The 288,358-nt window shown below is 36.3% G+C and overlaps 5 protein-coding genes and 3 pseudogenes across 15 annotated transcripts; 3 read left to right on the top strand and 5 right to left on the bottom strand.

The window, feature by feature from the left end:
- Positions 1 to 33,738: 33,738 nt before the first annotated feature.
- Positions 33,739 to 124,332, bottom strand: ASB3 (ankyrin repeat and SOCS box containing 3). 6 transcript variants are annotated; one of them, XM_081069506.1, is made up of 12 exons: positions 124,185 to 124,325; positions 106,199 to 106,265; positions 104,859 to 104,969; positions 100,260 to 100,468; positions 91,523 to 91,681; positions 73,234 to 73,346; positions 72,514 to 72,649; positions 69,507 to 69,684; positions 67,110 to 67,307; positions 55,527 to 55,784; positions 50,546 to 50,679; positions 33,739 to 37,576 (listed from the first exon to the last, which is right to left on the bottom strand). In XM_081069506.1, the coding sequence occupies exons 4-12, from the start codon at positions 100,453 to 100,455 to the stop codon at positions 37,371 to 37,373; spliced, it is 1,578 nt and encodes a 525-aa protein (XP_080925632.1). In that variant the 5' UTR covers positions 100,456 to 100,468; positions 104,859 to 104,969; positions 106,199 to 106,265; positions 124,185 to 124,325; the 3' UTR covers positions 33,739 to 37,370. The 6 variants fall into 6 exon arrangements, with proteins under 6 accessions (XP_080925632.1, XP_080925636.1, XP_080925631.1 ...); XM_081069510.1 differs by lacking the exons at positions 104,859 to 104,969; positions 106,199 to 106,265 and having other exon boundaries at positions 124,185 to 124,332; XM_081069505.1 differs by lacking the exons at positions 104,859 to 104,969; positions 106,199 to 106,265; positions 124,185 to 124,325 and adding an exon at positions 123,802 to 124,087.
- Positions 44,865 to 49,357, bottom strand: LOC308505732 (heterogeneous nuclear ribonucleoprotein A1-like; annotated as a pseudogene). The gene is made up of 3 exons: positions 49,228 to 49,357; positions 48,062 to 48,164; positions 44,865 to 45,879 (listed from the first exon to the last, which is right to left on the bottom strand). The product of its transcript is annotated as a heterogeneous nuclear ribonucleoprotein A1-like (transcript).
- Positions 63,809 to 66,951, bottom strand: LOC308505731 (small ribosomal subunit protein uS2-like; annotated as a pseudogene). The gene is made up of 3 exons: positions 66,945 to 66,951; positions 64,470 to 65,113; positions 63,809 to 63,895 (listed from the first exon to the last, which is right to left on the bottom strand). The product of its transcript is annotated as a small ribosomal subunit protein uS2-like (transcript).
- On the top strand, positions 104,724 to 115,237 carry CHAC2 (ChaC glutathione specific gamma-glutamylcyclotransferase 2). Of its 2 annotated transcripts, XM_081069512.1 has the most exons (3): positions 104,724 to 105,136; positions 109,945 to 109,980; positions 111,815 to 115,237. In XM_081069512.1, the coding sequence occupies exons 1-3, from the start codon at positions 105,002 to 105,004 to the stop codon at positions 112,211 to 112,213; spliced, it is 570 nt and encodes a 189-aa protein (XP_080925638.1). In that variant the 5' UTR covers positions 104,724 to 105,001; the 3' UTR covers positions 112,214 to 115,237. The 2 variants fall into 2 exon arrangements, with proteins under 2 accessions (XP_080925638.1, XP_080925639.1); XM_081069513.1 differs by lacking the exon at positions 109,945 to 109,980 and having other exon boundaries at positions 104,928 to 105,136; positions 111,815 to 114,953.
- A 54-nt stretch (positions 124,333 to 124,386) lies between the features above and the next one.
- ERLEC1 (endoplasmic reticulum lectin 1) lies at positions 124,387 to 148,249 on the top strand. The gene is made up of 14 exons (XM_081069511.1): positions 124,387 to 124,732; positions 129,504 to 129,608; positions 130,706 to 130,786; positions 131,357 to 131,434; positions 131,580 to 131,643; positions 132,294 to 132,328; positions 134,352 to 134,575; positions 134,665 to 134,794; positions 138,834 to 138,995; positions 139,538 to 139,597; positions 142,835 to 142,959; positions 144,280 to 144,357; positions 144,710 to 144,785; positions 147,328 to 148,249. The coding sequence occupies exons 1-14, from the start codon at positions 124,571 to 124,573 to the stop codon at positions 147,397 to 147,399; spliced, it is 1,452 nt and encodes a 483-aa protein (XP_080925637.1). The 5' UTR covers positions 124,387 to 124,570; the 3' UTR covers positions 147,400 to 148,249.
- A 17,742-nt stretch (positions 148,250 to 165,991) lies between these two features.
- On the bottom strand, positions 165,992 to 173,475 carry GPR75 (G protein-coupled receptor 75). Of its 2 annotated transcripts, none has more exons than XM_081069503.1 (2): positions 173,293 to 173,475; positions 165,992 to 168,894 (listed from the first exon to the last, which is right to left on the bottom strand). In XM_081069503.1, exons 1-2 carry the CDS (start codon positions 173,412 to 173,414, stop codon positions 167,244 to 167,246), a joined length of 1,773 nt encoding a protein of 590 aa, XP_080925629.1. In that variant the 5' UTR covers positions 173,415 to 173,475; the 3' UTR covers positions 165,992 to 167,243. The 2 variants fall into 2 exon arrangements, with proteins under 2 accessions (XP_080925629.1, XP_080925630.1); XM_081069504.1 differs by having other exon boundaries at positions 165,992 to 168,967; positions 173,293 to 173,426.
- Positions 173,476 to 176,499: 3,024 nt separating this feature from the next.
- Positions 176,500 to 263,357, bottom strand: PSME4 (proteasome activator subunit 4). The gene is made up of 47 exons (XM_081068040.1): positions 263,093 to 263,357; positions 248,832 to 248,972; positions 248,087 to 248,203; positions 237,972 to 238,016; positions 235,971 to 236,120; positions 234,674 to 234,737; positions 234,034 to 234,108; positions 232,755 to 232,877; positions 230,548 to 230,640; positions 229,734 to 229,999; positions 229,020 to 229,206; positions 228,177 to 228,266; positions 227,412 to 227,476; positions 227,004 to 227,154; positions 225,265 to 225,363; positions 224,994 to 225,063; positions 224,456 to 224,523; positions 223,616 to 223,831; positions 222,860 to 223,017; positions 221,818 to 221,913; positions 214,717 to 214,772; positions 213,567 to 213,623; positions 213,297 to 213,352; positions 213,100 to 213,198; positions 211,604 to 211,666; positions 210,908 to 211,003; positions 209,726 to 209,857; positions 207,207 to 207,416; positions 205,990 to 206,126; positions 204,513 to 204,566; positions 201,889 to 202,018; positions 201,274 to 201,355; positions 199,832 to 199,985; positions 199,204 to 199,273; positions 198,140 to 198,265; positions 197,441 to 197,593; positions 195,756 to 195,860; positions 195,110 to 195,201; positions 193,793 to 193,924; positions 192,909 to 193,117; positions 191,089 to 191,174; positions 183,637 to 183,765; positions 182,806 to 182,961; positions 180,666 to 180,828; positions 179,373 to 179,506; positions 178,526 to 178,667; positions 176,500 to 177,992 (listed from the first exon to the last, which is right to left on the bottom strand). The coding sequence occupies exons 1-46, from the start codon at positions 263,332 to 263,334 to the stop codon at positions 178,533 to 178,535; spliced, it is 5,532 nt and encodes a 1,843-aa protein (XP_080924166.1). The 5' UTR covers positions 263,335 to 263,357; the 3' UTR covers positions 176,500 to 177,992; positions 178,526 to 178,532.
- Positions 263,358 to 263,798: 441 nt separating this feature from the next.
- Positions 263,799 to 275,444, top strand: LOC308506224 (large ribosomal subunit protein uL30-like; annotated as a pseudogene). Its single transcript, XR_013995411.1, has 2 exons — positions 263,799 to 263,915; positions 274,585 to 275,444. The product of XR_013995411.1 is annotated as a large ribosomal subunit protein uL30-like (transcript).
- Positions 275,445 to 288,358: the final 12,914 nt, after the last annotated feature.

Raw genomic sequence — 288,358 nt, 5'->3', positions numbered from 1 at the left:
CTATTACCAAGTGGTTTTACTAAGGCCAACCCCTAGATCTGTTCAGGCAGACTTGTCCCCAGTCTCAGGCAGCCCTGAGCCAGGGCAAGGGATGGATACGCGCCCAGGTGAGACATACAACTTGGAAGAGAAGCACTGAGGGCAGCTCCATGTGAACAAGCTAGCTTCCAAGAGGAGGAAGAAGGATGGAACCGTCTGCAGCATGTTTCACCAATCACATGGATCACTCTCTCCTTCCTATCACAGAGGTAGAGTGAAGGAAAGGGAGAGAAAAGCCTGGAGTGCACTCAGGAAAATTCCTCCTCAAAAAAAGCCTAGGATGGGAAAAATTTGTTCTCCTTTGAACACAAAATGCATTAAATTTTCCCATGCATGTTAGTCCTGTCCCTTTATCTGGATTTTTAAGCTTCTTCAGGACAAAAGCCATATTTTACATGTCTTTCATCCCTCACAGATACAAATACAGTGCTGGGTAAATGAGTAGTTAATAAATATTTGTCTTTCAAAGGGCTAATAATAAGAGCAGGGGGTGTGAAAAGTTAATTGTTCAATTTTGTGAAAAACAATGAAACCTTAGAAATTCTAATCTGTTTCATCCACTGGTTGACCAGTTTGGACCTGGGTCCCAAGTCAGACTGTCATATCCACAAGATCTGACCTAAAACCATGCAACCTTATTCTCTACTGTAAAAAACCCTTTATTTCACTATTCAGAACACATTATCACCCAAAGACCTTGAGCATGATTTGGCCTAAGTTTATGCTTTACAGACTTAGAGTGTCTGTTCTCCCTTAATGAAGTAGCTATAGAAAATACTGCAAGAGTTGGTTGAAAGAAAAAAGAAATACATACCAAATTACAAGGAATAAGAGCTGGCAACTATGGCTTAAGTGCAAACGCAGACAAGATATATCCAAATTCCTCCAAACTGGTTGATGAAAATCTTGTAGTTATGCTATCATCAGAACAAAGACAATCGATAATCTGAAGAAATGCCCTACACCAGCACACCAAGCAACATGTGGGTGTAAAATTCCTGAATGTTTATACACCATCTGCCTCGATATTAAAAATGCAGTTCCGGGCATAAAGGGAAGCATAACAAATTAAAGAACTTCTAAACTGGAATGAAAGTTCTGAAATTCAAGCTCTAAAAGTTCCCCCAAGTGGGAACTGACAAGGTGAAGCTTTCTTTCTGAACAAACACAGATTACAAGAGCATTAGTGAAACTGTTGCATATATATTGGTCAGTGTCTTCTCCCAGGAAGAAGTACTTTTTAAACATTCCTGAAGAAGGGGCCGGCCCGGTGGCTCAGGCGGTTAGAGCTCCATGCTCCTAACTCCGAAGGCTGCCGGTTCGATTCCCACATGGGCCAGTGGGCTCTCAAAAAAAAAAACAAACAAAAAAAAACATTCCTGAAGAAAAAAAACCCTGGCCGCAGCCTGGAGCTAGCTGCCTGCAGTGACCCATACCTAACTGAGAAACTGTCTTCTATGGAGGAAGGTATACAACTCTGAACCACAATCCAGAGACAATTGATAGAAACACGCTGTGACCGCTTTTTTATCACTGGCGTTGGTGCATGCTGTCACTCTAGGGGTGCTTCTGAGGAACACCCTGAAAAAAGGGGCTTTCTTGCCAGGTAGACATTAACCATCAAGTGCTCCCTAGCAAGCCTGCCTTAGGAGGTGCTGAAACACTAAGCATGGAAGCACCGTCATGAACTGGCTCCAAGAGGAGTCTCCAAAGCCTACCCAAACCTCTCCAGCTGCTCTATAAACCATTTAAAAAGTCATTCCTTTGACTTACTGAAGCATTTTAGTCATTGCATTTAATAGACACTTATATAGTGCTTACTATGTGTCAAGAAGCGTTCTAAGGCCTTAATGCTCTTAACAGCTCTGTCAAATGATATTCTCATTATTTCTAGCTTATTATACCTGAGGACACTGGGCACAGAGAGACTAAGAAACTTACCTAAGGTCACACAGCCCATAAAGGATTTGAATGCAAACAGTTCAGGTTGCTGAGTCCGTGCTGCTCTAAGTGTGAAAAACCCAATACCCTCTTTGTCATGATCATCAAGGACAAGTCCTAGATACCTCTCATGGCAACTACTAACGTACAGTGTTTATATATGCATTGTCAAGAAGGGATCACATAGACAATACAATATTAATGTTCATGTTGTCAGCGTATGGAATGTATTAGAGTCCTCTCGCCAAGGAACTTAGACATAAAAGTATAGGATCGGGATTCTCAAACTAGAGCGAGAATCAGAATCACCTGGAAGACTTGCTAAAACTCAGATTGCTGGGCCCGACTCCCAGAGTTTCTGATTTTGTGGGTCCCAAGAAATGGCATTTCCCACAAATCCCAGGTGCTGCTGCTGCTGCTGTTGAAGGAAACCTGCATTAGTCTGCTCAGGCTGCTGTAACAGAATGCCAAAGGCTGGGTGGCTTAAACAACAGAAACCGATTTTCTTACTGTTCATGAGCTTGGAAGCTCAAGATCAAGATGTTGGAGGTTCGGTTTCTCCTGAGGCCCTTTGTCTCTTACTGTGTCCTCACAAGGCCTTTCCTTTGTGTGTGGCCTCCCTCTTCTTATAGGGACACCCGTCCTATTATATTTGGGCCCCCCTCAGGGCCAAAGCATAACTCAGTCACCTCTTAAAGGCCGCATCTCCACATGCAGCCACATAAATTAGGGCCCCCTCACATGGTCTCTTTGAAACCTAAATCACCTCTTTAAAGGTCCTACCTCCAAATAAAGTTACATTCTTAGGGACTAGGTGGAACTTCAACTTATGAATTTTGGGGTGACACAATTCAGCCCATAATAGTTCCATACTTTGAGAGCGACTGGTCAGATACACATAAAGGGCATGACCTGGCCAGGAACCTCCTGAGGGCAATTACCCACTTGTGCCAACAACTGAATGTGTCCATTGAATCTGCTCCATGATGAGTATCATGAAAGCCACTCACTCCAAGCCCCCAGATGAATTCTCTCAGATCTGGGGGCTTGCAGATGCCTCCAGATGTTGACTATATTCTTTTCTCTACCCTTTCTCTGAATTTCGGGGCTCACATCCATAAAGACAAAAAACCAATATCTCCCTGAATTTACTCATGCAATCCAAGAATCAACCCTGCTGCATATAGAAATAAGACTGCCCCTAAGAGCTAAACTATAATAATGTATTTAAAAAAAATAGATCGGGGTAGATATGTAAAGCAACCTTAAAGAGAAAAATGGCTCCCTGCCTTCGTCCTTTGTGGCTGCTATAATAAAAATACCATATGCTGGATGGCTTGTAAACAACAGAAATGTACTTCTCATGCTTCTAGAAGCTGGGAAGTCCAAGATCAAGGCACCAATATATTCACTGTCTGTTGACGGTCCACTTCGTCCTAGATAGACATCTTCTCCCTGAGCTTTCACACGGCAGAAGGAGTGAGGGACCTTATAAGGTACTAATGCCATTCAAGAGAGCTCCACCCCTGTGATCTAATCACCTCCCAAAGGCCCCACATTCTAAAAATATCACCTTGAGGGTTAGGATTCAATATACGAACTTGGGGAGGACACAGACTTTTTGACCATAGCACTCCCAGACCTACAAGTCTTGATTTTCATCACATTGAAGCTATTTAGACACTTAAAACACAAGTCTGAAAGAGGGAAAAGTGGTATAGAGGAGAGGGGACTCCCAAGCAACCAGCAGTGTTGGGCCATTTGAGTAGTTCCCAGGGACCAGTAAAACACTTGGTCAGTCCAGCTTGAATACCAATCCACCTGGTGTTGTCTCTTCCCTGGAGACATATGCACTGGGATACACCAACAGGGCTGATGACGTGAAATATTTGAGTCATATTCCAGCCCTCATTCTTGCTTCAGGGTCACCCAGCAGCCTTCTGGTAGTTTGGTTTCTCGTGCACATAATATGTCTCCAAGGAGCGCATGCTTGGTCAGGCCAACCAGGAATTAATTTCTGGTCCCCTGGCAACTATATTTCTCATAGTAAATTATTAAGCTGGCTTCCTGACTTTGTACATCAGCCTGTTGAAAGCTTTGATCATATGAGAAATCTCCCCAGGAATCTCCTGTCAACTCAGGAATACCAACAATATGTCAGTTTCTGAATTTTGGAGTCCAAAGAGCCAGATTCTGATTCTCCCAGATGTATGCCACCTTCTGAACTCTCTAGTGACCAGTTACCCAATTGTGCAGCACCCTGGATGGATGACCCTGCTAGGATCTCTGAGACATTCTGTGGTTGATCAATAGGACCACACTCAAAGGACAGCTGAAGCATAGAACAAAAAGGACAGGCTTTGGGCTTAGACAAACCTGTGGTTAAATCCTGGCTTTCTGACTTACTGCCTTTGTTATTTAACCTCTGACTCTCGATTTTCTCATTTACAAAATGGAAAAAAAGCCTAGGTTATAAATCAGTGGTCCTAAAAGTAGAGGCCCTGGGTGCCGTGGTCTGTTCAGGCTGCTATATATCATAGATTAGGTGGCTGACAAACAACAGAAATTGACTTCTCACACTTCTAGAGGCTGGGAAGTTCAAGATCAAGGTGCCAGCAGATTCAGTGTCTGGTCAGGACCTGCTTTCTGGTCCATAGATGGCCATCTTTCCACTGTGTCTTCGTATGGTAGAAGGGGCAAGGGAGCTCTGTGGGATCTCTTTTCTAAGGGCACTCATCTCTGTCATGAGGGTACTGCTCGCATGACCCCCACTTCTCAAAGAACCCCAACTCATAATACCCATCACAGTGGGGATTAGAATTTCAACAAAGGAATTTGGGGAGATGGGGACACAAACATTCGGCTGTAGCACCAGACCAGCAGTGACCACCCTTCCAGAAGCTCATAAGAAATGCAAATTCTTGCCCTGCCACAGCTGGAACAACAGAAGCCAGAATAGGGACAACCAAACCAGATGCTCCTCAGAGCCCTCACCACAGGCAAGAAGACAACTGCACTCGGCTCCTGAGGCTCCATACAGGAGTGTGTGAGAGGGTTGGATTTCCTTCTAGAGTCCTTTCTAGGCCAGCCCCTCAGCCTCTGCGCCCAACTGCAGGAGCTAGGGAGAGCAATGCATGAAGGGTACCTGCAGGGAGGGGGTTGCACAGACCCAGTCCCTGCCCTCCCCCACACCAAACTCCTTCAAGAGCTCTGGGGAATGCAAATTCTTGAACCCTGCCCCAGACCTACTGAATCAGAAGCTGTGAAGATGGAGCCCAGCACTCGTGTTTCAATAAGCCTTCCAGAGGATTTTGAGGCTCACTAAAGCTTGAGAAGTACTGATACAGGTTGTTGTGAAAATTAGAAATCATGTGTACTGTCTAGTATAGTGCCTGGCACAAATGCAGACACTCAGGGCATTTTTGTGGCTATTACTATTACCACAACAGGGAATTTAGAGAATGAAAGGTTCTCCCAAGATCCTATCCCCCTAGTAACTATTAATTTCATTTCCTCCTGGGCCAAGGATACATTTTAAACATATAGTCAAGATCCTTGTGTTTGTTTAATTTTTGTAGATTTTCCTTCTTTACTTAGTGGCACAGATACTTTTCCATGTGCTATATAGTCTACAAATTTCAATGGCTGCCTACCATTCCATCAAGTGGACATGCCATAATTTATGTAATTATTTTCTTAGTCGTTTTCATGTTTGTTTGTTTGTTTGTTTGTTTGTTTGTTTGTTTAATTGGGGAACAGTGTGTTTCTCCGGGGCCCATCAGCTCCAAGTTGTTGTCCTTTGATCTAGTGGAGGGCGCAGCTCACTGGCCCGTGTGGGAATTGAACTGACCACCCAGCTGCCCTGTTTCCTTAGTTTTGACCAATTATGCTGCTTCTAAATTTTCAAGAGACTTCTTTGGCATACAATTCATTCCTTTCCTTAGAACATTTCAAACTCCTAAACGGAAGAATATCATGCCACAGAAAATAAATTTGCGTGAGTGTCCTTTCTGGTCTAGAAATAAATAGTATACCAGTATTTACACTGGACTGTCCCCTTCTAGAAATGGTATCCCTTGATTTTATTAGGCAGAAAAATAGTCACTACTTTTAGAAATTTTTTTAAATTACTACCAAGATTGAATATTTACTAAAATGTGATGTGACTAATAAACTCTTATTTGAGTAGCTCACAGAAATTCAGTTATCCTTCTCTGTAAATCCACATAAATGAATGATCTTTTTTAAATCTGAAAAGTTATAATTCTGAATTGTTTGAAAAATGATGAATTTCTGTAGTCTTTTATGTGAGAGAAGACGTAAATAAACAAAATTGAAAATAAATTCCTTTTACAGTCTTGTGTTTAAATATTTAAATACCTGGTGAATTTTACTATTGATATATAATGCTAAATCCTGCCTTGTGTTAAATTGATGTATACAATATAGGAACAAAATAGAAAGCTACATAACATTAATGCTCATATATCAGTTTAAGACATGTATTATGAACAAAAAATAAAAACAATATTTACCTGCAGTGTAATAAATTTAAACATGTAAGGGATTATCATATCTGCTTCTGAATTATTATGCTGAGAATATATATGAGCTGAAAGACAAGTATTTATGTTGTTGCTGTGATTATCATTACCTGAAAGAAAGATACTGTTTGGTAATGTAGTTTGGTGTGATTATAATTGGACAAATACGCTTAGTTGTGGTTCTGTTAAGGTTCTGGAATTGTACATTTTTGTTTATCTTTATGAAAAAGATAACTATGAATTTCAGTTCCAAACAGTACTAATTATAGAAAATATCAAAACCCAACAAAATAAAGAGATATGAGATCTAATGAGATATCTCAACAAGGTTTCTAGAAACAAGATCAATTTATAAAAACCAATCATCTTTCTTCATTCCAATCATAATCAAATAGAAAATAATATACTCTTTACAATAAAGCACTTAATATGGAGACTATTTTAAAACTCTATGGGATACAAAGTATATTAATAAATTGGGGAGCTTGACCATATTCATGGATGGGATAACAACATAGTAAAGAAGCCAATTTTATCCAAATTGACTTCCAGATTTAGTATAATCCCAAACAACATTTCAGAACATAGAAAACCAAGTTAACTTTGAAAAAGAAGAGCAAAAAGGCAGGACTCACTCTACCAGATGTTAACATGTATCACAAAGCCTTAGTACTAAAAATAATATGAGGTTCACAAAAAAGAAATACATCAACTGGATAGAATAGAGCTCAGAGATATGCAAACATGCATGCACACAACATACATGCAGACACACACAGAGGCACTGATTTGTGATAAAAAGGGACACCACAAAGCACAGATTATTTCTATGGCGTGTACACTTCTCACCACCTTAAATATTACTACCCTGTCCAAACCACGGTAATCCCTTACGTTGATTCCTGCAAAAGCCTCTAAGCTGGTCTTCCTGCTTTGTCTTTTGATCCGCTTCAGTTAACTTATCAGTGATACTGTTAAACCATAATCAAATTATGCTTATGTTTTAATTTTTACTTTTCCCAGCTTTATTGGAATAAAATTGACACATAACATTATGTAAGTTTAAGGTGTACAGTGTTCATTTGATACACTTACATACTGCAAAATAATTACCTCCATACCATTCATGTTTGTGTTTGTGTTTTTAAATACCGACAACCAATTTGAAGATCTTTTCTGGTCCAATCAAATTAGGCAGAGAATAATAGCTAATAATTATTGCACACTTCTATAATTAGGCACTATTTGACTTACACATCTTAATTCACAATCTTCCCAACAAATCTATGAATTAGGCACTTTTACTCTCCCCATTTGAAAGAAGCACAGAGGTAAGTGATTTACCCAAGGCCACAAGTTACTTAACCTCTCTGTGTTGAGGCACAGTTGAGATTTGAACCCTGGAATTCTGGGTCCAGAAGATGTGGGCAAGATTTGCAGCACAGAAGGATTTGTTTACTAGACTTTAAGATTCTTCGCCTGGTTTTAATTAATTAGAAAATTAAGTCATATGTTCATAATTGATTTTACAGCTATTATGCAATTTTATGGTGGAAGGGAATTATGACAAAACTACAAAAATCCTGATTCTGTTCCAGCTTTCTGATGTCTGCCTCCTTCCTACCACATGGTTCTTTACATTTATTCTCCTCTGCAGTGTGCGCAGGAGACCTTTCCTTGTTTCCTTGGTTCCTTCATCTCTCTCATGGGAAGTCAAACTGATGAGGAGGGTGGAGTCTGGTAGGCAGGATGATATATTTGCTATTGACAACGGACATTACTTTTTTCCAGCTTTGTTGATATATAATTAACATATAACATTGCATAAGTTTAAGGTATACAATCAAATGATTTGATATATGTACATATTGTGAAATGATTGCCACAATACATTTAGTTAATAGCTATCACCTCACATAGTTACATTGTTTTCCTTGTGATGAGAACTTTTAAGATGTAGTCTCTTAGCAACTTTCAAATGTACAATATAGTATTATTAACTATAGCTAACGTGCTGTACATTGGGTCCCCAGACCTTATTTATCTTATAACTGGAAGTTTGTACCTTTTGACTCGCCTTCACCCATTTAGCTCTCCTCCCACCCCGCACCACTGACATTATTTCACTTAAAATGTAATAAGCGTGTCTCAAGAGCCTTCTAGAATTATCATAGATAATATTAGTTGAATGCTCAATGCCTGTGCCAGACACTGAGCTGTCTACTTGACCTGTAGTATCTCACTTGACCAAAAAAAACCGCGTGGAAAAGGGAATTACAATCTTCATTTCCTAGATGGGGAAACTGAGATTCAGAGGGTTTAAGGTATCTGCTCGTGCTGGTAAAGACAAGAACAAGGATTTGAATTCAAGTCCACTCCAAAACCTGAGCCTTATGTAAAAAAATTTTTTTCATTGGGTAATGAAAGATTTTCTCACTAGAAAAACTAAGGAACAAGGGAAAACAGAGTAATCAAGGATAAGAGAATAAACACCTGTGCCCCCCACTACCCAGCTTCAGAATAAACTTAAGGCTCCTATGTTCATTTCACTCCTTCCCTCCCAGTGGTGACCATAAACCTGAATTTGGTGTTTACCATTCCAAGCATTTCTTTATATTTTACTACTTCTCTTACCTAATCCTCTCTTTTTCACAAGGGTTACCATCAAATAGAGATGAAAACAGTTCTGTGTCATAGTTCTCAGACACTGGAGTGCCTTTATAGTATTGCAGACCCACTTGTATTTCCTCTCTGGTGATTTCTCAATACGAGAGCCAACTTCAGGATTGAGCCTTTGAATAAAAGCAACTGAAGAGTTGCTAAGAGAGGTGAAGCACAGCTTCCTCCATTTTCATCAAAGAGTTTTCAAAGAAACAAAGTTCACACCTTTTCAACAAGTCCTGAAAAGCTTAGGGTTGTTAATGGAAGCTCATCAGGAAGAAAACCAAGCTGGGAAACGTATCTTTTATCGTTGCCTCAAAACTAGGAAGAAGGCTAGGGGACACATGCAAATGAAAATATGTGAATAAACTCACTATAAATTCATTTGCGAACCAGGAGGTTTGAGCAGTAGGGGCTTTTGATGGCCCAGATGTTGTCTCATTCTTTTTCTGCCACTCAATCTACTTGGAGCTTTTCTTCTTTTTCCTTGTAATGCTCAAACACTGATGAAATTGTTTGAAATCATCCTGGGACCGAAGACAAAAATGCAGACGCAGTTATAGAAGCATAAACAGCTGAAGCATGAAACTAATACGATCAAGAAAAGTAATAGAAAAATCCTAGAGGCTGATTTAAAAAAAAAAAAAAAGACAATGCTGAATCAGAATCTTTACTGCTGGGTAAATGAGCTGGAAGGACCATTGCTGGAGGGAAAGTAATAATTATTCACATCAACATTAGCTGAGGCTCGGGTTAGCTGTGAGCAGCATACCTTTCCTTTAAGGTGCTAGGTCAGAGCCAGGAAAGGGCAGCTTTCTTTGCTGTGACAGTTTTCATTTCCCCACCACCATCTGTATGGTATGGTCAGATGGATTTCTAGGACCTTGTTCCAAGTCTGAGATCAGATTTGGAATGGAATTCTTGCCACCTTCTGAGAGGCCAAAGCCCAGCTGGAAACTCTGAGCCTCCATGAAGTGCCACCTTCTGCTGGCTATGAGCTCTGTCCTCAGCGCCTCCCAAAGCTGCTGGCCAAGGCTGTTTCCAGAGAAGGGAGCCATCCCGAGATTAGGATGTCTTACAAAATGCAGGGCAGAGTATACCCTTCTTCCCTTGTAGGGACTCAGAAAAATAAGGCAGAACAAATATCAGTCAGTGGTTACTTTGCACTCTGGGCAAACTCCTAGGATGTGAGACCATCAGGCAAAATTGGCCGTCCAGGCATCAGAGAAATCATCAGTAATGTGGGAGAAAGAGGCACTAGAGAAGTGAGGCAGAAAAAGTTCCAGCAGCTTTCTAGGCTGATTCCCGAAGTGACTGCCAGAACACTGAGCCCAGAGTCACAGGTAAGTGCCTCATGTCAACACATTCTCCTCATCCAGCCTCACCTGTCAGACTCCCCCAGGACCGACCCCCTGCCACGCAGGGTTCCTCCAGAACCAGCAATGCCTTGGGCATCTAAGCCATTTCCTTCCGTTAGGCTGTTCTGAGACCTTCCTTTGTTTATCAGCTTGACAATAACAAGAGTGGAAGGAGCAGATCTTGAAAACGAACCTCGTCTTTCGAGGATCTGCCTTAGGTGAGGCCAGTGCACTGTCTGCCAGCAAGCGGACAGGGGCAGCTCCTGCTGCTACCCAAGGGTCTGGGGGTTTCCTGCTGTTGGGTGCATCCCCCAAATAGCCTCACCCCAAGCTTCGGGGTCCCGTCGTTTCCCCTCGGGGCCCTGACTCTGACACAGGAGACCTGCTGGGGCAGATCCTTGAGCCTCTTTCATGGCTCTGCCACCCTTCTAGCTAGATCCTTGCCATTCAACGAAGCCTTCCCTGAAGCTGCAGGAGATGACAGTCTCCTTCAGAGCTGTCAGAGGCCTTCCGGTTTCAGAGCATGTCATGAGTGAAGTTGATTGTACTAGCCTTTAACTGTCCTTTTAAAGTTTGTTTTTAAGACGAACAGTGCAGTTAACAGAATAGCCCTCTACCATCCTCACGACTGCCATGCACCTACCTCTTACAGGTAGGCTCTCCAACTTGGCAGTCACCACGTGACTGGGGCCTCCCACCTGCACTGCATCCCAGGGAAGCACAGGTGAAAGAAAGCCCGAATAACTGCACTGCTGCTGCATGCCAGGGTGACCCCCACTCACCATGAACAAAGGGATCTTCAGTGCCATCAGCCTGCCGAGTAATCCAGCTCAGGGGCTGCTTCCCTCAGGCTCCTATTCGGCACATTCTCTCCATCAAAACACCCACAGGTCTCCTCCTGTACGGTTCTCTTAGTTCCTTTGACACGTAAGCTATTTCTTCCTAGAGCACACTTTGCTTGGGTTCCTCGAGAAGGTGGAGCCTGAGCCAGACAACTTGTAGCTAGCGTTTAATCAGAGAATACAAATCCAAAGGGCAGGAGAGAGGAATGAGCCAAGTGGGGCTTGGAACAACTGACAGCCAATATATTGAGGCATCATTAAACCAGCCACCACTACGTGTGACAGCTTGCTCGATTTGCAGGACTGGCTCCCTGAGTTATATAAGCAGCTTGTCCACAGGCTCCCATGCCCATGTGTTAAAAGCTCACCACTTATATGTGGGTTGTGCGGGAGTGGGCATGGGGGCCCACTGGGCGGGAAGCAAGGTGCTGTCAGGTTGTGCCTAGGTGAAGTCCCTCAGGGCCCTGCAGACCTGGAACAAGAGAAGGCGGGACTGAGAAAACACAAACAAGTGCATAAGCGGGCCTGATACCATGGGCTTTCTAAACTTGGAGAAAAAAAATGGAAAGGCAGCCTAATACCTAATGGTTCCCAGGGCAGCATCACGACCTCTGGGCACTGATAAAACCAGAGCTGGAAAGCCAATGGGACACAAACAGAGAAATCCAAGTGTTCACAGCCATGCAGAAAAGAACCAGTCTTCTTTTGTGTACACGGAACAATGAAAAACACAAATGTCTTACCTGCATGTGAAGTATCCCTTTTTACATGATCATCTACTGTCCCATGATTAGCATTTATCCAGTCCATCAACAAATCTGATATTTGCTGGCATACCAACAATGACTCTCAGCACTTCCTTTATTCACCTTGACATGGCATTAAGTTCCTTAAATAAAATAAGTTGCAGAGTTTGAATGGTGCTATACTTTTCTGTAATATTTGTGGAAAGGTACCCAGAGGCAAATATAATGAAAAACTCAGGGCGGGGGGAGGGAATGTAGTATATAGTCTAACAACGCCGTCATCTCCACCTCACGCCATTTCTCTAATGTTAGTTATCGCCTAGACCCGCAGTGAGCAAACTACAGCTCCCAAGCCAAATCTTGCCACTACCTATTTGGTAAATAAAGTGTTACAGGAACACCTATGCTCATTCATTTAAGTATTGTCGAGCAGCTTTCCTCACTGCAACAGCAGAGCTCAGTCATTGTGACAATATCATATGGCCTGCAAAGGCTAAAATATCTACCAACTAGCCCTTTATAGGAAAAGCATGAGGATCCCTGGCCCAGACTGAAGACCCTACTAAGACAGGTTAGTTAGTATGATTGCTAGGTAGATAGGGAGGTCCCTGGTAAAATAAAGAAAAGACAGCCATATCCTAAAACTTCAGGTTTTGAAATCACTCCTTTGCTCCAGGACATAATGTAACAAGGCCTTGAGGTTAATCATAAAATTCCTTTTGGCCTGACAAATGGAGCAGATCTGATAGATAAGAGTGGGTTACTTGGCTAATTCCTTTAGGATGGGCAGCAGAACAAACCTGGTAGACGAATTTCATTAGAAGGCACCAGTTCCCTTCTTCAAACAGTTGCCTTCTCCAAACAGCTCCCCTTCCCCAAACAGGCAAAAGGAAGGTATAAAAGTAGGAGCTTTTGCTTCAGTCACGGGGCACCCCCATTTGGGACCCCGTCCCGCTCGGGAGCTGCAACCTCTTCTCCTGCCTCTAATAAACTATCCACTTTTTAAAACTTTTTGCCTCTCCCTGGTCCGTGTTTCCATTCTTAGGCTTCACGAGGCATGATCCCGGCCCGCACTCAGAAACTGCCGGCAGATCCCACATCACCTACATCACTACGTGAGCTTTCTCTTACAGGTAGGCTCTCCAACTTGGCAATAAGCCAAGGCCGGTAGCTGATCCTTCAGCCAAGAATAAGAAACTTCCATTTCCTAATCACCATGCTTGTGTCAACACTTGGCTATTTCTTTTCCTTTCTGTCCCGATTGATTCAGAAGCTGTTAACTGCAGAAACAAGAGATTCATGGAGTGAAAACAAACACAAAGGAGATATGGTGGCTTTCCCTTCCTTTTATCTAAAACACGGTTCTCAGATTCTTCCATCCAAACTCATGTTTAAAAAGTTACTCCACACACCCAGCCCTGACTAAACTCAGGCCACACCCAGGCAGTCCCAGGAATTGTGATGATTGGGTAGAAAAAGGAATCCCTTTTTAACAGGTTAGGTAAATAACAATTCTCACGCTGCATCTGACCAAAGTTACAGAACCTATATGTTTGTTATGCTCTGTGAAGGTGGGCGCAATTCTAATGTCTTCCCTGGGTGTAATTTAGGTGCTCTGATGGGTAAACCAACTCCTTCAAGGCACCAGGGGCTCATTCCTTAGTGCTTCCCTAGAACTAGTAAGCAATGTTCCACTATATTCTTATGTGATTCCAACTCAACTTCTCTAAGAAGCAAGATAACCAAAAACATGCCTTTTGGCAAATAACAAAATATAAGGAGATGCAATTCTGCCAGATGACAAAATCCAAGAATTTCGATTTGTTGATTCATTGATGGGTATAATTAATCTCATAACTTACTAAACTCTGATGGAAATACAGAAGAATCTGCCATTTTGCATATTCAGCTACATCATGGGCCGGCCAGATTGCATCTGCACAAACACAACGGATACAAAAATCCTGAAAACTCACCTGCAGTCCGCAGTGCTGTTCACTGGGATATGATAATGTCATCCTTCCTGGTGTCTCTGCTTTTCACTTTCTTCCTCTCCAGTTCCACACATATTTCAACCGTGTTGTTTCTGAAACGTACACCAGAGAATTGCAGTTCCCCTGATTGAAAATTTTGCAACAGCTCCCTCCTTGTTACCTATGCAGAGAATCCAAGCTCCTTAGCAAATGAGACTCTTCACAATAAGACCCACACCTAAGTCATCAGCCTCAGCTCTATTGTTGTAAGCATGGCCTTTGCCCTGGGTGGATGTTGTACTGCTTTTTCCTTGGTCCACAAACAAGGTAAATACACATTCCTGGACAGGTCACCAAGCCACACAGCTAGCTCTCCAACCACAAAGTGGAGGGAAGCCCAATGTTGTAAAACAAAACAAAAATGTTTAAAGCCATTACAAGGTTCATCTCTCAATGAGTCCTCCAAAGCCCCAGTGGACCAGACCAAGAAAGCAAGCCCAGTATGGTCTTCAAGCTACCGCTAGATTACACACAGTCCCTCAAGTAACCATCTCTCCCCTGCTGTCTCACAGGGCCCTCATTTACTCACTCTATTCCTGTTGATTTTCCTTGAGAATATAGTCTGATGGGTCTCGGTCTTAATCTTTGTCTCTCTGGAGACAGATAGGTAGATAGATAGGTAGATACATATATACGTACATATAGATAGAGCTGTATCTCATTCAGTGAGGCAGCTGAGAGGTCCAGAAAAGCTGCAGGGTATTCGACAACCTTCATTTATTTATTCAACAAACATTTTAAAGCACTGACTATGTGCCAGACCCTGTACCAATGAGCGTATAAAATGAGTATTCACTATTGTATATGCACTATCGATGTGCACAGTGAATGAACTCACACCCTCAAGAAGCTCACAGTTCCCTGATTAGCAGCTCTTACCTACATTTTCAAAATTAGTGCTATTTTCCCAGTTTCCCTATGAGCCCTGGGAGCTTTGGAACAAAACCCCAAATAGCCAATGTCTAGGGATCTCCAGGTGATCGTGTGGGTATGGGCTGGTCACTGGACTGCAAACTCTATGAGGTACGTTCCATCATGCCGCAGCAATGAGCACAGAGCCATAGGGCAATTATAATCCTTTCTAAAAGAATATTGTCCAAGTTTCTGCCACAAACGCTATCCTGCCATTTATATCTCAGGAATAAAATGCAGCAAAGACCATGCACCTATTACTCAAAGTAGCTCCTCATTTCAGAGTTTGAGAAAATGGGGCGTATCACTGAAATTAATAAGGAGAAAACAAACACTGACTTTCCCTACATGTGGTGGTCATCTCTCTTATCCTATAAATAAGTGCAATGGCCTATCCCCGCTGGCTTTCTTCCTTCACCAACTAACTGCAACCCCTGCCACTAACCCTGCTTTCTAAATGCCTTTTGGGTCATGTGTTCTCCCCACCCTGAAGCCTTCAGAGCTCCCCACTGCCCTGATCCCAGATGCCTCACTCCAGCATTCAAGGCCTCCATAACCTGGCCCCAAACTTAAATCCCCGGTACAAACCTCCTGGGCATCTCAAACTGGTACCCCCACTATTACCTAACAAGCCATGTCCATTCCCATCATGATCCTTTTAAGATGCCCTCTCCTTTTCTCACCATTCATCCAAATTCCCTAAATGACTCCAAAGTACCCAAAGTACCATGGCTCAGGGGCCTTCTCTATCCACTTCTGCCAACATAAAGTGGTCTCTTCATCCCGGGAGCATTCCTTGATCCTTGTGCCACTCATTACAGACTATCCTGCTGGTCAGCTTCTCGTGTATCTGTCTTATCTCCTAATTAAATTGCAAGCTCCTTTTGAACACAGGAACCACGTCGTAATATCACGTACATGCTTAGCATCTACCATGATGCCCCGTTACCATCCTTTAGAAAAGGGGAAGACCTGTATTTCTCATAGAAAGAAGACTGAAAAATCCAGGCTGTCCCTACGGAAGAAAAATAGAGTGCGTGGACGCAGGGTCCACACAGAGCTTCCTTGGGCAACCCTGCTGGAGACTCCTGGCCCAACACAATCAGAGGACAAAATCCCAAGTGCCAAGTTCCTCCTAATAGTCCACATGGCAAAGAGTCTGAGCTTTGGGAAGACCCCTTCATTCTAGACTCTCTACACTCCATGGAGTCAGGTCTCTTCCTCAGATGTATGTAAGAGAGGAGATGCAGGTCAAAACAAGCATACTGAATTAAGTGTGTACACAAGTACATTTCCCTCCGCATAAAGTGGCACCGCTCCTACCCCACCCCTATACTCTTTTACTGGAATCTCCACAGCACTTGAATCTCAGCATAGGACAGCTCTACAAGGTCTTTTCCTTTAATAAAAACAAAAAAATTAACCTTCACACATCAACTAGAAATTTCCCAAAGCCTAGAACCTGACTATGCCCAAACTCCATGAATTATTCGTGCTGCTTCAAGTGAGAGAAATCAGATTTAATTAGATTGGGAGGGGGCAAAATTAAATGGAAAATGTCCTCATTTGTCTACTGAGCTGTTTTAAGAACAGGTTATCTTGGGCTTTCTACAGAACTGTATGTACTGAGAAACAAAAGATAGTTCACTGGATTGGCACAAAGGAAATAAATATAAAACCAGAGAGTCTTTCTCATACCCACATGGAGCCTGCTTCTGTTAAACCCAGGCGAGAATGACACCAATACCAAAACATGCAAACCCTAATAAATTAGCTGTACCCAATTATTAAGGAGGCAGCCTTAGGCCATAAAAATGATTTTGTGGAATTGATCTTAAATGAAAAATGTGTAATTACACTTAAAGCAGTTACAGGCTGCTAGTCAATGAAAAATTTATATTTCCTGTGGCGTTGTACCACTTTCTGTGCATATAAAATTAGTTGGACACATAGAACTTACATTACAATCGGAAGAGACAGAAACATTTTTCAATCTACTTTTCTAAATGATCCCACAGTCTGGCCAGCTATGCACCCAATGGGCATGTTTGATTTTATTGCTTCCAGCCAAAAGCCTCGTGTTCAGAATTCTAAGCAAGAACTGTACAATACTTTTTAAAACCATGAGTGCATTTTTTTCTATATATGCCTATGGTTATTCTTTCTTTAAGATCTAAAAAACTTAGTTTTTTAGTAAAAGCAAAAATAACTTAGGGGGAAAGCTTGCATATGCATGAAGAGTCATGGGATTCACCATCCACATCCCATCCATCACCAACTTCTGTAGGTTCCATCTCCACATTTATCCCAAAGCCATACACTCCTCTCCCTGCTGACAGCCTGGCTCAATCCACCATGGCACCAACTTCTGACAGTCCTTTTTCCTTCTGCTCGCGCCCCTTCCAATTCATTTTTCCCACAATAGGCTGAGAGATCCTTTGGAAACTGTAATCAGATTATATCACTGCTCTGCCTCAGACCTTTCAAAGGCTTCTTATCACCCTTAAAATAAAACTCAAACGCCTCTTGTGGCCTACTCACCTGGTTTGATCTGGCCTCTGGCCCCCAGACCAATTTCATCTCTTTCCATTTCTGCCCTCCTGCACAGTGGACCCCACACTGGTCTCCTTTCCATTCCTGAAGCTCTTCTACTTATAGCACCAAAGCACTTAATATTTCTTTCCCCTGGAAGCCTCTGTGCCTGCCTGACTCATGATATCTCAGTCCCCTGCTTATTTCCTGTAGGATAACCATTTTATTAATTTGTTTACTCTTTGTGGTCTGTTTTAGCTTTCAGTGAACACAAAAATATTAAGTAAATGAAATAACATATTTAAGAAATTGTAAATTCATGAAACACTTGTATAAATAAGCAAATAGCTTAAGGGAAGTTCAGATATAAGCGTATACAATTGTCTGCCAAAATAGAACTAGCCCCTTTCGGGGCCACAATTTCTACTTTTTAATTGCAGTAAAAATTACAATGTATTAGCTGTTTTTTGTTTGTTTATCTGCTTAAAGACACTACTAAAATAAGAAGTCATACTGCTAAAAAGGAAAGTCATGCTACTAATAAACACATGCAATTTTTAGGCCTCTTTTTTATGAGCATTTCAAAATGTAAATTTACACATGAATTTCACCAGACACGGCCATGTAAAGAGCTGATCTGTCTTATCTTTTGATCATCCTTTGGTAGTACGACTTATATGACTTGCCTGAAATAGTCCCAATAGGTAAATATTAAGCATTATTTCCAACACTAAAGGTTGGAATCAAGTAGTTTATCCATAACACCCACCAACTAATCATACATAGGTTTGCAAAACTTAGAAACTGAGGAAATGCAAAGAAGTATAAAACAGAGTTGCACCCATAATGGATCTTCCAAACCATTCTTGGAACAAAACAAAGATGGGAAGAGTATGGATAAGGAAAGAGGAGGGACTCAAAACAAGGAGAGGTCGCCATGGAGATAATGAGGTCAGGGAAGCCATGAGCTGTGCTTTGCAGAATGGGAAGGCCTCATATACAAGAAGAGAGCGGGGAAAGTCCCAAAGAGGGGAAATGAGGTGACTACAGGTGCCAAACATATGTGGATAGCAGTGAGTAGCTTGGTCCAACTAGAGCAGAGTTAAAACTGGAGAGAAACTGGAGAGAAACTGGAGAGAAATAGGAAATCAAGAGAAGCTCAAGAGTATTTGTGAGTGAAAAGTCATATTTAGCTGGCAGCAGCTTACCATGTTTGGGCTCTATAATATTGAAGAGCTATGGTTTTGGGCAAAAAGAATACATTATTGGGAGATGATAAATGCTTCTGTGCTGAGGAACTGGGCACGTGAGGACATGTATTACACAGTGGAAGAGTATCTCTTAGAACTCAGAATAAACACATAACTTTTTAACCTTCAAATCAACTACAGTATACCAGTGCACACTCTTTGTAAAAATCTTTAATTTGGGGAAATAAGAATTTTAGAAACCTGGCATGAAGTTTTGTTCAGAATGAAGGAAAGAAGTGGCCCAGAGAAAACAGTGAAATCACATTGTGAAATAATGACCAAATATGACTGAGTTTTAAAATAAACATGCATACATATATGCTTTGTCATTTATCTAACACTTCATTTTTCAATGTAATTTAATAGTGATTAAGTCTTCAAAAAACCCTTTATCAAATAAGAATGAGGAATTAGGTGACATGTCCAAGGTTACAAAAACAACGTAAACAAGTAGTGAGGACAAGAATTTTCTGAATTCCTGCAACTTGCTTCAGTCTCTGGACCATTTTAAAAACAGTAGCTAGGATCAGTGGTAGTTGTTCCATGTGCAGCTTGGAGACAAGTTTCTGTTGGTGTAACCATTAGAAGACCTTCTTAAGTAAAGATAAAGAATGGGAGCATTCACAAGGATAGGAATCCTAAACCACCTGTCAGGTGTAGGCCCTGGGGTAGACTTGTATCTGTTCCACACCTTATACCCAACCTATTAGTATTTTGTAACCACAAGAAATGTGTCCTTGCTAGATTATTGGTAATATGTCCCCTTAAGATGCCAAGACTTCAAAAGTTTAATGTTATCTCTTAAGGAATGTAACCAATGATCTCAAACATACTAATTGGTTGTCATGAGAAACCGTGTTCAACGTGGTTTCTATGAATGGCATAGAAAATTCCTACCTTCCTTTGCTAGTTAGGAAGAGACTCAAATCTCTATGTCTCACTCATTTTCCCTTATGACTGATTGAATTAAATAAATCAGTGGCTCAAATGCATCATTTTAAAATAACAGCATATAAAATATTTTATTTTTGTCAGTACACACACACACACACACACACACACACACACACACACAAAACCAGGAATCAGAGAAGAGTGTAGCAGCACAGAGAGTATCTGTGAGCTCAGGCTACTATAACAAAATACATAATTTGGTGGCTGAAACAACATTTATTTCTCATAGTTCTATAAGCTAGAAAGTTCAAGACCAAGGTGCCATCAGATTCAATCAAACCTTGGTGAGGGCTTTCTCCCTAGCCTTCCTGCTGTATCCTCACATGGGGGAGAGAAAGAGGGCTCTAGTTTCTTCTTTTTCTTATAAGGGTACTAATCCCAGGGAGGGGGGGGGGGACTCTCATGTCATTATCTAAACCGAATTATCACCCAAGGGCTCAACCTCCAAATACCATCACATTGGGGATTAGGACTTCAACATATGAATTGGGGCAGGGGGGACAAATATTCAGTCCATACCAGCAAGCTAACTTCTGATAAATCACTTGTATTCTTCCAGTTCAATCTCAGATTGTCCAGCAGCTTCCCAGGAAAGACAGTACAAGATCAGTTTCAGTAGGAGGCATCCTTCCCCCACGGCCAGCAGGTCACTCCTGGAGGCCAGAGCAGGGCAATTTGCCTATGCACGCCGAGCTTGTGCCACAGTAGGCAGACCCTGTCCCCTCCTCACAGAGGACAGACAGAGCAGTGGGGTTGCCCAGGTACTATATGATGCCCACTATTTGAGCAGAGACAAAAGAGCATTCATTGAGTATGAACCAGAGAACGATGTTCCCACACAAGGTAATAGGCCCAGCAGGCTGGTGGGCTCCTTAGCTCTGGGTAAGGAAGTGTTCTAAGCCCAAGGCCCCTTCTTATGCAACCAAGTGGATGCTGAAAGGCTACATGCATGAGACTGCCTCTCCCAAAACCCAAGATTGTCTACCCTGATACTCTATTTACCTGCAGAGCAGATGAACCCATGTATAACACAAGTCACTTTTACAAAGAAATTTCCCTGGGGAAAACATTCAAGTACTTTCAACATACTTATATTTTAACATATTTAAAGTGGTTTCACAAGGAAGAAACACTTTATGGAAATACAGTATATTTTATAAGAGTACTAACTTTGGGGGGGAAAGGGTTTAAAATAGCCAATAGAAATTTATTGGCATCAGTGAATACTAGTACATGGTTAGAAATGTACTAGAAAAATGTTTAAATTGAAGTTTTTAGACTAACCCAGATGGTCTTAATCAGCTGTGTGGCCTGAAAGGAGGTTACTTTTGCTGAGAGTACAGACTGGACGTGAAAATTTTTTTCTTTTGCTGCAGTATTTGTGTAAGACAGGGGACCTGGACACAGGGTAATTTTTTACTACATTGGGAGGTAGGTGGGGGATAAGAAAATGGCTCTTAGGCAAATATGAAACACTCAATTGAATGAGGAAACTGTTCCCCTTCCCTTTTCCTGACAGGGCCACGGGAGGACAACAGAAGCTTGGATAAAGCACCCAAAGAAAGGCAACCTATCAACTCCCAGGACCTCTTTTCTTTGTTTCTTTGGTCTACATTCACCTCTCACTTATCCAGGTAGAGGGAGAGAAATGAGGGGAGGGATGTGTGCTGCTGGAGATCAAATGACATTTTCTGGCTTCTGTTCATGAATCCAGCAGGAATCAGACTGCAGCTTTGGTGTGAAGCACAGCAGCTGGGCATTGTTTTTCCTATTATTAGTTTATAGCGAGCTATGAGGTGAACTTCCTAAGACCCACAGCAAGTGAGCAGTGGAGGCGGCACTACAACCAGGGCCCTTCTGACTGCAAAGTCTGGGTTTAATGTGTGGGCAAGAAAGAGCAAGCCCCCAAAACTTCCACCGCCCTCCCCTCATCTTGGGTTCTCACACTTTTCAAAATGCTACATTCTACATAAAACATTTAATGACCAAGGCTCCAGAACACTCGTGCACTCTGCTGATTTCCAAAATGGTTAAGAACTTGAGAAATGAATGGTGCACTTTAGTCTCAGAACACAATTCCATCTTCGCCTCTACATGGCTAAGTGAAAATGTTTGCTTCGTGTGTGGATCAGAATAAGATTACATCTTGCCAACAAATGAATTTGCAACTTTTCCCTTACTTCTTGCAGTTGTCCTTCCTTCAGGCTATCCAATTCCCCATACAGGCACTTCCTCCTGCCATCCTCACACTTCAGCTCTTTACATCCTGCTTTCTTAGGTCCTTGTCTTATTTCTTTGGCACATTGAAACGCTTGGTAAACAATTATTACTCTCCCAGCCCTTGAAAGGGCCTACTATGAACCTTGTCAGCAAGGCCAAGAGCTTTATATATATTGCTTATACAGGGGAAAGATATATGCCAAAAAAAGGTATATACATGACTTGTATTCATCTTTTGTTATCGGCATATATTGAGTATTACAATTTTAATACAGTTTTTTTTGCCTTTCTTAAAATGTGTATAATTTTTTGACACCCTCTGTATTCAAGACATTTGTACTGAATACAAGGATTCTACACAAGAATCCTTGTAGAATCCTTTTCCCCCAGTTGTGTGGGATCATATGTTTTCCACCCCCAAATAAAGTTAAACTTTAGATAAATTCAGCAGTCTGGTAATTGCAGTTCCGTTACCAGCTACTCTCACTTCCTAACCTATCCATTACCATATGTACTATAAATCCACTTAATCTGAGTAAATGCTCCTACATTCCAATGTACATACAGCCTCATTCGATCTTCCCTTGGTCTATGCAAGTTCATAATATGCCTTCTGAGTCATTCAAGATTAAAGCATATTCAGTATTGTGTAATTTATTGTCTAACTACTTAAACAACAACCCTAAATGGTTCATTTGAGCTTTGTCCATTAGGTATTAATATATTGGGTACATATAGGGTATATTGAAAAATTAAGTTATAAAACTAAATATAAAAAATTAAGTGTGACTTTAGAATTAAGCATAGTCTAATCAATTTCATAAAATATACCTCATATAATATATACTAACCCAGTGTTGGAATAAACAGAACATTTCTCTCCTAACTATACCCAATAATAATTCATAGTACTACATAGTCAGTTTTTAAATATTATCAGGCAAGTAGATGAACAGTAAATACAAGTATACAGTTATTACATTATTGACTATAATCCCTATGCTTTACATCCCCATGACTATTTCTTGATATCCCTCTCAACCACCTCCACCCTCATTACCTTCAATATTACCTTGAATTCACTGTCATCTTTTCAGGTGAGTGGAGGCCAAATGGACTAAGGTCTGGGCCAGGTGGAAGAACCCAAGACCCTGGGCACGGAGGGGTCTATCACTTACCCATAGGCTACAACAATAGACAGCATCTTGAGAAGGAGCCAACCCACAACCCAGGCAGACCATCCAGCTAAGTCATCATCCAAAGAGGGTAGGGATGGAGACCAAGTATCTGAGTACAAGCGAACAGAATCAAATGAGATCCAGTGGGGAGGGACACATCTGGAAAAATCTCCGGCTTTTGAGAAGGCTGCTGCTGTGCCTTTGTTTTTACAGGGTGCCAGGAGCTTGAACTCTGAAGGGAGCCAAGAAAGTTACCAACCTGACAAGTGTACTTTCCTCTCACAAAATGGAAGGAAAAGAGGGAGGAATGATTTGTTCTACTTCTGTGAGAATTAATCAAAAAATATATGTGGAACCACAAAAGACTCTAAATAGCCCAAAGCAATCTTGAGAAAGGAAAACAAAGTGGGAGGTATCACGCTCCCTGATTTCAAACTATACCACAAAGCCATAATCATCAAAACAGTACGGTACTGGCACAAAGCAAACACATAGATCAAAGGAACAGAATACAGACCCCAGAAATACATCCACACTTATATGGTCAACTAATCTATGACAAAGGAGGCTGGAATATACAATGGGACAAAGATAGTCTCTTCAATAAATGGTGGGAAAATTGGACAGCTACATGCAAAAAACAATGAAACTAAACCGTTTTCTTACACCACATACAAAAATAAACTCAAAATGGTTAAAGATTTAAATGTAAGACCTGAAACCACAAAACTCCTAGAAGAAAACCTAGGCAATAAATTCGTTGAAATTGGTCTTAGCAATATCTTTTTGGCTATTTCTCCTAGGGCAAAGGAAACAAAAGCAAAAATAAACAAATGGGATTGCATCAAACTAAAAAGTTTTGCACTGTGAAGGAAATCACCAACAAAATGAAAAATAACCTACTGAATGGAAGAAGATATTTGCAAATGGTGTTTCCAATAAGGGGTTAATATCCAAAATATATAAAGAACTCATACAACTCAACACCAAAAACACAAACAATCCAATCTAAAAATGGACAAAGGACCTAGACACTTCTCCAAAGAAGACATACCGATAACCAACAGACACATGAAAAGATGCTCAACATCACTAATCATCAGGGAAATGCAAATTAAAACCACAATGAGATACCACCTCACTTCAGTCAGAAAGACTGTCATCAATAAACCAAGTGCTGGTGAGGATGTGGAGAAAAGGGAAACTCATGTATTTGTTTGTGGAATCGTAAATTGGTGCAGCCACTGTGGAAAACAGTATTGAAGTTGTTCAAAAAATTAAATATAGAACTTCCATATGACCCAGCAATTCCACTTCTGATATTCACTGGAAGATATCAAAAACACTAATTCAAAAAGGTATATACATCCCTATGTTCATTGCAGCATTATTTACAATACCCAAGATATGAGAGCCACCTAGGTGTCAATAGAGGAATAAAGAAAATGTGGTACATATGTACAAAGGAATATTACTTAGCCATAAAAGGGAACGAAATCTTGCCATTTGCAACAACGTGGATGGACCTGGAGGACATTATGCTAAGTTAAATAAGTCAGATAGAGAAAGACAAATATCACATGATTTCACTTACATGTGGAATCTAAAAAACAAAACAAATGAATAAAACAAGAACAAACTCAAAGATACAGAGAACAAACTGATGGTTACCAGAGAGGAGTGGGTGGGGATAGGTGGAAAAAGGGAAGGGGATTAAGAAGTACAACCTTCTAGTATAAAATAAGCCATGGGGCTATAATGTACAGCATAAGGAATATAGTCAATAATATCGTAATAACTATGTATAGTGACAGATGATTACTAGACTTACCACGGTGATCACTGCGTAAGACATGTAAGTGTCTAATCACTACGTGGTACAGCTGAAACTAATATAGTATTGTATGTCAACTATAATTGGAAAATAGATTTTTTAAAAAGGGAGGGAGGGCAAAATTTGAGATACAATACTTTTTTTTGCTTCTATGTATTTAGTGATTAATGAATAATGAATTATGAATAATGACTAAATCATATACTTTTGCATAGTTTGGTTGCTAAAAATAATAAACACGATCATAGTTTTTTTGCTAGGTTTTCCTGAAGTAAGTGGCAAGTGGAGTTTCAGACACTGTTCACATATGAGCCTCTTGATGGACACCTTGGGAAGAAACCAGTGTGAGAAAATGAGTGAAAGTGATATGGTCCCATGGGCAATTCCTATTATGGAAATGTCCTCTGCTGGTGGGAAGGGAAGACAGGGACCAGCAATGCTCTATGAACTGTTTTAATTAGGGCCTTCTAATAAGGATCTTCAGGTTTATAAGTTAAGAATGGTTCTTTAGATGCCAAAGATTGCCACTGGCAACCTCGTACACGAGGTTGCACTGGCACCTTCGACAGAGCTCAGTTACTTCATATACAAGAGCAGGGACTCAGGATTCCCAGCACTTGGTATAGCCACCTTATTCTTCCTAACAAACTTGGGCATTTCTTCAGCTTCCAAATTATTTCCTCTAAGCCAGGGGGAGAAAAGTTATTGAGAAGGGAGATGTTCCTGCCATTTCTTTTGTATAGTGTGCAGTGATTTGGGTTTATTGCTTAAGTCATTAATTCCCCATCATTTTCCAATGAGACTTACATTTCATTAAAGGTAATAATAGTTGACAATCCCTTATGCCCGGAATTATTATTGCTATATTTTGCCATGGAGTATAAAAATAAAATATACACACTGCCATAGATCACCAACTCAAAGCAACCTGCTCAAGAATTTCATTATCCAATGGAATATTCTGAAGGGCTCTGTATTTCCCTTCTTGGGCATTCTAATATGCTTTAAGTGTCCAGAAGAGGAGAATTAACGTTATTCCAAAGGTCGTCTCCATTACTATTATTTGAAATAAACAGAGTGCTGGTGTAATTGGCACTCTTAAAACTCCTCCAAATCAGAGGGGAGAAAACATCTTTTCTCTGAGACCCTGCTTGACTGTGTTAGATAGAGCAGCCAACTGAGGACCTCATACTAGCAAAGAATAAGTTAATATTTTAGGATATTTGAAGCCCAAAGGGGAGAAACTGCTTACTGTTTGATCTTGGGCAAGCTACTTACATTCTCTAAACCTACTTTCCCATTTTTAAAATAGTAAGAATAATAATACCTACTTCAAAGCATTTACCCCAATATCTGGTATATAATTTAAGGCTTAATAAACACTCTTGCTATTATTGTTTTGTTATTATGTCTTACGAAAACGCAGTATTATATGAGATTAAAAAGAAAAGTTAAGGACAGATCTTACTGAATCTTAAATACCATACTAAGGACTCTGGTTTCAGAAGGCAAGGAAGGAATCAGAAAAGATTTTAATAATAGGAGTGACATAATCATATCTGAGTTTTGGCAAGAAAACAGAATCAAACCCTGATCGAGATAAATATACATATGGATATGGAAATAGATATAGATTAAAATGATTTAATTTCCATTTTGTCCATTTCTCAAAATGGCCTAAAACTACTAGCATATTTCCTTTTTGGGTATAATCAACTCTTTACCTTAAATAGCACAAAATGTCTATATGCCAGCTTACTCTTTTCTGGTGATATAATGCAATGGCTTAAATAGGCAGAGGCTTTACCAGTCAGTCTTCTAATCAATACTCTTCTGTAACAAGCATTAGCACAGTATTATTTTTAATAGTCAAGTGCTTTTCAGCCTCACTATAATTGCATGTCACTTCAGCTAGCAAATTATCTTATGACACCTAGATGAATAGGGGGAAAAGAAAAAAATCACCGATTTGAAATAAGTTTTTAAAATGTTAATTTTAAATGTAATATAAACTGTTTTTGAAAAGGGAAATCTTCAACATTTTTAACCTATCGAATTGGCAAAGATTTCCAAAAAGATAATGACCAGTGTAGGAGAGAATACAAAAAACAAGCAAACACATAAACTTTGGTAGTAGTATGAACTTGACACCCCCTTTGTAGAGGGTAATTTACCAGTAAGTATAAAGTTTTACATGCATAACCTTTGGTTCAATAATCCTACTTTTAAGAATTTGTCCTCAGTAGTTAATAATAAATAGGTACATAGATGTAGCTACCAAGATGCTACTCTCAGCATTTATCATACTAAACATGTGGAACTATCTGAATATCTTTCTAGAAATAATAGGACAAACCAAACTATGACACACTGACCAAATCCAACCTACCACCTTTTTTCATCCAGCCTGTGAGCTAAGAATAGTTTTGACATTTTTACATGATTGAAATACATCAAAAGAATATGTTACGACACACAAGAATATAAGAAATTCAAGTTTTAGTGTCCATAAATAAAGTTTTATTAGAACACAGCCACAACCACTCATTGACATATTATCAATGAGTTCTTTTGCACTGTAACAGCAGAACTGGGTAGTTGCAACAGACTATATAGCCCCCAGTCCTCATAAAATGTTTACTATCTTTCTCTTTGCATAAAAAGTTTCCCAGCCTCAGCGTTTAAAACAAACAGAAAAACAGATTAATCGTGGCACAAATTTATGGTGCCATTTAAAGTGGTATATAAAATTATTTACTAGCTTACAAGAATGCCTAAGGATTTAGATGAGATAAATCATACAAGAATATACCATGTTATGGCCATTTTTGTTAATTTTAATAATATACAAAATAAAGAGACTGGGAGAATATGTACTGAAATATTAATGGTTTTTATCTCTGGGTAGTAAGATTTTTAAAAAACTTATCCATACTGCTTACATTTTCTAAAAGAATGTATCTTTTCGTATTAATAAAATAATATGGTGGCAGACAGACTCTAAAATAGCCCCCAATTGTTCTCGCCGGTGATCACACCTGCGTAATTCCCTCCCTTTTAGTGTGGATATGATCTGTGACTTGCTTCTCAACAATAGAAGACGGCCAAGGTTGCCCCTGTGGTGATCAAGTCACATAACAGTGACTTTGGTCTTGCTAGTAGACTCTCTCTATTGCCCTCTTCTCTTGCACACTTTGATAAAGCAAGCAGCTATGCGAGGGAGACCCATGTGGCGAGAAACTGAGGGTGGCCTCTGGCCAACAGCCAGCAAAAAACCAAGGCCCTTGGTCCAACAGGTTGCAAGGAACTCAATCTTGCCAACAACCACATGAGCTTGGAAGCAGAGCCGCTTCCAGTCATGCTATTAAATGAGACCCTAACCCTTGCTGACACCTTGATAGCAAACTTATGAGAGACTCCAAAGCAAAGGACCCAGCTAATCCATGACTAGATTCCAGACCCACTGAAATGGTGAGATAATAAATGTGTATTGTTTGAAGGCACTAAATAATTTGTGGTAATTTGTTTAAGCAACAATAGATAGCTAATTCAAATATTAGTTATTTATATTGAATAATATATAAAGAAGAAAATAGCAACTTTTGGTTAGTTAAGCAATTTCTTTTCTTTTCCTTTTTTTTTTTTTTTTGGATGGTGCATATGACATTAGAAAAATGAATAAATTAATGAGTCAGCAAAATTCTGCCCTGTGGATAAAATTAAGGTGTCAGCCAGCGAGTGTGTGGCTGCCCCAGGCTCTGGAAAGATGTTCTGATGACTCAAAATCACCTAGATGATATGCTATTCTCTAGGCTTGACAAGAAATGGTTATTTGACTTGCAGTGCTCTCTGGAGGTCTGCACCCACCTCCTCCTTTCCAAACTCCTCCAATACCAACCTATTTGAACAATATGCAAAGAAAAGGTATCACCATAAATAACTGCTCTGAAATTGCAGCCACAACCAATATCTAAATCTTCCCAAAGCTCATAACATATAAAAAGAATAATGTAAGCATGCCGTCTTACATTTTTACTAAAAGCAAGTTATTCATTTTCACCTTGATCAACAAGATAATTACATGTGTAAATCTCCCATTCTGCCCCCAAAGTTGTCTTTAAATAAATTTCATGCAATTTTTATGTCCAATAAGCCATTACATTTTTATTACTAAAGCAGTAATAGCAGTTTATTAGATTTTTTAAATGCCCTATTGATCACTGAAGGTCTTTGTTCTTCCTCAAGTAGCTCTTAAATGACAAAAGTCATTGTCCATCATCATTACTAGGTATTAGTCACAGGTCATAAATATCCCCTAGTTCTTGCAGTGGGTCTTTGGGGGATTAAAATAGAACATAATGACTAAACTGCCCTCTGAACCAGTTAAAAGCATTTTATTTAGATTTATAAGTATTCTAGAGAGAGAGTCAAAGGATTGTTAAGACCAGTATTATTTGTATTTTTTTTTGCCAACAGGAACGATAAAGCTTGATTCTGATATTGTATTGCCTACCAAATTGCATCACTGATACTGAATGGGCAAAAATTCCTTCCGCTGAGGTTTCCCCTTCTCTGTCTGAATCAATCACACTTAAAATATTTATGGTTACTCTTGCTATGGTAAAACTCTCTCACGTCCATTTCCCCCAGAGAAAAAAATCTCGATTTTAAAGGACTCCTCAGTAATTTGGAGTTTGTGAGGCAAATTATTTTAGGAGCTTTTGCAGATGAAGAACTAATAACTGTGAGAATGAAAGCTCAAATTGTCTGCAAGGATCAATGATAATCTCAAGTGGAGTTGTTCTAAAGAAAATCATGAAAAAAAGAACATATTTTATTCAATTGGCTCACTAGTCTTGACATCTATGAAGTCCTTTGGAACCTGATGGATGTCTCCATTCTTTGTTTTTGTCTGGCTTTTGCCCTGCATAGGCCTCTCTGAACACCAGTCATAACCTGAAGATCATAAAAGTATTCCTTTTCTCAAATCTCCAGATAATTTATTCATTCAACTCCTATCACGTTGTATTTTGTTCCATAGTCTTTGTGTATGCGTATCTCTTTCCTCGTAAGTAATTTAAGGCTATCTATCTTTATTTACAAACATCATAGCCCTTGTACAAAGTAGGCCCTTTAAGATGTTGGAAAGATCTATAAATTTTTTAAAAGAGATTAAGAGACACATTAACTGACTGTGATATACGGATATTAATAGGATCCTGGTTCAAACAAATAAGTTGTTTAAAAAATGATGAGAAAATGAGGGAAAGTTGAACATTGATTGGATATTTGACAATTACTGAGGAATTGTTAGGTGTGATAAAGACATTGTGCTTATGTTGTTTACAAAGAGCATTTGTGTATATAAGAAGGGAAGAAATGGTATGAAGTTGAATTTTAAAAGTGTAGTCTTGAATTTAACATATTAATATGAAGTTATTATATACTTCTTTCTTAGCTGTTAACTGAACAATTGTCAAACCACTAGAGATGAAAACCCCTAATGTCATTATTGTGTGTGTGTGTGTGTGTGTGTGTGTGTGTGTGTGTGTGTATAATATGTAATATAGTCTACATAATACCATTTCTAAAAAATAAAAGAAGCTCTTTGGGAAAATGGCTGATTCCAGGTCTGAGGAAGAAAATATACAAGATCAACCTGGAATCTCTTATTACCAGAAAACAAAAAAGCTATCAAAGACTATTAAATGCTAGCTAAAGACAGGACAATCTGAATATCATTGAGGTTAATTACTAAAATGGATTAGAACACACACAGAAATCTGTTATTATTAATACTAAAACAGGTATTGATCATTCACAAAGGATATTAGAGAATCAATTCATTATCTGAAAGAATCAAACATTTTACTATTTTTCCTATTCGTACTAGGCCAAGTTAACTAAGGGAAGTTTTCATTTTCAAAGTACTACAGCTATTAAATAAAACTATAATGAACTAATAGATGTAGCTAATGATCATCAATGGCTGCTAACATCACTAGGGGAGATGAAGTACCCACTACCTATGAAGCAGTATGTAAGAAAAAAACAGTATCAAATAGGAATCTGATCAGGCCTTTTTATGTCAGGCTAGTTTCATGGGCATCATCTGCAAATTACACAAGAGCTCTGTGCTCAGAAGGGCCCCACGTTTGGTTTAATGCTCTGTTGTCCCTATCTTGAAATTTGAACAGGGTTCCCCAATTTTTATTTTGCATGGGGCCCTACAAACTTTGTAGCCAGTGCTTGTCTGACTACCAATTTACAGGACATAAAAATGTGGTGGCTTAAAAAGATGTCTACCAATTCCTTGATACACCTCCCTTCAAAAGGTGGAGCTTAAATTTCTCTCTCCTTGGGGATAGCGTGTACTTTGGGATTCGCTTCTAATAGAATGTGTTGGAAATGATGGTGCTTTCCAAGAATTCATCATCAAAGGCATTGGAGCATCCACCTGGTTCTAGCTCTAAGACCACTGGCTACCTTGTGAGATGACTCAAGCAGCTGGACAGAGGTCTGCGTGATGAGGAACGGAGGCCTCCAGGAGACCGCCATGTGAGTGAGCCGTCCTGGAGTGGACCCTTTAGCCCCAGGCAAGCTTTCAGATCACTGCAGTTCCCTCTTACAGTCTGAACGCAACCTCATGGCAGACCCTAAGCCATAACCACCCAGCTAAGCCACTTCTGAATTCCTGACCAACAGAAGCTGTGGGCAGTAAATTGTTATTTTAAGCTGCTAGGTTTTCAGGCAAACAGAAGTGTTTTTTACACAGGAATATACAATCAACACAAGAGAAAACAGGGAACGTGTTAAATGACAGCATGGGGATACAACTAGCACAATCCAGATTGTGGAAACGCTATAGAAAAACAATCTTAATATCTTCAACCAAAAAATTTCAAAGAAAAAAATCATGTCACAGTGATAATTTTGGATCTGGATTTAAGCAAACCATTTAAGAAGCTACAGTGCAATTCAGAACATGTAAATACGGACTGGATATTTGATTTTTTAAGGGACATGTAAAGATGGTATTATAATTATGTTTTTAAAAGGGAGTCGTTGACTTCTAGATACACACTAAAATATTTACAGATGGTATGTCTGTAACTTGCTTCAAAATGGCTATGGGAGAGAGGAAGTTGGTGGGGAAAAGGAAATACGTTGGGTGATGAGAACATTGAAGTTCATTATACAATTCTCTGTTTGTTCTATAATATTTTTTTAAAGCGTGCACTTATGTCAATACACCTAAATGTATGTGTATTGTCACAACACTGTGACATTTAAAAGTAACCTTAAGAAAATCAATTACAAGGAAGACGGAGACCATAAGAATTTGAGTGTTTTACTGTTTAAAACAGTAAACAACTTTTAAGTGTTAAAGCCAAAACCCACACTATAGCATTACTAATATGTCTATTTACAGAGCTACTCTGGCTTTGAATTGATATCTTTGACACATATTATTTGATGCAATATTCCATAATAACCTCACAAGTATTATACCTTTTTAATTGTTTGATTCAAATCAGTCATATTTAGTCACCAGATGGACTTTCTTCTTCACCTACTCCATTATGTTAGAAAAAGTGTAAATTAGCACCTTATAATGACTCATGATAGACTGTTATCATACACATAGGAGAGCACTGAAGAGGTTATGCTAACCATTGGATGGTAAAAGAGACATAAACAGATGCTATTCACAAGTCTCATTGCGCCAATGGCAATTACCACCTGTTCTGCTTCATCTATTAGTGCTATGCATGAAAAAGAAGCCAAGAGACAGAAAAATCATGCAGACACTCATCTTTACAGCAATAATGATATTTTAAATTCCTTCATTAAAAATACATACCACGCATAGTTATACTAGAGTAATGCAAAGGCTATGCAATTGCATGACTACCCTGGGCTGAGACCAGACGACTAGCACAGGTTCACAAAGATCTCATCTCCATTCTCTTCTTTCCTAAAGAAAGGGGCTTGTTTGCTTTATGCAGATGTCCTGGCATGAGGGAGGGGGGGGGTAACCCAGAATCCCTCATTATTTCTCATTCTTACCAATTCAGAATTTGTGATAACTTGTGGCTTGAGCTGTGCTACAGGAATCATTAACATAATTTTAAAAAGGCTTGATCAGGCTACAAAACTATAAAGGTTTCATTTTAACTATGAAAAAAATATACTTCTCAAACTTGTATACATTTTTAAAAAACCCGAGATAAATTATTCAATATGTAGGTTAACATTAATACTGGATGACAGGATTATCACTCCATCTCCCTTCCTCCTTTTCCTGAATTTTAAAATATTGTTTCCTTTAAAATGAGACACTTAAAATGTGCTATTATTGTCACTGCTATATGAAAAAATTTTAAAGATTTTTATTAGCATAGGGACAGGTTAATAAATGTCCTTTAAAGTTTAAATGTTTTAGTCACTAAAGCAAATGAAGATATGTACTTAAAAACCTGTGCCCAAAAGTATGTTTCAAAGTGTATATTTCCATAAAAACTATAATTCATACTGGCCTCCTCTCAGTATAGTTGTTGCAAATAAGGTAATATATTTTTCTACCAGTGTGTGACAAAAATAACATACTAAGCATAATCAGTTCCTTACCTCATTAAAACCACCCGTTTTGATTGACTCCAACAAAAAGTTGACACTGCAAAGTATTGTTTTAATAACCATGTGTCATTTAATAGCAATAATAATAAATACAGATGAGTATAAACAGACTAATTTACCTCAAAGGGAAAAACAATGAAAGAAAGCCAAACAAAAGATCTCAACAGTTGCACACAGGAATATTACATTTTCCTTAAATGTTGTTAAAAAACAAAAAAGATAGAGAAAAAAAACCAAGTGTGTTTGTAAAACGGTCATGATAGTCTCTAAGCCCTCAAACATGGGCCATATTTACCTGAAGTCATAAACACTGCCTTCTCTAGAGAGAATGTGTAAGTATGATCTCAGCGCGAACAATAGAAGACAGCACTCCTTTCCTGATGCAGGTACACCCTCTCAATTATCTTTCAGGTGACTATCGCAGGTCAGACAGAGCCACGAGTAGTAGGATCTCTTGGTTTGGGCTCTCATCTACACATTAGTCTTACTACCTCAGTTATGTGACTGGCTGCTTGGGATGAGAGAGAAGGAAGGAGGCCAGTGCTCTAGTACAAGAAATTCAGGGGGGTTCATCGTTCTCAAGATGCTATTATGTTCCCAGCTCACAGGAAAAGCTTTAGAGATCCCTTTGGCTTAGAGATTCTTTTGAGTACTTGGATGCAGCTCGTGGGCTGCGCTTCCAATTGCTTTATATAGAGGATGAACTCATGAAATTAGAAGGCAAAGCGCAGTCTTACTGGTTATTGCCCCAAATTGTTAGATCTAAAACACTTGATCATAAAACTGCAAATGGCGACATTACTAGCAACTTCCCTGGTCCTTCAATCTTTTTCACCATTTAAAATCTTTCCACAGTAGACTAGACACCTGCTGTCAATAGTTGTACTAAGAGTTAGTTCCTCTTCAAAGAAATATTTCTATGATTATTCAAGAAATATAATTAGGAGTTTATATTTCTGAGACTACCGTGTTTCCCCCAAAATAAGACCCAGTCTTATATGCTCAGGGGATGTCATCCTGAAAAATCATGCTAGGGCTTATTTTCTGGTTAGGTCTTATTTTCGGGAAAACACAGTATAGAGTATAAAAGTGAAAGGCAAACTTTTAGGTGAATTTTCTCAACCTCTTTCTATATCCCATGCTGATGGAATTATTCCAGAGAATAGTTCACTGTTCCAGAGAAGACATATAGTTATTTACATTCTTATTAATTATTATTTATAACTTTTGGAGGACCGACAAAATTATAGAATTTTAGGGAGAAACCAGTCAAAAATATTCAAATGTCTGCAAACTACCTGACACAATACTCAAGAATCCATAAAACATCACAATTTTCACACGTTTACAAATGGACTTAGGTGGGAAGACCAGATTTAAAGTGACAGATATCGACTGGTTGTGTGATATAAATATGACACTTAGGCTGCCTATCAAAGATTATCACTTTCTTAGTTGATCTCTGGGAAATACAGCCACCAGAAAGGTGCATATCAAGACGCCTGCTACTTGGCAAAAGTGGGAGGGAAATTTAAAGAAACAATGTTCATTCAGGTTACCACTATTACATCAAATTCTCACAGAAAGACATCTCATAACAGGGAGGATCAGGAGGAAATATACTTAAAAGATACTATCAGATCAAGGAAGGGTGAACTCTGGGCAATTATTATTATAGCTGATTTATGTCCTACTCTAGTAATCCGTACCACCATTAGAGGACTATTGTATGGGTTCTTCTTTAGGCTCACTGTAACTTTTAACAGAAGCACCATGGCGCATGTAGGGTGGGGCTTAAGGTTTACACTAACTAGACGTTAACATTTTGATCAGAAGCTGTAACTATAACTCATCTCACTGAGTCCTTCCTAGAGGTCATAAAAATCATAAATATTTTATTATGAAATAGTCTGAAAGATACATTATATACAGTAAGTAAAATGATTTCTTTTAAATACAAGGGCTTCTAAATGTTTCTGAAATATTTTCAGATTTTTAAGAACAAGAGCTCAATGATAAGTTATGGATAACTGAATTTTTATGACATATTTGAACATGAACAAAAACACATGAAAAGAGTCACCCTCACACGTAAACATTTTACGTATATTTGGCCCTAACAAAAAATTGGTCATGTTAAAAATCAGAGACTTAGGATTTAGAAAAATAAAGATTAGGACAACATTGAAAAAAAATACTACATTGTACATACATTCTTGAAATTTTTTATTAAGTATCACAATTTCCACCTGGTTTTCCTTATTACCCTCCTTTCTGCCTGTATACCCACATTCAAACTTTATCTCCACCCCACAGGCAGCAACTACCGCTCTAATCAGCGCAGAGTTCAGTTCACCAGCTTCCATTCATCTAGCCCTCTGCACCTTAGTAACACCTCCATCATCTGGTCCTCTGGACCTCAATAACACCTCCATCATTTAGTCTGCCTTCATCATTTGCTTCTATCAAACAGCAAAGGCCTATCAGAGATGGACCTGGCTGACCCACTGCCATCTATTTTAAGCCACAGGAACCCAACAGGACAGAAGACTTGCCCTCCTTTAGACCCCATCTCTAGTTGTCTATGACAGTTTCATAACCTTTCCCTCAAAGCTGGTCCCCACAGCCTCTTATCATAGCTCATGTGATCTAGGATTTAGTCCTCTGTGACTCTAGCTTCAGATCGAGCAACTGTAAAATCAATGAGGCGGTGTCTCATGAACCTAGGACTCTAAGGTCTAAAAATTTCATGGACTATTTGGTAGATAATAAAAAGGAAAAACACTATAATATTAATAGAACTGGCAATCACTGCTTCATAAGATCAAATCTGTCCTCTGATTTAGAGGCCGAATGGAGCTTGAATGTTTTTATTTGATACTAAGTGACTCAGGAATCACTAAGTGACTTTCTTTCGTTAAAGATGGTACTACAGAAACGCCCCTCACAGTCTCCTGGTTAGTATTCTAAATGAGGCAGTGTTCATTTATCTCAATGCCAACCTAGCTTTTTTTCACCTGAGCATATCTTTGAGGTTAGGTTTGTTCTTGCCTTTGCAGAAATGGACTCTTTTATAGCCAAAGAGAGTATCAAAGAACTGGAAAAAAAACAAACAAAACAGCAGCAAAATAACTCATTTTCTATATTCTTTGTAAAAAAATTCTCCCCTGAGTTTACTTGTGAAAAGTCAACAAATATCAATTCTTCATAAAAGTGACTGAATTAAGAGATGAGAATGGAATATAAAATAATACTTTTATAAACATACAGAGATATTCAACCTCAAATAAAATAACAGCTTCAACCCCACTGTGTGTGCACTTCCAGTGACGTTTCATGCATTCCATTCTAAGCGCTTAGCCTAGGAAAACACAGAGTCACAGGTGGAAATATGCCATGTTTAGCACTACAAGCAGCACCACAGTTCATTACCAGAAGAAAGCAGAAATGGTTAGGTAAATGAATACTGCCACATAAAATGTACTGGTGATGAAACTGCAATAAAGGAACGTATGTGAGGTTTACAATATTTTTTTTACCCAGTTATAAACATTTGCATCAAACTACTGCCTCTCCAAAGACCTAACCAACCATTGAAACAAAAATTATCATTTCTGACAATAAAATCATGAAGACTGTAGTCCCTGGCTCTTTGTCTTGGTTTTCAGAGTAAGACGTGAGCTGTGTTAAGGAGCTTCGCTGATGTCTCCATCTTGAATTACTGTCAGATCTGGAACGTCATTCATCCTCAGAACGTCTGCATAGAGCAAGTAATTATGTAGGCTTCTGGGAAGTGGCAACTGACAGATAAAATTGTCAGATCGTAGGTGTTGTGGTTTTAGACTGGAACGAATTTCCAAACGACAAAGGTGGGTCAGGGATGGAACAGCAGCTGAAGAAACAAGCCGAAAAAGAAAGATGAAAATGTTTTAAACATTAAGGTAAATGCCCTTTTTCTCCCCATCTCTGTGTAGTAAAAGAGGTATGTTACTTAGACTTATTTTTAAAGGAAGATTACTTGGGCCAGGATAACCACAATAAACTTAATTCTTTCTATAGCTGATTCCTCTCCCTCCAGCTGCTGGCCACACAAAGTCAGTACCCAGAGTCATATAAAATTAAATGTTCAAATTCTAAAGATCTGGCAATACCAGTTGGCACTTAAATAAACGAACTAACTTTAGAAATGACAGAAGCTCACAGCAGCAAATGCTATATCCCTCTTAGTTTGTTTCTTTGCAAATGGTCTCCAGATCTACTACATTGTGTAAATAACAAGTTTCCCTCTCTTTATTCATGACACAGAATGAAAGTTTAAAATTGACATAGCAAAAAAAAGGAACATTTATTGAGTGCCTAGTATGCCTTATGCTCACACACTTCATACATACACATTCTCATTTATCTATATTAACCCTATGAGATATATATTATTATGCTCTTACAGAGTTAAGAAAACAGATTTAAGTAACTTTCCAAAGGCCATACATCTAGTACCTGGTAGAGACAGGACTCAAACTCAAGTTCACCTGACCCCACAGAATGTGTGTGTGTGTATGCTCAAAACTAAACACTGCTGCCAAGAGCTAATTACCAATTAAAGGATATCCACATGTACTTCAGAATCATAAAAGACAGTCATTTCATTTTCCAAGATGAAAAGTGTTAACTAAAGAAGTTAATATCCATGGAAACTAAGAGTACTAAAACCAGCTAGTGTTTTTATGTGAATCAAATGTAACACTTTTCGTTAGTTCAAGAACTTTTTTTTATAAATCCCCATGAAATGTAACAATGATTAACAAACTAGAATCAAAGCAGTCAAGACAAGCAGTATCAGAAGCCCAGCTGATTCCAGACCAGCTGATCTGACTCCAAATCTAGGGGTCTTTAAACTGTAACACCCCACAGGGCCTGAGACATGCTAATTCTCTAACATCTCAACGTCTTCCAAACCACTGAAGTTAATCCATCATGTTACATTTCACTTTAAGCTTATTGGTTTCAGTGTAGTTTAGTTTATTCTGAGTTTGGGAAACTCCTCAGTGTTTCAAAATGCCAAATAAGAAAAGCAAGAGAGTTATGTGATTTTGTACATAAAACCTAAGTCTGAAAAAAGATGAGCATTTTCTTAAACCATGAGTCATAGACTCCCCATCTACAATATATAGCACATTTATTTCCAGTGTTTTCACATCCATATCTTGTTTAAATTTTACTCTCTTCTGTACACATAAAAGAAGAATCATCATTCTCACTTCCAAGATGGGAAAACAGGTAAAAGGAGCACTGGAGAGATTTGCAGGAATATATATGGAGAGCATGCCCAAACTGAAAAATCCCCCCGTTTTCCAAAGAAGTGAATGGGTTCAATTTCAACAAGTAGGTTGACTATGTTCAACTATTACATATAAGGACACCTTCTACTCAATCAGATCAGGAACAATAATTGGTCTTAATGTCACTGGGTATGCACAAATGTAATACAATATTTTGGAAATGAGCAAAAACTAATTCTTGGTAAGCACACAACTCAACTGGTGGGATAAAAGTATGTTGGCATACTAGAGAGTAGCCCATCAGCTGCCAACACTGAGCATCTCGTGGGCATAGTGGGACGCGACTGACAGCAGAATTGACAAGATGAGTGCATGGGTGAAAGTGAGGTTGGTTAAGCAAATATTTACTTAACATTCAGTTGGAGTTTAATATACATCTTGTTAAACTGACATCTCTTCATCCTGCACTTTCTTGTTAATGTAGATCACACACACAGGAGGAAAATAAAGGCTGGCTGTGCAACCCGGAGGAGAGCTGTTCACGCAGGGCTAAGGGATCCTTCATGCTTCTCCAGCTTCTCCGATTTGACAAACTACGCTGACTTACAAACCCCTCAGCTGACTGAGGAGGGTTCCCTTGGCTGCCCACCGCCTCCTGCAGTGCTGACAAGCCTTTCCTGATCATCTGACTACACCACTGTAGCTCTATCTTTAAAGCTAAATAAACCATTTGTTTGTTTCTGCTAATACATGTATAGCCAACAAACTGGACCAGTACGCATGTGCTAAGTGACCTGCCAGTGTTGACAGTACATCAACACCATACTAGACCTAAGTGATGTGACTCAGAGTCCAGAGTTCTTTAAACTGTGGTAAGCCCAAACTAATTCTTGAACATCTTCTAAACCACTGAAACTTTCAGAAGATTTTTCCATTTAGTACTAAAAAAAGGAAGGGTATATCGTTACTTCAGATACTGGTTCCAACTTTAATTGCACCATTTTGGTTTTCCTCCCATGAGCACAATAGAACACTAGCCCGATGAGAAATTAGAGGTAAGGACTGTATTCATTTGAACTGAGAGAGTCTTTCATCTGTAGATTATTAACATAGACAATAATATACCCATCAGTGCCATCTTAGTTTAATATATGCCAGTGAATACTAGGGAATTTTATAATCATATATGCAATATTTCAAAGCACGCAAAATTCCTATGAAAGTTTTAGTGATGCACAGTATTTCCAGATGTGTTGCCACTAGGCTGAAAAAGATCAAGCCATGCCCAGAATTTATAACGTGAAAAAGATGAGAAGCTGTAGGTAAAACATACTTTCATGAAAACCTGTTAAAACCAGATTTTAATTTGTTAAATAAATCTCTCTTCTTCGATTATGGCACTGACAATATCTTAGAAATTGATGTCTGAAACCATGATATACTTTTAAGTTACTTCTGACCCAATCATTTTTCAATTTAGTATGTTAAACCTAAGTTATCTATAGATCTATTAGCAGACAAACAACCTTTAACTTTTCATTCTTATATAGAATTCAATTTTGTCCATTTTGTTGTATGTACTAATAGAACAACCATAATAGGCTCCCTGTTATATGAAGTTTTATTAAAATTAAAACAATGATCGAAATAAACCCAATCCTTAATTCAGTATGCTTATTAATGCAAACTTTACTATAGCACAGAACTACATATACATCATGCATACCCACGATCTATATTTTTGACAAGCATTCATCTCTGGCCTGCCCTTATGCCAATATTCAAATGACCTATCTGCCTGAACTGTGTTCCTATGATTCCTTTGTATGCCTTTCCACATCAAATGTATTCATTCTGAGCCATCTACTGCAATTTATATTTTCATCATTAATATATTGTCTTTTGATTGGTTTCCATCCTTTGTTCCCAGCCTTTCTTAATTTATGTGCACAGTCTCTCCCTTTGATTCGAACTAAAAACTCTAAACAAAATACAAAAAGCAACTCTGAAAAATAAGTAATAGATTAGGACAAGAAATCATGAATCGAACGAATGGAAAGTGCACCATCCAGTAATAAGGTCTGTGCTGGAATTGAGAAGTCACTATTAATTAGCGCACGACATTGGGCAAGTCTTTTAAATAATCTGACCTTCAGTTCCTCCTCTGTAAAATGGGCATAATGACCCCTCTGCATCAAAAGGTTGTTGATAAAGTTCAAGTTAGAACACATTAGCAAAAGCACTCTGTAAACTATAAAATGTCATACAAATCCTGGACACTATCTAACCTAGTGATATCCAAATGTTTTGACTATATACCCAATTAGTGGAGTCTTTGAGTACATAACCCCAATATGTGGGTATTTACTTACATATAAATTATATGTGTATACTCTTATATTAACATTGTTTGCACTACAAAACAAACACAAAATTAAAAGAATAAGCTAAAATGAAATAAGATTTATAATAACTTTATTAAAAGTATAAACCCTTTTTTGCTCTTACTAAAAATAATAACAACAATGCAAGGTGACGGCATAAGCATAATAGACTTGGCAATTCCAAGATTTGGTTCTAGGTCCAGTTCATTTTGATACTTGGTTATTTGCAGCCGTAAAAACAATCTTACAAAAGCATGTAGATCCAAATGGGAAAAATAGTCACAGCTTAGCTGAACTATCAGGATACTATCCTGTCCCGTCTAGCAATTATGCAAAAGTTCTTATCAAAATTCATATGGTAAATTTTTATTTTTTCTGATATCAACCAGCTTATAAGCTTTTTAGAAAGTTTAACCTTTTTACATTTTTATGAAAAGTATTCAAGCCCCTGCACTATCGTGACTTGGTACTAAAGTCCTGGACACAGGGGATTCCCTACGGCCATGTATTATAGACCAGTACATTTTATAAGTCAGCTCAACTCACTTTTTCCCATCATAATACATCAGATAAATTGAGCGGACACATTTAAAAGCTGCAGTTGCCTTTCCCAAAGCTTCATGCTCAGGGATGTTTGTCATTGTTTAACATGAGCAGTGAATAGAAACTAAACACCAAATAGAAAGGAATATTGGGTCAGTCATGGGATGAGAGTGTGCAGTCAATGAAATTACCACAAGAAGTGTTTAAGAAATAAAATGTTTATGTTAGATTTCAAGATATAAAATTATGCAAAATTATGTGTTTTTTAAAGACAATAAAGACTCAAAATGTGTCGAAAATTGAAAAGGGCCCAAAACCCACGGAAACTGTTTCCAAGTATTTTAAATGTGTCAACATGACAGTTTTTCTAGGTGACACACATTATTTTTTGAAAGAAAATCACATAACAATAAAAATATTTCCCAGCATCTGTTTTCAAAATCATCTCCCCATAGCAAAGTATCTTTCATAAATCAGTTTCTTTCTCACACTCAATTAAAATGTCATCTTTATGATAAATCAACAAAATTTTAAAAAATATATGCTAGGTTTCATACTACTGATAACTATCACCAAGGGGGAAAAAGGTTACGAAAAATTGGAAGACTATTATAGTTTCACAAAAATTGTAGTTTCACACTTTTAACTTCACGGACTCTCTTCTCCTTGTATATTGTGTCACGAGATAATGAGCAGACCTCTGTATGTATAAACAATAACCATGGTCACTCCCATTCATTATAAGGTATTACAAAGAATCTAACATATTTTAAAGGTCGTGTTTTTATAAAATTATCTACAACGTTATTATTTCATGCAATTGTAGTTTCAACTCCTCTGATTTCCTATAATAGCCTGACTATTAGTGAAGCAATAAACTCATTTCATGTATGTTATCTCCCTTTCCTTACATGTATGAAAAAGTAAGCCACTCCATCAGCAGTCATTCTTACAGACCTTTGCAAAAAGTATGTATTTTTCTTTTAAGTCGTTACTGTTGCAAATATATCTTTTCTGGAACATATTTCCTTTAGTGGCTCTCAGAAAAAATAACAACTTGGTTAGGGAAATATAACACAGCAGTGTGACAGGAAAAAGTTAAGCTCAACATTATAAAGCAAAATTAAAGTTCTCAGGAACCCCAACTCTATCATAAACAAATTTGCCTACATCTAGAACGCTGTACAAAACACTCTTTCCCCCCCTTATCGTCATCAAAGCTTGATCTTCCCAAGGAAACTACTTCTTTCACCAATTATTAAATAGAATTTTCTCATTCTTTCTTACCTATCACAATAGTCTAGAAGGCAATTTTAGCATTCTCATAGGGTAGATCTTCTACACCACTTTCAGACCCATGTTTTTCTGTCTTTAAATTTCTACATACACCACTTCCTATCCTTCTAGAGTTTGCTCTCCCTTACTGCCACTACAACCAATCTTTAATGTCACTGAGACCTCAGGTCCCCTGACTCTTCCTACTACATGGTCTTATCAGTTCTCTTCTGATTTCTTTTCCTATCTGGACTGAATTCCCTGGGCCCACCACTTAACATTATTTTATTATCTTAATTCTCTGTACCTGCTCTGACAATGCCCAGGATCAATCTAACCATTTTCCTGCTGTATCCCAATACAGAGAAAGCGAAGCAATGGTGGGGATGATCTTATAACCACATGAACTAGTACCACTTCCACCTCCACCGGGCCCATAGGGTTGCTCAGCAAATCTTTCACTGGTTCCTAATTTGTTTCCCAAAATAACCATTCTAACATCAAGTTCCCTACCCAACTCCCACTTTAACCTCCTTCTTGGCAAGTTTTTACCTCCTACTTCAAAGTAAAAACAAGAGTAGGTTAGGCTCCTTCTCTGAGTGTCTAATCCTCAAACTATAAACTCATCTATAGCCAGCCCATCTTCATCTCTCTTCTCCTTATAAAAGGAACGGGTCTATTTGAGGCTAACTCCATTTCCCTCTGACTTATCTGAAATCTTGTTACATAAATTATCTATCTCCAAATCTCTAATGTTTGTGTGGTTTTTCTTTTACAAACTGAGACCCCTGGATCTATAAAACATGTTCAACCTCTCTCATCTTAAAAAGAAAATTCTGCCATGACCCCCTATGTTCACTTGATATTTCAGTCATAGATTCTAAATCCGTGTCTGGTACATAGTTGACATGCAGTTAAAGAATCCACTCACTAAGGAATTAATGGATATAAACATTGAGATTTGTAAATGCCCGCCTGTAGAAATACTTACATGATAGCTTCTCCTCACTGAAACTTTTGCCTGTGGCCCATGTTTGGAACTAACTAAAATTATTGAGTGCATGGTTAAAAGTTCCCAAATGAACATGCTATCAGAAGCTAAAACTCTGTCCTCACTGCTTTTCCACCTCAAAATAGGTATTTGGGATCTGGAAAATAATTTTTTTTTGTTTTAATTGGGATATAGTTGTCCCAGAGATCTGTTGGCACACATGTCCAATATAGTACATATCTGCGAAGAGTAAGATAGGCTTTCAAATATTATTGACATCCTAACAGGGATATAAATGTTTTCAGATTTTTGGGGTAGATACCCAGAAGAGGGATTGTTGGGTCATATGGTAATTCTATTTTTAATTTTTTTTAAAAAGACATACATTCAGCGTAATGATTAGACTATTACATTTAGCAATCAACAGCATGGGAGCAAAAAAAAAAATCTACATTAAAACACTTTATTCGAATGCTTTCCACTTTCCACAGAACAGAAACTAAAATAACCTGTTATACAATTAGTCACATATACAGTCCTTGAGTTCTTTGCCCATATACATGAGTATTATCTAAAACGTATCTCCTTTATAGCAGCTAGACCCTGCCACCACTTTGCTTGGCTGAGTTCACAAATCTCTGTAACCTGTATCTTCCCTGTCACTTCTCTGGCTCTCCTCTCCCACTGAGCTTTGTTTCCTGGCAGTAATTAAAACCTTCTGCCATTGCTATAGCTGCTCCTGCCACTGGAACCGCCATACCCATCTTGGTTTGGCAAAGTGTTGGCCTTGACCATCATAGGAGCCAGAGCTTCTGCCTCCAAAGTCTCCTCCTTTCATGGGTCCAAAATTTGAAGATTGTTGTAGTTGCCAAAATCCTTGTAGCTTCGCCACCTCCACAATTGCTTCCATCATTACCAAACCCGTTATAGCCATCCCACTGCCACCAAATCCTCCACCACCACGAATGCCTCCAAAGCCACCTCGACCACTAACATTTCCTCCACGACCAAAGTTGTCATTCCCACCAAAACCACCTCCTTGACCACCACCGAGTTTCCAGAACTACTTTGACCTCTTTGGCTGGATGAAGTACTAGCCATGTCTTGCTCAGACAGGGCTTTCCTCACCTCACAGTTGTGGCCATTCACAGTGTGGTATTTCTGAATGACAGTCTTGTCTACAGAGTCATGGTCATCCAAGGTCAGAAAAGCAGAGCCTCTCTTCTTGCCACTGCCTCAGTCAGTCATGATTTCAGTCACTTCAGTTTTCCCACTGTTCAAAATCATCTCTTAGGCGATGTTCTTTAGAGTCTTCTTTAATACCACCCACAAAAATCTTTTCCACAGTGCAGTGGGCACCAGGTCTTTGAGAGTCTTCTCCTGAGACAGCCCTCTGTTCCCACAACTCTTCATCTACCTGTGTGGCCCTGCATTCACGGCTGCACCCAGCTCCTCCATGGTGGCACAACGTGACAAACCCAAAGCCTCTGGAGCACTTGGTGTTCGGGTCTCTCATCTCCACACAGTCCGTGAGCGTTCCCCATTGCTCAGGATGGCTCCCTAGACTTTCATTGGTTGTCAGAAAGCTCAAACCTCCAAAGAAGAGCTTCCACAGCATTCAGGCTCTTTGGGAGACTCTGACTTAGACGTAATGACAGCAGGAGGGGAGACTTCAACAATGCTTACTCGGCGGCGCCCACCAACAGAAAGGAGTGATCTGATCCTACAGTTTTAAAAAGACAACTCTACTCCCCATATTTCCCCAGTCCCCACCAAGCTTTTCAGTTTATTGCATGTTTTATCTAAAATCTGCATGTTGGGCTTTTAAATAAGGAGCAGTGAGGCTTTAGTTGAGCTATTCCACCACAAAGCACTTACATAAATGCTCATTATCAAGTTTACTACTACATTATTTGTTACTTTTAGTAACCTCTCCTTGGTCACTGCCTCTGGACAGGATTTGGTCATGGGTTAGCTTGGTTACAGACTATGATGTGCTGTGGTAACATATAAATCCTAAAAACCAGTGTCTTAACAACAAAGGTTTCCTTCTTGGTCATGCAAAATCCTCTTTAGGTCACATGATTCTCTAGAGCAGGTGTCCTGAAGTGACAATGAGGTGTTTCAGGTTACTTCCATTTTGTGTCACCACCATCTCAAACATGACTCATATTTCCTCAGCAAGTGAAAGCATAGACAACTCATCCCCAATGGTCTATGCTTTCATTGCTTACACCAATCACATGACAATCAAGGCTGTAAAAGGCAGTCTTTCTGTATTCCAAGGAGGAGTAAATGAAACAACTCAGTTAACTGAGTTTTGTCTCTGCCACAATGATAAAATCCATTGTGAAAATGATGTGAAGTAGGTACTATTATTATCCCTTCTTATAACTGAAGGAAACCAAGGCTCAGAAATGCTTCTCTGCAGCCTGAATATAGAGGAGGTGTGTCTATGTAATTCCAGAGCTCCATCCAATCTTGAACCATTTTACTCTGCCTGATGTCCATGCAGAAGCTGCACTGTATTATTACCATGAGAGTCAAACTAGCAGAGCTCAATTTTCCATAAGCCTAAAGTAAGGTTGTGCCCCACCTCCCATCTTAACAAGAAACTTGATGTAACATTTGAACAAGATACATGTACTTGATATAGAAAATAGAAAAACAAGTATTCTTTCAAAAACTGATATATTTTATTACTTTAAACTAGAAATGGCTTGATTAGACAATTGGAATTCTAGTTAGTTATTACCAGAAATGTACATTTTAAACCTATAATATCATATGTCAATTATACCTCAATAAAGCTGGGGAAAAATATCACCAGAAGGTAATATTTTGTTTCTGGTAGCTATTCCCCAATCTTTAACTGTAAATACAACAATCTCATAAAATAAGTTACCACATGCAGTTAGCTTGTTATACTTACCACAAAAGTTTTATCTTGAAGAGTACATGAGGAAGGAGCATTGCTCAAAACTAGCAGCACTACTCAGTTTCAAAGGAAACTTTGGTTTAAACTGTGGATACTCGCTCAGCTCACCATATTTTGGAAGAAGTCCTCATAATTTTCTTTGAGTTTCACAACAGAATACTTAGCCTACCGCAGATCAACCTTTACTTTTCATTTTTCTTTTACTTCTACTTTTAAGATCAACTATCTCTTAAAAATATGTTCTCAACTCAATCTGTAACACAAAATAGCTGCACTCTGATATTTCTGAGGTAGCATAATTAGGAACTCATTGCTAACTATTACTGTTAAAAATCGAGCTGAGAGATAAAATATTTAGAAAGAATTGTTCGAAGTGCACAGAAGTTATCCATCTCTCCAGATGTTATAAATCTAGCTCTGGTGAAGTTAGACTAACAGAGACCTGAGTACCTGGGCCACCCTGTACAGACAACGTTAAGAACTGCTTTTACTGAATTATACTGTGGCATGAAGATTGGTAAAATAAAGTCCCAAGAAACCATGGCTATCAAGTTACTGTCTAGGAAACTGTCCATTACAACATCCAAGAAAATGTTTACTTCTGAGCAATGAAGTTTGTTCTATCCTATGAGCTCTAGTATCCTAGTATCAATGCTCTAGTTACCTAGTATCAATGACTAGAGAACTCAGAGCCAAATTTACAGCCTAACAAGCTTCAGATTACGACGGTATGCTTTCCCTGGCCCCATTTTATGTCTGTCTGCATCTTTTCCATTTTTCTTTTGCTTCCACTTTTAACTTCTGTTTTACTATTTTGTGATAATCTATATTATAACTGTTTTAAATCCTTTTTAGAGCAAAGCAGAGGAACACTGAAATGAATAGATCAAGAGAGTTTCCTGGGGCCCTTTTAAGATCCTTTGTAGGATCCAGATCCATATAATGCTTTTAATAGAATTGTACATACTTGATCACTAAAGGTTCGGGATGAACTAAAGCCAAGTGCCTTTTAGTCACTGAATTACTTAAACTTGCTCTTGGAGAGTTGGCCCCGGGCTGGTGAATTTTTGCTTAAGAAGTGAAATACTATGTGTTAGTTAAACTGATGTCTCTAAGAGGTATATATAAGGCACATGATCAAAAATTGTTATTAAAGCTGCAACCAGTCAGTAAATTTTACCCGGTATACATTTCCTTTCTGATGCAAGAAAACTTTCTGAAGACAAATCTGATTCAATGATTCAAAAATGATCAGCAAGAAAAATGGTTATCATTTTTATTTATAAACTACCAGGGAAAGTTGCTATTTCCTTAGGGAGGAAAAAGGTGAGAAAAGAAGTATTTTGACCAAGTATATGGCATCTCCAGGACTTGAAAAGGTCTTAGGGGAAAAAAAACAGAGAAAGTCTTTCCCTTGGGATAGAGACTGGTATACCTAAAGGAGATAAGGAGCTGAAATTATCTCGGGGCTTACTAATAGTGGTAGAGCTCCAAGAAGCACCTTTTCCAAAACACTTAAATGAATGTATTGACAAGGCAGTTTTTAATACCATGGTAAGTTACTGGAGAAAGTGAGGTGAAAGCAAGACTGTCATACATATGGAGAGGCAACCAAAGAGTTGTCTTTTGGGGCTCACTCCTATTGATAGAAACCCTACAGCTCAAAATCCAAATAAAGCAGGGAAGAGTACAGATGACCAATATGCAAATTATCCCTTGCTATGAATGAAACAAATAAGAAACAGCTGCCAGCGCTCACCCTCTTAATAAACAGCACTCCCAAACCATCTTATGAGAAAACAAACAGAAGGAACAGAGGAGTTATAGGAAAAATGACAAGTTCAAATTTTGTATATATCAAAATGTGAGATACCAAGTGGAGCTGTCCAAAAGGCAACTGGACATATGGGACTGGAACCAAGAAAAGGGGTCTTGGCTAGAAAAATAGGCCAGAAAAGCATTAGCTACATTAATAACTCAGAGAAGGCTTTTGCAAATCTTCAGCCAAAATAAAGTCCACTTAAAAGATGATAGTTATTACCCTACACAAGCTCTACAGAGTGCCTAATTAAACAAGAAACCCTTGATGGATTCAGTCTACTGTAGGGTAATGGACTCATGCACAATTTTTACCTTCATCTGGACAAACTCGCCATATGTAAGTCTTAAGAGTAAATTCACACATCTTTACTAATTGATATGCTGCAATAATTTTCTCATTTGGTATAAGCTTCCTCTTTTGATTTTTTGTTTCCAAATCCATTGTCCCAATTCTGTTATGAACAGATATTTGTTCTCTACTCCTGCAGGCACATAGTAAAAGCAGGTGCGATTCTCAACATTAAGAATTACATGCAAGTGAGTTTTCCAACATTATCATTAACAGAATTCTGGTACCAGAAGGCTTAGAGATTCCAGATTACTTTATTTTTTCAACAGAAACCTCTCTAACAGTTTGAATACACCTCTGTTCAAGAGCATATTTTCCTGAATGTCTGTTTTTGATTGAGAAAGTTTACTTAAATGTAATTTCCCAAGAAATTAGAAGATATTTCTACATATGCATTAGTTCACTTGTTAAAGCCTATTCAACGTGTTTTATGAAGAGTTTCATTTAAAGTAAAAATTGCAGTGAAGAAATAATTTTCCTAACTTATGATATATAATCTGATTAACAAAATATAGTTAAAGTAAAATAAATCTGAATAACTAAATGGGAATACTTTACATATGTTATGTTTAAACTGGTTTCCTTGTGTAAAATCTGAATGTTTTAAATATTCCTAACTGGCTTAAAAACTTTCCAGTAAGTGATAGTAAGTTGAACATCTGTTTTTTCATCTACTTTTACTTTTATTTTCCAATTACAGTTCACGTTCAATATTATTTTATGAGAATTTACTTTAAAACAGTCATATAAAATATAAATCAAATCACAGAATTTTTCACTCATCTCACCTCTATAGTTATATTATACCAACACCGCAGCATACATTCAGTAAGGACAGCCATAAACAAGACTGGTAATACTTCCTTTTAGAAATGATAAAATACTGAAGAGAGAACACAAACAAACATACACCCCAAAGAGGAAAATTAAGTTTAGCATTTTTCTGACCACAAACTAAATCTTCACTAACAAGATTCTTAGGACTCACTTTTATTTACATAATCCTTATTAAAATAAAAGGATATCATTAAATAAAAATATCAGCAAATACTTCCTTTTCTGTACATGCTCTTTAGGCTAAACCTATAAAATCAGGTATGATTTTTGTTGAAGGAAAGTACTATGATCCTCCAAACAGTCGCATCCTTTCCCCACACAAAGAAAATGCAAATGATGCCCAATTTAATGCATGTTCTCCAACTACTCTTATCAATTAAAATTACAACAGAGCTAGAGGAGAAGAAAAAGTAGTGAAGTGTGTTTAAAATTGTACTTTCTTACCAAAATGTTGCTGTAGAGCCCAAGAGGAGTTTGAGGCCCGAGCAGAGAGCATCTTTTCAACTGTTGAAGGAAGTCTCCTCCAATTAGTAAACTCCAAAGTGAAGATAAGGGTGTCATCGCTGACCGAGTCAATCCTGTATCAGCAAGATGTTAACACACGATTAGACATAAAATACACCAAGGATTCGCCCTGAAAACAAACACCACATGCCTATTTTCACAATATCTTAATATGGAAGGCAGACAGAAAAGTGAGGCATAGAAAATATTCATGTAACTGGAGACACGTTCAGTGGATATGAATAATCATCCCCAGGTTCCTACAGGAAAAATGAACTGACTCTGCGTGTAGTTGTCCAACGGGTGACAAGAGGAATCTCCACTCTTGTAGAAGGTGGGAACTTTCCTTCCCATTCCCCAGCAGCAGTGCTAGGAAGGCAGAGACAGCACCACTGTCATCTGTGGATTTGCCATCATCTCCTCCCAGGTAGGCCATCTTGCACATCTAGATTGGTCATCCTTACAGACACATAACAGTCCCAAAAGGATAAAACGCAAACATCCAAAGCTATACCTAAAATGAGTATATGAGAGCGATGGCTTGTTTCTGCCCAACTCCCGAGACGTACAATTGTTCTCTTCTAAGAGCCTTTCCCATTATACAGTCAGCTATGAAGGATGTACCAAAATAAGTTTTGTCTCTAAGAACTGAAACAAGGTGTTCAAGACAAACAGTTTTCCCTCTACTTTTTTCAAAATAATGTCAGATTTCCTACCAACCCACCCAAGAGACTTACCCAAATTTTATAAGCACTTGAAACCTAATAGAAAGAGCACGGACTAAGAAAAGTTCTCATTTCTAATACCACCTCCACTAGTTACAAACATGAAATTCCTGAAGCCCTAGATCCTGGGGCTATTCTCTCTAAAATGAGAATAACACTTAATCTGCCGATTTTAGGGGACTATTTGTGAAAATAATGTGAGAAAATATAGTAAACATACTTTTAAAACTATAAAATGTCATATAAATATTTGATATTACTAGAACTGGTTTGAAATATTCAGTATTACATTTGCAATAGGCCTTATTACATGAAATTTAGTCAAAGAAAGCTTAAAGAGAACTATAGATTCTAAGAAGATTCCCCACCTCATACTCAATTAGGTACTCCCCTACCATCACACTGAAGAAAAAGAAAATGATTAGGGAGGGTATCTAGTATTTATGTCAAAAACAGAAATTCTTTTCAAGGTTGTTTTTTGGAGTACTGAGCAATGAATAAAGGGGGAAAAAGTAGAAAGAAGGAAAAGAAACTGAACAATACTATAAACTTTTCATCTCAAAGACAATTTATTTCTTGTAATTCAGGGTCAAATGACTGATTAGAGTATGAAAATTATTCCTCAAATTCTTAATTCTCTAATATGCAAACCTATGTAACAAAGAACTCAGTGTTGGGTAAATGCCTTGTGAAAACATTTTACTTCTCAAGAAGCTCTCAATAAAATCACAACTTATCTGGAAATACTCAGAATAAACGAAATCATAAAGTATATTCAAAGGCAAAAAAAATCCTCCTTGACTTTCTAAGAACCCCACACCAACGTTACTTGGTTCTGGTTCCTTATTTCTTTTACAATGGCTTTATTTTTCTGCATTAATGTGCTCTAAGTCTCACTGGGACCAAATACAAAGTCGTTTTTGTGCAGTTATCTAAACACGAGAAATAAATCTGTTTACACTGTTTTAGTTAATATGACGATGATTTTATTCTATCCATGCTGATGCCATTAAAAATGTATTGTTACTGTACTACACTGACCATTATGTTGTACAAAGCAGTTGTACGGTCATAAATGAGTGACAGTCAACTAAGTGCACGGATGACATTTATTTTCTATTACTTACTAATTACATTTGGTGGGGGGTTGGGGGCACCTAGTCTTACATTTAAAGTTGAAAAAATAATTCAGCTTGGTAGATTACATTGTGACAGGCAATTATTCAGCCAGATACATTTTTAAAGACTGTCTAAGACAAGCAATACCTAGGAAAGACATTTATAATTTACATGACAAAGATTAAGCAACAGATTTACATGTGATATAAATAAGATATAACCAAAATCCACTTTAACAACATATTGGAATTTTTATGGGAGAATTTTTCTTATAACAGCTCTAGGAATGTAAATTTCACCAAAGAAAGCAAAACATTTATCATATTCAGTGTAAACACTGCCTTTACCCATTCAATAAAAGATCAGTGAACAAAAACTTGACCATGTTAAGCATTTTTATTGCTAAAGTGAAATTTTCTACTGCATTTTTTCTAATGAATATAAAGTGACTAAAGTTACGCCTTCTAAGTAAACTATATGCAATTGGCATTCTCAATTCAAATAGCTGCAAGTTTTACAATTTACTTCAAAATAATTTGTGCTTGACTGAGTCTTCACTCTTTTCTATCCTAACCCATCCAATAAATATAGTTCACACCCAGTGGCTTAATTCTCAAATGGGCTATTCGCACTGGGGGGGGGGGGCCTAGGATGGAAGAATATACTTTACAACCTCCTAGGAAAATAAAGCTAAATAATTCCCTCCCCTTCCAGCAGTCTATATAGTTGGCTGAGGAGGAAAGAAAAAAAAGGCACTATTTAATTTTTTTTTTCTTGCATAGATTATTCCTAATTTAGGAGTAAAAAGGAGCAAGAAAAGTTGGCACAGAAACCCCCAGGTTAGGCAAGGGATTAAAGTACCTGAAATTCAGTGATGTAACTACCATCCCTATGGATACACAGGGCTAAGGCAGCATAGCACAGGGGTTAGAAAGACAGACTTGAGCCTAAACAGGACAGCCTGGGTCCAAATCTAAGCTCCAGCACTAAGCAGCAGTGTGAGCTTGAACAAATATGTTCATCACTCTGTGCCTCAATTTTCTCCTCTGTAAAATAAAAAATAATAGTATCTCGTGGATTTCATATTCAATGAGTTAATACATTAAAGAACTTAAAATACTGCCTACTATGTGTTAGGCAGTATTCTAAGTGCCGGTTAAAGAAATAAAGAAACTAGAAATCAGAACGGAGCGTGAAAGGTGAAAGTAATAGGCAAGTAATACGGAGTCAAATTAGTAGCCTCAACGAAGGAACACAAAGAGTGCGGCTGAGAAGCAAGTGCGTGCCTTGGGGACAAGCACCGAGTGGGGAGAGAGAGGAGAGGAAACATACTGTCAGGGCTGTCCACAGCTACCAACAGGCTCGGTTACATTTCCAGCAGCCGTCAGGAAGTGAATCCTGGAATGGTGAGGGGCCACTGCTGCCAACTGTCCAGAGCCCAGACACAACAATAAAATGCACTAAGTAAAAAGTGAAGGGTGTTTAAATAGCTTTGCTCATATCTAGAGACAGCATTCATTAGCTAGTATTTGTATCTCAGTTATGTGTGTGTACATTTGTAAAGACAAATATACACATACAAATGGCTTTTAAAAATCAGAAATTTCTCAATAAATTGTCAATCTTTATATTTTACTGAATTATTTTAAAAATACAATGGTATTTTGTAAAAATTTATTGAAAAGGTATAGAGAGAACTACAAAAATGGGTATTTGACAGATAACTTATTAATCAGCTGTTGGAGAAAGGCATAAGTACAATCAGGGACTCGACCTGTTGTAAACCACAAACAAAAAGTAACAGTAAAAGGTGTAAAAAAACTTTGCTTTTCTTCTATTGTCTTCAAACCACCTACCACACAGCAGTTTTTCCTTATAAACCACATATATGAAACACTTCGTATCAGAAAGGGATGATAATCCTAAGCATAAAACCACTGCTTAGTAAAAATTCCTGAATTCTACCTAATGGTAGACATAATAAAAAGGTGAGATGCTGGGATACTGCCAAATAAAGACCTGTTCTTCACATACAGATGGAGAAGCCACCGGGGGAAGATGGAGTCCCAGAAATGCAAACTACATTTATAAGTAGAGCCCTCTAGCATTGCCTGCATGAACCCCAAAGAGGACTTTGAAAAGATAAAACTCAAATAACAAGACATATATATATATATATATACACATATATATATATATATATCAAGGCACCTTTCTACTGGGACAGTATTGGTCGAAACATTATTTTAATAAATGGTCGTTTTTGAAGCACAAAAAGTAAGCCCTCTAGATGTCTTGTTGAAATTTTACAAAATACTCATGTCCTCTATTTTCCTGGAGATTTTTATTCTATTCTCTTACTTCACTTGAATTATCAGGCCAGAAGAGGTCTCTGTGTTCTAATTACCTGCTCAGCCCCGACTAGACACTAACAACTTTTGCAAAGCCTGGAGGCTGGTAGAAACAGTTTTCCTCTTCTTGCCCAAGAAAAGTCCTGATCCAACTTTTATATAATCACTCATAGGGGCTGCCTTTCTGAGAAACTAAACAAACAAGTTATACCCCTGCTACTTCAGAAATTAGTATTTATTAAGGAAGACAGAGTTCAAAAAGACAAGATGCTGTAGAGCAGGAGTATTCAACCTAGTTGATGAAGGGATAACTGAAATCTCCAAAGCAGCTACAACCATTCTGTCACAGGCATTAGAGAAGCATGAGGGATGGCCTAAGTAGAAGAAATGTTCACTGGCATTCATCCCTTTCTAGTCCCTTCCTGTCACCTCTTACCTTTATTCAGGAATCTATCCTTATGTTCAATCTCGCTATCAGCAGCCCAACACCTTTACCCCAACACAGCCATCAAACACACATACATACACACACACAAAACCTCCTCCCAAAATGGGGTCTCAAGAAATTGGCGAAAATTAAAGGTAGTATATTCACTCAAGGTAAGGTCTATACAGTGAAGAGAAACTGTTATTTTATTATCTTTTCATTAAAAGCTTGATTAAAAACTTAAATTAAAAAAACAAACGGTAAGGTAAGGTAAGGTCTACAATGGTAGGATTTCTCACCAAGAACTGCATAGTAGATTCAGTGGGTCAAATCCAGCCAGCAGGAGAGATGGCAACCATTCCTTGTATTTTGTCTGTGCTTTAATCGCATGATTTATAAATTCAGACATATGGTTCCATGGTGCCAAGGGGCAACCTTTCTTCAAAAAGTAGCGAAATACTGAAAACTTCTCATACTTCAGGCAGTATGCCAAATGAAGTTCATTTAGCTGGGCTCCATATTTCAAAAGAATATTCACAATTCCAAAGAATTTACAGCTCCACCACAAGAAAACACAAAAAAAGAAGTTAGACTTTTACATAAAAAATAATTGTTACAAATAATAGTAATTACAGCTGGGATAAGAACAGTAGATGGGATAGTGGGCGGTTTTTATATGTCTAGTGGATTTAAGTCTAGGGGACTAGTGGAATGTGAGGATTTTACGTTTTAATTTACACCCCCCTGCATAGTTTTAAATTTTCAACTATTAATGGCAGTGCCCTTAGAATTTTAAACCTTCATTTTAAAGAAATAAGTAATTTTAGAAATCATCATTGACAAATAGAAAACTCTTCTCAAATTGGGATATTTTTATACAATTAAGTATCTCTACAACAAAATACTTGCAACAAAGTTAATGAACAACGTGATCTGTCCCTAAAGACAGATGGCTCAATCTAGGAATCTCTAAAATCCCATTTCCTTAGCAATAATCTAATTTCCCCTTTATTTTAAAATTTCTAATGGTAAAAAACAATCATAAAGAAAAACTTTGTTAAAATAAAAAAAAAAAGAAAAGCTTTGTTTTAAGAAAGGAAAACTGCATTAAAATTGTAATAATATATACAGATAACAATAGATGACCACAAGCCATGTTTAACTTCTACAATTACAAGAGGTGCTCAAAGTGGTTACCACCAGCGTCCAGACACTTTTGATTACGGCGAACTAATGCCTGAGCAACGTTGACCAAAGTGTCCACGTGCAGACATTTATTTGGCACCCCCAGGATATGCACACACATAAATGAACACCCATACAAATCAAATATTCACAGACACATGTACACTTACATCCCCATGACCCCCATTCATGCATATACATGTTCACGAACACACACAGGACTCTGCAGTGCAACCTGCTGAAGCTTCAGAAAAGCTTTTTTCAATTAAAGAAAATTTAACTTATAGTTTATATTTCTAAAGTCATCTTCTTTATGTAGTACTTTTACAGAATGAGAGTATATCATTTTGTAGCTATTAAATTGGTTATTCTTTTTTAAAAATGTTATTATCTAATCCTGGTAAGTTGCAGTTAAATTGATTGAAAATAAGCGGAACCCTTTTTTGATAGAGCTAATTGGCAAGAGCTAACAGCAAGGCTCTAAGACAGGGGTGTCAAAACTGCGGCCCGCGGGCCAACTGTAGTCTGCAATCCATTGTTAATCGGCCCACAGCAAATTCCAAAAATATATTTTGTTTACTTAAATAAACCAGATGAGGCAATACGCGCTTCACCTCGAGTGAGTGGCCCAGCTGTTTGTATATTTTACCGCATATGGCCCTTGGTGAAAACCGTTGAAAAAAGTTTGGACACCCTGCTCTAAGAGCACAGACTCTGGAGCCAGCCCGCTCAGTCACTTACTAGCTTTATGACCCTGAGCAAGTTACTTCAGCATTCTAGCACACAGAACTAGCACTATGTAAGTATTTCTAAAATAAATGATATGTAAAGTAAAACACCATACAAATTAAAATAAAACATAATAAACATAAATATTGGGAATTTATCCAGGGGATACATTTTTTAAAATTATATCCCATCTGCACAAATATATCCACCATAGCATTATCTATAACAGACTTTAAAAAGAAATTATCTAAATGTTCAACAACAGAAGAGCAGATAAGTACAAAATATGACAGCCATCAAAAACTGCAATTATAATGGTTGTTTGACCACATTTTAAAAACTGTTTATAATTTTAACTGTAACAAAGCTCAGTAAACATGTATGTTCACGATGTAGACAACTGTAAAAAAAATATGGAATAAAATTATTCTCCCTTTGAAGTTGGCATTAATTCTGTTTCAAACAACTACAAATAAGAAATATTTCTTTCATCATAGTATTGTAGAATCTAAATAAATAAGAGAAATTATAAATAAAATAAATATAAAATGTTTAAACTATTGTCATATGAGACTAATTACTTCTGAGGATTATGTACAGAACTTGAAATCAAGGTTCTAAAGCAGTTAAAACACTGTTTACATTAGTAAAATGTCACCTCACCCATGTATATTTTTATAAATCTATTTCATTTATTCTACAATTTGTGCTTCTTTTCCTTAGTTAAAATATTAAACAGTATTCTTTGAATTATCTACACAGCAACTAGAAAAGAAAAATCTATAATTATAAAATTTCTTTATAAAAATTAGTAACTTTGTTGTCTGTCTACTATCTTGCTATCTGTTCCTGATAAGAAGTCCACCGTTCATATCACTGTTCTTAAAAACAGCCGTGTTTGTTTGTGTTTTTTCCTCTGGCTGTTTTCAGACATAGGAAAGCAGAGATAATTTGTTGCTAGCAGTCTTGCACTACAAGAAATGCTAAAGAATATACTTCTGATTGATGGTTCTAAAGAGTTATCACCAATTCATTTCAGCCACTTCGACCTCATTTAACTACACATACATTCTCATTATTTTGCCTGCAGTTATTACTTGCTGATTGCACTATAGAACAGACAAACTACATATAGACTGTTAAACATATTCCAAAAAATATGCAGGTAAACTGTGAGAAAAGCTCGAGATATTGCCTCATTACAAATATGATATATAATCCTCAAAAAGTCTAGCGATTGTCAAGGCATTTGTGTTTACCTGTACAATTCAGGAACTGGTTAAATTCTTTCCTCTGAAACCATCCTTCGTGCTTTGAAACCATCAATAGCCTAACCATAGAGACTTTAGCTCTTAATGATTTAGCTCCTAAAGAGGACATACTTTTATTACAGAATACAAGCTAAATGCACCTTATTAGATTAAGTGCTACAGATTTTCCGTTTAGAAAAAACTACAAAACCAAGAGGTTTTCTTGTTAAAATTTCAACATAGCACTCAGACATGTAGCTCATGCTAAGACAATTTTAAGAACAAGTACAAAAGATAAACCATGCATCTCTAAAATGTGAGAGGAACATATGCATGTATAATTCCCTATAATAACAAACTTCATTGAGTATTTATTCTGTACTACGCACTATGTTAAATGTTTTACATGGAAGATGTACCTTAATGGTCACAACAACCCTAAGAATGAAGTTCTTTTATTATCTCTATTCTAGATGCGAAAATTAAAACTAAGTCACAGAGCTAGGAATTGGTAAAATGGGGATAATAACACCATGTTTCCCCCAAAATAAGACCTAGCCAGACAATCAGCTCTACTGCATCTTTTGGAGCAAAATAAGACCTGGTATTTTATATTATATTATATTATATTAATTATATCAATTATATTATATCATATTATATTATATTATATATTATATTATATTATGTAAGACCCGATCTTATATTATTGTAAAATAAGACTGGGTCTTATATTAATTTTTGCTCCAAAAGACGCATTAGAGCTGATTGTCTGGCTAGGTCTTATTTTGGGGGAAACACGGTATAAAGTCAAAATCTAACAGTGAATATGAAAAAATCTAACAGTTAATATGAAAATCTACCAGCAAATATCTGAAATCTCTCTCCTCTATTATAAAAACTAAACACTTCATGAAATAGTCAGATTGAGGAATACTTTAAGGCCAGATCTATGTCTCCCAAAGTATGTTGCATGAAACATAGTTCCTGAAAATGATCCGTATGAAAGGCTCCACAATGAAAATATTTGAGAAACTCTAAATAGTGAGTCCACAAAAGGGAGAAATATAGGGTAAACTTATTTTTAAATAGTATGCTAGCTACATTTTCAAATTATATGCTCAAATGTTTTTCTTCAATCTCCAGAAACCTTTAAGAAGCAGCTTTAAAATTAAAGCAAAGGATCCAATCAATAATCTCAAAAAAGCATAATAAAGAGTATAAAATACACCAAAAGTCTATAAACACGGGAACAATAGTATATTATAAACATAAGTTCATCCTATGTTTCCAAAGTTTTGTAGACTCATTCCCCTCTTAGGAATTCACAAACCACCACAAGAAAAATTCTTAGAAGCCCTTCAAGAAAGAAACCTATTTAACATTGCTTAACCCTGTATTTCCCAAACTTAATTAACTATTTATCCCATGTAATATCTATGAACAATCCACAGAATTAGTATTCTACAGAAACACACTTTGGAAAACCCAGCTCTAAACTTCTTCCAATTATCACATTGCCTTGTGTTAGAAGAGACAAAAGCATACTCCTAAAAAAGGCTTGTAAAATTGCCTAGTGCTACACTATAGACGCTTTTCCAACAAAACTACCTATTACATGGCAAATCATAAACACAAAATAAACTGGAGAATCATGAAACTTTGTCAGCATGCCCTGAGCTTCTGGGAAGGCTATTAAGAAGGTCTCCTATATACATGCAGGGTCCAGAAACGCAAGCAATTTCAGTGCTCTGTATGACCTTGATTATTACTTGTCGCTGAGCAACAGTAGACCCTAGGGCTTAGATAACCTTTGCTTAAAAGATAAATTATATGAACATATGCATGTATTTCTCTTAAGATTTAAACAAATTTTGTCTCAAGCCTTGATGAAGAATCAGAAAAACTCTTCAAGTCCTAGAGATTAAAAAGAAGTAGTCCATCCTATTTAACCCTTGCAGGACATTTGGTCCTGTCTAAAACAAAGACATTTGGTCATGCCCACTCATCTACCTCACCCCACGTATCATTACCAGCTAGGGTACCAAAGCAAAAAGGGTTATTACCGACAATACAGCCACAATACAATTACTGAATCAATAAAACATGCTAGTATTTTTTATCTATGAATCCTGTAAACCAAAAGTATAAACAAATGTTATGGGCTGCCTAAACCCAGGGATGAAGTGTGGACATTTTGGACAGGACTAAATGTCCACTAACATATTTAACACAAATATCAAGAACTAATTGTGATACATTAAGAGATTGCATGTTATATAAACAGTGAAAATCATCAGATACTGAAAAAGAGGAGAGGTTTAATACCTCACAAAGCAATGTGGAGACCTTATCTTTGGGCTTGTACATTTCCATCATTCTGCTCTTTCAAGTTCAAAACTGTGCACAGAAACAGGACCCAGATAAAAGAAGCACAGTAAAAGGAAATTCAACATGTTAACAAGATTTATTTTAAACATGTAGAAATGGGCAAACATCTTGGGCATTTATGCTCAATTAGCCAACATATTATAATATGTAATCAACTCAGTAGCTGAAGTATCAAAGTTTTATTGAATGGCTTTCAGCTTCTAGGCTGAAAACAAAATGAAGACATCAGATTTTATAAGATGTACCAATATGTGATATGACGAGAAAGGACATAACAATTTTCACAAAACTAGTATGTTAACAATGATCAGTATCATTTCAAAGACAGACAAAAGCAGGTCAGTTAAGCCACAATCTCTTCCTACAGTCATATATAAAAGGCCTTAAAACTTATTCAAATTGTCCTGAAATTTCTCAACTTCCGTCCTCTTCCACATTCCGGTTAAATGAGTCTATTTCTTATATTTTCTCATTTGAGTTGAATTACTTAACTGTGCCCTTGGAAGGCTGGATTTCATGTTACTATTGCTGTTAACTTTTTAGCCCCAAAGGACAAAGACCGTTTTTATACAGTGGTGGAGGTGAGACGCCTTTCCATCATGCCTTAGAGGGATTGGAAGAGCTAAAGGTCACTGCTTCACATGGAAGCTCATCCTCTCAAAGGGATACTCAGCAAAAAGTTTCAGAATGCTAATCCTGAGCTCAAAAGTTAAATTGACTGAAGAAAACAATAAAGTACAATAAAACCCAGAGCCATTATTTATATTTACTCTTTTCATCACCTTTTGCTATTAATTATACTATCTGTAAAAGCACATAAAAGTTTACTAGAACACAACAGGCCAACAGTGCAAGAAGGGACACAAACACTAAATTTCTAGATCTCAGAGAAATACCAGAAAACATACAAATGATAAAACAAGTTTTAACTCACTGACACCTAAAGTCAGATAAATGTTGATTAAATCTTTTTATATAACAATCTTACACCAAACTAACATTACTGTAACAATCAATATTGTTGCTATAAAAACAAAATTTCAAAATTTACACAACTAAGCTTATTATCTATTTCCAAATTTGAAAATCTAATAATTAATTTTGGAAAATGGAGTTTTCCAATGTCCCTAGTTCAATTATTGTCACCAAAACTCAAATTCTTATTAATAACTGGTGAATGGAATATAGGAAACTTGTATATTGTTTCATTAAGGAACAACAGAACAAGAAAATTATTTTAAATGAAAATTCTATTAAAATATCCTTGCTTTTTAAATGGAAATACTACTTAATTTAATTTTTAGGTATGTGACAGTAGAGAATCCAAATTTTAAGATGTATACTTATTGAAACAAGTAACAAAAAATTAACAAAAATTTCAATTATGATTTTTTCCCCAGACACTTGGCTATATTACCTTCTTGATATACTAAAACAAAACTTACTGGGAGAATGATAGTTTTCTTGCTTGATCAGCAAAGTTTTATACAGAGTTCCAAAACAATGAAATGATTTTCACATTATATGTACAGAGACTGACATACAAACTAATAGCTAGACATCAGCTAATATAAATGCAGTATAGAATAAAAATTTAACATTGTTTTCTAGATAATTGGTGCATAATAGGGAGAGGAAAATTAATCTTGGTATTTTTCCACTATGTGCCCAAAATGGTGCTATATCCTATATACAAGCCGACCCTTTTATATACACACATTAAATGTGAGCATATGTGATTATGTTAACCAACTTTTAGATTTAGCCCTTGGGAAAGATTTCCCCTTCAGTTAAATTCCCCACAAAACAGGTAATAATAGCAAAGATGTATCAAAATTAAGTCTATTGTCATGGGTCCCAGGCAACCAAATGAACAATTAGAAAGAGTAGAAGGTACTCTCCTGAAAGAGATACTTTAATGTTTTAGCTTTTTCCCTACAGGCCAACAAATAATACCTTCCAATGACTTTTCTTACTGAAAAACTCCCTTACTAATTAAGAATACATTTGGTCCAATTACAAGTTCCCACATGGAAGAAAATAGCTGATAAGCCCTTTTAAAGCCACCAAACCAAATTTAGCTGTGAGGTGACCCTATGCTATACATGGCCATTTCACAGAACAAAAATTCCAACAGCAAAAAACAAAGCTTGTTACTAGCTCATGTCTATGACCGAGGACAACTATACACCACACTGCTGCTGCGTTATGCTTGGATTTTAGCAGTTTGGTTATTTTTGAGCATGCTTTTCTTTGGCTTTATGCTGTATCAGTTTACTGAGCTTCCTAAATCTATAAATTTATGTCTTCATCCAATATTGGGAAGTTTTGGGAAGTTTAGTTCTCATCATCTTTGTCCTCGCCTCCTGGACTTTTAATGACACAAATGTCAAACCACTGACACTGTCCCTCAGGTCCCTGAGGCTCTGGGTTTTTTTGTTTGTTTTGTTTTCCCAATCCTTTTCCTCTCTGTTCTTCTGTTTGGGTAATTTCCTATAGGGTCTGTCTTCAAGTTAATTGACTCTATCAATTCCATTCTGCTATAGAGCCCATGTAGTAAATTTTTCATTTCAGATATTATATTTTTCAGTTATAAAATTTCAATTTGATTCTCTTTTATGGTTACGTATTTCTCAGCTGAGAATTTCTACCTTTCCATTTACTTCAAGTGTGTTTACTTCATAAAGCACAATTTTAATAGGTGCTTTCAATTACTTGCTATATCCACCATCTAGACCATCTCAGGTTTGACACCTGTTAATTGCCTTTTCCCTTGAGAACTGGTCATATTCTACTGGCTCTTCATATGTCAAGTAATTTTAGGCTGTATCCTGGACACTGTGAATGTTAATGTTGTGTAGACTCTGGGTTCTGTTATCTTTTGAAGAATGCTGACTTTTGTATGTTAGTTTATTTTAAGCAGGCATACAACCTAGTTAGGTTCAGACTGCAATTTCTTTTAGAAACTGTTTCCTCCATTTTAAGAGTTTGTGGAAGAACAGCTTAGGACCACTCAGTGGTTGTTCCTATCCATTCAGTGGGGGCTGCAGCAATGGGGGCTGCAGACCAGTCTTCAGCGGCAGGCTGAGTACTCGGTCTTCAGTAGGGAACTGCTAAATGGGCACAGAGGGCACCTGCACACCTTCAGACCAGCCTGCGACAGAAGCTAAATAACAATGAACTAGGGAGCAGGAGCAGTGTCATGCAGGGGACCCTGCTCACTGCGCTATTTGTCGTGCAGGGCGGCCGGCGGGGTGTCAGGCGGGGTCTCTGGTCCTGCTCCCCACATAAGAATGCAGCACATGGTGAGGCCAAAAAGGAACACTCACGGAGCCATAATTAGGGGAGTCAAACCAATATATTCTCGCTGGTGGCTGGGCTGGAGACACAGGAAGCAGGATCTACATAATATGCAACCCGCCGTCCTAACAGCAGTCCACGCTTGCCAGCCACCATCTTCTTGCTAGCCCCCATGTTCTCTTTTTTCTCTGCTAGCATAGCCACGGCAGTTATATTAGTGGCCAATGGCTCACTGGTTACAGCTGACGGCCAACTAGCCACAGCTGCTGTCCATCTGATCACAGTTGATGGCCATTTACTACCTGAGCCAGCACCTTTCTATGTGAGGCCAAGAGCCTGGAAACTGCTTTTTGGGGTTCTGTCCCCACAAGCAGTCAGTCCATTTGCCCCATATCCCTCCTTGGCCACAGCCTGTCAGCAGCAGTCTGCTCTTCCTTTTCAGTTTCTTTAGGATCTCTGTAGAAGCGGAGGTCAGGCATGACCTCTTATGGGTATTCATGGGAGACGGTGCTATGCTTGCACAGAACTTCCCGGGCCAGCATCCACCACATTAGACCCACTGAGTAAGCTCCCTTGTTGGTGCATGGGATGGGAAGGCCCTCATAGTGCAGAGGGCAGTCTGCGTTATACAGAACAATTGTCGGTAGGTTAACACAAAACGATTCTGTGAGAGGCTGGGCATCAGCCCTGGGATCAGTAAGCACCAGGAGTACTGGCTCCCGGAAGGCTGCCTGCATCTGCTTAGGGAAGTTCCAGGAGTGAAACAGTAGCTCTGGGAGCAACAGCAAACTTCAGCACAGTTCACTGCAGTATTCCCAGATGACACGACAGTGACATTGGCTGGGATTTCAATGGCACGATAGCACAAGTGCCAGCAGAAGCTTCTCCCAGGTTCTCTTCAGATTTAAGAGGCAGAAGCCATCACTGTTCCATTTGGAAGTCAAGATTGGTGCCACCTAACTGGATTCCTGCTGCAAAGAACATGAAGACATCTTCCTCCTTCATTTGTAGGACATTAAGGGCTCCAAACACTATAAAATTTCCCCTTTATGTTATAACAGGAACCCAGAACAACGCTGTATGAAGCCCACTGTGGGTAGAGTGGAAAGGCCAGATGGAAATTTCTGTTTCACCTTCTATAGAGAGTGGTTCCAATGTCAGTTCAGTTTTTAACGCCTCTGGGTTTGGTCCCATGAAATGTGCCACTCAGCGGGTTATCTTGAGACTTAGGTGATAGTTTAAATCTTGTTTTCAACAAGTTGGGTCTCTCTTGTGCATTCAAAGCTTGGGGTAAGCTTGGGACATATGCAGGTTCATGCACAGAATTAGGGGGTCCCCTTCACCAGCCCTCTCTTCTCCAGGATTCCCCTCACACGCTCTGTCCCACAGAGTTCTAGTTACCTGATTCCTCAGGACAGAAAAGCATTAAGGTGCTTCAGGGTTAACAGGGACACTGTACTATATGGTTTAACTCAAACTATTCTCAAGATGATAAGGCATGAGCTTAGCTACTATGACCAAAAAGACCTAAAATATCATTCCTCCAAAAGGTAAAATGAAGGTCAAAAAAGACTCATTATATTGAACCCATACACATACAAACTATCCAAAATCATTATATCCTGATCTAGTTTTTAAAAGTTCAACTCTGACCTAATAATAAAGCATAATGGAGTTAGATACGTATGGAGAAAGACAATTGAAACAACTAGTCATCGATGCAGCCTTCCTGAAGGTAAAGTACTTAGAAAGACAAAACTTAAGTTACAACAAAGTTCTATGAAAGTTATGCAGAGTGGGTCTCCAATACTCAGATTAACTAAAACCCCAAATATTCAGACCCTAGTACGTAACTAGAAGCTTAAATATAGAATAAACAAAATGAAGTATTTTACATAGCAAATATGAAGAGATGGTAGAGATTGAAAAGCTTAGTAAATGGTTGTTTTTAATAAATATTTAAATTGTGGATAGCAATTCATAACAGTGAATTCAGGGAAGCCAGTGAAATTTGAGGTATGACTGCAACCTCTTGTGTATCATTAAAAACAATAGCATTTATCTGCACAACTTATTCCATTGTTGGATGGACCACAGATATTACTCAATATGGCTTTTCTTACACATAGCCCTATTCTTACTATTTTAAAACCTTGGGAGACATAGACAAGTATTGGCCAGAAGCCTAATAAAGTAGCAGTAATTCTTAATTTATTCGACTTCATAGGATCATGGCAGAGTAGCAAAACAAAATTTTTTAAGACTTTTTTAATTTAATTACTATAAGTTACATAAAGAATACTACGTACCAATTACATTAAAAATACAATAATATCTACAAAACCAAAGTTTTATTTTTAGGCTTATAATAAGTCTCGTAAATATAAATTTCAATTAGTAAATAACCTGAAGCACCACCAATGCTCTACTTGATAAAGTCATTTTTAATTCTTTTTTTCCCCCAGCTTTATGGGGGTGTTGTAACTGAAATTAGACTGTAGGATACTTAAAGCATACAACATGATGATTCCACATATGTATACATTGTGAAAGAAGTCCCCCCATCCAATTAACACATCCATCACCTCACACATTTACCTTTTTTTAATGAAAGAACTTAAATTCTACTCTCTTAGAAAATTTCAATTATACACTACAGTGTTACCAACTATAAGTCACTATGTTATACATTAGATCCTCACATCTTATTCATCATAAAACTGAAAGTACGTTTTACCTCTCGAATTGTTTTGAAGATCAAGGATATCTGAGAATTCTTCATTTATTTAACAAATTGAAAGTATTCCCTAAAATTGCTACCCTAAAAATATATTCTAGATCCAAAGCAGGAAGGAAACAAACCTGACATTATCACCTCATTTTTACTGAACAAGGTGCATCATAGAGGGTTTTTCCTGTTTGTCTGTTTTTGTTTTTAAGTTAGCAATTTAGCACTAAGATATTATTAAGTTTCATCATAAAAGACAATCGGCTGGAAATACATCTCCTTATAGCAAATATACATACTCCTTTTGGAAAGCCATACACATGGGAGAACTAAATCCAAAAACCAGGCACATCTGGGCATCTGGGCTGTAGCCATGCTGGAGTAACATTTCTAGGCAGTCTTCATGCCCTCCAAACACTGCTGAGTAAACAGGGCTCACTTTGTCAGGCCCAATGTCACAGTCACGGTTAGTAAGTGGTATTAACAAGTCCAAGATTCTGCAAGTACACAAATATATAGGAGAATTTAGTGTTTTTACATGCACATGAGTGTAGGCAACATTTCTACAGCACATATATCGAGTCAATCATTGACTGATTTAATAAAAGTTTTTCTGTCTTCAGTTTAGCTTTTACCTGTATTAAATTATTATAGACTATATACTCCAAAATGTTAAGCTTACTATTGTTGCTTAATAGTAACGTCCTTAAATTATCTAAAACAAAATTAAATAATGTTCCCATAAGTAAATAGGTAACAGGTTGTCCCTTCGTATTTTTTCACTACTTACCTACCCACCATCACCCTACTCCCCAAAATTCAAATTGTTAGATATTTTAGGATCTAATCAATTATTTAAAACTTCATTGTGGCAAATATAAATGTGTAGTAAGGATAAATTATTTTCCTTCTTCAAGTGCAAACTAAAGCGTTTTTTTCCTAATTAACAAGAATTTTTAAAGATGGTGAGTAACATGAAGTGAACAGTATTCTCATTAGGAAGAAATCAAAATTTCTGCTGAAATATTCTATTCTCCGAAAAGAATATGAGCTCTATAAACAGATTCATAAAAAATTAATTCCTAGATAAAGAAAGTTCTAAAGAAAATCATTAAAAGAGAAGTTCTTAGATTATTTGTAAATTTACTCCTAGCAGTCAGCTAGAGAAAGGACTAGCCTATTTTTCTAAAATCAAAAATAAAACTAGGGATAATGAAAGCCAGGAAATCCTTCCTCTTTCTGGGAAAAAAAGGCAAGGCTACTCCAAAGTATCTTTGTAACATTCTTTGTCTTTGCTACTTTTCCTATATAGAGTAGGCCTACAACGATTACAGTATTTACAGAGAACTTACATTCACAGAACTTACCTGAGAAGTACTCTATGGAGGAAATAATCTGTGACAAACAGAATTCTCAAAATTGAGAATAAATAAGGACAAATTCCCAAGAGAGTTTTGGTATCAATTTAAAGCTCAGAGTATAACTGTACATAACATTTATATTTAAACAATCAAGAATTAAGAAAAATACCAAATTTTAAAACTTAAGTATTTTGTTTAAATAATTTATTTAATGTCTCAAACTTAATAAATGTGTTTAATTTTTTTAAATGGGTTGTGAAAATTATACTCTTCAACAAGTCAAACATACTTAACAAATATCTTTAAGAAAACAATAAAATACCGTGCCACCTAGTGGCATAATGACCAAATTGCAGAATCTGTTTTCCTACTATGTAAACATAGTAATGACAATTTCACTGTTATTTTTTAAATTAAATAATACTAACAATAGCTATAAAGTTATGATTGTAGAATTATGACTCTAAAGACTTTAAACATATTTTAAAAAACTGTTCAGTGCCAATTTATATTAAGATAAGCTGCCATATTCTCAGAGGTATAACCAGGCTATTAGCTTCCAAGATTCCTGGAACCTCCAATTTCAGGTAGTTCCAACTTTCTTTTAGTCTCTCGCTCTCTCCAGAAAATACCAACATCCCATGGGAACTTTTGGCTAAGGAAGAAGAGCAATAGAAGCAGGGAAAAGTACAGAGTTAGACTTGAGATTAGATAAAGTCCAGTCAAAGGGTTCAAGATGGGATAACTACCCAGACAATACAAAAGGAAGGCTGTACACCAACAGGGGTCACAAACTCAAAAGCTTCCTGGGGTCAGGGAGGTAACAAAAATAAGTTGAATAGGGCCATCAGCGAACTAAAGATGCCTGGGACAAAACCAGAGAACAGTGGAAGAGTATGGCCATAACGTGGGAAATAAGGGCAAAGACTTACCCTGAGAAAGCCCCCGGGGTTGTCCCATTTCCAGCCCCTGTGCCTGTTTTACACTAGGAAAGTGCAAGACAGAGAGACGATGGGGATGGATCTGGGGACAGATGGGGAGGTGGATCCAGTCACTAAGCAGAGTGACAGAGAAGGGAATACCACGGATTTTGTCTGGAGGTAAAGAGTCTGCTTGACCCAGAAGATTTATTCCTTATAATCTTTTTCTTTCTTTTCTTTCTTTTTCTTCTTTCTTTTCTTTTTCTTTTTCTTTCTTTTCTTTTTTTTATTAGTTTTATGTGTACAAAACACTGTAATAATTAGACATTTATCATGTATACGCCTCACAAAGTGATAACGCCCCACTCTCAATCTACCACCCAGACTTTGCTTATTTTCCATTTTTCATACTTACCCTGTGTGGCCCATCTGTGCAGCCGCGTGAATAGGTAACTGCCAATTGTCCTCATTACAGTAAAGATCTGGGTCTGCCCCACTGGACAGCAAGAGTTCCACACACTGTGTGTGGCCCTCCTGTGCAGCAATGAACAAGGGAGTAGCTTTGTCCAAGGCTTGACAATTGACATTTGCACCTAATACAAAATAAAACATTTAACAGATAATCCTCATTTATGGGGGGGGGGGAACATAATTAACACACATTTCAAAGCAGCTGCCTTAAAAGGGTTTCACAGTACAGGTGACCCTTGAATAATACAGGTTTGAATTGTGCAGGTCCACTTACATACAGATTTTTTTCCATCTTATAAATAGGCGATGTAAATTTACGGTATCAACAAATATAATACAGTATTGTAAATGTATTTTCTCAATAAAATTTTTTCTCCAGCTTACTTTATTGTAAGAATATAGCATATAATACATATAACATACATAGTATGTGTTAATCGACTGTTATTGGTAAGGCTTCCGGTCAACAGTAAGGTGTTAGTAGTTAATCTTTTTGAGAGGAGTCAGAAGTTACACATAGACTTTCAACTGCACGTGGGACCAGAGCCCCTAACCCCTGCACTGTTCAAGGATCTACTGTACAAGTTCCCCGACACACAGAGGATACGGTTGTATAAACACACTGATTTTCTTAACTTGGTGGTCATCATATTTAAAGGGTTTCTGCTTTTATGTTAGCAAGAAAACAAGTTATTAATACTTTATAATTCATTTTTAAGCTAAAACAAAAATCTTATTCAATAAAGAATTCATTCCAATCCCTCCTCCAACAAGCACTCTGTGGTTCCAATAAGTAATCATTTAAAGAGGTAAAAAGCACACAATCAAATATGGATAATATTTCTGATAATTACTGAAAAGGATAAGAAAAATCCTAAATTATGAACCTTTATAGATGCCCCTCTCTAATAAATTCAGAGTAAGTTTTACGAAAAACATTTCCAATAGATAGGACATACGTGAGGTCCATGCTTTAAAACTAATGTTGACTATACTCTTCATTACAGCCTTATTCTTTATGACCATTGTATGATAGACCCCACAATAAAAGGAAAAGGGTCTGTTTAAATGGGTTTCTGAGCTCAATTTTTTTTAGAGGATAAATCTAACCAATTATTCAGATGCCAGTATATAAAGATGTGAAGAAGCTGAAAGTGACTTCAATATTTCTGAAGGTTTTAAAAATAGCAGACTTCCCCAAACTTTTCTCATTTTGATAAATAATGTGTTAAATATGCTAGTATGGTGTTATTACCTGACCAGAAAATTTTTTTTGATTTCTGGAATATATCTCAGTGGAGAAATCATCATTATCAAGGGGACAAAGACTAATTTTTATTTAAAAGGATGTTCCATAAATGCACCTTGAATAAAACAAAACCATGAGATAGGTTAAAAACTATGCAAAACATAAATGACAAGTTAGAGTTTATAGAACCTTCAGAAATTCCAACTGAACATTCAACATGTCTAGATGAATAAAATTTTAACACAAGGCGGATGCGTCGCCTACTGTCAGCCTCAGAAAGAAGCGGACGTTACTGAGGAAAGACTAGGTCAAGAAAGAAATCTACTCAACTTATTTTAAGTAATGTTTCATTTTGATAATTTCAAAGTACGTATCAGAAAGAATAAGGAATCAGTCCCATTAAAATTACAGGTAGAAAATTTGGAAAAAGGACATAATTCATTGAAAGTCATTTTAAGGAGTTAGAAACACATAGAAGGCGAGTCATTAAGGTGCAGTTTAATCTATTTTATTCTAAATATTAGTTACATACTAATAATTGGAATTTATGGGGCTGGAAGCCATCAAATGAATTAAGACCGTCCTCAGGAAGGTATAATGTAGAAGAAGAAAGAAGGTAAGTCAGAAGGCCTGGGTCCAAGCCCTGATTCTGCCAAGAAATACTTTATAGATCTTTGGCAAGACACTTAAAACACTCAGGGCCTGGATTCTTAGTCTTAAGAAACACATGTCTAAATAAATGATTTTGGAGATTCCTCTCAACTATAAGATATAGACTCAATACAAATCTGTAATATATCGTAGTTTGGTACCTAATCAATGTTTGTTTCTTCTGCTTCCTATTTCAACTTGAGTATTTGAAGGTTTGCAAGAAAAAATTACAAATAAGAAAATGCGGGTCCTGCTGCCTAAATAAACTTTGTTTTATATATTTGGAGGTAATTTATTAAAAGCCTAGGTGTTTTAAATATATATATATATATTGAATGTCAACTGTAACTGAAAAAAATTTTTTTAAATTGCCTGATGGCAAAACTGGTGTATTTCCCTGCTGCTCTTGACTATCCATGCTTCGTCAGGTTAGCACTCGTGAGAGCATATATACACACTGTTTGGAGGAATTTAACAGCCCTTACATGATTTTTCTTGTCACAGAAATGTCATACAGAGTAAGAATGCCACCTCAACACCATCTTCTCTGGCAATGCTGAATGTGTAATGGTTGTCACAGAAAAACTAAAGGTTTATGCTGCTTTTAACATAATAAAGTATAAATATGCTTTGAAATAAACCCATTTAAATAATCATACAATTCATCAAAACATACAAATCAAGGGTTTAACATACGAAATAGCTATCTAATAAATTAAGCCTAAAATAGTCTTATATCCTGGAAAGTTGGAACAGCTCAGGTCCCTATAAGAAAGGACAGTCCCATCATTCAACTTGCCAATAAACCTTCTTTAGTAATAGATTATTTTCCTCCTCAGGTAAATTAGTAGTTGTGCGTTGCAATATGTTAGTAATAGACACTTAGTATCCAGGATTATAAATCAACTTGTATATACTCTTATTTACCACTAACATAAAACCATAAATTTCACAACCTGATTTATAGCTGGTCAAGAATTATTCTCCCTAGGAAGATACAAAGTTAAAACTCATGATCTTAACTGTGCAAAGGCTAATGGATTAATCTTACCTGATGAAATAAGTATGCTCAAACTTTCTAGCTTGCCATATTGAGCAGCCACAAATAAAGGTGTGATTCCAAAGTCATCCTGGCATTCTTTGTTTGCTCCTTTTTTAAGAAGCAATTTTATAATCTCAGCATTTTCCTAAAGCACAGATTCAATATTTTAAATAAGCAAAAACAAATAGAAGGTATCTCTTTTCTCATTGCTTTTTTTTTGTTTTGTTTTTAAATCCTCACTACAGGAAAACCTTTTTTAAAGTGTATTGTTGGATGAAAAGGAAATATTAAACAATCAAATTATTCTATGCATTTAGCTAGCCCATTAAACATAAACAGGTGAAACACTGATCTCTAGGAATTATAATCCTTATAAAATCCTGCTAAATTAGCTTGCTAGCTCAAACGCTGAATTATCAGTTTCTAAATACACTGCTATACATAAAATAAGTCTTTGCTCCTTATCAATTTAGATCCCAAGTATTCTGATGATCTCTATGCTATCAACATTTGAAAAACTTAGATAATCCCTGCGGCCCAAAGCTGCTGGAACTACTAGAGCAGTTGGCTTATTCAGAATGATCATTAGCATTTAGACTGCCTTTTCTGTATTGCACTAACCATCATAAATCATAGGCAAGTAGGTAGCAAAAACTGCATAGAACTGTCATTTTAAAAGGGTAAAACACACAATTTACATGAAGACGAAATAATAAATTCAGAAGTTACCTGAAAAGTAGCCTGGTGTAAAGCATTCCATCCACACATAGAATGGGATCCATTAATATTTGCTCCGTGTCGTAGCAACAGCCTTAACACATCTATCTGTCCATTTTCAACAGCTGCAATACAGCAGTCAAAAAAATTACTGTCAGTAAAATGGCATGTTTGTAGGACTGGACACTTTGGAGATGTTCTCATCACTTATTCACCTTGAAACTCACAATGCTGTGACCATTCCTATCAACAAATCAAAATAAATACTCCCTATGCAATGCCAAAACATTTATCACCATTGTCTTAGCCCAACCCATTCATATATATACATATGTATATATGTATATATATATATGTATATACATATATACATATATACATATATACATATATATATCCGTCATGTGCACAAATTATTTTAAAAAGTAGAGAGGAAATAGGAGGAAGAGGCAAATATTTATTCTCTCTGATAATGGACAGTATGTGTCTATTTTGTTAAAAATGCAATGGGAAAAGAATGGAGTAAACGAATGGGTCAGAAGAAGCAGTCTCAAAAAAACTGAAAGGTTTCCTATCATTACCATTTCATCACAAATGACAATCATGATTGACAAACTAAAAGAGCAATACTGCAAATTTTGCACCTTAGATATTTTCTGCCATCATAAATAACAATCATTGTTAAAATTATGTTGTATCAACCAATAAAAATATAGTAAAACCTTGATTATTTCAACTAAAAGGGAACTCTAGATAAACTAAAGAGTATTTTTAAAGAAATGCGTTTTACTTAAGTATAGTAACTGAAACTAATGGCTCCCACTTTGGAAAACAGTATAGAGGCTTCTCAAAAAATTTAAGAAAAGAGCTTAAATTTATGACCCATATGACCCAGCATTGCTTCTTCTGGGTATCTACCTGAAAAATTTGAAAACATTTATTCGTAAGGATATATGTATCCCTATGTTCACTGCAGCATTGTATATGGTAGCCAAGACATGGAAACAACCTAAATATACTTCGATGGATGATTGGATAAAGAAGATGTGATAGATATACACAATGAAATATTACTCAGTGATAAGAAAGGATGAAATACTGCCATTTGCAACAACATGGATGGATCTTGAGAGTATCTTCCTAAGCGAAATAAGTCAGATGGAAAAGGACAAGAACTATATGATTTCACTCACATCTGGGACATAAAACAGAAAGCAACAAACAAACAAAACAACAACACAAACTCATAGACACAGAAAACAAAAGGTTGTTACCAGAGGGGTGCAGGGAGGGAGGAGTATGAAGAGGGTCACGAGAGCGAAATTTATGGCGATGGAGGGAGGGAGATTAGATGCTGAGCACACAATGCAACATACAGATGATGTATTATAGAACTATACGCTTGAAACATATAATGTTACTAACCACTGTCACCTCAATAAACTTAATTTTAAAAATAAAATAATTAAAAATTAAAAAAAAGAAACTAATGGCTTCTAAGTTGCTGCCAATGTAGACCCTTTGACGGAACAGTTTGTTTGCTTATAGATAACTAAAAATCATGTGACCTTATACTAATGGTACCTAATTATTCTGCCTTCTTTTACATATCTAATTTAACATTAGCACAAGGTATGTGTAGTCTAATACCACGCACAAATAACAGTTTATAAATCCTACCTAATGAGGATAAACATAGGTATAATATTAAGTTAACAGAACAAGTAGGGTCAAACTTTCCAGAATGTTATCTACCATAAAACTTTGCTATGAAGGTGGCAGTAATTCTACAGGAGTTAATGAAAAAGCAGAATGCCAGAAGAGAGATATACAGCACTTAATAAATAAGTACACATATATACCATTAGCAAATATGGTATCCTGTGAATGTTGTAAGTGTAAATGACTTCTATTTGTAAGTGTAAATCATTTACACTATTTGTAAGTGTAAATGACTTCTAAATGACTGCTATGATAATGACTTCTTAGAACCGTAATTTTAGGGAAATATCAGCATCTATAGGAAAAGAGAGAGCAGAGATATGTATAAAACCTGACTCATGTGCTTGGTAGTGGGAAAGGAGGTTTAGAAAACAAGTAAGATTTTTTATTTCATTTCAAACATACAGTTATTGTATTATCTTCTACTATAGTAGTAGGCAGGAAGTGAGAATCAACAAGTCTTGGTCAAAAATTAGAAAGGCACTGGACATTTGGATGAAGGACCACACTTGAAAAATGCTAATATAGATGAAACAATAAGGGAAAATAAAATACTTAAAAGTATAAAATAAGAAATGTTAAATGTATTCATTATTATTGAACATGATAACATGCCATTGATATTCTATTAATTTTGTATATTGAATTTATACCAAAGATTATGTACCCCAAAAGTACTGTCAGGAGTTCTTTAATCAAGAATTCTCTTAATCCTGGGGAAGTTTCAGAAATTTAACCACCATGGTTGAGATAGTATCACTGTAGTAGGAGTTTAACATGACTTACCTTATTTCTTACTTCTTACCTTATTTCTAAGTTAATATTAAAGGGTATTTTACTGGAAAGAATAACAGTTTTTTAAGCTGTTATTTTTCTATAATAAATCTAAAGTCAATCTAATTGAGAATGAAGGTCATGATAGAAAAGTAAGAAAATATGTTTTATATCCAATTCACACACACATCATTATCAGTGATTGCTGGCAAAAGTCATCCCATAACCAGACCTTGAGTTGAAGATTATCAGGTTGTCAGCAGTGATATATGAAGAAAAGATAAGTTTTTTTCATGAGTTAGGCTGACCTTATAGAAATGAAAGTTGAAATAATTTGTTTGTTTTTAAATACAATATGGATGTCAGGTAGAGACAAAAATTGTTTTCACTTTTAATATCATAAATACATTAAGATATCTGATTTCTGCGTTTCTAGTAAAAACATTTCCCAATAGCAAAAGAGTGGAACCAATTCATGAGCAGATAAATAGCATTTTTATAGCTCATGCTGATTATTTCAAAATAAAGCAAATTTAATGGTTAACAATTCTATAACAGTGGTTTACAAAAGTGTATTTAGAGCTTACATCTACTATCAAAGCCTCTTCTTTGGAAAAGCAGGATTAGCTTCTTACATAACAAGTTACCACATTGGAAAGGATAGGGAGAAACTGGACCATAACAATGTATGTTATGCTTCAATAAAAGTTTATTCAAAACAAACAAACAAACAAACAAAAAACAGACTCAAACTTGCTATTTGGACCCCTAATTTACTAAGTATACTCCTTGAGGAAAGAAACTGTCTCTAATCCCCCTTTTATGCCCAGTGCCAATAACAAACAGAAGACAGGCAATAAATAATCGTTGACTGGATGAATGGGGAAAAAATGTCTAAAAGAAAATAAGATTTTCTCTTTTGAGAAATACATTCCCTCTCCAAACTGAATAGGCTTCAGAATTACACTTCTGGATATAACAGTATAACTGATACTAAAGTAGCCATCCCTCCATAAACTATCAAGAGTGGATAAAATACATAAAGACATTTTCTGGCATTAAACAACAGGCAGAAGACTGATTCCTGAGAGAAGGAAAACACATGTGTTTAGCCCTATAATTACCTCAGCTCTCTGCCCCGGGACATTTCTTGATTGTGGTGTAGTGAGCTAAAGCCTAAGCAGAGCAAAGGTAAGGTGTACCTCAAGTAGAGGAAACAGTCCAAGCAGACAAGAGTGTAGTAGTCCACTGAGCTAAGGAGGCAGAGATTAGAATTTAAGCAGCTGAAATCTTTGGGGCAAGGTCCCAAAGAAAAAGAAGGATGGCCCCATTGTAGAAGTTCTCTAAAAATCCTTGGCTGGGGTCTGGGCTGCACATGTGTAAGGCAAGATGGAAGCCTACAAGTGAACTGCTAAAGGGTTCAAAATGAAAGAGTTAACTGGAGGTCAAACAGTGCTGTGAGGCAACTGCACTCCTAGGACTTCTGGCCCAGTGAGAGTGGTGAAACCACAGGACCTTATTAACACCCTGGGTATTCAGCTGAGACACCAAAAGGCAAGCCCTAGGAGTGATGACCACATCTGAGAGGCCAACTCTAAATCTGCTCTAACTAAGCCTAAAATAAGCCCTGACAAAATCATGAAGGTTGGGAATCAAGAGGTAGAGAATTGAGTTCTGCCAATTTAGATGGGCTTGGGACACACCTTAAGCTCTCCACACATCTAGTCTAAGACAGTACGAAACCAAAGCTAAACAAGTTCAAGGTGATAAGCCAGTAAATGATGGACTTATTAAAAAAATTTTTTTTAATCAACATTTCTCAACATTTCAGAGAAAGGTAACAAGAATTCAAATCTGTAACATACTATCCACAATATCCACTAAACAACTCAGAAAATAGTCAACAGAAACTGCCCCCAAAATGGCCCATGGGTTGGATTTAACAGATTAACTAAAGCAGCTATTATAAATATGCTTTAAATTTTTAAGGAAAGTATGTTCAAAGAGTTTACTTTTAATGTATATATTATACAGATAGGTAAACATAGAAAATCTCAGCAGAGAAATGAAGCTATTCAAAGAAAAAAAGAAAAAGAAAATTCTAGAACTAAAAAAAAGAAATGATGGGCCTAAGAGATTAGAGATTTTAGAAGAGTCAGTGAACTTGAAGACATCAATATAAATCATCTAATCTAAAGAACTGAGAGGAAAAAAGACTGAAGGAAATCAACTGTGCAGACCTGTGGGACAATATCAAAACAGTCTAACATACATGCAATAGGAGTCCCACAAGGAGAAGAGTAAGAACAGGGCAGAAAAAAGAATTCTTAAAGAAATCATGGCTAAAATTTTCCAAAATATGATTTTAAAAACAGAAACAAAACCCACATTGATTTACAGATTCCAGAAAATCAGCAAACCACAGTGCTTTCAAAGAAGTCACTACAGTTGTTATGACTTCACATTCTACACAAACTAAAGGCAATTATACTAACATACCTAATAGCTCTGTGGAAGAATTGAAATGACTATAAAAAGGGCTGTAAACCACAAGCCACAGATATCAACTTAACAACTATAATATTAGTTTTAAATTTTTTCATGGCTCCTACTTGCACTATAAGACACTAAAGACATTTCTTTAGACTGCAAAAATAGTATTATTTGCTCATTCTCTCATGACTCAGTAAGAGTAAGTTGCAGCTAGTGACAATGACAGATCTTGACAGGCTCTCTATTATAAACTCCAAGATGACAGACTGCATTATTTCCTCCTAGCCATACTGAGGCTATGTACAGTCACTGACTTTGGACTCGATAGTCACCAACTACCACAACTCAAATGCCCACCTCCCGATCCAACAACAAAAAACCCATCACAGTTATCAGTGTTCACAGATTTTCCATACTTTCCCATGATCCAATCCCAGCAAAGTCTTTATTGGAAATTAATTTCTATTAACCTAAATTTGGAATATGCAGCTATAATTTAAGTGTATGTGTTTATAGTCATTGTCAATCATATCCTAGAAGCCAACCAACATGTTTCATTGCAAAATACCTCAGAGATGGGGGAAAGGCTTTTCCTCTCTTCAATCCAAACAGGTATAAGACTCCAGCTGAGACAGTAGGAAAGAAAAACCAGGAACTCTGAGGCTAGGAACACTGTCCCTCCCACAAGATCATATTATAGCACTGAAGAAACTTGTGAGAGCAAAAATCTAAGAAAGAATGGCATGAAAACATCATTTCCTGCAATACTTTCTAGGGGGACATTTTATATTTTTGAAGAAAAAAGTTTTCCCATTTCCTAAATTAGAGGGGAAAAGAAGAAAGTAAAAAGAAGTAATCTAGGCAAACATATCCTGAGTAATGAAACATTTTTGAAAAGAAGAAATAAAACTGGAAGCAGCCTTTGACCCACACAGTACTTCTAACCAAAATCAAAACTCGATTGAGGCATGTAGCACACTGAGTACAGACAGAAGTGCTACAAGAAAACCTCCTAAAGGCATGAACTCAATGTAGGAATCTCCTCTGGAACAAATATGGCAGACCTATACATAATATGTAAGTGATCATTCTAAGTAGGAATAGTAAACAATGATCATCATTTAATGCAGCATTCATAAAAGAATACATTTTTTAAAGAGGAACTTTTAAAAATGATTATCCTCCTGAATGTCCTTTTAGAAAAAGGCCTAATGTGATTATATGTGTTCTAGGGAACTATTGGACACATGAAGACAAGTTCTGTACCAAATTCAAATTGCAGTGAGCTGAATTTTACATCCATAAGCTACAAATATACTCATTTTGAGTCTCATATTTTGACGGTAATTCTACTGAAAAATATCACAGTCAGTAAGACTATAGTGAACAGTTTAACCACAGTCTGTTCATCAGCTCTAGTTACAGCAGCTGGTTGGCGATTTTGGCAAGTGTGGGAGATCACCTGTATAGTCTATTAGTACATTTATTTGATTTATATATAAATGTTTAACTGTTATCCGTGCTCTTTTAAGTTCTACATGTACTCTATCTTCCATTATGCACTTCATTTTTCTACACAATTCAACAATAAAACAATCTTTCCATTGTATACCTAATTTACATAAAACTGTTTTCCCCTACCTCTTTCATGAAGCAAAAACAACGTTCATAAGCCATATATCTACTGCAATACTTCTCTGGTCCCGTGGTTATACTGACATCTGGTGGTCCTAGAAAAGAAACTAGAGTGCAATGAACGGATTTTTTTTCTAGTGTTTTTCTAAGGCTTTACCTATACTCAAGACAGCAGAACTATTAAAGTATAATCCAATACTAACTCCATTGACAGAATACATTAGTTGCAACCCTTCAGTTTGGCAATGTGACTGGCAAGGATGTAGAATTATCTAAAAACTATCACTGGGTATGTAGGACTGCTCACAGTTAATTCATTTCATAATTAAAGTTTATCATCAGAATGGTTATTAAGTTAAGGCTTTCCTATCAAGCATATACATAATTTCAAACCATGCTATATATTCAGACAGATTCCTATAAGGTGTCTCAGCTGTGAATCTTCTGTCTGAAATGTATTTCACTGATATTTAGAAAATTTTTTTCTAAGATTATAATGAAAAGTTACACTTCTTTCTTATAAAGTACCTCATGTCTGCCCAATTACTAACAATATTAACTTAAAGATGTATACTGATGGGAAAAACCATGATGTCATGTGCAAAATTCATTATGAAAGGAATATATCAAAAAGGAATACCCCAATATAATCTACATGTTGCCATGTTGATAACATGGCATGACTCTTGGTTTCTGACAGATAAAGAAAAGTAGATCTAATGGCAACTAGACATCTAAGACCATATCCAGAAAAACGTAACCTTCAATCACATGAAAGTATAAGAAGACAAAAACATAATCAACTTTTTATTATATACTGGTTATTTTTCCATGCTCTCCCCAGCAAGAGTCAAGAGAAATATTTGATTTAGATAGTATACTCCTAAACTTACAACTTCTTTGAGAGCTACAACATGGTATTCTACCACTCTCTGTAATTGTCCAATTCACATTTTAGAAGCATTCATATAGCAGTATTCTCCTAATAGGAGCTACCTCTCTAAGTATGATCTCCATAGTATAGTATGGCTTGGAGAATTAAATCATTACACTGAGGATTCCCTATCAGAGAAAAAGTATATGGCAAACAATCCTTAATCCCAAGGACACCTATTTATATGGGAACAACACATCTATTTCAGTCATACTAACCAGTGATGATCATATACAATTGGCCAATACCAATAACAATTATGAAGAATGAAGAGACAATTGAATTAACTATGTAATAACCCAGTTCGATAGCTACATATACGTATTGTACAGCAGTGCTACTCAACATCATTCACAGACTGGCTGTCAATCTGCAAACTGTTTCCAGTCCTCAACGAAGTAAGAAGTTTTGACTAGAATGTAAATCAATTATGTCCCTAAGCACACTGTTTAGTCCAGCTGACATTTGTCAGCTGAAACAAGACTTCTTTGATGAAGGAAGCAGTACATTGATTTATATTCTGGCTCAAGCACCTTATGTCAACACATTGACATTTTGAGTGGCACTGCTCTATGATACCTAAAGGGAACAAAGATTACACTGTATGCACAGGATGGTGTGAGGGTGGGGAGGATCTCATTAGGTCTATTTCTACCATATACTAAAATATTAAATTATTGCAAAATACTGAGATCAATAATTTGTTTTTCAGCCGGCCCGGTGGCTCAGGTGGTTGGAGTACCGTGCTCTTAACACCGAGGTCGCCAGTTTGATTTCCACATGGGCCAGTGAGCTGCGCCCTCTACAGATAAGGTGTGAACAACGGCTCTCCCTGGAGCTGGGCTGCCATGAACAGCCGCAAGTTGGAGTGAGCTGCCGTGGGCTGCTGAGTGCTGCTGTGGGCTACCGTGTGCTGCCAGGAGCAGCTGGTGGCCACCGTGAGTGGCCGGCAGCCAACGTGAACAGCTGGCAACCAGTGAGAGCTGCCGCCAGCATGAGCAGCCTACCCACGACCGGTGACAGACTCCCTCAGCTGGAGGGAGCACAAGGCTCATAACACCAGCATGAGCCAGGGAGCTGTGTCCTACACAACTAGACTGAGAAACAATGGCTTGAACCAGAGTGGGGGTCGGGGGGGAGGCGGAAGAAGGGGGAAATAAAAATAATTTTTCTTTGAAAATTTGTATTTTCAATTTTTGTGGGTCAGGGGAAAGGAAATAGGACTTTATTGGGGAACAGTGTATACTTCCAGGACTTTTTTCCAAGTCAAGTTGTTGTCCTTTCAATCTTAGTTGTAGAGGGTGCCGTTCAGCTTCAAGTTGTTGTCCTTTCAGTCTTAGTTGTGGAGGGCACAGCTCAGCTCCAGGTACAGTGCCGTTGCTGGTTGAAGGGGGCGCAGCCCACCATCCCTTGCAGGAGTCGAACCGGCAAACTTGTGGGTGAGAGGATGAGCTCCAACCAACTGAGCCATCTGGGAGCTCAGCGGCAGCTCAGCTCAAGGTGTCATGTTCAATCTTAGTTGCAGGGGGCGCTCCCCACCATCCCTTGCGGGAGTCGAGGAATCGAACTGGCAACCTTGTGGTCGAGAGCCCACTGGCCCATGTGGGAATTGAACCAGCAGCCTTCAGAGTTAGGAGCACAGAGCTCTAACCACCTGAGCCACAGGGCCGGCCCTATACTGTCAATTTTAATACTGTGTCATAAAGTAAGCATTCCCCCTTACTCTTCTAAGGAAAGTATCACAAAGCAATTAATCCAAAATCAGCAAAGAAATAAGAACACACTCTCCATTTTTAGCAAAACTAAGTAAGACCCAGCTAAAACTCCAGATCAAAAATAGGTAAAAAGGCTTCCAAAAGAATGGAGTTTAACCCTGTGTACTTGAAGGAGGAAGGGGAGAGATGTCTCAGACGGACATCTCAGAAAGAGCTGGCAAAGCAAAGTTCTCAAAGGTGAGAGGTTCCCTTGGAGGTGCAAAACATAAGTTCCCAGCAAAGCATGGATTTTGCTGTCTGACAGCAGAACTTCTCTGGACCCAGTTAAAGTCTAAAAGTCAGAAGCTGGATCTAAACAAGGAATCACATAAAGAAGCTATATTTGCAAGAGAAGTTGGTCTCTGCGACTATAGAAGGGAAGCTGCACTGCAAAATCCCATAGCTGGCTATGCCCACTGACTGGGAAAGAAAATAGCTAAGTAAACTCACACCCCAAAACCCTAAGTCAAAAGGAAAACTAATTGGTCTGGAATGTGGCTTTAACTCCTTCCCATTCAAAATCTCCTAAAAATAGCTGATTGGGCAAAAACTCACATTTCTAGATGAGTTATAACAAAGAAAGGAGCACGAATCCATACAAAGATACAAAAACAAGGGAGAGAAAGTTACAGGAAAAATTAGTAGACACACACACAAGAAAAAAAAACTGATAAAAATATTGTCAAAAGCAAATGAAAATTGTGGCTAAACATTTTGCTGTACATTTTAAAAAGAAAACAGTTAGTGAAACAATGCATAACACTGGGATAAAAGTGTTCAGGTAAAAGGTGGCTGGACGATAGGAAATGATGTAGTATAAACTTGAACAACTCAGGAAAGATCTGGAAAAAATAAAATAATCATAGAAATGCAGCTGAAACTGGAAGAAATACTAGAAAGAATAGACATTTCTGAAAAGGAACATAGAATAATACTTTTTAAAGCAAACAGGAAAAGTAGCAAAAATTTAAATTAAAAATAAGAATTAGAGAAGAAATAACAGATACAAAAAACAGATAGGATACATGAATAACTGGAGCCCAAGAAGACCATCACAATAATAGGACAAATATTTAAAGATATAATTCCAGAAAAATTTACTAATATAAAGAAAATCTGAATCTATATATTGACATCACGTCAGAGAAAACTGATACAGAACAGACATGCAAAACTAATGTCACAAAAAAAGAGAAGAAAATCAGGCTGGCCTTCAACTTCAACTCTATAATGTAACAGATTACCATTAAAAACTTCTCAGGTGCATCCCAGTTTCAGGTACCCCTTCTCATAACCGTACTTTCACTTGAATTAAAATCTTTGCTCCTCTAGAAAAAAAAAATTCTCAAAGAAAGTACTATGGCTCAAGGATTATATACCTAACTAAACTGTTGTCCAAATATAAAATCATTATTCAATTATGAATATGCAAGAACTCAGGGAACATTATTTCCACAAGTCCTTTTAGAGAACTCTATTAAAGGAAGAATTTAGTTAATCAAGCAAAGCTGGAAAAACCATGGTAAAATAACTGGTGATAAACTAACTCCTGAGCTATTTTACCAGAGAACTAAGAATAAAACAAAATGAAGGAATAAAGATGCTAGAACAGGATACAAAACATTATTTCCACTGACAATGCAAATAACGATATAACCCACTAATAAGAGATGGGAAGAGAAAGGAGAAAGAAAAGGAATTACATGAGGACAATACAAGGATACTGATTTCCTCAGCTTTTAAAGCTAGAAGTTTAAATATCTCAATCAAATATGACTAATATAACGACAGATTGTATAAACATATTTAATTATATGAAGGTAAATATCAGAAATATAAAAAAGCCTAGATTTCTAACTGCTTACATTAATGAGCAAAAACATATTGTCTTAAAATACAGAAGAGTATAATATGATAAATTTATGTCAAGAAACAAAACTATATAAAAATAGGTAAAAGTGAACAAAACATGGAATTAACATTTTTTAAATGTAACTTTTTAGTGAATGTTATACATTGATCTGGGAAACCTCAATGTCCTATTTTCAAGAACTAAATAAGGCCTCAACTAAAAATGCTTATGTTACATTCTTTGAGGAAGATGATTAATCTTTCCACTGAAAAATCTAAAAATAACTCCAAAGATAAAGTTCAATTAATAAAATATATATTAAATATATGAATATGAAACTCTTAAAATTCCTAGCACCTCAAAAAACAACCCTATGATCACTGATCCATGAAAATACTAGTGAAATACATGGCAGTTTGTTCACTTTTGGAATACATGAGCAGAGTCAGAGTTAAAGGATATGCAACAAAAGCTGAAGTATGACACATTTTACAGTTAAATATTGAAATAGGCAGCCTCATATAATACTCTTCATAAAACATTTTGTTCTTATTAAACATTACTGCTATGTTTCACATTGAAGGTTACACAGAATAAGCAGAGAGTCAGAAGAAAAAGAAATGAAAACTAATCCATAAAAAGCCAAAACTGCATGCTGTGCACTTCCCACAGATACTGGTTTATGAAGTCACACTGGGTTACATTTGAGCCTCCGATTTATCAGTGTTGTTTTATATATAGCAAAATAAAACCTATTTCCTATATAATTAGCTGGATTTTCACTAGAATCTACTATATTTATAAATAGGACATTCTTATTTCCAAAGCAGTTTTACAAATCTATCCTTAGAATATTTACTACGTATGCACTTATGAGGCAAGGGAAAGGCAGTGGGGAGAGGAGGAATGCAAGGGTAAAAGAAATAAGGGGGCAGACTCCTTGTTAAAACATAAATTTTAAATTGCATGTTAACAAAAAAATGTTCTAGAAGGACAATTTTCAAGTGTAAAGTAAAGAGCAGTTTCCTGAATTTTCCCTTTCTTTGGGAGTTTCCCCATTTTGATTCTTACTACCATCAAACAGAAGAGTTCCCTTCCAAACTCATTTTTATGAAAATCTTGGTGAGCTGTGTGTAGGGAAAATGTTCCCATTATCAACGGTGAAGCAGTAAATTTTCTAATTCTCAATTCAGCTTTCAGTTCAATCGTAATCACCCATCACTGATGTCAATGACCATGCCAGTCTTCTGGCAAGTTTCCACAGTTCTGTACTCATTTTCTATCCCTTGATCCTCTGGTTTTGTATGTACAGGCTCTGGCAACAGTCTAGGTGGTAACTGGGCTAACAGGACAGGTACTACAACATGCAATGGAATACAGCCTCCCTTGGGGAAAGGGGACAACATACCCAAAAAATTTCAGCAAAGAACAGTTTGGAAGATAACAGACGGAGAAGGAAGCTATACTGGACGGGCAGTCTCCCTTTCTCACTTTTAGTCCACTTGATCCCGCCACTCTTCCTTACCTACGAGATTATCAACTACATAGTTTGTTGCAAACCTTGAAGTGTTCTGTATTTTGTTTTAATAAAGACTGTCTTCCATTATAGACTGAAAAATGGATCACTATGGTTATTTAAAACAGATAGAAAGGTACAGGTAAGTAAAGCTGACTGCTAGCTTGTCATATTATTTATGAGCAGAGCAGACACTAGAGACCAGATCACCTAACTAAAGATTCATATGTCCATTCCACAACACTGTTCTTGCAAAAGCTAAGACTGTACTTTTCAACTTTTAAAAAATACTCTTATCTACTTCCAAACAAGGATGTAATATAACTGATTCAGTACATAAGCACGTAGAAGTACTACATGCACTATATCTCCTCAGGCTTAAACCCCTTGTTTGAGTCAAATTATTTTTTAGTATTAGCCAAAACAAAATGTAATTAGGATGGTAAGTTTGCTGTCAAAGAAACTAAATAAATCCTATTATTAAAAATAAGTGATTTAAAAGAACAAGACAAACAAATGAGAAACAAAAACTCATAGACACAGACAATAGTTTAGTGGTTACCAGAGGGTAAGGGGGGTGGGCTGTGGGAGATGAGGGTAAGGGTGATCAAATACATGGTGATGGAAGGAGAACTGACTCTGGGTGGTGAACACCCAGATGACGTAATACAGAATTATACACCTGATATCTATGTAACTTTACTAACAATTTTCACTCCAATAAACTTTAATTAAAAATAAAAAAAATAAGTGATTTAAAACAGAAATAGACTCAGAGATATAGGGAGAAAAAACTGATGGTTGCTAGATGGGAGGGAGGTGGGGATGAGGAAGAATGTGAGGGGATTAGAAAGCACAAATTAGTAGTCACAATATTCCCATGGGAATATAAAATACAGTTTGGGAAACATAATCAATAATGTTGTAAAGATTTTGTAGGGGGTCAGATGGGCACATGTCTTATTAGAGAGACCACTTCATGGACGGTGTAAATGCCTGACCACTGCACTGTACAGCTGTTCTGAAGCTGGAAAATAATGAATGTCAACTATAATTTTATACATATATATATATATATATATATATATATATATATGGTTACAGGATGTGGAGTACAGCATAGGGAATAATCAATGGAATTTTAATAGCTATATACAACGTAAGAAGGGTAGTAGATTGGGGGAGAGAGGTTACCACTTTGTGAAGGTGTAAATGTCTAACTGTTACATTATTTTGTACACCTGAAAGTAACAAAATAAAATTTTTAAAAGACCCAAAAAATGTAAACTAGAATGAAAGGAGATGATGGGGGGGAAAAGTGATTTAAAGTTATTCACTGGTTTGAATTATCTTAGCAACTCTTCCTTAACAAAAAAAAATGCAAGTTAACTATATCCTGAAATATAAATCACTAAAACTCTCCTTCTCTAATTTTCTCCAAATACCTATATAAGTAAGCACAACACTGAATTTCATAAATGGGACTATTACATTTTGAAACTGTAAATTACATGCCCAAACTAGCATTTCTCAAATAGTCCCATGAAATATTACTGTTCTTTGAGATAACCTTAGGGTTCCATAAAGAAATAGAGTATCATAGTCAAACACATTTCAAAATGCTAGGTTAAAGTTAAAACAAGTGTTGCTTTATAAGAGGGCTTCTCAGAGACTCATTCTTTCTTTCAACAAATAATTTACTGAACGCCTACCACATACCAGACACTGGGTTTTAGAGTTGATATGGGTTTTAGAGTTGTAACAATGAATAAGATAAATAAAATCCTGTTGTCACAGAACATTTTTTCTAGTGGAAGGGACAGTCAATATACAAAAAAAAAAAAAAAAAAAAAAAAAAAAAAGCAAATAAATAGTCAGTACTAAGAGCTATGAAAACACTAAAATAACATAGGGTACAAAGAATACTTGAAACTAGGTGGACACAGTAAGCTCCATGGCTAATGCTTTTTGTTTCCCTACATTATGGAATATAGTACACAGCATTTTCCAAACATAAGTTTATCAGGAATCTTTTTGTCAATGAACATCTATTAATAGCTCAATGAATGAATTCAGGAAATGCTATTCTAACCAATACACAGACAACAGCAGGATCAAGACCCAAATACAGCTCCTGTAATCCTAAATACAGTGTTTCTATAGCTTCCTCATCTGTAAAAGTGGAAATAATAGTACTTATCTCACAGTCATGGTGAAAACGAAATGAGCTAATTCATGTAAAACACCTGACACAGGGCTTGGTATACACTCTGCTCAATAAACGTTATTGTTACAATAATACAGTACTCTGCACATGATGTCTTCCTCAGTCATGCCAGGGTGACTTATTTTTCCCTCTTTTAATATCTTGCACACTTTACTTCTATGTCATTTACAGGGCTTAATAAATTTTGTTCACTCCTCTATATGGCAGGTTCCTTGAAGACAGCAACTAGAAAAAGACACCGCACACAGCTGGGCTTCAGTGAAGCTTACCATGCAGTTGTACAGAATATCCAAAGTGGGTTAAATGTGGATGTGGAAAAGAAAGAAACTTCATATAAAAAGGCAACCTCCCCTAGGAAACTAGGAAACTCAAACCATTTTACATCAAGGTTTCCATGAAACATCTTCATAATGATACATTTCACATATTCAAAATACTTGTACATATTAATATCACCGGTAATGGATCATATTCTTCCTGATAAGATGCACTCAGATACCATTTCACTTCTGTGGTATTCCTATCAGAAATGCATAACATGAACTTTATCAAGAAAAAAAAAAAATGAGGAAACCCAAATGGAAAGACATTCTACAAAATAAATGGTCTGAACTCTTCAAAAATCTTAAAATCATAAAAGATAAAGACTGAAAAACTGTTCCAAATTACAGTAGGTTAGAGAGCCATAAGAACTAAATTTAACAAGTGATCTTGGATTAGAGCCTGAACAACAAAACAAATTTTTTTTTTTTTTTTGCTATAAAGGACATTAGTGAAACAATTGGCCAAACTGAGTAAGATCTGTAGATTAAATAACAATACTATATCAATGTTAACTTCCTGATTTTCATCATCATATGGCAGTTATAAAGAATTTCATTGCTTTTAGGAAGTTCACACTGAAGTGTTTACAGGTAGAGAAGAATTATTGTGTACAATTTAATCTCAGAAAGCTTAAAAAAAGAATATATGCATAAATATATAGACAGAAAACGATAAAGTAAAAATGGCAAAAGAACAAAATTTGGATTAAAGGCATCTGAGAATTCTTTGTACTATTATTGAACATTGCCATAAGTCTGAAATTATTTCAAAACAAAATGTCTAAACATAAAAGTAATGGGGGGGAAAAAGAAGGAGGCAAATAATCACATGAAAAGATGTCCAACATCATTAGCAATCAGGAAAAATGCAAATTAAAACCATAATGAGGTATCACTGAATGTTTATTACAATGGAAAAATGTAAAAACACGAAAGAAAAATCTGTCAATACCAAGTGTTGGTGAAAATGCAGGACAAATGAAACTCTCAAACATTACTGGAGGGAATGCAAAATGCTAGAGTCACTTTATAAGAAACTTCCAAACTGTTTTCCCAAGTTACCACATCACCCAAAAATTCTAAGTATTAGTACAAGATAAATGAAAACTCATATTCAAACAAAACCTGCATGCAAATGTTTGAAGCAATATATTCATAATCACCAAACACTGAAAACAACTCAAATGTCTGTCAACTAGTAAATGGATAAACTGTGGGACATTCATATAATGGAATACTATTTAGCAACAAAAAGGCATGAATTAGTGACACATGCAACAGCATGCATGAATCTCCAAAGCATTAAGCTAAGTGAAAGAAGTCAGTCTCAAAAGTTACATTCCATATATCTTTATGACATTCTTCAAAAAAGCCAACTGCTGGGACCGGCCAGGTGGCTCAGGCGGTTAGAGCTCCGTGCTCCTAACTCCGAAGGCTGCTGGTTCAATTCCCACATGGGCCAGTGGGCTCTCAACCACAGGTTGCCAGTTCAACTCCTCAAGTCCCACAAGGGATGGTGGGCTCCGCCCCCTGCAACTAAGATTGAACATGGTACCTTGAACTGAGCTGCCACTGAGCTCCCGAATGGCTCAGTTGGTTAGAGCGCAGGCTCTCAACCACAAGGTTGCCAGTTCGACTCCCACAAGGGATGGTGGGGCTGTGCCCCCTGCAACTAGCAATGGCAACTGGACCTGGAGCTGAGCTGCACCCTCCATAACTAAGACTGAAAGGACAACAACTTGACTTGGAAAAAAGTCATGGAAGTGCACACTGTTCCCCCAATAAAGTCCTGTACCCCTTCCCCAATAAAATCTAAAAAAAAAAAAAAAAAAAAAAGCCAACTGCAAATATTGTGATAGCATGCTATTGTGACAAATAGTTGCTGGACTTAATATGATCATTTTAGGTATATAAATGTTGAATAAGTATGGAGTACACATGCTTATTGTGTACACCATGCAACTGATATAATGTTATATGTTAGCTATATTATTTTAATAAAAATCTAAAAAAAATTTAAATTAAATTAAAAATTTTTAAAAAGTCAACTGTAGGGATGAAAACAGATTGGTGGTTAAAAATGGCATGATGGAATTTGGCGGGAGGGTGGAATGGTCTGTGTCTTGATCATCGCCATTACACAATTTTATAACCACATCAAAACCATAGAACTGTATACTAAAAAGAATGAAGCTTACTGTACATAAATTTTAAGAATTTATAGTTTTAACTTCCCAAGGAAAAAAGTACTTTCATAGATATCTCATTTTATTCTCAGCGCAAAAGACTAGGTACGTATTATTTTTCTCATAAGTGAGGAAACTGAATTCAGTAAATAAATGAATATATGAATTACATGTGGCAGGACAGTTTTAGTAGAGATATACTGATTCTATACAAATGTTTTGTTCTCTTAATTTTCTAATGTTCCACTAAACTTAATGGGCCACAATGTCCCTGGAGACAAATAGGATCAGACAGAGGAAGGGAGAGAAGAAAAATAGACAGGTAGTAGAAGTGTGCCCTTTAGAATTTGGCTTTTGTCCTTAAGGAATTAATAAATAGCCCATAATTGAAGAAGTCTGAATAGTGATTCATATAGGCAATAAATTAACTGGCATTAAAGTATTAGCTGGTAATTTCGTCCACAAAATCTTCTTAATATCCTAATAATTAGAGAAAAAGAAAAAAAAAAAAAAGAAAAAACATTCATAGGTAACCTTGTAACTATTACTACAATTTAAGTTTTACCTGGCTTTCAGAATAACACTGAGAACGACAATGACGGTGACTATAATTCAGAATATATTTTATAACTTTAAACACATTTAAAGATACTCCCAGATGCTATCGCCAAAGGGTAGAAAATAAGGGCATTACCTATAAAAATACCTTTTTGGTTTCAGAATCAAAGTGGCAGTATATTTGCCAAAGAACATACTGTAAATACAACAGCTTGGGGCTGGGGCGGGGGGCAAGGAGGGAGAGGGATGGGGGTTAGGTTTAGTTTCTTTAGCAAACAAAAATAAAAAATAAAAAATTGCATCTGTACCACAAACAGCATACCTCACCTAAAAACAGTGGTGTGGTTTCCTCTAAAGTAGTTGCATTGGGATCTGCCCCAGCTTCTAAAAGAATCTGTACGATCTTCCAATGTCCTTGACTTGCGGCAAGATGTAATGCACAAAAGCCCTCAAAAGTCTTTGTCTTAATGTAGTTTTCAGATGAATCTATGAAAGAATAAAAAAACATCAACTAAAAGATATCACTTCTATATCCTGGAATTAAAAAGCAAAGATTCCAAAAAGAATTAAAGAAAATATTAAAACACAATTATAAATGGAAAGTCTCATAGTTTAAAACTCCAGAAAATCAAGAAAAAGTTCTATAGAGAAGTCACAGTGTGAACAGTTCTCTGGTATTCTTAACACAAAAATTCTGCCCCTACACTTATTTTCTCTTTTCTAATTTTGGTGGGTAGGGGAAGATAACACAGAAGCAAGATCTGAAGAAGATACAGCAACTAAAATTTGCTTACAAGATTTACTGAAATATTAATAAATTTCATTTTTTTATTTCTAAATTTCCATGAGGGAAATGGTCTCATCTCTAGCATTACTTCCTTGCTATTCAACTGGTAACATGAAGGTAGTTTAAAATACTCCACTTCTATAAAGAACGCATACAACTCAACACCAAAAAAATAAACAATCCAATTAAAAAATGGGCAGAGGACCTGAACAGACATTTCTCCAAAGAGGACATACACATGGCCAATACATATGAAAAGACATCCAACCTCACTAATCATCAGAGAAATGCAAAATTAAAACATACAGTATCACCTCACACCTGTCAAAATAGCTATCATCAATAAACCAAAAAATAATTAAGTGTTGGTCAGGACGTGGAGAAACAGAAACCCTTATGCATAGTTGGGGGGATTGTAAACTGGTACAGCCAACATGGGAAACCATTTGGAGGTATTTATCTGAAGAAATCCAAAACACTAATTCTAAAAGATATATGCATTCCTATGTTCACTACAGCATTATTTACAACAGCCAAGATACGGAAACAATCTAAGTGCCCATCAACAGAAAACTGGATAAAGAAGATGTGGTACATATATACAATGGAGTATTACTTGGCCATAAAAAAAATGAAATCTTACTATTTGCGACAACATGGATAGGTCCAAAGGCTATTATGCTAAGTGAAAAATCAGACAGAGAAAGACAAATACTATATGCTCTCAATTATGTGTGAAATCTAAAGAACAAAATAAATAAAAAATCAAAACAGAAACAGACTGTATCTACAGAGAACAAATTAATGGTTGCTAGATAGGAGGGGAGTTGGGGAACTGGGGGAAAAAGTGAAGGGATTAAGAACTGGTAGTCATTAAACATTCATAGGGATGTAAAGTCCAGCACAGAGAATATAGTCAATAATATCGTAATAATCATGTATAGGCCCAAGTGGGTACGAGACTAATCAGGGAGATCACTTCATAAATTATATATTTGTCTAACCTACGCTGTGTACCACATAACCTCACTGAAGGAGTAGAGAAAATAGATGCTGGCCTAAGTAACTTTGGAAAATGGTATTATGACTAGAAACTGTAAGGCTAAAGACAAAAGGGACTGTACATAAATGCTAGTCTAGTTGATAAAGTTGTTTCTCATAGGGGTACAGATTAACAATTCTGAAACCACTACATATGTGCAATAAGATCAAATGAATACATGGATGGTAGATGGTGAAAGCCAGGTTTCTTGCTGTTGGGGAGGGAGGTTACAGATAAGAGAAGGAGGAAGATTAGAATGAACCATATGGTACCAGATTAGAGTCCAGACATCAGTATGAACTTGTGTTTAGCTTTAATATAGATACAGATGAATAGATACAGAAATGCAGACATGTGTATACAAATAGGTTATAGTACATAAATATATTTCCTAGTTCTGTCGGCTAAAAGGCTTAAAAGTAATAACGTGCCAGTAGCAACAAGCACACCAGTGCCCAGGTGGTGGTTTTGAATACCACTGTCCAGTAAAAGGCACCAGGGCTCCTAGGAGAACGGCTCATTCTAGGGTTGGCACACAAAATACACAAAATGAACCTGGAGTATCTTGTAGGTCCAGAAAGTTAAAAGGTGCTCAAAAAACAAAAAATGGGGCACGTCAAAGAAACACAAGAGCCAATCTGACAGGGCACCTAACCGTCAAAGCTAGAACAATTTGAGCAACAAAATAACACCATATTGGATTATCACCCAATGTATAAAATAAATATACATGAGTCCATGCAGGTATAAATGATTAGATAAACAAATGGGAGAGAAAAGATATTCCAAATATGAGAATTCTAAATAATTTATGTAGATACTCCCCCTTAAGGAAGGGTGCATAATTCCCACCTGAGTGTGGGCCATGCCTAGTGATATGCATACACACACACACACACACACACACACACACACACACACACCCTTAGGAAAGGGAAACAAAATATGAAATAAAGAAAAGACACTTCTCACTCAGGATGAAAAATAGTAAAGTCAGTTTACTACTAAATTGAGATCTTAGAAGATTTTACCTATACAAAAAATAGATATATTTAGCTAAATCTAAAACCACTGAACCAGGAAGGCAACATCGTTTAGCAAAAGCAATGGATTTGGAGTTAAAAGAGCTGGGCTGCAATCCTGGCTCTGCCAGTTACATAATTTGGATTACCCTTAGGTAAATTACTTCAACTCTCTCAGGTACAAATAGTTCCTTAACAATAACACAAGGATACAATGCTGGTCCACCCCTGAAAGGGGTTCAAAAGAATTATAGTATTTATGTACTGTCAGTCAATTACAAATTTGGGCAAGTCTCAAAATACTATTTTAAGAAAGTTTTCAGGACCCAATATGCGTTGGTTTTTGGCAGTTCCAACGATAAACTGGCCTCCTTAATTGATATGTGGGGACTAAAGGAATCTTATCTATCTTGTATTGGACCAGCAACCAACACCCTCTCACTCTCTTCCTTTCCTTATTAAGAGGGATTCTTGGAAAAATGACTCATCATCTCAGCTTTTAATGCCTTAACCTCTGCTCTCACTGGAAGGCAGAGTGGTTTCTGCTTTAATTCTAATTACCAAAATTCTAAATGGTAAGAGCATTAAAGACATCCTACTGGACAAACCCAGTGGGCACTTCAGCTCTTTCATGACAACCGGTGAGTTCTTTCTTGGCTGCACTCTGAGGACTGGGGCCATGTCAGCGGACCAATGCCAGCCACTGACACCTGTGCAGCAATGACAAGAGTTGACTTGAAACACTCCAGCAATGATACCACAACCCTATGTTTCCTGACACAAAGAGTCCTTTTACTTACAAGTAATGACAAACTTGCTTACTTTTTTTAAGTGATAGGTAAATTTTTATTTTGTTTTCTGTGAACCTCTAAGAAGGAAAGCCAAACCACATGGTTTGAAGTAGAGGTTAAATATATAAGTAGAGGTTACCATAGGTTAAATATTAAGATCAGAACCTCATCTCAACAGCTGAGCCACAATTTGATGAGGCCAAACAAATTTAAAATGTACCAATCACAAAGGGTGGTAAATGCCAATTTCCATAGATTATATAGTCGAGCACTTTGCACAACGTACATCACCTCATTATGTTTTATTTTAGGACTTCTAAGAACAAAATGGATAAAAAGTAATTTCCACAACACAAGGAATTTCACTATGTGCAAAATTCTCAGATAACCCTTAAAGAGACTTCATGCATATAAAATGAAGACGGGGAAAAGTCGGAGGGAGAAGAGGTTTGAAGGTATTACAAAGATATCAGACACTATAAAAAATTAAAAGACTGGGAGAAAATATATGAAATATATGATATATGATATACACACATATAACATATGTGTATATCTTAAATATATGATATACACACATATAATAGCTAAGAATTAATACCCAGAATACAAAAATGGTACTTTAAAAATGAGGTGTGGGGCCAGCTTGGTGGCTCAGGCGGTTAGAGCTCCAAGCTCCTAACTCCGAAGGCTGCCGGTTCGATTCCCACATGGGCCAGTGGGCTCTCAACCACAAGGTTGCCGATTCAACTCCTTGAGTACCACAAGGGATGGTGGGCAGCGCCCCCTGTAACTAAGATTGAACACAGCACCTTGAGCTGAGCTGCCACTGAGCTCCCTCTCAACCACAAGGTTGGCAGTTTGATTCCTCGACTCCCGCAAGGGATGGTGGGCTGTGCCCCCTGCAACTAGCATCGGCACTGGACCTGGAGCTGAGCTGCGCCCTCCACAACTAGTACTGAAAGGACAACTTGAAGCTGAATGGCACCCTCCACAACTAAGACTGAAAGGACAACAACTTCACTTGGAAAAAAGGCCTGGAAGTACACACTGTTCCCCAATAAAGTCCTGTTCCCCTTCCCCAGTAAAATCTTTAAAAAAAAAAAAAAAATGAGGTGTGCCTAGAACTTCCAAAGATAAAGCCTGCCTGAGAATAAAATCAACATAGAGAAAAGCAGAGGTGAGAAAAAGAGAACAAGTCTTAATAACATTGTTCTGAATACCCACACCCATCAATTCCTGAACACACCTACCATTCAGCCATGGCATTTACATGATCTACTATATTCCATTCCCTTTCTTTGTGTAAGCTAGTTAAAACTGGGTTTCTTTGTCATTAGTGAAAGAGTTTCTGGTTAATACTGCAGATAATTTATCAGTGTCTATCAATATTTTAACTTTGCACACTTCTTGCACTAACAATTTCACTTCTAAAACTCCATCCTACAGAAATACTCACCTATGTACACAAAGATTTATATACATATACATGGATGTTAACTGAAATACCACTTATAATCACAAAATTTTAAGAAACAAATTGTCCACCAGCAGGACAATAATTAAATATATTACATCTATACTATGAAATACCATGTAACGGTGCTCTTACTCAGAATGAAACGGGGAGCTACTGCAGAGTTGTGAGCAGAAGACAGCCAGAGTCTGACACACTGTAAAAGGACCCCTCCGATATACTAAGACTAGACTGTGGTAGGATAGGGAAGAAAAGGGCGGAAACAGATGTGTCAGGATGCCACTGCCGCAATCCCGGCGAGACCATGTGGCTCAATCCAAGGTATTAGTAGTTGTCGGGTTGGTGAGAAGTGGGGTAATCATGTGTGTGTGAGTGTGTGTGTACATACACACAGATATATATATACACGACGACATAAAGATACGCTAATTGACTGGAGGAGGGATATAAGAAAAAAGAAGGCATTAAGGATGACCCAGTTTCTGACCTGAGCCAGAACAATGAAGTCTTTCTATCTTATAGATGAAGAAACTCAACCCCTAAAAGATTTAAAGACCTGTCCAAGGTCACACCAATAAAATGGTGGAGTCAGTAGAACCCAGGTCCATCTGATAAGAAGTCTTAATCACTATGCACATTGCCTTATTTATCTAAGGATCGTCAGCATCTGTTATCTGCCCAGTATGACAGCATAATATTTTCTTAACATGAACTAATAAAAAATACTATGAATTAGATCATATATTTGCCAAATAAAAACATTTGTTAGTAATATGCTATAACCAATTAATTATAAGATTTTAAGTGACCTTTAGTCAGCAAATGGTTTAATACTGAATGGCATGATTAATTGCCACTGAAGATTACTGCCTTCCAAGATAATAAGTTTCAGTGCCTATTACACCAATACAAGAAAGAATACAGAAGACAAGCAAATTTGTTATTTCTGTTTATATTTTTTTAAAAGAAGCTAAAGTGAACATATATAAATATATATATATATATATATATATATATATATATATATACTTATATATATTAAAATTTCTAAGTAAACCATACCACACTTGAATGCTCTTCTCCAACTTGAATGAGAAGTCATGTTTGATTCTCGGACTAGATTCTGGATCTTAATTGAACAGACAGTAAAGTAAAACCTTTCTAACCATTTAAGACTCTTCTATTCTTTTTGTGTAGGCCTAAGCACCTTCATACTTTAGTGCACTAATAAAAAAAATACATTTTAGGAATCTCTGGCAGTTTACTAGTATTAGATGAAACTCCAGGAGGTAGAAATTATATAATAAAAGACACTTTTATATATACTAGCTAAGCCATGAGGGACAAGAGAATTCTGAATCATATAAAACACAGGTACAGCAAGTATAAAGAATGACAGAAATGTCAAACTTGCTTTGGGAACTTTTAAGATTAACCCATAAAACCAAGTTAATTGCTTCAGATACCAAGATGCCGTTGTCATCAGTAAGCAGAATAGACCTTACTTCACTCTTCAAGCCTAGAAACATCTGTACTTCGTCATTTTAAAATACCTCCTCAGATGTGGCTGTATGCTAGCTAGCTAAACTTTTTATAAAGTAGTCACCTAACATTCCTCACTGGTCAATGCACATCAACTTAAATCATCTGGAAAAGTTTTAATTATAATCTTTTTTTAAAAGACAGAGAATAGTTAATTTACAAAAGAGAAAATGGGCCAAGAGAATATATAAAACAAAGTGACCAATGGGCTATGTAGCCCTTCTGCCTCATTCTGATTTGATTTTTCTAGTTAGTGAATCAGTTACCCAAAAATGATAGAAGTTTGGACATTAGTTCCAACTACAGAGAACAACTAAACTCATGGAAAAGTAAGACCAAAATGTCACTACCTCCTAAAGTAAGTCATATAGCTGCTTCCTACCTTCTGCAAACCCTACTTTTTAATCTCCCTACCCCTACCGTAATCCTTTTGTACACACTAAAAATAAATTAGATCTATCCAAAGGTTATTTCATAATAATGAACTCTAATAAAAATACAGTGAGAAAATTTTATTTGACCACTTATATCAACTATTCACATAGTTAACTATGTGTGGCTATCTTATCCTCCAAAAATAGCAAACTTAAAAAAGAATAGTCACTAAAAAGGTGATATTTTAATTTCTAAAAGAAAACATGTATGATTTGGTGGCCAATTCTAACACATTTAGTGAAAAAAAGCATGCCTAAGTTTAGTATGCAGCTAAAGGGAAAATAATTGTAACAAACAACACTGGTTTGATGTGGGGAAAGAACGAAATGAGCTTTTTGACTAGAAAAGAATGTTCAAATTCATGCCTTTATTTGTCACTAGAGATAGTTTGGGAACTCAAGCTATAGAATTAAATTTAAACAAATTCTGAAAATATGTATTAAGCTTTTAAAATTTGAGGCATAGAGTCTATTTTTCTAATATCTTTAAACATTCAATTTTAATAGACTCTAGAACACATGACTTAGAAAGCAGTCATGACAAACTTCCTGTATTACAGTTCGGGGAATTTAGCCTTGCCATCCTTCATCCCTTAAAACAAAACAAACAAACAAAAACAAAAAACCTCACACCAAAAACAAGGTAAGGATTATTTCCTTTCCCATCCATGAGGTAACGAGTTAGTTGTTCTGATGAGTGATGGCCCCAGAAGTCTAAAATTTGATAGCTCTACCTGGTGATGGTAAGTATAGTATGCTGGGAAGAAGAATGTGAATTTCCATGATCAATGAAATGTAAAGGTTCATGGAGTATTATAATACAGAATATTAAATTCAACCTCAGTTTAAATTAACTAAATGCTAAAAACGTTTACTTTAAGTGTTGGAAGCATGCTAAGTGAAAAAACATGGGCTTTAGAGTCAGCGAGAAATCAAAGACCATAGTATTATATATATAACCTGTGACAAGGCAACTTCTCTGAGCCTTGGTTTTTGCATTAATAAAATGGGAATAACATTGCCTCAATAGCGTTTTTGTATATATTAGATAATGTATATCAAGCATCTGGTATGAAGACGGCTACAGAGCAGTGTCCAATTACCATTAATTCTCTTTCCATCCTGTCTCCTCAGTGTCAGAATCTCCCATTTAGTCTTATTTACTGAGCCTATCACTCAGCAGTGTGCTGGTACATGCGTAACTCGCTCAGGGAGGGGAAGAAGCCTGGTTTATAGCACTGCTTTGTAGCACTGATTTCTGCGGTATAAATATCCCCACATAGCTGATCTCTAGTTACAAGCATGATGTCAACTGAATACAGAGTTAGAAAGAGATGTGCAGTAACACATGATTGCTCTATGTCCCATTATTCTCTTTTATTTTTGCACGCTTTATTTAACCTTTTGAAATTGTATTGTTTAACTGTTTAGTTATTTTTTTGTCTGTTTTCTCTGACAGAAATATAAGCACCATAAAGGCAGGGACCTTGTCCATCCTGTTCTCTATTGTGTCCTCAGCAAACACAAAGTCAAAGTAATTGAAAAGATTCCCCAAATGAAGGAAACTGAAAAGTATTAAAAAAAAAAAAAAAAAGACCAATTCGAGCAAAACACTCATACCCTCAAGTTTAGTAACACTGCTCCTTTTGTTTGAAAAAGGAAGCAAGATTAACCATGACCAATAAATTACCAAATGCTGAAGCCCAGCTCAGACAATAAAATGGGCTAGGCACAGCATTTCCATACAGAGGACAACATTTATAGATGTTATAGATGTCCAGCTGGAACACCATACTTATACAGCCAAGCCAGGTAATCTCATCATTCTTAATAAGGCGCAGGCAGTTATTTTATGATTGTAGAAAGGGAAAACAAATAATAACTATTAACAAGTCACATCTTACCATTATTTTATGTTGTATTAACCCAGCTTACAGGCCCAGCCACCCGTGCCTTGAATTCACTTTACCTGCACGAATTAAGATCCGCAAACATTCTATAGAGTTGTGATAAGCTGCTTCGTGAATTGGCATCCATCCCCTGTTATCAGCAACATCAACGCTACGGCCCTTTCTGAGCAATTTTCTTAAGACTTTCACATTGCCTTCCCTGGCGGCAAGTCCAACTGTGGAGCACGTGTCAGAGTAAGCCTCTGTAAAATCCATTCTTTTGACCAGTCTACAAAACAAGGGAGAAAGAAAACACTACAGTCAATACAACACTGAACTGCTAGAGATTAGCAGATCGAAGTGGACCTGTCTAGCATCTCTCACGCCGACTGCTGAGGAAGAGCCTAAAGAGGAGAAAGCAATCTGTCATGCCGTGGCCTCTGCTAGAGTCTCACCCAGGAAGTCTCTCTGGAGAATTTGGATTCCTCAAAGATATTCTCACTAAAGATATCAAGGGATATCTCTTGAGAGAGTTTTAAGTATTCTGTCATTTCTTCTCTGGAAAAGTTGTCTGAGCAGCTCCTTCCTGCAGGCTTCTGCTCAAACTCATACCCCACCAAAATGCACTCACTGGAACTCTGATGAAAGAGCTAAACACCTCTAAATTAATCCCAAACGCATCCTCTGTTATGCAGGGATGGCCATTTAACGACCAGCAATGCTCAGCCTCAAGAATTAATTTATAGCCCTCTATAGGAAAAAGCTGAACCCAAAAAGGCTAGAAAAGGAGTAAAGGGCATTTACTGGAAAAAAAACAAAGGTAAGTAGTAATTCTAGTTTTCCTGCCCCTGCTGGTCCTTTCCAGAGGGGCTAAACGCAGGTTCTCTTTCCTTGATGAAACAGTCCCACTGACTGAATATATTGAAATGAATAAAGAGAATCATAAAGAGAAATTTGATGAGTCCAGCTTTCCTACACCAGCCCAGAAAGTTCTTCACAGCATTATTGTCCTCTTCCTCATCATCTCCCTTCAAAATTCATTTCAACTTGCCCTGGAGTCAACGGCCAGTATAGCTCTCAGTATATGACTCCCACAAAGACAATTTTCTGTTAGTCACACAATGAGTCAGGTTGTGCTAAGATTCACGATTCTCAGGGATAGTTATCTCCCAAGGGGTAGTCCCTCTCAGTAACATTCTTATCCCATCCTTCCTCTTAGCTTTTTTAATGATATTAGGAGGTAATTCAAGAAATACCAACAACATGTCTAGTCCAATATAGGTGGAAAACTTTCTAGAACCCCATTCTAAATAATTTATCCAGAAAAGGAAGGTTTGAAGGAAGAGGTTAAAAGAAAACACACAGCATTTCCAATAGTAAATTTGAACTTATCCACAGTCACATGTAAATATGAACTGTAACTGCAGTTTATTCCTTAGTAAGCCAAACAGCTAAGGTTAGCTATGTATTAATCTGATCAGATCAACTGGTCCATTGCTAGGAAAGTGGAGATATTTATTACGGAATATTTAATTATTCAGTTAACAGTTATTTACTGAGCACCAACTAGATCACAAATGTGCAGGCTATAAAGATGATACAGATGCAGATTCTATCTCAAGTTATACATAGTCTCAGAAATGATAAATGCATGTCATTCAAAATAAAAAGCAGAAAATGCCGTAAGAAAAGCACAAATAGCCACAGGGAGTCAAAGAAGGGAGAAACTACTTTAACTTGGTGTGGTATAAGAGCTGGGCCTTAAAGGACAGGGAGGATTTGACAATGAGACAATGGGCAGAAGGAAAGATATATCCAAAATTATAGAAATGAAGAAGCAAAGGTGAGTAAGGAATACTGAATACAGGAAACCACTGTTTCACTTGGTAAGGATTATGTAAACAAAGAACAGCAGGAAATGAGGTTATAAAGGTAGCTGAAGGCCAAATTACAGACAATCTTGAATGTTAAGCTATGCTTTTTTGAACCACACTAACTTCTAGCCATTACATCCAACTTCTAGGCCATTACATCCAAGTTTCACCAAAAAAGAAAAAGAAAAAAAAAAAAAGGAAGAAGAAAAGAAAGAAAAAGAACAAATCACAAATTTTAGGGCAATTTATAAGCATATTTATCTATTACAAGAAAACATTTTTTTTCTATGTAGAAAAAACAAAAAAGAATACAACTCCAAAAACATCAAAAACAGCATTCAAGTAAACATAAGTATGAATTTTTTCCCAAATTTTACTGGCTTTTCTTGGTTACAATGTTAATGGACTCAGACTAACAGGCAATAATCTTGAAAAAAAATATTAGAACTGGGTTATACTTTGAGCTTCTTATGGGAAGGAGAAGCCAAAAGAAATGTACTACAATAACAGGATCGTTCCCTTCAACCCTTAATACCCACGAGTTAACATGACATAACTGTTTATAAGATCTCCTTTTATTTAAAAAAAAAAATAAGAAAAAAGAAAAAAAAGAAAACCTTATGTCCTAAACTAACAGAGAATACAAACAACCAAATGGGATGTATAAACCTCAACTGGATTCTGATTTGGTAAAAAAACATCATCTACAAAAAGCAATTTTGAGGGCCGGCCCGGTGGCTCAGGCGGTTAGAGCTCCATGCTTCTAACTCCGAAGGCTGCCGGTTCGATTCTCACATGGGCCAGTGGGCTCTCAACCACAGGGTTGCCGGTTCAATTCCTCAAGTCCCACAAGGGATGGTGGGCAGCGCCCCCTGGAACTAAGATTGAACATGGCACCTTGAGCTGAGCTGCCTCCCGGATGGCTCAATTGGAGCGTGTCCTCTCAACCACACAGTTGCCAGTTTCGACTCCAGCAAGGGATGTGCGCCCTCTGCAACTAGCAATGGCAACTGGACCTGGAGCTGAGCTGCACCCTCCACAACTAAAACTGAAAGGACAACAACTTGACTTGGAAAAAAGTCCTGGAAGTACACACTGTTCCCCAATAAAGTCCTGTTCCCCTTCCCAATTAAAAATTTTTTAAAAAGCAATTTTGAGATAATTAAAAAAATTTGAATATGGAATAGATATTTGATGATGTAATTATTGCTAATTTCATAGATGTGATAATGGCAATGTGTTTATTAGGAGAATATCCTTATTCTTAGAAGTATTTGGCAGTGGAAATCATAACCATGCATGTTAACACAAATATTTTAGATTAAAAAGTATGTACAGAGAAAAAGTAAAGCAACTGTGGCAGATTGTTAATTCCTGGATCCACATGGAAGGTGCATGAATGATGACTATACTTATTTTTCCCCTAACTTTTCTGTAAGTTTGAAATCTTCCAAAAAAGTTGCGGATGGAAGCAAACTGACCATCCCAAGCAGTTGTGCAACCACAACTTGGAGAAAATATGAAAAGATTCAGTTATTCTTAAACTAAGTTTTTCTTTGTAGCAGTTTCCTGCTGATTTCTTAAGAGCACAAATAACACTCTTTGAACCTGGGTGTTTTAGCCTTCTTTTATAAAGCTGAAGACCATGAAATATGATGTTTCCCTGAAAATAAGACCTAGCTGGACTATCAGCTCTAATGCGTCTTTTGGAGAAAAATTAATATAAGACCCGGTATTATATTATATTATATTATATTATATTATATTATATTATATTTATCATATTTATTATATTTATTATATTTATATTATACCCAATCTTATATTCTATTAAAATAAGACCTGGTCTTATATTAATTTTTGCTCCAAAAGACGCATTAGGGCTGATGGTCCAGCTGATGGTCCAGCTAGGTCTTATTTTCCGGGAAACACGGTAGTAAGAAACCTGCTCAAAAAAGGACAATTATTTGTTCAGGCTTTTGTTTTCACATACAGAAACGTAGCGGTGATAATCCAAGCGAGCTTCCTAAACAGTATTTTGGAACAGTACATAGCTCTAATCAACAGATCTTAACATTTTTTAGGATCCTTGACCTATTGGAAAATTTCATGAAAGCTGTAGTTTCTCCCCAGAAAAATGCATATAGATCCCAAATTGTGTACACAATTTCAGGTTCCCACATAGCTTATAAACCCTGTACATGAGCCAAGACCTTTACCTACTCTTTTCTGAGAGAACTGCTGAGAATTCTAAAGACAATAAGGTCCTTTTGCGTATAAAATTTAAATACGTAAGCAAATTTCGTTGAAATAATAGTAGCTCTCACAAGCATAAAACTTGTGTAATAAACTTTCTGCCTTTATTTGAAAGGCAAAAAGACAGACGATTCTTTAAATTGTAAATAACGTCAAATACGGATTACAGAGCACCTGCGCTCCTCTGGCTACTGTTATTTGGGAAGAAATTCCGTTTTCAAAGCAGAATAAAATGCCTACGCCAACCGCTGTATCCGTATATCCCTCTTCGGTATCTATACCACACCAGCCATGACTCCTTCCCTTTCTTTTCTCCTTACCTCCCCCGTTCGAAAAAGGCAGTTTAATTCAACCTCAGAACCACAATCCCCAGAAAGGGATTGTGGGTATTGTAGTCCTCTGCACACGCGCACCAGAAGTAGGTTAGGGTGATTTACAAAGGCTTTAGAAGAATCCATTGCTGAGCATATAAAAGGTCGATGCTTCTTGGTACCCTAAACAAGGAAATTAAATAATAACGTTGACAGAGATAAGAGGCGGAACACGCACCTCGAACTGCAAGTTCCAGAGTGCTTTGCGCTGCGGACGGGCAGTAAGTACAGCTATCGCGCCTGCGCCGGCGCAACCGGTAACTTGTGTCTCGCAAACAGCAGATCCGGCCTGCACCTCCGAGACCACCGAGGAGGAGAAAGATGTGGGTTTTCGGTTACGGATCCCTGATCTGGAAGGTGGACTTCCCCTATCAGGACAAGCTGGTCGGATACATCACAGGCTACAGCAGGCGCTTCTGGCAAGGCAGCACAGACCACCGCGGAGTCCCCGGCAAGGTGAGCCGCTAAGCCAATACCCCACACTAACTGTCCCCGGAGCACTGCTCCCCAGTTGCTAGCCCATCTCCACGGGACCCACACCGCATAGCTTTCGAGTGCCGAGCATGTGGGTTAGAGACTTACTTCTGTTAATCTTCCTCGGCCACCTGCCTCCCACTTCTCCCAAACCTAGGGCACTGCTCCCGAAGCCACTTCAGAAGCTGGTGGTTAGTTTTTTAAGGGGACGAGAAGCATGGGCAACAAGCACACAAGCTCGCACAAGGCTGACGTCCTGGCAGCGGGCCCCATCTCTTGGCAACCCCTGCCCCACCCCCCAAAAAAAAACCGCGGGAAAATCAATCTTTGAGTCCAACCACGTGAGTTCAACCACGGAGTTGAAATACTAAAACCAACTTGCAAATACAGCTTTCAGCAATTAAATGTGTTGGCATTTCTGCATTCTGGCAGACTTGCATTGGTTTGAGTTTAAACGTGTATGCTGTTTCTGGGGTTTCTTTATATCTTTCCAAAGGTTGTATTTTAGGACACCTACGGTCACCTAAGAATTAACAAAATTGCTTCGGGTTATTTAAGGAGCTTGCTTTGATCAATTTGGTTGTCAAGTGCTAGCGGAGTTAAATGCGTTTTCCGTTTGTTACTTGACTAACACAGTACCCATTACTATATCCAGCATTACTTTAATGTTTCTTTCCCAATGATTCTCTAATTTACAAATGTGAAATATAAGTTCTTTGATCCATTTTTGAGTCATGCAAAGACATTTCATCTCAATATATTTGTACAGAGAATTAGTAGCAGCTCACTGCTTATGTAAAATCAGCCGTGTATTGGCTGTAAAACAAATCCATACGGAAAACTTAGTTTTGGGTAACTAACAATTAGATAACTTCAATACTTGTTTTACGAGGGTTAACCCTACTAACTTTTCTAAGAGTACAAAAATTTGTATTGCTTACATATCCTCTAAAATACTCTGAAAGTTGTATGAGCTTGATTACTGTTTTTTTACAAAGATTAACATTGGTCCAAAAGCACACTACCTAAAATGCTACAACTCACATGTAGAAAGAGATTGGAGTTCATTCCAAAGAAATACCTGCAGCTGTGGAAAGGCTGTAGTGTGTACCTGCTCGTAAAAGAGACATAGGATTAAATTTACAGCAAAAACCTGAGTTAGAAGCCATTCTACCTCAACTGAAGTTGGTGAACTGAGAATTTGGCTTTAAGATAGGTGACTTGAAAACAGGGGAGTGACTTACAGCAAATGCACGTTTATAGGCCAACAGAAACTTCATGGCCAAAATATCTCCAAGAATGTTATAAAACAATATTTAAGACTTTAAAGAACTAAGTTAAATAAAATGTTTTTGAGTTGTCAGATATGAACTCTTAAAATTGCCATTCTGAATAGAAAATCCTTAGCCCATGCTCTAATTTTAAAAACCAAGTATTAAATATTTTATGAATATGGCATATTTTACTGCTCTAGTCTCAACCAAAATGTATGTTTGTCACATAGCATATTGAGATAAGTAAACTGTCAGAACAGACTGGTAAGAAATTGTCAAGTCAATACAACAGTTCACAATTCTTTAAAAGAAGAGAGCTACCGGTATAAAAGCCAGTATCTCTCTTTTTACTTAAATTTACTAAATTGTAAGGCAGAAACGTTAGGCAGGAAAAATGCAATACCTAATAGTGTTATACCTACTTTTATTTAAAGAATTTATTATAGCAAATTAAAGGAAAATCTACTAAACATTTTCTAAGTATACTGTTCTGTTAAAAAAAACTGAAAGAACATTATTTTACTTCACATTTTTTATTGTAATGGATCACCAACCTTATATAACTATTAACTGTGTGACAAACAAGAATACAAAAGCCTATAGAAATATCCAGCAAATTAGAAGCATGACATCGATGCTATATTGGACTATCTTTTTTACAGCAACTTATGCTCCAAGTAAGTCAGTCGTCATTACGTATGAAATGTGATATTACTAAACAAATGTTAGATTTATTTCCACATACTGCAACGTGACATTTATGGGAAAAATACCAAACCTACTTGCTTTTATTATGCTTTCTTTTTGGCTTCATTAAACTTTCATTTCTTCATAAGTTTAATCAAGCATCTTATTTATATACAACAGACTGGCAATTTCTCTCCAAATTGAGGATTTATTTAAATGTGAAATTTTTTTCACATCAGAGAAAATATAAATTTCAAAACGAGGTAACATTTTAACACCAGAGATAATCATGAACTTTTACTAAATCCCTAACTTTTCTAGATCAGAAACATAACTCATTTATTATTGAATGAAAGCACCCATCATAACTCATATTTCACAATTCCATTCAGCTTGAAAAACTCCATCAGTTTCAATCCCCCCAAAAAGCATTTAAGTGCATTTGCAAATTTACATTGTTTCTCAGTAACATATATTTATATTTTAGGAACAAAGAGCTTAAGTTTTAGAAAATGTATCAGTAGTGCCAACAACAGTCGGTTTCATCCACAAGCAGTCACAGGGATCCATTTATTTTCCCATAAAATGACTCCCTATATAACACTGTTTTCTATTTCAAATGCCACCACCTAAGTCCAAGACTTTACTACCCCTACTGAGCACCCTACATGTAAGTGGGAGACACCTTTGCAAACAACAATACCTACTAAGTACTATAAAGGAAATGAATAAAAGGAACCATGAGCTTTTAGGAGGAGTTGCTGCTCCTTCTCTACTGCTGCTGCAGTCATCTGGGGAGTCACCCAAGCCTTTATGGAGAGGCTGGAGGATATCACAAGGATGTAAAAGAAAGGGCATTCTACACTGGGCACTGGTATAGCCAAAATATGAAAATTTGTGAAAGTTATAAATAATTCAGTACAGCTTGCAGGGAAAAGTGGTTAAGAAATAAGGTTTGTAGTTAAGTCATGCTAAGGAATTTGTATTTTATCCTGTAGAATGCAACCCTGAAAAATTCAAAGACGGGAGTGGACCACTTTTTGCCCCCAAAAACCATTCCAGGGCCTAGTAGAGAATAGGCTAGAGGGAAGCAAAACTAGAAGCAGGCAGTGAGATCCCTAAGGACGCAATTGAAGGATGAAGAGGAACCAGATTCAGACGATAATCAGAAGAGAGAGCTACCAAGAATTGGTGACTTGGCTGAATGTAAAGGGAGATATTCATTGAAAGGTGCACTACACAACTTGCCACCTGGACCACTAACATTTCTTATGCAGAATCTACCTCCATCACACTCTAACTTGCACACTATATACTTTACCACAATGATCTTCCCCAAATACTTCTTTCATTGTGCCAGTCATCTGCTACTCACATGCTAGAGTAGGTCCTTATTTCCTATTTCTCCCAAATTTCAGCAGCTTCTTATTTTCCACTGTCCCCTAATTTCAACTCCACTCTTTGGCTTTTCAAGTCTGACTCTATCCTATTTCTCCAGTTATCTTTCTGTATCATCTTCCCTACATGGGGGAACCTCTATTACAGTCAGATACGTAACGTGGTCTAATACTGCCTCTAGGCCCTCCTCAATCATAAGTCACAGTGTCCTTTTGCCAGAATTTTATCTTCCTTTCTCTCCACTCAAGACTCATTAATTCTTACTGCCCTTAATACCATACATCTTAGCCCTTAAATATTCTCTACCTAAAATTCACACGTTAAGTTCATATTACAATGTCATCTCTTGGAAGCAAGAATCAAGGTTTTATCTTCTCTACAACACAGAGTAGGTATTCAATAAATAGTTCCTAATTCACTTTTAAATTGAAAGTAATATGGCAATACCTACATGACCTACACCAATATATGTATCCTCATTATAGCATTATCTTAAGTAGAAAACAAGTCAAATCTAAATGTCCAACAATACAGGAATGTTTCAATTATAGTTCACTGATGACAGAGTTATTACACAAATATTAAAATGTATGAGAAGACTAACAGGAAAATAAGAAACAAAATCCAAAATCTCATATATTCCATGATTACGAATCATCTATACAAGTAAACAAGGACTAGAAGGAAATAGGAACAAAGATGACACAAATATATGAATGATTTAGGCTCACTAGTGCCAGACAATGGGCATCAAGTAAGTAAAATTGTGGTTTACAACTCCGCATTCTCACTAATGACGCTAACATGTCAGCAGATACATACATAACCTTGCGCACCGGGTAGGAATTTTTTTTTTTTAAAGCAAATTCTCAGACAACTCCAGACTTACAGAAATAGAAACTCTATTTCTGTAATAAAGTTTGACCTAGCAATGTGTGTTTATCAAGCCCTCCAAGTAATTTTGATGTACACTAAGTGTAGGAAAGCACCCTAGAATGCTATGTTTTATTTCCTAATAAAACTAAAATTTAACCTTTCTTATATTCCTAAGGGGAAAAAAATGACAAGAACTTTTATTTATAACTGCTTCTTCCTTTTGCCTTTCACTTCAGATGGGTCTTAGTCACAGGTGTGGTTTTTTTTCATAATATCCATTTTAAGTCAACATAATATATACCTAATATATAGAAATTGAAGGGAATGGCTTAGAAATGTTTGGATAAAGTAGATTCTTTTACTTAATTCACTTTAAAATAAAAAAACAAGTGCTTTTCAAAAACGTGTTTAGTATGACTAAATGAAGTTAAAATATTGCATGTCAACAATAAGTTGCTAATGCTCAGTTAGTTGATGAACTTCAATTCAGAAAAAAAAAACAACTGTTGTTTTTTTTTTTCTTTTTCTTTTTCTTTTTTACTCTTTTTAAAACAGCCTGGAAGAGTTGTGACTCTTGTTGAAGATCCTGGGGTATGGTATAAATATTTTTTTGTATAGTCTTTAATCACATAAGCTGTTGAGATGCTTCTCAGTTTTAATAATAAACGTAATTATATTGTCATTACAGACAATTTGAACTACACTAGGTCTAGACTTCCTCTCTGTATTTGTTTCTGTATTATGTTTTTTTCCATCTGTTGAAAAAGTTGGAATGCAGAATGCAAGGTAGACAACAAAAGAAAACCAAATGGCATGTAGTCTCACTTTTTTTCCTTAATGAATTTGTTAACTGAGAATTTTGTGCTCCCTTGGACATAATGGAACAGCCCAACTACCACTAAGAATCAAATGGAACCCGTAAAGCTCCCCACACATTTGCTAGGAGTCTAATATTTTCAGCAAAAATTCCAGTCAGGAATTATCACTTTCTTAGTGCCTAAATTTATGAATAGCACAAGGGTGTTTTTTTTTCCTTAATAATTTTTTTCTTTTATTTTTCAATTACTACTCCACCATCTTTTTTTTTTTTTTAATTTATTGGGGTGACAATTGTTAGTGAAATTACATGATTTCAGGTGTACAATTCTATATTACATCATCTATAAATCCCATTGTGTGTTCACCACCCAGAGTCACTTCTCCTTCCATCACCATATATTTGTACTCCACCATCTTGACTGGAACTCCACAACAGGTTTTTAAAGAGGTTTGGAGCACTAGAAAACTTGTATTTGCCCAGTAGTCCTGTTCCTTAAATATTTTCAATCATTTTATTGAGGTATAGCTTCAAAGTTTTACATAGTGATGTTAAAGATTTAACTTTGGAAAGGACTTTGATATACAAAAATCAACAGTTAGCAATAGCGGATGAATAATGGTAAAATTACTAAATGCTTTCATAATTTACATTAGTAAAAGCATCTATAAAAATGGCCACAAACTGGTAACTACTAATAACTAAACTAGTAACTAATAACTCTTAAAGTTAATAAAGGTACTTTGTTTCTACGGAACGTTAATTCATTCAAGAAGATGCTTAGCAATCTCAATAAAGTTTATTAAAGTTAATAAAAGTTATCAAGAAACTAGAAAATCTTTATTACGAACTGTAAATTTGCTTATATCACAGATATCAATACTAAAAACAATCTTTGCAGCTAAAGTACGTTTTTTAATGACACTTTGTTCACAGGCTCTCTTGACAAAAGAGGTTGCCATGTAGTAGTCTGTATGGAGTAATTTACAAAGGGTATTTGAAAGTTTAGGCAGTTGAAGAAATGAACAAATTAAAAGAACCTGCTATATGGCCTTAGCTAGTTGATTGCTTTATTACAGAGCTTTTAAAATACAGAATACTTTCTGCAAAAAAAGGAACACCTAACATGTAAAAAGATAAGTGATGTTCAGCTCCTACTTGAAGGGGTTTGGGACGTCAAAACCCTCCCAGCCAGCACCCCAACATTCATATCCAGACAGCCTGGCTCTAGGGTGGCTCAACACTCCTTCAAGCAGTTTGGAAACTATTGCTGTACGCCATCAGTAAAATGCTTATGGATTTAAAGGTTTAGAACTGTATTTTTAAAGGTCAAATGAAGACCTGATATGTTTTGCACTTCAATCCCATTAGTTAAAAGACGTAACTTTCAAAAATTTAAACAAAGATAAATATCCTGGTGTACAAGGAAATAATTTATTCAGATTGAAGAATTTAAAATGCTGATTTCCTTTATTGTTTAGTATGTACCTCTTCAATGCTCTAAGTGCATTGATTTCTAAGCATATACAAGATATTTTCTTAGATCACAATATATCTTCATATATTTTAGCCTTGTAAATACTAAATAATCTTTTCATTTTTCAACAGGGTTGTGTATGGGGTGTTGCTTACAGACTGCCAGTAGGAAAGGAAGAAGAAGTAAAAGCATACCTTGACTTTAGAGAAAAAGGAGGCTACAGGACCACAACAGTCATTTTTTATCCGAAAGATCCCACAACAAAACCATTCAGTGTGTTGCTATATATTGGAACATGTGATAATCCTAATTATCTTGGTCCTGCACCTCTGGAAGACATTGCTGAACAAATTTTTAATGCAGCTGGTCCAAGTGGAAGAAATACAGAGTATCTTTTTGAACTTGCAAATTCTATTAGGAACCTTGTGCCAGAAGATGCAGATGAGCATCTTTTCTCTTTGGAAAAATTAGTAAAGGACCGTTTAGAAGGAAAACAAAACATCAGTTGCTTACAAAGACTTAATGATTGACTTTTCCAAACAACCAGAGCTTTTAGTCTTTAGAAAATAGTTTTTGCACAATTGCAATATGTGCAAAGAATCTTATTTATTTTTAATGTAGTCAAGATATCAAAATGTATAGGTTAATTGAAAGTGTCCTGAAACACATCATATTTGAAATATTGGGGTACAGGTGAAGAAAAAAAATTCAAGTTTTAATAATAATAATGATTTCCTAACTATATGATATTGAACACTTGCTCTTGAGAAGTGAGTTCTTAGAAAAATACAATGAAGGATGCAGTTCAGAGCTTGTTTTATCAGAGTAAAAATAATTCTGTTATTTCGTATCACAGTACTATTTTAAAGTTGTAGGAGAATTAAACCAAAAGTCCAATAAATATAATAAGGTTATACCTTCATTATTGTAAGAATATAAAATAATTCTTATACAAAATTCTGTAACCATGGTTTAAAATATACTCTCTTAAAATAATGGGTAATTAGAAATATACAGTAACTTAGATATCAGCCTTGATTTTGAACTTTCTTGTTAAGGTATTAGATGAGACCCTTTCCAATTTAAAAAATAAGCAGTTTTAATATAAAAGTGTCCTTGTAATTATAATGTACTGTACCTCTCCTTCTTTGAGTAAATGCATTAATTAACCAGATGGAAGAAATTCAGCTGAAAACACAAATTACATAATACAAATTACATCCACTAACAATGTAGTCTGTCATTCACTTTGTATTAATCTTATTCTGAAATTTTTCTCTAAAAAATAAAGATGGGCTTTCTAATATTACAAATTAACAAACATATATAATGAAACTTTGGTGTTTGAAATGGCTTTTAGAATTGTAATTTTTTACAGTAAGAAGTGGCATTACCTGATCATTCCCTACAGAGCTTTTTTTTCCTGCTTCTACCTTGTGACATAAACAAAGACATCCATTAAATGGTGTTGATGATGCTACTCAAGTAGGAAATATACATGTACATTATTAATTCATATAGAATTAGCCTTGGTTCAACCTAATCACATTATTTCTCATTATAGGTGATTTCTTTCTCAATAGGATATATACTCTCTCTACAAATCTTTCAACATGAAAAGAATTTCAGTATCACATTAAATCTAATATGAAACTTAATAAAAATTCCTCTAACCCAGGCATGCCTAATAATTCAGAATAAAATAAAGCTTTCCTACATAGCTGCAACAGTAGTCCCTTTCATGGTTTTCTATTTATTAACACCTTACTTGGTAATTTACTCAGCTATATAGTTTTTTAAATATTTTCCAACATTTTCAATATTAGTTTTCCAGACGGCATTTCACTTACCCTGTACAACAGGAAAGATACAAACATACATTAATGAATATCTCATAAGGATATGCCAGGCACTTCACATATGAAAGCATTTTCTGGATAACACCTCTAAGCTTGTTTCCATAGTAACTTGTACACAGTTACACATCAAATAAATAGCAGAAATCCAGGTTTCTCTGACTCCTAAGCATAAGATCTTTCTACAAATGTTTAAAAACCCTCTTCAATGTAACCATCTTCACTGTCGTGCATCTTTTCTTTAGGAGGTAACACAATTTATGTTTTGTATAATGAAACAGTATGTAACTTGTTACCTAAAGATGTTTAATTTTGATAGATATACAAGGTCTGACAATTAAGTTCACGAACTTGTTACAACGATGTTGCTAACCTTTTTTGTTATCAAGAGGGATTATTCATTAAGAATTTGTACCAACGGGACTAATAATTAACCCAGTTTACTATTTGGAAGTGCCGACAAGGCTGCGTGAAAAGTTAAGACGACCTGAACTTCGCCAACAATTCATGGCTCTTGCATCACGACAGTGCACGAGCTCACACAGCACTGTCTGTGAGAGTTTTTAGCTAGTAAACAAATTACTGTATTGGAACACCCTCCCTTCTCGCCTGATCTGGCCCCCAATGACTTCTTTCTTTACCTGAAGATAAAGCAAATATTGAAAGGAAGACATTTTAATGACATTCAGGACGTCAGGGAAAATACGACAACAGCTCTGATGGCCATTCCAGAAAAAGAATTCCAAAATTGCTTTGAAGGGTGGACTAGGTGCTGGCATTGGTGCATAGCTTCCCAAGGGGAGTACTTCGAAGGTGACTGTACTAATATTCAGCAATGAGGAATGTAGCACTTTTTCTAGGATGAATCCACAAACTTAATTGTCAGACCTCATGTATCGGTTCCCACAAATATAATGAGCTTATCTAAGAATCACATCCTATAGCTCACAATCACATAGGTGAATTCAAATATCTAACCTTTTATTTTACAAACAAACCTGAATCCAAAGGAGTTTATGACTCCCCACTGATTCTTCTACCATTTAATACATATGTAACTATGTTTCTAGACCAAACTGTTAAGTCTCTTTATAGCCTTTGGAACTCACTTGCAAAACATTTTCTCTCATTCTGCCATAATCACACACACACACAAAACTCAGACTCTCCTTCCTCAGAGTACAAATAGTTAGGTGTTAAGTTTTAGGAGTTTAAGAAAAGTATGAGTGTAAACCCCACACGGAAAAAAGACACTTGTAATATAAATCTGTAATGGAGTGGATTTTTAAAAATAGGTCTTTCTACTCCCATTTGAAGCCACTACTATATTTCCTTTTCCCACTCCCAAACAACACATTCACTCTTCAATCTACCAAGAACTGTAAATAAGTACCATTTTATAGATACCACCTACATACATAAAAAATTTATCATGTACGGGAACAAAGGTTTTGATATCAACTCTGAATATTTAAAAACATGAATGTGACCCATTTGTTTAAGGCTGATTTTAAAAGTTTGACCACTGTCTACAGATACGCATTTTATCTTAAATAGCAAAAATACATTTTTCATTTTCTACTAATGAAGTACCTGAAATGTGCATTATTTTACACCTTGAAGGTGCCATTTAATTTTAACATATGTAAAGTATTGCATAGTACCTGATAAAATAGTCAATAAATATTCTCTAATATTACTTTATGTTGTATATTCAGAGGACCAGCAGTTCAGTATCGCTGACATTCACAAGGACGACACAATCATGCCTATAGTTTAAGAACCATATTTGGTCTATTAGGTATTTTTCAAATATTAATATTTTATAGTCAACATCTTGTTCTCTTCTCCATAGATACATACTGTTTTTAAATTATAACTTTGGAGCAATCGTAAATATCAACCTAAGCATCATACTCCTGTAATTTACTACTCTTTGCTTTTTTTCCAAGTCAAGTAGTTGTCCTTTCAGTCTTAGTTGTGGAGGGCGCAGCTCAGCTCCAGGTCCAGTTGCCGTTTTCTAGTTGCAGGGGGCACAGCCCACCATCCCTTGTGGGAGTCAAACCAGCAACCTTGTAGTTGAGAGGACGCCCTCCAACCAACTGAGCCATCTGGGAGGCAGCTCAGCTCAAGGTGCCGTGTTCAATCTTAGTTGCAGGGGGCACTGCTCACCATCCCTTGCGGGACTTGAGGAGTTGAACTGGCAACCTTGTGGTTGAGAGCCCACTGGCCCATGTGGGAATCGAACCGGCAGCCTTTGGAGTTAGGAGCATGGAGCTCTAACCCCCTGAGCCACCTTTACTACTATGGATTCTTTCAGTCAGTTATATAATTGTGCTTAAAGTTCCTTCTCATCACATCATGTTAAAATCTATATGTGAAATGTTCCAATTATACCTATCTTTATTCAGCAAAATACTTGACTATATTTTCTATGAATTTATTCAGCTTTTAACAATCTATTTTAATGCATTTCTAAAGCCTTAAAATAAACTCAGCCTCAGCATACATTACAAATTCAAAGATTAGTGGAATGATTTTTTAATCCTGTAGCTACCCTTCAGAGAATTTTAACTCCTCCAGAGACAACTACTAAAATTATTCTTCTATATGTCAAATTTGTATGATGAGAATAGCTTTATTGAGTTTCTGGCCTTTTTTCATTCTTCTTAAGGTTCATTTTACCTTTCTAAATTATATAGTTTACTACTAATTTCTTGGTGGATTTATTTTATTGTACTGAACCTCCTTGTCATAAGTGGTTTGCCAACACACATATACACATTCTACAACTGGAAAAACCACCACAATCTTACAATTTCTTTTATTCTTCCTGCTTTCCTATACGCCACAGAATTTTTTTTTAACCAGTGTTCTACTTCCTAATCAATTCATCTTAATTCCCCTCCAATTTAACTTTACTCTGCTATACTCCACCTAATCACTATACTCTCAAATCTCCAATTACCCCTTCTTGATTCAACCAAAAGATCTCAGTTTTCTTTATTCCTCACTGATGCGTCCGACACTAAGTAACTATTATCTCATATCACTAAGGCCAAAAGCACAGAACAATTCCATTGTATTTACATCTACATCTTAGACTGCTTATCAGATACACAAACTCATCAAATCCTAGGCTTCAATTACCATCTCTATTTGGCAAACTTCTAGCCTACTTTCTCAAACTCTTTACAACTCTGTGTGTCTTATATGTAAAGCATGTACATAAACACCCGAAATTCAGTATACTAAAAACAATTCATCTCCTTTCCCAACTAGAAAAATTTTGTCCCACATTACCTCCCCGCATACAATTACACATAAAATGTTGAACAATGATTAGAACAGAAAACACAACAGATGTAAGATACTCATGAATTTACAAGCTTTTGGAGAAAATGCTATTTTATAATATATACAAAATGTGTGCTTTGTTTATATTCAATTTTCCTTTTATTTTGCTAAAAACTTTATATAGCATTTCTTAATAAAGATAGCAGGGAAACCTTGTAGCAGATTTGTGATATGGCTTAAAAGGTTACATGATGGTTAAGACCTATCTTTCTAATATGAACTGGAAGATCTCAGCTAAAATAAGAACCTTATAGCAAAAGCCAGTTCATTACAACTCCTTGCTCCAATCTCTTCTTTCCAGTATATTTTCTTCTTTCTAGTACATTCTCAATTCTGCACTCAGAATTATCTTTCTAAAGTATGAAACTAATCCGGTCAGTAATCAAAAATGCCTCCCACAGCACACAAAGTCAAACTCAAATTATTTAATCTGGTATTCAACTATTTACAATCTGGTGTCAGCATGTTTGTCACATTTCAGTGAACCACACCCTCCGCCTTGTTCCATTTACACCATCCTCCTCATCCATTAAGACCCAGCAAAAATAAGGGAGTAATGATACGTGGCAAGCAATGACTCGGCACAAAGACTACCAAGATGAAAAAGAAAGGTCCCAGCTATAAAGAACCACATTTGGTGGTAAGACAGACACACAAGCAAACAAATCAATGTTATTTAACAGAAAGACTGTGACATAAAATACAAGCAGAATACAAATAGGCAAATTATTAATTCAAACTAGCAAGATCAGAGAAAGCTTCAAGCAAAAATAAACAGTTGTTCATGGATCAAAGAATAATATCCGAAAATACGGATATCTGTGTTATCCGAAAAAACGACCTAGTGGGACCATCAGCTCTAATGCGTCTTTTGGAGCAAAAATTAATATAAGACCCGGTCTTATTTTAAAATAAGACTTGGTCTTATATAAGATCGGGTTTTATATAATAATATAATATAATATATAATATAATATATAATATAATATAAATATAATATAATATAAATACCAGTGTTATATTAATGTTTGTTCCAAAAGACACATTAGAGCTGATGGTCCAGCTAGGTCTTATTTTCGGGGAAACACGGTAGCATTTACTATATATGCCAAAATCTACATATATAGAAAGAAATTATATTTCTTTCTCTACAGTTCCAATTATATCTCTTGCTTTTATAATGAATTACGCTTGCATAATTATAATATTGTAAACAGTTTATAAGTTTTCAATGTTTAAGAACCAATCTTTAAACAAAGCACAGAAGACCAAATAAAGTCACAGAATGTAGATGTTATTAATACAAACATATAGTAGTAAATTGCAGCAGTGAAAATGATGATAAGAAAAGCTAATCCGTATTACATACTATATACGAGGCACTATGCTAAAAAGCCTTACGTGGGATGGCAGCACTGAGTAGTAGCCAAAAGAATAGATTCAGGAACCAGACTGCTTGGGATTTGATTGATACCCAGTTCCACTGCTTACCTGTTTCATGACCTTGGGCAAGTTGCCGTATTTTGTTAATACATTTATCTCATTTTAAGAATTCTGAAATTGAGATCAGTCTTACATTAGAGAGCATGTCATAAGTTTGGCAACGGTTACTTTCTTTTCTTAGTACAAAAAATAATAGTGAGCCTTAAATCAATGGGAAAGGGAGATTGTTATAGTTTAAAAGAGACTTTGAGACACCAAATGTAAGGAATGAACCTTGATTGGATCCTAAATGGAAAAAATGGTACGTAAATAAATGGTGAGAATTGAAATCACTGTTGTTGTTCTAAGATGCGGTTGTATAGGAATCTCCTTTTCCTAGCCACTGACTTTTTTCAAGGTCCAGGCCAGCTGTCTTGCAGAATGTCCCATGTTTTGGATCTGTTTGATTATTTTCTTATTATTAGATCCAGGTTTGGCAAGAATACTACATAGGTATTGTTGTATACATAGGTGTTGTTACAGACATGGAGTTTAAAATTATTCTTATAGAAAATTCTTAATAGAAACATAAAGATATAAAGCATGGGATTTTAAAAAGAAACATTTGAGCTTGGTTTGAAATCAAATTTCCACTCTCTTTTCTTTTTCCTTGTGCCTGAGAAACAAGTACAATATTCACATTTGCACCTGTATTCTGGCATTCTGTCACCTGTATACATGATGTATTTTAACCAAAAATGTCTGAAGGTCAAAGGCTTTTCTTTCCCTTTATTTTTCCCAAAATATGCATCCCAGTCCTCTTAAGTCTTTTCCTTATTTCCACAGAGTGAATTCTATTTAAAGGAGGAATTGGGGGAGAGGGAGAACCAGTACTGGAAATTAAGAGCAAAGGGCAATTACCGTCTTACGCAGTGTCTGGAGTGATTAGTACCAACCTCGGACTGCATACCAGCTGTTAAGTTAAGCAAATGTCTTTATTTTTATTGATCTTGCCCTTTATATCTCTAAATGAAAAAAAATAAAGAGACCTGGGGTAACTTTTAACTCAAAGTCCTACTATTTGGTTCTCATTTCTGACTCATAAAAATTTAAACTGGAAAAAAATTTACAGTTGTATACAACCATATATTATAACACAGCATAGGTATGTGTGTGTATGTGTGTGTGTGTGTGAGAGAGAGAGACAGAGACAGAGACAGAGACAGAGAGACAGAGAGAGACACAGAGAGAGAGAGAATTATATTAGAACATGGTATTAACCTCTCTTGTGTCTCAGTTTCCTCATCAGTAACATGGGGGAAACAAAGCCTACCTTTTTGGGTTATTATGAGGAATAAATCAAATAAGTTTATATCTATAAAGTACTTAAAATAGTGCCTGGACATAGTATCTGTTACATGAATAGAATACATAATAAATCTGAATTTTCACCATAGTTCTTACGTCTTACATTTGTTATTTTCTCCATTAAAGATAAGAAAACTGAGCTTTAGATAGGTTAAGCAATATGCCCAAGGTCACACATGTAGTAGGTGTAGAGCTGGGATTAGAACTTAACCAGCCTAACTCCTGAGCCCCTGCTCCTATCCATGTCACTATTCAGTTGTACAGAGTTTGCATAGAATTATTTATTCAGCCATTGGCTTATTATTGGAAAACCAGATATTCAGGGGTTTTTGCCACTACAGATAAATGCCACAATAAATATATTTGTACATACATCCTTATGTATCAGGGCTTTTGTTTTTAAAGGAAAAAATCCAAATGTAAAGTCACTCAGCCAAAATGTATATTTTTAATAGAAATTACTAATTTAAAAAAGTTTATTATAGCAGGTGTATCTTTCCTTTTACAATATCTGGATTTCCTGCCTTACTAAAAAATGTCTTCTCTACTCCAATTGTGCAAATATTCTTCTAATTTCTTTATATATCTATCTTTAACTCATTTACAATTTACTTTTTGTGTATTTTATGATGAGGGAATCTAGTTGGTTTTCTTATAGATGGATAGCAAATTATACTAGCAGTATTTATTAATTAAGACATCGTTTTCCACCATGGTAAAATGTCACCTTGTCACATATTAAACATGTCATTCCCAAGCTCCCTTCCTGTACTCACACCAAATTACTTTTGATCTCTATATGTCTTCGGCTCATGCTCCTTCATCCACTTAGGAAAGGCCTTTCTCAGCTCTGTAAGTCAATATCTCACCATCTGCCAAAGCCCTATACAAGTGCCATTTCTACTCTTCCTCTCGTCCCTTGCTAGAGGTATTCACCCCCTCCTTTGAATATCTGGAATACTTTATTTGTACAGTATCTGCCTAACAACACTTCTCACCTTTAATAAATTAGTTATGTACAAGTCTTATTTGGCTTTCTAGATGGTAATGTATTGGTGGACTTGATCTCTAACTAACTCATTTTTATAGCATCCTTCGTACTAATGACAATGCCTCCAAACCATATTTGAGTAACTGCACAACTTTTTTGATACCTCCCCAGATCTGTAGTTCTGCAGCTAATTAAAAAGTGCTGCATTAAGACTAACTCCCTTGCATGCAGCAAAGAGTAGCTTTGCCAAATAAGGGGAATTTTTCTGGAAACTATGAATCAGAAAGTTAAAATAAATGAAAATTAAAACTGCATATTCTCTATCATATTTATAGGAGAAAAAGTCAAGAGACTATTAAACAACACTGACTGTTTTTTCAAAATAACAATTTCTAGGCTATGGTGGGGTTAATACAGATTTAGGGCACTCTTCTACATATTTACATCCAAAATCCTCCACAATGATATCTGATGTACATAATAATGACGGTGCAAGGTAAGATTAAGTGACTTATGAATTATCAAAGACATAATGCAAACAGGACCACTTGTATTACAGCAAAGTAGATATTCACTACATTGCAAAAATTTGGGTGCTAGAAAGGTTCCTTACTTGCCCGTAAACATCTTCCCATTTAGTGACCTAATGCCTAAAAATTTATCATTAATATTCGTGCCTTTCATGTAAGAGTCTAAACCAATGGTTCTCAACCATGGACCATTTTGCCTGACAAGGGAAAGGACATTTGGAAATGTCTGCAGATATTTTTGGTTGTCACAACTGGGGGGAAGAGGGGGCTACAAGCATCCAATGGACACAATCCAGGGATACTACGAAACATCACATAGTGCACAAGACAACCCCTTACAATAAAGGATCATCTGGATCAAAATGTGAGTAGTGCCAAAGGTGAGAAACTCTAGTCTATACTCTGCTCAAGTGCAAAAACATTTGTTTTTAAATTAAGGTATACACCTTAGCAAACCCTGCACTTCAATCCAATCCAGTCAAGCCTTTTTTCCCTCTATTCCTCCTCCATGCTGCCAAATCCAATGGTCACTTATTTAAATCCTCATCTTATACAACTCCTCAGTAGCATTTATTTGCCTTAGCTAGCTGGTCACTCCCTCCTCCTTGAAACACTTCTTTCTCTAGACTTCCTTGATACCTCAGTTTCTTGATTTTCTTTCTGCTTTCCCAGTCTGTTTGATTAATTCTTCAGTGCTGTTCAATATCTAATGTTGCAATGACCCTTTTCTTCCCTTTGTTATCCTCTTTTTTTTTTCCCTAGATGATCTCAGCCAGAACCATTTCTCAGTGGGGGCATCCATTCCAAGACCCCCAGTGGATTCCTTGAAACCATGGATAGTACTGAACTATATATACTGTTTTTTCCTAAATATACATATCTATGGTAAAGTTTAATATATAAATTAGGCACAATAAGAGATAAAAAATAATAATAATAAAATAGGACAATTATAACAATATACTGTAATAAAAGCTATGTGAATGTGGTCTCAAAATAATTAGGTTGATGCAAAATTGAGGTTTAAAAGTTTAAAAACAATTGCAAAAACCGCAATTACTTTTGCACCAACCTAACATCTTATTGTACTATACTCACAGTGTGGATACTTTGGACAAAGAGATGATTCATATCCCATGCAGGACAAAGCCAAATGGGATATGATTTCATCACACTACTCAGAATGGCATGCAATTGAAAACTTATTAATAGTTATGTATGAAAATTTCCATTTAGTGTTTTCAGACCGCAGATTACCACTGGCAACTAGAACCTCAGAAAGCGAAACTGAGGATAAAGGGGGACTTTTTTCCTTCATGACTTCAGGATATTCCTATCTTATTGACCAAGATTATTCAATTATTTCCCCTAACTTTTTTCCTACTGTTTTCTTTTTTCATTGTTCTTCATTTAAATATTTAATCCATTTGGAATCATTGATCTTTGTATACTTGAGAAACGGGTCACCTCAGATAACTCCAATGCAAAAAGTCTACAACCTCAAGAAATTCTGACCTATTGAAGAAAGCTCAAGCACTTCTGCAGGGCATACGCAACCCGCCCTGAATAACCACCTCTGTTCCTCTACGGCATCGATCTCCTGCTGGTGATTCCCTCCCACCCTGCCCTTTGACTACACCAAAAAGCCCTAATGGACCATCATGGGCTATGCCTGAAATGCACTTCCCCACCTCTCCACCTGATGACCTCCTATAAATCCTTAAAACCCACTTTCCAATGTCACCTCTCCTGGGAAGCCTTTCCTGTCCAACCCCAGAGTTGCTCACTTCCTTCTTTATTATGTCCGTTCTAACATCCCTCTACTGTATAATTCATAATACCTGCCTCACAATACATACAAATTGGGCTAGTGCCTAGCGCAGAGTAAATGCTAAAGACATGTTACTTACTATTATTATCACAATAGGTGGCAATTACTTGCTTGGGTAACTTCTCTCTTGCTAGACCATAAGACACAGATGATAAGAGACACATTTATGTGCCATTTTACCAATCCCAGTGATCTAGCACGTATTCAACATTAATAACAAGGGCAAAATACAGTAATGAACAATTCTGGAACAAAGCAATTTTCTTCGATCCTGTGGATTTATATTTTTTAAAAAAAGGAACTTTTTAAGATGACGAATAGAATGCTCCTCCTACGTGATGGCTTGGTTCAAATTCGCGCCGGGGGGCGGGGGGGGGCGGGGGGAGGGCACATCCAGAAAGAAAGATTTAGCTTTTCTCAACCTTCAGAAAGACAACGACAGGTGCTCCGTGGCTAACACGGTTATAACCCATTATGTTAGACGTTAAAACATAACTTCTATGGGAACCCAAAACTTTCTGTCTTACTTTGAAGGCCGTCAGACGTGTCTTCACGCGATTCATAACCTCACTCTCACCTGGCCCTGAACCTCTCACATTAAGGAAACTTAGGAGCTTCTTTGAGAAAACAACAAGTCAACTCTGGGATGAAGGAGATGCCCCGCGTTGGGGTCAAAAAGTAGGGACGGAGACGGCTAGCTGCCCTCCACCACGAGGACAGGCTCCGTCCGCGACCACCTCGGACAGCTCGGGTACTCTCGTACCGTGACAGGTTCGCTCCGCTGGGGGACGCCGCGGCCCAGGGCGGCACAGACGGAGCAAACCGCCCCGCGTCAGTCCGCAGCCGCCCAGGACTGAGCTCACCACCGCCCCCAAGCGAAGAGGCGGAGAGAAACTTCGAGGCGGAGAGAGGAAGCGTGCAGCTGCTGCAGGCGGGACGAGGGAACACGAACGGCAGCGCCAGGGTAAATCCGCCAGGAACACCGCCACTTCTCAATCATCGGTGCTTCGAACGTCCTCGTCTAAAGACCAGCGCCTGCAGCCACTCGCACTTCTCTTCCCGCTCCGGGGCGGGTCAAGCCGCCGCCCACTCGCTCGAGAGCCGCACGGGGGGCAGGCGGGAGCGGCCGCCACCTCCCGGACTCACCCGCTCTTTGTGCCCCCACTTCTCTGCGGAAAAGACAGGTCCGCGGCCGGCTCTTCCGGCGTCCCCGCTCCGAAGGCCGCTCCGTTCGAGTCCCCGGCGAAACCGCGGTGGTAGGCGACCAGAAGCGGCGGCCAGTGTCCCGGCTTCCGTAGGCGGACGGCCCGGCGGCCCCGGATGTTGATATGCTGCCTGCCCCGGAAACGGTGGCGGGTGGCCCTGGCCGGCGGGGGCGGCGTTGCCGGGCTCTCCGGAAGGAGACGTGGCGGCGGTTGGGTCCCGGACTGCCTGGGCTTCAGTAGTCCCGCCGCCTCCTCCTCCTCCTCCCCCTCGTCTCCTCTGTGGGCAGAGGAGGTCGTGTCGGCGGCTGGAGAAATCGGCGGCGGAGGATGGAGGAAGGAGGCGGCGGCGCGCGAAGTCTGGTCCCAGGCGGACCGGTGTTCTTGGTCCTCTGCGGCCTCCTAGAGGCGTCCGGCGTCGGCCGAGCGCTCCCCCAGCTCAGCGACGACATCCCTTTCCGAGTCAACTGGCCCGGCACCGAGTTCTCTCTGGTCAGTGCCCTCGCGAAGCCCGTAGCCATCTCTCTTCTTCCCGGCACTAGGGGTTCGGCCTCTTCCCTCGGTGTGCTACGTTCTCCGCTTTTCCCCCCCGGACCACCTCTACCGGCGCAGGTCTCCTTCCCGGGTCCGAAACGGCATCTGCCCGCCCCGCGTTCATTCATTCACGCAGCAAGCGCCGGGGGAACGCATTCAGCGGCCGTGCCTCCCATGCTACGCACTGGCGATCGGGGGTCCCCGGCTCGCCCCCTTTTACCTCTGCCGCACTAGCCCCGGTTGCCGACACCCCGCCCTGCGGAAGAAGCGTTCTCAGGTCCCCGTCAGGCGTGCAGGGGTGTCCCCTCCTTGGGCTGCAGCTCTTCCTCCCCCGGCCGCCGGCCTGCTGCGCGGTTGCCCGCCTCCCCGCCCACACCCCCCGCGGACGGCACACGCGGGCTTCCCCTCTGCTGTGCGTCCTTTCTCTCCTGTACGCGCGGCCCTGTTCCCTGCCTGGCTGTTTTGCCTGCGAGATGTTCACGACGCTCTCTTGCAGAATATCCTTTGCCGTTTCGAGGTCTTAACGACTGTTATTTAAGCCCCGGACCAGGAGGTTTTATGGTCAGTTGTTCGTACAGCAAAGAACATCTATAACCCCGCGGTAACGAACATGTGCAGTTTTTCCCTTGGAGGAGTCTACTGCTGACGTCCTCCTATGCCCTGCAGGCCAATAAAAAAATTTGCTCTTGTGATACCGTATATTAAGTCGTTTCTTTCAAATTGAAAGCCTGGGAAAGGCGAAACTTTTTTCAAAATTCTTATTCCAATTGCCTGTAGTCGTTCCACTTGGGAGATTATTTTAGTATATATGTTCTATTACTGTTTCATTGAAACAGAAGTGATACCGTCGTGGCAAAACAGGATTTACCAAGATAGTGGATGTCATCGTTACCACAACAGCTTTCTGTTTGCAAACGTTATTGTTCATGTGTCACACCTGGTGTGTTTCTCCACCCTTCTGTTTTCAGTTCTGGTAGTTCAAATTTATCTAAGTGTGCAAACATTTCTCTGGGAAACCAGGTTTATCTTTGGGTTAATGCCATGACATACTGATAATATGCTGAAATAGTAAGTTGTCAGATACAACTTTAGAAAGCTTGGGGTGAGAATACTTTAAGCCACCTCTGTTGTTTCCAAAGAGCACACTTGGAATGAACATGGCAGATGTTTAAAGAATGTGGTCATTAAAATTTTTTACTCTTGCGCCTGTGTTTTTATTTTTAATTTTAAGAAAAGCATGCTGATTACTGACCTATAAATGGATGACTAAAACTAGCCTTTTGGAGGTTACTACTACCAAATTGTTCCGTTTTCTTTCTGACTAAAAAGAGGTTATTATATACCAATCTTTCACATACCTATTAAATTTATCTTAAAATTTTGTTTTTAATTACTTTTCTTTGGCAATACAACATAATCTAAAATGAGCACGTTGGAAGATTTGGGGAGAATTTTTTTTCTTTTTTTTAAGTTTGAGTTATTTTGAGAAAAATCGAGAGACATTTTTATATGAGTTGAAAGAAGGTCTGTGGCCCTAACGCAAAAGTGAGCCCCAAGAGTCATTATCATTAGTCTTTTGAATTTTTAAAAAAATATTTTTATAATCTTAAGGCTTCCCTACTTTATGTAATTGAAGCTACAAACCTCAGCTGGCACTGTCATTTGTTTTATGCGCCAGTTGGTTGGACATTTGTATATAACTAAGCAGCTGTTTTAACTAGCATGAGGGTCTTTATCTCTCTACCATGTAAAATTGGAAGGGACTGGATTAGATCTGAAATTTTTTCAGCTTTAAAATTCTTTGTGCTTTAAATCATCTTCCCATTCAGATATGTCATAACTACATAATCATTACAATTTTGCTTTCAAATTTACTTAGAAAAAGTATTAAGCACCAAAAATTTGTGCATTTTTAAATGTTTAATGATTATGATACTCTTGACTGATTTTTAGCATTCAATTTTGTTTATATATTTTTTTTTCCTTCTGAAATATCTTTGTCATTGAAGTGTTCAGTTATTCATTACAGAGTTTATGGATTTCACCAAAGTAAACCCACAACATAAGTCTAATTTTCTCTACTTCTGTTATTAATAGAAGTGTATTCCCACTCAAAAACTTTCCTCAAACACTATGGTTGGTAAGAATGGTGACTAACTCCATGGTTTCAAGCATGTTGTATATGTTGACAACTTGTGCCATTGAGTTTATTTTATAGCTTCTCCCAGGATAGTTTTGTCTCTCATCCTTTAACTCTCTTAATTCCTCCAGACCCATGTCAAACATCAGAAATTTATCCCCTGCCAAGATATTTTTAAAGTTCCTTAACCTTAAAGTATCACATACCCCCTTTTTTTAGTGTCATTATATTAAAATCTGATTTTTATCAAATCACTAATATTACCCCTTAAGTAAGAACCTGTTTCACAAAATCAGAAGGAAGCATTTTAGTAGTAAGTACCTAGATCAAAATAAATTTTAACTTAGAAAATCACAAAAGATTAAAAACGTTACTTTTTCCTAGTAATTTCTTTCACAAAAAAGTAGGGAATTTTACTTTGTGATCCCAATAAGTGACTCCCTATTGCAGCAAAAAGTTTTCAGATAGAAAAATTTCTCCTTGGTCTGTTTTATTGACAAGAAAAGCAGCCCTTGTTACACTAGTCAAAGAAATCTTTGCATCTTCACACAAGAATAGTGATGGTTTCTATTTCCTGTTACCCGTTACCTAGACCTTACAAACAATAGACAAAGGAATGAGTTTCTTTATCATATAGACATAAAACCCGAGAGTAGTTTTTATTACAAAAAAATTGTCTTCCTTTTCTTCATGGTGGTTCCAAACAGTTCTTTTTCCCATTGTTAGCATTGTGGTGAACATTTTAGTAAACAAGTTGATACCGCTGTAGGATTCAACTCTGAACTTGAGAGTTGCAGGTATCTATCTCACAAATAGAGGGGAATACATTCAAGTGCTAGGATCTGCCCTCACTACATACAGTACAGCAATGATTTTACAAGACTTCAGACCCTTCACTACTAAGTGAACGTGAGTCATGCTTGGCACAACTCACTATCACATATTCTGAATATATCTGAAAAACACTGAAAGGCATAAATGTTTCAGCAATTTTTTGGCTCAACCAAATAAATGTTTCTAAGGATTCCTTTATCATAAATTTGATTTTGCAACTCTCACTTTCAAATCTTTTTGATTTCCCTCTTCACTTTTAATGGTCTTTTAAATAGGGATCCTTGACCATAATCCACGAGTCTGTAATCTTAAAAAAAAAAAAAAAAAAAAAAAAAAGCAAAAGTTAACAAAAACCGATTCAGCTACGTTAAAACAGTTCAGAGCATACAATATGGAGCCAGTCTACTTAGTTTGGTCTCTGGGCTGTGCTACTTAGGAGCTGTATTAGCTCAGACAAATTATTTAAGCTCTGGACTTCAATTTCCTTCAGTGTAAGATGGATAGAATACTTGTTTTGAGAATTAATGAGTTAATAAATATAAAGGACTTAAAGTGGTACCGTAGTTTAAAATGGTACTGTTGTTTAAAATAGTACTGTTGTGTAGTTAATACAGCTAGTATTTACTGCTATTATTTGTTTTGTTTTACTGTCTTGGGAAAACTGCCCTAATTTGCGTTTGTATTTAAAATGACATTGGTGTCAAGTAGTCCTGGTTTTATTATGGTTAGGAGGTGCTTTGTTAAATTGAGGCTAGAACATACTTACTTAATAAGAGTAGTTCTTTCCTTGCCAGGGATAGCCAAATAGTATAGTGGTTTCATAGTACTGTAAGAAGAGAAAAGAGAATTGAATTATCACGGAACGCATATACTGTAAAACCTCTGCCTTAGTAGTTAGTGATACATTTGCTGTCACAGAGATGTCTTTTTAATTAAATATCAGTTCTATTAAAATGTTCATTTGAATTCCATTCATATTCGATTTGTGAATTTGTTTGGTTTCATACTATAGAAAGCTTTAAGTATAGTTTTGCTGATATATACCAGGCGTCAGCAAACTACCCCTTTGGCTAGCCCACCACCTGTTTTTGTAAATAAAATTGTTTCCGAATACCATCATTCCTATTCCTTTACATATTGCCTACGCACATATTGCATAGTTGAGTATGAGACCATATGACACACAAAGCCTGAAATATTTACTATCTGGCCCTTTACAGAAAAGGTTTGCGGATCCATGATACATGCTAAAATAAATCAGCCCACAGGATTCATAGTGATTTTTCTTTTAAAAGTAATTTATCCATACATTATCCAAATATGAAAAACACTGTATTTTGTTCAAATGTCCCATCCAACAGAATTGAGAGTACTTTTGCAAATTGTTGTGGATTCTTTCATATAGTGGTAATTGTTAGGAATGATAAGTATTCAGTGATGGTATATCCATGAACATTTATTGCCTCAATGCTTTTTAATCCATATTTTAACTTCAATCTGTTGCATTACTTCCTTTTTCTTTATACTACAAACTTTGTTCATTTTTTTTCTGTTATATTGTAACACCAGTATAAAGTTTGTCATCTTCATTTTGTCATTAAAAAAATACATAGAATCTTTTTCCTTTTTTTTTTGAAATACGAGATTTAAAAATCCTCTGTTGAAATGATGAATTACTGACCTAGGTTTGTGAACTATGCAGTGTAATACAATTTAACCAGAGAAAGTAATGTATATTTTTTATTTCATTTCTAGCCTACAGCTGGAGTTTTGTATAAAGAAGATAATTATGTCATCATGACAACTACACATAAAGAAAAATATAAGTGCATTCTTCCCCTTGTGACAGGTGGGGATGAGGTATGTTTTTATAAATATACTGATAATCCCTATCACCAAAGATTGCAGCCACATACTTTAAAATTGACAGGTGTCTCTATAATCCTGTTTACCATAAAAATAGTAATCACTTCTTTATCCTAAATTTTTCTATTTTACAGTTCAACTTGGAAAAATTAGCAACCAATTATTAATGTTTTGAATGAAAATCTAATTCCATGCTTGCTTTCTTTTATATAAAGATTTGGAAATAATGTATAATTGTTAAATGATATATATGACATTTTTTGTAAAGAATTGCTAATAAATAAATCTAGGTACCTTATGCTTCCTCACTACCTTAGTTCATGCCGGTTTCTTCCTCCTAAAATGCCCTAACTGCCTCTTATCCATCCTTTAAGGCAATGACTTCTTTCAAGATGAAAAAGGAGAGGCAGCATGGTAAAATGGAAAGGACACCAGCCTAGGAGCCAGGAGGCTGAGGTATAGGCTATAGTTAGCTATGGAACCTTGAACAAATTTGAAATTCAATTCCTCCACTTAATAAATTAATGAGCTAATTACATAATATTTTCATGATCTATAAAATGGAAATATTAAACTCAGTGGATGTTTTCTTAGGTTTTGTTCAGATTTGAACTCTGTGAAAGACAGATACCTGTTTCATTTTGTTTTAAACCTCCTTAAGACAATACACACACACACAATCATACACATATGGCATTCAAGTCTGAAATTCTAAAAATACGTAAAAAAACTAAGAAGTTCTTAAAATTTTCCAATATAGTCTACAACATTCCACTATTCTGAGGCTTTCATAGCTAAAATGTTTTGATGCAAGCATTTAAAAATTCTGAAACAGGTTTATAAGAATTGTTCAGAAAACTGATACTCAGAAAACTTTTCTTAAGAAAGAATGGAAGATTATTCTATGGCTCCATATTTTATCCTTCAATTCTTTTGAAAGAAGTGTACCATAGGATATTATTAAAGGTTTTGACTTTTTTCCCTCTTTTATTTCCAAGCGTTTGTGATGTGACCATGAGTTAATACTCAAATAGCAGATTTGGGTGAAGTTCTAGAATAATTGTAAGTATTAAACTCTAGTTCTTTCATAGGAAGAAGAAAAGGATTATAAAGGCCCTAATCCAAGAGAGCTATTGGAGCCACTATTTAAACAAAGCAGTTGTTCCTACAGAGTATGTATTTTATGTTCACTTGGTAACTAGAAAATAAATTTCCAGCAGCCAATAGACCCTTGAAAATAATTCTACATTTCTTTTTACTTTCTTATGTTGTATCAAATTTTTACTTGTAAATCTAAGCTATTAATACTATTTTGTTCATTTAAATTCCTGTATACTATATGCAGCAAACACCCAATACCAGTATCAAATAATAACCACTTACTAAACTGTTTTGAATGTTTTTCAGATCAAAAGCAATTTTCATTATATACAATTTTAATCAAAAATGGTAATTATTATTATTTAAGCTATATATAAAATGATCCCTAAGCCAGGTAGTTATTACAGACCCCAGGTGTATTCTAGACTTATTTCCTTCACAGAATGTTCAAATACAGCTAATTACCAAAAACAATGAATAGGCTTCAGAAATTTCATAATTTTCTGAGACATAATAGTAAGTTTCATTTAATGAAAGCTTACTCTAATTCTTGGTGGAAATTATCCAACTACTTAAAATACCAAAAAGTAATTCAACTGATGATGTGGCTTTTGTATATTAAATACGTCCATCTTTCTTAGATTGAGTCTTATTGGACTTATGAAGTATGTCACGGAAAACACATTCGACAGTACCATGAAGAGAAAGAAAGTGGTCAAGTATGTTTTTCCTTCAAAATATGAAGTATGGAACGTTATACAATGAAAACTTTAGTAGTAATGAGATTGTGGTTTTAAATTTGTATTCTTGAAAAATGTATTTGAAAAATACTTAACTATATTTTTATTTTATTTTTAAATGTAGAAAGTAAATATTCATGAGTACTACCTTGGGAATATGTTGGCTAAGAACCTTCTATCTGAAAAAGGTATGTTTCTATAGTGATTTGATAGTAATACTGGAATTTGATTTAAAGTAAATGTTCAAATTGGAATTTAAAGATCTTATTGAATTTTAAATAACCACTAAAATTTCTGAATAATTCCTTAGAAAGCTTTTTCAAAGAGCTCTTTTTGTTATTTTCTGCTTTAACAAACATGCTTTTCTTCTACCTATTAAATTTTTTAAAATCTGATAAAATATACATGTTAATGTCATGTTTATATAGTGTTAGTCTTGCTTGGTTTAAGCAAAGTTCTGATATATATGGAAATAGACATATAGATGTATCCCTCAAATTGTGAAATATTTTATTAATCTATTATTCAAATTAGTCAACTAAATTAAGATTAAACTCTTCACTGTGATTAAAAAAACTTCAAAAGAATACTGTTGTGGCCGGTTTTTATGTGTCAAAGAGAGTATTTCCTAGGTAAAGATTAAATATGACTGTCCTTTCAAACAAAACTGTTTCGAGGAAACTAGCTAAGAGTAGTAAGATAAAAAGCATATGTATATTTTGGGTCTTATTTAGAAAGAAGTTTAAGATTACAAAGTTGATTGAAAACTTAATCATTTGTGTTTTATATATATCAGTGGTCATTCTTTACACTTATCTTACTCTGTATTATTTCACAGAACAAGAAACAGAAGAAAAGGAAAAATCAAAAGAGGCAAGTGACAAATGTTGATTTTCACTCTTAATATCTATTAGTGAGGCATGAATTTATACAACGTAATTGACAGAATATAGCCATATGTTCTTTACCTATCAAGTATTGTAAAACATTGGGTCAAAGAAAATTTGCAATATGTTAGGTTTTTGTGAGAAAAGTTACACTAGGATACATTTATTTATTTTTAAGATCATATAAAAATAAACAAATTTACCACAGACATGTCTAGGAAAGTTTCTGTAATAGCATTATATTATCTCTGTTCTTAGCAGTGGTTCCCTCTATTTAACAGTGGAGACAATTACAGTAAGAGCTTTTGCATTTTTTCTGTTGTTTGGTCCCTCTCTCTGATGGGTAAAACAGATAAACTATACACGTAAATAACAAGCTGCCAGACTACAAGCATCGTCTTTGCAAGCAGGGACTGTTTTTGATCTCTTTACCCCGCAGTGCAAAGTGCCACATAACACAGGCACTTCATAAATGTTTATTGAATGTGAATGCATAATGATGACTGAATAGGATTGTTTAAAAAGAATGATTCCATAGGTTGCCTAATCACAATTTTTAAATGCCCCTGTAGTTCATGGAATGCTTTCTGAATCTTAAGAATTTCCACAGTTAAATAACATATTGATAGAGGATCTTACTCTAAATGGTTTCATATCAGAATGCTATTTTTATTAGAAGTAAAGTGAAATGGCAAAAGGCCTTAAAAATTACTTCAAAGGGATGCCTATAACTTGCAAGGAGGGTTTTGGGGGGAATTAATAAGCTAAGCATAGACACACATAGGGTTGCTATTTTGAAAGATTTTAATTTCACAGACACCTTTGAGATAAAATAATGTGGCTCTGGAGGCTAGCAAGATGGAATTCAAAGTGTAAAATGACAAAGAAGAAAAGAGTAAAGGAATAAAATTAACAGTTACTGAGCCCCGATTTATAAGCCAAGTATTGTGCCAGGCATGTAACAAAAGGTAACACTTTATTTTCCCCACAACCTTAGACTACATATTATTAGTCTCTTACAAATGACAAAAACTGAAATTTGGTCAAAGTTATAAAGCTGGTAAATTCAAAGCTTAGATTTGAACCCAGGACTTTTCATTCCAGACAGTAGCATGAAAATAGCATATAAGAAATCTCAAAATGTTTTTCCCTAGAAGCACTTATTTATTGCCTATTTTGGACATGGCACTGACAGGTTACCAAAGTGATACAAGATGAGCTCCCTGCCTCCGAAGAACTTGCTTGAAGATTTTAGTAATGAGATCTTTTTAAAGCCCTTATATGAGATTTTACTTGTGTTTATGTAGCTACAAGTAGGGGAGCTAACTCCTTAATAATCCTTGTTTTCTGAGTTGATCTTTATTCCCCCATTCCATGAAAATTTCTCCATTTGTCTTTTGCTGGCCTTGTGCAGATTTATATAGGAGTTTATATGCTGAAAAATATGTCTGTTAATATTAGTAATAGGGAAAAAGCGGAGCAGAATGATGAACCAGTACAATATTTAGATTCCTGTTTAGAAGATAGTGTTTTATTATATAGCCCACATTTTGACGAATCGAACTTCAAACCTCTAGAATCTAAACTCTACCACAGCCATTCACTGAGAGTTTAGAAAGCTCTGACCAGCCCACTATAGTAAGTTCCCATATTTTATCTTAGTCTCTTTTTTTAGAACTATTAAAAATAATTCATATTAATTATGATATAATCATATTATATCCTTTTATATAAATGTACATTTACTTAATATCTTTATTTTAGCACTAAATAAAAATTTATTTTTTGCTATATTAAACTAGCTCTCAAAATACGTATTTGCTCATATAAGAATTTATGAATCAAAAGAATATTAGAGGGAGAACTTACAGAAAATATAGAAATGTTACCTTTATAAATGTTGGTTTATAAACAAAATACAGTTTCTTCCTTTCAGAATAAGAACTTCTTCCATCCTTACTTCTACCCCCATTTCTAATGAAAAGTCTGTCTTATACTCTTTTTTTAAGATTCCTACTAAAAATATCGAAGGTCAGATGACACCCTACTATCCTGTGGGAATGGGAAATGGTACACCTTGTAGTTTGAAACAGAACCGGCCCAGATCCAGTACTGTGATGTACATATGCCATCCTGAATCTAAGCATGAAATTCTTTCAGTAGCTGAAGTTACAACTTGTGAATATGAAGTTGTCATTTTGACACCACTCTTGTGCAATCATCCTAAATATAGGTAGGATATGGATTTAATGTTTTAAACATGAAGTGCACATGCCATAAGTGCCATATGCTTAGCTTTAATGCTTTGTTCTTACTGAACAGATTCAGAGCCTCTCCTGTGAATGACATATTTTGCCAGTCACTGCCAGGATCACCATTTAAACCCCTCACTCTAAAACAGTTGGAACAGCAGGAAGAAAGTCTGAGGGTGCCTTTTAGGAGAAATAAAGAGGTATGAAAATTATCTAACAGTATTTTCTCATTGTTCCCTTTTCCAGATTTTAGAGTATATATCAACATTTCAATGATTTCTGTATTATAGCAGTAGTAATTTATTTTCCTGACAAACTTTTCAATTCCAGTTCTTTTTATTGATTTTCTGATTTTCCTTATTCTAGTATGTCTCAGAAACTACTTTAGCATTCTCTGATACTTACGATTTTATAATATTTTAAAGTTTGACATCCTGTTCATCCTAGTTACATTTAATTTTTAACTAGTCGACTGGACTTCCCAGCTAAGCAAGCCCCTTGAAATAATAGACTACAACCCATCTCAGCAATTTTTTGGTTCCAATTTGTTGGACATACGCATAACTTCATCTTAGTACCAGAAAACACTGAATATGTGAAGCTTGAACTTTTTCTCCTCCCTTTATTTCAGGTCATTCTCTCTAATCTTTTCTGGTTCTTTTTTTCTTTCTGCGTTCTAGTTTTTTCTCTACTTCCTGCCCCTTAAAATGTTGAAGTTCCCACAGTTCTATCCATACTTGCCTTCTCTTTTAACAGTCTCCTTGAGTAAGCTCACTTATGCCCATTCTTTCAACTTTCACTTATATGCCCATGAGTTCCAAATATACATCTTCAACACTGACCTTTTTCCTGAATTCAAACCACAATCACAATAATTAATATGTATTGTGTCTTAACACCTGTTATCTAATCCTCACAACAACCTACAAGATTTACTGTTATTCTCTTTAACCGTTTAGGGAATTGAGCTTCAAGGAGGGAAAGTTACAAGATTACAGATTAAAATCAAAGCAGTCTGATTCTAGAGCCTGTCCTCTTAACCACTTCTCTATGCTGCTTCTCCTCTTTGATACGCTATCTTCTCTTTCACACTGACCATTTTCTTCTCTATTGTTTTTAAAGCACTGTGCCCCCTACCCAATTGTCAAGTCAGAAACTAAAGTCATTTTTCTTACCTAGCTCTTAATTCATCTATAACTCTATTCATTCACTAAGACTTATCACTGTTATCTTCTAAATGCTTTCAAATCTGTCCTGTCATTAATTCAGAACATCATCTCCTAGGAACAGAAACTAGTCTCCTCATGCATTCCCGCACAGCTAACGAAATGCTCTTTCTGAAATGAACATTTGATTATGTATTTAGCCTTTTGGTGGTAAACATGATCTATACCTCAGGATAAAATAGATGCTCGTACAATGATCTTATCAAAGGGGAATACATGCCCTTTTGTGACCTGGCGTCAGCCTCATCTCATATCCCCATTCCCTTTATCCCAGCTATTTTGGACAACTTAGAGTTTCCTAAAAGTACCACATTCCTTCCAGCCTCCTGGCCTTTGGATATACTGTTTCCCTCTTCTTCTATTGCCTTTTCTCCTTCCTCCCCTGCACCTCATGAACTTCTGCTGCTTCTGCTTTAAGACTGTCTTCCAGTGTCACTTCCTTTGCAACTGAGCCAGGATTTCTAATGGATTACCCCAGGAAGAGATAAATGTTTCCTCTTCCATGGTCTTGTATTACTTAATCTTCCATTATAAAACTTATATGGATAAAATTGGTTGTTTTTCCTGCGTTCTTACATTAAAATGGATGGAGAATATACTGTGCTTTCATTCCTTTGGGGTTTCCAGCTCCTTGAGCGATGCCTGTTATGCTATGAGTACTTAACAATGGTTCAGTTAACATTTAGCTGCAAGCGCTGTTTCTCCCCTTCTCATGAGTACTTATTGCAAAAGTATTGCCGAACTCTTTGTGGATGTTGTGAACACTGCTATTCTGATAGGAGAGAAAAATTATCTTAACATTAATCGGCATTTGATCAGAAGTGCTGTATTAAAAGATTGGAGGGGGACTTTTCTTCTGGTCTTCTCCTTGATAATGATTTAAATACTGGCAGGTACTTAAAAGTCAACTTGATAAAAAAGCTTCATAAATCCCAACTTTAATTACTCTTCAATGAAGAAGTGCCAGTTTACTTTTCTTTAATTAATGTGTTTAATCTTCCAGTTAAGAAAAACTATTCTTAAAAAGCTATATAGATGATAATGCTTTCAAAATACTAAGGATCTTTAGAGTGCATGTTGTATATGAAAATCTTAGATAATATAGTAGGATTACTCACTTAAAACTGATCTTTTTCAGAATCATATGTTTTATAAATCTAGTTTATTACACATAACTTTTAAAAGTTGATATTTTGCATATGTTTACCCTTTTAAGTGTGGATCAAGCTTCATCATAAAGAATTTTTTTCTTTTTTAAACAAAACTACAAATGTGACATAAGAATTTTAGTTTGATGTTCTACCTGTGTTGTTATATTACATTAGTTTGGAGATTACTGGACTATAAAGACTCATTTTATGAATTTCTAAACCCCACTACAAAAACTATCATTTAGCTTTTACTGGCATAATTTTCCTTAAAAATGACAGTAGATGTTCTGTCCACAAGAAGCAATAATAAATGATCATACTTCTATTTTTCCTACTTCTTGTCCTTACCTCAGCTGCAGATTTCACTATGCAGTATTGCTGTTTTTTTCATTAACCTTTCTATAGGTCTCACGTATTCTGAGTAATTAGTTTAGTCTATTAGAGCTTAGCTCCTTAGGAGCAATGACTATGTCTGCTTCACTTGTAATACTCAGCACTTAAACAATAGTGCCAGGAGCATAGTAGGCTCTGAATGTAGAGTTACATATAAAATTCAAGGTGCTTTCAAAAAATATGAATCCATCTTAGCAATCTTTGTTCTTCCTTAGTATTAGAAGAGAGAAGGGATATGGTCATTCGTTTCTAAAGTAACCATCCAATTACTTCTCCAAGCTGAAATAAAATTAAAAAATCACAATTGGTCAATGGCACCTATAGCAGGTGAAAAAGGAGACATCATGTCCACTATTCATTTACTGGGAACACTTTTACTACTTAATTTTTAAAATTATTTTATTCAATTATAATTGATACTCTCACTTCTTAATTCTAGTCTAGATTCATTTCTTCTTAATTCACTGTCAATAATGCCCAGTTAACTGCCAGATTCTAACTCATTAACCTCGGTCAAAACTATCCTCTCCACCGCTCTTCTGCACTCCCTTGCTGTAAGTTCTGGTCATCTGTGGCCTGGGTTGCTGCAGCTCTTAAGTGGGCTCCCCATCTCCAGATTTGATTTTCTTCTTCCTTCTTCTCTGCCACTGCTGCAAGTAATTACTTAAAAATCTGATCATTCCATATCTTTGACTGAAACCTATAAGATAATGTCTAAACTTCTTGAGGTTATATGATTTTTCACCATATGGTGCCTGCTTATGTCTTTAGCTTTAAAAATTGCTCTCACCTCTTCCTCAGGTTCACATGCGTATATGCACACACAGACACAAAACTCATACACAGACATACACATAAATCACAAATTATTATTTATGTTTGAAGAATTAATCAGGGGTTTTCTCTTTGTGAAGTCCTCATGTTTCAATTCCTCATTAAAGTCTATTTGAATCACCCCTACCTCTGTGAATCTGCTGGTCCCTGCACCCTTATTAGTTGATGTTTTCCTTTACTAAATTGCAGGTTCCTCCAGGGCAACAAGCAAGTCCTGCTACATTTGAATATTTATAACTAATATTCATGTTTGCTCCTACTCAGTTCCTCTTTACCCTGCTTGTTATCTTTTCTTTACCCATAGTAACCACATTTTTCAAAACTAAGGGTAAGACAAAATCTGACAAGTAGCAAAGTACTTAATAAGACTAGTGAGACAAAATTTATGAAATAGAAATTAATCTTGTACGTGAAGAATGGCCACCATACCTGACTGGTAGGTGGAACTAATATTCTTCCAGAGCTTTCTCTATACTATAAAGTGTTGCAAAATTCATTTTTTAAAAACACATTAAAAATGAGTGGACAACTTTTAGTTTCCAAATTTTCTACAGTTTAAAACTAGTAATTTAAGTCATAACTGAAAACATTAGTGTGGCAAAGAAACCCTTCAACATGTGTACGTTTAATTTTAGGAAGATTTGCAATCAACTAAAGAAGAGAGATTTCCAGCAATCCACAAACCCATTGCTGTTGGTTCTCAGCCAGTGCTCACTGTTGGAACAACCCACATATCCAAGTTGACAGATGACCAACTCATAAAAGAGTTCCTCAGTGGTTCTTACTGCTTTCACGGGGTGAGAAGTGAACCTTCGGTTTATCTTACAGCGTTCATAGTGTGTTAGTCAAGAGGCATTAGCCGCACCTCTAAAGGTTTTGATCTATAGAGAAATGGCAGGATGATGGAAGCCTTCCAATGCACATTTTCTCTCTGTATCTCACTATAATTTAATCTATAGCCACTATGTTCTTTTTACTCACAAGCTAAAACTTGGCATTTATTTGACGGATCTGATTCTGGTTGATTACTGGGCTGGGCATCAGTGATTGTGTAGCCTACATTTTGGTTATGTAGCAATCACATTTAAAACTTGAGTTGACATCTACAAAAGTAGAATTTTCACTTTATTTCATTTTATCAAGGCTGTACAGCAGTTATTCTTGGTATTTGTCATTTTATTATTTTTTATTTCTCAGTAATTTTAAATTTTCAACCATATTATTGCTGTTACAGGTTTTTAAAATTATATGTATTTCTATGGCTATTATGTGGCAATATTGAGATAGGCCCCATTCCCCCTTTCTCTGTATGTAACTGGATCCATTTTCTTTCCAATAGGGTGTTGGTTGGTGGAAATACGAATTCTGCTATGGCAAACACGTACATCAATACCATGAGGTATAGAACAGCATTTATATCATTCTACCACTAGATGGATTAAAGTTTTAAAAATCTTTTGTGGAAAAGGAGGGGGGGTTGGTATTACTTTTAATTATGAAATGATATTAATGTGGAAATACTCATTAAACTGTCTAAATTCTGGAAAATGGAAAACTTGGTGCTAAGTCAGTCATCTTAAAGTAACATTGTTTATTAACTGCTCAGATTCTTGTATTACTATGAGCCTGGAGGAATAATAAGCTAGTGTGACTAATCTCTTTAGCTTTGACGAAGAAATTAGTCATTGTTGTAATTCATCTTTATCTTTTTTTGTTCCAATCCAGCTTTACCTCTCAGCATCCCTGCTACCTTTTCTCTCCTCACTAGCTGCTGGTTGCTAACATCCAAAATCATACTAATTTATTCTCTGATAAGCTCTGCACTTGGGACACTAAACTAAGCAACAGATCTGCCTTTCCACATTCAAAAATTCATTAAGGTGATCTGCCAAATTAACAGCTCATTCTTGTGGTCTCCACCTTTAACACCATTGGGAGAACCCCTAAACTGAGTGTTTGTCCTTTAGCTGGGGTTCTTCCAAAACTAGTTTCTATAAAAAAAGAGGAAATCAGTGTTTGTTTTGTTTTGTTTTGTATTTCTATCCCCTCCCCTCCTTTGGCAACCATCAGCTTGTTCTCTATATCTATGGGTGTTTCTGTTTTGTTTTGTTTGTTCATTTATTTTATTTTTTTAGATTCCACATATAAGTCAGATCATAAGATACTTGTCTTTCTCTGACTTATTTCACTTAGTGTAATATCTTTTAGGTCCATCCATGTTGTCACAAATGGCAAGATTTCATTCTTTTTTATTGCTGAAAAATTGTATTTTTCAGCTGTAAGTCATCTTTAAAATAAGAAGTGAATGGTAATAGTACATGATTGCTGGAGTTAGTAAAATAGGGTAAATGCAGCAAGTTTCTCAGCCAAAAGAAAGTGCTATGTCATCTCAAGTTTAAAATAAGTTTTAAGATTACACACATTGACCTTTTATTCTTCCTTTTATTTATAATTTCATAAATAAGATAGCATGTTCTCCCACACTTGAGCCAAGCTGCTTAAATTCTGAAATTCAACCCCCACTAATTTTGTCATAGTTGCAGTTTATTTGGTAAGGTAAACTACTAGACATTAAAGACAAATAATAAATGTTGACCTGGCTACTTGAAAAGGTTCTTTTTATTTCTAAAGAGAAATAATAACTAATAATTAGAAAGTACTGTATTTGCCCTCTTGAGATGTTTTGAGCCAATCTTAAATTCCAAGATCATACCAGGAAGGTTCATCAACTCATCTTCCACATTTAAATCATTCCAAATTTATGAGGCATCTATAAACTAGGACATTTTTTTCTTCACTTAAAATTGAGTTCAATTTCACTATTCTTTCCATTTATTCTTGCTGCTTTGTAGATGTTTTATTTATCTTTAATAAAATTTTTAATACAGAAAAATGATAAAGTACATGTATCCTCTAACTACAGCCCAGATAATACCTAGTGGCTTTTTTTAATTAAAAGAACATGTGCCAGAAATTCAGAATGAAAGTAAAATTCTGCTCCACCATTGTTCCATTTCCCAAAAGTAACTGCTGTTAACTTTTTCTCAGTTAACCCTCCACAAGAAAAAACAAAGATGCATATATGTAAATGGTATAACCTTTTTATTTGTGCAGAAGAGATTGGTGCACAGCTCTGCACTTGTTCTTTTCATTTAGGAGCTTAGAGATCTTTCTTGTCAGCAACAGCTGATCTCATTCTCTTCAGCAGGTACAGAGGGTTATATCTATACCCACAATGTATTTAGCCAGACCTCTACTAATAGACCTTCAAGTTCTTTCCAGTTTTGCGGTGATGGCATCTTAGTGAGCATTTTTAAATAGTTCTGTTGGTAAACTTTGCCAGTATATTCATAGGGCACATTTCTAGCAATGTACTTGCTAGATCAAGGTATATGCCTACTGAACAATTGCCTTCCAAGGATCAGACCAGTTTACATTCCCATTAACAGTGGCTGTTTTCCCATGTACTTGCCAGCACCGGGTTTTTATCAACCTTATTTTGGCCATGGTCATATAACCTAGAACGTTTTTAAGGGATTCTGCTCGGAGCTTTCGGAGATATAAATATAACAGTTGCTAACAAATATAGTGCTCACTGTATACCAAGCATTGTTCTAAGTATTTTATACATATTAACTCATTTAATGCTCATAACAGCCCTTAGAGGTGAGTATTGTTATTCCAAAATGAGGAAAACAAAAGCAAAGATTTAGTAACTTGCCTAAGACCACATAGGAAGTAAATAGTGAAACTAGAATTCAAACTCAGGCAGTCTTGCTCCATATCCAACTTCTTAATCCATGTCTGTCTAGGAATTTACAGACTAGTTGCTAAAATAATGTTTAATGGCTCTCTTCCACTAGGCAATAAGCTCACGAGGGCAGTGGCCGTGCCTAGTTCATTAGCCACTGTAAGGGTTTTTAATTCTACTAATCAAATGTTCATTAGTGCCCAGCACAGTACTTGGCACAAAATATGCTGAAGGAAAGGAAGACAGGAAGGAAGGGGAGGAGAGGAAGGGAAAGGAAGGAGAGAGAATGAAGTCTACATATAAGACAGCATATAGTCAGTGTTTAAAAAAATAATAAAAGCAGGATGGGGAAGGGAGTCTTTGAACACTGTTGATGCAGAAATGAGTAGTGTGAAGAGGAGTATAATTCCGAAGGTTTGCATTTCAAAGAGAAGAAGATGAAGATAGGCTCAGTGTGGCTGCAGGGTAAGAGATAGAAGCCAAAGATTTAATTAAGAATGGCAGTAGTATGTGGTGGTATCATCTAGGTTGGGGGTGAGATGTTGGCAGTGGAAATGTAGAGGAAGAGTCTGAAGCAGAGAACATCTCCAGGAAAAAAAACTGACAGGACTGACAGATATATAGGAGAGGAAGAGAATAGAAGAGTCAAAAATAACTACATCTGGAGCTAGTCTGACTAGAAAGTTCTTTTGTTTTTCAGAGAAACAGGGAAAAAGAAGATAATGAGCTCAAATTTCTACTTGTTGAGTTTGACTAAAATTACCTGTAAACATAGACATCCAGTGTGCAGATGAAGATAAGGACTAAAGCTTATAGGCCATCAGCATAAAAGTCTACTTGACGATGTCAAGTATGCATCATCACAACTATTTTTCTATATATTAGGACAAGGATAGTGGGAAAACTTCTGTGGTTGTGGGAACTTGGAACCAAGAAGAGCATATTGAATGGGCCAAGAAGAATACTGCTAGAGCCTATCACCTTCAAGACGATGGTACCCAGTCAGTCAGGTAAAGATTAACTTCACTTGCCTTTGGATCTGATTAGTAGGATGTTTAAAACTCAGAATATTGAAAAACATAAATTGCAAACACTTAAGTAAAATCCCTGGTCAGTTTTCTTCAGGGCTATCCCTTAGCTTAGTTTTCTTTTCATGGTGATACAATATAGTGTAATTGTTAAGAGTACAGCCACTGAAGTCCACTGCCCTGGATTCAAATGCTGGCTTTTCACTTACCACCTTGGGCAAATTACATAACCTTCTTAAGCCTTGCTTTTCTTATCTAGCAGTATTTGTCTAGTACGATTGTTGTGACATTTAAATGAGGTGATTCAAGTAAAGCATAGTGCCTTCAGCATGGCAATACAGCATGCAATCAACTTGGCTGGCCGCCACCTTGAACTGGTGGCGGTAGGTAATGAGAGGTAGTAGGTCTGAGGCTGTTGTAAAGCACTGCCCTCTTTCATGTGTAATCTTCAGCTCTTTAAATTATTTAGTTCTATTTAAATATATTCTAGCATTTCGCTTTGTTATTTAACCTTTGTGAGGTAATGGTGGAAAATAGTTAAACAGTGGCTTTTTAAAAAACTACCTCATCTCTTTTGAGTTATACGTGTATAGGTATACCTTGTTATAGCTAAAGTAAATTATCTCTTATTTCCCAAGAATAACTAAACTTTAGCTTTTCTAGTAGTTTGTTGTCCAGTGAATTTTAAATTACTCATTTTTTCCCCCTTTTTGGGTGTTATTTTTGTCCTTCCTAGTACAGAGGTTATTGAGAGACTGTTTTCAGAATGTGCTGATTTCTTGGGCTGACCAAAATCAAAGTTAGCAAAATTAAGAGATAGGCATTTAAGTATTAGAATAATTAGAATACACTAAATAGAAATATTTTTCTTATGTTTGTGTATGTTTCATGTGAAAATAGCTCATGCAACAAATACTGAAACACAGGAATGTAAGGCTAGCAGAATTAAAGCGTTTGTTTCGACCGTGCTCACTTGGAATTTGTAGCTTAGGCTAGGCTTGACTTTCGTACCCCGGCACTACAGTATTTCAGTGGATGGAATGGGATGGAGGATGGGAAGAAGGGAAGTGTTCCACAAAGCAAACAATATACAGGCCTGGAGAAACGGTTAACTTTAAAGAATCTGAAAGACCCTTTGTGACATAGCCCTAAAAATATGTATTTTTAAAGAATATTTTATAGTCAGATTTTTTTTAACTATTGTAAAACTGATCCTCTAACGATCTTTTCACCCTACCCATTACAATTAGTCTGAATTAGTGAATTTTGGTTTAATAAAGCTTGTGTGTTTTTCTCATTCAGGATGGTGTCACATTTTTATGGGAATGGAGATATTTGTGATATAACTGACAAACCAAGACAGGTGACTGTAAAACTAAAGTAAGTTGGACCATCACATCATGCTGTATACCTTCTCATTCTCTTTAATCTGTTTCCTGTGGGCAAAAGTGTTTATAAATATAAAATGTAATTGTGAATAATTGTATTTATCCATAATTATTTATAAATTAATGTATGTGTTGTCATAAGATTATTCTTTTACTCTAAGATATTAAAATTAATTTCAATAACAAGTTATTTATAAGTTATAATTATTAAATTGTTATAAATAATGGAATTCAATGTATTAAATTATACAGGACTACTTATATGGAATTTTTATAGCTTAAGAAGAAAACAATTAAAAATTTTTTATGGTTTGGGCAGCACTTTAAAGTGTTATCTGTTTTAGGTGCAAAGAATCAGAGTCTCCTCATGCTGTTACTGTATATATGCTAGAGCCTCATTCCTGTCAGTATATCCTTGGGGTAAGTAGAAAAATAATACTCAGGAATTCAGTTGGGACCATGTTTCAATTTTTAGCATTAAATCTAGAAAGACCTTCAGTAGTCTCCAAAATTTAATATAGTCCCCATACTACTACTTCTATAAAACCTGATAGATACCTTTTTAATTGAAGTATAGTGTATATAAAATTAAATGCAAAGATCTTAAGTATTGAGTTTGACGGGTTTTGACAATTTTATGTACCCATGTAACTCTCACCTAAAACAAGGTATATATCACTGCAGAAAATTTTCTTATATCCCTTTCCTGTCAATACTCCTCAATTCCCAAAGATATCTTTTCTTATTTCTGACACCATAGATGAGTTCTGCCTCTTTTTTGATTTGATAGGAATGGAATTATATAGCATATAATTTTTTATGCCTGGCCTCTAACTCAGCATGTCTCTCAGAGCCAGTCATGTTATCGTTTTTATCAGTACTTCATTGTCTTTTTATTACTGAATAAGTATTCTTTTGTATAAATATACCACATTTGCTTATCCATCTTCTATAGATGGACATTTGGGTTCTTTCTCATTTTGCTATGAACATTTCTTTTTACATGCGTTTTTGTGGTCATAAGTTTTCATTTCTTTTGGGTAAGTACCTAGGAGTGGAATTGCTGAATCATAGATTAGATATGTTTAACTTTTACCAAACTGTTCTCCAAGTAGTGTACCATTTGACACTTCCATCAGCATATATGAGAGATCAGTTCTTTCACATCCTCACCAACATTTGGTATTGTCAGTCGTTGTATTTTAGCCATTTTAGTGGTTTTAATTTGTTTGCCACATGAAAAATGGTTTTGAGCACCTTTTCATTTGATTATTCATTCATATATCCTCTTTTGTGAAGTGTCTAGCCAAGAAAAAATTATTCTGACACTTATTAAAACAGTAAGGAAGACTTTATTCAGGACTAGTGTAATAGATGTCAAGACTCACAGTAGGGGAGAGAAATCCAGCTCAACTCCAAATACAGCAAAAAGAGCTGGGGGTGTATAGCCAACAGGCAGAAATGGGGAGGAAGGGGTTGGCTGATGAATGAATCAGATATGGAGAGTGATTAGATATTGAGCGTGAGGGATACTCCCTAACTGATTATCAGGATTTTTTGCTACAGCTAAACTCAGCAGGCCCAAGATAGGGCCGAAGGACCAAAAGAGGCCTTGTCAAAAAGTGGGCTCAGGGGAGCCTGACTGTGGTTTGGCCAAGGAAAGAATCTTTGTTGGTCTTTTGCCTATTTTTATTTTTGTTGTTTCTCTTATTATTTATTCCAAGTAATTAAAATATATTCTTGATGTGAGTTCTTTGTATTTATACTGCATATTTTTTCCCCAATCTGTGGTTTGCCTCTTCATTTTATTAATGTCTTTTCATGAGGAAAAGTTTATTTGATGAAGTTCATTTTCTCAATATTTTTCCTTTTGTTGCTAATGCTTTCTTTGTTCTAAGAAAAAAAATGTTTTTTAATTAACATTTATTTGAGTGACAATTATTAGTCAAGTTACATAGATTTCAGGTGTACAATTCTCTAATACATCGATATCTCACATTATGTGTTCACCACCCAGTCAGTTCTCCTTCCATCACCATATATTTCTGTTCTAAGAAATCTTGCCACTCCAAAATCACAGATATATTTTCTTCTAGAAACTGTATGGGTCTACCTCTGATTACATGGTGCTAACAAGTGATTTTCTTTGTATTTATCCTGGTTGAAGTTCACTGAGCTCCTTGGATTTGTGGGTCGATATAATTCGTCAATTTTGGAAAAATTTTGGACATTATCACCTCAAAGATTTCTTCTGCCCCACTCTTTTTCTATTTCTGGGACTCCAATTAAATGTGTTAGTTTGAAGTTCTCCCCAAATCTCAGATACTTCTATTCTCAGTTTTTTCCTTCTTTGTTTCAGCGTGGGTCATTTCTGTTGAACTGTCCTCAAGTTCATCGATTCTTTCCTCTGCTGTGTCACATCAGATCTTTGAATGAATTTATTTTTGATATATTTTTCATTTCTGACATTTCCATTTAGTTCTTTTTTACAGTTTCCTTTTCTCTACTAACATTCCCCATCTATTCATACATGTTTACCTTTTCCATTATTTCCGCCACCATGTTTATTATAATTATCTTAACAGCTAATAATTTGAACACCTGGCCCATCTTTGGGTTACATTTTTCTTTGCCTTTTTGTTGAATTGTGCACTGATTATTATGCCATAATCTTTTTTTTTTTTTTTGTGTATAAAACCTAGCTATATATACCTTTTTTTGGTTCTTTATTTCTTTTCTCTCTCATCTCTTTTACTTAGAGGTGAAAATACCTTCTCTACCTATCTGGTGTTTTATATCATTGACTAAAAATTGTTTTTTTTTTCCGAAAAGCTCAATTTATAGAAATAACATTGGGCTCATATATTTTACAAATTTACATACATGTATTCATTCTGCCAAATAGTACTAAATAAAGTATTCAGCTTAGCAACTTTCTAATGTTTTTATTGTTGTTCTTTAGGTTGAATCTCCAGTGATATGTAAAATCTTAGATACAGCAGATGAAAATGGACTTCTTTCTCTCCCCAACTAAAGGATAGTAAAGTTTGGGGAAAGAAAAAAATCGTTGAAAGTCTTGATGAATTCTGTCTGATCCTGTGTCTCATTATAGAGTTCTCAGCCATTGGACCTTATCTAAACGATCACATAAAAGGACTCTCAACCACTTTGTGAATATATATGTATATATATAAGAGATTATTGATAAACTTTTAAGGCAGGCATTTGTCTCACTTTTTTCATTTTTGTTATGTTTTATGAACTGATTGTTTTTCTTTGCTTGGATAATGTGATTCCAAAATAAATCTCATCCAAGCAATTTAGAGTCAAGCCTAATGAAATGTCATAATTGTTGTACCTACTGAAAGTTTTTAAATAATAGATTTATTATGTAAATTATAATGTCTATAACTAGCTAATGAAGTAAAGATAATGAAAAAAGAAATTGATAAGAGGTTGTTTAAATGGGAGACTATGTAAAATATGTATTCTAGTGTCTGAAAGCCTTTCAACACATTTTTTATTTGCAACTGCTCTCTTCCAGGTATTAAACTACAAACTGGGCGCACAGTAGTGCCTCACATACAAATTTTCCTTACTTCTGTTAATCTCAAGAAACTCTTATTTGTAATAGGTTGTTTCTCTCTCAGAACTTTTATCTGTTTGTTTCTCCTTGCTATGAGTGTGTTTTCCCTCAAAGTGTGTACCTGGTATAGACAGACAGTCAGTGATACTTCTCTTTCAACTTAGAATGATTTAATCTAACAACATACTGTGCTGGCTATCCTTTGTGCTTGCCTACTGTGTACTACAGATTTTAGTTCTGGACAGTTTTACAGCACAATATTTATTTTAAAGTGAATAAAATGTCCACAAGCAGTGTTGTCATGTAGTCAGTGGCAGATTATTTACTTCCTCTATTTTTCCCATTACCCTATGGCACACAAATTTTTCCTGTTGTATTATAGACATACATGTCTAAATAAGGACAGAAAAATGCCCATAAAATACTTTACTTTCCCTCCTTTTCAGTAGTTCTGGACAGAGATACTTTAGTTTGAGAAAAGGTTAATACAATTGACAATTGGAGGGCTATTTGTAGATTTTAGTAAGAAACAGCACATATAGAAAGAGCATGCATGCACTTTGAATTCAAATTTAGGCCCAGACACTGTCTTTAACTTGCTAGTTGTGTGATCCTGGACAGATCAATTAATTTCTTTGAGCCTCACTTCCCCTTTTGTAGAGAGAGTGCTTACTTCATAAGGTGGTTGTATCAGTGCATTAATTTTACTGTCTATAAAAATCCTAGCCCCAGTACTTGACACCAGGTTCCCAGTAAGTCTAAATTATTTCCCAATCTTGCCCCTGTCTCCTTTGATCAGGGACCAAAGCCATTAAAATTGATTTATTTAATAACTTAGAGAATCATATTTATTACGAGTATATCAGTGAATTAAGACAAATAGAATTACCCTCACATTTAGATTATAGGTATGGGGGGAAGGGAGTTAGAATTGTGAAAGTTTACTGCTGGAAGATGTAAAGACTGATTTTGAGACTTTGAGACTGATTAGGCCAAACTCATGAGAGGAGAAAATTTTCTAAACTATATTAGAATAGTTTACCACAGAAGATTCTTAAAATTACAAGTCATAATTATTTCAAAATAAAATTAAAAAAAAATAAGTCAGCCTTCTGTCTTCACTTCAACTTCTTTGAGAGGAGGGTTAGGCCAGGTATCTCCATATCCCTTCTAAATCTTGGGTCCCCTATCAGTAGTCTGTGAAGTCTCATTGGATCTCTAAAGTGTTTGCTGCTACCTCTATTATGCAGCCACTCTGCTATCTAAGTAGGCTGAATTCCTAATAGACAGAGGAAGGGCTCAGATATAATATGCCTAATGCACTTTGAGGAGTCTTTTTCAAAGTGGAGATTCTATTAAGGTAGGTTTTACTCCAGACCTACTAAATCAGACTCTAGGGCAGAGCCTAAGATTGCATTTTTAAATAGGCTTCCTCAGTGACTCTCTTTATATTAAATAAATTCTCCAGTGATTGAGAATCAGTGACTTGGGAACTTCACTTTTAACAATTTCACACATACTGATCCTCCTGATAAGGGTTTCAGGGAAATAACTAGTAGCTCATCCACACAGGAAGATTGTAAGACACAGAGACTTTTTTTTTTTTTAAGTTTTACCTGCTTTTCTTCGAGACACCACTAGATGGGGCCTATAAACCAGCTCTAGTTTATATCCTTAATTCCTTGATTAAAGGGACTCAGGCAACAAAGGATCACAAATTATCTCAGCTGGGACTGGCAAGGTGGCTCAGGCAGTTGGAGCTCCCGTGCTCCTAACTCTGAAGGCTGCCGGTTCCATTCCCACGTGGGCCACTGAGCTCTCAACCACAAGTTGCCAGTTCAACTCCCGCAGGGGATGGTGGGCTGCGCCCCCTGCAACTAGCAACAGCAATGGACCTGGAGCTGAACTTGCGCCCTCCACAACTAAGACTGAAAGGACAACTTGAAGCTGAATGACACCCTCCACAACTAAGACTGAAAGGACAACAACTTGACTTGGAAAAAAGTCCTGGAAGTACACACTGTTCCTCCAATAAAAGTCCTGTTCCCCTTCCCCAATAAAATCATTAAAAAAACCCAAAAACATTATCTCAGCTAACCTGAATAGCGAGCGCATTGTTTATAGTCCCTGGGGAACCATTCTTTTCAATCAACCTGATATACAAAGGTGTGACCTAATTTCTGACAATGCTTAAACGTCCTAATACATGATCAGGCCAAATCACTGACCCAGTAGCACCAAAGATCTAACATAAAAGGCCTTAGCTAAACAGGAAAATAAAAATCAAGATTTAAATTTTGAGTAAATAGGACTTACAATCAGTTTCAAATGAAAATAGAATATCAGCTGTCCTAGAATCTAATTTTAAACTCTTCCAAGTATTGAGTGATTTTATTTACCAGTGCTTACATTTCCCTCTAAACATAGAAATAGGACTTTCATATACTGTGTTTCCCCAAAAATAAGACCTAGCCAGACAATCAGCTCTAATGCCTCTTCTGGAGCAAAAATTAACATAAGACATAGTCTTATATAAGACCCAATTTTATTTTACTATAAGACCACATTATAGTTTTTTGCTGCAAAAGACACATTAGCGCTAGGTCTTAGCATCTGGCTAGGTCTTATTTTCAGGGAAACATGGTATATGGATGGTATATGTTATAATGAATTGTTGAGGTAAAAGTTTTAAAAATATTTTGCCATGGTGACATGGCTTAAAAGAAAATCTATTTCTCCATTTGTTTTCAGTTGTCTGGCAGGGGTGGTAGAGAAACCATGGACCACTACATATATAAAGGCATGCTTTATTTCATATGCCATTAGTTTCAAAGTAGGTCGTTCAAGCAGGCAACGTGATCCAGTCGATTATGGGAAGAAAATAGTAGAAATTCTAATTTTTCATCTGTGAAAGAATTAAGCTTCACTAATATTTAAGTTTTAATAATCTCTTCACTAATATTTAATAGTTCTAATAATTTCTAATTATTTAATAATTAAGCTTCACTAATATTTAATTTAAGTAGATGTATACTGGTGCACACAGTCATTCGTAAGTCAGGTTTCGTGTAATAAAACACAAAACAACCTGAGGGAAAGAGCATTACACGTGTAGAGGAGTTCATAGGGATATCATCGTTATTCTTCACTTGCACTATATAACAGTACTGTAGATTAACTAATTGCTCCATCACCTTCCAGAAAATGAAATTGTCACTTTATATATTAACATCAAGACCACACATTATTAGGTAAATAACCAGTCAGAGTTAAGGTTAGAAATTAACAGCTTACTTTCACCAGCCATGGCTCCTCTCCCTGTGGTCCTGGTATCTTTAAGGCTTCTCTATTAGAAGTAACAGTGATTAGGAAGAATGAGCATGTTTTCCTCATGGAAAGTTAGAACAAACTACATTTTGAAGATTGCTGGAATTCCACTCTTGAATACTTACAGAAATTAATGGCAGGCCTGACAGTCTCAAAAACTTACAAAATGGAAAGAAAGGCAAAATTACAAATAAATGAAATAGAGCTTGTAATGTTTTGCATCCATGCCTATTTGGAAATTGTTAAGCATTTTAGTATTTTTTATATTTGAAACAAAATGTTTTCACCAAAAGCAAGTAAATCAAGCAGAACTTCTGAAATGGTAGCCATCTCAACTGTCAACATTTGTGAAACTATAAAATAGTGCTAAACATCTCATGTCTAATGTTATTACATTACATATTTCAAATCTATTAAATTGATTTCCAGTACCTTTTCATAGACTCAATTGTGCATTGCCTTGAATATTAGGGAAAATGTGTAGCTTCCTGCATGTACTTCTGAAGTACAAACATAATTTTCATTTTTTAAATATATAATAATACTATTATATAAAAAAATAAACTTCCTCCTGGAAAGTCCAGAAACTTATGGTTTAACAGCCAGTAAGTCAAATCTTCTATACTCGATATTCACTCAGTAATATTGCTAAAAATAGTGAAGTTTCTTTGGTTCTAACAGTTTCTTTGTCCTCAATAAAATTAGTCACCAGTGATCCTTAATAGTGGTAAAAACTAATGTACTCATTTAAGAATTTGATCAGAGCTCCAAATATTATCCCATAGATTAGAAAATAATTGATCAAGTAAATTGGAAGTTGTTTTTCCTCTAGATTAGTTTTTCATAATTATAGTTACTAATATTCTTAAACCATGCTGACAGAAATCATTTGTTGAAAAAGCTTTCATCAACCCCCTCCAAGAAATTGTTTCCCCAATAGCCAGATGTGAACAATCGTGAGTCATTGTTCCTTGAATTTCTCATGACAGGCTAACCCAGACTCTGCTCTTGATAGCTGCCACTTACTGAACATTTATTGAATGCTACTCACTTTGCTAAACATACCCTGTGAGGTAGGTTTACTATCTCTAACTCACAGATAAGGAAAATGAGACTCAAAGAATTGAACTAAACTCTCGGTGGCTGAGCCAGCATTTAAAATCAATTCAGATTCTAGAGTCCATGTTTGTAAATAATATGCTATAGTGCTTTCTGTTCCCCAGGAACATGTACATCCCATGAAACACTGTTATCTCCCATCTGAAAGAATACACCAAAGGGCTGGGGTGGAGGGGGGGGGGGGTTCAGTAAAATACCCTGTAAAATGAGGAAAATGGTTGATTTTGTCCTAGTAACATATAACCTCATTTTTTCCACATACTATTTTTATCATGGAACACCACTAACTTTTCTAAAGCTAATGCAACCCACAAATCTGGCAAATGAAAATTCACTAGTAAGAGTAAATTGTCACCTTGGGAATTCTGGTCTGGTTAAATGCCATCAAACCCCTCCCTTCTTTGATAATTCTTTTGTGATGGTAAGCAGTTCAAGTGTACTGGCCATTTACCTAGATCCAGATCGTACATATGTATTTATGATTTAAACAATACAAATAAATCATCTTTTATTTACTGGAATAAAGAATATATCTTTTGTTTTTCCTCAAACCTTCCATAAAATGGCACCCCACAAATATTTGCTGAATAAATGCATGAACCTTTGTCCTCTCTTACCCACACCTTATGAAACCTTTCCTAACTACTCCAATGCCCATGGGTTTTCTACCAGTCCTTATTTTTTGGTTTTTGGTGCACCACATCATTTAATTAATTTTTTTGCTGTCTTAGCACTGCTTTCTCGTGGTCCATATGTTGCTTATTCTCCCTAACAATACTACAGTATCTGTCTCCTTCTGTTTTATTTCCCCCATTTATGGGCAGATATTGAAATAACGTCCCTGATCTCTAAGGTCAAGAAAAGACCAGAATTTTCAATCTCCAGTTCCATGAACTGAAAACATTCCAGTTCTGAGGTACTCTGGACTCCTCAATGAAAGTATCTAACATCATGGTTCTCTGTTAGACAATTCCCAGTCATAACTTTCCTCAGAGCAATATTAATAAAATCAGTTCTTGTAACTTATTTGACATATTTTATTGCTATCATCAACACATGAGGAAAAAACTTTCACTAGCCCTTGCTGATGTCAGATGTGACATATTGAGCCTGAAGAATTTACACTGGTTATAAAACGATTCTTAGTGCCACAGCCCCAGAAGACAGGCATACAGCACTCTTTGTGAGTTGCTCCACTTTTTAAGGCCTATCTGGCATCTGAACAAACTACATTTTGCAAAACATCAGGCTTTGCATGAAAATCAAGATTACCACATTGAGAGTCAACTGAAATATCTTCCATTCATCAGCATGCTACAGGCAGCTGAAGGTTCAGAAAAGTGTCAAGCCTGCACACAAATGGAACTCAGAGAAACAAACTGAACTTATCTTGGCACCAGCTAAATGTTGTTTATAAAGAAGCAGAATTATCTGTTTATTGGGGTAGAGGAGGGAAAATTCATTAATTTGTACACAAGCAATAAAGCGATATTTTCACTTTGGTAAAATTAATCTCAAAGGTATTGGACCTAAAGAGATTGCCTGTTAACTATCTCTTATGGAAAGCAAAATTTCACTAAATCTGCACCTTTATTCAAAGTGTCCTACACTTTAGAATAATTGGTATTCTCCCTCTCTCCTTCTGAGAACCAGTTACCCCTTTTCTCCTTTAACTTATTGTAGTTACTGAAGAGTTTGCTTTCATCTTCAGTGTCCTCAGACTGCATAATGAGCCAAGGAATTCCAAAGAGAATGAATACAGGTTGTCTGGCAGCTTGTGGGCAGCTAGGGTGGTCCCTTGGGAAAAGATGCCCTGAGAGTAGGTCCCATAATTGAGTAAACAGTCAGAAACAGGCTTTGTAATCCTCGTAAATCAAGACCCATGTCCCCTTTCATTACAATCCTGCTGATTATCATCCTGGAAATAGAGAGATACAAAAAAAATAACAAACATGGGGAAATCGTAAGCCAGCCAGATAGAGATTTGGGTTGACATCACTTCCAGGCTTCATCCATTCAATCATTTAATATTTGATTCACTTATTCAACAGTTACGCATTGAAAGGCCAGCAGACCAAGGACTAATAGGTACTAGGGACATGGTGCTGAACAAAGACAGTCTTTGCCCTATTAGAGCTTTATTGTAATGGGGAGACAGCCAGTAAACAATTATACGTAACCGTTACGGACTGAATTGTGTTCCTCAATGAAAAATTCATATTTGAACTTCTAACCTCCAATGTAACTATATTTGGAAATAAGGCCTTTAGGAAGTAATTAAGGTTAAATGAGGTCATAAGGGCCGGGCTTTAATCTGATAGGATTGGTGTCTTTATAAGAAGTGGAAGAGACACCAGAAATTTCTAGATCATGGTTATTCTTCTTATTGCATCATATCTCCCCTCTCTCTCCCTCCCCACCCTCAAGCATGCACAAAGAGGCTATGTAAGGAAACAAGGAGAAGGTAGCCTTCTACAAGGCAGGACATGACGCCTCACAGGATACCTACCCTAATGGCATCTTGATCTTGGACTTCCTGCCTCTGGTAGAAAATAAATTTGTCCTTTTAGCTACCTACTCTGTGGTGTGTTGTTATGGCAGCCCGAGCAGAATAATACAGTAGCATAAAGTTAAGTAATGATAAGAACCATGAAGGAAATAAAGTACTTCAGAGGGATGGAGAGCTATATTGAACGGTGACCAGAAAAAGCCACTGGGGAAGACCATTCCGGGCTAAAGTATGTCTAACATGAGAACAAAATTGAAGCATGTGAGAAATAGCCAGAAAGTCTGTATTGTACATTAAGCAGGGTACAGATGAAAGAAAACGGGGACAGAGAGGAAACCAGGGCTCAGATCATCCTGGCTGTGGCGAGCACTTCAGATTTTGTTCTAAGTGGGATGGAAAGCCACCAGAAGGTTGTAAGTTGGGGAGTGACAAATATGATTTACCTTACAAGGGTCATAGTCACACAGGAAGGAGACTACAGAAGAGAAAGACTGGAAACTGGGAAAAGACTATGACACTGGTTTAATCCTGCAGGTGAGAGATGATGGTGGCATGGGCTAGAGGGGTTGAGGGTGGATGAGGTGAAAAATAGTTGGATTCAGAGCATATTTTCAAGATAACTCAGGATTTGTCAGTAGGTTGAATAGAGGGTGCAAGAGAAAGAAAGGAGTCAAGGATACTAAATTGAGCTCTGCACCTGGGTTATTGTCCCATTTACAGAGATGACAAAACAGCAGAAGGCACAAGTTTGGTGGGGAGTGGGGATGAATCAAGAGTTCAGTTCTGTACATGTTAAATTTTGAGATGTCTATTAGATATGGAGATGTTGACCAGGCAATTGGATAGACAAGCATGGAGTCCAGAGAGAGGTTAGGAATGAAGATATCAAATTGAGTGTCATTAGCATTTTTAAAAAAATCTCAAGAATGGGCGGGAATTCCCCCCTGGAAACCCTAATTCAAAATATTAAGAGAAGGATCCTTAAATTACTTATCAAGGGACAATAATTTTGTGTTTTCCCCTAGCTCATGCATATCATACATCACCAATTGTAAGATACACATTTTTCTTCACCTTATAACCTCTCTGAAATTGGTATATTTTACGATCACGTAAGTCCAATGGCCATTGTCATCACCTACATATGCACAATATTCAAAGCACCATAATCAAAACTTGTAGAATAGGTGTCAGCATATTGGAGGTAATGGTGAAACACTCTTTTATCTCCTAAGAAGCAGAGTTGTGAGGAGACCAAGTTAACAATGCTCCTAAAGCAACAGACAAAAGAAGACTAGCTCTCTAAGTCAAGTAGATGAGTTTCTCAATCTAAACCGACACTCCTTGTTGCCAATTCAGTTTTAACTCCTACAAAGTCTTCTGTAAGGGAAGTCTGTAAGGAAATACTCTATGCCCGGCTCTTTTTCTTATTTGCTAGGCTGCCTTGAGGCAATCTTCCTCTACATCGCTGTCCTTGAGCATATATAGGTTTGAGACTATTTACAACAGTCTTCATAAAACGAACCTGCACTTCAAAAGTTTGAGGATGTGATCATTTCAATAGAAAGTAAAAGGTCTTTTGAGCCTCTTCTTTTGCTTGGCCCTCTCCAAACCCTTTGGAGTGTACTTTTTCTCCTAACAATGCCACCTTGGGCCCTTGAGCCGTTCTCTACTGCTCTCTATTTCTTGGAAGTGTACTATCTCTTCTAATCAACTATTTTTTCACCACTTTAAAAAAAAAAAAGGAAAGAAAAACATGTACATTCTGAACCTTATATAAGGTTCAGAAATGAATTTTAAGTACTATCAACCATCTTCTTTACTGAATTTTTTACATAATACTCCTATAGAAACTCTCCTGACCTCCACTTTAACAAGCCAGCAGCTAATAAGTCCTCTCTTCTCTCAGTAAACTATTCTGCACAGTGCCCACGCATGTCAGCAGACTACTCTCAATGTATAAGCATGTTTGATGCCACCCCTCTCAGGATGGAGCAGACAAAAAATGTCAGTAATGACACAGATTTGAACGACACAATCAATAGGCTTTTTACCCAAGAATTGAAAAATACACATTATTTTCAAGTACACTCCGATCATTTACACAAACAGTCCGTGAGTGGAGCATAAAGCAACTCTCAAATATTCCTCAAGGGTTGGAATCACAAGGATCTCACTCTCTGGCCACAATGTCATTGTGTTCGAAATCAGTAACTGAAATACAATTGTTAGAAATTAAAAGAATCACTTCTAAATAATTTGTGGATCCAAAGAAAAAATAATAATGGAAATTAGAGACTCCTTAGAACTAAATGATAATGAAAATAATACTGCAGCAAATTGTATTATTGTTCCAAATAGTTTCTGCTCTACCCTGGGAAAGAATTACACTTTCCAGCCCATTTCCATGGTCTTGCAGTGCTTAACCTGTGAGGAGATTTATATTTCCCAAGCACTGACATCATCCTTGCCATCTGATTTGCTCTGGCCAGTGAAATGTGAGTGGACTGATGGGTGACACTCTGAGCAGAAGTCTTTAAAGGTCACTGTTTTATGCCTGCTGTCGTAGACTGGCATGGAGCAGATAACTACTTGAATCTCAGAATTGGAGATATTCAGCTTGGATCTCAGAATGGAGCAGTTACAGTCAGTTTACAGTCAGCATGTAAGAAACAGGTGTTCTTTGTGGTAATCCACAGAAATTGCATTGCAATTGCTTGCTACCACAGCTCCAGCTAACTAATACAAATGTGTATCAAAATTGGTGGATCAGAGGTAAAGCTTTTCTTTAACGGAAATTTATAGATCCAATAGACTTAACATATTTATATTAGAAGATGAAAACAGAAAATTAATGGATTAGGTATCAAACTTAAGAAATTTGAAAAACAAAAATAGAATGAACCCAAAGAAAGTAGAAGGAAGGAAATAATTTGACTAGAAGTTAATGAAAGGAAACAAAAATGCTATAAATGGGATCAATAAAGTCAATTTTGTTCTTTAAAAAAACTAATAAAATTGTTGATATTTAGTAAGATGGACCAAAAAAAGAGGAAAAGGCACAGATAAACAAGAAAGAGAATGAAGAAAGTGACATAACTGATTTTGCAGAGAATAAATAGAATTGTGAATAACTTTATGCCCAGACAGTTAAAACTTAGGTAAAACGGGGAAAGTATTTTTAGAAGAATATAATCAATAATATATTACTACGTTAGATTACATAAAGTAATACTAATATTATATAACATATAAATGAGCTTAAGATTAAACAGAAAAACTGTGTGAGTTGTAAAATTATTATAGAAATTGAATCAGGTATTGAGGAAGCCCAATGAACTTGGTAAATTTACCACTTTTTTTTTAATGGCTTTTAGCCTGAGGATAGGCCCCATTAGAGCTGCATCAAAGCTAAAATTAGAATAGAATCCTGCGGTTTTACCAGCTGAGAAATCGGAGGATGGAGAATTTCAGGGCACCGGGAGCAGCTAGAAAATAAGAGAAAATCCTGGCAGGGACGTAGTCACAGAGAAGAAGCCTTAAACTCTGCATATAAAATCTGCATATAAAATCTTTGGCTGACCCATGAACTACTGAGGCACAGGGCAACTTCAAGACACCCAGCTAAGACTAAAGAACCGCACAGAAATTTCAGCTGCTGCTTACGTAAGGAAGACAGGGTTTGAAGTTTGAGTTCAGCCAAATTAACTGTCTGCTTGATTCGGGGAAGACTAAATAGATATGACGGCCAAATTTAACTCCTAAATCTTGATTGGATTCTGAATTTTAAAATATATCTATATATGTAAACAATGTTTTCAGAACAATTGAGGCAAGTTGAATGTGGAATATTAAGTGATGCTACTGAATTAGTGTTGATTTTCTCAGGTATGGAACTGATGTTATAGTTGCACAGGAAAATGTCTCTTATCTTCAGAGATGCATGCTGAAGTACTTAGCAGTGAAGTATATTTTCACGTGGTTTAGAGAAAGTGAAGGGAGTGTATCTATAAAGAAAGAGATAAATCAAATGTCGCCAGTGATGAATCTGTGTAAGCCGGTCAATTCAAATGAGGGGCATTGTAACGTTGTTTCAACTTTTGGTGGATTTGAAATTATACAAGAAAATTTTAAATCATTAAAAAAGAATCAAAGAACAGAGTGCAGAGTATACTGCATTTAGTGAGCATATTTTTTTTTTTTTTTTTTTTGAGAGCCCACTGGCCCATGTGGGAATTGAACTGGCAGCCTTCGGAGTTAGGAGCATGGAGCTCTAACCCCCTGAGCCACTGGGCCAGCCTAGTGAGCATATTTTTTATGACACTATTGTTAAGTGTAAACGAATTGACTTGTGTTATAAAGTGTATTTCGTATGGTGGGTTATGGCCAAAAAAGTTGAAAAACACTGCAGCACTACTTACTACATGAGTGACCTGAATTAGGGTACTTAAATTTTTTATACCTCAGTTTCCTTACATGTAAAAAGGGGAATAATTACAGTAACTACCTCATAATGTAAGGTGCCTGGTATAGAGTGATGCTTCTCTCAAAAAATGTAGATATTCTTCTTCTTCTTCTTATTATTATTATTATTAAATGGAGCAGTTTGGGTGGGAGGTTAGTGGAAATACCAATACTTTGACAAAGTTAACAATAAACATTTCAACTTCAGAGCCCCCTCCAAAATATAAAGCTTCTTAAAAGTACCAAAGAGTAGATACGATAGTAAGAGATTACAAGGCGAAAATGTAAGAGACAATAAGAACCCTAAGAGGTAAATGAAGGATGGTAGTTACATTTGACCTGAAGGCATTTGCCAAACCTAGAGAAATTGAGGTTCAGTTTTGACGACCTTCTCCCTCCTCTTAAAAGGAGATCCATTCCCCATAAAATTGGGACCCCCAAAGATCTACACCCTTGGAGTAGGGGTAAACAAGAAAACTCACCCCACTCCTTTCTACTCCACATCCAGAGGACCTCAAGAAATGGAAGGAAAAAAAACACCCCTTATAGTTTGTAACCATAAGCTTATTGCCTAATGTATAAGGCATATCATCTAGATAGTTCCAGAACATTTCAAGTTCAAGACTGGTAATACACTTAGATGCCTGGAAGAAAGAAGGAGACACACATTTTTTCTGGAAGGATGTACCTTTATCTAAACCATTGTTCTCAACCAGTGGAGAGAATTTCCATAGAAATTTTTTCAAGGAAAATTTGGAGCTCACAGTCAAACTAAACAAAGCATGAAAGAAACAAGGTACTTTGTTTCATGAGGGAGTACCAGCAAAAATAATAGACAAGGTGCCTATTAAAAAATAAGATATTAAAATTACCAAAGTTATTTTTTTCTTTTTTTTTAATTAATTAGATTTATTGGGGTGACAATTGTTAAATTACCAAAGTTATTTTAGAAAAATATCTTTACTCTGTTTAAATATATATAGAAACTGGAAAATTTCAAATAAAACATAATAGGTTTTTTAAATGAGAAAAAAATTTTTTTCTAGAAATGAAAAATACAGTAATAATAATTAAAATGAGAGATTTGATGATCAGTTTTAACAGACTGAATTTAGGTGAAGAGAGAATTCATGAACTGGAATATAGATTGGAAGAAATTATTCAGAACACAGTCATGCATTGCTTAACAACAGGGTGCATATGTTCTGATAAATGTGTCATTAGGCAATTTCATTGTGCAAACATCATAGAGTGCTCTTACACAACCCCAGACGGTATAGTCTACTACACACCTCAGCTATATGGTATAATCTATTGCTCCTAAGCTACAAACCTGTATAGGATGTTACTTCTCTGAAGACTATAGGCAACTGTAATACAAGGTTATTTGTATATCTAAACATACAAAAGGCACAGTAAAAATATGGTATAAAACATTAAAAATGGTACACCTGTATAAGGCACTTACCATGAATGGAGCATGCAGGACTGGAAGTTGCTCGGGGTGAGTCATTGAATGAGGGTGAATGAATGTGAAGGCTAGGACATTGCTGTACACTACTATAGATTTTATAAACACTGCACACTTAGGCTACACTAAATTTATAAAAAATATTTTTCTTTCTTCAGTAATAAGTTAACCTTACCTTACTGTAGCATTTTACGTTAGAAACTGAAAATTTTTTAAACTTTTCAACTCTGTAATACTTAGCTTAAAACACAAACACATTATACAGCTGTACAAAAATATGTTTTCTTTATATCCTTCTTTTATAAGCTTTTTTCTATTTTTAACATTAATTAAATTTTTTTTGTTTTTTTTTTACTTTCTAAACTTTTTTGTTAAAAAGTAAGACACAAGCACATATATTAGCTTAAGTCTAGATAGGGTCAGGGTCATCAATATCGCTATCTTCCACCTCTATATCTTGTCCCACTGGACGGTCTTCAGGGACAATAACACACATGGACCTGTCACCTCCTATGACAACAATGCCTTCTTCTAGAATACCTCCTAAAGGACATGCCGGAGGGTCTTCTTGAGGAGGCGTTACTCTTCAGAAATACGTCCATGGTGGTTTGTTTGGTTTGCTTCTTTTTTTCATCATAGATTTGCTTGTAAGCAGATAATGCACCATAAACATTACATTAACATTTCATTAACTCTATTAATGAAAACCTTTTGGTGTTGGGGTCCATGTTTTCACACTTTTCAAGAAGCTTGTTGAGGCCTGCAAAATCTTCTGCTAAATCTCTAATTGTAATTTTCTGGGAAGGGGTGGGCGGGTTCTTCTTTTTCTTCTCCTGCAGTTTCCTTTGCTCTTGCCTCTTCTTTAGCTATACATTCCTGTTCCAGTTCTAACAACTCATCATTAGTTAATACCTCAGGAACGAACTCTGTGAGCTTCTCAGTGTCATCCTCATCCATACCCAGGCTAAAGTTGTTTGCCTTGTTTGAATCTCAACCACAGCCCTCTTGATTTTTGCAACTTCTGCATCCTTGGCAAACTCTTTGAAATGATGGATGAATCTCTTGAGTTTCTTCTTCCAGATGCTATTCATATACTCCTTGGTGACATCGCACCAAGCCCAACCAAGGTTCTTGATGTTGTCATAGGTGTTATAATCCTTCCAGAATTGCATCAGTGTCTTCTCAGTGTCTTCCTGAGTTGCTCCAATAGCCTAGGCAAAAGTCCTCCTCAGGCAGGAGGCCTTAAAAGCTGCTATAACTCCTTGATCCAGTGGTTGGATCAAAGAGGTGGTGTTTGGAGGGAGAAACGCCACTTTGATCTTGGGATAAGATCACCAATAAAAGGAGGATGTCCAGGAGCATTATTAACAATAAGCAAAATCTTGAAAGGTATGTTATTCTCAAACAGAGTTTCTCCATTTCACTGGCATAGCAATTCAGGAGGGCATCTTGGAAGAGAGGCTGGGTCGTCCATGACTTCTTATTGCTGGTGTAGTGCACTGAAGCGTGTGCTTAAGGATGTGCTCGAAGGCCCTGGGGCCTTCACTGCACCAGATCACAAAGGATTTCAACACTATTCCCAAGTAAGACTGCTATCCTGTCCTTAAAAGCCTTGAAACCTGGCATTGATTTGGCCTCCTTTTGGATGGAAGTCCTTTCAGGCATCCGTTTCCAGAATGGAGAGGTTTCATCCATATTGAATATTTGCTCTGGCAAGTAATTTTTCTTCAAAGTCAGCTTATCTAGAGTTTTCAAAAATTCTTCAGCTGCCTTCACGTCAGCACTCGCAGACTCACCACTCACTTCCACATTATGTAATGAACAACAATTCTTGATTTGTTTAAACCACTCAGAGCTAATTCAACACTGTAGTTGGATCCAGCCTTTTCTTTGAAAATGGCAAACTTACTTTTGCTTGGCCGTGATTGTCATGGTGCTGAGAGGAATACACTTCTGTGTCTGGCCTTCAATCCAGGTCATTAACAGTTTTTCCACGTCTGATACAGGACCTGCTCGAATTTGTGTTAGTCTCATTGCCTTCAATGAAGTAGATACTATAACAACTTCTGTCACTTTGTTCTTGTTCTTCTGAATCGTAGCTCTGGTGGAATGGAATATGCCAGACTGGTAAGCAATGATCATCACTGAATTTCCACTTTCATAGTCCTTAATCACTTTTAATTTTGTTTCCAGCTCAATCACTGGACGTAGCTTCTGACCGGCAACATTAAGAGTGGATTTTGTACACTTAGGGGCCACGATGAATAAAATAACATAAGATTAAATCAAGCACAAGAGAAAATGATGCAGTCAAAAGACATGATAAACATGAGATGTACAAGACTACTGCAGGTATAACATGGCATACTGTTTTACAGCAAACTTTTTTCATAAGGAGAAAAAGTACACTCTAAAATAATGGTTAAAAGTATAGTGAATACATCAACCAGTAACACAATTATTTATTATCATTATCAAGCATGATGCACTGTACATAGTTGTATGTGTTCTATTTTTATACAACTGGCAGCACAGGTTTGTTTACACCAGCATCACCACAAACAAGTGAGTAACGCATTGACATCATGATGGCTACATCACAAGGCAATAGGAGTTTTTCAGCTTAATTACCATGTCATGGGCCCACCATTGATCAAATCGTTGTTGTGGTGTATCACTGTACAAAAGAGAAACAAAGACAGAAAAAGTGACAGCCAAGGTAAGGAAAGAATAGAGAAAATGGGGCCGAAGCAATATTTGAAACAATAATGGCTGAGAATTGTCCACAACTGATGAAAGAAGACATCGGAACATAGATTCAAGAAGTCCAATACATCCCAAGATAAATAAAAAGATACATATCATATTAAAACTGCAGAACACTGAAGACATAGAAGAAGATAATAAAAGCAGCCAGTCTGGAATAGAGGAGGCATGTTTTTGTTTAAATGAGAGAAGGGACTGCATTATTTCAAGTGAGAGAATGGTCTTGTTGCTGTTGCCGTCATTTGAAAGAATGGCTAGAAGTGTGGCTACAAATGTTGAGTACCAAAAAGGAGGACCATTGAGGACCGATGAGATTGGAACTCAAGTCCCTGTCCCAAACCTCTTTTCGGTTACCGTTTTAGTGTAACTATACTTTCCAGACTTGTGGACAGCTAGGGTTTTAGATGCAAATTGGGTTCCACCAAATAAATGCATATGCCAAATTTATTTCTGCAGTAGTGTTTTTCTGTTCAGCCACTTGCTTTGGAGGTGTCAAGAGGATTAGTTGTCGAGGTAGTAGTAGAGGCAGCAAGTTCCTCATCTCTGAATATCTACTTCAACAGGGTGGTCCATGAAACCAAAAGTCCAAGGAGGCCTCTTGACTTCCCCTTTCTGAGTTGCAGCAGAAGTAGTAGCTCTCCTGGTTAATCAGGCTGGTAGTGTTTATTTGGAATCTTTCTTAAAAACCCATCATAGAGCCCTGATGTTCTAATAATTTAGTAGATAGCTAATTTCCTATATTCAATCCCTTTCTGCTTAATATTTTCTGATTCTGAAAACCAAACTCTGATTGATAAACTAAAAATGCCAAAATTCTTTATCGTTTTTCAAATTAATCTCATTTTAAAGAAGTTTTTGAAATATTCAGTCAGGACTTTCCCGGCTGGGTGAGAAACTTAGTTTGGTAAATAATTAACATTTGGAGCTGTTCTTGGTTAGTCTGAGTATCATGCATGCTACACAGTATGGTCAAAAATGTTATTTCATCTCTTAAGGAAAATAACTCTCTCTGAGCTTCACCAGATTGGTATCCATTCTGCAATAACGATCACTACTATTCTCCGATTTAAATAATTAGACATGAAAGTCATAGTATTGTAATCTGATGTTCAGAAATGTTAGGATTTTCAATATTTTTCAATATTTTTATTTTCTAAACATTATTTTAAAAGAACATTAAAAGCATCAGAAATACAAATCTGGCCTAATGGTTAACAACAGAAGAATTATAAAATGTTTGACATACATACAGACTTTGCATCACAGTAAAGCATCAAGAGAACTAATTAATATGCCCTGCTAATTAGTCATATTCAACTGAATTCTCATTACTTTTAGTTCTCATTTTAGCCCTTATGAAGAGAGAAGTTATATACATCTACCTATATGTACATATAGATACAGAGAAAGGCTAAGAATCTAGCCCACTATCCTTCATGCAAGTTGAATCAATAATTTATTGATGAGTGAGCATAAAGAAACAGAATATCTCATATGCACATGCTTAGTTTTCTTTATGCTATAATTTTCACCTTCCAAAGATAGGTCAAGTCATTTCAAAGGTCACACAGGAAACCTGTCATTTTTAATATTACAAGTAGAAATTACATTTAAAAAAACCTTTTATTGAATCATATTGGAAATGCCTGGCCAAAAAAGAGATACACACTTTAAAAAGTTTGAAATACCTTCTGGATTAATGTTATTAATTATAAAGCCACTAGGCTTATTGGCATAAATACCAAATTCTGAATTTAGACAAAAATCTAATTGAAAAGCACTATTGAAAAGTGCCACAATTCTTCAAATGATCTTGGAAGAGGATATTCGATTTCTTAATTCTTTGTTTAAAAAGAGGTAATATACTAACCTATCTCATGGGAGTATTAATGAATGAAAATAGTGTTATATTAAAAATATAAAAGCACAATTGAAACTGGTAATAGTGACTTCCAAAAATAGCGTTCAATTTCAAAAAAATGTGAAAGAGTGGATATTTTCTGTTCTATTATAAAATTTAATAGCAAAAATAAAGGAAGAAAGGGAAGAAGAGAGTCCTAAAAAGTGAATTTGAAAATAAAATGAAAACTGTATCTCAATCTCAGAAACAGAAATGACTGATTTATACTGAACAGTAAGAGTTGTAAGATGAGGCTGAACAGAGTTCTAGCTGAGTATCTACTGTGTCTTCTCCATGCTTCTCAGGACCTCTGTATGTGGGAACAACATGGGAGAGGGTGCTATAAATTGAATATCTTTCATCCAAAGGAGTAAAGTGCCTTCCAAGCTGCAATAACTGTTCTTGAATATAACAATTTATAAAGATAGGTTTTGTATCTTGATGTTCATCTTGAGTCTAGCAGTTAATAGTTCAAAAACTGTAACAAGTTCAAATGTTAACTATATGATGAAAATATTTTTCCATAAAAATGTGAGTTTACAGTTGTTATGCTAGGCATCACCGAGTACACAGTAAAATCATTTTTAGGTATAGAAATACTTAATCTAGTTTTCCTACTGCCCACCTCTAGTTTAAGATTAACAGGGGAGAAAAAACAATTAATTTGAAAACAGATCATCTGAAGAATTTTTCTATCACGGTAACATATAAAGGAAGGCAAAAAATATATATATATATCTAAATAGTTACTTGGATATTTTTTGTCAAGTTGTTAACAAACCAGTCTCACACAGAAGGAAAGCACAAATCAAAACATTCCCAATCTCATCCTGTGCCTTCTTAATAATAAGGATCGTCTAACACATAGCAGTCTAGGTTGCTTCCCACATAATGACACCCTGACTGAGATGAGCACATTTAGTACCAACTCTCCCAGGAATAGCATACCTCTGCCATAGATGCAGTCCTCTTCACCAGGATAAGAATATTCCAAAATGGAATAATTCACTTTTACCAAGCAAAAACATCTTTCTTTTTAAAAAGAACTATACAGCTACTCAATTGACACAAAATAATAATGTCTATGATAAGAAATGGTAATAAGCATAACACCATATTCCTGTTTAACTGTCTTATGAAAGTACCCAATGGTTATGGATTTTTGGTAAAGGTAGTTACAGATAATATTTCTGATTTTCTGCTTTAACAATATATTATTTATTCAAATGAGCCTGCTACCAAAAAAGCGTATTGTTCCCCATTTCAACACTTCAAAGAATCAAAATTTATACTTCAATTAATAAAAATAACACCTCAGGAAAGATCATACTTTCACATTCTTGAAACATTCCAGCTCACAAAGACTTTGACGACCCATAAGACTGACCCAAATGATCATAATCAGTTCATTCTCTTCTTTAACATAGTAGCATGATCATTCCCGGGCATCTATTTAAAAATTTAGTACAAAAGATTGGAGCACAGGTCAGGGTAAAAATCTAAATAACAACCTTTTACATCAACTCTTACAATGTTAAGAAACCGCAAAGAAATTAACAGATGCTAATACTTCAGACAAAAGAAAACCATCACTGCCAACTGTTTAGCTGAATCTTTACGCTTCGATCTAGTACTGGTCTCACAAAAGTGAAAAACAAAACAAAACAAAACAAAAACCCATCCATTAGTATCAGAAACAAAAGCAGTTTAGACAAGATTCTCCAGCCTCCAAGACTCTAAACAGAGGGCACTGGGATCTGCCTGGTTGAAGTGCTGTCATAGTCTTGCATTACGTCATTAGTGGTGTGATAATGCATGGCAATATATGAGTTGGCAAATCCTTTAAAAGAGTTTCCTGGCTGCAAGTTACACGGAATGCTGTCTTCCTGGGACGGGCTGCTGTTATAGATGCTGTAGTACGGCTCGATTCGCGTGTTGATGGGCGTTGAGCTGCTCTGACCGTAGTGGGGCTGTCCCGCAGAGATCTTGGGGCTGACCACACTTTCCTTCGAATGACTTGGGCCACAAGCCTGGTCCACAAATTTCTTCTGAGGCTTAGGAGACAACATGTAGGCAGAGTTTGTTTCATGATGGGAGGATTTGTTTCTGTTGACTTCGAGGTTCCCTTTTCCCATGGCCCGAAGTCGAGTCTTCTGTTTGCAGCAGAAGAAACCCAGGCCTACGTACTGGAGGCAACAGAGCATTTTCCTTCTCAGCCCTGCACTGTTCCGGGAATATATAAAAGGGTTCAATCCTGATTTGAAAAATATAAGGGTAAATCCAAACAGTTCAAACTGGTAAAGGATGAAGCTCCCATCGCTGGACAAAACGACCTGCACCAAGGAAATCCCCAGGGGAAGGCAGCACACCAGGACGGACAGCACGATGATCACGCAGGTGACCACTGCCTTGGAATCCTTCACTGTGGAGAGATTGACACCTGACATCAGCTGCAGCCGGCTGGCTGCAGGGGTGGGCAGCTGGCTGGGACTCTTGGCGTAGCCATGGGTCTGAACATGCTGCAGTTTGTTGTAATTCTGGTTCCTGTACAGGGCCGGCACGCTGCACTGGACGGGATCTCCACCTCCCTTCACGGGTGCCCCCATGAAAGGCTGTGGTCTGGAAGCATCCACTGTAATCACGGGGGGGCACTTTCTGACTTGAGCATTTTTCCGCAGGGTCTGAGCGATCATGATGTAAGAGACAGAGACCACCGCAACACAAAAGGTGAAGTCGACCACATAGAGAGACAGAACGGCTTTCCCTTCTCCAGCAATCAGGCTGGACATGGGGAGGCAGAGGTGGGACTTGCTGGTTTTCAAGGTGGCCAGGGTGGCGAGGGTGAAACTGGTGGCCCAGAGAAGCAAAGTGAGCAGCAAGGTGCAGGGAAAGGAGGCCGTGCGATTAGGCTGCTTCCCGAGCACCATGCGGAGCCGGTGTAGGGCAATCACGGCCACCGTCTTGAGGGACATGATGATGAAGCCGGAACTGGTGAGATGGAAGGTGAAGCAGAAAGCGTCCGGTACGCTACTGGCTGAGCTGAAGAACAACACAAAGGTGAACATGGGGGCGGTCACGCCACAGATGAAGAGGTCACAGAAGGACAGGTTCAGAATCATGAAATCAAAGTTGGTTCTGAATTTCCTGAAGGCTGGATCAAAGAAGGACAAGAAGACAATGGAGTTCCCGTAAGAGCCCAGGCAGAAGATGACGGCGAGGAGGAAAGTACAGGTGACCAAAGTGGCCGTATGGATGACATCCTGGAGATTCTCCCGGACAGCTGTGCTATTTCCTGCCTGCGAGGGAAGTACGTGGAGCAAGGTGGTGTTGGCAGCATCCTGAAGGTGGTCCGTTGAGTTCATTTTCAGAGAGAAAGGACTCTTCCTTCTGTGGGAAGGGAGTCAGGGCCTCAACTCACAGATGAGCGATATGTGACAAAAGAGAACCAAGGCAGAAAAGCCTGCACACAAAAAATGCATACCCAGAAACAGAAAGGGATTAATGTAGAAAACAGTGACCTCATGATCTTTGACAAAAGCACTAGAAGTTTTCAGCTCTGACCCAGTGCACAGACAGCTTTTCTCTTCTCAAAGCCCAGCACAGAAAAGACACAAACACCTCGAAATACATTCATCCCGCTAATTTTAGGTTTTATGACACAGTGGTTTTCAAATTAGTTTAAGCATCTCCTGGAGAGCAGGTTAAAAAGAGCAGATTCCTGGGCCTCCCCCATTGAGATTCTGATTGAAGGGTGTACAGATGTTACTTTCAGAAACACTCTTGTGCCAGATACTGGAGACACAAGAACACAACCTCTCTGCCAGAGATCACAATCTAGTTGGAGATCAGCCTTTGTAATGACAGCCTAATGTGGTAAATCAGATGATAGCAGGGTGCTATGGAAGTAGGAGAAGGGAAACTTAATCCAACACAGAGTGGAGGCTGAGAGAGGCTGCAGGGAGTCTTGGTGAGGATGGGCTAGCTGGGTGAAAGGTGAGGGGCAAGGAGAGAGACAGACAGGCTCCTAGAAAGGGAGTAGCTCTTTGCAGCAGGACTGAGGCGAGAAACAGCACATGCTTAAAATATAAGCAGAGGGTATTGCTGAAGTATATTGTGGGCCTTTAAACAACCCCCACAAATCAACAAATCCTATTTCTTTCCTGAGGAAGAATCCTTTATTTTCCAGTACTTATAATTTCTTCTCCCTGCTTGTGATTTCTTGGCCAACTCCATACCCTCCTTTGGAAGAAAACTTTGTATAGGACCACATTTGAGGGGAAAATGAAAGTAATGAAGGGTTATCGGAATTATATTTTATGAGATTTATAAGGTGCAAAGCACCGCTCTGTAAACTCTAAATTGCTCTGTAAATGTGAGTTATCATTCTTCCAAATGATGAAGCAGGAGGTATGCACCCACTCATGCATTTATTCATTCAATTTACATTTATCACGTGCATACTATATGCCAGGTTGATGCTAGGTGATGTGGGTAAGAAGATGAGAAAACAGAGCCTCTACTTTAAAAGAATAACTTGTTTTTCTTCTTGCTCCTTTTTCTTAACCTTTTTTTCTCCCTATTTTCAACGAGATTTGAAGTACACTCTGTTATTTCAAACCCCAAAGCCCTGAGTGACCTGGTGTCCACCCTGCTTCCAAAGATGTTTCCAAGTGGGACAGCTTAAGTTGTTCCTTGGACACTGGTGCCATGTTCTTGACAACAAAAACAGTATTTGCTTTAATCCAACATTTTAGGAATAACCAATGGCACTGGGGAAGTCCAGGGGTGATGTTCAGAATATTTAACTACCAGGTCAAGCTGGGGCCCAGAGTTTAAGCCTTTTAGTGCTGGATCATGGGGTGCAGAGGAAGGGGCCAGGTCAGTGAGGGATTACTGGGGGCTCCAAGAAGCAGCTATGGACCACCCAACAGAGAAGCCTCTAGCATTTAATAACAGGTATGGTTGTGCCCGTCACTATCAGGCAAATTTCAATACTGGGGAGATCCATACAACTAGCTGCTGTCCTTCATGAAGGAAGAGGATAACCTCTTTCATATTCTCAATGGACAAATAGTAAAGATCATGACAATATGATGAATTTCTCCATTGGGAAGTGAGACCAACTTTTCTGTACTTTGCTTACAAAAGTCTGTGTGAGAGAAAGATATAAATCCTAACCTTTTGTTTCCTGATGATTAGAATTTTAAAAATAACAATGGATAGCTTATTGTTTTCACTTAAGATTGTGTCCTGTTTCTGAACCCTTTTTGATACCTACGTAGTGAGAAAGACATCTTTTTACTGTTTGTTTTTTTAATTGTTAATTGGAGGATTGATGTTAACTGGTGAAAAGAAAAGTAGAAGAGAAAACCCAATGGGAGGAGGCAGGAAGAGCAGATAAGGGATACTGCTGTTTACAGCAAAGTTTAACCCAAATTCCTGCTTCCCTCTTCACCCCTGCTCTTTTCCCTACTTCCAAAGAGGAAGCCAAGGATTGGAAGTAGGGAAAAGAGCAGGGGTGAAGAGGGAAGCAGGAATTTGGTTTGGGAAAATCAGAAGGATGAAGAGTCTGAAATTAGGATGCCAACAGAAATATCGACTAACTGAGTAATAATGAAGAAGTCGGGTGATGGAAGTTATGAAGACCCCAGGCAAGGAGAGAGAAAGCGAGTTTTCAAGGGGGAAATGATATGATGAGGCACCAACATTCGTCAAGGGTAAGAGGCAGGAGGAAAAAAAATTGGAGGAATTGAGGGGCAAATTTCGCTTGTGGTACAGTTATATTTTTTTGCAACAAATTTGTTTTCAATAGATTAAAAAATAAAGGAAATTCTAGATCAGGAAGATAATTATCAGTATCATTATTAGTATGTTAACTTTACTAAGTGCTTATGACGTGCCTGGCCCTGTTCTCTGTGCTCCATACTATTAACTTACTGAATCCTCACAACAGCCCTGAGATAGTGCAACTTACCCTCATTTTATAGATGAGGAAACTGAGTCAGAGAGTACACCTAAGTTAAAGTGGTAGAGCATGAATTTGAACCTAAGCAGTTACTCACTAAAGCCCCCATTCCTCACCACCATGCTAAACAGAACAGCAGAGAGATGGAGGCAGGGGTGCTGGTGGGATGGGGAGTCCGGGAATCGCCAGGTCAGGAGGTAGTTACAGCAGCTGTAATTTACTGGGTGGTTATTTTATGCCAGGCACTTATACTAGGAGCTTCACATAAGTTATCAAACTCTTTTCATTCTCATAAATTATCAAACTCTGTTTCATTCCCAATATAATCCTATGAAGTCGAGTAGGTATTGCAATCTCTTCACAACTCCAAGTTCCTGGAACCCAACATTTGAATACATACATATACATCCACTTTTTTGTACCTTTTTGTCAAGGTTGATAATTATGGTTCTGGTATAAAGTAATTATAATTCACTCCTACTGGGATAATTAGAGAAAAAGGAGTAAGAAGCTGGGAAGAGAAAAGGGAGGAAAAGCAGAAGACAGAATAGAAGTAAATGTTTTGCCAGAGAAAGGTGAGAAGCAATAAAGGAAACGGAGGGAAAGTAAATCCAGGTGTTAGCACTAACGTTGGGACAATAAAAAAGAGGAGGCTGAGATCACAATTTGCAATGAAGTTATGAAGGCAGAACTAGAACACTCAGGGATATGGTGGGGGGAGGGGGCTGAATACCTATTGGCTATGCCTAAATATTATATAAAGGTTACGAACTTTCTTTTCAGTGCAAGCATAAAAGCTACTCTAGCTCCGTGACTACAAATAGGTCCTGGAGGAAGATGTGATTATGGTCATAAAATCAGAAAAATTTTAAGTTGGAAAACCAGTTTTAAGGAGGCATATTAGCCGCAATAACACGAAATGAATTTATATCCTACGCATCTTGTTACGACTAAGGAAGAGTGATCCTAAAGTAACTAGTGTGCCAGGAACAGTGAATGAAAATTTATGTACAGTGGCAATAATGTCTCATTAAGATGTGTGAAGAGCCTCTGATAATTTAGTGTGCTGTCTTCATATTTTAACACATATCAGAACATTGTAGATGAGCTTTCACAAGTCATCTCAAGACCTAGATTCTTCGCACTCATTCTTTCCCTCATAATGCCTTAAATTCCTCGAGGGTAGGTATTTTCAGAGCCTAACCCTCACTGAGAGCAAGGTTCTGTATTACCATTATTCCCATTGTATTGCTATTGATCGGAAACCCTCAGTGAAGTTACATGACTTGCCCAAGGTCACTAAGATTCAAGTCAGATTTATCTGACTTCAGAGCCCAAGCTCTTTGTCCCCACTTGAACGACCTCTTGAAGCCTGGAGCAGCCGACGGGGTGGGGTAGGGTCCGTGGATGAGGGAGACGGGGAGGCTACGGCGCCCCTCCCCCACAGTCTGGGAATGGGGTGGGGTCAGAGGTCGACCCCTGCCCGGGGCTGGCGGTGGGTAGGGGCTCCCGGGGCGGGGAAGGAAGGCCTCTGCGGGGCCAGGGAAGCTGGTGCGAGTCTGCAGAGGGTCGGTGGGGCACGGAGCGCTTGGCCAGGCCCGGTGGCGTGGAGGGGGTTGCACAGCCCGCGGAGCCAGGAGCCCCGGAGCCCAGGACGGGCCGGCAGGGACGTGGCTGCCCCACAGGCCGCGCCAGGGGCGCAGGTGCGCGGCGGCCGGGCCTGGACCCGCGCGGCGCGCCCCTCGCTAACCCGCTGGCTTCCGGGGCCCGGCCTGCCGTCCCGCGGCGGCGCCTCCTGCAGGGCCCGCGCGGCCTCTCACCTGCCGGGTGGCCGCAGCGCCGCCCTCCTCCTCCATCTCGCGGCGCAGACCCCCGCTCCGCGCGCCTCCGGGAACGCTGCAGGGCTGGAGGCTTCAGCGCCATCGCCGCCGCCTCCGCGCATCCCGGGAGCCGCGGCCGGCCAGCCGGGGGCGCGGAGGCGCCGTCACGGAGCCGCGGAGGGCGCCGCCCCCGCCGCCGGACACTCCGGCCCGCGCCCTGCACCCTCCCCGCCTCGCGCTCCGCCCGCCGCCGGCCTCCGTCCCCCGCGCCGCGCGAGGTGCCCCGGGCTCGCGGCTGCCCGGGGTGGCTCGGAGCCGCCAGGAAGACGGGCAGGCGGGCGGGGTAGCAGGAGGAGGAAGGCGGCGGGACCGACGGCAGCCAGCGGCCCACGGGGGCTTGGCCTCGCAGGTGGCAGCCGTGGAGCGGGCGGGGCGGCGGCCCCACGCCGCGCGGGCCGTCCTCCCTGGCAACTCGCCAGGCCCGCGCCCGCCTCGCTCCGCTCCCGGCCGCAGCCAACGCGTTTTCTCCTCGATTAACTGGCGGCGGCGTCCAGTTTGGTACTTGAGACAGACGTATAATTTGTAAAGCAACTCATGACAATTTAAATCAAACCACCTTTATTTAAAATAATCACTCCCCCGCAGCCCCTCAGCTCTCTGGAAGTATTAATGAATTTAACAGAGGGAATTCAGCAAGGGGAATCACTAGAAAACAAATGCAAAATTAAAAAATTACCCAAGCAAATACTCAAGCCAAGACACCACGGACAAGGATGTTGAATGCAAAAAATCTTGAAGAGCACTGGTGCTAGGTGTGCTCCCCAGGCGAGTTTTAGGAAGGAAGAACACGAAACAAAAACTACCATCCTCTCCTTCTCAAGTCCACAGCATGTCCCAAATAACGAACTCATAAAATGGGTTTTAGTTTCAGAAGCATCAAGTAACCTTCCTAACTATGTTCGCTATTCTGGGTAATTAGGATCCTTAGGGCTTTTCTAACCTCGGGGGTAGTGCTCTTTAGATATAATCAGAATGCTATTTGAAATGCCCTTTCCTTCACCCTGGTGCCAGTAAATTCCATTCAAGCGAAATACTTAGTGAGAATATTACTACTGAAATCCTATTCTGGCTAAGTTTATCGTTTTAAATAGAACTGTTTGGTACCAACAGGTACCAAAGAATTTTATTTATGCATATTAACTTATCTTTCCGAGTTCCCTTTTGCTTTCACCAAAACAAGAGGGCTGGATAATTTATGAAGTAGACCTTCAGTCCAGGAGTTGCAAGATTTTCCAATTAATTCCCACCTTATACTCCACTCCCAACTACTTCAGTGCAGCAGTTCTAATCAATGTTGTAATGGTGACCTTGGACCCTAGAAATAACCAACAGAAAAAGTTTAGTACTGAGAGTGGAAACTCAATTTATATCCCTTTCCATATTACTTAGGTACTGCTTAAGTAATTGCCAGCTCATTTCCAGGCATTTGGCCACAACAGATTATAGTAGTATGTTTGGGCTGGAATGAGGCAGTTACACGTACAGGAGAAATTCTCATACTGGAAAAACAAACAAACAATTCACAGTTGTAAAGGATTCTAGAGATCCAGACGAGGAAATCAGGAACCGAGGTTCCAGAACTAGTTAGTACCATCGGCAAGGCTACAGTTGCTATAATTTACAAAGTGTACCAGCCAGTGTGCCAAATTAGAAAGAACACTGGCTTAGTAGTCAAAAGATGGAAAATCTGCAAGAAACCCCACAAGCAGGGCTGGCTATAATGTTAAGATATTACTGTGCTATCCTTTGCCGGGAAACCAGCATTCAAATGCACGCTATCACTGGCAATGCAAATTGATATATGTGCACTTTGAGGAAAACAATACTTGTCAGAGCCACTAAAATGCTTAGATTCTTGACCCAAAAAATCTCATTCCTTGCAATTCATCCTATCGAAATGCTAGAAGGAAAACAATTTAAGCATGAAGTTATGAAAATATTCACTGCAGTGTCATTTGCAGTACGGAAAACTGAAACAACCTTGATGTTCAACAATGGGGCAATACTCAAAGAAAAATGGTGGGTAAATCTTCCTCCTAAATTTTCAAACTTTGTAGTCTTTGTTTAAAGGATCCAACTTAGAAACTAGATTAATAGCTCTTACCTCAAGGATACATACAGGCTTTCTCCTCTGTCCTCACTACTCATCCCTCTTCCTCCAGCTCCCATCCAGAAACCTATCTTGACTCAATGGGCAGATTTTTAAACATTAGCCTGATACTACCCCACCCTACCCTGACAAATTTTTATTTCCTCCTGCTCTGTCCTTCTGCATTCTTTTAAATAATGCAACATACACTTAAGAACTACCTTAGACAATAGTAGCCACCCACCCCCTTTTCTCTCCTTCCTCCCTTTCATTCTTGAGGCCACTGGTAGAAAATTTAGGGAATTAAATAATTCACAGTATAACCAGAATGGGGTATCAAGGTAATAAGCAATTTCCAAACCTGGTATCAGAATCACATGGGGCACATGTTAGAAACTCAGATTTCTACCGTTTTTATGTCTATAGTGGGTCAGTCTTCCAAGTGGTTCTCAACCCTGGTTGCACAAATGAAGCATTATGGGGCTTTTTGAAGATGATGATGAGCCTCAACCAGAGAAATTTTGATTGAGGAACACAGTTCCGTATCTTAGTATTTTTTAAAGTTCCACTTGGCTAAGGCATAGTTTCATTGCAGCTTAGTCAGAAAAAGCTGAAGTGGTCAATATAAAGCTTCACTACTCAAAGTGTGGTCTCGGGATGAGGCATCAATATTATGAGCTGGGAGCATGAATTAAAAATTTTAACAAAATCCCCATGTTTCTTATTCCCATCAGTTTGAGAAACCACCGTCTAGATTAGTGCTGTCCAGCAGAACTCTCTGATGAAAACATTGATCTGTACTACTCAATAGGTAAACCACTAGCCACAAGTAGCTACTGAGCACTTGAAACGTGGCTAGCTGAGATTGAGGAAACCAATTTTTAATTTAGATGTAAAGTCACACGTGGCTATTAGCTACTGTACCAGACAGGTTTAATCTAGATAATTCGTTTTGGTCAGGAGGCATGAATTTACAGACCCAGATCTATGGATGCAAAAGGAATCCACCCGAGTTACTGCCTACAGAGATATTCTCTCCTATTAATAAAGACAAAAGCCGGGTGTTACAAACAATCCATTTATTGGGTTTTAAACTAATTACACAATGAAATAATCAGTTTGGCACTACTCTATACAGGGATTACGCCTGTGTATGCTGACACTTAAACACTGTACCAGGACCTCTGCTGTGCTTAGGTCTGTATTGAGTCATTCAGCAAATAGATACTAAAAAATATGCTGTAGTACTCCTTTAAGGAAGACTGTACAGAGCGTGTAAGATGACATTCACCAACTTGTGAATTACTTTAACCTAGAAGGTAACTTGCATTCTATAAACTTGTCATAGGCAAACATGTGGTGTTCGCATTCAGAGATGCACACAGAAAGGTTACATAAAAAATTCAGACATTCTAACATTAAGTGAACTCAAACAAAACCCCACACCTCAGCTTTTGTAACATGAAAAGAAAATAATTTAAAAACAAAAACTGGCATTCAATTGATACAAAAGCCAAAATCACTATGATAGCTACTTGTGAATCTTTACAAATTAATTACACACTGGTGTTGTGTAAAAGGTTGCATCTGTACAAAGTCTTGCCAATGCTATCTCTACAGTTTATACAGTGTTTTACATCTATATAACATTTATTAAACAAGTCAATTAAATATCAAGACTTCTTAGTCTCTCAACGATTCTGCAGGCAAAAAAGAAAAAAAACAAAAAGGGAAAAAAGAAAAAATTACAGAATTTTCACAAACACAGCAGTCTTCCATTCGGAAGTCTTAACAGTTTCCAGGGGTCAAACAATACTTGCAAAGAAAACAGGTAAAAATCACCCAGTCCATGTTTTTATTATTGTTGCTGTTTATTTTCAAAATCACACGTTGTATACACACACAACAATCAATCAAAAATTTATTCACCAAACCCTCAGTTTTTTTAGCAACTGCTCTTCTATTCGGCACCAAAAACTCCAGTCTGTGGGAAGCACACAGACAGACTTCACTTCTGTGTCTTGGTCAAGTAATTCATCAGGTCCTTAGGTTCCAGGCTTGTCCTCTTTTCCTTCCATCTTCATGGCTCTCCAGGCCTCAGATTTATGGCCCACAGCCCTATTACCATCTAAACCCAACAACAGCAATTTGGAAAGAATTCAAAATAATTTGAGATGAAATGGCAGGACCTGTATTACAGATGGGCATTCTCAATTCCAAGTACACTGCTTTGTAATGAGTCTCTAGACTCTGTCTGGTCTTGGATGCCGTGATCGTACTGGGTAATAAACTCTAGTCTGAGACTTTGTGGCTTTGTCAGATGCCTCCAAGAAAAAGTGATCAATATTTTGGAAACAGTTACGGACAAGTTACGATATCAAAATGGCAGCTGAAAACCTGTGGAACGCAGACTAATGAGACCAAACACAGAAACCACCAAAATGATGAGAGCTCAACAGAGGCAGAGTTTTAAAACCTGCAGAGTCACCACAGATGGTACCTGAGGATCTGGAATTTTTGATGCAAAGAGCTTGAAGTGAGGACTATTCATCTGTATCAGGGAGGAAAAAAATGTCAGTCAGGCAACAGGACACCCAACTCTAAAAGCCCGATAAGTGAGATTTTCCTTATTCTTCCTATCCCAGTAGAAAGGCCTTGGGTCCTCCCTCTTTAATACATACTGGATAATAAAATAACCTAGATGAAATGTTCTCATAACTATACAGAACCTAGTCCTCATGGCAATCCAAAATGCCCAGGCCCCACTCTGGAGGAAACTAAGACTAAGATTTCTTTTATCTAACCATTTCCAAGCTACTAAGCCTACTCATTTATAAAAGTCTAAAAGCGGTCACATGAATTCTCTGCTTAATACCTGAAGCAGAGAAGCAAAGAAAAATTCTATGGGAACTCCCACTACCAATCGCAAAAGTCATATTAAAAAAATTCTTTATCTAAACAATGACATTTAAGAATACCAGCAGAAAGAAAACACTTATGAATACCCACTTCTCAGTCATCAAACCAAATGAGATATTCCTGAGGACGTTGGACTTCTTTAAATGCAGAATTGCGCTGACTTACCCCCCTGCTATGCATAATAGCATGGTGACACAAGGAGATCAGTGAGAACGAGCAGCTGGTCATCAGTGAACTGCTGTTTGTGTTCTTGCCAGTTGTCATGGTGCGTCCTTCGGAAATTGGATAAGGTCTTCTTTACAGTCATCTGTAGTGTAGACAACCCATATACATCTTATTTTAACCTCTCTGAACAACTAGGGTTATATTTAGGATACTTGTAGCTAAGTAACAAACCCTCTAGACTTCAGATCTCACTCTTCACATAATGCTACAAAATCTACAAGTCAATCTTACTTCACAAAGCCACCAAGCTCATTTTAGAAATTACTAGCTGCACTGTGGGACAAGCTACTGGAATTTACACTACACTATTAAGCCAGTTTCAATATATACTCAACATCAACTTACCAAGGTGAAAAGGAAAGTCATTGTTTTTTTTTGAGTTAAGAACATAGGTGCAAAAAAAAGGTACTCACTAAATAATACCATCACACTTTCCTGTTTAATATTAGCTTCCAGTTAGATACCTGTTAGATATAACAACATGCTGTAAAATGGTATAAATTTAACTATACTGACATATTACCAATACTTTACTTGCACTGGAATGGGAGGGACAGAAGCTTTAGTAATTTTCTTGCTACCAAAAGATCTTAAATATACATGTCAGCAAGATCATTGCAAGATTATAATAATTATTGATAATAGGCTTGGTTTTGGCAGAGGTTGTAGTAGTGGCTGGATTAAAGCAGATGGTCCAGAGTGTCTAGGAAATCATCAGTATAAATGGTTTGTTACAAAACATCACTGATAATATGTGCGTGGAGAAACTAACAAGGAAAAACTTTACCTCAATAGGCTGAGGATCATTCAGATGTGCACTTAAATTCATAAGCAGCTGGGGCATCCAGGTGGGGACATCATAAGGACTAGAAAGAACACATGCACCAAGTCCTAGCACCCCAGCATGACGTTTGACCAACTCTGCAAAAAAAAAAACAGCGATATACATCCAAATAGTTATAGGACTTCACTGCCCTTGTTACAGGGAAATAAAATTAGTTTTTGATTATGCTAGTTGTTTTCAACGTGTACATTTCTGCATTTAAAATGAATCTTTATGCACACACACTGAAAACATGATTTTTGAGGCTAAATAAAAGACAACCTATAGCTGTCTCTCAAAGACAACCTAATTATATCTAGGTCAGAATGTCACACATTTGCTAAAACAAACAAAATTATGGCTTTTTTGATCAATTCATATCATATGCGAAGGTACAATCCCTGATCCTAAAACAATCTCCAATCAAAATTAGACCTCACTTTTCCGGATGCAACTACCCCTCACAGAATGTAGCAATTCATTAGGTAAACACACTCAAAACAGAACAGCGACGATTCTGTATTCTCCAGGGTTTATGTTATTTCTTTGGCAATAGAAGTTACATTTAAGTGCTTTCTAATTCTCATTGTTTTTAAATAGAAATATGTGTATGTATGTGTTTATATTATATGGCATATATGAAGCATGGTGGATAGGGAGTTGAAGTTAAGAAAAAGGGAATTTGGAGTAGTCAGAATTGTAACCAATGCCACTTGGGATAACAAAGACCTGAAACTACTTTGGTGCTTAATTATGAAAAAAAACAGTTCTCAAGCAAAGAAACTATACACTGATACTATTTTACTGGAAATTGCTATTAGGTAACTATATGACATAATTAAGAGCCTACTATAACCAGCACTTAAAAGCTTCATATTCTAAGCACTTCTTGCAAATTCAATAAGCTTCCAACTTACTAATAATCTTTCTATATATTTTCCATTATTTTGTGACGGTAGTTAGCAGTGGCAAGATCAGCTACTTATTTACAATCACGTTTAAATTTCTCTTTAAATATGACATAATAACCAGATCTTATTCTCTTATCTGTTACCTTAGTATACAGGTTCCTTTGTACTATCTCAATTTTTGCTTTTACATTCCAGTCTTGCCTTCTATGCAAAGTTCCTCAAAACCAGACAACTATTCTTAGTAATTAGCATAGACCCAGCGCAAATACAAGTATTTAATAAATATTTGTTGAGTAACCTGGTTAATTCCTAAATGAACGTGGATGTTTTCTACCAGTACTGTTACCTGCAGAAGGAATAGTATCTCCTACAGAACCAGGGTCCCGCTTTCTTTTCTTCGGTAGTTTTGTGTTGCAAAGTTGCTCAAAATGAATCTGCATAGGACTGTCCATGGTAAGAAAGTTACACTGTAACAGACCACTTAAGGTGGTAGCAGCCATTTCTCGAACCTGTAGAGACAACCACTTTTATTAGAGCTGAGATCCCAAGGCTGGTGGAATGATGAGGCTAGAAAGGTGGTGTGGGGACTGGGGTGGGGACGTTCCCTGGCATTTGCATGAAATTTTATGAATGCTCTTTTGCAGTTTCTTAATGGAGACTTCACCAGATTGTCAAAGGGTCTGTGGCCTAAAAATGGATGAAAGCTACTACATTAGGGTTTCAGATAGTAAATACTTAACTAATTTTATACAAAATTAAACTTCTCCATACATTTTCCCTCTGACCGACAGTTCTCATTAAATCTAATAAAGCTTTTTTTAAACATTTCGCATTTAGGTGACTACAGAGTTTTTTCAAATATTATCATAAATAGCTGTAGCTAAATATTACTGATAACTCAGTATCACCTGTTTTAAAAATATAGTTTTAATAAGCATCATAGTTGTGTTTACAGTATGTTTAAGCCTACTACATGGAAGAAGATATAAAAATAATCTATAAAAGTGTTCTAAAACAAGGTCCAGAATAGATTTTAATGCAATTGCTAGAATCTTTTAACATAGAAAACACTGACTTTCAAGATTCCCACCTTTCCATTCTTTAATTTAAAACATACAAGAAAAAGTTTTAAGAATTTTACAGATAGCTGTAAATATTTTAATTGAAGCCGGTTGGAGCTGTTGTAACCCCTTGTAAGTACCCCAGGGACTAGACAATATCTGCTCCCAGAACACAAAGAAAGCGGATTGCAAAATGAATGGGCTCATTAGAGAGGTGGAGAAATCTCCATTCCCAGTTTCCCACAGATACAATCTGTTTTCAGTGCTCTCAAATAAAATGTGTACCATATTTTGCCGTGTATAGTGCACTCCCATGTATATTGCGTACCCACATTTTTGGCCCAAACTTTCAAGGGAAAAAAAATTTCATTTTAATTTTTTTAGTTCAAGTTTTTATTTGTTTACATTTAGGTAATTGTTTATTTCATTATAAATAAATTTAGCATTTATTTTCTAACATATTATGGTATAAGAAATTTTATGTAACAAATAATTACAAAACACATGAACAGATACAAGGTACAAGAAATTTTATGTACCAGTAACAGATTTACGATAATTACGCATCATAGAAGGCCAAGAACTCTTCGTCGATACAAGTGTGTCATAAGTTCAGCAAAATTGATTATCGTATTCCAGGGTATTATTTTGCATACGGCTATTGTTACTGATTTCTAGAGTTACACTTTTAACTCGTAAGCATAAATGAAACAATTTAAAACATTTATATAGATATGGAATTAGTACCACCCATGTAAAATGAGCATCTTTATTTTTCCCCTCACAAATTTGGGCAAAAAAGTGCACATCATACATGGCAATACACGGTAGTTTTGGGGAGTGCTCCACTACATGGAAAACCCATTAAGTCCATAAAGTAAGTAAAAATTCTACAAGAAGTTCAATTACATTTTCTTTCTCTAAGGCCAATTTAGAAAGTTATGTCTTATTCCACATTTATTAAAACATGCTTTTCTTACATTAGACTATTTCACTAATAAATTTATCTTTCTGTATAAAATATTAATGTAGCCTCACCACAAAAGTTGCCTTTAATTTCTCTACCAAAGAAAATAAAAAGGGACAACAATTCTGTCTTAAGTCTACTGGATAACAGCATTTACATGTAGATTTTCATTCTCTTGAAACTGCCTTCATGTATCTTCCTATTAGTGCTTTTAAAATCTGCCCAATAAATAATGTTATCTACCCAACTGCAAAGAGAAGCCAGAACAAGAACTGCCCGATATCTGTTTCCAGGAAATCATGTTAGAGTATCAAAACTAATCATGTAGGGCTATGTTAAAATAAATGTTACTTTTAGTAATTTACACTTTAACAGAACACATCTTATCAATGTGTAAAAGGGGGCGGCCATGAGGCTTTTGTTAAATTTATTAAATTTTGATTTGCTTTAAATTTTACCTCTAGCTGTTCATCCTCCAAAAGAGTTATAACCAGCCACCTGATGTCTTTAACTGCATCTTCATTGTTTAGGAAAATAAAGAGGTTATAAAATACCATGGTCTGGAGGTAGGTCAGTACTGTGTATCGAGCATGCCAAGAACTGCTTCTTGCTGTCTGTGAAGGAGAAGTAGAAACGATGAAGAGAGTGCTGACAGAAACATGAGATAACAGACACCAAAATTACATGCAAATAGTATCTTCTAATATAATTCTACCTACTTTACAGGTATAGTTAAGAGCAAGCTAGTCTTATATTTCCTTCCAAATGAAATGAGCTATTTCAGGTAAAGGTATTCAGGATGTATGAATGGTTATGAGTGAAGGGAAAGGAGCATGCAGATAAAAGTCAACTTTAAGAGAATTATTTATAATTAATGACTAACTCCTCCAAGGGTTGCACATTATTTTATTTTACTTTTGATAGTAGCAGATAGGGTATTGAAAGCAAAAAAGATTGAGAACTATATTCCACTACAAAAAGAATACTAATTTGGGCTGTTACAAAGTATTTTTCAGTGTTATTCAAACTTAAAAAGTAACTCTGTGTATATAGAAAATGTGGGGGTTGAGTGACCTGCCCAAGTTCGTAGAATTTGGTGGTAGAACCAGGTACAGAATCTAGGTGTGTTTCTTTGGTTAGTACATGACTTCTCTCATACCAAAAAAAAAAAAATTCAGAATGAAAACAAGTATCGGGTACTGTGCGCACTGCAGCTGATTTGTGAAATTCTTAGAATGGTAAGCCAAAACTGTAACCAAAAGATATAAATATTTGTTATACACTCTTACTTGTTTTAGCACCTGAAGTACCAAAGGCACTTGATGAGGGTAAAGCAACCCCTGAGACATTAGTGATAAACATAACTTTGCATCTCTTTTCAGTTCATCATAGCTATTGTCATTTTCCACTGGTGCAATCTAGAGAACAATAAAACACACCAAAGACATAAAATGAAAAATAACAGTCATAAATACAAACGCAACCTTACATGGAAGAAATCACATTTTTACTTTTATCAACTTCTGTGGAAAATTTCAAACATATACAAAACCAGAGAACAGGATAATGAATCCCCATTAGTCAGTCACTTCAACAATGACAAACTCCTGGATAATCCTTTCATTTTTTGCTCTCCTTTGATTCCCTCCCCCAATTAATTTGAAGCAAATCCCAGATATAGTTCATCCATAAATACTTTATTAAGTACTTTTAAAAGATAAAGTCGCTTATAAAACACCAACAATGACATCAAATATAAAAATTCATTAGTTAAAATATAAGATATTCAGTATTGCTCAAATTTCCCCAATTATTTCACACATGTGTTATTACAATTGGATTTTTGGAATCTGGTTCAACATAATGACCATAAACTGTATTTGGTTGGTATATCTCTGAAATATAAAGATTCTTTTAAAAGTATTAAAATATTCTACAGATTCCCCCATCTTCTTTTAAAATCCCTTATTTGTTTTTCCTTTTTTAACAAGGGTTTTGGGTGGGAATCTAGACCTTCCATCTTGTAGTTTCCCCTATTGTGGCTTTCCTTCTCTGATGGCACCTCGTGGTGGTATTCAATGGCTTCAGGCCTGATTGTTTAGGCACAACATAAGTGGTGTTGTGTGTTTCCTTCACTTAGGTTCAATTGTCTCTTTTTGTGATGAACCATTATAAAAACAGAGATTTGAAAATTGCTGACACCATGCTTTCTTCATTGTTACTTGTAATACTTTATACAGAAAACTTCCCCTTACTCAGTCAGAATGATTTCTCTATCCCCCAAAAGTAAATAATGATTTTTTTCTTCTTAAATTACCATTGTGAACTAATAAATTTCAACAAATTTAATGACTTTGATCTATTACTGGTGGTCGAACTGGCTCCTGAGTCCTTTAACACACTAGCATTCTTGGATACTGGCCTGATAAGATGACTTAGGTTTAAACTTTTCTTGTAAACCTTAAATCAGCCATTCTAGTGGGAAATGATACTTAGAAATCATAATCTGGACACTAGGAGTATTGACTGTTACTAGGTTGATTAGCGTTTCTGGGCTTTTTGGTGAACAGAGCTAGGAGGAAATAAGCACATTTTCTAAGTAGAAAGATTATAAGACCAAAATAATAGTTTCAAATTTATGATTTTACTAAACAGCTTGGATTTTTCTATCTCTTGTCTCTCATGTTAAAATCTTGGTTACTACTGACAATTACTATTTGCTCTTTATTATACAATACACACAATAGCTTCACTCCAATATTATTACTAAGGATATCATCCACAAGGTACATATGAATTTTTAAAAGCCACTACTCTGTATATTTATCCTACCAACCAGATACACAGTGATGTAAGGCTCATTTATTTGCCTTTTTCTTTTTAGGGATTTTTTCCATTTAATTTGGTTCTGTGATTATAAAAAGTATTTATAGGGTCCCAAAGAAAAATTCATAAAACAAGGTATATTCACTCTACCTTCTTTGTCCCCAACCCTTAAATAAATATCCTCTAAAATATTCTAAACGTATTTTCTTGCTTCCTTTTAAAGTACAGTTTTAATTTCCTTACCCCCCACTCTTGTTATCTGATCATTTTGGTCTGCTTTCAGCAAGTATTTCATTCTGGTCTGCTTTCAGCAAGTATTTCATTAAGTTGATTCTATCCTTGAGGTCTCCTCTTAATTTTCCATTCACTGACATCCCGGCCAGTCCACCACCCCCACGTGCATACTGCTTGTTTGCCAAACAGCCCCAGTTGTCCTTGCTGTTGAGCCTAATCTCTCCTACACCAAAAATCATGACACATCACAACAGTCCTGAATAAAGTCTTCCTTATAATTTTAACAAGTCAGAATAACTGTTTCTTCAACAACTGATCCTCCAAGTTGAGTATATTAATTCACTGTGATAATTTGTCCAGTGTTTCATGGAAGTAATTTCCCTTACCAGACATTATTAAAACAACTATGAGATTTCATTTCAAATCAGTAAAGATGGATTATCTTGAAAATTAAGCTGCAACTCCATAACACTATATAAAATTTACATAGAGTAACATATAAATTTTATCACATGCTGCAAAATTTAATGTATCACCATAAAATGTTCAAGAAACCACAGAACCGCTTAAAAAGATAATCTTGGACTAACATAGTTCAAAGCATCATTTAAAAACAAAGGCAACTATAAAAGGGAACTCCTTTATAACACCATAACAGAAAACTGGTAAAATACAGATAAATACAAATAGCCAGAAAAATACAAATAGCCAACATATGTGTAGTCTCACTAAAGAAGTACAATGATTTTCTAAATATATAAAACATCAGAGCTGTAGGGAAAGAGAGAACACAATACAGCCTTTTTGGAGGGCAGTATCCACCAAAATTATAAATGCAGATAGATCTCTTTTACACAATAATTTTATATACAGTAATTATCTTACAAATATACTCATATTTGCAAAAATATTGTTAGCATTGTTTTTAACAGACAAAAGCTGGGAATAACCAGTGTCCATCAATAGAAAACTGGTTAAATAAATGACATTATAATATAGTCATTAAAAAGAGGCAATTATGGGAAGATGGCCATGATATATCAGGTTTTTAAAAAATAATCAACTTGCAGAATAAAGTAGTTCGGTTTTTTGTAAAACAAATTTCACACAATGCAGTATTTGGCACAGTTGTGTTCACAGACAAAACTATAAAAGGATACACACCAAACAAACAAAGCCAGGATTAAAATTATTACAAATACTTAACAGTCCAAATCTCCAGGTGATTCACCCATAGTAAAAACAAAATGATTTAGAGTTTAGTTAATTGAACTGTAGTATACAAAAGACGATATTCACTTGTTGGCAGGCCTACTTACCATATTACCAAAAGAATTTAAGGTGACTCACTCACCTGCTTTATAAGCAGTCTCTCTTCCTACCATTCACGAAAAAATGTGTTATGAATGCAATTAAGACATAATATTCTCATGTTTAGAATGGGTTAAGACATAATATTCTCATGTTTAGAATGGGTTAAGACATAATATTCTCATGTTTAGAATGCTACTAAAAATAGCAAAATCCTGAAATCCAATAGACCAAGTACACCATACAGAGTACCATGTTCCAAAACTCTTAAAAGCAAATTAACCAGTTACTAATGTTGGACAACAACTAACTCATTTGAAATACAGTACTTTCATGTGACAGTGAGATCAAAATCTCTTAGGTGTTTTATTTTGCAGTGATTATGTATCTCAGCAACATTATTGTTTGTGGGACAGAAACTTTCTATTACAAAGTAAAGCCTCTAAGTTTGGAAGAGTACTTTCATTAGTTCATCTCAAGAAATCACAAGAATACATTTTATCCCTATTAGCAACTGCTTTTTAGATAAATTTGCCTGAATCTAACTCACTTCAACTTTTCAAATTTAGTATTTTTCTAAAAGTATTTTTCTTTCTAAATACCATATGACTTTTAAAAGAACACATGTGGTACATTGTCATAATTTTCTAAGAACCACATGTATTGTTAATAGAAAAGCTAGGAATCAGACAACCTTAAAGAATGTTATGCCACTGAACGGGGTGGATTAGCCAGCCATTTCATTAAAAAAATCTGCCCAGATCTTCCCTCCAATATTGGGGGGGGGAGGGGTAGTCTAAAATTAGAAAAGGAAAAACATTTCTTATGTGCAACAACTTGGATGAGTCTTAAGGGAATTGTGTGAGTGAAAAAAGCCAATCATAAAAAGTCACATATCTCCATTTATATGACATTCTTAAAATGACCATTATAGAGATGGAGAACAAATTAGTGGTTGCCAGAGGTTAGGGATGGTGAGGCAAAGGAAGGTATGCATGATTATGAAGGAGTAGCACAGAGATTTTTGTGATGATGGAATATTTCTGTATCTTGATTGTGGTGGTGGTTACACACATATACACATGTGATAAAATGACAGAATTATACACATACCCATTTCAATTTTCTAATTTTGAAATGTACCATAGTTTGAAAAAATATAACTAATAGAGAAAATTGAGTGAAGAGTTCATGGGACCCCTTTGTACTATCTTCACAACTTCCTGTGAATCCACAATTATTTCAAAATAAAAAGTTTTGGGAAAAAAGTCTATGCCCATGAAATTAAGAGGCTTTCTTCACGTGTTACCTATTATTTTGTTTTGCTTTCTGGTCATACTATAAAACAGACTGACCTATACTGATTTGGGTTTTCCTTAAAAGCTGAAATAAGAAGGATGTTTCAATGGCTACTTGTAGCATAAATATGTGCATTTTCTAGCCAATATCCATTCCTCCTTCTGCTGATGATGACAGTTTGATTAACTTTTGGGAATCATTCTTCTCATCTGTCATTCTGGCGGGACTGTCAATCAAAGGATCATAGCAAGAGACCTGAGCCTGGCCAGTGAGACTTTTTCCTCTGGGTACCGGAATCTTGAAGAGGGATAAACGGAGACAGCACCCTGCAGAGGCTCGTAGTTTCTGTTACCTGGGTCCCCGTAGTTTCTGAAGTTCCTACCAGTCCTTAAGCTTTTAGTTCCATTCTGTGAACTACCCTAGCACGTCTAGGTAATCTAATTAACTTCCTGCTTTTGCTGCCACAGCCATTTGGCTTCTCGTGTTTGCAATCAAAGAATCAGAACAGATACACCGATGTATAAAAAAGAGATCTTAATGTTTCTTCTGCCTTATTTTCATACAAATTTATTATTTTTAGTATGTCACAGATAAAATTTAACTCACATTAAACTGTGTTAACCTGTAGAAAACGCTGTCCGTTTAATTATTAGCAAAGAAAATATTTTACAGGGTCTTCTCTAATTACTGAGAAAAATAATTTTTCGGAAGAAATGCTATCATTGGCATGTAATTTTATACCAATTATCAAACATCTGCTAATTTTTCTCCAAGTTTGACATATGCAAAACTATTATTCTACAGTGGTGAGTTTTGATGAACATTTAGTGAGACATGAAACTTGGCATGCAACAGACCCCTTTCTCCCTAACCACTATCATTTGAGCTCTCAATTATTCCAAACTAAAATTCAGTTAAAGACTAGTAACAAAAACAATATAAGTGCATATTTTACACTCTGCTCTCTGCTTTAAAGGAATTATCTCATTTCATCCTTATCACAGCTCTGTGAGAGATACTGCTATTATTTCACACTTAACATATAAGGAAACGATCTTAGAAGTTCAGTAGTTTGCACAAGGTCACAAAAAAAAAAGCACCTGTCACAGACAGGATTTTAAACTGAGTCTCTATTTATTCCAAAGTCAGTGCTCTGTAAACTATTCTTGGTTGGAAATTCTCTTCCCTTAATATTGAGCAACATGGAGATTCTTAGACTAGGACATGTAACAGGCATAAAACTGAAGCTTTCACTTTGAGATACATATACATATATATATATATATATATATATATATATATATATATGTATATATATATATCACTTTGAGATATATATATCTTGATATATAAAAAGGGACATATATATATATAAGGGACATATATATATATATATATGGGACATATATAATTATGGGACATATATAAGGGAAATATATATATCCCTTTTTATATATTAAGGGATATATAAAAAAAAATCGATACACACACACACATATCTATCTCAAGGGATTTTTTTTCATTCATATGAAGCTGCTTTTTATAGAATAGGATACATAATACTTCATTTAGAATCTAATAAGCACCTCAAATATGTCCAAAATGAATTTTCTGATTTTGTCTCCATCGTGTGTGCTCTTCCTACAGTTTAGTAAATAGCTTTGTTTAAGATTCCTCTTTTTATCCTACATGTCTAATCTGTCTGCAAAATAACTGTTTATCTGTGCTATGATGTCTTCGTACCTCAGATGCCATTCACCAATATGGCCTAAAGCAGATTCTCAACCTCAATATTTGTATATTCAGGTGAAATGTTGGGCCCTGTCACTAGCAACTTATGCAGTAGAGCTTTCTAATAATTTCCATTTTTCATAAATTTCAAGTGGATTCAAATCATCCTTCTATATATTTCTCATATATCAGCTTTCTGATTTTTCTTTTGAGTGAAAGAATAGGGGTAGAACTCCAGCTATCCCAACATTCACTGCCTGATCATGCTTTATGTTCATTGTGCATGTGGCAGTAGAAAAAAGTTTAAGCACCACTGCCCTAAAAGACAAACCCTATCTACACCAAGAATCTACATGTAACAAGGACCTTTATATTAGGTTGGTACAAAAGTAATTGCAATTTAAAAGGTTAAAAATAATTGCAAAAACCGCAATTACTTTTGCACCAAACTAATATGCACGAACTAAAAGGTTACTGTTAACTTTTATATCCAAAAAGATCCCAGAGGTATTGGTGGGTATCAGGTCCTACACAGCATTCTTAAAAATATTTTAGTAGTAAATCTTTGACAATTACTGGTAGCACCACCTTTTTGAAATATCCTAAAGACAAGGCATACTGTGGCAAATCAAAAGTTTAGCATGCTATCTGCAAATAAACAATAATAAATGCCCTCCTGACATAATAATAACTATTATACTGACCAATAATTGTCAAGTAGTGGTGATGTTTGTGCCAATCTTCCAAACGTGCAATGAGGAAAACAATCACAGCCAACCATCGCATGATTGCAAACTATAATCCTGGAAACTAATATATCAATCTGTGATTTTAGTTTTATTGGCTCCATTCTCTGACTAGACAAGCAATTAAAACCACCTCAGCTTATATCTTTCATCAAATAAAATTTCAATGTCATATGATTACCAGAGATAAGTTATTTCCTGCAGATATTTGTTAGAACCAATTATGGTGCCATTTAAAACTGTATAATAAAATATACTGAACATCTTGATCTTCAGATTATACATTAAATTAAAAAGTCAGAAATAGCTATATTCAAAAATTTTATTGTGGCTTTTCTTTCAGCGATCAGTATGTTCCTAAATTATTACTTGGAAATTGGCTATCAGTGAAACACTGTCTGTAATATTTCCTTGTATCTATCAAGATCCTACTCTTACCTAATTATTAAAAAGATTATTTCAAAAAATACTAAACCACTCTCATCTAACGAAAATCATACACAGTCTAAAAACATATCAATCATCAGATGACAAATATAAATTCGTTTTGAAGATCAAAAGGAGATGCACTGTTAATTTTATCTACAGACTTACCTTAAAAAATAAAGGTAGAAGCTGAAGTTGTTCTGTGACTGCTGTAGAGAAGGATCTTCCTGCACTCGCCATCAGCCATTTCAATACTATTTGGAAATGAACATGCAGAATCAGGCTTTGCTATCCAGTTAGAGACTACAAAGTAGAATACTGTAATGTCAGGCATCCACTCTGACAGCTCTTCAATGTTAACAAAGAGATTGTCTATACTACTTCATAAATTAGACACTGACCAGTAGTATGACAGGACACACAAAGGGTGTCAACCAATCTAGGATACTGAAGCCACTCTCAAAGAATGAATGAGCAAATTACTAAATTATTAAATTATTAAAGTCTACCATATAACTATACAAATTAATAGTAGCCTTCAATAATCCTAACATAGCAAAAATAATGAGTACGTTAGTTGTTTATATTTAGAATCCTTGAAAACTTTTTAGATATAACAATAGGATACCACCAATAACCAAGACAATTTCGAAAAAGAACAAAGTTGGAAGACTTAACACGTCCAGATTTTAAAACTTACTACAAAGCTACAGTAATCAAAACAGTGTGGTACTGACATAAATACACACAGACCAATGGAATAGACTAAAGATTCTAGAGATAGACCCTCACACATTTGGCCAATTAATTCTCAAAAAGAGTGGCAAGGCTATTCAATGAAGAAATGACAGTATTTTCAATAAAGCATCCACAAGCAAAAGAATGAAGCTAGACCCTTATCTTACACCATATACAAAAATTACCTGACAGTGGGTTAAAAACCTATATGTAAGAGATAAAACTATAAAATTCTTAAAAGAAAACTTAAGGGATAAACTTCATGACATTGGATATGGCAATGATATCTTGGACATGACACCAAAAGCAAAAAAGCCACAAAAGAAAAAAACAAAATTAGACTTTATCAAAATAAAAAACTCTTGTGCATCAAAGGACAATATAAGAGAATATAAAGGGCAAATATTTTCTCCCATTCACCCAGAGAATGGGAGAAAATATTTGCAAATCGTACATCAAATAAGAGATTGATATCCAGAATCTATAAAGAACTACAACTCAACAACAAAACAATCTAATTCAAAAATGAGCAAAAGACTTAAATAGGCATTTCTCCAAAGGAGATACAAAAATGGCAAATAAACAAAAAGATGTTCAACCACTTATCATTACGGAAATGCAAATCAAAATCACAAGATACCTTCTTTACACCAATTAGGATAGCTATAGTCATAAAAACACAAGACAAGTGTTGGTTGGCAAGGATGTAGAAAATAGCTTGGGGGCTCTTCAAAAAGTTAAACAGAATTACCATATGGTCTAGCAATTCACTTTGGATGCCCAAAAGAAAGCACAGACTTAAAACAGGTACTTCTACACCAATGCTTATAGCAGTATTACTCACCATAGCCAAAAGGTATAAAAAACCTAAATGCCCACCAACAGATGAATAAACATTGAAAACACAATGCAAAGTGAAAAAAGCCAGACATGCATGATTCCATTTAAATGTGGTACCTACTCTAAGGCAATTTGACAGAAAGTAGAATGGTGGTTGCTAGAGCCTGGGGGAATGGGAAAATGAGGAGTTACTGCTTAATGGGTAAGTTTCAATTTTGCAAGATGAAAAGAATACTAACGATAGATGATGGTGACGGCTGGACAATACTATGAATGAATTTGATGCCACTGAACTATTACTTTTATATTATGTACATTTTACCACAGTGAAAAATAGGAGAAAAAATCCCTATGAAAATCTAAATAAATGTCTGTTTTTAAGCAAGTTTCTACTAATTTTAGCCACTCACTAGTTTTTAGGAGTTTAATGCCCTGAGTTCGTTCATCTTCTTCACCAACTCCATTTTCTTCCATAACATGGTTCTGAATTTCTTCATCCACATCCATGAGGGGTTTCAATTTCTCTAGAATTCGAGCAGTAAACTCAGGGACACGAGGGGATGCTGTTGGCGCGGTGTTTGGCAAAGAAACATCTATCATGAATATGTAGGTCAGCACACTGTAAAATAAAACATATGTAGTAAGAAGAGATCCCACATTATCGATAAAACTAGCATTCAAAAGTTATAACAACCCGACCAACACAATTCCTGGAGGTCTCTTGTGCTTGTGCCTGCAATTCTGAGGTATTAAAAACTGGGGTGTGAGCATGGCCAGTTGGCTCAGTTGGTTAGAGCACAGTGCTCATAACACCCAGGTCACCGATTCGATCCCCTCATGGGCCAGTGGGCTGTGCCCTCCACAACTAAATTGAAAACAATGATTTGACTTGGAGCTGAGCTGCCGGTGGGCAGCCAGTTAGCTCAGTTGGTTGGAGCACAGTGCTCTTAACACCCAAGTCGCCGGTTCAATTCCCACATGGGCCAGTGAGCTGCACTCTCCCCAAGTAGACTGAAAACAACGACTTGACTTGGAGCTGACGGGTCTTGGAAAAACACACTGTCCCCTAATAGTCCCCAATAAAAAAATTAAAAACAAAACGGGGGTGTGGAACTGCTAGCCTATTTTACCTTCAGAGCCTCTTGTCTAGTGTCCCACAACAAAACACAAAACCAAATTTGAAGAGGACACCATGAAACTCAGTAGCAACATAACCAGTGTGTATTATTAGATATTAAAATTTAGTAATTAAAAAAACTCAAGAGGTATACTGTATCACAGAGAAAATACCTACCTCCCTATTCTTTCCCTGACGTTTTTGTAAACCTGGGTGAGTTTGGGTTCCAAGTACTTCAGTAGTCTGTGTAATAACTCAGGCACTCTCCACTCTTGCTGGGCAAGGCCACCTTGCAGAACATAGAGTCGACTAAAATGAAAGCACAGGAGAGTTGTGTTAGAGTTCCTCTCCGTCTTTACATATTGACAGTATAGATTAATGATGTCTGGAATCCAACGATAATTATTTCATTTTCTCACCTATTAAATAATAAAACTGACAATTCAAAACAGCCTCTTAATGAAGATTTTACTGTTTTTCCTACATCATTTTCTCTGTATTCTCATTTCATCACACTACTATACCACCAAAGAAATACTAACTTTAGAATGCTATTTGAGTTAATCTCTAAGCACCAGAAGTTGCCTAAGAAAAATAATTAATAATTATTCTTTTTTTTAATTAAAGTTTATTGGGGTGACAAGTGTTAGTAAAGTTACATAGATCTCAGTAATAATTATTATTATTAACAAAATTATCTACATTTGTTTCTCTAGCCCACTAATTTTTTCCAACTCTTTGTACCCCATCAAGCATATTTTTCCTTAAAAGGATAACTCTCTTCTTTCCTAATAGGAAAGAATGAAAAAGGAGAAGATGTGATAAAGAAGTTAACGTTGTAATGGTACTTTTTAGGCAGTCGCAATATGAAAGATCTGACAGTGGAGAATGCTGAATCTAACTTAAGCATGAATTGCTGAGGTTGCTTCCATTTCTCCTACTTGTCCCCAATTGAGAAATAACTCTACTTAGTATCATATGTTGTACTGAACTGGATCAAATCATCTCATAGAAGAAAGTGCAGTTGACCCTTGAACACGAAGATTAGGAGCACCAACCCCAGTGCTGTAAAAAATTCGCACAAAAGGTTTGATTCTCCCAGAACTTCAGTTGTCGCTAGTTATCTGCAGGGGGATTGGTCCCAGCACCTCCCTGGATCCTCAAGTCCCCTATATAATATGGTATAAAACAATGCACACAGTTGGCCCTCAACATCCGTGGATTCCCAACAGTATTTTCAATATGAGGTTGGTTGAATCTGTGGGTGTGAAAGAAACCTGGGGAATTATAGTGGACTGATTGTACATTTATTGAAAAAAATCTGCATCTAAGTGGACCAGGGCAGTTCAAACAGTTTTGTTCAAGGGTCAACTATAGTTACATTATTTAGCCTTTATGAGCACAGAGTTTACTTCCATTCATTCATCAAGAACAAAAATGGTATCTTTTGTTGTAAAATGTTTTGTTAACTGCATGAGATTTCTTTTTATTTACCAAGCATCTACAAAGGATCCTCCTTCACCACTCAATGGTGATTCCAACAGCAGCTCAAAAAGCCAATGAAGTTTCCGGGGATCTCTGCTTTCCTGTGTAGAAAATATAAATTAACAAATAAAATAGGAGTTCTACAATTCTGGGAAGAAGTCAGATCCTGTTATTTTAGAAATATTATAAATAAATATAAGTATAGAGAAAGAAAATCAAACTAAAACTTACAGGTGAGTCAAGTCCAAATGTATTACCATAGCTCATATTAGAAAGATTAAGAGAGAAAATTGTTTTAGCTAAGTGGATTGTCTTTATATCAAAGTATAAAAGCTACGGACATATTTAGTGTTGAAAACACCTACAACTTTGTATCATCTGGCTGTTAATACATGTAAGTTACGTATGATTTGGCTTGTCATTTAATCTAAAAAGAATGCATTATCATGGCAGAGAAGACACAACGATAATCTCTTAGGTTATCGTTCAAGGGTAATTTGAAAGGCTAACCAGAGCCATCTCCAATTAGGTAAGATGACAAAACTATGAATAAAATTTCAAGATTCAAGAGGCGTAATGAGATTTCACAGATTTTGAGACAGGGTATACAAGTCTGGATAGAGCAGCTGAACACAACATGAGCAGGAGTACTTACACAGGATGTCGCTATACAAGTGCCCCAGTCGTTGTATGTTTCAACCGTGATGTTGGACAATGCTGTTCTAAGCAGAGGGCACAGAAGCTCCCACAGCTGCTCTACCTGCTCAAAATACATGGGAAACAGTTAATGATGCTCAGAACATTTTTCTTCAACTATCTTCTCCTGGAAACCCTCCCTCCCTCTCTTCCTCACTCCCTCTTTTCCTCCTTCCCTCCCTCCAATTATTTCTCAGAACACCCAAATAGTCCAGGAAAGTAACCACCATATTATCATCTTACATACTCAGGTATACGATGACTTTTTTCCCCAGAGAAAGTTATTCAGAAAAGAGACACCTTATATAGTTCTCATAAAATCTCTCATATTACTGATAGGTTCTCTTTTTAAAATTTTAGTATACTAGGCTGAAACAAACTCTCAATCGTTTCTAAGTTTTGCATCCTTATAGAGGTCACTTGATTGAATTCTAATACAGGAAGCAATGCCATTTTAATACAATTTAGTATTAGTCTGAAATATAATCTTCCAATTCCTAGTTCAGGATTACTATCAATAGCTTTTTTAAATGTTCAGTTATACAGAGACTACAAATACATGTGTAGAGATGCTTCTCACATTTTAATGAGATATTAATCACCTTGCGCTCTCATTAGATCAGGGTGGAACCTGAGATCCTACTTTTTCTAACAAGCTCCCAAGTAAGTGATGCCCATGCTGTCGGTCCATGGACTGCACTTGAGTGAAAAGGACCTATAGAGGACGAATGAGGGGGAGGGCTTGGGATGAAGTTGCCAGTGGTAGCACTGGACAATGATTACAAGGAAGAAGAAAGCTGTATCTTAAACAACTTCTAAGGAAAGGAGACGTGTCTGAAAAAGAAGTAACTCAGAAATAACAGAGAAAAGATGACAAAAGTATGGGTATGTGTGACATGTTTAAAAAAACTTGTTCCATGTACAGGAAAAAGGCACATTACAAATTAACAAATACTTTTATTTAATACGTGAATTGAACACATATAACTAAATAAGAATATTAAAAAGCATTCATAGTTCACCTAAAAGTATGTGGAATTAAATTTGCCAAAAACAATCCTTGTTTTGTTTGAGGAAATGGTGGCCCACCTTCTATTCAGGCATTCCAGACATAATGCCAGGTTATTTTCAGTGTAGTGCATTTTGCTAAGAAACTAACCTAAGGGCAGGATGAAAAGTTAATCTCACAATTTAAAAAAGTGATACTAAAACAAAAAGGGTGTCAAACACAAACTGTCTAGAAGACCAAATGAGTAATGTAGATGAGCAAGGGGACTAAGAGAAAGGATTTAGTGAGAAGCTAGAGAGTGCTGCGTGGAAGGAGAAGCCCCTGCACAGCACCAGCCAACTGATGCAGTGCAGCAGTGCTCCACCACTGTTCCAAGATCTTTCTATTTTTTAAGAGAAACTGAAATCATTTTTATGTGGCATATCCTGACTTTTCCACTAATGTTGGCAAATAATTCAAATCTTAAAATGTAGTGAATATCACCTATTGACAACTAACTACTCTGTAACCTATACGCAAAAGCGTTGTCAAATGGAACACTGCGCATTTTAAGCATTAATATCTCACGTTTTGGGAATGGCTACATAAACGGATAATGCAGCTCTAACAGAGAGTGTGCTGTTCAAATACATCACCTTTTCAAATGTCCAATGCTTAGAACCTCTGATTAAACCAGCTATAATTTCTGCAACACATCGCTGGGTGCTTTCATGTGAATCAGCAACCAAACGTTCTAAATGAGGTTTCAGAACTGGCAAAAAGGCATCATCAAAGTTTCTGAAAATACCCTATAAAAACAAAGAAAAGAAAGTCCTTCCATACTTAAATGACTATTATCTCCATTATAATTATAATATACTTGTATTTGTTTACTACATTACTACTGGGCTTATAAAACCCCAACAGTTCTCCCTCTAGAACTCAACTGCTTTAACAATATCTCTAAGTTAAAATGGTAAGAATACAGTCATTTTTACATAGCACATCAAAATATATAATCAGTGAAATAGAAATTAATAATCTTTCTGACCTTAGAAAGGTCACATGCACCGCCCCCAAAAAAATCAAACATCAAACGCATAGTTTTGTGGGTTTTTTTGGCTTCTACTGTTAATTACAAATATTAAAGGTAAATACAAAAAAAAGGGCTTTTTTAAAAATAAAGAGTCCTAGGACCTTAAGTCACAATCAATATGATTGGCAATAACTTCCAGAGTCATTTTAAATGAAAATAACATGACTAAACTCAAACTTTGGTAAAATACTTTAAAACTCAAGAACCTACAAAGTGACAGTCACTAAGCTTTATGAAGGTATATAAATAACATAGTTACCTTAAAGAGGCAAAAACGTCGAGGATTAAATTTATCTTTTCCTTTTCTGTCTTCTAAAGATAGAAAAGTAATTAACTGTTCAACAAATTTAGGATCAGAAAAATGATCAAATATAATCTGTTCTGCCTATAAAGTTAAAAAAAAAAAAGGAGATCAGGGTTTAGAATCTACTTAAATACATTATTCTGAAAACATTAAAATTCAACACTAAAAGTTTTGATACCCCACAGTTGGCTACTGTTTTTGTTCTAAAGAATTTTCAGTTCTAACAGAGGCTTTCTAGAACCAATATAACATTGCCTCCTAAAAATGCTAAATCCTAGGAATAGCTAAAAATTTCCTTCAGATCTTCAAGTTTGGATTCCATTTCTCAAACTGTGAATTATCTGCTTGGGAAGAGAAGATTTAATGCTACTCTGTCATCCTGTGTGCAATTTAGAAAAAGTCCCAAAACGATAAACCAAACCCCAGCAAATTATTTCCATATATATAAAACATCAGACATTAAAATGTAAACTTTGTCGAGAATCAGAAAATAAATGTTACAACTCCATTAATTTAACTGAGGATGACACAAACGTAAAAGCTCTTAAATCAACTTTCAAAATGATAAATGTTTTATGAAGATTTAAATCGACAAACATCTGTTTACTGAGTCCCCATGATTTATTTATATACAATAAACTAAAAAGCTAATCATTATCTTTGCCTTCAAGAAGTCTGCTAGCAGACAGAAATGGTATAGGAAAAAAGTAGATAACTACATAAAGTAGTACCCAAGCGGTACCAAGTGGCGTAGGGTAGTAACTTCAGAGTAACCTTAGATATAAAAAGAATCCTGCCCACTGGCCCTAATAGAATGTGGGGGGCGGGGGGGGCGCAGTGCTGGGGAAGATGAAGGGGTGAAGTAAGGGAGTATGTATTTGCCAATATTTAACCCAGTGCTATACTGAAATAGACGAATTGGGGGAAAAACAAAACATGAACTGAGTTTGAAATAAACCAATGGCTAAAAGATGCATTTGAACTAGGGTGTTTACGCATGTTGAAAATGGAATGCTTACCTCTGTCAAATCCTCCCTGCTTCTGCCAAGCTTAGGTTGCTCTTCCACACCAGCATAAACAACCATATTCCTACATAGTAAAAGTTTATATTTGTCATACACAAAGAAAAAAATATTAGAGCTTCATGGGTAGAAAGCATTGAAGGCACTTTTAATGAATACTATTAGCTGCTAAGTTTGGGAATAGGAGCACATCACTAACAGTCCTGGCCTCAAACATCTATCAGATCACTGTGTGCTGACGACAAAAATTATTGGAGTCAACCATAAGAGACAAGGAAGTTTCTCTGGACTAGTTTAGGCACGTTTAGTATCAACAGGTAGGAATATCATTTAGAACAGCTAGTAACAAACACTTTAGACATATAATGGTGGAACTAAGGAAGTCTTAAGTGTTTCAGTGGAAAAACAAGAAAAGAGGCAGGACTAACGCATAGCATTGGCAGGAGCAAAAGGAAAGAGCAAGAGGGAAAAGGGAAAACATTTGGAGATTGTGTATCTTTGGTATCAGAGTCCCTCTAATTGCTTCAAGTGCTTCTGAATCTCCCCAGAAACCAAAAGATGATAAAACAAATCAGATCAAAGATAACCTCTTGAATAGTAAGATGCATGGCAAGTTACAACTTACTGTGGCCAGGTGTAATATCCCCAGTGAGTTTTTTCCACAAAGCAACTTGACTCCCATTCTTTTTTAGTTCTTGGTATACTTTTGCTATCATAATGTAACCAGCGATTATCAGGCCTATCACCAGCAAGAATTTGAGTGGACTTAGGGTAACCACCTAAAGAAAAGACAATTACATTTCATAAACTTAAAAATATCCATGCTATAATTATTCTCAACTTTCAAACAATAGGATTAGTGTGACTTTAAATTCATAAAAAGACTCTACGAAAATTCCCTCAGGGCAAGACTACATATATTTTATATATATATATATATATATATATATGTGTATATATATATATATACACACATATATATATATATATATACACATATATATGTACATACGTGTATATATATATATGGCATTTCAAACCAGAGGGCAAGAGATGCGATCATCCATTGAATGGTATTGGGATAGTTATTTGGGAGCAGAAAATCAAGTACGATCCGTACTTCATTCCTTTCACCAAAATTAAAAGGATTAATTTTGTCAAAACTTTTTTTAGGTCTGAATTAATTTCAGACTTATATAGAGTTTAAAGAATTCCCATATATTCTTCACCCAGATGCCCCCAAATTTAACATTTCACCATATGTACTTTGACATTCTCTCTTTACATACACAGATACTTGTGGGGTTTTTTTTGAACCATTAAAAATTCATTTAATGTAAGACTTACAAACACGTGTTTCAAGTGAGGAAAAAACAAGATTAACAGTAAGGAATATAATGAGTCTTTCCAGCATTTAGTTAACACCAGTTTATAGTGGCCCAAAATAAAGATGGTGTTACATAGTTATACGCCCCTGCCAAAAATGAAGTGGGGAAGAACTAAAGACAGCTGTTTGAATATCAGAGGAGTTATCAGAGATAAAAACATTCGGGAGAGAAAGGAATAAAACTAACACGTTTTCTCTAAAATCAAGCTATTTATTATTTTTCCTGATTATGAGATTATTATTCAAAAAGTTTGATACTACCGTAAGATATAAAGAAGAAAATTAATCTTGCCTTTAATTCTACCACCCAGAGAGAATCACTCATCATTATTGATGTATTAATGGTAATTGTATTTTAAGTCTTTGAAGTAGTTTGATAACTAGTACAATTGCTTAGTTGGTGAGATAAATAAGTAGATGACATTTGCCCGAAGTATGCAAAAGGTACGTGTATTATGAAGACATACAGTCAATCTATTCTTACCAGTATACTTTTTATTACTAGTTTTTACTAAGCCAACTGTTTCTCTTTATATTATTTCATATTCTGCATTAAAATCTTTTTATACTTTCATAGTTTATATAGAAAAATATTTGAGATTAAGAACTGTAATTTATGCATTTCAAAAAAACTTTGAGTTTGCTGAGAAGCACAATTAATTACATTTGGTCGTACTTACTGACTTCGTAGGGGTTGATGGTCAGCTTTTTGTGGGTTCTTTTTAGCTGCTTAAGAACACCAGCAACAGCTGAGATCGCCATCTAGAAAAGGAAGAGGTAAGGTATGAATCAAAATTGTGAAAGCTCTTAACTGGTTGCCTGCCTTGATCAAAGCAAAGGCTGCATTGTTTCTTTTAAAATACCTTGCCCATTGATACCTGGTGGCAGAGAAACACACAGGTTGAGAATCACCTGGCTATGCCACCAGATATCAGTGGGCTAAATCTGATTTGCAAGGAGTCATTCACAGTTCTTACTGTTCAATCTTCATCGTGCTAGTCTCTGCCTAGAAAACTTTGATCCTTCCTTCGCTACACCAAGACATGCTCATTCTTTAAATCTCAGCCTAAACATTTCTTAAGGATTTTTCTCTAGTGCACGAGGCTAGGTCAGCCCCACCTTGCACCCAACCTTTAAAACTTTGTTAGATGACTTATTCATCTCTCAACCAAAAGAGGTAGATTTCAAATCAATGCACTTCAAGGTATTCATTAAGTGTGTCTTGTTTGTGAAGAATTTCAAGCTTCGGGTGAGGAATCCCAAACCCAAAATTGTAACTAAAATGAAGTGTCTACCTTTCGAACTACAATTGCATCATGGTTGAGATTCTCAACAAAAAAACGTATGGCACGAAGAGGTAACACTCGGTCATCTCTCAAGAGTAGAGACAGAAGCCCGATGCCTATATGTTCAAATTTCCAGGGCCTGAAAAGGGGAGGGGGAGGAAAAAAAAAAAATCACAAAACCCATTACTTATAAAATCACTTAAAAACACACACACACACACACACACACACACACACACACACACACACACACATATTGAACCATTTATAAGTTTCCCAAGAAATAAAATAGATACCGTATTTTGCCATGTATAATGCACACTTTTTTGCCCAAATTTGTGAGGGAAAAATAAGGATGCACATTATACATGGGTAGTACTAATTCTGTATCTATATAAATGTTTTTGTTTTTTTCTAGAGTGGATGTGTGTATCTATGTATTTAAATACATGTATTTAAAAATGGCCTTCTATAATGGCTGCTGAGGCACAGAAAATTTATTTATGAAATTCTTACTGTCCTCCTGGCCTCTAGATATTTTTAGATAGTAATTATAATTTACACCATTGTGTTCTTACAGCCTTAGCCCCTTTTAAACTTAAAGTTACAGATCCCAGTTATACATCTTGCAGAAATCACTTTAATAAATGACACTAGATTGCTTCCAATGTAAAATAGACAGGCCTTATTAAATCGAAAAGGGAAATGGTTATGTCCACAATCAAAATGGAATTCTGAATTTATCCAATCCTGGCGTATCGTATCCACCACAAAAAACAATATACAGTATATGGGAAGGGGGTGTTTTTGTTGGGAAGGATTAGAAAACTCTTGTCATACTGATTTCTATCTATGTAATGACACCATATTTACAGTAAATGCTATGGGAATATAGTAGTATAATACAAAAATTACAAGCAAATTAACTTTGCCTGAGGTTAATAAAACCCATGATAATACTGATACTGAAAATCCAATGTATTGGGAAACTGAAATTAATCCTCCCTGTGAAGTCCTTTCTATGGAAACTAGTTACCCAAAAGAAAAATTAGAACTTCTAGATTATGAAATAATAGTCTTCATTCATCTGGCCAAACTTATCACAAAGTACAAATAACAGCAGACAAGGGAGAAAAACACATTATTAGTTTAATAAAAAGTTATGATAATGCATGTGAAGGGTTCTTTGGTTGGCTAAGATGTTTGCTCCCCTCAGACTCACACTTGCCTAATATTGGACATTTTCTGCTCCTAATCGGTGTTACTGGTTTAATACTATTGCTCTTGGTCCTAGTGTGTACATTTTATACTACCGTGTTTCCATGAAAATAAGACCTAGCCAGACAATCAGCTCTAATGTGTCTTTTAGAGCAAAAGACATAAGACTCGGTCTTATTTTACTATAATGTAAGATCAGGTCTAATATAATACAGTATAATACAATATAACATAGTATAATATAATACCTGGTCTTATATTAATTTTTGCTCCAAAAGACACATTAGAGCTGATGTTCCAGCTAGGTCTTATTTTCGGGGAAACATGGTAGCTACAAAAAGCAACATACGACAGACAGAGGGGAAAACTCAGATCATGATAGCTCAAAGATTAGACATGATCCAGAATATATTTGATGAAGACATACAGGACCTGACTGCCCATTTGCTCACCTCTTCTTTTAAATATAAATCAATAATTTAGCCTTGACTGCCATCTAAGGTTATGGTCTTGCCCCACCCCCAATGTTCCAACATTCAGCAAGATAAATGCTAACATGAAGACTTCCTAAGAATGAGCCTTCCTAGCACCATGGGACCACGCTTTCTAACCAAAAGGTTGGTGATCAATGCATCCTTTGGATTTATAACCAAAAGGGGAAACTACAGACAGAAAAGGGGCCACCTGTTAAACCTAACAAGCTCAGGAGACTGAAAATAACCACAAAGGATGGTGTAAACATAAAAATTCCTAACTAAGGTAGGTCATGGCGGGAAGTCACATTCTTGGCCCCTGTAGCCTGCTTGACAAAGGTCAATCTTTAACTTAAGTGAACCCATCTGTCTACTTTTTAAAATATAAATGTTTTTAATTCTTTTATTTACGCTTATGAGTTAAAAGTGTAACTCTAGAAATCAATAATGATATCCATATGCAGAATAGTACCCTGGAATACGGTAACTGGTTTTGTTGAACTTACAATGGACTTGCAACAATGATGTGTTCTTGGCCTTCTGTCAGGCGTAAATATCGTAAATTTGTTAACGGTACATAAAATTTCTTATACCATAATATGTTAAAAAATAAATGCTAAAATTCCTTTACAATACAAAAAACAAGTACCTAAATGTAAACAAATAAAAGTTTGAGTTAAAAAATTAAAAAAAAAGTTTTCTCTTAAAGTTTGGGTCAAAAATGTGGGTGCACGTTATAAACAGGAGCGTATTCTACACGGCAAATATAGTACGTTGAAGAACCACTAATATCATTAGCCCCAAATTTCCCCTCCTAGTACTATAAATTCATGAAGCAGACTATAATATTTTTTGATAGTCATTCATGGCTTCCAAGGCAGAAATGTCCTATAATATTTAAGATAAAAACTTTGAGAATTAAAAAGAAGTTATTGCACTTACAGATTTCTTTGCTCCACACCATCTAGTAAAGTGTTTACCAAATTTTCATAGTTCCTTAAAAAAAAAAATTCAGGTGAGGTATAATACAATTTTAAGGTGAACATCAGACAATGTTAACAAATTCAATTCTGGCCCGATGCACCCTCTCTTACTTCTCATCACATGACTGTAAAGGAAGGGCTTGGTGAGACGCAAGCCAAAATAAAACAGATGGGTAAACAGAGACTCTGGGAAAAGAACATGAAGGGCAGAAAGAAAACCAAAAAAAGTGCTAGGTGCAATGAGCAAGTCAACTGTTCCTGAATAGACATTCAAAAGTAAATCTGTGATGGGTAGCCAGGTGGCTCAGTTGGTTAGAGTCCGAGCTCTGAACAACAGGGTTGCTGGTTCGATTCCCACATGGGCAGACTGAAAACAATGAGTTGCCGCTGAGCTTCCCGGAAGGGTGGCCAGATGGCTCAGTTGGTTAGAGCGTGAGCTCTCAACAACAATGTTGCTGGTTCAATTCCCACATGGGATGGTGGGCTGCGCCCGCTGCAACTAAGATTGAAAACAGCAACTGGAAAAATAAAATAAAATAAAACTAAAAAAAAAAAAAAAAAAAAGAAGGTTCTATTCAATCAAAAAAAAAAAAAAGTGACTTCCTGATAAGCTCACTGGCTTTGCATGACTTCTACATACTGTAATAAAAAAAATTATATATGAAATAAAACAGAATTTGATCAATAAAAAAAAAAAAAAAAGAAAACAGCAACTGGACTTGGACCTGAGCTGCGCCCTCCACAGCTAGACTGAATAACAACGACCTGGAGCTGATGGGCCCTGGAGAAACACACTGTTCCCCAATATTTCCCAATAAAATGTATTTTTAAAAAAAGTAAATCTGTGAGTAGTAATCAAGTAGGAGTAGTCTGCCTATATGGCATTCAAGGTACATATGAGGTATGCTACAATATAAGAGTTTATTATTTATATATGGACACATTAGAAAAAAATTAAGAAGCATATTTATAAGGCAAGGAAAAAATCAAGTTAGGAAGGCTCCCGGTTGACTGTTATCACTGAAGCTCTGAGATGCTTTTGTTCCAAAAACCTAAAAACAGTTTACTAATATCCTGATACCAAGTTTATGTAAAATTGATCAAAAAGTAGTTATTATAAGAGCTATGAATAAATGTGTTGAACTTGATTTAGATTTAATAACTGATATGTGTATTTAAAAAATCAAAGAGAATTTACATTAAATAAAAGATACACTATTAAGATAACTATTGCAAGACGGTGTTTTCCACCACCTCCACAGGTACAGGTAACAATCAGGGAATCTTCACAATAATTATTTCCTAACAAGTTTGTATTTTTTCAGAATTGATGTGTAGATTTCATTATGTAGTTATGGTTCATCTATATTTTAGAGATATTTAAAACCTAGTATCTATAATGTAATCTATTTTGACAAGCAGGCATTTAGAATTACCTTAGGGCATCAGCATTCTTTTCTTGTTGGCGTTTAAGTCCTTCTTTTATTTCTTCTGAGCTAAGCATTACCTGGTTGGTAGAGGGGTTTTTTGATTGTTGAAGCAGTTCTGCTATTCCAACACATGACTTTGGAATCTTATTAAAAAGAAAAGCCAGGGGAAAAAATGAAGTACTGACACATAATACAACATAGATGAATCTTGACGTTATGCCAAGTGAAAGAAGCCAGATACAAAAGACCACATATTATATGATTCCATTTATATGAAATGTCCATAATAGGCAAATTAACAGAGAAAAGAAAGTAGATGAGTGGTTTCCAGAGGCTAGGGATATGGGAGAATTGGGAAGTAACTGTTTGCTGGGTACAGGGTGTCTTTTAGTGATGAAAATGTTCTAGAATAAGAGCAGTGATAGTTGTACGACACTGTGAATATATTAATACTATTATGAATATATAAGCATATGACTATTATATTAAAAGGGTGAATTCTTTGGAATGTGAATTACATTTCAATTTAAAAGATTTTTTAAGAGATAGCTTAATCTAGTGACAGTTGCAAATAGCAAAACTACGTTTTATAGAAAAGGAATACGTTTAGAGCAGTGGTTTTTAAACTAAAAGATGGCTGTCAAAAACAATCACTTTAGAGAAGTGGGGCATTCAACTGCACTCACACCTCTTCCAGCCACACCCAGTTCTGATGGGTGTGTAAATACATGTTTGAAAATTTATAGATGACCTGCTGTTATGTTACATCTCTCCATTTAAGCACCAATGAAACTAATATTCTCTATTTTTTCCATTTGTCAAATCATTCCGTTTTAATTTTCTTCACTATAAATTATGAACCCTGTCATCAATCTTTTGCGACTTTGGCTAATACAAGCGACCTCTTAAAATATAATCAATTATTTGCAAAATTAGACCATGGACATACATGGAATAAAGCTTAATGCTACAGTGTATTAACTCTTTGTGGCCTCTTGGAAGAGAACAATTTAGCTGTCTCTTGGCCATGCTCCAACCTCCTATTCCACCCTGCTATTTACAGTAACGATCATAAAGGAAACAAAAAACAAATTAAAACAAAAAGTATATTACAATCAAATATCAAGAATATTATTACTGAAAAAAAGACAAGAAAACTAAAAAGCATTTTAACAAGGCAGTATTTCCAAGAAAAATCTGAATTACAAAATGGTTATGCTTACTGTGAAGTCCAAGCCAATTGTTTCATATTGACGATGAATCTTTTCTGCAAGATCATCAAACAGTCTCACTATTGATGGCTTTTCCAGGGACATTGCTTTGCTAAGACCAGAATTAACAATTGCTGGCCAAGTCTGTACAATACAGTCCCAGTCATGAAGGTTTGCCAAACATACACCACTGTGATTTCCAAGGAGACAATACAAGGCACCCTGCAGGAAAAACGATTAATATGGGAAATAAAGAGGTGTTGTTTAGTTGTAGCCCACTATCTACATATTTTTTAATTTACTAAACATTTATTATTTAAATGCTTGATACTGGTTAATAAAATAGGTTCACATACTTGAATTTTAACTTTTAGAAACTTGAACTTGACATCCAGTAATATTTTCTCTAAGTCATTTAATAAAGGGCTAGCTCAAAGAATGGCTAATAATATAGAAATATAACAATGTTATTTTTCAGAACATAGCTTCCATTCCAATTCTCTTCTACAGTTTTATCATAAAAGCCAGGAACTGTGCCACTCAGCATTTTAGGGCATAACGTTTGGAATAATTTCTAAAATAGTAGTTAACATCTATTTGCCAAGTATTTTCCTAAGCACATATAAGAATTAGGTGACTTAATTATACTGTGTACTCTCTACTCATAAAAGTAAAATTAATCAGAATGATACTGATAACAGTAGGTATCCCTTTCTAATAAAAAGAGCAATTTAGTACCAAAACATTTTGTTATTTCCTGAACATTCACCCTAACCAAATTTCACTGTGGCTTCTTACCCACCTGAGCTCTATTTCTCTTTACAGATTTGTTAAGCTCAATTTTACTGGCCTAATAACCATTTTTCAATTTTGATATTATTTAACCTATCTGATTCTGTCCATTTAAAATGCTCTCAAGGTCAACAACATACCACCCGAACAGTTAAACCTTCTGCATCACTCTCGAATTATACATCTACACTAGGGGTCAGCAAACATTTTCTGTAAAGAGTGATGCAGTAAATAGTTGGCCAAGCAGTCCCTGTCACAACTACTCATCTCTGCCACTGTAGCATAAAAATAGCCATAGACAATACATAAACGAATGGACATGGCTGTGTGCCAATAACACTTTACTTACAAAAGCAAGCAACTGAGCCCAAGCTATAGGTCTGCTGACCTGTCCTTATAAGCTAACTTGAAGGAACATGTTTAGCTCTCATCTTAATTCTCTCCAGAAAGCAACTGACACTGCTGACTGAGTCTTCTTTCTGGAAAGATCTCTCCTTGTCTTCTGTAATTCCTCCTCATTTCTTGATGTCTTTCTGACCTTTCCCTTCTAGGTTGGCTCTTCTTTTTAGGCTTCTAATAGTTTTCTCAACATTTGCTTCCTGATCCTCTTCGCATTCTCCTAGGCTTCCTTACCCAAGCCCAAAGATTTCAATTATCATCATCGCATACTGAAATGGTATTTTTGAATGCCACACTCAAATGTCTAACTGCCTACTTACCCAAAAAAACTAATTTCTAATCTATTCTCCCCATTCTCTCTCTGATGTACCAACAACGAGTTGCACAATCCAGAACCTTAATAATTTTGATACCTCCTGTTTAAGTCCCCTTATATTTTTAACTAAGTCTAATCAATACTCCCTCCCAAATCATTTTCAACCCACTTTTATCTAATGGTATAAGCAATCATTATAGTTCACCTATACTCTATATAGCATCCCTGTGAGATGTAGGATTTTTCTTATCTTGTGTCATTTCCTTCCTTCTCTGCTCTAATCACACAGACTTTCACTCAGTTGTTCAAACTTATGTATCTTCGTGTCTCAGGTCCTCCTTCACACTGGTCAAACAACTCTAAATGGTTTTTGGTCTTTCACCCTCTTCTCCCATAGGCCAGCCGAGGTACTCACTAACTGGTGTTCAACTCAAATTGATTCCTACATTTTCTCCACCACAACACTGATCATAAACATAGGTAAATAAGTAAATAATTAGGAAGGAAAAAAAGAGTGTATCTGTTTAAAGATGAAGTGTACTGCTATCTTCAACTTACTATGAAATACAAAGGTGCCAAAAAAATGTATACACTTTTTTACAAAGGAAAACACTATTAGGTTAGTGCAAAAGTCACTGTGGTTTAAAAGGTTAAAAATAATTGCAAAAACCACAATGACTTTTGCACCAACCTAATAATATTGTAATAATATATACCAATAACAAAAGATGAATGAATACAAGTCACATTTGACTTCTGCAATTATAAGAGATGCTCCAAGTGGTTATCATCAGCGTCCAGACACTTCTGAATACAGAAAAGTATTGCTTGAGCAACACTGACCAGTGTCCACTTGCATACAATTTTTTGGCACCCCGGGACATAAAAATAAGATAAAGAGATGGAAAGATGTGATAAAATGTTACATATAAAACCTGAATGGTGAACATGTTAACGGAAGAATTCTTTCAACTTTTCTGTGTGTTTGTAAAATTATAGTAAAACAAAACAAAAAACTCAATACCTTGAACTGCTGTTGCGTGACATCTTGTCTATCAGGCCTTAAGAACTCCAAAACCAAGGGAATGATATCTCTGCAACAGAAGTTATATGCTCCCAAGGCAGCAAAAAATGTTTGCTGAGCCTTATTTCTGACCTGGAGAAAGTATTATTAACAGAGTATTTATATTACATGGTAGACAAACTACAACAATTTCTAAATTATCAAAAACAAAGCGATGATAATTTAAATATTGTTGTAATAACAGAAAAATATATCAAAGCACAAGTCTTAACAAAAACAAATAAATCACCTTTTTATCAAAAAAAGCGCATATTACCACCAACCATATTCCATGGGTTAGGTTACATTAGTTCAAATATTTTTGATAAAGGAGACCCTGAATGGAACCAATATGTATTTGATCAGTAACATAATCTGCAGATTATTAAACTTTATCCTGAGTTACTCTTGATGAGGAAAGTCTGATTTTGTGTGTCTACACGAGGATAAGCAAAGACTTTCCAGAACAGAGAACAACTTAACCTTTTCAATACAGACCTTAAGTTACAGCCTACATATTTTGAACACAGACAAAAGATTCAGTATAAATGTAAAACCCATGAACTAAATAAATAGTTTATTCATTAACTGATTAGAATAAAAGCAACACACTGTACACATTTCAAACTTTTAAAGATTACTTTAGGTGAACTCTCTAAGTTAAAGATAGGTTTCCTAATTATACTATTCTTTTTTTTTTTAGATTTTTTTTTTATAGTTTCTAATTATACTATTTTATAAATACAGAATAATTGGCTGGACATGAATCTCTTTACTTTTTCCAGTTCTCTATCCTTGGAGATAATCTCTTGGTCCTATGCCTCCTTAAGAATGATAATCGCTTTCTGAAACCCAAGCATAATAACACCTAGGAGGATTACATGGCCTTCATAATGTAGATTTAATTAAGTGGTAGCAACATTACAATAGCACCTTAATTTTTTTTAAAAAAAACATTTGAGAATTACAAACAGCAAAATACACATCTGAAAAAGACTAGCAAAATTAGTTTGAATATATTCAAAATTTGAAAGTTTTTTTCTATGCCAAAAAATTATTTAAACGCCCTTGTTAAAATGAGGATATTTCAAGTGCATGTAATAGAATCAGAATGGGGGAGGGAAGTGTTCACACTAGCCTTACCTGACTGTATGAACTTGTAGATAAACGAAGAAGATCTCTGATCATATCTTGATGTATGTTTTTGTATTCACAACCCTCAACAGTTAGTGTCCGTAGCTATGAAAACATTGTAAATCAAATCTCAAAGTTTGTACTAAAAGTTCATTTAATTATGAAGTAACACAAGTAATTAAATATTCGTCTGGAAAACTGTGATTTTTAAAAAAAGTCGTCATGATACGACAACATGGGTGGACTTGGAAGGTATTAAGTTGAGTGAAATGAGTCAAACAGAGAAAGACAAAATACCGTATGATCTCACTTATACGTGGAATCTAAAGAACAAAATAAATAAACAAATGAAACAGAAGCAAACTCATAGATAAAGGAAACAAACTGATGGTTGTCAGATGGGAGGGGTGTGGAGGATAGGTGGAAAAAATGAAGGGATTAAGAAGTACAAATTGGTAGTCACAAATCACAAAACTGTCATGGGGATGTAAAGTAAAGCATAGGGAATATAGTCAATAATACTGTAAAAACTACATGTAGTGTCAGATGGGTACTAGTCAAGGAAATCACTTCGTAAATTATATAAATGTCTAACCTCTATCCTATACATCTGAAACTAACATAATAATGTATGTAGGCTATATTTTAGTAAAAGTCTTTTTTAAAATAAGTAAAAAGTCACTGTTATTTTAAAAAGATATTTACCTCATGCTGCAACATTACTCTGTCGATCAACAGTGCTCTGATATGTTGTTTTTTCCCATGGAGCTGAAAGACAAAGTAGCAAATACTTCAACATTTTCCCTAAATGACTTCAATAATGGATTCCCCTGAATCCTTAATGAAAAATTAGTTTAAACAAAGTCCATGGCATCCTGGTGGGTAGTGTAGGTATTTCACTTATTCTGAAGACATCAGACTTATATTAAAATATACTATTCCAATTAATTTTATGGCTAATATAAATATCCTCTTTAGATGGCTAGTCCAACACCCTGTTTTTCTGATAGTTTATGGATCCATGCATGGGTGAGTGATGGAGCTGTTCCTTATTCAGATGAATACTAAAATACAAAACAGCCTACAAAGAACACTGACTGTTACATTTGTAAGTAGACTTTCTGGGTAATTGTGTATGCTTACTACAGTACATAGTATCTTTTTATCTTTCTAAAAATTATCTTTTAAAGTCTCCTTCACCCCCAATCTTCTACCCGGTCACTAAGGGCAGATTATCTGGCACTCAAAGATTATTTCTCTTTCACATCTTTACCTCAACAGTCAAATTGCCTAATTCCTTCTTTTTCAAAACAGCTCTCCATCCCAATGCTGGTGACTTGACTCAGACTATTCCATCTGGGCTATTACAATCATTTACCTACCTTCCCTACCTCCTGAGTTAATTTCCTACTGCTTAATTTTCACAGTGGTTGGTGAGCTTTCCAAAATTCACTGAAATAAATATTGATCTTTCCAATAGTCAAATCAGATCTACTTAAGAACCTTTAATGACTGCCCTATTGCTGAATATAAAACCGAAGCACTTCTCTTGGGACAAATTATAAATGACCTAGTTTACCACTGCCACTCTTCCCTACAGCCACTGTTTCCTAAAGCAGACCATATTTGTATATCTCCCTGCCCTGTTATATGCTATTGCCTCTGTCAAAAACAGATAGCATCTCTTGTCTACACAATGAACTTCCACAACCTTTTAAGATTCGATTTCAACAAAAGTCTCTATCCATCAAGTAACATTACTATGAACAGCCTATAGCTGATTTAAGGATTCTTTGTTCCACGCTCCCAGAGAAGCTTGTACTGACTCCTAGAACACAAACACAACATACAATGTATTTTTCTCAGATCTACATAAAGTACAAATCCTTTAAATTCATGCCTGTGGACAATTCCTCCCATCTTTTACTCCTACAGGTTCTCACAAGGTAGCCCGAATGCTGCTGCCAAGTTATCATACTCCAAATACTCGGAGACTATCATGGAAATTGACAGAAGAATTTTTATCAGAAAAATACATTATTTTCTAGGATTCTTTTGATTATATCAGGATAAAACATTTGAAAATCTACTATTTTTACTTACAGGAAAACTTCCTCTGTATGCTGAACAATCAATCAGGTATTTATATAATTGATATATTTTTTAAAATATTAATTCAAAGTTGTAGAGAAAATACTGACCCTATTTTCCATTGATTTCTTTACTAGGTTAAAGCTTTTCCAACGAGAGTCAAATTCATGCTTGTGAGATCCTTGGAATTGCAATAGGTCTCCAATAATCTGTGTCAAAGAATTTCAAATGTTATATTTACATCACACCAAAGTGATCACATCAAACCCAGTCATACTAAAATTACGCAGCTATTAAATGATTGTACCTTTATGATAAGAAACAAAGACTTGGTATCATCTTCTGAATTATTAAGTATGTGGTCTATAATAGAAGAAACAGGATTTTGGTTAAAATATTTTTAATTACTATAGGACTCCTAATACATTAGTAAAAATACTATTAATTAAGGAAAAAAACACTGCCTGATACTCTCACCATTTGGAATAAAAAATGTTAAGTAAAAGCACCTACACCATAGAATAAAATTCCTAAATATCTATTAATAAAAATAAGTTAAACGCATATATGTACTTACTAAGAAGTTTCCTTATGACCCTAGCAATTGCTTCTCGGTGATTCTCTCTGGATAGATCTATTTCAGAAAAATGAGAGAAGGCATTTTAGACACAGTGTGTTCCCCAGACTGTTCAAGTTTCTATCAACAGTTTGTATCAAGAAGAGATAATATATCCAGGAAAAAACAAATGGGTCAGCCTTTATCATAGTTGGATTAGTGGCTAGGCATTGTACAGAATAAATTTTACAACTTCACATTTACAACAACCTGCTTATAAAACTTTATTGGGCAGGCAAAGAGGAGGGAGAAAGAAACCATCCTTGCCAATATCTATTCACTAACTAGAGACCATAAATACACATTCTCTAATTAGTTATGGGTGACCCAAATCTAGGAAACTGAAATTATACTCTAGCAATTCATGTATGCAACTAACTCCAGTGTTAATCTAGCAATTCAGAAGTGTGCGCAATTTCTATTAATGTTAGATTCTGAATATTAAATTGTTTTACATAGCTATAGAAAATGTACATAAATATTTATGTAAAATTTAACTATGATAGAAAACCACAAAGATAGAATATATAAAGGTCATAATTTTCCATTCATATCAAATATAATATACAGTTCTAAAACAATTCTAAATATAAATGAAGATTGCAATATATGAAAGTGCCTGTGCATATAAAAACATCCAAATATTTACTTACGGACCCAATTTCTATGTTTTTTTTTTTAATTTTATTGGGGAATATTGGGGAACAGTGTGTTTCTCCAGGGCCCATCAGCTCCAAGTTGTTGTCCTTCAATCTAGTTGTGAGGGCACAGCTCAGCTCCAAGTCCAGTCGCTGTTTTCAATCTTTCGTTGCATGGGGCTCAGCCCACCATCCCATGTGGGAATTGAACCAGCAACCTTGTTGTTGAGAGCTTGCACTCTAATCAACTGAGCCATCCGGCTGCCCTCCAATTTCTATCTTTTAGTGTCTATTCTTTACATAATAATTTTTCAGTTTCTCCAGAAAAAACAAATATAACTATTGTGTAGTTAATATTCATTTACATATAAAAAAGAGACTAGGAATATTATAACTATAAAATTATTCTATTAAACCTTAGAGTAATTGAAAAAATTGTCCACACAGATTTACTCAGATTAAGATTCACATACCATATTCAAGTCCAGTATACAACTTTGTCTCTTCCAAGGACACCATACTTGGTACCCTGTATAAAAACAAGAGTGCTTGTATTTATTATTAATACCAATAAGAAGGATTCAAGGGAAAAAGTGTCACTGCTAGAATGTTCAAATCAAAACAAAGATGGTGCTCTTTTAACAAACACAGATTTCCAGTCTTCCATACTTGAATTCTTTACTCTATCCATTTGAAGATTAATGCTATCTGTTTTATCAGTAAGGACAATATTATTCATCTTAAAGAAAATGTTAATTTAATGACTTGGAGGCCGGGGGGAATTCAGTGCCCAAATGAGCATAGTAATGATAGTGTAAAAGCTTAATTAAATCTCATGATAAACATTTGTACATTTATACAAAGAAACGTCAGCTTTGTAATGGCATAATAAAGGTTAAAACTGGTTACCAAAAACCCACCAATTTTATTGTAGAATATATAGCAGACAAGCTTCTTTAGATAATCAGTACCCTTCCTCTCAAAACCAGCCAAAATGATTTCTCCTACCATCTGCAGTAAAGTGCCACTACTTTTGAAGACGTTCAGATGTAGAAACACTGCATTTCCTAATTAAAGATTCGTCACAAAGAATTATATTATCAGAACAAACCAAACTAGTTAAACTCAGTAAATGGTTAAAAGTCACTTTTTAGGTGTGTTAACAGATTTTACTGGGGAATACGAACCTTTATATCTGAAACCTAAATTTTCTTCAATGAAAAACATAATTTTCAACATTTTACATCAAAATGAGATTTAATTCAGTAACTTTTTACAAAGAGATAATACTTTCTAACACGAGAAATATAGGCACAAATGCCAAAGAAACACAGGGTAAGCATAGCTAATACAGGGTAATTATAATTAGTAATAAATAGAAATTTTATAGTTATAACTCATCACTCATGAATTACATAGCCTTGTAATGAAGAAAACACTATTTTAAAATTAACATACCCCCCCCATCTATATTGCATTTTTAAAGTTGAGTTAAGTAAGTTATTTTTCATTAACAATTATTAGGTATAAATTTTGGGAATTATCTAAATGGTAATAACAGTAAGTTTTAAATGTCAATTATAAAATGATGTTCTTCCCCATAATCTAGTGCCTAGGATGGCAACAGTGCTGTCTCAAGTTTCAAAACCAAGCCTACAAAGTATAAATAAAGAATGGTAATAGTTTATAATATAAAATGCTGATTTGCTTTTCAGAGATTTTCAAGTTCAAATTCTTAAAACCTGGTTTTCATTCTATAAAGCTTCAACCTTTGACAACAGCTTGCAATCTTGAGCATTTGGTAAAATTTTGCATGACTGAAAAACAAAATATGTATCCAGAATCTAGTCAGTAAAAGTAAAATCAGATTCCTTTACAATGAACTTCTAGGGGAGTCCAACATGTCTACTGAAATTAGATTTCACCACCAAAGAGAAAAAGGCTGTGTGTTCAAGCAGTAACAAGCATAAAGCGTAAGGCCACCACACCCCGCACTATCCTGGTACAGCATGAGGAAGTGCTTGTTATGAGCTATCACATGAGAGGACATGTTTCTTCACTGCTGTTGGAAATACAAGCAGTTTTCTAACGAAGGAACACAATTTTATCTTACCCAGTCCATAGCTAATACCAAATAAAATTGAACCTAGCATGCAATTTAATTATTGTCACAAAATTACTCTTAGGAGCAACATAAAAAACCAACCTATAGCAAACTATTCTGAATAATTTTTACTATATACCAAAAAAAACCCCAAAATCCAAAAGCCTATCAAACAAAAAAGACTATCAGTTGGGAATTTGCAATGTTTTTCTTGTACGCATCTCTGACCCTAGTAACACCAATTACAATGTAATCACATTTAAGAACAAGTCTCACCTATTACAATTATTTAAAAAATACATCAACCCGTGTGAGATTTTTAAGTATTAAGAAATACATTTAAATGAAAATGACTTAGGCTTTTATTTTTAAAACCGGAACTAAAAAACTCATCTTCCATAGCTCAAGCGTATAGAAGGTATCTGGTTAGACATATATTACAGCTTTACTTTCTTTATTTGCTCTCATCCATCACAAGTTCCTTTTATGCTTATTTATCTAAGATTCAGCTTTAATTAATCTCTTCTTATCTAACAAATCAATTAAACTTCAATTGAACTGACATGGTTTACACTAAATGTTTCTCAGCAAGTGTAAATACATATTTATACTAAATATTTCTTCTTATCTTTAAAAGAACAATTTTCTAAAAGAAACCTCTATTCATTACCTAAGTTTTTATTATTGCATCTCTTTGTGGCCACATTGTAAGTCTATGTGTGCAATACTCTCTAATACATAAAACTGCTCTTGTAACTTTTAGTTATATGCAAAATCTTAGCTGAGTAGACTTAAAGTGCTGCCAATACTGATATATCTGCCTTCTGATTAAAAGCTATAGTAGCAATATAAACAATTTAAATCAAATACCATCATCCTCCACCCCAAGTGAAATTCATTCTACTCATTCACTGGTTCATTTTACAAACACTAATATAAACTGACCTAGGAACTAAATAAAATTCTGACAAGTAATTTCAACACAACTTATTAAACATAATACCATCTATACAATAATAAAGTTAAACTAGCTTCACAGCAACTAAATATTACCACCTAATTCATAACAAAATGTGTCCAATGTGTGCTACTAAAAACAAAACAAAACAAAACCTTTTAGTTTCCCACAACTATGTTATTTGTACCACTAGATGGCAATCTTCTTTATATTTGATTAGGGTAGAACTGAAATCACTGGTGGGAAAGATAGCATGGTGAAAAAGGAAGAAATGTCTAATAACATAAAAACGAAATATACAATACAAATCAAATATGCAAATGAAGGCTAGGTTAATTGTTATGAAATAACTGCAAACAGTAATAATTCTTCCTGTCTATAAGTGAAAGAACAAGCTACCCTATCCAATAATCCCTCCCCTCCCAAATAAAAACAAACATAAAGGGTATAAAAACCAAGCCACTAAGGCATTTTTTCCATTCAAGATTACAAGTGCTTCACAAGAGACAACTGGCCTATTTCTGTGTTCTGTTATCCAATTCAATCCTAGACATCAATACGATAAACACAAATGAAAAGCTGGCTCTTACTCTACCACGTGAACAAAAGGTTGCTAAGAGAAATTTTACATAGAGCTAGGTTTAAAATTAATGCTGAGCATAAGAACTATTTCCATGTCTGACACATAACCTTTTAAAAATCAATGAAAACAACAGAAGGTGAAATAAGGAGAAAACAGGATTACTCACCGTGGAGTAGTAACTGTTTCCTTTTCTGTGTGCAGCTCCCCCAGCAGAGCTGGGTAGTTCCCTGGAGGTGCCAAGAGAGGTTAGCTAGCCCTGCCCCTCATCGCATAACAACACATCCTTTCACATATTAATGAAATGGTCTCAACTCTTAGACCTTAAGCGTGAATTTTTTTTTTTTTTGAGTGAAAAGTTAGTAAAAGCTGAGGTCCTAAGGATGATTTAACTAAGAATGACTTAACAGGTGTATCAGAGGAAAGGGGGCACAAAGTAAAGAAATATTTCAGGTGAAAAATGATGACTCCTCTACCTTGAGTAACCCTGTTTTTATGCATGTTATTAGCTTTTTACATTCTTTGACAGCTGGTTAAACCTGAAAGATTATAGAGTGGACGGCAAAAGGAGAAATTAATGACGATTTGAGGATTAAAGGCAAGTGTCCAGTATTCCTGTGTGACTCTGGAAAGACAATCCAACTTCCACATCTATAAAGGTAGAACTATGAGTATAAACTATATACAAATATTTCTATTACATCATTAACTAAAGGTTCCAAGAGCAAAATAGAGAGATTCCATTTTATGATCACTTCAGCAACCTTGGTATCTAACAAAACTTAAAAATTAAAATTGTACTAGATTTTTAAAATTTACCCTTAATTACCCTCAAGGGACCTTATTTTACCCATCCTTTGTAACAGTTAAATTTATAGCATGTACAAGGTACTTAGTAAACTACATTGCTAAAAGACAAAAAGTACAATGTAGATACCATTGGGTTTATTATTTATTTACTTTATACTTAGTAAGCTTTTTGTTTTTTGTCTCTAATCACATAGCACAGAAAATTGGTTTTCACATTTTGTAGCCATTTCCCTGAACAATGGGATTCCAAGACCATCCTATATACTCTATTAAGAACTAAGGTTTTTCTTACATGAAAACTCAGAATGAAAGTAAGCTTCCAGTTTCTCATTACTGCAATTTTCTAGAAGACAAATACTAATAATAAATGCGCAAGGTGAACTTAATAAGTGGTTTAACCAAAAAAAAAAAAAAAATTAAAGCAGCTAGAATATTTTGCCTAATTGAGATTTACATAAGAAAAATAAAAATACTAAGTTTAAATTTTTTAAAAATTGTTTGAGTTGCTATGTGCTTCCAAAAACTGCTCTGGTGTTTCAGAAAATGCATAATGTCCCATAATATAACAGCCAAATTATTTGCTGTTGACAAGAGTGACTTCCTCAGGCATCTCTGGTATTACATTAAAGCATCTCTTAACAAGTATGCATTTCCTTTTCTCCCTCACCTGGTACATTTTACTGTTTCATCTGGAGTAACTAACGTCCAAAGTAAAGAGGGGTTTTTTTGTCTACTAGTTTCAAATTTGCCTGCTGCTTACAATTTATTTGAGAATTACGCTGCAGATATTCTTTCCTTACACTAGGCAGTGTGATTTAATATCACAGAAAACGGCACCATCAATTAAAGTTAGTTTTTTCAAATCAATTTACTTAAAAGATTTTAACAATTACTGACATATTAAAATAAGCATATTAGAAATTTAAAATGCTAACTTTATTTTATGATACTTTGGTGAGAACTACTTTACTATCTTCAAAAAAAGCCAGAATGTTATATAAAGAAAATACGCATAAAAAGGCAAACATTACCAAAATAAATTAAAATTTCAGATGAAAATACCAGTTAGAAATTAGTTTTAAAGGAAAGGATTTTGTTACAAACTATTTAAAGGACCAAGGAAGACATTATAAACTCCCCATTTTGGCAATTCAAAAGCAACGGGCTGCTCATTCATCTTTAATTCTATTTTGTATAATCATTATCCTGCATACATGTATGTAATTATAAAGAACCCTAAAAATGTGTATTATTCAATGATTAAAACAAGTTTTCATTGTTTCATATTTTATTTCATTATATATTAAATACAAGAACACATTTTATATGTATACTTTTAAATATATTAAAATATATAAACATGATACATTTATATAATTTCTATAACTTATATTTAATTATATTTAATTATATTAAATTTTCATTTTAAAAGTGAAAATTCTAAATAAAACTTTTCAGTCTAAATTATGTTAACTCTTTACTTTTTCTGAGGAAAAGGATACTCAGGATCAATTTTATAACTTATACAGTAATGTAGGTTAACAAACTACTTATAATCCATGGCAATAATGAAATTTTTATAACATGGTATTCTTTTTCTTATTGAAAATGCATTTTATTACATTTAAGCCTAACTAGTTTTATAATAACCAACTGTATGGAACTTTTATCCTGATGCCCATTTCCTTCAAAGGATGAAAAGACTTTGCTTCAATTCACTATTATAGTTACATGGCATAAATATGATTACACGCTGATATGAACTGCACCAGAAACCTCTAAGCCTCCTGAGCTGACCCTTTAGCAGTACATCCCAATCAACCCTCAATACTTAAAATCTTCTAATCATGTACACAGAAGATACATGCTTTTGCTCTTAGATAAAATGCTGGATTAAATGACCACACTTCTGATTGTCAACACATTCAAACACAACTAAATTTGCTAATGTAATAAATTTATTGCATATGAAATCACATTTTAGTATGCCATAAAAAGAGTTAGGTTCTTACTATATTACACACTGTTAAGATTATCAGGAGAATAAAAACCATTTCTGCAGGTCTCATTTAAAAATATTCTTTAAAATCAATCTCTCTTCACAAAAATGAATTTTGGTAAAATTGTTGTCAAACTATAAAACTGATGAAAAACAAAAGTTCTTTAAAAGAATTCAGCGAATTCCCAGGTAAACTTAAAACAGATTTCCTTACCCGAAATGACCCTATTTGTCCCTTTTAAATCTAATGAGCAATCTGAAGTTCAATGCCTAGAAATAGTTTTTAGATTGAAGTAGGTGGGAATTATGAAAAAGCATGACTCTAAACAATGACTATACAAAATATGGGAAAGACAAACAAGCTGCCTTTTAAAAACATTCCTTAAACATTTTTAAGATTTATATTGCAAAATTAATAACTAATTCTCCTCTTTGTGTTTTTTGAGGGTGCAGGAGTTACTTATTTTTATGTGATTCTCATTAAATTGCTCAGCAGAAAGATGTTGGTGTTGAGAGAAAATGATCAAAGATAGTTTAATGAAACTAGCAGTTATCTACTTTTAATAAGTGAGCTAAAGTTACCTATTACTGATTTCATTTAAACTCAATTCTTTCAACTTAAATGGTAATACTAACAATGGACTAAATCGAGACATTCATTCAAAATAATAATACTCTGAAATGTACTTAACTTCATAAGAGTAATTTGGTAACTCTAAAATAAAAAATTCAAAATCATAATAACAAATTTCACCCCAGTTTTTTTGCTACAAAATCCTCAATCAACACTGATTTCAGACAAAAAAGTATTTTTTCCTTTTAAAAGAGTATTTATCTTAACTCAGTAAACTAACATAAGAACTTAAATATCTCTAAGTTCATATTTTAAAACTCATTAACATTGAAAGTTATCACAGTACCATAGGAAAATCTGAATAAGCTTTCAAGTTTTTAGACCTAAATTATGCCTCAGGTATTTTTGGCCTAACAATGAGAAAAGGTTAAAGTGATATAGAAACACCACCAATAATTACAAAACCAATGACTCATTATGTGACTAAGACTTAAAATATATGCCAAATGGCAAAACAGCAAAATATGTCAAGTAGTTATTTTTACTTACAAGTGAGTAACCGGCTCTCCTTTCAATGGAGGTAGGAGGTTTCCCGAGCCAATTAAACAGTTGTGCACTATAGTCAGACTCTGTAGAACATCATCTCTAGAAAAGACAAAAAAAACAAGGGTCTAGGATAAACCACAAAAACTTGATCAAGTAGGGATATACATCAAGGCAAAGACGTGGCAAACATCTCAGTTTACCCAGTTAATAGTGCAAAGTAATTCAACAGTTATTTACTGGTAATCCTAGACCTGCTTTTATTTAAACAGACTCTAAATAATCTCAAGTAACAACTGCCCTTTGTGAAGCAAGTCTGAATTCAATCACCTGTTTACCTGAAGATCACTACCACTAACAAAAATGTAAAAATAGTATTACAGATCTTCCAGTATAGTCCATCTTTTGAAAGTGGACTAGCTAAAAATTTACTCCAAAAAGCAGTTTTGTACTATGTACTATATAGTCGACATAAGTCACTCATACTTCTTCCTCCAAACCCACTTCTACTGAATTCGCTATTAAAATTTCCTGGTATTTGATATCAAGTGGTTTTCTTACTATTATTCTAGGAACTTTTAAAAATTCAAACTACAAAAGTCTAATGGCCTCAAACAATTGTTGCTTATTAAAGCCCCTAGAGAGAGAGAGAAAGTACTCTCAGAGACATTTATCTAATTAACATTAATTCAATAAAATTAATTAGTAAGAACTAACCACACAATAAAATCTAAGCTAAACCTAGGAAAACAGGCATTTCCTTTCAAAGGGGGCATACCTACACATACCAGTACTTACCCAAAGATGCACAAGTGAAACTGCTAAGTGGAAGGCACTAAAAACAAACTACGAAAAAACCCTGTTTTTCTATTTAAACTGTTTGATTATGACAAAAGTTCTGTTATACAACACTATATTTATTAAATGGTTTTCTAATTACTTATGGCGATATTCAAAACACACATTGAAAATAAATACATCAAATATGAAAGACACAAAAAAATTTTCGTCTGTAATCATGTAACACTGATTATAAAAGAAAACTAACCTAGACATTTCAAGTTCTCCATCCCCACAATGCTGGAGTTTGATGAGCTCAGGTTGAAGAAAAGAGTCCAACAGATAGAAGGCGAAAGCCACTTCATCAGAAGAAGGAACGTGCCACTGGATTCCCAGATTCCATAAGTCCCCTGGTTTACCCCAGTCCTAGAAAAGAACAGCATTGGTACAGCAGGTTGAGAAGTTGGAAAAAAAACAAAACATACACACATCACTCTAAAGGTTTACAAGAATATGTATAAGTAATCCAAACTTAAGGTGGTAGCAAATAACATATACACACACACACACACACAATGGCATGAAAATATCATATAACTCCTACGTTATCATTCCTAAATATGGTCTCCCTGAAGAGCCACTCAAATATTAGTTTACTATAAGAGCAACTGTAAATTTATGTGAGGCTATTGAGTTCCCCAATAAAATTATATGGAAATAAAGAGGTTAGCTATTGCATATCAAGTCATTTCACACAAAAAAAGAAAAGAAAACCAGAGTTAGCTCCAGCACAAATTTAGAACATTCCAGGGAGGGCCCCTTTAGTTGCTAGATGGGTTGCTGCTCCAATCATGAGTCACTAAATAAAGCCAAATAGATCTTCAAAACATTCCAATAAGTTTTAAAAATCTACTTTAAAAAAGAAGTAACACCTTTATAAACAGAAGGAAAAAACCCCACACTCTGAATTCCTTAAAAAATAAACCAACGTTTCTTTGAATCCTAAATTATTAAAGATGCTTGCCTTGATAGGAAAATATTCAGGAGGAGGCTTGTCAAAGCCACCGGGCACACTGCAGTATTCTGTAGGGTAGATAAGTGTAGTAGAACGAAGAAGGTGATGCAAAAGGTTACAAGACAGAGTGTAACCCTGCTTACAGGTTAAATGTAGGGTTCTTTGCAGAATCTTTACAAGTTGCTCCCTATAAAGAAGCAACTTCTTCCCATCCACTCGAGTAATCTGAAAAGAGGAGGAACCATTGAAGATAATTTGATTAAAGGATCAAGAATCAGTAATTAATGCAAAGGTTAATATTTAGCCACTTACGTAGCCTAAAATGATTTTAATTCATTTCAGGGTTTTAATTATATTCTAACAATTAATTCTTTAAGATCTAAACACATTTTCTGAGTATGGGCTTTCATGTGCTATGTCATGGTAACATCCTTTCCCAAAGAGTATCTCATTCAAGAGACAAAACTTAATTGGGTTTCTCTGTCCTTCAGTTCCTGAACTAACCCTTAAAGGAAAATGAAGTGTGACTGATAATAGCCAAATTCAGAACATAGACAATAAATAAATAAATAAATAAATAAATAAATAAATAAATAAATAAATGCCAAATCTGATATACTTTTCAATTAATGAACTATCCATATTAGAATCACTCAATAAAAAGTAGAGTACTGAATATGAAGTAATTAACAATATCACTCCTTTGATAACAAGAAAACGCACCTGTTTTGCAGATGTATCAGTATCAACATTATGTTTTAATGGCAATTTTTTTAAAAAAAGAATGAACCCTAAAAGGAAGCTAACATTTTTATAGTAATATTTTCTTATTCCAAAGATTTACGATACCTCAGACAAAAGTTGAAGATTCCATAGTAACTCTTTGTCTAGCTCTTCTTCATTTAATACATCATCATCTAAAAATGGCAAAATAACATCAGAGGGAAAAAAAACACCTATGTATTCAACTAAATGCATCATTTCTAAATATTTATATTTAATGATCCTAATAGCTGAAAAAGTCTCTTTTAGGGAGATTTTTCATTCCTTTGTCATGAAGCTGAACCTCCGGAGGAGGTAGAAACTCAATTTTCAAGAAAATAAACACACCAACGAAGATGTTTGACCCTCCATACATCATAAAATAACATTTTTGACAGCAACCTCTGACTGGTTCTAGTATGTATAAAAATATTAATTTAATAAAGTAAAATTTCTAAGGACCTGTCAACATGGTGATACCTTACTTTGAGCAATAAACTTAGTATTAAAATTAAAATACTGCATAGCTCAAATAATCTGTTTTCATCATCAGCCGAGTTCTAGAAACCAAGAAAAGTTTTCTTATCTAAAATTGTAAAGACAGAATGATAACCTTATGACTTACTCATTGTAAGCTGAGTGATAACACTGCAGCAGTGGGGAACAAATAGCTTCAAAGATTCCTCTGGGCAGCACTGAAAACATATTTGTATAAATAAGTTTTTTTCAAAGGCACAGATATTTAACAGTAACAAACTACACACTAGCACTATTTTCAGTGGCAAAGAAGGGCTATAAGCAGCTACTGAAAGAACCATGAATTTTAAGCATCACAAACACGTGATTGATTCATTAATGCATCAGTCCCCGCCAAAAAAAACAAAACCCAAACTCACCTTTACAGCAGCACGGCACATATCTGCCACCATACGGCCAGCTACTCTGGTTTCAAATATGTGTGAAATAGAAAAATTAAAAACCTTCTGAAGGGCCACCTGTTAAGGTATATAAAAAATGAATATGTCTAATCAGCATTTTAAAGAAAGTTAAATATCTTATAAAACATAAAAAAGAATATGCTCAGACTATACTAAAAGTAACCAAGTAGGAAATTTTTCAGCCATCAGAATTCATAAGGATTTTTTTAATAATCTTTCGTTTGTATCTATAAACAATCTTTGCACAAGACCCTAACGTGAAGAAAACATATGAGGCTCAAGATTTCATTTGCTACAGAAACACTAAACATAAAATTAGAGCTCTCAAAAGCAAATACAATTTAATTATCTTGTTGGCTAATCCAATATAACAAAGGAAACTTATTGGAATATCTAATATTTATATTTTATCATTTTGACAACTACAAACTATAAACATTTACGTCTAAAAGATTTGAAACAATTTATTTTATAATCCAGTTACAGAATTTTAAATGCTAAATGCAATAATGAGCTCTAGACGTGGATGAATAATGTTGAAAATTATAAACAATTCCTTTCAAAAGATTTTGATTAAACCAGAGATGTTTATGTTTATTTATACTCACATAACCTTGGTAAATATTTCACGCAGCTATAAGACAGTTTAGCTTTTTAACAAGGATAAACAGTGATTGAACAGTGATAATCTTGAATGAGGGAAGAAGAAAACACAGTGTGGTCTTAAAGACCAGACTATACAAAACGGGTAACAACCACTACCGAGTGAGTGTTGGCAGGATGTCTTAAGGATAAACTATTTCTCATTCACCATACTTTGCCAGATTTTTGTATTTTTAGGACTTAATTTCTATCATGTGATGGCATAAACAATTTCCAATACTTTTCTCCCAAATAGTATTTAATTGTAAATTTTAAAAAGAGTCAATTATTCTTATTTGTAGTAATGTTCTATAAATTTGCTGTGAGCACTTAATTATCAAATACTAAATTGCTAGCTTAACAAAACCACTTTTCCTAGGAGAAATACAGGATTTATGTTCCTACAAGCCTCTGGTTACATTTCATCAACTGATGAATTTTGTTGTATGCGTTTCTGTTTAAAGACACCTTATTTAATATATATTGATTCATTAACATTGAACTCAAAGTCAATAGCACTATAACTCATGACTGAACAAAGCTTATCTAAAACATGATATCTTTGTCCGTTAGATACATCACAACTCTTGTATGCTTTGAACACTAAAAAGTGGCCCCCGCTTTTTGGGGCCATTTTAAACAGCAAAATCATCAATAAAAGGCACAAGAATGTGGGAAACCTAGCACTACATAAACCCAAAAAGGACACTTGTCTACAGTATGAGAGCTGAAACAAGAAGGCAGAGTGTCACCTTACTGGACTTCAGTTGGAAACATGCGCAACTCAGATTTCCCCCCACTTTTATAAGCCTGCGCAAAAGCACTGGAAGTAATGATAGGGAATCAAAATAAATTTAGTAAGTAGGTGAATTTACAAAGATAGAATTTATGAATAATGAGGATCAACTGTATATTTTTTTCAAATTTTAGTATGGAAATAAAGGATAAACTGGCATTCATACACACACTCTTAAAGTAATTTGAAGTTCAATTTTTAAAGCATCAAACAAAGCCAAAAGATTGGAATTTAATTTTTTATAGCAATGCATTCTTACCATAAATATTTCTTTGGAACACTGTGTAAGGATTGTACTAAACGTAGAAGACAGACCTAATTCAACTAAACTCTCCAAGTGAGTCATTTTCTCGGTTTCTGTCTCTTCTCTTGTTTGCTCCAATGTGCTACTTTCTATAAGTGCAAAGCATCTAAATAAAAGAAAGTATAATTTTAGCATCTAAAAGCTGGTTAACATTTTTGATGACGATTAGATAAACACTGTCATAACTATTCAAGTGATAGCTAATTGGTACATAGCTCAGAAATCAATCGTCCTTTTGTAACTTCAGAAGCCTCGTCATTGGGTAGCAGTTAAATACAGGTTGCAATGCGGGGAGAGACTGGGACAGAACAGTACTTTTTTTGAATGTCAGCAAAAGGGGGGGTCTGGGGTATACATGCTCACCTGTCCATAAACTGTAAGACAAAATCCTCAAATTCAGCTGTGGCTGAACAAAGTTCTCGTTCTACCTATAACATGTTAATGCGGAGATAAATTAGAAATACCCTCTGATGTTTTCCTGTGAACTAACAAAACTCCACTATGGTCTACACAATAGATAGAACACTATGTTAGAGTATTGCATACTTTGAGAAACAGCACCATAATCACATATCAATTTAGAATAACTTGACCTACTACTTTCCAGGAACCAAAATAAGAATTAACCTGTTTGATAAAAGCCAAACCAGAAGCTAAGCAGCCATTTATATTATCTACATTTTTCAAAGTTTCAAACTGCTGGTGTGTGTATAAAGGATTATCTCTCAGTATTTGAACATTGAAATGACAAAAGTCAAGTAGTAAACATGCCTGCATTAAAGAAAATAGCTCTGAAAGAACCAGACAGAAATAAAGAAAATTTATCTTCATTGAATGCCAATCCCTTAAACAGATTTATTTCTAACATAAGATGGGGGAAAAAAATACCACAACCTTTGCTTAACAAAGCATTAAAAAGTGACAAAAATCACTGAAATACACTTCTCGATGTCAAAATAGCAATGATGACACGGCCCTCCATTTATATCATTATAGTCACAAAACAGTAATTTTAATTTGCTAGCACCTACCCAAAGTTGCTTTTAAGCTATCAGCTATTACTATGCATACACGATAAAAATTAGAACTCAGTTAACCAATTTCTTTACAACCAGAAAGCATCCTTACTTCTGTGAGGTCATTTCTTTCGTGTAGTACAGATGAACAGTCTACTAAAGGCACCAGAGTGGAAAATGTTGCTATAAACTGGAATGTAATCTGTGGAAAAATGCAGTAGATTTAACATTAATTACATAATTCTAGTTCAAAAATAAAAGCATGCCATAATCTACAATAAAGTATCCAAATAAATTATCATCAAGGAAGTCCCACAACCTTTCTGGAAATTTTTCACTTAGAATTGAACATAATTTTATGGTTGTCCACAATGAACTAGCTGTTACTTTAGTAATGAGATTATACTACATTTATTTTCACATAGTTATTTTATTAGGTTTAAGCACAAAGTTCCCTAACTTTCTGTCACAGATAGTTACTTTGCCTCTCACCTAAAAATGTAACAAAGGGTGACTAGTAAATGCTAATAAGCAGAAGCTAGAGACCGGGGAAGATGGAAGGTGAGCAACGTTGTCAAAGTAGGATCTGACATTTTCCACCCAGTAACTTCGATCATGCCCCTCCCCCGCAACCCCCATCACCAGTGTAGATGAAGGGAAGAGCAAGTAATCAGATGCCAGGATTTTTTAATATCTCTGCTTAAGAAAAATAGTAAATATATAATGAGCTTTATAACATCAAATGACCATTAAATGCATACAGTTTTGTGGTAAGTTACTTATGAAGGAAGATGTTATATAGATCAACTAGCCGTCCACAGATCTAAACTTGGGCATCTACACTGAATTATTTTACACTGAATTATGTTCTAAAAAGTATTTAAAGAAAAATTCACAGGAGGCCTATTCCCACAATGATGGTTTAGATACAAACCAGAATCCTCAGTGTGCTCACCATGCATTTACTGAAGTCATTTGGGTCCACCCCAGGCAACGCTCTCATCAGCAGAGGTAGCATGTGTGTCGGACCTTCAGGAAACCATCGGCCCCCTGATACCAAACTGCGGGCCACTCCAATCACACAACTTAAAGTAGCTGTGAGCTGGTGAGGTTCTGTTAAAGTCTCTAGTGCAGGATATGTTCTATAGTTTGAAAACAGAATTTTAAAATAAATTTCCATGATAAACATATATAATATACTAAATTCATAAAGTGTACTTTGGTTTAAAGGTTTGTAGCTAGCAGAATATTTTGAGTGAATATTTGCTCTCAAAGTTAACAGAATTATACAAATAAAAGAAAGGTACATGTTTCCCCAAACCCCTGCATTTCATAACCTTTCTCCATGCAAATTCCACAGTGAAAAAGAACATAAGCTGGTAGATTTTGCAGTATTCCAGCCATCTTAATCCTCTTTCACATGCTAATAGTATTGCATCTAATCTAATGGCGATTATTAGAATTTAGAAATAACAAGTTACAACTACTCCTCTCTATCCCTTTTACAGAAATACCATCTTACGCTGAAATTTCTGTTTCCTACTTTTAAAAAGATAGCAAAACAGAAGTCACATAAACCAAAGCAGAATAGAAGAGTAGAAGGAAGAGAAAACCAGAATAACTGTAGCCAGAGCTGAGGCTTTAACAAAACATGTAAAGCTACACTTACCTTTCAAGTACAGGGGGTATTACTAACTCAGGTCTCATGAGTGCAAGATTCTGCAGAGCCTGGGCTGCTTCTAAACTACCAGTTTTGCTAAACATAGCCAAGAGGACAGGTTGAATAATACATTGTACAAAGTCTGTAACATCTTGATCAGTAAGCTTATGGCTATCAGGCACAGGAGTTAACCAAGAAGGTTTCTTGTATCTCTCACGATGCAATCTTCTAACAACACTGTTTGGCAACCGCTGAAGTAGTTTCATTAACTTGTTCTAGGGACACAGAAGCAAAAAGTCCAAGGTAGGTTGTATTTCTCACATAGGTATTCAAGGCTCCTCTGTACCCTCCCAAGAAAAGATTTTTAAAAGAGCTCTTATAATCTTATTACAAAGACTTGTATGGTATATCTTGATAGAATAAATACTCCTACCAATTAACTATTGATAATAATCAATACAAATGTGTCTCAAATTTCAGTTTTAACATCTTGCACCACATAATCTTGCATCACATCAAGTCATTTAAAAAATAAAAACTGACACAATAAAACTAAAAACATAATTCCATGCTTTGGTGGCATTTTTGTTACCATTCTGTTTCCAGAATGTGGTATTTTGTCTCCAGTTACCATACCAGTACTACCTTAATTTGTTTTTATATGATTTATGAACACAGTTAAGTTAATTTGAACTTAATCACACATAGCCAAAGCTTATTTGAGGGACAGAAAATGTATTACATGTAACACAATAGACAATAGTTATTTGTGACAATATCTTTAAAAATTCCAAACCCTAGAGTGAAAAACAGACAGACTCACCAGCCACCGCCCATTATTTGAAGGATGGTAAAAAGATGTGATGCTGTTAAACAAACCAGCCAAATGTTTTTGCACTAGCTTACTTGGTCCACCCTGTTTAGATAAAAAGAGTAAAAATATCAGTACCCACATTATACTGTAAAATCGGAGAGGTTAACAGGCCTAAGCTTATATATAAATCTCTAATTTTCCTCCTGTTCATTCCCCTGACAAGAATCAATTCTACCTCTAAATAAGAGTAAGTAACATTTCCCAATGAACTTCACACAAATGAATTCAAAACATTCTATTAAAAATAAGGGCAACTCACTGAACCCAAATTAGACAACTGAAAAGGTATTTCTCAATTTAGGATAACAGGATCTTTTACTCTGCAATCAAACAACTTTTGTCACTAAGATTATCATTTAAAATAATCAAGAGTGGTAACATCAAGCATAAAAAGCATTCCTCAAATGATTCAGGAATTGAATTTCTCATTGCAGGACGTGCAGAGATTAAGACTTACACAAATGCATAAAATATTTTATTACTTCTAAATGTTTCAAATAATTAAACTAAATCAAAATGTGTGTGAATACATTTTGACTCAAAAGAAAAAAAAATTTCTTAATCTATTGCCAAAATAAACACAAAACAACCAAACAACAACATAACCTGGCGGAGCAATAAGGAAATAGGCAAGCATTCTTCTTATCAAGTAGAGCCGCGTTGGGAAAAAGGACTACATAAAACTTGACCTCAAAACCTCCTGTCTCAAGATGATCTTCTTTCAGTAAACAACACAAACTTAAGATAGAATGTTTTCCTACTGAAATGAAATCCACGTTCATATTTCCCAATCTAGATCAGGGCAACCACTAAAGAGACCATAATTAATTCCAAAGCAAAATACCAACAAAATTCTAACATAACATTTAGCATTGCTGATTTCTAAATAAATTCAAAATTCATATTAAACACAAAATGACGCTGCCAATGAGAACTGTGTGAAAAAGAACTGCAACATTAACTAAAATAAGGTTGATACTAATCACTAATTCTATGGCTCCTAAAAAAATGAATTCCAACTCATTGCTTATGTAAGATAGTAAACATCCAGGAGTTTTTGTTCTTATTGCACATCAGAAAGAAAATGGGATTTCCACTGTTCAATAATGAAATAGCAAAAACAGGGGAGCTTGAATTTCCTTTTTCTCTTTTAATCTTAAAATAAAATTTAACAGCTATACCTCTCCCAACCATTCTGACCTTTTCATGGAAACAACCAGTACAAAACAACCAACTAAAAAACAACATAATCTAGGAGGAAATACCAAACAGAATAATTATTAAAGGAGACAGCTGTAGAAGAAATGTGAATGACAATCCAGAAAATTATAGTAAAAAGTTGTTCTATATTCTTTTGTTTTTTAAACTGTTAAGAAAAATTTTGTGGGTTTATTATAACATGAGGTTCTATATTCTTATTTAAAAAATAATGTTGAAATCCAAGCATGTGTATATATTTTTACTTTTCCTCAATGTTGTCAGTAAATTAATCCTTCAGACTTTTCCTTTCACTAAGATTGTTAATAAACTTTGCATTCAGCGCAATGTTTCATGTGAACATTGATACTAAATGCATTAATGCTGATCATATATAGAACCAAGAATTCTAATCCCACCTTTTGTCACTCTCAATTTGGCTAATTTTTTTTTAATATAAATTTTATTGGGAAATATTGGGGGACAGTGTGTTTCTCCAGGGCCCATCATCTCCAAGTTGTTGTCCTTCAATCTAGCTGTGGAAGCCGCAGCTCAGCTCCAAGTCCAGTCACTGTTTTCAATCTTTAGCTGCAGGGAGCGCAGCCCACCATCCCACGTGGAAACTGAACTGGCAACCCCGTTGTTGAGAGCTTGCGCTCCAACTAACTGAACCATCTGGCAGCCTCGGCTAAGTCTTTTAATCTATGAGTCTGGTTCCTGGTAGGTAAAACTTACATTCTGAATCTCTCAAAACTCTATAAACTTTGACTCTACTTTTAAGGTGCATTGGTTATGGACAGTTATAAGTGGTACATTATGAGTACAATTCTGAGGCTAAACATATCCAAGAACCAAGTGACCAACTCAGCCACTAATACAGACTTGTGTGACTACACAGAATCTTTGTATGGTTATCATAAAATTAAATGAATTACATATAAAGCAAATATATTACAAACCATCATGGCAGTGATCCATATTACAGCATGTCCTATATCATAAGCATTTGTTAAAAACCTTGGGACTAATACTTGACTGCTTCCCACTGGGAGGTTCAAGCTTCTCAGAATTCTTGTAAATATCTTAAAAAAAAAAAAAAGAGTTTAGAATACATATTTACAGATATCAAGTAACTCTTTCCTTAAATAACTTAAGTGTTAGATACTAGTATTATTGGATATATTCTCATTTGATCAGCTTTGAAGCAAATTATGGACTGCTTAGTAATCTGCTTTATTCTTTGAAAATTATATACAAATATCTATAAAAATTTAAAAATGACACTATGAGGTGACAGGCATGTGGATACGAAGCAACTGTATCCATATAACCATAAATGGACAAATGAGATACAGTAAAACGTAAAAAGGCAAAACATACATAACTGCAGTTAAACGTGAAATATTTTGACTCCTATCTCTAAATATACAAAAAAATTATTCTCCTATCTTCTTATTCCATGCCAAGGATGCACAAAATGGAAATATCTTCTGGCAGATTCCTTTCCCTCTCTAAATTTTAACATTGGCTTAATTTTTTCCCCTAAGAATTTGCATTTTAATGTCATTTAATAATCACATTTTAATACAATTAAATTTATATTTTAAATCTCTCATTACTAACAGATGGGGGCCCAAGGGTGGAGAAAAATTACTTCTTAGTTTCCACTGGCCAGCAACACCAGAATACAGCACAAGCAAAGGCAAACAGAGTATTTGCCTTTGCGGGTCCCGAGCCCTGCTCTACCATCACCACAGGCTTCACAATCAACTGGATGCCCTACGCCAGCCCTCCGGAGGCTCTATCAGTGATTCTTCTGCAGGTAAAACAATACCGAAGATGCAACGTTCCGAACACTGAACCTAGACACACTCTAGCTTTATTTACTCTAGGAAAATATATGTGATCTAAAAAGTGGAGAACACACTAGAATAGCAATCAAACACAATACACAAAATTCACTGGAAGGTAAAAAAGCATGACTCCTTGAATAACATACTTAGCACTTTCTAAATTACTCATCATGCCCTGCATAGGTAAGACAAAAATCACACATTTTTAATATCTCGACATGATCCAATTACTTTTGAAAATAAAGGATCCACCCTGTAAATTATGTTTTTATTAATGCTAAAAATGTATTTTAAGTGGTGCTAGGAATTAGCATATAAAACACACTTCTTAAAGACATAAAAGTGATGTCCGTGCTATTGTATGTATCCAAATGTTCTTAATTACCTTTGGTACATACGGATCCCAATCGATGTACCCTATATTATCTGTAGCCAATCGAGCAAAGAGATTTACTAGTTGCTGAAAGTAAACAGAACAGGACAGTTAATACATTTGTTGTTGTTTTTAATGTCATACATAGTCACACTCCTTACTCATTTATTATTTTCAGCAATCCTTATTAGCATACCTTAATATACGGTTTATACCTCAGTTTTTAAAAATCTCCAAATTTAAGTTCTGATTATTGTCACCCATTTAAAAAATCAATTACAGATAGAATGTTTATAAAAAGGGGAACGACAAAGCATCCTCCACAGTGCAAACAGAAAAAGCAATTTCAATCCAATAAGCATGTAGAAAACATCCACTGTGGGTCCAGTAACATGCTAGTGAGGGCATAAAAGGAAACAAACAACAGGGCCTTATATAATTCACGCATTTCACATTACATGCGTATACTTCTACATACTGATAAAACCAAAATCAAGAAATGTCTACTTCTGTTGGACTACAACAAATAAAACTTAGAAAACAGATTACAACATTGCTAATAGCTAATTCTAGGAACTGAAGTTCCTTATCAAATGATTTCACGTATTTATTTTCAAAATAAAAAGTATAGGAGGAAAAATGGGATACTCACCCCCTCCCACTGTGGGAGATTTTGCACTGAAACCCAAAGGCCAATTAATTCATCAAACCAAAGTCTGAAAAAGAAAAACGTAACAATTTATCAATAGCAAGTGATTTATAGAAAGTGGTTCAAAGCCAGGTGTCCTTTGTATTTTTTAATCTATTATTCCTACTGATAATTATACAACCTAGAAAAAAATAATACTGAAAGTTTACAAAGTTAATGCAACAAAGGACTGTTTTTGTCTGAATATTCCAATTTGTTTATGTTGAAAAGACTTATCTCATACAACTTTTTCTTCATTATTAAGTACTTACTGTCCACCCCCACGTAATACTGTTTACAAGTTTCTCCTTCCTCTCTCTCCTTTCTTATTTGGTAATGTTTTCATGTTACTACCTGTTCTTGCAACTCTCCCTTACTTTCTAGTTTTTAATAAGCCAATTAGTAATTACATCATTAACTAGCACTGTAGTGAATTTTCCACAAAAGAAAGGAGCCACAACGTGTTAGATGCAATTAAATTATAGTGGAGGAAATTACATCAAATTAAAGAAATGGAAAATATAGGGGCAAGAAATGGTTTGAATATTAATGAACTTTTAAAAATGTCAAAGAAATGGAGTTTTTAGAATTTTTGAATTAAAATTAAATTTTCATAAATATACAGCAATATACAAAATTTCTGACTTGACAGAAATAGATTTGACATCTCACTACAGAAAACATGAGGGGGGGATGGATTAAGCATGAATTCATAACATGGTAATAATTACTATTATCCTTCCAGTCTTTTTTCATACCTTTTTCTTTTTTTATAAAAAGTACAGTCCAAATATTTTTCATTCTAGGGTTTACTATGTATCTACAATTATTTAGAAAAAAATAGTTCTTACAAATGGTGCAAGGACAAGAATAAGTTTAAAAAAAAATTATGAGACCCAAGAAAAACTACACACGAGGAGTAAACCAAATTTTAGGAAAATATTTTTCCTTTTCTCTTAAACTCTATGCAATTTAACGTTTCTCTCACTGCCAATTTATTGATATTTCCACTCCCTTTTGCATTTATTATTCTTTCTCTCGATTTCTGAAATTAAAGTCCTCATCTCATTTGGCTTGACATACAAGCATCATTCTATTTACAATCTTACATTTAACTATTTTAGTTTTCATACACTTCAAATATAACAAACATAATGGTTGAGTTAGTAAATTTTTGTACTTAATATTACTTTACTAGCTTGCCTATGTATCTGTATTTCCTGCTGTATTCTAGAATTCATCAACATACGTATATACTTACTTATAACCTTTATGATGAAGCTCTGGAGGAAGGGAGGTAGGAAGAAATATTTCAAAATAAGTGATAGCCTTTTGCATTGTTACATCAAAAGGGCACATCAAAGGCCGCCATTCTTCTAGCATCTCAGCTGTCGCGTCTGCTGGAAAATATCTAATAAAAAAGAAAGTTTCGTGTATCTGATCAGTGGCTGTAAGCTCTACATCACCAATATGATTGACAAAAAAGGGCGAAGAGGGGAAAGGGTTTCGTAAAATACATCACAGATTACAAATGTCAATTTAGCCTAGAAGAAACACACCTTTTTACAACTACGTACTCTGACACACTTAGGATAAGGTAAATTTTCTTCTTGTCTATGGGACTTAGAAAAATGCTACAAAGTTATAAAACTCAGATAAAATACAAAGTCACTCAGATTACCTACAAACTTAAACATGGTGGTTGTAATTTTCCTTCTTGTGTGCTATGTAATAGCAACAGAAAAAATCTTGTCATAGAGAATCCAGTCTACGTAAGAAATAGATAATCAGTGAAGAGAAAGAGAACATGAATCTCTAGGTACCTTTGGACAACCCATTTACCCTGTTCACTGGACCACCACGTCCTCCTGTACACAAGAGAGGACCGACTGCACTAGAGGATCTGACCCCATAGGCTCTCACATTCTACAATTGCTATGAAATGGGCAGGAGCATTCCTGGGGTAGAGAAGATTTACAAAATTAAAATCTGAAATGTGCACACACACACAAATCAGAGGTCAATGTACAACTTACCAAATTAAGGGGTTTAAAATAACAAAAAGCATACAAAAAATTCTGCTTTGGGTATGGCCAAAAAGTTAGGAAACTCTTTCAAATACAGTTTTGGGTTTGGCCTACACATTGTATTATTGATCTATTATATCTTTATACATCTGTGTAATTGGAATCACATTTCATTCCTTTCTGTGAAAACTAAAATCACATTTCTGGGAACATTTCCGCTGAGCTCATCACACATTTATGTGTTGCTGGGTTGCCCTGTGCCACAGGTTAGAAGGTCTTTTTAAAGCAGGAGGGCATATTCCGCCATCAAAACTCTCGTGCATCAATTCCTCTGCCTAATACTTCAGAGCCAACTATTAGCCTAGTGATTCAAAATAAAAGCTTAGGTGTTCCACGAATTACCTAACAACCTAAAACCCAGAAGGTACCTCAGTGATGAACAAGTTTCCAGTGAGCAAACACAGACCACGAGGGTAACTGCCTAGTACAAAATGACACTGCTCCTTGGTGGCTTGACTCAAGTTACACCTTAAGACTCTTAAAAAGAAAGACATTTTATATCCTGAAAATACATTTGCCCATCACTGAGTAGTACAATAGGTCAGCAACAAACACCTGATTTATAAAATAACTTTCACTCATATTCTAAGCATATGATAAACATAGGAACTTCCACTCAAAAGAATTCCCTGCATCCACAGCAGGACAAGTGGTCTTAGAACAGCCTGATAAACATGAATGAGACAGTTCAAGTCCAAAGAACTTAACTTTAATTAATCATAACTAAATTCCACACATATTCATCTTTAAACATCAGAATAATGGGATATTTCGAGTCAAGTATTCTAATAAAAGAGAACATACCAGAAAAACAATCTATGGATCACCTTCCTGTTATTACTCATACTTTAATGCAACACACTTACAATGCTCATTCTGGAAAGTATTTTTGATCTAAGTGAAAATACTCTCAACCTTTCAAATAAAGATGATTATACATAAATTATAGCATTCTTACTTTATAATGGGTGATTGACACCCACACCACTTAAAAATTTCTCAATTTATAAACGAAATCTGAAAATTTCAGTTCAATAGTTGGCAATAATATGTCGTGCCCAGTGACTAACATCACAACATCAGAAACTACACCTTTAATTTCCTCTTCAAAGCATACTAAAGATGGGGGAGAACCCACAAAAACAAGAAGCTTTATAAACTGAGAAGCTACTTACGGTCGGCAGCTTTTCACGAGTGTTTTGAGAACATTTTCAACAGAACTGGAGGAGAAAAAAGTCATTTGATAAATTAGGGTGGTACATTTTAAGAACATATCTAATTTAATTAGTAAATATCTCCAAGATCTGTTCATAAATTTAGGTGTTACCTATGTACATGCAATAACTAATCTTTTTCCTTCACACAGACAGAACTATAAGGATTAACTACCTAAACTCTATAATCTACTTTTTCCTTTGTCCTCACTTTGCTCATTCTCTGCTGTGACCTAAAAGGAAGAAAACTAGGAAAAGAAGAAATCATTTTCAATCTTTACAAAGTAGGCAGCAATGATCCTACTTATCAATACATCAAAAAATATGTTCAGTGGCTTAACACTTTGAATACTAATTTTAAATTTTTATTAAAGAGCTTTTACATAAAAACAAAGACCAGACAAAATTGGGTGTGATTCTATGAGCAACTGCCAAAAACTAGATTTCTGTAACCAACTGATGAAAGTTCTATAATCCTCCAAGGTACTTTACTGCCAGCAACAATTATCAAAAAAAAAAAAAGAAAAAGCAACAGCCATCTTTTTGACCAGCTGCTGTAAAAGATAGTTGAGTAACATTAAAAGCTACAACCTATTTTCCAACTTGTAGGTGGCTCAAGTGAATATGAAAAACAACAAATATTTGTCTATAAATTTATAATAAACAACTGATTTCATGAGAGGCCAATATGTACTGGTTTAAACACACATAATCAGAATGGAATATTTAAAATATTAACTAGACCATAATAAAAAGAGGTCAAATGCAAACAAATAAAACAAAGGAGCATTAGGTAATTTTGAACTGGAGTTTCAAATTAATGTGTGGCTACTTACAGTATGATATGTACAAGTAAAAATAAAGCAAATCAAAAAAAATAATAAAAAATAAAGCAAGTCCCCAAATCTCAAAAGAAAATTATGGGGGAAAGGGGTAACTTTCAGGCAATGCTTCCATCTGATACTTTTTCATTAAGCTTCTTGAAATTCTTAAGCCCAGGTCTATCCAATTTCTCTTAAAGCTAAAGAACTAATCTTCAAAGAAATTCCAAGAAATAACACAAACCAAGTAATCAATGTATTATATAACCAACAGAGGAAAACTATAATTGTATTACTTGAAGCAGTAGAAATCCTCTCTAATTTCAAAACAACTCAGAAAACAATTAACTGAAGAGGAAACTGGGCTACAACTCATGAGATAATTCAAAACTAAAAGATGACCATATGGCCAGAAAGCCATCATGGAGCATTTTCTCTGATCGTATCAGAGGGTCTACCTTCTCTCATAAAACAGCTAAGCAGTTCAGAAACACAGATTTTAGTTTAGAGAACATCTAAGTTTGCCTGGTAAAAACAAAAAAACTAACTTCTCTCCAACTACGATTAAAACTCCTTGAAGACCATAACTATAATATTTTTTACTTCTGGGCATTGTTCAAGTGTTTATAACAAGGCTATGCACTTATTTATTTACTTACAATGCTCAATAAACATTTTCTGTCAAGGAGATAAAGAGCACAGATCTTCGGATCTTTTAGTTTGGACTGAAGAATCCCATTTAGAAACAAATTACAGAATTAATAGGCAAGGTTTAAAGAGCCATCTAATTCCAAACTAAATAACAGATCAACCTAAAGATTTTAAAAAGATAATTCTAAAATGGTAAACTTTCTGTCGAAGGATACCAGTACAAGTAGAAGACCTATAATTCTACCATTCCGAAAGTTTGTGTTCATATTAACTTTTAATTTATTTTGCTGTTTCTGTGGAAACTCATTGAGAGCATAACACAGAAAACCTATTTTCACCAGCAACTATTCTATTCTACCAATAAACTTCCCTATGTCAAAAATGGTTCTAGAAAGTAAGTCATAAAACAGCTACATAGTTATGTTTTCTACAGTTCCCTTCACTCTTCAAAATAGGTTAATTATAATACTTGATAGCTGTCACTTCACTCATAAGAGGCATAGGTATGTGGGAATATGACTGAGTTCATCCAAATAAAGTCAATTTCAACCCCTCCTTATATATAAGGACTGTAGCCATTGGATTTATGCTCTATCCAGAAAAGGGTACAATCTCTCTAACCTGTGATATCTGTATAGTGACCTTTTGTGATTCTTGTAATCTCTCAAGATGAAGGGAACAATGTTTCTGTTTAAAAATAAAATAAAAGGTTAAGGCTAGATGCTACTAGACTCTAATTCACTAATTTTCAGAGGGAGTGAATAATCACTATATACGTTTCCAATTGTTGGAAATTTATAACACTAAAGTGATAACAAATCAAAACACTTTTTTTTTTTTAAATTACAAGGGACCTACACAGGGACTAAGCTTCGGGTGGGTTTTCTCACAGCCTATTTCTTCTTAGTAAAGGCACATTACGTCGAAAAGAAAGCCATAGTATATCATGTAATGGTTCACAGCTTGGGCTCAGAGTCAGACAGACTTGAATGGGAATATCAGTTCTGCTGCTTACTAGTAGTGCAAGTAGTATAGCCCCAGTTTTTCAATCTATGTAAGAGCAGTAATATCTACCTCTCAGAAGGCTGTTATAAAAATTAAGTGAGATAAGGTAAAAGCAGTTAACTGACCCAAAATTAAGCACAATAAATGTTAATTACAATTATTTCATACTTAGCCAAAATAAATTATATTTTAAGAATTAAATTTTTTGTGCTCATTTTTCATTTTGTTTTTATATTTTACTCCTGCCTCACGGTAGATATTAATTTATGATTTAGAAATCACATCAAAATAGGAAATTCCTCCCCCAACTGCCACCCTACTTATGAAGGCAGAAAGTAAGTTCTTGTCCTAGTTCTTGAGCTCTTGTCCTAGATATAACAAATGACTCTGTGTCAGTTTTCCTCTCTGGACTGCAATTACCTTATGATGACATTCTTTATGATTTGGCTATGATGACATTAATAAAGCAAATGCCAAAAATGGAGCAGAGAGGCCTGAGGTAAGGCAAAGGCCTTTGCCTCCAATTCCTCCAGTTACTGAGATAGTAGACTTAGATAAACCTGGAGGGTTATGCTTCCTATCTGTTCCTCTTACCTAACTATCAGGTCAGTAGTCACTTCTAATCCAAAGAAATGTACAGCAAATGATATATCCAACATGAGGGTTGTGTGAACTGCCCACAACCAGAAGTACTTTCACAGCTTCACTTGACAATTCTTCAACTAAAATTTATCTTCAGAACAGTCATACAGACTTTTTCATAAATGAACTGGGAAACTGTAACATTGGTATATTCTATATACCACCTCTGCATTCACCTCCTTATAATTTAATGGTAATTGCTTATACAGTATTTTCTTTTCTTAAGAATGTACTTAAGACTGCATCTAAAAGAAATCAAATTTACCTGCTGTCTCCAAATCTAAACAAATCAACCATCAATTAGTCAAATACTATCCATCTTATATATAATCTTTCATGATCTAACATTGCTTCGTTAAATCAGCAAGTAGTCATTTTTCAGTCACTTCACACAAATTAGGATCAAGATAATTTTACCATAACAAAGTTAAAATTGCTTTAAAAAGATCAGTTTCTAAAAATAAGATCACTGTAGTACAGAGACAGCTTTTGGAAGAAACACTATCAAGTCATTAATAAAAAAAAAAAAAAACACTTAGTCTGTAATTTCCAAATAAAAGAATTTTTTAAAAAGCACACAGAATGTTCCTCAAATACCATGTTAAAAATCATATGGCAAATGCCATATGAATAATCATTTATTAATAAAACTGTTATAAATTTCAACAGGTCCTCAAAGAAATTACTTTCATCACATCATTACCATGTTAAATTTCGTAGCTAGAGATCATTCCTGAGCTACTGGTCTTAACTTAAGCTTGGAATGTAGTCACATGTGTCAAGTTCCCAGCAGAGGTTAAGAACATGTTATTTCCATGTGTTGATGGGGGAAATGAAAGATTTAACTGTTATCTTAAGGATAAGAGCAGCAATTCAAATGGTCCTTTGAGAGATCAACAGAGAAAAAATGCCATCAAGAGGAAGTAACAGAAAAGGGAAATAACAGGGAAATCTTTCCAGAGACAAATAAATATGAAAAATGAAAGAGTTTAGATCCCCTTAGAACTATATGTAAGAAAAATAGATATACTTAAAAACATATTAATATACTTGTATACTTAAAAAGTATATAAATATACTTAAAATACATTTTTTTAAAAAGTAAATGCATTATCCAGGCCCAAACTATGCACAATGCAAACATGTAAACCTTTAATGCCAAACACAGAAAAAGTAAAATGGTAGTGATAAGACGAAACAAATTTATAAACATAACTCACATATGAATTGTCCATGCCCATTTTGTGAAAGCTAATCTATGCATAATCTCACAATTTGTTGGTAGCAATATCCTTCATTGGTGTGCTGCCTCCACTTGTAACTTGCAATATTGCTATTCCAATTAAGCATATGGGGCATTGTTTTATGAAATAAAATCATCCCCATAAAATTCAAATGCTTCTTTTATGAAGTAAGCAATTCTTATGTTGCTAGTATGAAGTTCACAACTACCTAGCTCCTTTCCAATTTTGATTTTTCTATTGAATAAAAAACCCTTCACAATGTTTCTCCAGTAGAAAGTTGAAACAGATGAGAGTGAAAAGGATCTCTGCCCCTGAGGCAAAAGACAGAAGGGAGAGAGAGAAGGGAAAAAGGGAAGGGAAAGAAGTGTAATAATCCTTGCTCAAAACAATGAAACTGCTTTTAAAATCATACTGTAATGCACTGCCCTCTACGCAGTGGTTTCAATAATGACAAACAAACAGGGTACATGAATTAAACACTTGAAAGACAGTTAAACGAAGCAATCTTTCACTTCTGATTATAAAAATAGCATTCTAAAAATAGTATGAACACATGCAGTCTGCTGACAAAACTGTTTCAAAATGTGTCAGAATACATCTAAGATGAAAATACTCAAAATATTCCAAAAACATGCTATATTACAGGGCTCTTTGAGGGGTTTTCTAAAATAAAATGTTCGTAAAAGGTTGTAATTTTAGCCCGTAGCCATAATTTTAGCCCGTAGCACACTTAAGTAGAAAAGTAAATTTTATGTTTTAAATGATTTCCTCTTAGAAATTCACTGAACAGAGATTAGCTCTGAGGAACAGAAAACAAATGTACTACATATACCTCTCCAACTGGTTTCTCTAACATTTCTGCATAAGAACCCAGACTACAAGTTTCCTCTGATTTTAAACATGAACGGAAGTGTGATGAAGCAAGTGCAAGAGCCAAAGAATTTGAAAATCTTTCAAAGTTGAAGTTTTATAACTGTATATAGCGTGATCTGAATGGAAATAAGGTAACAGGTACTCCTTTCAAAGGTAGAGGTAAATATACAACAGCAAAAAAAAATCACAGAAAATTAGAGAAAATTAATGAAGAATATTTACAATCCTGAAAAGTGTTTTAAGTATAACGTTTGACTTTTTTTCAGACATTAATTTTCTAATGTTGTCCTACAGTGCTGCCTCTCATCAAGCAAGAGACTCCTCAAAATTAGTTCCAGATCCCGAGTATTCTTTCTGATGGCTTCAAATAGGAACACACTGTCATATTTAAAAAAAGGCTGCATCAACAGAGCTGCAACTGTGCACTCCATTTACAGGAGATACACAGCCCTGTGTGTGAGTACTCCAAACCACTGGACCAGTATGATTCGTCTTCTTTTTTTTTTTTTTTTTTTAATTAATTTTATTGGGGTGACAATTGTTAGTAAATTTACATAGATTTCAGGTGTACAATTCTGTATTACATCGTCTATAAATCCCATTGTGTGTTCACCACCCAGAGTCAGTTCTCCTTCCATCACCATATATTTGATCCCCTTTACCCTCATCACCCACCCCCCACCCCCTTACCCTCTGGTAACCACTAAATTATTGTCTGTGTCTATGAGTTTTTGTTTCTCATTTGTTTGTCTTGTTCTTTTTGGTTTATATACCACATATCAGTGAATGATTCATCTTCTTATAGCATTAATTTTAGTCAAGAGATATATAGGAAAGAAATTTTTACTTATGGAAACATTACTTAATGAGCCCAATACAGATACGTATGTTTAAGAGAAAATGTAAAACTTCTAAGGAATTTCTCACACTAGGTCTCCTAAGGAAGTACCTCAGAGCCCTGGGGAAAGGAAAGAGGTATGAAGTAGACAGGTTGACAGTACAGGAAAAACAGTTGTGTTTTAGGAACTAGAAGATCAAGGTCTCAGAAATTAAAAAACAAGAAAAAAGAAAGCAGTTCCTGATTGAGTGCTGGAGCAGAGATAAGAAAACAAGAGGGACTGATCAATAAGGCAGAAAACTTTTGATTACACGGATGCAAGATAAGAGATGGCAACCCCACAAGGCTCTAACCACATGTAGGAAGCATTTTGGAAATGCATGGGGCACTTTTAATTACCACAATCATAGCGGAAGGCTCAATGGACCTTTAGATATTTAAGCCAGGTATATTAGATAGCCTGTAATTCATGGAATAGCCAGACACAACAAAAAATCGTTGCAACTTTCAAATGTCCCACTGCATGGTTATACAAGTTAAAATTTTTTGAACTTAAAAGTTAACTGCTTTAAACATTAGATATTTTCAGCACTGTTTTAATGGACACTGTATCTTCTGGGAATACAACATGTAAATTGAACAAGGCTCCACCACTTTGTTTTGCTGAAAATTTTACCTAGGGTTATTCATTATTCCTGGAAAAAAAAAAAGAAAAAAAGTCACACCATCATGGCAATTCCAACACTTGCAATACCATATCCCTGTGCATGTGTAGTAGCTGCATGTAAATATGTAACTAAGACTAACAACTGTTTTAATAGTCTTAGAACAAGTGTCATTACATTGGCAATTAAGAGATCAAAACATGAGGATATCATAGAATTTCATTAATAATTTTGTTGTTAAAATGCTGTATATTATTTACTGTCATCCATTTGTCACATTGCACAATTTATGTTGTAAAAATTATATATTGACATTTATTTATTTTGGCATTGCTTGCTAGTTTTCAATCTTATTCTGACATTCTCCCCAGAAGTCTACTGCACAAATTCTCTATGATCTCATATATTAATGCTTCTTTCCCCAATTCATCCTTTGCCTGTTTTTCACACGCTAATAATGTTCAAAAACAAGGTTTTGTGATACAAAGTAACTACACCACCCTACATTACTACATAATTATTGTGACACTTATAAATAAGGCCAGCTGATCTGTGAGAACACCAAACTTCCTTTTTTCCCAGTTCAGTAGTCTAAAATTAAAGTTATTTCCCTCTCTCTGGCCATATTTAATTAAGTCTGGTCTGTTATCCTTTATCCTAGCATTTATTTTATGTCCACTCAATGATGCTCTTTCATTTTCTTATATGTCTTACACAGAATGTGTTCCAACCTCTTCTCTTTTAAATACAAATTTACTCAGTATAAACAGGGCAAAATCTGAGTACCATACTGTCTTTTAGTTTAATAATGCCTGCATGTTTGAAATACTCATTTTTTATAATAAATTACTTTCCCATTATTTCTCTTTTATGATTAAGACATTATTTATATTTATTTCTGTCACTGAGCATAGATAATGAGTATAGGTAGGTCATATTATTTATGAATTTAAGAATAATTAACTACAGAATACATAATGTGAGTTTGTTAAGAGTGGAGAATAACTGCTTGAAACCAAGCAATAATTTCAGCAAAGTCACACTCTTCTAAAGACCATGAACAGCCATGGTGAAACTTTTAAGGAACAAGGTTTCCACAAGAGAAAGAATGATGTGAAGCTTCAGGAAGACATGGTAATTAGCACAGTATTAAGAATGAAGGGGGGGACGGCCAGTTAGCTCAGTTGGTTAAGAGAGTGACGCTCGTAACACCAGGGTTGCCGGTTCGATCCCCACATGGGCCACTGTGAGTTGCACCCTCCACAACTAGATTGAAGACAACTACTTGACTTGGAACTGATGGGCCCTGGAAAAACACACTTAAAATAAATAAAAGTTAAAAAAAAAAAGTCAAGGTCACGAAAGGCAATGACTGAGGAATTGCTCCAGCATAAATGAAACCAGAGACATGACAACTAAATTCAAATATGATCTTGGATTCGTTTTCAGATCAAGAAGGAAAAAAAAAAAACACAAAAAGAACCAGGGGAGGAACTATAAGTACTGACTGACACTTAGTGATAAGCTTTAACAAATTTCCAGGAAAAGGCTGGTATTACTTGAAAAGGAAAGCCATAGGTATTTATTAATGACCACACAGGACTTATAAGGAAGTAACTGCCTTTGTAAAAGGTAAAAACTGTCAGGGTGGGAAGTATGACACTTGGTTATAAAGAAGCAAATAAAGGACTTATTGAAGAAAATACCTAATTTAAAGACTTTCAGATGCAGCCAAAATAGCCAGAAAAATTTCAGAAAAATAACTGATTTTGAACACACTTTAAAGATCCCTGAAATCTATGAAATGGTGATTCCAGTCCAAACTTCAATGGGCTCATATATGAAATATGCCCAATCAATGGAGTCCACGCCATGCTCCTTCCAGCACCAATAAAACTCATAAGGAGTATTTACAACAAAGCTTTTATGTTAAAATTTGGATTTTCATAATAAATATTTATAAAAACATATTTGAACATTGTACCATTTAGTTTCATGATGAATTTTGCTATTCTGATGGATGAAAAATAGGTTGACTTGTTTTAACACACGAAATCTTCAGGACATAAACGGCGTCTGACCACTCTATTTGTGACCACTGTCTGAAAACCAATTAGGACCTAAGTTCAGGATCACTTAAGTCATTTTCTTTTCTACTTTTTCCATTTACGTTATTTCACTATTTACTTACCTATGACCTGAAAATCTCTTAAACTTTGCCATCTGCAGTGATTTTCAAAAAATGCTACAGTAAGGGTATAACAAAGGCTACCCACGTAAGTGAAGCCTGGGGACTAATCATGGATTAAATGAACTGAACTGGGGAGACTTCAAGAACTAATGAAATAATGTAAACATGTCTAGGATTGAGAGAAACCACAGGAAAAAATCTTTAAAAACTTAATTTATAAAACAGAAAAAGGGAAATAATACAGGTGTACAAAATGATGCTCTTCAGGAAATGAGTACATATGTATATGACAAACAACTGTAGGTAATGAGAGGAAACAGCTATTAAAAATTGAAGAAAATATTTCCTAAAAATAAACCTCAGTCATAAATAATTTAAGAGTATTTTAAGCCAAACATGCTACAGTTGAAAAAATTAAGAGCTAGATCACAAATGGACAAACCCTGTTTACAGGGGAAAAGTGATCCTTTGCAGTCAAGCCTAAAATTACTATTAACCAAACAGGGCAAATCATCATATTATATTCTGTAAAATCAGAATAAAATACAAAATGTACCACAAATAGAGATCCGGAAGAATTAGTATATATGTACAAGACGCCATCATCAGCCAGAGATTTATAACCTTAGTATATCTAAACATTACTAGACAATAACACAAACCAAGGACTGTGTATTTTAATAGTTTGTGCTCTAAGAATAGTCATTCACCGAAACTGATGCTTCTTTGAGAGTGCATGCCCTCTGGGATGTGGGTGCCTCCCAGAATGTGTAAAACTCCCCTTCTTGAAGCATTCGCTTTACTTGAAGAATTAAAATACATGTGGATATATTATGATGAATGCCAAATGTGCATTACTATTTTAATGACAGAATATTAGATTCAAACAAAAATCTCTTCTTTCTTTGGTCAGTATGGTGATATTAGCTGTTAAAAGAAATATCTTGGTGAAAAATTCTTAAGTACACCTTTAGATATAGTTTAAAGAGGGCAAAAACTGTTTTAGTAGTCAAGTTACATAGAAATAAGTATAGAAAATGTATATTTGCTTGTTTATCTTAAATAACGCACTATTTCTCAATTATGGTCAAACCCCTAAAAGTCCCCAAGAGCTCCCAAAGAAGTACTTTAAATGGAAATACTTACTTAGGAAACCAATTTAATCCCAGGTGCTCTGTCTTGGAATATAATATTCTTTCTACCATGTCATAAAGTGGTCTCCAAGGTAACTCTAAATCATCTCTTGAAAGAAGTTCCTTTTTCCTAATTAGAAAAAGGTAAACACACAAATATATGAATGCACTGGTATGTGTATACCACACATACTGCTCAGGAAGGACAGTTGCTAAATGTTGCTGTCATCACAGTGGGTTTTGCTTTCCCCATCCACCGTCCACCCACTGGCAGAACATGGTAGGTAGTAGGAACAACAATGCACCAGATTCTTGCTGTTGCTCAAACCCCAAAGAGCACCTGGTAAAAGGGGGCATTTAAATGTGTACCACCATCATTGTCGATAAATTTCTTCTTTTCCCACACTACCTATGGGGTACTTAATGTTTCCAGCATTGTGCTGGGTGCCTTGGAAGAAGCAAAAGAATAAACGATGCCTATCTTTCCAAGGACCTCACAACCTATATAACTAAGATAGTATAAATGAAACAATCAAACATATAGTTCAATGTGTGCCAGAGAAGACTTCATGGAGGAGACAGAATTTTAATTAAAAAGTTAACACATAGTTTAAACTTATAAAGTTTTCTGCAATCTTTATCTAAACTGGCAATTTTGGACGTGACCTTCTCACCAAAGAACACTTAGTTCTCATTCCCTAAAACCTCTCAGGAAGAAACTAAAAAATCTTATCAGAAATCACAGGAAATTGACTTACTTTAACAAGTTGATCAAGAGACGGGCGAATCCCTGCATCATGCTGATTTCCAGTTTTGGAATTGATACCAGCTCATACAATAACTTGATAAAAAGAACATGATCTTCTTTGCTAAATTTTCTCCCATAAAGTCGAATATATCTGGAAGAGAAAAATCAATAAGGCTTTTAAAAATGGGTATAGTGACACATCCATGTTTATTGCAGCATTCTTCATAAGTAACCGTATGGAAGCAACATAAATGTCTACCGATACATGAATTGATAAAGAAAATGTGGTATATACACACAATGGAATCTTATAGCCTTAAAAACTAGGAGATTCTTTCATATGCTCCAACATGTGTGAACCTCGAGAACATTATGCTAAGTGAAATAAACCAGTAATAAAAAAGACAAACATTGCACGAATCCACTTATATAGGGTATCTAAAGTAGTCAAACTCATAGAAACAGAAAGTAGAATGGTGGTTGCCAAGGGCTGGAGTGGAGAAACGGAGTTGTTCAATGGGCATAGGGTTTCAATCATGCAAGATGAAAACAGTCCTGGAGATCTGTTGTACAACAATGTGTACACAGCAGTACTATACTGTGCCCTTAAAAATTAAGAGGGTAAATTTGTGTTTCTTACCACAATTTAAAAAATACATATTGTAACACCTTAATTTCAAATGGCTTTAATGTCAATCATTTGATATCCGCTCATCATTATGTGGGAAAGAATTATTCTGTATTTTAATTAAGAGATTACCAAATAAGTGTTTTATTAACAAAAGGCTTACAATGATAATTGAATTCTCATTAATATTTAATGACCCATTAAAACACTGCTGTCTTATAGTTGTATGGTCCTAACTGGCCTTTGGTCATAAGTAACTCGAAGAGCTCCTCTGCCCCCTTTCCTTTTTTAAGCAAGAAAGTGCTCACTCAAGATAAGGATCTACTTAGAACTCCATGAAATTACTTAGAAACAGCATAGCATTATCACAACATAACTAAATAAGAAAAGAGAACAAGAGTACAAATATGTTTCTGTTTTAACCACAAGAAATCTTTGAAGAATGCATATAGCCTACTTAGAATCCTGAAAAAACACAGCAAGATACATAACATATACCATGTTTCCAAGAATTAACTCATAATTATAATAAAGTTACTATAAAAAATGTAGTATTTTTGTCTCAAAATTATGTATTTTCAATTTTTTAGCTTTAGAGAACCAATGTAATCACAAGCATCAACTACAAGCAAATTTAAAGAAAAGGTGTTCCAAAAAAGCAAGAATGACTCCATTCTAGCATATTTAAGGATTCAGAAGTAACTAAAACTTAAGTAACCAAAACTTACTTAGAACAAATTACTGGATACTTACAACCATAAACTCCTTTGAGGAAGACCATTTTACGGACAATTAAGTACATAAATCAACACAAGAGATATTTCTTAACTTTTAGAACTTCCCCAACAGATCAAATTAATCTTATGTTTAACTTCTAAAATTAAGACACTTGTTTTGTTTCCCCCAGAAATTCTTCAAAGTCTTGGTCCACTATCAGCACTCTTTTTCTTTCTCAGACTGTTCTGTATTTATTTAGCTCTTTTCTGTAGCTTCAAGGTATAATCCATAATTAGATCTTAGTACTAAGTGAAGGACAGTATGGGAGGCAATGAGACGAGATCTTGTTCTGTCTCTGCCAGTAGTTACTGTGAGAGTTTAACAAGTCTGGGTTGGTAATGCTAATGGATTAGTGAAGGTATACACAGAGACCTTAAGCCAGGGGCTGCCTGAGGTTCTTCAAGCTGCTGAATAAACACGATACAGCCTTCTAAGGCCTCCCTCAATTTCACTCTAAACTTAGAATTAAAAGCTAGAATCTTTTAAATGATACTTTAAAATGAAAACCCTATCGCTAAAATAACGGTACACACTTTAAAGATAAAACAGAGTTCAAAGAAGCATTCCTTGCTTTCAAGTGGTGACTTTAGGCCTCAGCAGGACTCCAGATGCCCCTGGGGTTGTACACTCACTCTTTTCCCCCTTTTGGCTAGGATACTACTATGGAAAAATTGGAGAAATGCTGCTTTAAGCCACTGAAATAACTACAGCCTGTTGCTTTTACTGCAATAGAAAGAGAACTGTGTGCTTAACATTAGGGACATAAAATTCACTAATTTAGTACTCAATTTAGTCTTATTTATAAGAGACCAAGAGGGGGATTTTAGAAGAGCTAGAACTAGAACTGCAGTCAAAACTGGAGATTTTAGTGGAATTGCTGAGAAACCTTTTATTTCTCCCTGTCAACCAGCAAATAGCTCTTGCCCACCAGAAAGTGGTTCTGCTTTCACATTTCTCAAAATGCAGTCCAAGATTTCTTCTGAAGAGAACAAAAAGTACTAAAGAAGAAAATTAACAATTGGTCTTCATTAAACTTAAGAACTTTCTTCACAATAAAACACCATTAAAAACGAAAAGCTCAGTCAGACATTTGGAATACATATATATGGCAAAGAACTTACATCCAAATTACACATGAACACCTTCAAATCAATAAGGCACACCCAATCAAAAATGGGCAAAAGACTCAAGACGCTTCTTAAAGGACAATATACAGATGACTAAGAAGCATGAGAAGCATGAGAAGATATTATTATTCATCAGCAAAAGCAAATTAAAATCACAATAAGGTCCCACTTCACACTCACCAGACTGGCTAAAATCTAAGTGTTAACAATACCCAGTTTGGGTGAGAATGTGGAGCAACTGGACCTTTCATATGTTAATGTGGGTGTATAAAGTGGTACAGCCACTCTGGGAAAACTGCTTGACGTCACCTAGTAAATGTCTAACACATTAGACTTTAAAATGCATATTCCTTGGCTCCATCTTAAATCTAGTCCATCAAAAATATTGAGTGCTACATACAATAAATAAAGCTTTTTTTAAATGAAATTTTTTAAAAAGGTACTAAGAGTGGAGAGTAAGAATCTTCATTTTTTAAAAAAATTACTCCAGTAGGCTTTCCTGTACATTTATATTAAAAAATCCTACTTTAAACCAAACTTACAGGTAGTCCACTCCCTTTTTCCAATTAATTTTCACATTAAATTTTAGGACTAAGAATTACTACGAGATGTCCCAAAATACTTGAAAACCTTGGTAACAGTTATGATTGAACTTTTGAATTGAATACTTCTTAAACTATCCAGAATATATAGATGACAGGTCAGTATGTTCCATCCTCCCACAAAGGAGGGAAAAAAAAAACAGTACACGATAATACAAAAGAACCTACCTTTCAACTGTTTCCTCCTAACAACCTCATAGTATATTAATCCAATGTTTTAATTTTCAATCTCAAGAAAGACAAAGGAATACCAGGGACAGTAATGATTCAAGAAAACATACAATACTGTCAAGGTTTTTTTCTATTATACATGTAGAAGATAGGTTACTATAATTCAAGGAAATTTAAAGTAAAACACAAAATTATTCAACACTATTGAAATGAACAAAGAATTAGAGCTTGGCCAGAAGCTAAAAATCTTGGTTTTTCAATACAAGTTTTGTCATTCATATTATTTTTCTTCAAGGCAATCAGTGGGTTTCTATTCCATCTAGATCCATCAATAAAGTAAAATTAGCATAATTTCAGAGGAATATTAAGACAATCTATAAATATAAAACATACAAGACACTGCGCAATGATATTTTACCTTAAGTAAATGCTTTATTTTGGGTAGTTTTACGCAGAAGACAAAAAATGGAATTTTAGCTTGAAAATTTAAAAACCAGAATAAATTTAAGTATTTTCATTGAAAACACTTAAAAGTATTTATGGATCATTTTTCTTAAATCCCACATCTAGCAATAGGTCCTATGCAAAAATTCAGAACATGAAAGTCAAAATACCACAAAGGTTTTCAATGCACATTTGCAATAACAAAAATTTCCCCCCCCAAAAAAACTAAAAGTCTAATATAAGAGAATGGTTTGCTAAAGTGTAGCTTATGCCTTTACACTATAATGCACTTGTTTAAATTTGTATTTTCAGAGAATTTCAGAGAATTTATTATCCTCCCACAAGAAAAATGGACGTGAAATGGAATATTATAAAAAAGCAGGATAAAAAACATATACAATATGACTGCAACTAAATAAAAATATGAGATTAAAAGATAAATGCAAACACCATAAAATGTTACCTCTGGATGGTGAAATTGAGTGGTTTTCATGTTATTCTATGTACCTTTGTTTATTCAAACTTTTCTAAAGAAAACAGGCATTTTTTAATTCAAATTAACATGTAAAAACATTTCATATCAATTTTGTTGTAATGTTTAAAACCAGGTAATCAATATTTCCACATTTCTACTATTAACCTGATAAAAATATCCCTTATCAATGACTCCTAAGTCCTATTTACAAAAGCACAGGAGTCAACTTCTATGGCTCTCACTAGCCAAAAACAACACAAGAGTGTGAATCATGATAATTAACTGCAATGGATGTCTAAATTCATTAAGTTCATAATGATACTAAAAAATATAAATACAAAACAAAAGAAAACCTCACAGACCCTACCTTTGAAGAATGCCAGGGAATTAAGTTATTACCTTAAAAACTGGTAAATAAAGAGAACCAATCAACCAGCAAGTCTGACACTCAGAAATTATACCTCAGGATAAATAGTAAGTTTTGTGACAACTCAAGGTAATATGGATGCAAGGTACCAATGTTTTGCAATCGCTACTGGATGTAGGATGGCTACCAACCTCACAAAAACAGAGAAGCAGGGATCATGCATTTCCTGATACCACCTATTAGTCTTGAAAAAGAAAATGAAACTTTATGTGCTAAATAGGAGCAAGAAAGTCAATCACTGTGTCTTTAACATTTCAATTTGACTTCAACTGAAGGTAATCAGAATTACAGAATTAATAAAACTGACTTTAAAGGACACAAATTACTGTGAGCTTACAGAAACTATGCCCTTTTCAATCTTCTGTGGAACACTTGGTCATAAACTAGGCCCCAAAGAAAACCTTACTTAATTCTAACCTGTGGGATTGTTCTAGCCAAGTAGACTGATTATGATAAAATATAAATTAGAAAATACCAAAGGAGTATAAAAAAAAAAAGAAATCAAATCATTTTAAAACATGCGCATGAATCTTAGTAGCCAATATCACACTTAATTCCCCCTCCAAGAGGCACTTCCTTTAAAATCAGATTCAGGACAATAATGACTATTCTTACTGTTATTATTTAGCATTATTTTGAATCTAGACTAAAGAGTAAACTAGGAAACAAGGATACTCGGTAATTGTTTTAAGAAAGGTAGAACTGTATGGTGTCAATGCTGTGATTATACCTAAAACATGTAAAACCACCAACTTAAAAAAAAAAAAAAACAGACTAGAAAATCTGCAGAATGTTTTTTAAAAGCAGCAGCCTTCCTGTATGGGATCCAGATAAAAAATAATGGTGGTTGAAGGAAAACTGTTCCATTAATTCATAATACCAACAGAAAGATTAATTAGAAATTTTTCTAAAAGAAATGGGAAGGAATTACAGTTTAAAACAACAAAATTGTACTAAAATGTAAATTATTTGAATAAATGTTGAGAAGACTTTTTTTTTATAATGTGTCTTAATGCCTGGCAGCTAGGATTAAATGACAAATATTTATAGCAGGGAATACTGCCATGACCACTGAAATCCCTGAACAACTCCAAAATTTTATTTTAGACAGTAACTTCAAGTCCTCCTACAAAAAAATGAATAAATAAATACACACTTTACTGTAGTATATCAGTTCCTGTCTTTTCTTTCTGTTCCTAAGGTGTCACCAAATTTTAAAAATTTTTTAAAGGCAAAATTAGCAGAAAAAACTAGAGGATCAGGAATGAATTTCTTTGACTTGATTCCAGGGCTAAGGTCCTTTGTCATTACACGTAATATTACAAATGCAGATACAGCTTCTGACTACTAGAAACAGTGAGGAAACAGACAAAATGAACGGCTGCCTCATAAACCCACCTTTCCTCCTCTTTTCAACTACCTGTTTATTCAAAATGCATTTCTAGAGCAAATGACATGAATGGGATGAGAGTATGATTCAAACAGTTCCTTTAAGGAGAAGAACTCACCAGTCACAGGTGAAGGGACACATAGCAGGAAAACTAAATATACATAAGGGGATAAATGATACATTATTAGGGTTTTGTGATTCTTTTTATTTTAACCAAAGTTTCACCATTTATAAGTGATCACTGAACTGAATCTTGAAAAATTAAGAAAGCTGTCATCATCACTCTGAATAGGCAACCCAAAGGCAAGACAATCTGAGCCATTTGGGGAAAGAGGTGGGAAGAGGCACAGGAGACATCTCTAGGTGGAGGAACAAAGAAAGAACAGTGCACTTCTGTGGCAAGAAGGCACACTACGAGAATGTTCCTTATTCTCCCATTTCCCTTCCAAAGAGGTCAAGCTGAGACTCAAGAAAGGGGATACACTATCACAAACAACAATAAAGGATATTAATTCCAAGGGACTGCTGGTACGCAACAAAGGCAAGTTAGGTGTTATCTAAAATGGGAAATGTCTTGTGTTTCCATTCTAGCTTGCTTTGCAACTCCCAACATTATATTCAACATTGGATGGCCAGATTATTGATTTCAACATGGTAGCCAAGCAAGCAGGAAACATGGTTCAACAAGTTTGCTGAGAATTCAGAACTGCTCTATGTTAACCCCTTGAGCAAGCAATTTAATCTTCTGTGTATTTGTAAAAACTGGGTGTCATCAGGCGGCTATGTGATGGGTAATCAATTAACGTACATGAAAGACATTCTAATTTCATTGTTCTGAAATGGGGCTCCAGGTACCAGTTGTTTATTGTAAGTTTCCCAGGTATCTCACCACTTTGGAGAACCAATGCCCCTTTGCAGACTGACGGAACACAATATATCCTTTCAAAACTCTATTTAAATCATTAAAAATGTAATACTATCACAATGTGTTTCAATTTATATTTCTTTAATTAATCATGAGGCAAAACATATCTTAAGATGTTTGTTTACTATATAATTATTTTCTTGTGAATTATTTGTTCATATCCTTAGAAACCTATCCTTTAAGACTTCCTCTTTATAGTCTTCCTTCATTACCAACCAAAAATGCTATCTCGGTCCTCTCTGCCCCTTAACAGCAACTTGCACCAAACTTACATTCTATCTCATATTATAGTTACATATGTATCTATTACATTTCTTTAGATGACTGAAAGATACTTGCTGGACCCCCTCTACAACACCCATTTAACCTTGGGCTCTAACTAGAAATGAAACAAAGTAGACATTCTGAGAAACATTTTTTCAACTTACTAAATATACAAGCAGATCTTGAGGAATATACTGAACTTAAGTAATTACAGCTCACCTGGGGCTAATTCTATTTTTATTTTTTTATTTCTCCCTCCTTTTCCCGCCGCCCCCTCCCCACACTCTGGTTCAAGCCTTATTTCTCAGTCTAGTTGTGCAGGACACAGCTCTCTGGCCCATGCTGGTATTATGAGCATTTCACTTCCCCCGGCTGAGGCCGTGGGTCACCAGTCATCCATCAGCCACTCACAACAGCTCATGCCAACCTCTGGCTGCTCATGGCAGCCCAGCTTCAGGGAGAGCCATTGTTCACAACCTTAGCTGTAGAGGGCACAGCTCACTGGCCCACGTGGGAATTGAACCCGTAACCTCGGTGTTGGGAGAACAGCACTCCAACCACCTGAGCCACCAGGCGGGCCCTATAGATTTATTTTTAAATGAAAGTCTTCATCAAACTCCCCGGTGCAACCAATATAATCTGCTTTCTTCTCTAACTTTCTGAACCTTGCCCCCCTACCCCTTTAGGTTATGAAACACAACATCTTCCTTAACCAAAATGCTTCCCTCCACTTCTTTGGTTAAATATATACTTTCTTTTGAACCCAGTATCAAAATTGATCTCATTCTAGATTTGTTTTCTCTATTTGACTGTAAAAGTAATAATTCCTTAGAATTGCATAATGCTTTGATAGTTTTCAAAGAACAAAAAAATAGTTGATTCTAACATTACTGAGTACCTATGAATATATACAACACTGTACTAAATGCTGGGAGTGGAGGGAAGGAGAGATAAATATGGAAGACACTGACCTCAAGAAAGATCACAGCAGAGAGAAGATATGTACACAAAGACTTCAAAAGCATGAATAAGGGATCGAGAGAGACTGCACTAAAAGGGAAGAAATGCTGAGCATAGGCCAAATATGGCAGCAGCCAACCTCAAGATTCCAAATGAGAGTATTTATAGTATGTGCTACTTTTAACATACCGGTGGTGATCTCAATGAACTAGTTTTGTTTTTGTATGTGGGGTTTCTTTTTGTTTGCTTGCTGTTGCTTTTATTGCCATGTTTACAGTATGAATGAGATTCTGATCTAATTTTCTACCAAAGTTAGAGGCAAACAGATTTGGATTTTGTATTAAAGGTGGAAGTGGGGGTTCACTAGAAATGAGTCTCACTTGACAAAAAAAGTTAACTCCCAAGTTCCACAATAAGGCAGGTTTGGAAGTGTGCGTATTTACCAATAAACGAGCATCCCTTAAAAAAACAAGACTTTGCTTCCATTTCGCTTCAATTAAGAAAAGACAATTTTATTTTACAACACTGCAAGATTACTTGGGAAAATTGTTTTTAAATGACATTCAGATCTCAGAAGAACTACTAATGATACTGTTTTACTAATTTTTTTTTCTCACTGCCTTTCTCAGTGCCTCAATAGTGTGTTAAAACGCACTGGTCAGAGTGAGGTTTTTTTTTTAATTTTAGGTAATGCACTTAGAAGTCTTTTCTTTTCCCAAATTTCTTGATGGATTTACACACCTTACCTCATTTATCCTAAATGAACGGAAATGCGCACTATTAGAAAGAGTACACTAGAACTTCTCCAGAGGGCAGAAATCTTCCACTGATATATTCAAGTGCCGAAAGGTGCCTGGCCATACAAGGTACTCAAAAAATATTTTATTCAAGGACTCCTGCCTTTACCACTTTGCATCCAGCTTTGTCTTAACCTATGAATACCAGTGTCTTTGTTTTGTTGTTGGTGTTTTTCATTTTATTGGGGAATATTGGGGAACAGTGTGTTTCTCCAGGGCTCATCAGCTTCAAGTCGTGGTCCTTCAATCTAGTTGTGGAGGGCGCAGCTCACTGGCCCATGTGGGAATAAAACCGGCAACCGTTATTCAGAGCTCGTGCTCTGCCCAACTGAGCCATCCGGCCATCCTTGTTTTTTAAATGACACAATTCAAGGGAGCTCTTGTCACACCAGGGTTGACTCTGTATCTCCCAAGTTAAGTGTGTGGGGGGGAGGGGCCGAGGGGCAAGGCGGGTAAGAAAGATGGATGCCATAATATAAAAATGTTCCTTAATGAGCTTTTTTTTCCACCCATGTCCATGAGGTCTATTTGTAGTAAACCTTTGACAAAGCAATGCAAATGAAATGGAAACTTTTAAGTAAAATTACAAATTTTGCAAAGAAGTTAACACCTCATGGGGTTGATCAATGTGATAACGGATTATTGCTCATTTTTTAAAGTCTGATAATGACATTGACTTTTTGAGTTTAATTCCTTTTCCTTTAGAGCTTCATACTGGAAGCACTTATGAATAAAATAATGCTTCAAAAATAATGGTGAGGTGGTAGTGAAAGGAACAGGATAGACCATCAAGTAGATAAATGTTGAAGATGGGTGATGCGTACATGGAGTTCACTATATTATTGTCTCCTTTGTATATGTTTGATATTTTCCATAACAGAAAAATGTTTAAAGCCAAACATATAACGAATAACATCCAGTTAACTAGTGAAGAGAAAACTGACCAAGTATTTTAAAAGAATGATTAAGAGAGGTCCCTGGAAAATGGGAAGGGCCTCAAGTATGTGTTTGTGCGTGTGCGTGTGTGTGATATTGCTATGAAAAATCAAGTATGTGCATGTGTGGTGATAGGGATTATATAGGAACTGTTCTTTTTGTCCAATTTTGCTCTGAACCTAAAACTGATCTAAAAAATAAAGCTTGTTAATTTAAAAAAACTGAAGGTGAAGGACAGCTTATTGTGCTAAATAGCACAATACAACTTTGTCAGAAAAAATTATGTCCCCAAAATCACTTAATACATTTATTTTGTTTTTCTATGCAAAGTCAACTTTCTCATCACAAAGAAACTTTGGTTCCTATTTGTGTGTGGTTACAAAATAACAAAGATACATCTTTTCTACTACTTTCTCTAACTGGTTTTGCCTGATGAATGTGGTAATTTGTCAAGATTTCAAGATTCTTTAACAAATAAAAAGTATTTGCATTTATTGTGTACTTCACAATTTCAACACTCAAAACATTAGATACACAATATATTAAGTACATCATGTCACTGGGCAGCTGAGGTTCAGTGGTTAGCATTTTCTTTCTTCCCCCAAACGGAGATGACATGAATCTGGGTGCTCCTGTGTTCACATTATTACTTTTCCCAAGAGGAGGTGAGTGTATTTGATAACTCATATCTTAACTAAATCCAAGTTTCCAGTGGTTATATAATCAAATTAAATACAATATGTAGTTTCAATGGGGATAATCCAACTTCTATCCAGGAAAGCTACATACTGCTCTTAATATTAAACAAGAGAGCTACTTTCAGTTGCAAATGAAATGATTCCTCAGTATAATAGTCATTTCATTACAAAACAGCACAAACTATAACATTCTAAGAAACAAGGGACCTAAATTTGCTTCATAATACACCAAGTCCACATACTTCACTAAAATCAAATTTCTGTTTAAAAAAAAGAAAGACAAAAGAAAAGATCATGAATGGAGTAAGCCTGTAGGAAATAGTAGGCCCATTCACTTGCTGCCCCTCCTTTTCCCCTTCCTTCCTCCGACCAATTTCAAGGAACACAGAGCTAGCTAGAAAGACCCTTAGGGCTAGTCCAGTGAAGTTTTTCAAACAATATGTGTTGGAGCCCTGAACAGGCTTCAGGGGGTTCTATTATCAATGAAGTGTTACAAAGAAAAAATAATCAGTGCAGTTTTAGTCTACTTAAGGAATCCAATTTTGTGTTTAAGATTTTGCTTTCATGAAACGGTCCACTGCTAAGTTTTTAGTTTGAAAAAACACTAATAATTTACACTCCCATTTTCCTAAAGCTAAGAGAGTTTAAGGAAAACCAAGACAATAATGTTGGTGGCAAAGCCAGGCACAGATAAACTAAGGTCTTAGGACTAGACCTCACTGCCTCTCATGAAAGGTACAGAAGAAAGGCAAGGCAGAAAAAGCAATTTTCAAGACTACCTTTCTTCAACTCCCTTTATTCTCTACCTGGGCCATACCAGTTGCCAACACCTTTCACTTACTGTCCACAAGCTATCTTTACTGCTGTTTTCTAAAGACCACTAGTAGTTTGTGTCTATCTTCTCTAATTTGTTTCCTTGCTTCTTAGAAAATGGCCCTGTGATGAGTTATGTTACACAATCTCTCTTAAAGAGGAAGTTCTAATACTTTGAACTGTACCAGAGAATTTGTGTTATTTCACAGGGCCAATTTTTAAAACACACAGAAATAACCTGTCTTCACAGAGATGCGAAACAGACCCACAAGTCTCAAAGTGGATTGAAACAGAATTATGACATCTACAAAACTGATGTAAAACATTAAAAAGAGGGACGCTGAGTGTCTTCGAAAGGAGACTCTACCTCCACCCAGATCTGCGACGCTCAGATTAGGGGTGTACACTTCTGGTCAGGGATCCAGTCCCAATGCCTCTGAACAGCATTTACACTCTGGTCTTCTTTAGGAATGTACTTGTTACTTTACAAACTGCTCACAGTCCTCGTAGAAAAATACACACTGGCTTATTTGAGGCTCTACAGGATAAAAAATAAAATCATAAAATACCATAGCAGGACTGTTTCTCAGGAATTATTTAGTCCAACCTCCTCATTTCTCTCCCAAGAATACCGAAACACATGATTAAAGTAACTTTCCACAGTCACAGAACTAGTGGGAGAAATTAGATTTTATTTTCATCACTACTTTCCATTCTTCTACAAAGTACTAAAATATAATCACTACTCAAGTAATTCACAGCTATCATCACATGTTCTGGCATCATTTAGATGTACACTTGTGCAACGCATACAAGACTTAATAAACAAGCACAACTATAAACAGGTCACCTTAACATGACTTAGGAGGAAAAATAACACCCAAGATCACAACATGTCCCACCAGGTTCAAATTGTCTCATAGGGCAGTCCCAAAAATCAGTTTGAAGCACTTAACCACTGTTCCAAAATAAAATTCTATCTGACAGCACTTCTTGCTGGTTATTTAGAAATAAAATGGCTTTAAGTTCACAGTATTCAGCCATATAACTGCAATCTTGCCCTAAACACCAAGGGTTGTATCTATCGTATTTTTTGCCCTATTTAGGTTTTCACTTAATAAGCCAAAAATAAAACCCTAAGTGATAATTTGCCAACCTTAGTAATAATAAATGTTAGAAAACAATCCTTAACTATGCCTGTGTAGATTCTAGACTCATTAATCCAAATCAGACATGCATTCACAATTGGTATATTTATATATTACACATCTAAAAGGGGCTGTTTGTGTCCCCCCAAATGGTTATTCTCTGGCAAATCCAATACAAGTGATTAAAATGGGGAAGTGCTGGAACGGGCAAAGTAACTTTATTTTTACTATGCCTGAGGAATAGAAACACCCAGGAAGGTGCATTTGAAAAATCATGTGAATTTTAATCATCTATAAAACATTCTCTGTTTTGACTAACAGCGGTTCTTCTCCCTGTTGCATTTCTTTTTTCCCAAGTCTCCTGCGGATCTGAACACCACAAACTTCACTCTCTAACCAAGAGGAGAGATGTTAACCTTGACATTTTATGGTCACTCTTTGAAAAGGGTAAATAAACTGTTTTAGTTTTGCTTTTCAATTAAAGGGATGATTGTGCCCACTGCCACCGCCAAGTGAAGATGAGAAATTAGTCAGAGGCTCCCTAATAATAGACATATAAGAATCATCCTGTGAGGAAATGTAGAGAAGACTATTGCATTACAAAACCCTGAGTCATCACCCAGTTCACTCAGCAGATTTGGGTAAACACTGGATGGGTGACAGGTCTTAAGTAGTCATCCATCCATACCCCTATGCATGAACATACAATGTTACCACATTTTATGTAATGAACCAAACAAGACAGGCAAAATTTTTTTGCAAAAGTTTTTCTGATACAGGGAACATGTCCATCTAGCAAATAAAATCTCTAACCTTCCCCCCACAACTGTAGTTTACTCATTTCTCCAATTATAGTTCGCAGCTAAAAGAAAAGAAAAAAAAGTAATAAAAGAACAGAACTCCTGAAACTGACTTAGGTAATCGACAGTTATCTCAGCAACTCAAAAAAGTGTAACACACCCAATACTAATAACGCCCAGGACCACCTGACAGTACTCCTCTCTTTCCCGTAGTATTGTACATCTCCAAACAGAAGTAATATACACTTTCCCGGTTCTAAGACTCAACCTTCTCAACGCTACTGTCTAGTATATGCAGCGTAAGTGTGCGCTGAGGGCTGATTTCAAAGCAATCTTTTCAATCAAATCCACGAAGACCGAGCAGGCCCCAAAACGTAGAACCTGCAAGCTCCCGACGGCCTCCCTCCCATTCAGAAAAAGTTACTAGACGCGAATTGAGGGCTATTTGGAGTCGGGGATCGTATGGGGAAGAAAGAACTGGGGGAACTAGGAGAAATCAAGAGTTGCTCCGCGGAAATCGAATCCCTTCTGCTCCCCTTCCCACCGGGGCAAACACCCAAGAAGGCGCCGTGGGGGACGGACGCACGGCACCTCTCTCTCCGTCGGGGCCCCGCGGGTCGGAAGACAACAACCCAGAGCCCCGGGGGGCAGCAGCCCCGGCGGACGCAGAGGACTGGGAGCCTCGAGGAGGTCCCGTAGGCGAGTGGCCGGGAGGAGGCTCGCGTGCCTCCGCAGCTTCTGGGGCGACCCTGGGACTACTGCACCGGCTCCACACGGCCAGAGCTGAGGGTCCAGCCATCAGGCGCGGACAAAGAGCCGCCCCCGCCCCCGAACGCCGCCTCCCGGAGCCTGTGCCCCAGACCCACCCTGCAGGCCCGCTCACACTTACGTGGAGAGCTTCCTGGTCCAGAAGAGGCCCCCGGGCCACAGCTCCTGGAGCTGCACGGCCCGGCCCAGGTTGCTTTTGATCTGGGCCAGCTGCAGGTCGGACTCGGCGTCCAGCCGCTCGGCGTAGGGCAGCAGCTTGTTGTAGACAATCTCCTTCTGCGGGACGAAGGCCCGAGGGCCCGGCCCGGGACACCCGCCTGGCTCCGGGGGATCCCAGCCGCCCGCCCGCTCGGCCGGCTCCATGAGCCCAGGGACACCCCGCCACCCCCTCCCACCCGAACCCTCCCCGGCCCCCACCCCTCTCCGGGCTCCGCCTCCTCTGCGTCGTCGTCGCCCTGCGGCCGCCGGCGGCCCGTCGCCCTCGGCCCGACAGCTGGGCCCCCTCCCCTGGCCGGCTCGCTCCTAGCCCCGCGCGATCCCCAATTCGTTGGCGGCGGCAGCGACCGCTCCGCCTGCCCCGCACCGGCTCGCCTGATGACGCTGCAGCCGCCGGGCCCGGAGGTTCCGGACGGGCCTCAAGTCACTTCCGGGGCGGGGCGGGGCGGGGCGGGGCGACGGCGTCGGAGGAGGGGGTGGCCGCGCGGGCGGGAGCCGGGGGCCTCGCCTTGGTCGCCGCGGCCGGGCTCGGAGCCCCCACCGTCGGGCCCGACCGGCCGAACGCGAGGCTGCCCCACCGGAAACACGAGGCCGAATTCCAAGCTATTGTCCTTCCCTGGCTGGTGCTGGGCGCTCCTGGCGTCTGCCCCTCGAGAGCCCTTGGTCGCCGTTGCCTCCGGCAGGGCAGTCGGCCTAGTTCCCCACACCGCGTGTACGGAAAAACCTAGGTACCCTGTAGCCATCGCTCTTGTTATTTATAGATTTTTATTTTATTTTTTTTTTAATTTTTACTCTGTCCCTTTTAAGCCCTCATCGTTCTGGTATTCTCCTGGCTGCCCTCATTCCAAAGAAGGAAATAGTTATTCTTTCAACAGATATTAATTGCACCACTATTTTGTGTGTCAGACTCCTTCTTGGCACTTGAGATGGAAAGTTAAAGACTTTGCACCAAGTTTCTGCCCTCCGGGCATTTACGGTCAGAGCTGTAGACTAGGGAATAGGCAATTACAAAACAACACTCTTAATTGCTACATAAGTACAGGATGCCTTGGGAATAGCTAAAGAGTTCAAACCCGAGGGGTGTCAAGTGGTTTCCTAGAAGTGATACATAAACTGCGTTTAAAGGCTGAAGTGCTGAGTTGATTAGAAAAAGAGGAGAAGAGAAAGTATATTTCACCTGAGGGAACAGCACGGAGGCTGCAAGCATGCACCCTTGGAGTTCAAAAAGTTAAGGATGGCCGAAGATGGTTTGCAAGAGAGGGGAGTGGAGAATTGAGACAGAAGGAAGTCTGAGGAGGTTTTCAGTTTTATCTTAAAAGCAACAAGAAACTCCGAAAGATTTTAAGCGTAAGAGTGGCATGATATAATTTACATTTTTGAAGAACCACTCTGGCTTTGTGGTTCTAATCCATTTCTAAAAATGGATTAGAACAGACAATGCTGGACAATAGAGGACCCCTTGAGGAAATGTGATGTAACAATGGTCTACATGTCAGTTGAAATGACTGAGAGCTATTTAAGCTAGGAGAATGGCCTGGGCTTAATACTAAAAGTGAAAGAGAGGGAAGAGACAGGATGATGTCAGATTTCTGGTTTGGGAAGCTGGGTAAATAGTGGAACGTTTTCTGACTTGAGAACAGGGCAGAAACAGGTTTAAAGGCAGAATGCCTAAGGGATAGGTAAGTATTAATATTTTGATGTATGAATGAGGGGGGTGATCTAAATGGGGATATGGATTAACCTCTATATGTATCGAAGGGAATGAGGTACAGAGTATTGTTAACGAATAAACTAAGGCATATTAAAATTTTGAAGAGCTTATTGGAGCAAAAATCTATTCCAGTTGGGCAGCACCAAACCTGGAGTGGTTAAGAGTGCTCCACTGACTGGAGCCAGAAGAAAGACTTTTACTAGAGAGAAGGTGTGGAAGCAAAGAAAGGAAACTGATTGGCTGTAGCTTCAAGCCTCCTTGGCTACTTGTGATTGGTTGTCCTTAGCAGGTAGGTTTCATAACCTTGAGGCATTTACACTTACATCTTGGTTTGCTGAAGTAGGCTGCCAAGGCAATAGCTACCACCTCAGCCTAAGGGTCTCCTGTTTAATTAATTTAGCGATATGAAAAAATAGGGCCCTTGATCAAACTGAGGAACCCCATATTTGAAGCTGGACAGAGAAAGAGGAGACCAAAGAATACTCACAAGAAGCAGTCAGGGAGGTCGGAGACATTCTAGGAAAGTGGGCATTCCTAAAAACTGTTTAAGATGGAGGAAGTGATCAACTATCCGGAAGGTGGCTGACAGGTCAACTGAGACCTGAGAAGGGATCCTTGCAGTGACTGATAAAGCAGTAAGAACAGTTTCAGTGGAGTATGGGAGTGGAAACCAGATTACAATGACAAAGGACAAAGAGGAAATAAATCGAGGCAGCAAATGTGAACTACCTTTTCATAAAATTTTGTGTGGGAAGAACAGGAGAGAGATAAGGAGGTAGCTGGAATAAAAAGGAACTTTTGAAGATGGGATATACTTAAATTTGTTTAAATATTAATGAGAAGGAGCCAATGGAGAGAGAGGTTGAAGATATGAGTGTGTGGGTAAGGATGACAGAGAGTGGAAGAGAAGGTGGAGTCATTGGTCCTTAGAAGTAAACAAGATTGCTCCCATTGTCAGAGGGAAAAAGTAGGGGGATAGATGCAAATGCAGAAAGGTTTTGTAGATTTGTTGGCCAGACGTTGGAGAAGTTCTTTTTGATGATTACTGTTTTTGTTTTTCTGTGAAGCAAGAGAATGAGAATGATGGGAGGAAGGGATGTGTAGATGATTTGAGGAGATTGGAAAAGGTTTAGAGTAGTCTCAAAATTCAGAAAACTGATTAGAGAAATAGTAGAATTGCTTGGCACTTAATGCTGGAAGCATGAATTCACTATCGTCTCTCTGCACAATTTAGTGCTTTTTTTTCCTCCAATAATGTTTAGCAGCCCAGGAATGTATACATACAAGCTGGTATGATAGAATGACAAAGGAGCAAGGGAAGGTTCTGTATGATGGTGGTGGTGATGGTAGTGGTGTTAGCTACCATTTGCTGAGCGCTTCTCTCAGCTGGTGCTTTACTTATATTATCTCATTGAATTTTCTTCTCTAAATATTGATCATTGAGTTGAGAATGTTTGAAAGAGTGCCTAAGTTGGTTGAAATTGTAGGGGAAGAAAATAATTTTCTTCCTACTCTTCTAAGTTCTTCTGGCTGGTCTAATAATCAAGTTGAAGAGACAGATTAACAGGAGAAAAGAACTAAATTTATTAAGTATGTACATACAGAGTTCCATAACAACATGAGACCCAAGGACAAATCTGTCAGTTGAGGTTTATATGCCATTTTGGACTAAGGAGAAGGGGTACGTTTGTGGGGGGCAGGGATTGTAGTTGGGGGCTTCAAAGGCAAAAAGGCAATTCACATGGAGATGGGAAAGTAGATGTTTGGTAAACAGATGTTTGTTGGCCCATTTTAACAATAAACCACAAAGAAGACTTTGATCAAAGGCTTTGGTAGTTTCCTTCCTGTTTATCACACTTAATTCATAGTAAACTGTAGTTATCTGTAATAATAGCTCCCTTACTGGGGCAGGTTCTCCCTCTATCTAAAATTTTTTAGGCAGTTAGGGGGAAGGTTAAAGGTTCTCCTGGAATCTTTTGTTTCTTAAACAATAACCAGCTTAAAATAATCAACATCCCAACAAGGCATATTTTGGTGTGGCAAACTCTGCTCCCCTTAAAGTCAAAGTGAAGACAGAAGAGGACCTATAAGCAGAGAATAGAGAGATAAAGGGACTCGGATCCTGAAGTGGTGCAGCACAATATGAAAGGATTAGCTTGGGCAAGGGATCTGCAAGAACTGAAAGAAAGAACTGTTGGATTTACAACTTCAAAGAAGCAGTTCCAGGTGATGTCAAGTTTCCTGGGAGTGGATTTCTGAACTGGAAAAGTCAAAAGAATTGTTGGAGCAAAAGAGATAAAGTCTTTCTGTTATTTTATGTGAAGTTTAGTAGAAAACACTATTAAAACCCCATCAGGTGAGAAAGTTGGTAGACCTTAAGTTGTTCTGGGATACGCAGTCTATTCATCCCTGAAGACAGTTAACCCAAAGTCTGGGTCAGTTTTCTCCTCAGAAAATTCCCAAGCATTTTTTTTTTTAATCTCTTAGAACTCAGGCTACTCTGCCAAAGGATATTAAAGCACATTATCCTTTTAGTCAGACCCTGAGGGAAACATTGGCTTCTTACTAGACTCTTGGAGGAAGCGAACTGTAATCATCCTTCTTGGAAGACCCTGAAAGTACAATAGCCCTTCATGGAAAATATTCTAAAGAGAGAGATTTCTTCTCAAGCTGGAAGAATTGGCAGGGATAATTATCAATCAAATATTTATGTCTTGATATACTTATTGGCCCACTACTTGGTAATCCACTTATTAGCAGTGAACAAAAATGAGTTTCCTGCCTTCTCCTGCCTTAGTTTTTCTATATGTGATTCATTTGGGACTGGGGCTGTATTGACAAGTGTATGAATCTCTGTTGCCAGAGCATAATCTTTAAAAATATTTTAAAGCATAATCTTTAAAAATTAGTCATCCTAATGTAATCAAGTATCCAGACTCTTGCTGTTACAGTTATTAAAGACACCAGAATATTGGATCTGAGAAATGATTTTTTTTTTCTAGTTCCTATACGATTTTTAAGTTTTTAATATTTCATTCCAAAATCCTTTTTATCTATTTATAGTATCCACTTCATTTGAACTAAAGTATATGTTCAATTTTTAACAAGCAGGAAATCACAGCTAAAGGAATGAATTTTTCTTTTATTATTTTACTGTTTTTTTTCTCTGTTAGGCATTTTTGCTATTTTACTGCAGTGTAACTAGATATGTGCTTCTTTGTATTAATCTTGCAGGGAATACGTATTTCTCGAATCAAAAGACTCATATCATTCATCAGTTATGCAAAATTTTCATCTATTATCTTTTCATGATTATTTTGTTCTCTCCTGGTAGAATTCCCATTAGACATATGTTATACCTTCTCTGTCTAATCTCCATATTTGTTATATTTTCTAAGTCTTTATCTCTCTACCTCATTCTGAATAACTTTACAAGATCTATCATTTCTAGTTCTGAGAATTCTTTATTCATCTGTATATGATCTGCTGTTTAACTTAACCATTGATCTTCTAATTCCAAGGGTTATATTTTTTAATTTTAGGTGCTATTTAGTACTTTGATAAATATGCCCATACTATTTATTATTGAGTTTTGTTCTTTATGGTTCCAATGGCTTCTTTAATCATTTTAGAAATACTTATTTACTTCAGATAATTGTATTTTGATATGCTTTTTATTATCTCCAATTCTTAGGGGTGCTATGTGTTTGCTGACTTTTGTTCATCTTGGATCATTTATTTGTGTTTAATAATTCTTGATATTATGAGGGCATCTTCAGATAGCTGTTTCTCTGTGGGAATCCCATGGGACCCAGAGCAACTTTTTTTGTTTGCTTGCAGATCTGCAGAAGTATCACAGGCCCAGTACCAATCAATAGTTATGTTCATTTTTCATCTAGTGTAAATTTGGATTTTTATCCTATGCATATTACAGGCATGGAAATTCAACCTTTGGAGAGTTCTGTTTTTATGCAGTATTTCACTTCCAACTCCCTTAGGTCGAAGGCTTCAACTTCTGTACCTGAGTAGGTATTAAAACCTAACTTGCTTGCTGTTTCCAGATCCAATAGCTCTGCCCCAATGTTGATGCAGGGTTAACTCACACACTTATCACTCTGGCTTTCCTTTCTCCTTGTTTCTGGCATTTGGAGATTTTCCTTTTCTGTGTGTGAGGTCATCTATGGTTATAGGTTGCTGTTATGTTTATGCAGCATTCCTGTATGCGAGGGTGTCAACATTTGCTCAGGCTGCCATGCCACTGACCTGGAAGACCCTTAAGTAATTAACTTCTAACTCTAAAATATTAGACATCATTGGGATCAAAAGGGAGTAATTGTAGTCTGTTAAGAGTTTTTTTGTTTTTTTTTTAAGCACCCTTATATCACATAGGTGGCCATTGGTGATGCCTAGCCACCAAGCTATATTTATTTGATGACTTAAAAAATATTATTTTATTACTTTAAAAACACCTATTTGCTGTTTTAAGGGGAAAAAGTCATTTTCAGCACCACTGAAACTTTTCGTATTTCTTTTTTGACAAGCTGTGAATAATGTAGGAGGTCACAGCTTCCCTCATAATCAAATGTAGTAAAGAGATGCATTGTAGTTTTTAATGTTAGTTGGAGAAGTTAACAATAGAGTCACTGGAGAGATAATAACCAATGCACAAAGAGGATGTACATTCTTTCCACCTACCCCCAGTTTTTATATGTATAAAAAGAATAGGCCTTTCTCAAAGACAGAGAATAGAATTGTCTGCATGAATAATTTTTTTAAATTTTTTTTTATCATCATACATTTCTTTTTTTTTTTCTCCCTTCTTCCTCCTCCCCCCTCCCACCCTCACTCTGGTTCAAGCCATTGTTTCTCAGTCTAGTTGTGTAGGACACAGCTCCCTGGCCCATGCTGGTGTTATGAGCCTTGTGCTCCCCCCTGGCTGAGGCAGTCAGTCGCCGGTCATCCACTGTCGATGGCTGCCGGCTGCTCACCACAGCACAGCTCCAGGGAGAGCTGTTATGCACAATCTTAGTTATAGAGAGTGCAGCTCACTGGCCCATGTGAGACTCAAACCTGCAACCTCAGTGTTAGGAGCGCCGTGCTCCAACCACCCGAGCCAGCCAGCAGGCCCCCTGCATGAATAATTTGAATAGCTAGCAAGACATTCACACTTTATCTGATGCTTGAAATGCTACTTTTTGAAATTTGTTTCTTTGTACTAACCAGAATCTCTTCCAAAATTTACAGATTCGTAAGAGAAGTGATATATCAAACCCCTAATTCTCCACAGTGAATTATGTATTCATTAATGCAATAAACATGTATTGACTGCCTTCTGAATGCCAAGTTTGAGATCATAAAATGAATGACACAGTACTTGTCCTCAAGGAGTTCACTGTCTAGTGAACCGACAGACAAGTAAACAGATAAATTAAAATTGTAACTGAATATCAACTAAAATCTTCCTACTTCTTAGGATCTCTAGATAAAGGTACAGCAAGTCCTCAATGTCATTAGTTATAATGTTGATGAGATGCCACAGGAAACTTGTAATTCTTGTTTACATCAAGTAGCCTATGGTAAAATTGGTTTTCTTTTACATTGGTTCGCTTAAGGGCAGAACCTATTGACGACATTAAGTGAGGGCTTACTGTAATTCAAACTCCCTTCCACAGCCTGAAAAAAATCAATACCTCATCCAATAATTCTGTCATTTTTGGAGGATGGGGGCTTATGTTTTTATGGTCGCTCTCAGCTCTAAACTTTCGCTTCTCCTAAACTAGTTCTGTCGAGTGAGTCATCATCTTACTGTGAGGCTTCTGTTGTTCCTGTTCCAATACTGTTTTACTACATACATGGAACCTGGCTTTTCCCCCCTTAATTTACACAGTTTCCATACAACAAAACATTCACACGAGGTTTTGTATGTGTGTGTAAATAAAATGTAAACTGGTTGAAAGTGAGAACAGATTTATATACTAGAAGGACGAACAACTTTAACATAAAACATTTTTCTAAAAGATCCATTTCTGTGTAGTTCCTGATATTATGGAACTCACTGTCTAGTGGAACAGACAGACACCAACAACTCATTCTACAGGTATTTAATTATAATTTCATTAAATCTTTTAACAGAATAAAGAGTGCTCTGATTGTGTAGCACAGGGGGACCTGGCCTAAACTGGGAGGTCTAGAAAGATTTTTTTGTTGTTGAGGAAATAGCATTTGATGAATAAGGTATTGAGAAGGATAATTAGGAATGCTCCAGCTAGGAAAACGGTATGAGTAGAGGCTTGAGGTGGGGAAGAACTTGGCTTGTCTGAGAAACTCAGAAAAGACCAATGTGCTCAGGAAGGGAAGGTAAGAGTTGCAGATAAGGCTTAGAAGGTAAGCAGAGTTAGATCATGTAGTGTCTTGTAGGTAGGGTTAAGAATTTCAAATTTTATCCTATAAGCTATTTCAGGTTTACAAATACAGTGCTGTGGGCAGTAACCAAATACTTGGGAGAAGCTGAGAGGGTGACATTAGGGTCTTGAAGTCAAGTGGTTATGTATAGCCCAGGCAGAGGCCTCATTATGCAGAAAGCCCTGGAGTTTTCAGCGGCCCAGGTAGGCCAGGGAGCAATGAGTGGAGTGTGGTAAGAGCACAGAAAGTGTGGCTATTGGCAAGAGAAGAGACAAGAAGTTAAGCTGAGACCAGTTTACAGATAGTCATATATGCCTTCCTGAGGTGTTTGGGCTTTACCTGTAAACACTGAGGCAGGAGCATGGCATGAAGAGCCTTGTAGTTTAGAAAGATATCTCTGGACGTCTTCATTGTTATCACAAAAATAACCAATACATTGAAGGGGCAACCAGTAGTGAACAGTGAAATGCTTTAGAGGTAAATGATGAAGGCTGAAAAAATGCCTTGGTAGTTGGCAGTTAGGAACTAGAGCTTATTTAAACTTGACCCCAAAACTGAGAGAAGAAATTATAGGCTAATCCCATTTGAACATATGGCAAAACTCTTACCAAAACAAATAGAAAAAAACTAGTAAATTGAATCCAGTATTAAAAAATCTACCAATGAAATTCAACACATTAATGCAGAAAAACCAACATCTTGACAAATGTTGCAGAATAAATGCAGAAAAAGCATTCAATGCAATTCACTTGTTCGTGATAACAATTTTTATGAAATTAGAAAACAAAAAAGGAACTTCTTTAAACCCTGATAAAATTTTGATCAATCTCTATACTTAACAGTGAAACTTTAGAAGCCAACCCATTAAAATCAGAAACAAGACAAGGATGGTAGCTGTATCAGTCACTTGGGCCAGGTTGTGCTGCATTAATAAACAATCCCAAAATCTCAGTGGCTTAAGATTGACTACATTCCCTCTGAGGTCAAGGCAGGGCCCTGCTCCGCACTGTCTTCACTTCAGAATCCAGTCTGGTAGAATGGCCACTATCTATAGGATAGAACAAAACTAGATATATATATTCACCAAAAGAAATTTGCTTAAATATTTATAGCAGCACTATCCAGGAGTCCCAAACAGAGGAACTACCAAAATACCTATCAATAGTAAAATATATAACTTGTGACATATTGCACAATGAGATACTACATAACAATGAGAATGAAAAACACACAAATACATGCAACAATATGGGTGGATCTCAAAAACATAATGTTGGAGAAAAAGTAGACACAAAAGAGCATGTTCAGGATGATTCTGTTTATATAAGCTATAACAAGCCAAACTAATCTGTGGTGTTAGAAGTCCAAATACTGGTTACCTTGAGGATAAGGTGCAAAATGGAAGGTGCTTTGAAAGGGGCTTCTGGGATGCTGGTTATGTTCTGTTTTTTTCATCTGGGAGCTGGTTACATGGGTGTGTTTAGAAGGTTAAAATTCATTGAGCTGTATACTTATGATATGTGCCCTTTAGTATATGTGTATTATATACAAAGTTAAAACAAAAGGCAGCAGCTCCAGGCTTCTTTAGAAAGTAAAGGCTGTTAATTGCCATTTAGCCTAGAGAACAAGGTACGGTACATCCTTCCTCTTCCTGTTTACAGCCACTTCATTTTGGACTTCTGGACAGTCAGTGGTGGACACAAAACATTTGCTATGGGGAAACCCTCATCCCCATCTGTAGAAAGTGGGCTGCCTTTCTGGACTCAGAACCTAAATAATCAGTTTTTCAGTTGTTGCTTTGTTTAGATTTTTAAGTTATTTTTTTTTTAATTTTGAGGTAATTGCAGATTCACATGTTGGTGTAGAAATAATACAGAAATACGTTGTACTCTTTACCCAGTTTCCCATAATTGGTATCCTCTGTAGTCCAATATTATAATTCGAATATTTATATTATATAGTCAAGGACATTTCCATCACCACAGGGACCCCTCCCATTGCTCTTTACAGTCACATCACTTCCCTGATGCCTCCCACGTCTCTAACCGCTGGAAATCACTAATCTGTCCTCTATTTCTACATGTTTTTTCATTTCAAGACTGTTATGTGAATAAAATCATATAGTATGTAACTTTTTGAGATTGGCTCTTTTCTCTCACCATAATTCCCTAGAGATTCATCCAAGTTGTTGCATGCACCAATAATTTATTCCCCTTTATTGCTGAATAACATTCTATAGTACGGATATACCATAGTTTAACCATTCACCTGTCGCAGGACATTGGCGTTGTTTTTGGCTATTCCAAATAAAGCTGCTATGAACATTCATCTATAGGTTTTTGTGTGAACATAAGTTTTAATTTCTCTAGGATAAATGCCCAGGAGTGCAACTGCTGGGTCATGCCAGTATACATGTTTAGTTTTATAAATAAATAAATTCCAAACTGTTTTCCAGAGTGGCTGTACCATTTTACATACCAGCAATGTATAAGTAATCCAGTTTCTCGGCATCTTGCCAACCTTTGGTATTGTCACTACTGTTTAACCATTCTGATAAGTATGGAATTAATTTGCATTTTCCTAATGGCTAATGATGTTGACCATGTTTTCAGGAGCTTATTTGCTACCTGCATATCCTCTTTGGTGAAATGTATGCTCATGTTTTTTGCCTGCTTTCTAATTCGATTGCTTGTGTTTTGTTTTGTTTTTGATGTTGTTGTTTTATTAAGTTTTGAGAATTCTTTATATATTTCAGATACTGTTCCTTTGTCAGACACGTGGTTTGCATATATTTTCTCCTGGTTTGTAGCTTGTCTTTTTATCCTCTTATTAAGGTTTTTGCTCTAAAGTAAAAGATTTTAATTTTGATGAGGTCCAGTTTATCAATTTTTCCTTCTGTGGGTCAAACTTTTGATGTCAAATCTATGAACTCTACTTAGTTCTAGACTCAAAGATTTTTTTTCTCCCTAAAAGTTTCATGTTTTGCTTTTAAGGCTATGATCCTTTTTTATTTAATTTTTGTATGAGTTATGACATTTAGGTCAAGGTTCATATTTTTGCCTATGAATATCCAATTAATTCAATTTTACATTAACACCACTTGAAGACCACCAAGAGCCCCAAATGCAGTCATTTCATTTCATAGTCTTTACTCAAATATGCAGTGGAAAGGCACACGCTGGCATTATTCATTCTTGATTCACTCACTGTAAGCGAATATATGAATGAAAAGACATGTCTCTCAAGAGCAAAGAGTACATTTTATGCCTCTTTTTTCCTACCAGGAGGGTACAGAAGCGAAGAAGAAAGTTCCTGGTGTGCCAGAAACCCTTAAGAAAAAGCAAAGGAATTTCGCAGAGCTGAAGATCAAGCATCTGAGATAGAAGTTTGCCCAAAATATGCTTCGAACGGCAAGAAGGAAGCTTATCTATGAAAATTTAGCTAAGCACTATCACAAAGAATATAGGCAGATGTACAGGGCTGAGATTCGAGTGGCGAGGATGGCAAGAAAAGCTGGCAACTTCTATGCACCTGAGGTACCCAAATTGGCATTTGTCATCAGGATCAGAGGCATCCATGGTGTGAGCCCCAAGGTCCAAAAGGTGCTGGAGCTTCTTCGCCTTCTCCAGATCTTCAATGGCATCTTTGTCAAGCTCGACAGGCTTTCATTAACATGCTGAGGACTGTGGAACCATATATTGCATGGGGGTACCCAAACCGGAAGTCAGTAAATGAACAGATCTACAAGCGTACTTATGGCAAAGTCAACAAAAAGCAAATTGCCCCGACAGACAACACATTGGCATCACCTGAACGAAGGATCTGATTCCTGAGATCTATGCTATTGGAAACACTTCAGAGAAGCAAACAACTTCCCGCGGCCTTCAAATGTTCTTCTCCACGAGATAGAAAGAAGAAGAAGACCACCCATTTTGTAGAAGGTGGAGAGGCTGGCAACAGGGAATACCAGACCAACAAGGTTATTAGAAGGATGAATGAAGGTATTTACCATGGTTATTTCTCTAATCTGGTCAGTTAATGAACAGTGACCTTTTTTTAAAAAAAAAACATATTATGTTCGTAATTAATTAAGTCCGTAATTACTAATACAAAGAAAAATTTGACTAACTCTGCTAGAACATGATCCTACTAAAAATATAATTTACTAATTTACTTTATTCAGGAAATTTATAATAGTGGGCATCTATAATTGTTTTTGACTACTCAACATCTGGACGCACTCACTAGATTTGGGAAATTTCCCATTATCTAGGTCTTATTGAGAAGTAGGCTCCTACCTCTAACTTCAAAAGCCTAAGAGGTTGCTACAGATGGATGGACCTAGAAGGTATTATGCTAAGTGAAATACTAAGTCAGACTGAGAAAGACAAATACCATATAATCTCATTTATATGTGGAATCTAAAGAACAAAACAAACAAAACAGAAACAGACTCATAGATACAAAATAGTTTCAGGTGTGCAGACATTTATATAATTTAAAAAGTGATTGCCCTTGTGGCGGCTGGATGGCTCAGTTGGTTAGAGCGCGAGCTCTCAACAACAAGGCTACTGGTTCAATTCCCACATGGGATGTCCCCTGCAACTAAGATGGAAAATGGCTCCTGGACTTGAAGTTGAACTGTGCCCTCCACAACTAGATTGAAGGACAATTACTTGACTTGGAGTTGATGGGCCCTGGAAAAACACACTGTTCCCAATTTTCCTCAATAAAAATTTTTTAAAAAATAAAAAATTAGGGCCGGCCCAGTGGCTCAAGCGGTTAGAGCTTCATGCTCCTAACTCTGAAGGCTGCTAGTTCGATTCCCACATGGGTCAGTGGGCTCTCAACCACAAGGTTGTTGGTTCAACATCTCGAATCCCTCAAGGGATGGTGGGCAGCGCCCCCTGCAATAAAATTGAACACGGCACCTTGAGCTGAGCTGCCGCTGAGCTCCCGGATGGCTCCGTTGGTTGGAGCACGTCCTCTCAACCACAAGGTTGCCAGTTCAACTCCCACGAGGGATGGCGGGCTGTGCCCCCTGTAACTAGAAAACAGCAACTGGACCTGGAGCTGAGCTGCACCCTCCACAACTAAGACTGAAAGGACAACAACTTGAAGCTGAACAGCACCCTCCACAACTAAGATTGAAAGGATAACAACTTGAAGCTGAACGGCACACTCTACAACTAAGATTGAAAGGACAACAACTTGACTTGGAAAAAAGGCCTGGAAGTACACACTGTTCCTCAATAAAGTCCTGTTCCCCTTCCCCAATTAAAAAAAAAAATGTTAAAAAAATAAAATAATAAAATAAAAAATTAAAATAAAATAAAAAGTGATTGCCCTGACTAGTCTAATAACCACCTGGTATTATAGTACACAGTTATTACAATATTATTATTATATTCCCTATGCTGTACTTTACATCCCCATGACTATTTTGTAACTACCAATTTGTACTAAATCCTTTCACCTTTTTCACCCCACCCCCTAGACTCCCTCCTATCTGGTAATCATCAGTTTGTTCTCTGTATCTATGAGTTTGTTTCTATTTTGTTTCATTCATTTTTTTTCTTTAGATTCTATGTATAAGTGAGATCATATGTTATTATTGAGTATTAAGATTTCTTTATATATTCTGGGGTTAAATCCTGTACCATATATGTGATTTGCAAATTTTCTTCCAGTCTTTAACCTTTTTTTTTTTGTTCATTCTCTTAATGGGCAGAGTCATTTTTGCAAAAATTATCTGGAGCCTCATTAATTCTTAATGATTTCTCTTAATTGCTTGACATTCAAATTATTCCTTTTTGAAGCACATTCCTTTTCCATTTTCTCTGTTTCTATCATTAACTGTTATCTCTGCAGAGCCTCACTTGCCAACAGCATTGTGTGTGTATTCAAGTATTCTCTAATATTACTCTCATCAACTTCATGAAATCTTATACCTATTGCATAATCATCAGTTACATTTGTTTTGATTAATTATTTGCATTTGATTGATATATTTCAATGTTTACCACAGTCTGAAAGTTCAAGCCAATGAGGATGTCAACTGAGGGGCAACTGAATGAAATAAAGCAACAGAATGAAATAAGGTACTAGTGTTTCGTATGGAAAAATATTTGAATTAGGATTCATTTTATAAATTATCAGTTCATTAAAGAAAATTTTTGTGTTATGATTTTTGCTTTCATATACAAGCACAGATTTTTGTAATAAATACTCATAAAACAAGGCCCTGCAAGAAAGGACTCCTTCCTCTCTTAATATTTCATCTCATATCTTGATTTCCTCTCTCACTCATTCTGTTCCAGGTACTCCAACCTTCTCTCCGTTTATTGATCAAGACAAGTTTTTTCACAATGCAAGAGCACCTACTCTTTCTTCTAAACTAATAGGTGGACCAAGAATTCAGATTTACTCTAAGTGAAATGAAAACCGATAGACAAGTTTTTAATCAGGAAAATGATATCATTTGATTTAAACTTTCAAAGGAACTCTCTGACTCTGAATGGAGAATAGATTATACAGGGGTAAGAATGGAAGTAGGGAGATTAATTAGGAGGCTATTTCGGCAGTCTAGTGAGAGATGATGATTGATTTGTATAAGGAAGCGACAAGTGAGAAGTGGTCAGATTTAAGAAATATCTTAGAGGTAGAACTAACAAGATTTGGTGATAGAATATCATGTGAGAGAAAGGGAAGAGTTCACAGATGGCTCCCAAATTACTGTCTTTGGTAATAGAGTGTATCTAGTAGTATCATTCATTGAGATGGGGAAAATAGGGTAGGACCAGGTTTGGGAAAAAGCAATCATTGAGTTCCAAACTGGCCGTATTAAATTTGCCTATAAGAGCCTATGTGAAGATTCAAATAGGCTTTTGGATATCAGTTTCTAGAGTTAGTGGTTGGAACCAGGCTGGAGATACAAATTTGGAAGTTGTTAGCATATTTAATGTTAAGGGAGCAAATAAGATCACCTAGAAAAACAGTATAAAGAAGAGAAGACAGTAAAACCTTGAGGCTCTACTTGAGACAGAGTAGGAGAAACCAGCAAAGGAGAATGAGAACAGGAAAACTAGGACAGAGTGGTGTTAGTTTTCAAGACCAGCTCTGTGTTCAGATATTCACTAGGAGGCTCACTGAAGCAGCGTATAGTTGTAATCACAGCTAAGATTTATCACGGTGATATTGTAAATACACAGCAGTCGATTATAGGGGAAGAGACACTGGTGGAGTCTGGAGGATCCATGGGCTGCCTTCCTTATGCCCTCTTCCTCCCATGAGGGGTCATGCAGAACACATTCTTCCCCCTGCAATGCAAATATAGCAACATGTGTGATATTTCTAAAGGAAGCCCGTTAGAGACTCAGTGCCCAAGATTTTGGGGGGTGAGGGGTCTTGTCATGTAGGCACCCTCTGCCTACAAAATTCCATATTCCCAGAAGGAAATCAGGTGTTCTGCATAAACCACATTGTTTATACAGTCTAGGTGCAGAGTGCCATCATTATAAGTTAGGGAGCAACAGCAAAACTCCTGAAAATCAAGTTTCCAAATGCTAGACAAGGGCCAGCCTTGCAAGCCCCTTTGAAGGATAACAATCTGAGGCCTGCCATGTTTATTCTGCACATAGTGGCATCACAGAACCTGAGTGGGGAATGTTTCCAGGGAGAGAGATGCTACTGAAGAATCAAATAAGATAAAGACCAAAGTGGCCAATGGATTTGGCAATATAGAGGTCATTGTTGACCTTGGCAGGCACAATTTCAGATGCATAGTGGGAAAAGGAAGCTGGATTGGCAAGGAGTCAAGAGTGACTTGTTGTTGAGGGAGTATAGAGCATGTGGAGACAGGATATTTAAGCTTTCTGTGAGGGGAAGTGAAAGAAAGAAACGTAGCTTAAAGAGGATATAAGTCAAGGAAAGGGTTTTTTTTTTGTTTTTTTTTTTTTTTACAGATGAGAGCACAGGATCAGAATAATTCTTTAGAAAGGGAGAGATGATTATGTGAAGAGGGAGGAATTAGATCCAGAGCAGGAGTTCAATTATGGGAGTAGAGACACTCCCTCCGTTGAAACAGGAGGTAAGAAGGAGAAAATGTACAAGTGCAAGTAGAATCATAGATTTGGGAATTGGAAGATGAGTAAGTTCTGACAGGTTCTGTTTTCTCAAAGAAGTATGAGGCAGTGTCCTCAGTTGAGAGTAGAGGGTTGTGGAAAAGATGTGAGGAAAAAGTAGAATAGTGGGAATTTGTACAGGAATGAGGAAAATAATTTGAGAACGGGAACGTGCAAGATGGGAAGCTTGCAGGGGAGACATCACGCTAGGGATTAAAGAAGACTGAGAAGACTGTGGAAATAATTTTCAAATGTTTTATTAATGACAGGCAACAATTTGAATTTATATAATTGAAATGTTTCAACCTTTACCAAGATCTACCTCAAAAGGAAACTGTTGTATTAAGTAGCATTTAAAAATAGGGATAAAATGATTAGGCCTATAACCAAATGGTTATTAGGTGAAAACTACTTTGATATAATAGTTTCATTTCCAAGTTACTCAGCCACTGAACAACTGAAACACAGCGACCAACTAATCTCCCCCAGCCAAATATAAAAACAAAAGATACCTCTAACATTATACTATAACTTCCCCCACCAAATAAAAAACAACAACCAGGAAGAGTGGTTACGTTTAGCAGATAGTGTTAGGTGGTTTGTCACATAGAATTTCCGTTATATTCTCAATATCAAGTTGGTGTATTATATGACAGTTCTCTCTCTCTCTCTCTCTCTCTCTCTCTCTCTCTCTCTCTATATATATATATATATATATATATAATATATAATATTTTAGATATAAATATATAAATATAAATAAATAAATAAATAAATAAATAAATAAATATATTTTAGCACTGTCATGACAGGAGCATCTTTCCATTTTCACAGAAGTGTTTCATGAACACAGACGTGAAGTATATTCCAAAGAACCTTCAAGAATCTTTACTATCTGAAGGACATATTTTTATTTTCTTATCAATTTATTTATTTTAAAAAATATTTTATTAAAATGTAGTTAGCATACAATATTATATTCATTTCAGGTGTACGCAATAGTTATTCAACACTTATATATCTAAAGAAGTGATCACCATGATAAGGCCAGCAGCCATCTGACACTGCACCACACTTTCACAATATTATTGACCCTATGCTGTATATTACATCCCCATGACTTATTTGTTTTATACCTGCAAATTTGGATCACCTTGCTTTTTATCATGTTGAGTATTTTGTGCCAATCACTTCTGGTCTGCAAAGTTTCTGTTGAGAAATCAGCTGACAATCTTATTGGGTCTCCATTATATGTTACTAGTTGCCGTATATGTTACTAGCTGCTTTTAGACTAGCTGTCTTCAATCTTTGCCATTTTAATTATAATGTGTCTAGGTGTGGGCCTGTTTGGGTTCATCTTTTTGGGGGGACTCTGCGCTTCCTGGGTTTATATGTCTGTTTCCGTTGCCAAGTTAGGAGATATTCAGTCATTGTTTCTTCAGATAGGTTCTCAATACCTTGCTTGCTTTCTTCTCCTTCTGGTACCCCTATGATGTGAATGTTGTTACACTTGATGTTATCTCTTAAACTGTCCTCATTTTTTGGATTCTTTTTTCTTTTCCGATTGGGTGTTTTCTCCTACCTGTCTTCCAAATCGCTGATTGGATCCTCTACTTAATCTAGTCTGCTGGTGATTCCTTCTAGTGCGTTTTTCATTTCAGTTATTGTATTCTTCACTTCTGATTGGTTCTTTTTTTATGGTTTCTATGTCCTTTTTTTATGCTTGCTATCTCTTTGTTGCAGTTCTCATTAAGTTCCTTGGGCATCTTTATAATCTGTGTTTTGAACTTTGTATCTGGTAGGTTGCTTGCCTCCATTTTATTTAGTTCTTTTTCTGGAGTTTTCGCCTGTTCTTTCATTTGGGACATATTTCTTTATTTTCTCATTTGGGCTGCCCCTCTGTGTTTGTTTCTATGTGTTAGGTAGGGCTGCTATGTTTTCCAGTCTTGCTGGGTAGGCTTGTGTAAGTAGGGGTCTTGTGGGGTCCAGTGGCATAGTCTCCCTGGTCACCTGAACTACGTGCTCCAGGAGTGTCCCTTCTGTGGGTCATGTGTGCCCTCCTGTTATAGTTGAACCTTAATCACTGTTGGCATGCCAGTGGGTGGTATTGATCCTCAGGCTAACTAGCTGTGGCGTTTCGCCACATTCACAGCTTATGGCCTGCTATGCAGGAGGCTTACACCACTGAGCGGGATTTACCCCAGTGGGCTCTAGTGTCTTTTGAGATTGCCCTTTGTGTGTGCCTCTTGTGGGGCTAATTGGGTGGTGCTCTGCTGTGCTCTGAAGCCAACCTCCAAGTATGTTGGTTCTGGGGCATCTTGAGAGGGGCTCTGCCTATCCCTGGCCGGGGATGACCTGGTAGGAGTTACAAAGTAATCCACAGTTGGTGGTTGCCTGTGTTCTACCTGGAAGCACGTAGGAGAGGCCACACTGTGAACCGAGAACAGTACCACGTGGGTGGTTGCTCCACAAAGAACCAGGACACTCTGCAGCCTGCTGTCACCTGCCAACTCCTGTAAGGTTCAGCCACTGATAAAGCCTCCTGTGGTAGGAAACTTGGGTGAGGCAAGGTCTCAATGAATCAGCAAGTTGGAGCAGCAGAGCTCACCTGGCCAATCAGATTCAGATTTGGCCTGTGGGGGCGGGCTCAACACAGGAAAGATGGCGCCCGCCTGCCGGCTAAAGGAGAGGAGGGCCGCACAGAAGAAAGTGGGTACTGTTCACCCTGAAGGTACACAACTCAGTGTCTACCCATATGTCTCTGATGTCCCCAGAGTCACCATACTTCTGATGAAGCCCAGAGTGAGTGCCTGCATGGGTCCTTTAAGAGGATATCTGGGTTTCCCACAGTCTCTGTCCCACCCAGATGGTCGGAATACTCGCTATTTTTTACAGTGAGATGTTGTGGGGGCTCCTCTTCCTGGCTGGGGAGGCTGCTGTGGGGTTGGGGTTCGTTGATCTTCAATGGGGAACCTCTGTGGCCGCGATATCCCTCCCAATTTCCATCTGCCACACAGAGGTTTGGGGCTGGCCTGTTTTGTGTCTCTGCCCCTTCTATCAGTCTTGGCATGGTTTCTTTTTTATATCCTTAGTTACGAAACTTCTGTTCAACTAGACTTCAGATGGTTCTCTCAGGTTGATTGGTAATTTAGTTTTAATTTTGATGTGTTCATGGGATGAGGCGAGCACAGCGTTTGTCTACTCCACCATCATGGATCCCTGAAGGACATATTTTTAGTGCCTATACTGACTCTTGTATTTGCTGAACCCCAGCTGCAGGACTTGTCTCAGAGAACTGCTCTGCTCTTCCCAATTACCCCATTATTACTTTCAATTGTGAGATGAAAATGTTCTCTTTAAAATAAATTGGCCTCTCTAAATTAAAGAAATGTCCAAATAACTTTAGTCTCTTATTTAACCTCAAGTTAAATCAGAGAAAAGATTTCAGAATGTAGAAAACTCATTCAAATCTGCAGTGACATTGAAGCTTTTCCTCAATACATAAATCATTATTATCACATTTCTTAGTTTCCTAGTGCATGAAATAATTAAACTTAGAATATGCCTTTCTTAGATACAATTAATTCAGTGCTATAAATTTAATTTTTACTTGTATAAATTTTATAATGTGTACTTTTCATGTATTTCCAAAGCATTTTTATATTGGGGAATGGGGCAGGACTCCTAAGAGAGATCAAGGGGGAAGAAGAAGGGTTGAGTAGGGAAAGCTTTACAGATCTCAGTGATGAAAATTGGGGAGGAAACCGGATTGGACAGGGAGAGCCTTAAACTCAGACGTAGATCTAGCAAAGTCTCAGCCAACCCAATGGGAAGCTCCGGAGCAAAGGTTGTTTGGTGGAGAAGTCCTGCATTGCGTAGAAATGGCTAGCTGGGCCCTAGCAGTGGAGGATTCACCAGAAGATAATTACCTCAGCTTGAATGATGCTGTGGTAGGTCCTGAAGGTACTGCAACTAGAGGCTATTATTAGCTAACTGCATTCTTCCAGCCCACTGGAGATCCTAGTACCGGATCTTCATGCAGCTACATCCGTGATGCCCTTTATGCTAATATAGCTTTCCTCAAAAAAAACCCAGTTCAGTTCTGTAGTTCACAAGCTCAGATCATGGATTGTTGCAGTTTCCGAACTCTCCTCCTCTCAGCCAGTCTCTTATGTCTCTATTAAACATTCTTAGAAGATTAATCTCCTAAAAGATCATTTTTATCAGGTCAGTCTTTTGCTCAAAACATTCAGCATTTCCCTCTTGTCCACAAAATAAAGCCCAGACACTCTAAGCTGTCATTTCCTTTGGGATAAGAGGAACACACTGTTGTTTTTAACTCTGCAAGTACTCCATGGTTGAATGAATAGGGATGACTAAGGGAATAGATGGTAAGAAGCCAGCTAGTACAGAAATGCAAAAAAATAGAGGAGAAATAAAACTTCAGGGTGACACAGGAAAATACATTGGGAAGTGAAAGAATACTCCATGCAACTGTTGTGTGGGTATGGATGACCCTCTTCACTTTCTGTTTCCTTCTAAGGTACAGGCCAGGGCAGATTTCTTTACCCAAAGTACAGAGATGTTTAGGCTATTCATGGATGGGCTTTGGGGGAGTATGACGATCAAAAACTCTTACATTTATGAAAACTTTGTATGCACGTGTATGTGATTTTTATGGGGAAAAGATCCATAGCATTTATCTGATTTTCAAAGGGGTCTGTGATCATAAAAAGATTTAAAACCACTTGATCAGAGTTTGGGGCCCTGGTAGAAGAGAGAATGAGCAGAATTGAGTATGATTTCGCAAGGAGGAGATCACTGATAATCATAAAGAAAATAGTTTCTGAATAATGAAGAAAGCAGAAGCCAGATCCCCAGGAATTAAGGAGTTGAGGGGGTGGTGAGGAAGTGGAGGTAGCAAATATAGATTTTCCTTCATTCACTGATACAGAGATGTATCAGTGAATGAGGAGGGAGATGTATGATAATTTGAGAAATAGTAAGATTAGGGGAAGTGTTGTTTGTTTGTTTGTTTATTTGTTTGTTTTTAAATGGGAGATACTTGAGAATATTTAAAGAGGAAGAGGTGATAATTAATAGAGGAAGTGTGAAGTGTCTGGGTAGCCTGGTTTTATGCTGTAGCAGTAACCCCAAAAGAATAGTTTACTTCTCGCTAATGCAAACTTTACTGTGGATAGCTAACTCTACTGTGACCCATTCATCCAGGCTGCTTCAGGCTTTGAATTTTATGCTCGTGATCAGGGAAGAGAGAGACAAAGGAGTGGTATAGAGTGACCACAGTGAAGTGACACCTTTTACTTCCCTTCACATTTAATTAGCCAGAAATAGTCACATGGTCACACTTAGTAGGGGGTTACATGAAGGAATCAAGAAAAAAGCAAAGGGAATTCAGAAAGTTGTAAGTGGCATAGTTTTTAAATATCCCCATATCTTCCTACAAAAAAACAGAGCAAGTTAGACAGCAAAACCTAAAACCAATGAACAACATTCATAACGATTTTAGGTAGCAAGGTATAAGCTCCCAAATATACACAAGTGGGGATACACCACGATAGCAACAAGATTCACATGTGGGAGGAAGCAAAGGAGCCAAAACAAAACAACACACCAAATTACTAAAAGATGCCCCCCAAAGAAATAGTCCCACTTGATGTGTAAAGTTTAGAGAGTTCACTTGAGGGTAGCCGTCAAAACTGGGGAGAAGCTTTGTAGGCTCCATTTCTCGGGGGAACACAAGAGAACCATCGGAAGATCAGATGGTGCTAGAATGGTCTAGGTTCTATGCACTTTCAAAATCAACCTGAGCTCCCCTTCCAGGACCAAGCCCTGCATGAGAGAAAAGCTGCTTTGTAACTATCACAAATATTACAGTAATTATAGAAACTCTAAATCTGAAAATTTATCCCCTTGTCTATTTTCCATACTAATTGTATTCATTAATATTGCTGATTCATTAATATTGCATGTATAAGAGGGCTTGCAATGAGATTACATGGTGCCATTACGATGCTTCAATAATAAAATGCAGTCAACACAGAGATCCTCCAAATTTGACCATACACTCTCTTCCATTATCAAATTCCTAGGGAAAATTAAAGTCTAAAGATTAAATACCCTTATGAATTAAAGTCCAAAGAAATTAATGTCTGAAGTCAAATTCTCTTGACCTTGAGATTTAAACTACAGAGAAATTAATATCCAGAATTCATCATTTCCAATGCATATTTCACTTACTCTTAATTATTACAGGTGTTCTTAATGATTAAATAGACTTGGAATTTTTTGTAAGCAGTTGTAGCTTCATCAGAAATAGTATCAAATTTCTCTTTGAGTTTGTAGAGGGACCAAAAAGTCAATAAGACACACAAAATTATTACAACACTGTCCGCTCATCCATCAAATTTAGGAAAAGCTATTCCCCAATCTCTAGTGTAATTATTTCAGACAAAATTGTGTTCCCAAAGCCTATTAATTGGTGTTGTCAAATGCTAGTCAGAGACTTTGGAGTCAGGGGTGATAGGGAGAGAAATTATGAGTTTCATCTTTACCAAGATGGTTGATCTGATATAAGGATCTGGAATCCATGTCCTGTGAACATACACTTAATTAGGAGATGTTAAATTTGGCTCTCTGAATTTTCCATTTCTAGGGGGAAATTTTCCATATGTATATTAACTCCTCTCTTAGAGAATGGCATTTGAGATACCACTGTCTTCTTGAAAAGCTTAAAAATGTGTAGAGTTTGAAGACTGTATCAGTCAGGACAGGTTGAGTTATGTTGCAGTAACAAAGAACTACAAAATCTTAGTGACTTGAAACAAGAACAGTTTATTTTTCACACCTGCTACACATTCATTTTGGATTGGCAGTGAGTTCACACTGTATTAACTTAGAGGAATTAGGATGACAGAATCTTCACAGGCATTTCTGTGGTCATCAGAACAGGGACAAGGTAATGTGACAAACTAGTCCCTGCTCTTCAAATTTTTTCCCAGAAGTAGCACATGTCTTCCACTCACATCACTTGCGTTCACATTCCATTGACCAAAGCATGTTATGTGGCTTTCTAACTTCAAAGGGAACATGGAAGTACAAGTTCTTACAACTTCAATGCTACATTTAGAGTGAGCTCTGCTAACGCTGCTTGCATAATATCTTGTGAGCTGAAAATGTTAATCCTTGGCCATCACCTGGTGTGACTGCTTTCAGCTATACAATAGCTGAAGGTAGTATTTCCCAAACTTGTCTGACCAAAATAATCCCCTGGGTTCTTATTAAAAATACTGATTCCTATATCCTATTTCTGAAGAAATGATTCAGTAGATCTGGGATGAGACCCAAGAATCTGTATTTTTAAAATCACCCTGGGTTAGGCCAAGGAAATGTCCCTTCTAGCATTGGGTGTGTGTGTGTGTGTGTGTGTGTGTGTGTGTGTGTGTGTGTATTTTAGAGCAGTTTTAAGTTCACAGAAATATTGAATGGAAAATACAGAGATTTCCCATGTACCCCCTGGCATCCACATGCACAACCTTGTCCACTAACAACAGTGCCCACCGCAGTGGTACATTTGTTACAACAGATGAACCTAAACTGATGCATCATTATCACTCAAAGTCTGTACCTTACAGACTGTAGTTTACTACCTCTTGGTACATATTCTATGGCTTTGGACAAATGTATAATGATATGTATCCACCACTGTAATGTCATACAGAATTGTTTCACCGCTCTAAAACTCCTTTGTGCTCTGCTTGTTCATCTCTCTCTTCCACCTAACCCTTGACAACCGCAGATATTTTTACTATCTCCATAGTTTTGCCTCCTCTAGAATGTCATATAGTTGGAGTCATAAAATATGTTGCCTTTTCAGATGGTCTTCTTTCACCTAGTATTATGTAGTCAAGTTCCCTCCATGTTTTTTTCATGCCTTGATAGCTCATTTCTTTTTAACACTGAATACTATTCCATTGATGGATGTACCACAGTTTGTTTATATATTCACCTACTGAAGTTCATCTTGCTTGCTTCCAAGTTTTTGTAATTTTGAATAAGCTGCTATAAATGTCTGTGTAGGTTTTTTCAATTCCTTTGTATAAAATACCAATAGCAAGTGCAACTGCTGAATTGTATGGTAAAGGTATGTTTAGTTTGTAAGAAATTGCCAAGTTGTCTTCCAAAATGGCTGTACCATTTTGCATTCCCATGAACAATGAATAAGAGTTTCTGTTGCTCCACATTCTCGTCAGCATTTGGTATTGTCAATGTTCTGGATTTTGGCCATTCTAATAGGCATGTAGAGGTATCTCATTGTTGTTTTCATTTATAATTCCTTAATGATATGATATGTTGAGCATCTTCTCATAAGCTTATTTGCTATCTGTATATTTTCCTTAGTGAAGTATCTGCTCAGGCCTTTTGCCCATTTTAAATCAGGTTGTTTATTTTTTATTGTTGTGTTTTAAGACTTTGTATATGTTGGATAACAGTCTTTTATCAGATGTGTCTTTTGCAAGTATTTTCTCCCAGTCTGTGGCTTGTCTTCTCATTCTCTTGACAGTGTCTAACACAGAGCAGAAGTTTTAAATTTTAATAAAGTCCAGCCTGTCAATTACTTCTTTCATGGATCATGCCTTTGGTGTTGTATCTAAAAAGTTACCATACCTAAGGTCATCTAGGTTTTCTCTTATGTTATCTTCCAGGGGTTTTATACTTTTGCATTTTTTTTTCTTTTGAAGTTTATTGGGGTGACAATTATTAGTAAAATTACATAGATTTCAGGTGTACAATTCTGTATTACATCATCTATAAATCCCATTGTGTGTTCACCACCCAGAGTTAGTTCTCCTTCCATCACCATATATTTGATCCCACTTACCCTCATCTCCCACCCATACTTTTGCATTTTACATTT

Source organism: Rhinolophus hipposideros, assembly GCF_964194185.1.
Source record: "Rhinolophus hipposideros genome assembly, chromosome: 12".
NCBI lineage: Eukaryota > Metazoa > Chordata > Mammalia > Chiroptera > Rhinolophidae > Rhinolophus > Rhinolophus hipposideros.
Note: the sequence above shows the minus strand (reverse complement) of the source record. Positions and strands in the feature narration are given on the sequence as shown.

Coding starts and splice junctions, on each gene's coding strand:
- ASB3 (XM_081069510.1), bottom strand. CDS start 100,455: ATGGATTTTACAGAGGCTTACTCTGACACGTGCTCCACAGTTGGACTT. Junction 72,650..73,233: donor TACACCAGGCTACTTTTCAG/GTAACTTCTGAA, acceptor TCTGTGCTTTAG/GAAAATGCTGAGATTATAAA. Junction 67,308..69,506: donor GCACAGATGGGCCACACAGG/GTAAGTATGAAA, acceptor GTGTACTTGCAG/AATCTTGGACTTGTTAATAC.
- CHAC2 (XM_081069512.1), top strand. CDS start 105,002: ATGTGGGTTTTCGGTTACGGATCCCTGATCTGGAAGGTGGACTTCCCC. Junction 105,137..109,944: donor ACCGCGGAGTCCCCGGCAAG/GTGAGCCGCTAA, acceptor TTTTTAAAACAG/CCTGGAAGAGTTGTGACTCT. Junction 109,981..111,814: donor CTCTTGTTGAAGATCCTGGG/GTATGGTATAAA, acceptor ATTTTTCAACAG/GGTTGTGTATGGGGTGTTGC.
- ERLEC1 (XM_081069511.1), top strand. CDS start 124,571: ATGGAGGAAGGAGGCGGCGGCGCGCGAAGTCTGGTCCCAGGCGGACCG. Junction 124,733..129,503: donor CCGGCACCGAGTTCTCTCTG/GTCAGTGCCCTC, acceptor TTTCATTTCTAG/CCTACAGCTGGAGTTTTGTA. Junction 144,786..147,327: donor CCTGTCAGTATATCCTTGGG/GTAAGTAGAAAA, acceptor GTTGTTCTTTAG/GTTGAATCTCCAGTGATATG.
- GPR75 (XM_081069503.1), bottom strand. CDS start 173,414: ATGCGCGGAGGCGGCGGCGATGGCGCTGAAGCCTCCAGCCCTGCAGCG. Junction 168,895..173,292: donor GCGCTGCGGCCACCCGGCAG/GTGAGAGGCCGC, acceptor CCCTTCCCACAG/AAGGAAGAGTCCTTTCTCTC.
- PSME4 (XM_081068040.1), bottom strand. CDS start 263,334: ATGGAGCCGGCCGAGCGGGCGGGCGGCTGGGATCCCCCGGAGCCAGGC. Junction 223,018..223,615: donor CTGAATATTTTCCTATCAAG/GCAAGCATCTTT, acceptor GTTCTTTTCTAG/GACTGGGGTAAACCAGGGGA. Junction 204,567..205,989: donor AAGAATGCTGATGCCCTAAG/GTAATTCTAAAT, acceptor TTTTTTTTTAAG/GAACTATGAAAATTTGGTAA.